Raw genomic sequence first — 288,358 nt, 5'->3', positions numbered from 1 at the left:
CAATTAATTTGTGTAATTGCCCCCCAACCATGTCTCTCTTTCTCACACAAACACACATATACGCACACATGCACACACACCACCTATGCCTCCTCCATCCCTCGGCCTCCCTTTAGCAGAGCACTATATAGTCCTCCTGTTTAATATGTATGTATATGTATATATATATGTATATATATATATATATATATATATATATATATATGTACAGTTCACAGACCATGTAGGTAAAGGAGAACTCATGAAAGCATAGTTTTAGTGTAGCCTGATGACCTACCATCCTTAATGGGTATTGAAAGGATTCAAATCAAGTCGTTTTATATTGATTTACTGTATTTTTAGCATCGAAATAGAGCAATGTGTCGGGCAATTTGGCGATACGCTCAGCCACGATGGCAACTGAAATAAGGAGGTTTTTTTTTTGTGTGTTTCCACAAGTAGGGCTGCACAATTTGATCAAGAAAATCATACTGTGATTATTTTGACAGATACCGTGATATGATTCTGTTTGCAGCTGACCACTTTTGCAACTTTGTTATTTTCATGAATAAAATTGTTCAAAATCACACAGTCACATTTTTTGGCATCTGTAAACAAGCCGAGAACAAGTCCTCAACCAGAGAGCAAAATCATTTTCCACTTGGTCATAATGCGATTGTGTTTATTTTGCAGTTAATTGCGCCGCCCCTATCTCTGCAGGATCAAAAATCAAACCTACACCGTAATTGCACCTTGTGCCGATCGGTGTCTTAGTGTCGCTCCTCCCCCCCAGTGTTTTAAATGTTATCTCTCTGCTAGCATTTCTTTTTCACTCTGTTATTACGCAAAGACAAAAGAAAAGTGGGGAACTCTGACTTGCCAGTGGACTCCGTGGCATTTGACCCGTGATGGATGAGTCATAAAACAATATTAAACCCACAGAACATTAAAATAACTATCATGATATTCATATTAATCACTATCTCACACTGATAGCACTGCCTGCTTCATATCAAGTTTTTAATTAAAGGCCAGTATCAGTAAATAATGTCAGTCTAACTCGATGTGTGTGTGTGTGTGTGTGTGTGTGTGTGTGTGTGTGCTCTCACAGCAGCGCTCCCGTGCTGCCATAGGGAAAGTATGTGTAAAGCGGCAGCTGCAAAAAAAAGGGGCCTCCCAACCCCGCGCTGACGCAAAGTGACAACTCTGTATATCTCTCACTGGCACTGACAGCTGACAGATGGATAGCACTCATACACCACAGGAAAAGGGAGGGAGAGAGAGCATGGGGGGGGGGGAGGTAGGGAGGGATGGAGAGAGAGGAAAAAAAAGAGAGAGAAAGCCCCCAGGATGATTCGCCAGCACTGCTCTCTGTTCAGAGGGTTGACGTTTGATTGAGTGCTACAGAGAATAATAAACCCTGCACTACCCGGTGCAGTGCCAAGCTTTCTCTCCCTCCTTATCTCTCACTTTCCCCTTCCTTTCTCTCGAACCCCTCTCCTCCTTTAATTCTCTCCATCTCGCCCCAACCCTTTTATTGTCACCCCTCCTATGGTGCTTTGCTCTTGCTCCTTTATGCTATGCCTTCTATTCCCTAGGCCCGTCTTCAACACCTCGTGGTCTCTCTCTCTCTTTCTCCCCCCCTTTCACTCATCTGCTATCTGCCTCTATCTGCCAACCTCATGTATTTGTCTCTCTCTATCTGAGGTGTGAGAGACAGGGGTAAGAGGTCCCTGTCAAACAAACCAACAGTACTCACTCACAGCTATCCCCCAGTGTATCTGACTGTGTATCTGGATGTGCACAGGCCTCTCTGTTTCCACAACTACAGATATGGAGACGGAACACGTGTGTGCGCACATACTCACACATAGATGTACATATACACCAGCTTTCACCACAGCAGGGGGCATGTGATGTACAACGCCAATAAATCCATTGAATCAAAGGCAAGTTAACGTCTATTACGCTTGGAGACGTCCCAGTGCGAGTATAAAGAAACAATTATGCAACTCACTGACCTAATCTGAAAGATGCAGTGACGAGGGATTCGGCACTATAAATACAAGACACTTTATTTTAGCAAATTATTAACGTGAATCAACCGCTGCACCGAAGACGTCACCCATCCACCTGCCACGAGTCACTATCCACAGCCACAGAAGGCAGAAGTGACTTTTTATCCAAAATTCTGATCTCCAAAATTCAAATATACAACCTACATTGAGTTGTTCATCAGAGAATGACATGACATGAAGGTCAGTTTTATTTTATTTACATCATGTTTCAATTCTCCTACAATCCAGAATCAGAATCAAATATACTCCCATCTGCCCAATGCTGCTTAAGACAATACAGTGAAGCTGTATTTCCATCACGGTATGGTACGGTTTGGAACGGTAAAGCCCTCGGTCAGGTCCAGTGAGAACAGTACCTTTACTTGATAAGTGGGGTGTGTGCTTCAGTATGTCAGCGAGATACATCGTGACTTTGTACCGGCGCAGCGTCAACGAACAACATTATCGATTGTAACACAACGGAGGACATCCAGCAGACTGCAACGCACCCTTTACTGCACCCTATTTTAAACAACAGTATCATCCAAGCTCAGGTTAAACGACACTATATTGATTAATAATCATACAGCCATTAAGAATAGAATCAATATAAGAAAAATATTCTTGTATTCTACAGTGTCACTTCCTGCACCAATCCTGGAACTCTGGAGAAAATCATCATAAAAGGTTACACGTGCGACACTATCATCCTGGCGTTCAACTGTTTACAGGTCTGTGGCTGTGTTTACACGCAGAGACTCACCACATCACCACATGTATAGATGAAGGTTTGACACAAAGTGACCCCCGTCTTTGGTGTCCACTGAACAGCAGAGACATCAAACGTATGCGCTGCGACTGAATGTCACACCGACACACAGCTCTGCTCTCTTTTGCATCGCCTCCATGAGTGTTAAGCTGCGGATGGGTCCCGTTGCCCGACGTCCTCCTCCTTTTCTTTCCCCTCTCATCCCTCCATCCCCTGGGTCTGTCGACGGCCTGTTTTTCTGCAGCCCAACACACAGAGAGAGAAGCTGAGGGTCTGCCTGGCTGCTTGGCCGGCCTGTTGGCACGGAATTGAAAAATGTTTACTAAATAGCCCCCATGTCCCCGCGCCCGGGCATTTAGTAGTCACGACTCCGCTCGTCTGTTACGGCGAAATTTGAAAGGAAAAATGTGTCGCAGTGACATGCTGCAGCCATTGTGTATGCTTTTCACAATATTTAATAAAGTGGTTTCATTCCACTCTTAGCTTTGAAATATGTTATCATGCCTTTATCAAGGGAAACACTGAAGAATATTATTCACTTCCTCCTCACACAGGATTTTGCAGCGTTAGAGTTAATAACACTGGCTGCAAAAAAAACAAAAAAAAAAACAAACAGTGCCTCCTAGTTGCTGGGGGGAGGAGTGTGACACTGCACACTCACTTCCAGGATCACAAGTTTCTTTGTTGTCAGGATTTCTGCGTGAACCGGGTAAATGTGAAATTAATGACTTGTTAGGATGTACGTTTATTTATGCAACCAAAAATTCCCACACACACACACCCACACACACACACACTGAAATAGAGAGCTGAAGAGAGAGAGACACACATCAGATTCCCCCATCTTCCCAACTGTGAGAGGGGAAAAAACCAGGCTCATCATAAATCAAGATGATAAATCCCGATCATAAGTCAGTCAGGCTGGTGTCAGAGCCAGAAGGCGGAGACATGCCCTCAGACAACAGGGATACCGGTGACACCCATCACCTTCACATGACACCCGGCGAGACACATGGCACATTCATATACACACATCCAGGCCTCACTGTCCGCAACCACTTGCTCTCCTGTCCTTCAAACATCCTACCAAGGACACACACACACCCCCCACCCCACCCCCCCTGCCCCCGCACCTCCCCCCTGAAAAAAACAGTGATACATACATGCACAGGTACACGCTGCACGAATTCCACTCAAGATAGCGTGATCTATTACCCAGCCAGCACAGATGAAAAAGAAAAGGACAGAAATGGTCTCAGCTATTAGCCTGGGCCGACCTTCATTAAGAGATCACCATTGATCCCTCCTAACAAGCTGTTTACCTAATTAAAATCTGAAAGCTCGCACAGGGTTGCCTAAATAAATACACCTCTTAAAACATCTCTTCACCGGTACAAAGAACATGGCGCGTCGTTAATTTCCCAGCGTTGCCAGGCCCCCGTGTGAAGACGTGGATTTAAATCGCATCCGTAAAGAAAGGGTGTTTGACAGACCTGGTCCTTGTGCCGCTTGTCACACACATTTGATATTTTGATAGCTTCCCGTCTCTTCCTATTAGCCCCTGGGGTCTTGAAACCATTTTAGATGTTTATCGGCAAAGCACTGGGGGTTAATTTCGTGTCTCGTCAGGAGCGCCGGCACAGAGCGGTACCGCGCGGTCACCCATCGCAGCCAATCGCCGCAATCGTACGAGCTTATCAGGGAGAGTCGTGTTACACTGACTGACACATGACAATGACCCTGGTGACTCTCGGAGGGTTGATAGCATCTGGGCTTTATTTTTTTTGCTGCCTCCTCTCACTCTCCTGCACTTTTTCCCCTCCTCCCTCCTCCCTCCTCCTTCTTCTTCTCTGTCTGCAGGCAATGGAGAAATTGGGACTGTGTCTCCGGGGAAGTGGAGAGTCGCAGCGTGCGTGTATGGGGTCTTTTGTAGGAGTGTATTACTCACACCCATGCACAGATACCATACACAAAGCATAAGCTTAGTGCGTGCACATGTGCGCGCAGCAGCTCTGACCGGGGCTGTGTGTGAGATAATATGCATGCCTATCTCTGGCCATCCAGTTTTATCAGCGACAAAAAGGTATTGGTTTCACTGTTTGGTGTGAAACAGCATGAAGCCACAGGGCACGCTTGCTCAATAATCTGCTAAGACGCTGAAACAAACACACACAAATAAACCAATACGCACAACAATGCCAACCACACACTCACAGGTGACCCACGTTAAGTAGCCAATACGTACATCTCAGATAACACAAAAAATAAACACTCGTATTTTTTGAAAACGCTGTCCGTCAAGATTCCCCGCACCATCTCCATCCTCCCCTGTCGTCCCCGAGACATGGGCCAGTCCTTTATTCTTCCCCTCCGCTTTAATCCCCTGTTTGCTTTCAGCTGCTGGAGCTGAGGTGGTGTTTATCTTCACTCGTACACGCACAGCCCCGAATTAGCCAGTGTTTGACTGATTTATTTCGTTCGCCGTACATCACAAACAACCGAGGACACTCGTCATTTTTGTCACACTAACATAAACGAAGCATGGGCGCATTGATTTGGGGCTTTTTTTCCCGTGACAGCTGCAAAGAAATAAGACCATAAGGTATTACCTGGGTTGTTTTTCTTCGCGAAACCTAAGGAGGGATTCACAAACAAAAGAGGAACGCGGTGTCACTCTTTTAAATCAGAAGTAAAAATAACAAGCTTTTGCTGACAAAAGGCCGATAAAGAAAATTGTGGTTTTCCAGATCAGTGTCACTGGGGTGGTGGGGGTCACAAGTCATATTAATTAGGAAACATGAGTCTAGATCAGAGTGTTTGTTTTCAATATTGGCACACCTCATCTAATCACGCCAAAACAGAGCAGGTAATTGACCAATGATGTATTATTGCCAGACTGAATGAAATGAAAGTCATTCTCATAAATCAGACGTTCAGTCTGGACGGCAGAAATGCTGGATGTGTTACCCACAGTGACTAGATGATGCATTCGTGGATATTTGTGAAGACAGCAAAAGGCAAATTTATGTGTGTGTGTGTGTGTGTGTGTGTGTGTGTGTGTGTGTGTGTGTGTAATGCGTAATTCTTTGGGCGCCAGCCATGTCAATCAGCCCCCTGCAGCGCAACTGCCCTTCACACTTCTGTTTATCTGCTGCCGCTGAGGACTGGGACGACTGATAAGAGTACATCACTCCTCTGTCTGTCTCCCTCTCTCTCTCTCTCCCCCTCTCTCGCTCCGTTTCTCTCTCACACATTGTACTCGAGCTCACAGAGGCTGCTAGCCAAATCCTTAAGCATCAGTGAAGTACATCAAGGCTGTGTTTGAGCACAATCATGAACAGGATCGCATTGTTTGAAGCGCGACCTGACCATTGTCGATGTTCACCTCCTGGTGTGCACTTTGCTCTCCGGGCCGCACTTCTCGGTAATACCGCAAGAAAATCGTTTGCATTTGATCTGTGTCCTCTGAGGATGTAAAGCACAACAGTGCTCATGTTACAGATTACATAAATGACCACAGAGGTGTATGTGATGGCCAGGGAGAGACTGAGAGTATGTGTGTGTGTGTGAGCGGTTTCAGATTGTGCCCCCTTTTTATTTTTTATAATCAAAAGTCAGTATCCATTTTCTTTATCAAAGCATTTCCCGCCGGCAACGTTGATTAACCCAAGAAAAATGTTTCTTTTTCCCTTTCTCTTATTTCTGTCCACACTGCACCTGAAATGTTCCATTTTCCCGTCTCCACATTTTCTGGAGACTGGCCATTGTTACCATGGTTGCTGGACATTACTGGCAGCTATTGTGTCATCCGTGTACACCTGTCACTCAAGGATGAAGGGGCCACTCTCAGCTCACGGAAGACACTCTATTGGGGTGAATGTGAGGGTATGGATGTGCTGAGTGTAGGGAGGGAGTCCAAGCGTGTTTATTGAGTGGATTCGGTTTGTGCACGCTCCTTCCGTGTATGCGTATGTGTATGTGTGTGTGTGTGTGTGTGTGTGCGCTCTCACTCAGTCAGCCAGCTGAGTCTGCAGTCAGTTTACGTTTGACTGCAGGGCAAAAGCTGGAGCAAGAAATGAATTCTGACTCGCCGAGCGCTTCACATAAATTCCCTTTCTCATATTCCAACACAAAAGACAACATATCTGCATTGCATTAGCCCTGGGACTCCTGTCTCATTCTGATGATGATTTAGGGATGTTGAGATCTTCCCATGAACATCAGAGGCGAGCCAGAGAGAAATAACACAGAAAGACACAGTGGAAAACGTGCTCTTGGGTGTGGAATGAGGCATCACTTTGGGTGCTACGTAATGAGAAGTTGTTTAGGTTTCCATGTGCATTCAGCGACTGTATTTGTATTGTATTTGAAGTTGCATGTTGTTAGAGACAGCTGTACAGTTAATGACTTTTGATTACCGAGAATGTTGTGCTGTGTTCTGTCCTATCCCCGTACATTCTATTTTAACCTTTTCTAGTGGTATTGTTAATATCCTTCTATAATGGTATGATGTGCAAATGCATGTTTATTACCTTTATCTTTACTGTCAATTTTATCAATTTACTGTCACATTCTATCCATGTTTCTAATGGACCACAAACCACAATGCCAATGGTGTTATATGTAAATGTTCAGTTTAATGTCTTAGAATTAACCAATGAAATGATAGCTTTATATGTATATTAAGACATTTACATTGTGCTCTTATAAAAAAAATAACAACTATACCTCATAAAATGAAGTTGAACAGTTCCTGTAATCCTTTCGTTATTGTTTTGATATTGGTACATTTCTGCTATATTTTCATGCCCATTAATCCAACACGGATTCCAGTGACAGACCGGGTCCACTTTCATTCTCTCATACACTTTTTTCCATCCTCTCTGTTGTCCTTGAGCTGCAGGTGCAGAGTAGTTTGTGGATAATGTTTTCTTTCTCACTGAGGAGATGGTCGTCGATTACGATTTGGCCTCTAATGTCTCAGAGACGGAGGGAAGAAGATGCTGTGGTTGAAATATAGCTGGGAATTAAGATCGGGGTTCCAGTCAAGAACTGAATCATATTCCAGTTTGTCCCAAGGCATCAGGATTGGTCCCTTCATTGATGCACTTCATGCTTACTTGACAGCGACGGCGATAACTGCAATGTGTTGACATTCATTTCCATGTCTGCAACTGTTTCCAAATACCGAGATCAAGACTTAGACCAGACAAGGTCGATAAAATGACTTGCTTTGAATGAACACCTTATTTCACTCTTTCCAAAACAAACTAAACTTTGGCTACATACCTTGTGTGTGCTGCGTGATTGTGTGGCATGAGGATACGAGAAGACACCTCTCTATTTTTGATATATGATATATTAAGCTCATACTATACTCACATCGTGTTCACATTACACTTTTGAAAAGGTTTGCACAATGCTAGTGCAGTTTCGAAGGGTGACAGGACGGATATTTGCTGGTTCTTGGGCTTATAACTGTGCATGTCTGGTGAGAATCAAACACAATTTAAAAACTACACCCTGCTAGGACCCTTTTACAAGTGCCCCTATTGATTGACCCAGAGTGGAACGAATCAGTCGCCCCGATGTCGGGACACAATCTACTGTATATCAAATAGACACACTTTACATATTGTAGATCTCGCTGGAACATAATCCACTTGATACTTTGACCTTTTCACATTTGTATAACACGCTGCCACTTGGCCTGAAGGGTGACTGCATCATTGGCGCTCGACTACATTGTATTGTTGCCTTTATTATTGCGACAGTGGAGGAGTTGTCATTGAGGAAGGTTTTAACCTTCATTGTGCGCCGCTGAGATGGAGATGGTGATATGTCGAAGGGTGGGTGGGGAGTCTGTGTACATCTGTGTGTGTGTGTGTGTGTGTGTGTGTATGAGGAATCTCTTGGTATCAGAAAGGAGAGGGTAACATGCAGGTGTGAACCTCTCATTACCCAGTGGCATGTGTCCTGTCACTCATCCATTGTTACTGGCCACGTTCACATCTGAGCTCTTTCACATTACTCATCCTCTGTTTGCCCCACCTGACCTCTCTCTCCCTCTCTCTCTCTCTCACACACACACACACACACACACACACACACACACACACACACACACACACACACACACTCACACACACTCACACACCAATGGAATATTCAGGCAGACAAAGCCTCTGTGCACTACAATATTTATACAACACAGTGGTTCTCCGCTCAACTTAAATTGGGGGGAACTGTATAGTAAAATACTGCTAGTGCATTATTTACCCTCAGTCCCCTTTGGTTTGATCTACTCGCCATGCCTTTGAATGACAGAGATGCGTTTATGTTACAGTCTACGTCCGATGTCACGTCTGTATGATTTCATAATAGACGTTAGATTATTAGAGTCTGATGACCTGAATCTTTTAGGGCTCCTCTGTGGCTCTAGTCCATATCACTGAGTGCAGGAGAGAGAGAGAGAGAGAGAGAGAGAGAGAGAGACAGTTTGAGTTTGTTTTTTGGGGGGGCGGTTTTGGGACTGGTGTGGGAATAGTTGTCTCTACAACCTGGAGCTGTGGATGTAGGGGAAAGAGAAGTAGGTGGAGGGGGAGTGGCTGTGGCGCACACATCATTTCATGGGTGACAGAAAATGGAGAGCCCCCAGTGGGCGCCTCCTTCTGCTCGGAGATGCCAAGGGAGAGAGACTTCCTGGACTGAAAGAGTGAATGAGAGAAGGAGTAGAAGAGATGGAGTGAGAGGGTGTGTGTGTGTGTTGGGGGGGGGGATCACATGGGATGGCTCAAACCACAGCTGGCTGATTTCATTTGTCCCTCGCTTCCCTCACTTCCCACACAGCCCTCTATCCCCTGAACCCTCCTCCCTCCATTTTCTGTCCTTTCTCTGAGACGCCGTCGACTACAGCCTGTTGATCTTTTACGGTGTCCAATGAAAACTCTATGAATGTGACTGTTAGAGCCATTAATTAAACAATGACTTTCTGTGTCAGGGGTTCATGATCACTTGCTCAGACCCAGTTGGAGTTAACTATCGTGTTGGGAAAATAACAAGTTTACAACCATGCTACAGCTTTCCTGAGGCTGTATTTTATTATCTATTATCAGGATTCTAATCACACAACATAAATCAAACCCATGAACATTGTAAAATCTTGAGCAGACAGTGGGGTTCGATTGCAAAAACTTCGTACCAATTGTTGCAAAGACGTTTTTACTGAAAGTTACAGTCGCTACTGCTTGTGCAACATACAGAAGTGCAATTAGAAGGAACTTGTGAAGCTGTGGTTGCAGCATGAGCAGCCATGTACACCGTATGCTTTGAATAGAACTGTGTGTAAAGAAAAAGTTTTAAATGATTATTAATTGGATTCTTCGATTTTTGCCCAGAAGCAATGAACAAAAAGTCCCCGGAGATAAAAATATACCCAGAAGAAGCTTTTATGAAGTGTTGTCTTCTGGACACGAAGAGTCTATTTGAATTTAATGCCAATCAACTCAGAATTGAACGAAAATGAGTGTTTCTGGGTAAGTAAAAGTTTGACCTGATGGTGGTGCTACAGAAATCCTTAGAGAAACTCTGGCTGATTTGAACGTTGGACAAAAATATGATGGCAAAGCTTCCTGGAAGTTATTATTCAGATCACTGACCGAGGTGGTGGTTCAACCGACCGCCATTACCATCCTCAGAGGTTCACTATTAGCAAAGTCTCACACTAAGAAACTGTTTCGTGCCTGATCATGGTTTCACTGATTTACTCACTGACAGCTGGTCCACTTTCTCTGTGAGGGAAAACAAGACAAAACAACAACTTGAGATGTGGAGTGCCTCTTTTAAATGGACACACATACAGAACTTACAGTATACTGTATCGGACATATCATTTTTTTGCCAGTGTAACTTCTCTACATCAAAAGGATTTTCCTGGAGATATTGAAATGAAAGACAAAAATGAGATGTGTCTCATATCAGTTTGCTTCTCCTAAGATCATAAGCACAGGTTAGCAAAGTCAAGGCCAAAATCTATTCCCGGTGTACACATGACCAGCAGCCCATGGCTATATTTCAATCAGCGCTGTTACCCCCACCTCCTACGCTTCCTGCTCCATGCTCTCCTTTTTTTCCATGCAGAGGAGGCAGAAAAAAGGAGAGAGATCAGACCACACATACAGATCCAGGCCTCCACCCTCCACCCCCTGCCTCCAGTTCCCCCGCCATCTGTGCACGTCCCTCTGCCTGCAACTCCACAACAACGGGGCCCTGAACCTCTGCTGAGGAGTCAATCCATCACTTGAGAAAGAGAGAAGGAGACAGAGGAAGGAAACAAGGAGAGAGAGAGAGAGAGAGAGAGAGAGGCTGGTTGGGGGCAACGATGGGTGTGTGAAGAAGCCGAGGTGAGGAGAAGCGAAAGTGAGATGCCATGAAACTTAATCACAGAAAGGGTCGTGTCGGGCAGAGGAGGGGAACAGATTAAATTAGCATAGCATTAGATATGGAAAATGATCTCTGTCAAAATCATCCGCTGCACAATTATAATATGTTAATTACTTATTTCATTAAGGAAGTTTATTATGGCCTCACAGATGAAATCATGCAGGCCAAAGACACCTGGAGGAAAAGCACTGATGCCTGAATCTCTCTCTCCCTCTCTCTCTCTCTCTCTCTCTCCAGTCTCATCTGCCTCTCTCCTCCCCCTATCCTCATTCCTTCACTCATGTCTCTTTGTATCTGGCTACATCACTCACAGTGTCACACTTTAAAATACAATGTTTAATAATCTCTACGACTGCTGTAGGAGTGTTTTACTGACAACCACCGGAGAAGAGGTTTGATGTTTATCTCTCCGTCTCCTGTCTTATGTGGTCCATCAGTAAACATGTGTACATAAATAGTCTGGATGTTGACGTGTAGAGCAAGACACACACACACACATACATAAACACACTCTCTCTCACTCGTGCACACACACACACACACACACACACACACAGACACACACTGTAGAAACAGTAAAGGAAAAAATAGCTATACATTTTACATACTATTTTTAAAATTCATTGCAAATTTGTCAAATAAACTGCACGGGTAATGAGGCTTAATTCAAAATGAAAAATAAAATACTGAGGTAAAGCTCTCTGTTCATAACTGTCAGATTTTTTTTATTTTGAACATAAATAACTGCATTTCTTGCTTTCTTTTGATGGGAACGTGACAGGTGATGAACATCTGCATCTCTCCCTTTGCAGCAAGTTTCCCAATACTTATTAATTATTGAAAGGCCAGTGGTTGAGCATTATTCATTCATGAAGCCTATTTATTCCGTCCCCACCCACGTGATGGAAGCCCGCCATTTCTTTTTGTCATGTTTAAAAAGTTTTGAATAAAACCTGCTTGACAGTTGGATGCAGACTAGGGGCACGGGGCAGTTTGCATTTGTTTCCGCAGCCCTGCTGTTTGGCTCGCTGGCTCGTTGCCTTTCTGGCTCGTCAACACCGGTCGGACAGACAGATGATGATGATGACAGTCATCAGGGATGTAACAGCCTTCCGCCTGTCCATTCGACAGTAGGAGCAGGTGCAGTAAATGGAGAACAAAGAGGAAGGAGTGAGTGGGGAGACTGAGAGAAAGAGCGAGACACAGACCGAGTGAGGTGAGATGGGGATAACATAGACACTCGGTTATACCTGGGATTACCGCGTGGCCCCAGGTTATGCAGGAATTAAAATCAAGGTCAGAAAACTACAACAAATCCAGGTGCAAGTGCGCTTGGTCATGATCTATTTAGCCAAACCAATTCCCACATCATAAGTTGGTAAGGTGCCCAAAGAAAGAAAGATAGACAGATAGATAGACAGATAGGTCACAACCCCTGCTCAGACATGAACCAGTCATGTACCAGATTACATGGCAATCAGTGACAAATTGGTCACGTTTCACGAGACGTTACAAGGCACAAAAGTGGTGATACTTAATTCCATCTTTCAGTCCGAACCAAAGAGGAGGATCAACATTCAGACGCGAACGCCAGGTTAATTCTGGACATTTATAAAGAACACAGCAGGGAAGCTGCTTCAGATGTGCTCACAACAGCAGGAACATGTGCAGAACATTCTAGTGAAGGGGAGCATTTGGTCCGTTTGGTTCACTTGACCGGGGACGTGCAGAAATAGACAAAACATTAGTGTATAATTTATGCAGCCTACCATAGAACCTCACTATAATAATAATAATTGCATATTTACATTTTCATCGATTAATGAATGTGTCAGAATAATATGAAAGCTACACACTTAAAAACATTTGGAATTTGGAATTATTCCTTCGTCTACTGCACTTTTTTTTTTGCAGAATTGCTTCTGTCACCACCTGACAACTCTGCCCTGGATATCTTGGCTGTAAATAATACATAAAATATAAACATAAATAAAATGTATCACTGTGTGAACATAATATTTGCATTTCTACATTTATATACGTAATATGTTATTGGACTAATGCCAGCCCAGTATGTGGATAGGTCAAACACGTCTTTTTCCTTCCGCTGGCTTTTATTTATTGTATCATGTTCCTGAGTTTGGATTTATTATACATTACACAGCCACACCAGAGAAACATTCCCCTGCCAAGGGTTAAGTATCTTGCTCAAGGATACACACACACATACAGACAGGTATTGCCACATGAGAAATTGAACAGTGCACACCTAAAAGTCTTACACCGACACTAAAGATGATCCTGATGGGAATGTGTTACAATTAAGCCGACGCCGCTACCAAGGAAAACCTTTCCTAGATTCAAGCAAAATCTCACACACAGTGGAAATGCTGTAGTGATGTATGGTTGGCTTCAAATGAAGGAAACGGATTTTCAAAGTAGATTTATAAATATATAAATATGCAGAGTGCATGATCATTTTGTAAAGATAAGTACTACATCCCTGACTTAGTGATCCACTAATAGATTCAAATGCATGAATCAAAAATATCATAGAAAAAGCTACAGGAAGATCAAAGACAGCTGATAAAAAGCTATAACATTTGATGCGCATACTGTATGCAGCTGGGAACTGGGAAAAACAAATTCAGACGTTTAACATCTCTCCAATGATCCCACATTTTCAAAACATCTTCGGTGTTTAACATGTTTAGCATTTCAACTTCAAAAAATCCCACAGCTCCCCTCACATTGGCCGCGAGGCTTCAAGTAAGGAAGAAAAAAAAAAAAAAATACTTATTGATCGCAAAGCGAGAGGACTTGCAGAAGATAAATAAAAGAAAAAAAAAATAGATGAGAGAAGAGAATCAGGAGATATATATGCCAAGAGAAAGAGAGAAAAAGAGAGACAGAGACAGGCCAAATAAACCAGGGGCAATATCTTCAGTATCTGGGGTTCGGTTGTGCAAGAAACACAAACAGGAGGGAGGGAGGAGAGGAGGAGGGAGCAAAAAAAGAGGAGAAAAGAGGAGCAGAGCAAGAACATCTTAGAGAGTGTGTACAAAGGGAATGAAAACACACACAAACCCGAAGGCTGGGGTCACACTCAGAATGTTACAGAGGTGCAGCAGAGCCGGCGGCTACGCACAAACACCTCGCTCTGCTTTTAATATACCCTGTCCACTGCACAGATTTCAAAACAGATAGTCAAAAACAAAAATCAATGCCCCCCAAACACACACTCACAAACACGTACACCCTTAAACATGTACATAAACTCTGCATCCCCCATGCAGATGTTCTGTAGTCTTGTTAGGTCGAGCTCAGAGGGTGGGAAGGAGTAAATTCGACAATGGCAGCCTCTGGGGAATTGCAGAGTAGTCTCACACATAACACTAACCACGCTCTCTCTTGCTCCCTCCACATCATACCCTCCCTCTATCTTGATCTCTCATACACACAAAGAGGCAGGGGGAGAAGTGAAAGGTAAGCTTTTTCTTACGGTTTCATGCATAATTCTGCCTCACGGCAACCAAATATGATGCATTCTCACATGAAAGTTTCCTCTCTTTTTTTTTTTGGTGGTTTTTGTGCTTGTGTGTTTTGAGGCCACGAGGTGTCGCGATGACAAGAGCGTTGTGTTGGTTTGGGCAACAGCTTGTTTTCAGTCAGGACATTTATGAGGGGTTGAATCATTTATGCGCCCGGCGTCCCGGGCGTGTGACAGATCTCTTGGAAACACAAATTATCATGTTGACTTGCAACAAATACTGTGTAATTACATCATGGCCTGTCGAGAGGCATTAAGGAATCTTCCTCCTATCGCCAAAGTAATGAGACGCTAATGCAGCTACATATGACACAGTCAATGGCAGTTAAGAGATTCCGCCGAATACACTGCCACTGAATAATTATAAAAGATCCCCGTTTTATAGGTTATGATATTAGAGGGTCTCCAGCATGTCAGCTCAATTTCAATAAAAGAGTCAGTAATAGATTCACTATCAGGGACAAATGTCTCTGTGGCCTGCTGTTACATCTGGAATATCCCCCCGTGTATCAGAGCATGCCTCTGATTTCATTTTTTACATTTCTATTCTTAGGTGAGGGATAAAAAAAAAAAAAAAACAAGAACGCTCTGACTTTAAGTCCCATTTGAAATCCAGCAGCTGCTGCGATGTAAAAGAGTCAGAAATGGGACAGCCCTCCTGCATGTGTTAGCACTCCATTTGATCCGTCACACATCCATCTATTCACAGAGGCCTCTTTAGGAGCGGACCGCTCATGGCTGTTTGCCTTTGCAATGTAAGTGCGAGAGAAATTGGGTAGGGCCGTAGTCCTTAATGGCGTTGGCCACTCCGCCCCCCCCCCCCCAGTCTCCTATCCTTAAATCTGCAGGGAATAAAGAGTGCTGTTAAACCAAACTGGAAGACAAATGGTTTTGTTCAATGGGAAGCCGCCTCCATAAATCCCCACTTAATGCGGCTGAGGAAGGCTGAAGCAGAAACAGGTGAATTCGCTGCAGAGAGGGAAGACATTCATTACCTCTCAGGAGAGGAGGAGAAGAGAAGGAAAGGCCACGTGGATGGACAGATGGATGGACAGGTGGACAGACAGCTAAAGAAACCATGGTCTTAGTTTAGGTATCCAGAGACTGGACTAGTCAGGTTTGAAAATATATACTTTTTTTTAAATGAAATAATTATGGTTACACACTGCATTTAAAAAAATAATATATTCAAAATCTAAATAATGAACCTTGCGGGAAAAAAACCACCGCAAGTTTGTATGATAACAATTTGGAGTTTCTGACAGTGGCCAAAGAGCTAAAAGTGATTTCTGTTCAATAATGTAATATCTGGGCACATGGCCGTTAAAGGAGATATACTCAGAAGAGATGAGGCGAAGATAAGACAAGACGAGAGGCTCTGAGGGGTGAGATAAGTGAGGGAAGGGGAGGAAAAATAGTACGGAGGAGTGGAGGAAGGAGAGAACTCGATTTTGGAGTGAGCAGTAAGTGAGTTATATTTAAACCATTAGGCTGCTTATTCGCTCAGTACAAATGCAAATGAGGCGGCATTATCATCACGGCCTCTTCCCTGGAAATCGACTCTCTCTGTAATACCTCGACAGAAGTGGACCGGTCGTGAACCCTCCTCCTCTGCAGTGCCAGCTAGCCCTCACATGGCCTACATTCACAGCTAGACACACACACACACACACACGTGCACGTGCACGTGCACGTGCACAAGCACATGCACAGACACACACCACTGCCCCTCCTCTCCCAGGCACCCACCCAAATCAGAGATCAAAGGCTGGATTTGTAAAGCTAATGGCTGCTGCGCTGCAGCCAGGGACAGGGAATGAGAGAAGGGAGAAATAGAGGGAAAGAAGGCAAAACAGACAGCAACAGCTGAGCCAGTGACACAGACACACGGAGGAAGAAAATGCCTTTGTATTTTTAACATTACAGAATTATTAAACACATCGTGGCATGTGGACAGCTACTGCAAATGCCATGCTATTTTAAAAAACAAGGCAACATAGATTATAGTGGGAGGTATCTCCAAAACACCTAGACAAACGCCACACTGAGGCGTTCACACTTAAACTTTTATTGGGTACAGTTTTACTTTCAGGCAAAGTGATGAGAAACACATCCACAGATGGCGACTATCTCTTGCTCATTACTGTGTGGGATTGTGGGATTGATGGTGTTGAAACAGACCTTTCTCTTTGTCTCACACATGGCGAAAGTGCTGCTGCTATTCCCACAGAGCACCAAGAGGCCATTGAGATAAATGGCATGAATACAAGAGAGGGGGGGGGGGGGGGAAGAGAAGAAAGGAAAAAGGACAAGAAGTGCATCTTTGCCTCACAGACGAAAAGCAAACTCTCAAGCAGCCTCCCAGTTTATATTGTGTCAACCTTTCTGATGCGCTCAGCCTGTCAGCAGCGCTCACTCACTCCCACTCATTACACCGACATCCTCGCTGTCACAAATGAGAAAAGCCATTTTATCACATGCAATGATTTGGTAATCACAGAAACATATTGAGCAGCATATTTCACAGCTAATTTTAAAACTCCACAGCATGTATAGAGGATCTCATATATTAACAGCTCAATTCTTGGCTTGCTCTTTCCAGTTTGCTCAATTAGGAGCCATTTTGGTGGCGAGCAGCTCTCTGACAGTGATGAGAGACGAAAAGTAGCTCTTGCATACATTAGCAGTGGAAACAGGCCAAAACGCTAGATTTCTCCTGATGACACCAACACTGTGACTTCATTATCATGACAATAAACAAGCAAAATGAGCAAAAATAAAACTGTCAGAGCAGCAGAAACGTGCCGGTGGCTGGTTAGAGTCGCCTCTATGATGTCGATACCTTATTCAGCATGTTAATCAAGACAGCTGGTAATTGTCAATGGGGATTTAATGGTTTTGTGTCTCGTTTTTTGACAGAGAATAAACTGCGTCTAATGTATTTTTACAATTCCCGCGCCATAAACAATCTTGCATGTTGGCCTGTGATGAAGATGGCTCTTGAGTGTACAGTCAACACCACCCTCTTCTTCCTCACCCTTACCTGAGCCACCATCAGTCATCATGATGGTGCGCTGAGGCCCTCATATCCCCGTGAGAGAGAGGATGAGGAAGAGGATGATGCAGAGGGATGAGGGCCAAAGCCAGAGCTCTTTGTCAGGTGACAAAAGCTTTCCAACACAACAATAGCTATCACTCATTCCCCAAGCCTGTCGGATTATACGGATCACTATGCGGCTGCGCTGGTATGTGTAGGTGTCTGTTTAAGGGGTGTGGGGGGGTTTTTGGAGAGGGGGAGGTGGTATTGGTATTTTTAAAACAGATGGACGGGGTTTACGTCAAGCTCCGCTCTTCCACTAATTCAACATTAAGTCAAAAATAGCAGATCACTATCATTCTGGTTACATAACAGGGATGGACCATTCCTGCAGCGGCATGGCAAGGCAAGAACTCAAACCTGGGGTTCACACTCATGCTACCATCTGCTTGTGGGAGTGTGTTCTGCATCGGGGGTTGCAAGAGAGTGAAGACACTCTATTGAAGAAGACATGCTTGTTTTTAAAGGGCAGTCCTAGCTTTTGAGCAGATGTTGTTACTTATCAAGGCTCAACCGCCAAGTCGAGTTGAAATATTCAGTAAAAATACCTGCAAATATTCTTCATTCTTTTTACTGATTGTTTTGATGATTTACAAAAATGGACAAAATTAATATCTGATTAACAGCCACAGCTGTTCAGATCCTTAAGCAAAAGTGGTACACTGATAAATATGTAGCAGAGGTATTTACAAGGTATCAAGGCAGAAGCACTCATTATACTGTAGAGAAAAACAGCGTTGTTACGGACTTTAAAATATTCTTGTAGTCTTTGATACTCACTTTATATTTTGGGTGTTTTAAATGTACTACAAGCACAGTAGGTGTTTGAGCATCTTTAGTAAAAAATAAAATGCTGGTGGTGGAGCAGGACTACGGGGCATTGACAGTGACCTCCAGCTCTACCCTCTCTCTCCTGAGTCAAAGTTCACGGTGAGTGTGATGCCGAATAATCTGACTGGAGGGAGCCTGAGAGCAAGCTGACTCTCCCACTGAAAACAAGAAATGCATGGACAGTGGTGGGTCTCCTTCTCAATCAGCCACCATGACAGCTGCTCCAGATGGCCACTGGGTAAGTTGGCTGTCAGGCCATCAGTATCATCATTACCCATAAGGCCCGGCACGGTCAAAAGGTCAAGGGGTGGCCTCTGTAAATTTGTCCGTTTGAAACATCAGGGAAGCGCCAAATATTTGTGCGACTGTCAGCGTGACATTTATCTATTTTATGTAAATGGAATATCATATTGCCCGCTGAACGCACAAGAAAAACAGATAAACTCTGAAGCAGTGGTGCAGAAAGGGATAATTCATCACGAGAAGTCAACATTTCACATTTCATTATTTTTGAAGAATGGTATGAAACGCTGGCGTGACAATGACATGTTTTCATTTGCTTACATGGCGTAATCTCTTTTCCTCTTCCCTCCTCTCTTAAGAGAGCCTGGGTGCTAAAGCAGCAGGACAGCCCTTTATAGAATAATGATGTGTGATGTATACATGGCTGCTGGCACTCTCAGTGTCTTTGAACAGTAGGTGACCCCTGTGAACTCAGCAGTAACCCTGCCTTGATGAATCTGAGGCCAGTGGGTCATGGTGGGGTCAGGGGGTCACACTGAGGACTCCTGTCTGACCTTTGGCACCATGTCTCGCTGATAACCTTGCTGAGGAATGAGGAAACATGGTGTTAAAAAGAAAGTAAAAGCAAAACATTAGATCCTTATTTAGTCTTAAGTAGCGTGTCCATAAATGCTCTGGCAGTATATAGATTGCTGCTTTAATTATTCCTACCTCCTTTAGCCAAAACTGCTGAGCTTAAATTTAGCTTTTTGACCGTATTTCCCAGGGCAAGAAGCAGTGTATTTTGGGAAATCCCTTTTTAGAGTTAGAAACGAAGATACTACTCACACCTTTATACATAGCTGGAGCCAGCTGGGTAGATTAGCTTGGCTTATCTAGTCATGTCCAAATGCAAGAAAAAACTAAAAACAACACTAGAGCTCAATAATTAAGCTATGGTTTTATGAGAAGTTTCATATTTAGGTTATTAGAGAGTGAGAGTACTAGCTGCTCATCTCAAGCCTTGGCAAGAAAGCCTTGTATTCAGACTATTACTCACAAGAATTAGCAATGTTAGCCTGAAGAAATGTATTTGACGTGGATTACAAACCATGACGGTCCACTACCCTGTTATTTTAGTGCGGTTAGTAAGTGCCGTCAACAGAGCGGTGACAGTTCAACACAAAGTCCGATATCCGCGACAATAAGAGATGAGAAATTCATCTAAACCAACCAAACCAAAGTTTAGAAATGAAACACAAGCTGCTATGTTATTTATAAGCACGCTAGACGTAGCATTTGTGAATTTCTCTGTGAGATGAATAAAGTATCTATCTATCTATCTATCTATCTATCTAGAGTAAATAAACCTGTGTTCCTCCACGAGTATAAAACAGTGCCTTTAGAAAAGCAAATGCAAGTCAACACTCAGGAGAACTACAAGCTGTGGTATTAAAACACGGCCTCAGTGCCACCTTTAGCAGACAGCCATAATGATATACTGTATGTTCAGTTATCATTATTGTTATTTTTTTTCCACTGATTAAACATAATAAGGGATCAACAGCGTGTTTTTGTGATTGCTGTCTGTTTACTGCCCTGCCTGGTCAAAGACTCTGTGTGTGCATGTAAACATTATGTGCCGTCTTTCTCAGTCTCGCAGACACACACACACACACGCACACACACACACACACACACACAGGCCTCAGAAAAACAGCAGTCGTGTAGGAGGGACTGCAGTTGCAGTATGTCTGCTGAAGCCACATTCTAACACAATCTGCTCAACAACAGATGCAGCCCAACTCAAATATACACACAATGAAACACACTGATATCTACTGTAATGAACAGGGGGGGGGGGATCCACACATGGACAAAATACATGCACTATTCTGTGTACTGTATGTGACCTTGCCCTCCCTGACAATGTCTTCCACCTACACTACAATCTGTGTGATGTTGGCAAAGCAAAAAAAAACAGGAGATGCCCACTCCTCTTGAAAAGTAACTTCTTGTTGGATTTCTCCCTGATATTGGTACGCTGCTCCATCCATAAGCAACGGGAGCTGAAATCCATGAAGCAGAGAAGCTGAAGCACTTACTGAAAAGGTGGTTTCAGGATAAAAAATAGGCTGCAGGTCACACAGGTTACATTTGCAGGTGGGGGAAAAAAGGCATTCCTTTTTTTTTATAAAATAAGTATCTGTAAGCTCCGACGTTTTGATCACCTCAGTGGAAAGATGAGTGGATACATTCAGCCATTTAACAGGTTGAGTATGAAGAACATATTATATCCGCACATATTTTCAAGAGCTCTTCAGTTTATAGTTACACAGATAAAAAAAAGGCAAAAAGAAAACCTAGCTTTTTTGCTGAACTTAAGCTCTTAATGGTGTATCATGTAAAAAAATACAACCTGAGCGTCGTTCTGCCGAAAAAAAAAAGTATGCGTGCAAGAAAAACAATAACTACAACTGAAGTTAATGCTCCTTAACATTGGCACAAAATATCACTTTAAATATCAGGATTTGTGTGTTGTTTTCCTAAACTCGTACTGTTCGAGGGCTGATCTTCAAAGTCTTGGTATGAAAAAAAAAAAACACAAACAAAGAGAAAAAATAAAAAAGAACAGATTGGGATTGGGGGGGGGGGCAACAAGAAAACCTAAAGGCTGTTGAACTACATTTGTCTCTCAGACAGCACCTACAGTCTGCTCTGCCAGCAAAGAAAACAAGGAAGTAGCAAACAGACGCAGGGGGGCTGTAGTATTGTCATCCTTACAGGGGCTTGTTGAGGGGTGGGGGGGGGGGGGGGGTTGCTCGGCAATGTTATTGAAACCTCCAAGTCCTGGAGCACTCCGCTGTACTTCTCATTAACCGGGGAAACGTTTACTGGGCGTCTCGTTCCTCTTTAATAATAAAACAACGCTGCCCTCTTTTCTGCCGACTTAAAGGATTTCCTAATTTAATCAACATGGGCAGGAACAATAACAACAAAAGCGTCAGCAATGGTAACACGGCCTCCAGTGTCTTGTCTGTCGTCCTTTTTGTAGAGCAGAAAAACATGCCTGGATGTGGGAAAAGTTGGCCGTCTGCGCTCGCGTGTGAATGTGGGAATACAACTCGTAACGTGGCTGTCGATCCATCCACTGATTACCTCAGATGAGGAGGACGCTGTGTTTGTCTCAGTGAAGAATGATGTGCACTGGTTTCAAGACTTTCCTCAAAGTGAGCAACAGTGACCACTGCTTGACCCCAGGCTTAGTGGACATGGGCGACCTGACCTGACACTCACCCCAACAATCACTCCCAACTCCCCTGCACACACACACACACTCTCTCTCGCTCTCACATACACAAACAGTCACATGCACGTGTACACACCAGCCTTTATTAGGTCTATTGACCTCATGATCACCCTCTCATCTTCCAGCTAGCCTCCGTTTCACCCACTGACCTCTGGATCACCCCAGACAGCACCCAGAGAGAGACAGAAGGGGTGAGGTGATACGTGAAAGGCTATGGTCGTCTTCCCGTCAGGAGGTGTCAACAGATCCTTTGAGATTTAAAATTTAAAGAAATGAAGTCAAGAGAAAAAAATATGTTATTGTATTTAACTGCCTTTTTTTAAGGCTAGAATGAGTCAGTAGGTTTTATAATATTAGAGAAAAAAAAAGAGACTTTAAGACATGTAAGTCTGAAATTGAATTTCTCAAAGTCAAACTAACACACCTCGATAGTTCGACTGGGATTTGAGCTTCGACTGCATGTAAACCTTCAGTCAGACCAGAGCTGGACTCAAGTTGGCCTGGACGCTCTGCACATGCACCACCAGTTCCTTCACTGGGCCAATACCCGGAAATAGTAGAAGAAGCTGGTGCACTTAAGTGTAAGACAACAAGACAAGATTATATGCTCTGTCAGCTTAAAGAATTGGACATTAAGAAATGAGTGGATCTTGGGAAGATTTGGAATGGTGCTACCAACTCGTCAGAAGGTTAACTGAAAACCTCCCAATACTAACCACACTTCCCCAGTACTTTTGTAGCTCAACATAACTTTCTCTATTAGATGTTTGGTCCATAAAATGTTTAATAATGTTTTATCAAACCTGGCAATGGTCGTGTTCACAAACCAAAATTAACCACTTTGAATGATTTATTTGTCACATGGAGCAAAGAAAACCAGAAAATATTCACATTTAAGACGCTAAAAATGTAATTATTAAAAAAGAAGAAAAAAAAAAAACTTTAAACCAAGCAATAGATTATAAAAATAGAGTTGCTGATTATTTTAGTAATTGATTCAATAATTGCAGCCCTACTTTCGAGGCATCTTCTGTAATGCTGGTTTTGAAATTGAAAAAATAAAAATTGTCCATATCCAGCACAGCTGCGGCTCGGACACTTTTGACCACCGAATGTGTCCATGTTTATTGCATATTAATATGGAAGTGATATAGCGGCTAATGTATGGTACATTTTAATTAACTGCAGATCTGGGTAATGTTTCTTATTTTAAGTGCTTTTCCACTGCCCAGCCACTCTGCTGGTTCAGATGATGTCCCTATGGGATTTGGATTGGATGTTCTGTACTATAGATAACATATGTCTACTCATTGTGATTACACAGTGCAAGGTTGCTCCAGAAAAATGTCTAATTTTGTCTTTCAGTCAGGTATAAAATATTACAAACAGGAATAGAGAAACATTGCAGAGGGGGAAAAAGTGTGTGTGTGTGGGGGGGGGGGGGGGGGGGTTGGATTTTGTGCACAATATGCAATAACTCCATCATATTTGAAATGCAAACTGGCTCTTTTGGTGAGAGACTAGTGGGAGTTGGAGGTGCACTGCAATGGCTTCTGGGAGTAGAAAACAAACAGTGCTGTCAAAACAAATGCTTTAATGCCTGCAGAGGCTGTCCTGCACTCTGCAGTTAGTAAGACTGGTCCATACCAGCCCGCTTAATGGGCTAATATGGATGAGAGAATTATTTTCCTGGTGCTTTTGTAAGCTGAACTTTACATCAAAGACCCATGATTAATTACTGATAAGGGGTTAATAAAACATTAATTCTTTTTGTAATTAACCACAACTCTGAGATACAGTCACCCCCAACACCCTCCCTCTCTCCCCGTTGCCACCACTCCTCTCCTCACTCACCCCCAGCTACGTCTTGTCTTCATCTTTTTATGTCACATTCTGCTGCATCGCGCCTTCTTGCCTCTTTTTTTTTTTTTTCTGAGGTTGAAGTGAAATCATTAAAATAGAGTATAGGATGGGCCAGAAGGGAACAAACACAGCCCCAGATTTGTTTATCCTAGTTGAGAGAAGGACGGGGTGGCGGGTTTTTAATTAAGGGCTTTTGAATATTAATTTGGAAGGGTGATGGAGGCTCCAACAAGGTCAAGATAAAAAACAAGAGCTTCATCACACTGACTTTTACAAGAACTGAGCCTCCAGAAAACAAAACACTCTCATTAATTGTCTCACACGGGCCAGTGCAAGAGTTCAGACAAAAAAGTAACATTGCATTGATTCTCATAGTTTTTTCCTCGACCTGAATTGAGCACACAAACTCAAATGTAGCCAAATGTACAAGTGAGTATGTGTGGCCTTGAGTATTATCACCAGGTTCATGCCGAGTGAATGACATCAGGTTTGATTTATGCATAAAATAATATATTTAATATAATATTTTCAACATGTCTTTTTTTAAGCCTAATAGATGTCAAACTGGTGGCCTGTGGGCCACATGTGGCCACCCAATCGATTGCATGCAGCCCACCAATTAATATCTTGTTATTATGAAATTGTGACCTCCTCTTCCTTTAAACACAGTGAGGTGAAAGAGTATAGACAGCCTACAATACTAAATGTATTTGCTATTAAAGTAATAAGACATTTGTTTGTAATTTTACATAAATATATATGAGCTTGTTCTGTGTTTTAATTACAGTTACAGTTTAGATGTATTTCTCTGTTCATAAATGTGTTATTATTGTGAACAATACACAGTTCCGTGTCAAAACAAGCACTTTTACTTTGAAATTCAGTGAAATATCATCATGGATATCTTTATATGCATTATAATTATATGGTCATATTGTCCACCCACTACAGAACAGTTGTTTTTGTCCCCACTTTCTTTCTCTAGTCCGGCCCCATCTTGACCAGACTAGATGCTCATTGGCCCGCAGGTCATTTGAGTCTGACACACTCCTGGACTCTATATTCTTTTACCTCACAGTGTATAAAGCAAGAGGTGGTCGCGTTTCCATTATAACAAGATATTAATTGGCCCACAGGCCACCCGTTTGACACCTCTGGTGTAGGGTTTGAAAGCAGTGGGCATTCACTGTAAAAGGCAGAAAAAAACAACTGAGTGAGTAATGTAGGACTGACTGTTTGACATTCACCTCAGACAAGTCTATGGAATAAAAACTGTATCTATGTACAAACGGTTCATTTTTACATGTATCCTCTCAAAAATGATCCACTCGGAAGTGGAAACTTGGGTAAGTAAAATGCTCAAAGTCAATAAATAAAGGAAAGAAACAGGACACTCCAGTGTTTTCTGTGTGAGAATTGCATTATTGTGGCGAGCTGCATCAGAAATGAGAAGAACAGGCTGACTGCACAACACTTGATCGCAGTGCTGTAACAACAAACATTTTTATAGTGTGGGTTTTAGCCACCGCAGAAGTGAAATTCCTCTTCATCACACTTTTCCACACCCACAAACATTTGATGCACACACATACAAGCATACACTCACAGACACAAATAGAAAGGTCAAACACGAAGCTCTCTCCATCTCCCAACCACACACACGCATACACCTATACACAGTGGATGAGACAGCGGGAATGTGTGGTTAATATTTAACAAACAGGAACAGAAATAGATGGGCTTGTGTGTTCAGAGCCGAATAGGTTTCAGGCGGCCCCTTGGCCTCTGTGGCACATGAAACATTTAACACACTCCAAACAGTAAATCATAGGAAACAGAAAAGTAAAGTTTAAATCAAGATGGGCTTTTTCAGAGAGCTCACACTGTGCTGGATGAGCCATGGATGTGGCAATCCCTTTTTTCCCCTTCTATTTGGTTAAAAAACATACAGTAATCAATTATTATTTTACGTACATGTCATAGAGGGGTGACTGATGGGCATGGTATAAGATTATTCAGAACATTCAGCATTAAAGAAAGCATACTTAAACGAAATAAATAGCCCGGGATTTGATTTCACAAGTAAAAATATGATAATTAAAGCACATTACAAATTAAAGCAATCACCAACACTAATTTAAAGTCATCAAATTACCATGTTTATTGTGTGTAAGGGTTGCACTGCCTTCAAGTGAAAAAACATCTGGTGTTCGAGAGTGCGGGGCCGTGTTGTTTTTGCTTTTCTCTGCCTTTTCGGAGCCTGCACATGTGCTACCTGTGTGTATGATAAATCTGTTCTCTCTCATAATCTATGTGATTCCAAATGTGATATATGTGAACGTGAACTTTGAATTATGACCCAAACGGCGGATCGTAAATCTCTCCTCCCAAACTCTCTCTGAGTATACACTCTTACACTCTTTGGTTTGGTCCACTCATAAATCTCTCCCAAACTGGAGCGGACGTACACACTCCTGCTTTCTTTCCAAAGCTCCCTCACAAAAGTTGGGAGACTTCAGATTAGACAGAATTGCAGTGGAAAGTACACAAGTGCAAGTTAAACAAAGGAATGCACAGTCTCTTTGAATTAACAAGATGTATGCTGTACAGTAGACAATCAGTATTCAAGACTTTGGCATATCCCGTTACTACTACATGGAGTGCTTTGTCAAATTAATAAATAATCCAGATAAACGCGGCGTGCGACCAAAAGCCGTATTTTCTTCTATGACGTGTTCAACACTGGAGCGAAGAAATGGAATTTGAGTCGGACACACTTTGAACTTGCTGAACAGAAACAGTCGTTTGACACAAAACGTCCCAAAGCTTTTCCACACTGACCACCGGTCCAATGGCTGGAGCCTTTGAGGGTGTTTTCCCAGACAATGTTTTCTCTCACTGTCTCGTTTGTGTCTCAGCCAAAAGTGGATTTCAGCAAAATCACAGCATCAGCAGCCACAATGGTGTGAGGACAAAAGAGTCGTCTGCCATTGTTACCCTGGCTCTCAATAATTTGCAAGTTAGCATGAGGTGCGATATCACAAACAGACGCCCTCAAAATAAGAAAAAAAAAATAAAAAAATACTGCCATCTCGGCATCCTTCTGTCACCAGTGAAAAGAAGCACCTGTGATGCACTAGAGCCAGTGCAGGGTGGAGGCATGCTTACAGTATAATGTAAATATTCATAGGCTTCCTCTGACTTTTCTACATACTGCACTGTCAGATGTCAGTCAACAAAAACCAAAACCTGAATGACTTGTGTTTATTTACCTAAATCCACCTAAAACTAAAAATAGGTTCAAAACATCTTCAAGTTCTATATTAGAAAGTACCACCATAGCACAATGGGGAGCTTTTTGAGTCGTCCATCAAAGGCTTACTTCTCTGAGAAAGGTGCTAAAAACACATTTGATCACAGAGAAAACTATTTGTCCTCTGATTTACTTGAAATCAACATTAGTGTTTTGTTTAGGTTGGCTTTATGTTGCATTCTAGCCATTTTTCAATCTAATTGTCTGCTATTTTTTATGCAAGATGTGACCACAAGTACAAATACAGAGTACAAGTACATTAAAAATATAAAAGAACAAACATTATCTGCTAAATTGACTTAAAATATGAACGTCATGAAGCATATAACTTGCTCCAGGGATTGTTATGCTGTTATAATTTGTCACTGCTGTATCAAGGAGGAAGGATTACACTGATTTTGTAATTCGATGACATGTTTTGACTGTAAAACAGAGGTCTGCATCCCGTGACTATGGAGCCACATGCAGGTCTTCCTCTGTAGTTGCTCTTTGAAAAGAAAAAGTGTTTTTAAATTCCATCAACAAAAATGTGCGTCACTTCCTGCAGCAAGTCAAACCCGATTTTTGAACTGAACTGGCCGACGTAGCTCATAAAGACAAAAGCCTGACAGCTCATCGTTGAGAAATGTCACCCTTCAAAAACACCACCGACAACCTGGTGTTTGAAACACGCAGCGATGCTGCTGACACCTGGATACATATGCATGTGGAGAGCTTTCCATTTTTAAATCAACGTGCACAGCAGGTTTTCACAAGTGTAAAGGATCTGATGTTGCTTCCATTTTTAAAGCTAACCCTACAGATATGTTTTATCGCTGCTTTTTGTTGTATAATAATTCAAACACGTAATGGAAGGACTCAAACAGGTTTTGCATAGTTCTGTGTTTCATTTCATTATTTTCTTCTCCACTTTATAAAAGTGTGGCATTTTCCTTTGCGAGAACAGGCGAGAGTTTTCTTTTGTAGTTCTTGGATTTTAGACATGCAACAGATACTAGTTATTTTTAAATGCAGTGTACTAATTAACTACATTATCCTTTACATGCTGTGTGTTATCTTCGTTCTGAGGATCGAACAGTTTTTGTGGATCCGGGGGGAATTTAATTTGGTGGAACGTAAATGACATCTTTAGCTGTCAAACAATAACACAGTAGACACAGAACTGAAGAACTCTAGCACCTTATAGAATTAAATATTACTTACATTCCACCATTACAAAAATGAGTATTCACTATTTATGAGTTATGTCAGAAGAAGTATTTTTGTTGTTGCGTGAAAAAGAAAATCAGTGCTACCGTTTCTCCTCTACGTCCCCATGAAATTGCAGTCCTCGAGCGGTTTCTCTCTTTTTTTTTGGTGAATATTCATGTCACAGCTTGTATTTAGTGGACTGATGCACCTGAAATAGTTGTTTATGATTGTCATTTCCACTGCTGCTCCGACTGGTGCCGCTGCAGCCATTTTACTGCCAGTAATGGCGCTATATGGAGTAATTAGCATGAGTGCGGTGGGTTTTTACGGGACGCGGCGTTGTCGCCTCCATTACGGCTGACATTCATCGCTCATCAGTCCACTCACAGATGATGATGATCAACATACGGCGCATCATCGCCACTAATGAGATGCGGTTTGCTGATGAAAGCCATTTGTCGAGATTCAAGCATAAAAAAAAAAAAATAGAGCCAGAGAGGAAGAGGAAAGACAGACGGGAGGAAAAAAAAAAAACACACACATACACAGAAAGGCACATTCGGACAGTGCTCATTTTTCAATCTAATGGTGTTAACTAAGATTCATTAACCACCAGCCATCTTTGTCCTGCAGGAATCTTGGAAGCGTGTGTGTGTGTGTGTGTGCTCTGTCTTTAACATACACCATCTCATGTGGCATGTGGTCATACGGTGTGTGTATGTTTGTGTGTGTGTGTGTGTGTGTGAACAAACCTTATTTGTATAAGTGGTAATCACTACCAAATTAATCTGTTTTAAAGGGAAGGTTCACTGGAAACAAATACACAAATGAATGTGTGTGTGTGCGTGTGGGTGTTGTCCGTGCAGACGGGGTGCTCATCATCTCCTGGAAGGATTGATATGAACATTCTGTCACTCACGGGCAGCACAGATGGCTAATTTCCGGAAAAGAGCAGATTTGAGCCAGGTTTTAAAGGGAAAAAAATAGAAATGGCACTTTTTCAAAGTGTGTGTGCCTGGGAGAGAGAAAATCTGCCTATGTGTGTGTGTGTGAGAGAGAGTGAGAGTGAGAGAGAGAGAATGCCTATAATGTAGCAGGGGTTCAGTCAGGCTTGACCACTGACAGATAAAAGCTTTGTGTTGTTGAGCTGCCAGCCCAACATGGCTGCCTGTCAGGGTGTGAGTGAGCAGCGTGTGTGTGTGTGTGTGTGTGTTTCAAACCTCTAATGTGATCTAGGGGCCCACAGCTGTGTAGCTCTTCCAAAGAGCCAGCATTTAGACAAACATTTAAACAAACAAACAATTCTCCACTTCCACTAGTGGTTTGACAAAAAAAAAAAATATCCAGATAATGTCACTTCAATAAACATTTAAAAGTCACCACCAAACACTGGCAAATGCTTTGTGGAAGGAATAAGGAGAGGTTGTGACAGGATTACAATGGTCTTTACTGTAAATAACCCATTTAATGACCGTTGGCAAGCTTCAGGCTACAGGCCACAGGCTCAGAGAGGAAAACACAAATACAAATGTGAGTCATTTGGTTGACTCCCCATTAGGTGAATTTAGCCGAGGTGCTTTGGAGCCACGCTCGTGCTGCGACGTCATGAAACTTGGCCACGGAATAAACCCCTTCAACAGAACTCACCCATTTACACGAGAAGGACTTCCTCTTTAGTCAATCGCCGAGTGTTTGGGCTGGACACGGGGTGATCGGCTGCTGCCACGACCTCAAGAGTGACAAGCTGGGCCTGAGGACTGCAGACAAAACAGCCTTCATACGTAAGAGCATGTGCATATATGGGTGTGGTTATCATAAATATATATATATATATATATATATATATATATATATATATATATATATATATATATATATATATATATACAGTATATATATACATATACAGTACATATACATATACATATATATATATATACATGTACACACAGACACACAGGCATGTGCATAGTACAAAATAGAATAGCTTATTTTAAAAACACGACGTATATACAGTGGCAGTGCTGTATTTTATGCAAATTTTTTCTACATTTGCCTTGAAATGCACGTGCATGGTTGCTTGCGAAGAACGCAAATACAGTAGGTGTGTGTGTATAATGTACGTGTGTGTCAGTATGTGCAGATTTGTGCATTCACTCAAACGCCAGTGCCTTAAATGTATGTGTTTATGCTCTCGCTCTCTCTCTGTGTGTATTTGTACATGCATCTTTGTGAGGGCCAAAAAAAAAAATAGGTTAATATGATATAATGTGGTGGTTAAGGTTAAGGTAGGAAATGCATTATGTCCTCACTAAGAATGCTGTACAAGAATGCGTGTGTGTGTGTGTTGTACGCAGTGTAAAGGTGCATATCTGTGCTTAGCGCATGAGGGACTCGGCGAGCAACGCTAAAACATCTCGCTTCTTGTCCTTGCCCTTGTCAACATGGCGCCGTCCGTTATCCCTCACCTAGCAGACAAAGACACTTCTTACAGGAGGGATCATCAGTCGCCTTTGCAACTCTGCAGATTCACTCCATAAATCCTAATTATACCCCTCCCAAGTCTCCCCCCCCCCCTCCTTTTCCCGCTCCACAAATAAATGGTCAGAAAGTGTAAAACATCTGCTGTGTGGATCATCTCCGTGGCTGTGAAGGTAAATCATCCTCGTCTGTTTCTATTATAAAGGCAGGAGAGTCGAGGGACTTCGGCTCCACTAAATGTGAAACATTACTTCGCTGATTTCTTCCACCATGCCACTTGACTTTTCACCAACTCAAGCTGTGAATAATTGTCTAAGTATTTCCATGTTTTTGACTACTTTAATATGGTATCAGAGGCAGATTACAAGAGCAAGGCAAGAGAGATCCGATATAATGAGCACAATGTGGCAAAAAAAAACAAAAAAACACCCTCAGTTTAATGTTTTATGGGGCATTTGATGTTAAACATAATTAATTTTTCTGATGGTCGGTAATTATGCCTATGACAAATTTACACTGCTTCCATGTGTATATTACTCTGGACCAGATAACAATTTATTAGCATAGCCAAAGTGGTACGATTTACTCATGACATATAGTTTATAATATGTGGCAACTTATTCCCTTGGCAAAAACAGTTCCCAAACACTCAGTAAAAAGACAACAACAATAAAAATAATAATAACAATACATAGTTTTTGGTTGTTTTAGTTCATTAAGGCTAAAGTTACATTCAGATTACCAGGCTGACTCAAATGTTTTGAGAGCTGTGTGAACACATAACTTTTATTACCAACTCTGATCTTCAAATCAGATTTGTGTCACTATAGTTTGTTGACCTAGACCAGTTCAATGGCTATGTCATGTGAAAGATGTGAAAAGAGAGTGGTCGTATCAGAATCGAATGCGGCTTTGTGTCTGAACGCATTGATGTCACTGACCTGGGTTGACAAAAACCAAACAATGGATCCCGATACCGAGATCCGACATTTATGAACTATGAAGCTGTGAACAACACACTTGTGCTGAGTCATTTCAAAGACACAACTCTACAACTGCGTAACAAATATTGTCCTCCCAAAACAGAGGGTCCTCCTAACCCTAACCCAGCCCAAACATGACTCAGCTCAAACTCTTTTGCTGATCTTTATTTACATTTTTACAGTGTGTGATTTTGACCGGTATCGCGTCGATACCGATTCCCATCCCGACTCACGTTTGAAGCAGTCGTGTTTAGATGCAAGACTTTTGTAATTATGAATGTGTTTTGTTAAATCTGATGAATGCGATTCAAAAAATGTGGCTGGAAATAATTATGAAGTGACACAAACTTCAGTTTCTAGTCAACAAAGGCCGTCTTATGACAAGGGAACACTGTTAACATGTTCTAAAGATACGGCACACTTAAGCCGGGGAGATATTTTATTGAGTGAGCTTTTGTTAAATGGCTGAAACTTGTTTTTCCTGTTGCCACGGCTGCTTCTCGACACAGGTAGTTCAGAGCACAGGCGCCTTATTTTAAGACACTTACAAGTCCTTCATAGAACTCCACTTCACAATCCCCCAACTATTCATTTAAGTGCAGTGCTGTTTCTGCAGTTTCAAAATGTGACCACACACTGTCTGACAGAACAGCAGCATGTGGTGAACGCTTCCTGAGAAGACACTCTGGGTGGACTGAAGCTGCTCAGACTGTGGGAGACGCATTGTTAATGTGCTGGGTTTTTTTTTTTTGCATGTGACCATTGTAACATTCTTCACTTGTGCCACTCAGGAACAGGAGCAGGTTGATATCTATAATGAAACAGCACTTGAGACAACATGCTTACTGTATCTGCCAGCTCTGTTGCTTTGCAGCACACACGGAGAGGCTGCTTTACAAGGACAACAACAACAGGCAGACAGTGCTGTTATTTTTTTTTTTTCCCACTGAAAACAGAGACAAAGCTTCTTCCTTTTTTTTTGACATTCTGATGACAACAGATGGTGTAGGAAGTGAAAAGCTGAAAATATTTCCACAACATATTTGTCCTCTTCATCAACCCCCAAAAATGCAATGATGGGGGGGAGGCGGCTGCTCAACAACGACACAAAAAATGGTGTCATATTAAAGAACTACAGTATGCAATTCAAAAATACAACATGTAAGACCTTTAACGTCTACAACTACAGTTTGTTTGTTTTTTTTATTTCCTTACAGTATTAAACAAGTGTACTCATGCAGCCCTGTTGGTATTGACAGTGCATTGTTGTTTACTTGTGTAAAAAAACAGATGGCCTTAACATATTTGATGTTGGGGGTCGGGAGGGTGGCAGCAGGTTCATGCTAGTTTAGTTTTGTGTGTGTTTCTTGTGCAGGCGTCTGGTATTTTATTTGCCCTCGTCCTTTTCTGCCTGTCTCTTCTCCCCTTCTCCCTCTCTGGGTTCTCCTCAGCCTCCAGCCTGCCTTGCTGCAGACAGGAGGTCAGGCCATGCCACTCCGTTCTGCCTGCTGTGAGCGCTGGGTCACCGCGCCAGATAACACCACCAACTGTTCAATATTTGAAGAAATCAGGCATTCTGTTTGTCTGAGATTTCACTATTTGTTTGCATTCTTTCCACCTCCCCTGATAAATCCTGCACTTTATGCAAAGCAGTCGAGTAGTTCAAGGGTGGAAAGTAGCAGATTAACGTGTCGTGTGAGCAGCAAAGTAGTCTCTCTATTGTCTTATTGCACTTGATGAAGTAGGCCTATGATAAATGCATGTGTTAGCGCTGGCATTCTGCTCCATTTCAAAACCCTTGTTGGAAATGTGGCCGGTGAGGAAAACCACGATTCAAACCTGCTATCATCTTGTTCATTTACATAGAAATGATATTTGCAGCTTCACGCAAACATTCTGGGGTGGAAAAAAATACAAAATATTTTGAATCAAACCTTACTTTTAGTGCATTTTAAATGTGCTCATTGAATTTAAAGCAGCAGGAGAACTTCGGTTGTTCAAAGTTGCTTTCAATCATCTGGCACTTCTCCGTTACATTTTTTTCGTTATCATGAATATTCAAAAACTGCAATGTAGCCCACAAATCAGACACCCAACATGCAGAACACTGAGGCGGTAAGTACACTACGCCACAGTCAGGCTGCTAGAAATGAAAGCTCTTACTAATGGGAATGGGAATTTCATCTCCGTCACCATTAGGGCTCAACAATTTTGGGAAAATATCCAATTGCAAATTTTTCCTGACAAATATTGCAATTGGAATTCCATTTGCAATATAAATATTCTTAACAACCTAAAGGAATATGTAACACATTATGTGTAACTACCAACATGGCAGCATGAAGCAATACAAACAGAGGAGTGATGCCTTTTATTGATTAAGTGACATTGACTTTACACAGAGCTGTAATTTAAAGGTGCAGTGCATCTTTTGGGGGATTTTTGTTGTTGCTCCTTAGGAGTGTATATAATGCATCTGTCTCATGATGCTGATTAAGCTGTGACCTCATTTGATAATGGTTCGAATGTAATAGACTTCTATTAAATATACAACAGTTGCAATAGTATAGGGTTTTTATTTGTTTTTTTCAATCATTTGACAGCCCTATACTGACAATCAGTGAAACTGCAGTTGGGGGATTTGTGAGTACGAGATGGAGAACGTAAAAACGAGACTGACATGGCATTACTTTGGTTGTAGATGTCAAATTAAGTGTTGCCTATTCATACATTGAGTGCGAGACTAGCATCCATTTTGATCGACCAGGCGGACAGACCGGACAAATGTATAGCCTAACATCCTTTTGGCTGAATATTTTTATTTATAGAAAAAAAGATGCTGGAATTTAACGCCCTTTACCCAGGGTCAACTGGGATTGGCTCCGGTGGCCCATGACCCTAATGTGAGAGTATAAAGCGGTAGACAGTGGATGGATGAACGCATTGTATATATATGTATGTATATATATACATACACATATATATGTATATGTATATATATATATATAATAACCAATGCTGATCCCCACATGAAGTCTGGATTGATGTAGGGGCTGTACGTGCTGATGATCTCACATCATCATCTTCTTCATATCTCTACAGGTTCCTTCTGCCTGTCTTACGAACCAGTTATTCCCATAATGTCGTCGTACACCAGAATATTTGAGGGGTTTAAAGGTAATTGCACACAGGCGTCATCTTAGTGCTACTCTCTCACACGCGGAATCATTATCCCGACTAACAATTATAGCCTGCTCTAGTAATTGATCAGAAAACTGTCTGAGGGAGGTTAAAAGGTATTAAATATCACCACTTTCTTAATTTACTGCGTCTGTCAAATAAAAAAAAAGGGAGAAAAAGTGGTGAAAATGAGAGTCTTCAGGCTTTTTCCCCTCTCTCAGCTTAAATAATGACCCCCAATTAGAGTTCTTCTCTGTTACAATGCACTGTTTTAATGCAAGTCTGTTGGCCCCGTTGCTAATTTTGTGTACACAGGGTCATGAAGATTTTAATTTATCGCCTTAGCTCTGTAATGAGTGCACGTGTGCGCGAGTGTGCACGTGCATGCCCATGCACTTGTCACCGCGCGCGGGTGGCTATGTTGCCGCGTGTGTATGTGTGTGCATTTCTTTGAGTGTTTTCTCCTATTCTTTCCACTTTACTTTCGCCAAATCACCAATTCTAATGAGTTGCCACTGGCAATTATTGCCCACTTTAGCACTGACCCTACAAGACGAGGGGGTCAGAGTGTGCTACTTTGTGCCTTTGTATGCATCAAAATGGGGAGGGGGAATCATCAAAATATGCAGAAACAAACACAAGATGTTCATTGTAGCCTAAGTGGTCCATTATGCACACAAATTTCCCTTTGTGTGCTATTAGAACACCCTTTGTACTTTCATTGCAAAAAAATTAGTTGTAGCATATTAAAGCAAAAATATAAAACATTCAGTCTTGTATAGCAATTAGTTCCTTCTATGACTACTTTTTACGAGTTTCTTAATATCATACATATAATTACGTTTTTTAATGAATTATAACTTCAGTTTTACACACACTTCAAAACGTGATTCCAATGCCTCTCCTTTTCTACCGCTTTATGATTCACATGGAGGGTCGCGTGGAAGGGTGCTGACTTTGGGGCGAGAAGCGAGGTACACCCTGGAAAGGTCGCCAGTAAAATCATTCACTCTAACCTACCATTAATTTAGAGTGTCCAATTAACCTCGGCATGTTTTTAGACTGTGGGGGGGGGGGGGGGGTCACATTATACACACTATACCATGGCATGCCTTTAAAACTGAAAAATCTGCCTCCATTTTACAAAAACCCATATTTGTTTCCTGTAAAGCTGCAACTAACGATTATTTTCATAATCAATTAATCTGTCGCTTATTTTCTCGATTTATCGATTAATCGTTTGGTCCATAAAATATCAGAAACCCTTAAAAAATGTTGATCACTGGAAAAACCTGGAAATGATGATGTTCTCAAATGTCTTGTTTTGTCCACAAACCAAAATGATTAACGTTCAATGATTTATTTGCTATCCAGAGCGAAGAAATGAAGAAAATATTCACATTTAAGAAGCTTAAACAAATCGGAAATTGTGTTTAAGTCACGAAAAAAGCTTTTAACCGATTATCAAAATAGTTGTCGATTAATTCAGTAATTGAATATCTGACTTGAAGTCTTGACGCCAGGAATAGGACTCATTCCGACCAAAGAAGAAGAGAACAGTGATCCAGCTCAGTGGGGCTTAATACTCCATCTACCACTGGCGTAATTCAGTTTCACGCATGTGCTGTCCACATGCACCCAATGCAATCTTTGCGCTTGGTTCCAAAATCTCCCAATGCGCATGATGTGCATGTTGTGTGTCGGGTCCACGCACACATTGTGCACGGAAGTATACCAGGGCCTTTAATGATTGCTTCCTCTCTTGAACTTATTGATGTCACCTTGTGGACTTCCTCAAAAAAAAAACCTACACACCTTTGCATATCTGCAAACTCTTCTCTATCGAACCAGCCAATGCATCCTTTACATCTCTCTCTCCCTCTCACAGTAAGATAGCTCACAATGATAGGCAGACAGGATGAGGTGGAGGGGGTGAAGACGAGAGAGAGATGGAGGGATAGAGGGTAACAGCAGGGGACAGCAGGGCTAGCAGGGTGAGCGACGCTCTGTGACTCTCAAATCAGGTCCATTTTTTTCATTACCTCATATCCTTGCCAGGCTTTACAGCTGGCTGATCAGCAATCAGCGGCCGTTTGTTTCAATCAGGCAGCACCTCCACTGTTACAGACAGGACCAGATTACCAAGAGAAGGAACAGGGGAGGGATGAAGAGAGGCAGAGAGGAAGACAAAAGTGAGGAGGTGAGGTGAGGGTAGGGGAAGGGAGGCAATGGGGGAGAGGATGTCTTTACCTTGCCATCACAGAGATGAAAGGGGGTGAAGCAGGGGACATGCAAATACAGACTTTACAAAATGAAGAGCAAGGTAGTCGTAAATGTAAGGTTGTGAACAATAGAATGAAGTGATACAGGAAATGAGGAAATGTTCTCTGTCACTGCAGAGACAATGGACTGAGGGTAATTTTATTTCAGTGTTGCCACTTGCATGCTGGAAAAGTTGAGGGAGAATAAAGGGAAAGCTGAATGATTGGTTGACTGCAAGTTATCTCTTTTAACAAGGTAGTGAAGTCTTTAGTTTTTTGAAAAAAACGGGTGAAAAGAACCTGTCATCGGGCTAAATAGAGATGAGAATGTCTCTTGTTTTTTTTTTTTTTTACTTTTTTTGTAGATTCTCGCAGGGAAATCTGCATATTTTGTGCCATGTTTCAAGATATCGAGGCTTGTTTGCGACAAAAATCCCGTGACAGGTGAAGCCGCGTGAGGAATTATCTCATCACTTCAGTCCAAATTACGCCCTCATTTGAAGGAAAAATTTGACTTTAAGATCAGATGTGTGATTAAAAGACTTTTTGAGGGATTTAATTTATTTATTTTCGCAGCGAGGGGAAGCATGAGGAGATTCTGATTAATGAGAATGATATCTCTCTCATTCCTCTTCCAGTCGCCGGTCCTTTCAGCCTCTCAGTATTGAAAGGAGGGAGTGAAAAAAGATGAGAATGAGGGATGATTTAAAGGGGAAAGCCAGCACCGTGCCCAGGGAGGCCTTGTGCCTACTGAGCGTGCCCAATGAGTGGCGGAGACTGAGGCGTGTTGGATCTATAAGAAAAGTATTTATCCTGCCAGAGACCCTGAGAGATTAGCTTCCGCAATAGTGATTTATACCGACACACAGCCATCCTTTACCTTATACTACAGACATCCTCCTCCCTCTCTCTCTCTCTCCCTCTCTCTGCCTTCATTCCCCCTAGATTGTGTCTGTCAGTGGGCCCTGATGCCCAGTTAGCCTCCAGCTATGATATTTGATCATAGTAACTACTGACTCTGTCACCTCCATTTCTTTTCTGTTCAGATACATTATATATAAGGCTGCTGAGACTTGGATGTATGGTGGAGTGAACAGGAATCATATGGAGATGGATTAAAACAGGTCTGATGAATAGAGCAGCTTCGGCGTCTGACACGTTGGATGCAGGTTTATTTAGCTTCATGACAAGATGGCCGTCTTTGACGGCACAAAGCACATTGTCATAATCAAATCTTTTAGATGCTATTAAATTGACATTATATTTAACGGAGGCATTTATAGAACACAGTGGTGAGGTGTAAAAGCACAAGTCGACTTTGATATTAGTTTTCCGTGACATATTCTGACAATACAATTTCTTATTTTGGACTCAAACATATTTCAAAGCCAGGCAAAAATCAGCTTTTGGCCAGGATTTGAAACTAAACTGCCAGTTTCAACATGAAATATTAACACTGACTGTTGACATGAGGATTTGCATCATTGGGCAACAGCAAGCTGTCTTTTCAGGGCTGACCTTTGAGCGAATGAGAGCCAGAGAGTCAAGACTGCAGGAAGTTATTGTAGGATATGATGTGTTGTGCGACCACTTTTTATTTAATCTCCATCTGTCAGTGAGTATAAAACGCACAGGAGGAATGTTTGGCAGACAGTAATGAGGCAAGAGTTTGTGGTACAAATATGTTTTTTTGAATAAATCGTGTTTGCTTGTTGTCTCATTAGAGACCAAAGCATATAGGTTGCACTTTGAAAGGGTTATTGTTTTGTTTTTTTATCGTCATTATTGAAAGAACTGATCTACAGTTCTGGGATCAAAATGCCAGAATAACACATTGTGAGTGAGTAAAACAAAAACTATTAAGAGTGATATATATATACATTTTTTATTTATTTTTTTGTTCTTTCTTCTCTCGGTTGATAAACAGTCTATTGTCAAGTCCTGTGTTACCATCAGCGGATTGTCAGTAACAGCCAATGGGACATGGCCACTCATGTGAGCCTTTATTTGCCCCCGTTGTAGCCCCCACTTCGCCATGGCTGTAATTGGCTGGGCTCAGAGAAATACAGTGTGACAGCTAAAAGGAGCAGACAAGTTGGGACATTATGCTAATTATGAGATGTCATTACATCTTTACGGGAATGTCTGGTGGACTCAGAGGGAGGAACGAGGATGTCAGCAGAAGCCACATCAACACAAGCCCAATCCATTAGATTACCCACTCCTCACCCCAACAACCTCCCCGCCCCCCATCCCATCCCACTACACCCCTCCTTCTTAAGCATTTCACCCATGACACCAGCACCCTAAATCCCTGTAGGTGTCTAGTCTGACCCATTTATGCAAACACACCAATGCTATGTCGTATTAGCTCACATCATCACCTCATCAAGTAATGGCTGATACAGCTAACAGCAGACCTGGAACCCAACTCGCAGGTTGAGCATGTAGAGTCTGCAAATATCATATTTTCTGCGCGGTCGCCTACATATTTTTGCAGACCAGCTTAATATGCTCCTCATCACTTGTGCAATACGGGAATCTTTTCTACATTAGGTAACCTTTGTTATCCATGAAGTCCTCGGCTTGAGAGAATAATGCAAGTTCACCGTCATGTCCACCATCCCTTTTGTTGCCTTCTGCTCCACTTTCACTCATTTCTGCTCCCTTTCCACCTTTTCCACGGACAATCTATGCTCACAATGGGCAGTGGACATATCCTGCATGAATGGTAGTTGCCATGCCTATTTCTGCTGTGTCATCAAGCTACATTTTTATTTTGATCCTCTCTCTAGAATATATGTGACATTGTTTTGTTGTGGCACTTTCATATCAACCTTGTTTGGTCTGGACTTTAAGAGATTTCAGTTTAGTCCAAAAACCAACAAAGGTAACACTTTATATTAGGGAACACATATTCACCATTAACTAGGTGCTTACTAACATGCATATAAGCAACATACTAGCCCTTTATTAGTAAATATTAAGCACATATTAATTAATTAAAATCTTAATTCCTGTCATAACAGAGGTAGAATAAAGTTATGTAGAATAAGGTGTTAGTACGTGCTTAATAATTACTAATAAAGGGCTAGTATGCTACTTATATGCATGTTAGTAAACACCTAGTTAATGGTAAATATGTGTTCCCTAATATAAAGTGTTACCCAAACAAAAAATACAGGTGCAAAGGTACAACAGTCAAATACTGGACAAAATCAATGGATCACATAGCATAAAAAGTGAAAACCTAAATATCATGTAAACGTTATATAAACTAAGCACAGAACATGAGTGGGGACTGTTTCTGAAATGTCTGGTTACAGCTAAAGGTAAATGGAACCGCCTACTACCGGCTAAGTTGTTTAAACAAGGTAAAAGACTGTATTGGATTGATATTGGTAGGTTTTCGAAGTTGTAGTATCGGACACAAAAAACTATCAAACTATCCCTAAATTGAACCCTACCTGTTTTAGTGATACTGTATGTTAATCGTAAAAGTTATAGCCTATTCTATAGACCAACTGCACAATAAAGAGAGACCAGATTATAGCGCATGTACATATATAAAGAGGAAATATGTGCTACCTGACCATTTATTGGCTGTGTGAAATGTGTGTTGGTAAACAAAATGTCTGATGAATGTGACTTAGTGATGTTTTCATGTCCAACCTGGTATCATTTTGTTACTTTAAGTGTATTTGAATGGCCAAATGAGAGTATAAACTAGCACGGGTATTGATAGTGTTATTGCTGTGTCACATTTTCTCCCACAGTGACAACAGGTAAAGTGGGTAATCAGCAAGAGCATGCACACGCACGCATGTACACTCGCACACGCACACGCACACTCAGACGTGGAGCATTCATCTCTCACTAATCTAACCACAGGGTTCCCTCACAGTTGTGGCCCCAAATAGCAGGAGCTGTCAATATGGACAAGCTGAGTGAACCCAGGGTCATAACAAGTCAGACCCCCACCACCCGCCACAATACACACACACACACACACATCTACACAACACACACTGCCAAGGCTCGCATGCATGTCTGGCTTTGATCAAATACATGAACACTGTGAATATAATTTTGGAATAACTAACAAATATAAATGTGATGATTGTACACACTGTAATACACCTCAGTCTGGTGCTAATTTAATTGTATTTATTATACTCCAGACTCCACAGGTCAAATAATCAACCATTCATTTCCAGCAACATTATGTGGATGTTTTCACCGGGCCTAAATCAAAAGGCTCAGTAAGCTCATCAGGAGTGAATATCTGAAGTCGTCTGTCTGTCTGTCTGAATGTATAGAGGAGGTGCATGTTCCACAATGTTCCCCTCTGCCCATAATTGAGATTAAATTACAGTAGAATGAAAAAAAAAAAGTCAAAAGAAGAGGAATCATCAAGCCAATAATAGGATTATTGTTTGTTGTTTGTTTGTTATGGATGGCGGATTAAAAAGAAAACCAGGGTTAAATGCAGGAAAGATTAGCACAGGCTGCGTAGTTATCGCCTTGCTGTTTCATAAAATTAGCAAATGCAACAGACTGAGAGCTCATTTGCATGAGCAGATAACGCTGGCATTGTTGTACGAGTGTTGCTGCTAATTAGAGGTTGTGCGAATACTGTTATGATGAATTAAACCCTTCATCATTAACACTGAGAAAACTCTGAAATGATTGGATGGGGGGGAGGAGTGGGGAAAGGGGGGACAAGAGCTTGAAAGAGTATTTACAGGGTGTCAAGTTGACTGACACCCCCCGCCCCAAAAAGCACCGAGGGAGGGGGCGACTTTCCCTCTTGAATATTATCAAAGTCAGTAAAGCCCCAGATTGAAATATTAAGGGGTTTAATAAGACTTGGAGGTGTGACCTGCTTCTTTACAATGGTTTGTGCCTCCTGGATGTGGCTGATGTGTGTGTGTGTGTGTGTGCACGTGCATTTCTGTATCATACTGTACGCGTGTTTGCTTTATCTAAAGTGGTTAATTAAATAGCAGAGTGGAATTGTCATTTAGTTTTAATTACGTGCCATAAATGAGGAGAGCAGCCGGCTCGCTCTCCCTCTCTCTCTGTGAACTCCTCCTTCAAAAACATCAGTGAATAAAACCTAATATATGGTTCAGTTTCGAAGTTATGCAATCTGATGAGGGTTGGGGGGGGGTGGGGGTGGCTGGGGTATAAAAAAAAAAGGGAGATGGTGCTAATTAAAGTCAGCTCTCTGTCAGTTCTGGTGGATAAACACTTCAAGAAGCTTTGCAGATAGACGAGAGATGCCTTTGTGTCAGGGAAATCTCTCTTACGTGGAAACATACTCCACAAAGGGTGACAATCCCCAGGGAGAAAACGTCTGATAAGGACCTTGTCTCGGTTTTTAAAAAGCCAGAACAGGCCTCATTAAGAGCCAAAGTCATATAGATGTGGCCTTTGTCTAGTTTCTATTCTATAGCCAGCAACAAAAAAAAACACTTAGATTGCCAATCCAACAGATACAAGTTAGGTATTGCAAAGGGGGGGAAAAAGTAGTGTAATGGTTTATTTAGCACATGATGATGACTAACCGTTGACTAACTTTCAGCACTGCATGTTTAAGTTGTTTTCAACAAACAATCACTTGCATCTGCTTTGCAGAAATCTAACCAGGGCCTCATTATTTGCATTAAAGGCCATTTGGTTCTACACTAGTGGTAGACCAATTAACATGAATTAGCCTTTTTAAATCATTGGCATCAGAAGATTATTATTTAATGAATGTGATGATCATTTTTAATATTATTACTTGTTTATGCATGTTGCACACATGTCTAAGTGCACTAAAATAGTTGGTTTATACACAATTTTTATTTAAAATACGTGAGCGCACTTCACTACAGACACAAAACACAGACCATAATTGTTCTTAAATGAAATTTGATTTAAATTAAGCAATTTGGTTAATAATTTGTTGTTATACAACTGTTCCTTCAAAACATAATCATCACATATCGACTACTGGCTGCCCTGATTTCTAAAGACTGGCATTGCCCACAGAAACACCAATAAGCATCAATCTCTACTAAAAATTGTACGAGAGATTGAAGCAAGAGCATTCAGAGAAGCCTTCTACCACAACTCTGAATCACTGCCTGTCCAAAACCAGGCTAGAGTGAGAGTTGACCAATCACAGCTTTGTAGGCAGGGATACGAATGGGGTCATCATCTTGCCACATTGTTAACTAGCAACGTCCCTACATCCATAAAACCAGTGGCAGATAGGTTGAACTTGATGCAGCTAGGTTGCTGTAAGATGAATACTTCAAAGGGAACTCTTGAACTGGCCTACTTTGTGACTGGAACCAAAAGCATCTGTTTAACTGATCCTGACAACCACTGCCACACTTTCTGTGTCAACTAAAACTGACACTGGTGGGACAGATATGTCACTCTCTGCTGATTGATGAGGACAAAACATAGTGATGACCAACTTTGAAATTTGATAGCATGGTCATATGCCTGAAAGACAGCTGCAAAACAAAATGACAATTATAAGTGATAATTCTTTCATTAATGTTTCAGATCTAGAACCGTATGAAAAATAGGGCGATGCTTTATTAAGGCTTCTCCATATTTCCCATTGTCCATGTCCACAGACACATTCTGCTCATGCATACAAGCCCACGGTTCATGCCTGCTGAAATCAGTGTTTGCGTGCCACACATGACAAAACCACTGAATACTTCCTTATTGATACAGCACTTCAAAGAATCAATGCCGTATCACCAATGGGTATATTATAAGAAGTGAAAAGAGTACCTCCCCCTGGCTTGCAGCTAATTGTTTCCAGTGGCCACTTCCCCAAAAAGCAATTTCCCAAAGACCACAATAGTAAAAGAGACGCTTGTAAAACTGTTCACAGGACACCTCGAGACATGGACATAGGTATTTATAGATGTTTATAGTGTATATGTTTCTATATTGTCATGGCTGGGTACCGGCACACTAAAGCCTGACCATGTTGTGTCTCGTGAACGGCACTACTTGCTTAACAAGGTGAGTACTGTGGAGTTGACCATGTGATGCAGTGAGACTTGTGGTCACTTCACCATTGATTCCCGGGGAGGCTGGTTGTCTTATCCTCACTGCATAGCATTATCGGTTAAGAAACATTCATTAGAGTTAATGATAAACATGTTAAAACTACTTTTAACATGCTGTTTGATCATTTTAGAGTGTGCAGGTTTTCTGGCCTGACTTTATTTTCATATTTTATAATCAATATAATGTCAATATAATAATGATAATAGTAGTTATAATAATAATAGTGAGCTTTATTTGTAATGCACCTTTCCAAAAACGGTGACAAATTACTGTGCAATTGTGTAAACCAAAATCCAAAGAAGAGGGAAAAAGCATAGCAATGAGACAACCAGAAGAACATGTATTCATGATTAATATGCAATGGAATGTTATTCAAATGATCATAAAAGTAGTTTTTTTGTCATTATTTTCAATAAGGTATAAAATCCCTGAGTTCTGTGACAGCAATATTTGTAGACAACGAAACTGTTGTGGAAAAAATGTGTTTGATGGTGTCAAATAAACAAACAAAAATGTTCCACAATGTACCCACAGTGTATTTTTTGTAGGTTTTTGCACAGTTTACACCGAGACAATTTTGTATTTTACAGCAACTTTGACGGTTAGTATACAGTATGTATAACTAACGTGTATACTAAATGAAGAGCTGAGCTGGATAATGTAAAAAATTAATATAAAAAAGACATTACAAATAAGTAAAGACAAAATATAACACTGTAAATATGCCATGGACCAAAACATTTTACGTTAAATGCCCAAATGACATAGTAAACACCGTCAGGTTTTCTTTCACGGCCGCTCTGTTATTGTGTTACTCCCAAAATGCCTTTGGCTATTCATGGACGCGCCAGGCAAGTAGAGAACACGGACGATCATTCACATTGCCGACAGGCATGATGGGAGTAACTCTATGGGCCGCACAACAAGGGAAACCAACTCAGGAATAAACCAGGAAGTCAGAAACATTATCGGCCTGTGTGCTGGGCGAGCAGCATCATAGGAATGAACGGCACCAGAGGGGAGGTGCTCTATCCAGTTCTAATAATAATACATCCTTGGTATCAGCCCATGAAATATTGCATCCGTATTTTCTCACACACAGAGTGTGAGTGGTCAAAATCTTTGACTGACTCGTGTCCACATACACTGTAATAGACATAGTTGGATATTAACATTTACATCACATGGACCAAAACAGACCTCAGCAGACTGAGGAATGAAGAAACTATGTTTAACTATGAACAAACTTGTGCAATAGTCAAATCCCACCTAGATGAAGTGTAGTGCTCCTTCTCATACATCATCTCGTTTAAGCAGCATTGCCAAATATTCAAAAAATATATATTTTAAACATGTACGATCCTAATGACACTGTAACCTCTTTCATTGTGCCAGCCACTGATCCTGTGCTCATTTGTCTGCTGTGGTTTGATGATGTTATTGTGTAACTTCCTGGTCAGCAGATCTGCATCTCTGTTCTTGTAGATGTTGTTTAAGGGTTGAAATGAGCAGCTGCTGCGGTTGTGAAGGCCCCCCCCCGTGCCTCCAGGCAAAGCTGACCCCACTGTCCTCCTCTGACTGTCTGCAATGAGGCGGCGATCCTCGCTTCAGGCTACAAACATGCAAGCGAGGGGATGGAGTGAGGGAGGGAGCGGGACAACAAGCCTGCATGGGGCAAAGGCTTAATTTGCCTGTTTTGTCACTAAATTTAAAGTGGGAACTGCTCAGAAGTGTAACATTTTACACTGTGTTTAATCCCACTCTGTCATGGCAAACAAGGGGCTAATGGGGGAAAAATGTGGTGAGGGAGTCGGGGGGTGGGGTGGATGAGAGGTTTTTCCTGAAGTGTGGGAAGCAGTTTACATGGATATTTGCATCCTCTTCACAGCCAAAAACACTCCCCATTTTTTTTCTACGAGGAAGCACATTTAATTCATAATCAGATATTCTATTAGAGTGACAACCTGAAGGCTTTTTATTAGAAAAATCTATGATTAATAAATCAATGCATTCATTTATTTGTTTTGCTATTCTCTGAGAATGTCACCGCTAACAAAATTATACCTTTGTTGTTCATTCTAAAACCCTGACCGATCTATGTTTACATTTTCCCACACAAGACTGTGCCTTTTCAGCGGCAAAATGTTAAAGATGTCAATTTTATTATACTGCCACAAAACCTCATGGGAAGGGGTCAGGGTTGAGAGTCAATCTAATAAATATGACCACTCTAGAGATTTCCATTTTCTGTTTAACACATGGTACTTTTAACTAACTTTTTATCACCAAAGAACAAACTTAAAACCTAGAGATTAACTGTTATGACACAGTTGTCAATGAGGTATTTTCTTTTTAAATTTTCATTTGCAAATCTTATTGGTGAAACAGCAGAGAAATAAAATGTTGCTTAAGATGACTCATGAACTGTGTTTACCCTCCTTTTTAGGCTTATTTGAGCCCCCGCCTCCATGTTGAAATATATCATAGGTTAAGCAACAAATGCATTGTTTAGTTCATGGATATTTCGGTCATTTTACTCAGCATTTTATTCACTACTGTAACACTGTGCATCATGTCCTAGTGGCAGTGAAATGGAGAGATAGCAAACAAAAAGGTATTTGGTGAATAGTGTCTTCTTTTTTTGGAACTACACCACATTTCTCTTTGAGTGACAGCCAGCAGTATTTTCAAGGCTTTCCTTCCTAAACCCAGGCGACAAACTGCACATCACAAGCCGGCCAAGATGGCATCCATCTTACAGCCCTGCCACTGATCTCACTGCCATCGTCCGCCAATCAGACTCATCACATTGCTGCCTTCTGCTTGCTGACAGCAGCCAGGGCCAAAAAGTTAACTCTTACTCTACTGGTGTGGACAAAGAACACTAGAATAACTGACTCTTTCTCCATCTCTTTACCTCTTTGTTTTCGGTCAGATTATATCTGCAGAAAACAGGACTGAACCACAGCAAGTTATCGCTCTCTCCAGGATTCACCTCAGCCTTCACACTGTCACCAGGACAGCAATGCAGTTGTGATTTTTCTTCTTCCTTTTTTTTTTGTGTTACAGTGAGGCCAGCCTTATCGTCTCAGTTTGCATGCACAACGCTGTGGTAAATTATTTTGTGAATGTGCATAGAGAACAACTCTAACTTAATTGGGAATATTGAATAGCAGATAATTAGATATTTGATGTGACACGTGGCGTCTAATGGGCTTGATGCAGTGGTCTCATGTTGTTCCCATAGCGAGAGGGATTTTTGATGTGTTGTCAGGCCCCAGTGTAAAAATAACTGAAGTGACAGCAGTGACTTGGTTGTCAGTGTTGTCGAGGCTGGTGAGGATTTTCACAGCCGTGGGTCCTGTGTGTGTGTGTGTGTGTGTGTGTGTGTGTGTGTGTGTATATACGCCTGTGTATATGCATGTTTGTGTGGTGTGTGTGTGTGTCTGTGTGCATGTGCACACTTGTATACGCATGTGTGTTTGTGCACGGCAATGTTGTGGGTGACAGTGCTGATCGCTGTGTGATGACAGCCTATCATTGTCGCTGTGCAAGAGTGAGAGTGGCAGGGGGGCCTTTTTGGCATGTGTTTTCTCCACGCCTTCATCTGTGTCTATGGCACTGCGAGCTTGGCTTAACAAAGGAGAGGCAGGGTGGGGAGGTGGAGGGTGTGTATGATGGTGGTGGTGGTGGTGGCGGCGGCGGCGGTGGAGGTGCTGGGTGCCGGATGTCGGAGGCTGGGTGGGGCTAGTCATGGAGAAAATGTGTCGGTAGTGCAGTCACATGGTGTCACCTCATCTACGGCTCAGGAACAGGAAGGAGAATTCGCAGACTCTGTGGGGCAAAAAAAGTCACCATGGCAACCAGCTTCTTTTTAAAACTTCTGTTTGCATACTGAGTCAGTAAAAGCATAGCTTACTTACTGCAGGTTTGTCAGGTTCATTTAGAATGAGAATCCAGACTCTGGTCAGGAATTTGACAACCTGACTTACGCCAGTGTGAGTGTGTCTGAAGTGTAATGATCACATGATCTAAACAGAACTATCGGGGGCTGCCTCTTACTTAACAAACAAACCAAAAAGGCAAAATTTCAATGAACAGACTACTGTGAAAACACAAGGAGAGGGGGGGGCCTTGTTAAATTTCTGAAGCAGTGGAAAATGCCTGTAATGGTTGTAAAACACACTCTCACACACACACAGACAATGAGTGAAGCAAAATTATCTTGGGTGATTTGACAAGGAAGTGACAGGTTGTCCATTAAATCAACACCCGGTAGGAACTGCACATTCCAACCTTTATGCCACTACTGCGATCCATGGCCGATAACCAAACTGTCAGCCCATCTACTCTCTACATTCACTCAAGCCTTCATCAAGACTAAAAATAGCAAGTAATGAGTGTTAATTTCTTCCATATGACTTAATATTTTCTGCGTCGCTACGCCTCCTTCAGCTTGTTTTCCAGTTCAGGTAAAAGTTTACTTTGTCTCCTCAGTAACTCATGCCAGGCATACTGTGCCAGCGCCTGTCATCTACTCTTTTATCAGAGTAGAAGACAAACTTTTCACATGTGCTAGAGACAAGCCAGTGCATGTGCTAAACTCTGAGGATCGTGAGAAACGTACGCTTCGTAAGTGTGGAGGCAGTTAACCTTTAATAAACAGATGGACAACTCCAACTGGCGCTGTGAAATTAACAAGCTTGAAATAACAACGGGGCGATTGCATGGAAGCTGCCTACAATGGCAGTCTGCTTTATTTTCCCTTAATTTTAGTTTTGTTTCTTAAAACTGAAACAACACTGATCTGGGGTTCTCTGGGTTATGTCCGCAGTCCACATGGGGATACCAAAAAATGTTTACTGACGTAAACAAAGACATTTAAAATCTCATATTCAACATGTTTTTTGAAATTTCAGCATAAATTACACCCCAACAGACATAGCATTCATCCAAAAACAGTGAACAAAAAGGCTCGTCTTGATATTCTCCTGTCTTAACTGCAGTCCAAGAAACACTGTCAGCAACCTCTGGCAACAAAAACTTGAACCAATAATGTTAATGGTGGGTCACAAGGGAGCAGTGATAGAACTGGAGTGAGGCAGGCAAACTGCTTCCAAACAAACACATTATAGTTCTTGAAAGAAAGGGAATGAATGAACAATACACGTCCCCTAGGTCCAAATACTCTGGGAAATGATTTTACACAAGTTTTGGAAAAAGCATTTAGGCTTTTTCAGGACACTAAAAACTCACCATTAAAATCCATAAAAGAGCTTTCATTGCACGTTTTAAAAAGGCTGATGAAATAAAAAAAATCCCCACACACATTGGAATTTCCTTTGTGGCCATATGTCTCATCTTAAAGTGGTATTAACAAAAACATATCGACTTGTTGTGGTCAGGAAAGAAACCACGACCGTGGCTCTTCAAGGCTGGATCATCTGTATGCTATGTGTAACATAATGTCATGTCATTTCTAATAAGTTTCTAAGGATTGTTAGGTATAATGGTTCGCATAAACATAACAGATGTCAGATTTGTAGCATCGAGGCTAAATCTTATTTTCAAAGAGTCGAAAAAAAAAAGGCTCTTGCCGTTATAACTTACAAACTCTGATTATTGCACATGTAGAGATTAGGTCACTATCACATGGGTATGGTTGTGGTTATGAATGAAAATACAAGTGTGTTGTTATGAGCTCTGGCATGAAAGATGAATGTGCTACATGTCCATCCTGCACACTCACCTCCCTACTCTTTATTTATATCAGCATTGTATGTAAGAATTGTCTAAATCTCCACTTAGTATTGCAAGATGTGGCAAGATAAAGTTATTTGAGGGCGGAAAACAAGACAAGAAAATAAACACATCTTTGACATAATATCTAAATACAATGATGTAATAAGATCATCTGCCTCCAGTGTGCTTTTTACTTGACATTTCTTGATCAGGACGACCTAAACTTTACTTAATTTAATAACATAAATCAATAACTATATGGTACAAATTAAACTTGTTCCCTTGACGAAAATAAGGGTTAATCCTATGAAGCATTCTGTATCAAGAAAGCGACAGGACAAAACATTTTCCTTGTTCTAGTCTTTACCCTAGCCACTATTCTTAGAGAGCCCTTAGGGCTCCTGGCAACACACTGAGCTGAACTGAAATTAATATTTCCCATCAAATACCAGCATCACTACAGTAATATCAGTGGACAGGTGACCTACAGGCCTATAGGACCTCTGGATCCACATTCATGCCTGCCGTGGATGAGGCCTGTCCAGAGACAGGCCCCGAGGGCCCATACCCTACCTCGCAGTCATGTCTAATCTGGTTACCGCGGAAACTGTAGGGATTAGGAACTTGATGAGGGAGGGGCTCTTCTAACAAGACTGGTCATTATGCATAATTCATGTAAACGAGCCAAGGAAGGAGGGGGGGCTGGAGTAGTTGATGGTTGATGAGTGCACTTCGAAGACACACACACACACACACACACACACACACACACTTAGACCTGAACATATGTACCCTGCTTCAATATATATTTTTTTAATTTTATAGTTATTAGTCATTTACAAAAAAGGACAAGCACTCACAAACATATATGTATTCAACCTATAAAGCTCTATCGAGTCACTGAAGCAAAAAGTATGTGCATGCGATGAAGTGTAGTGTCAGCGGTGGTTTAACATCACAGTGCAGCCGAAGCTTGCAAAACAATCACATCCAGTGGAATGACAGAGGGTCATTTCAACAGCATTAGTCACTTTCACTCATGAGCAGATGTCTTACGGGACCAGACGGCTGTGATTTCACTGTGACTCAAACATGCCTATCACTGACGCATGTGTGTGCGTATTAGTGAATTTGAATGCACTTGTTTATGAATATGTTGCTTCTCAGTGGACATGACAATTGTGTCGCCCCTTCAGTGCGTGCTACAGCAAGATGTCGCCTTCCACCACCCCTCAAAAGCACCCCCACCACCACCACCACACACACACTAACCACAGAGACACTCACAGACACACACACACACACACCCTGCCACCTCTTCGCCCTGGCTCTCCTCTTCCTGCCTACCCCCACCTGCATAATAACTGTCCCCCCCGTTTCTGTCTTTCCTGCCAGAGCACCCATGTCCAAACCAAACACAACAGATCAACAACTCGGCATGCAGATCGTGTCACAGGATAAATTATGCGCAGCGTGTCAGCTTCATACGTGGGCTCTCGGCTGGCTGTCCGTGACATGTGTCAGGGTGCCCCTGCATCTCCGCTGCACAACGCTAATGACGTGATGCCGGGTTAGCCTCCCATGCACCCCACCCCACCTCCTCCTCTGCCCTCAACCACCCCCAACCCCTCTACCCCTTCCTTCACCCACTGCTCCACCAACCCCCCACCCATCATGCAACGATAAGACAGTGTCACCTGCAGAAGGGAGGAAGCAAGAAAAAGAAGATAAAAACTCATCAGGTTTTTAGGGGATGAAGATGGACACCAGCTTCTGGTCCAGTATTATACTGTGGTGGCTGATGGTTGAGGGTGTTTATGCAGTGTAGAGTCTAACCAGTGTGGAATTTTGTAAAATGGTGTCGCTCAACTTTAACAACTGTCCATTTCAGAGCAGAAAACGTGTACCAAGATACAAAAATGTTTTTTAAAAAAAGGAATTAATAACAATAGAGGTTGAGCATTAAAACGTGCCTAATACCAATCACAGCGGTATCACATACAACACTTAATGCCAAAAGGCCAGTATTAGCACTGTGTATCAGTATAAACTTTTTACACACAGTATGACATGTAAGACCTTTTTAAACAATTTACTGCTCTCCTCCTCCCCTTCTCTACCTTCTCTCCCTGCTCAAGATGGTGCATTATTTATTTAGGCCCTCGTCTTTTTGTGTTTTTAGTCTTTGTATGCAAATCCTGTCTGATTTGTCTGAATTATGTGTGTCTGTCCAGGAGACTCTGTGATTCAGAGTGACTGAAGACTGCACACATGGTGATTGCATCCACTGGGCCTACTCTGAGCCTTGCATAAGTAATTGAGATGTCAGTATGTGTTCTCATATTCCCACAACAAAACTGTAGGAAAACATGCACTGTTGAAGGTCATTTGAATAATTCCTTAATGGAAGGGAGGCCTTGTTTTTCAGGATGCATGAAAAAGCAAATGTCAATGATCAAAATCAAGCAGCATCATATCTCATGGAGGCAGAACTGATTCCTGGAGCACTTCACCCTCTATCCCCCTCTCCTTTTTTCTGAAAAGATAGATAAGGGATAAGTGTCTTTGTGCATATCAAATACAACCCAAGCCACCATTTCTCACGGGTCTTTTTGAAACACAAATTGGATCTGAGATATTTTCTATGTTGACCTCTTTGATTTGAAAGAGGAAATGACAGGGACATGGTAGATCTCATCGCCAAAACAAAAATCCCTGAGAGGTCAATGACTAAATCATACATATCCACGTCAGATAATGAAAAATATTCCATTAATCATTCATACATGAATTATTATTGTAGCTATAGACATGTCCTCAGGTGATCAGGCAAATAGAGATAGATTAGCTGCTACACAGAGAGAATGTGCACAGAACAAAAACATGTACCAGTGCTCCTGAGATTTATAATTTAAATACATATTTTATGACAAGGTGCATGGATTATAATGTATATCTCAATAAAACTCAAAGACACTACAAAATAGACACACAACACAACAAAACAAAACAGGTCAGGTTTCAGTCAAAAAAAAAGAAAACAAGGAGGAAAAAAAATACAGTGTGAGAACAGAATGAATAGGTATTGTATCTTGTTTTGTAAAACGACATCCCTCATCCACCAAGATGGAGAAAACATTTCATCCCCTGTATGCTTTGTGTTTTGTCCGGGGCTTGTGATGGATGAAGGGCCTGGCGACACACACCTGCACTTCTCATCCACCACAACGTTGTAACTAAAGACTTGGCAGACTGAGGTGATCTCCTACATCTGTTAGCCTGCTGCTGTCAAACACTGTCATTCTCCAAAGACAACACTGTCACATCAACACTCCCACCACAAAATAAACCCACCTTGATGAAAGACAGCAGCATGTCCATCAAAAAAAACACAAATATACTCCAAGTGACACTAGCTGGAGTCCTACACCCTGTTACAATGGCATCTGTTTCACACTGCTGTGCCTGAAATAACACAGCAATGACTCTAAAACCTGAGCAACCTTTGAGCTTCTTCAATGTAGCTGCTTCAATAAGAGTCAATAACTGCGGGATGTTGTACAAAATCTGTATCCAAAATTATAATGATTCTGGGAAAAGGCTGACAGCAATGAGACAGGGGGGGATAAATCATTGACAACCTTGTAATTTTGCAAATCTTCTGTAATTGTGTCTGTACGGTATGAATTACTGTACCAAACTAAGTACCAAGTACCAAACATGGCTTTGCTGTAATAGTGCACCATTATGTACACTCTTTTTTAAACTCTTTGCTGAGTTAGACTAAAATGCTCAGTAAAATCTAAGGAAAAAAATAAAAAACATCTCAGGATATCTGCTAATTCATGCTAGGCCTCATCGTTAAGAAAAACCCTGCTAAACATCTATAATAACCATTTTCAACAAAACAAAACACAGCTCCAACACCAAACAACTACACACAGACACAACCACAAGGCCATGTTAGCTTCATGCTAACAACACTAGCTTTACAGAGAGATTCAAATGTTACTGAACCAGCAGCCAAAGAAAAACACAAAACAACTTGTGCTGTAAACAGTAATTTACACAGTTCATGTCTTACCTTTGCTGTTTTGTCAACATTGGTTGTGATTTAGTCCTTGGAAGCAGTCTGTTTTTCTTTTTTCTTTGGAACACTACCACTGTGACATGACCTGGAAGTGTTTCAGTGGCAGCCATGTTGAGCTGGTGCGAAGCTTTAATGCTTCCTATCCTGTAAAATGTGCCACGGTTTTGTTGGTCCTTCTTTCTTTCTTTCATTCAAATAAATTAAAATATGAATCACTTTACCATCATCTTTTCTGATAAAAGTGGAAATAAAGCCATTCCACAATTCACCGCAGCACAGACTTTTAAAGAGACACAAGACTGTAGCTGTAACAGGTCAGACAGATGTGACATAATCCTCAAATGATTGTCTGAGCTTCATATTCATAAATATAGATGTATATGATGATCTTCATAATTCATAAAATATAATTGAATATTGTTGCATGCCTATTTAACAAATATATAAGGTAATATATAGTTAAATGTCTTCAAATGACGTAAATCTGTTTTTCAGGCCTCAGTTCAATTCTTTATTTTTAAATGAACTGTGTTATTTTGAAAGCTAAATGCATTTCTGTACATGTATATTGTATTTAGGTGGAATTTATATGTATCAGACATTAAATTAGTTTGCTGCAAGTTGCATGATTTGGCACATTTTACCAAAGATTTTACTAACCATTTTACATTAGAAGATTCTGTGACATGTGAGTCAGTCATATCTATACTGATTTTTACACCTCTGCAGAAATCACAGAAGTGTTACCTTTTGCACATACCAAGATCATTCATATTGACATTGTACAGTGGTCTTGACTTGCATGTCATTTTGAACAAGGGCATGTGAAAATGAAGGGGTTAAAGGGGATATTCATACAAACAGAGCCCATTGTGACACTATTCAGAACCCTTTTCTGTTTTCAAGTATGGAAGCTGTCACAGATCCTGCACATTTTACAGTATAAGCCGAGCACCATAAGTAAATCAAGTCCACAAACTGACTTAAATCAACATAAAAATAGACTGAGGCAGGTATCTTCTGCAAAACACCAACACTGAAAACTTCCTGAGTGCAATTTCCACAATGAAGCGTTTTATCAGAATCCAAACTGATCCCTGTGACTTCAGTGTCTGATCTAGTACAAAAGCTCTCAGTCATTGTCGTCGCTTTGTTTGCAGAATCTCTGTCAGACATTGTTTGTTTGTTTTGAGGTATTTTGGAGGGGGTATTAAACCATACATCAGAATTGTGTGCAAACTTGGAGGTTTTATAGGAGGCAGATACACGCCTCGTTTCTTAGCGGGAGTTTTGTCTTTGTCTCATGGTTGACAAGGATCTTTGTGCCATTATCATTTGCAGACCAGGAACAGCAACCATGAATATATGAATCAGAACAACACTTGTCAGGAAACCTCGGGTGTGGGTTTGTGTTTTCCACGGTGCGAACAAACAGAAGATTTCAGGTAACAACACACTTTAAATCTCAAGCGGTAAGAAAAGATCAAACACCACCAGCTCTAGTATGACTCAACATAGCCCCTCCCTTGGTTAACTTCACCTGACTGTGACTTCTAATTACTTTGTCCAACAGGCGACCCAAATACATACAGCATACTTGATGTAAAGTAAAGAATCAGTGTGAAGTAGAGCACATGTTCCCATGCAAACACTAATATGTCCCTCTTCTATCTAAGCAGAGGCAGACACTATTTGTGGAGGTTAATACTCCCTCCCTGTTTTCCCACCAGCCCAGGTAATTTTGTTATTCCATTTATGCCCTCTGTCTCCACCCACCCCTGTCTGCTGTACATAATGGTTCCAGCCCTGAGAGGAAGCTGGCATTTACTTATACAAAACCGTGAGGAAATCCCTACCAATCCTCGGGGCTCACGTTCAGCAGCGCCCAAAACACAAAGGCTATGCAAATCTACCCAGCCTGCGTTTATCTATCCTCAGTTTCCGTTTGCTCCACGGGAACCAGCATTGTGCCATGCATGGCGATTATCACATGTAATTTACATAGAATACGCACAGGAAACAGTGCACTGATCTTTAACAAAGCAGGGAAGAGTCTCCATTGGCTGAGCAGCTATCTGACGGCACAGCAAAATTACAGGTTTAGCCGTGGGGTATTAAACCTACAAGGTGTTTTTTATTTCTGCTGTGCAGGGAACACTATCTCCTCCAAATGTTGCTTGTTTATCTGCCATGTTTGTTTTATAACCCAACTCTGGCAGCCCATTTCTGAGGAAGCTGCATCTTCAGCTGGGTTAATCTGCCCTCTGCCTGTGTTTCCTTTGTCACTGATTCCATGTATCAACACAGTGAGGTGCAGCCAGATCGAGGAGGTGTGTAATTGCACAAAGACACTCGTGCTAATATCGCTGACAGAGTTTGTGTGTGTGTGACTGACTCAGCCAATACAGGACATGTTGTGAGTGCGAGGAATGGAAGTCATAACACTGCAGCATGGCTCCTTCAATACAAAGGCTCATTCTGTAAGTACTCAATCAGAAACATGAGACATGAGGGCGAGATGAGAGATCAGATTCCGCGTTACCTGCAGGGCTGCGCGAGGTAACTTGGTGCTTACCTGTGGCTCAGGGTCATCTAGAGGTCTGTTTTGACGATTCTTATTCAGAATTTGCATCAGATGAACTTTAAGGCTGTGAGCAACATTGTTAAAATATAACCAGACTGAAGCAAATGCAACACTTCAAGAAACATCAGAAAAAGTTTCAAACTAAGTGCAACAAAAGCAGCTAGACAGATGATTTGAAAACGGTTTGATTTGTCAAAAAGGTTCAGAAATATTCTGTCATGCTCTGCAAGCAACTAGGCAAACATCCATTTCGAGGAGATGGAAACAAAGTCAATGAAGCGGAAACGGCATATTTCTGACTGCATCATTTTTTTTTGTAAAATCAGATACTGGCTTTGGATATCAAAGGAGTTCAAACAGTAAACAGTGACAATACTGATATGACACAGTCCTTTTTGTGATGTTCTTTTAATCAAAACAAACCTGTGAAAATATAGATAGGTACTGTATGTTTAAAGCATGACCAATTACCGTGCACATGTTTTAAACTTCACCTAGAACATAAAAACAGTCGACCTCTGGCCACCATTCAAAAAGAAGCCTCTGAAAAACCAAAACTGAAGTTATATATCATTATTAAATATAGCCTGCACATTGCAAAGTCATCCCATTTATTTATAGCATCACTATCACAAAAAAAAATCAAGTCATTTTTTAAACACATGGCAGAGATAGGTGGTGTATTTTGTTGTAAGCAGTGCTGCAGTTGATCAGAGGAAAGGACAGCTTGCTGCTCGTGTATCATCTGAATAGTTGTGTAAATTATTGGCTGCTTCAGTGTGGCCAGTCAGGAGGCTATATCAAGCAGAAAGACACCCATCTGATTTTGTTCCCAGAAGACAGGCAAAAGTACAGTGCCATCATTAATACACTACAACACTGATTCTTTCAGAACTGGCCCTCCGAAGGCCAGTCACAAGCCTAGCATGGGTTTCTTACGGCACAATAGACACCCTTACTGGCTTATCATCCCCGTCATCTTCATCATTATGATCATCGGCAGTATGATGTGGCTCAGTCATCAGTTACAAGTATGACACCAGTGATTTTTTTTTCTTTTGCTCTTAAAATGTAGCTTTAAAAAAGAAAAGAAAAGAAGCAGGCCTGCTACAAAATATGTAAAAATAGCGAAAAAGGAAAATTGTTCAATCTCACCTCTGTAAGGTTCACTGCCTTTAAAGGAAAAAAGAGAATTAATAACATATCGAGTTACAATTTGATATTAATATGACTGTGACTGCTTTAAGTTTAATACACTGGTAAACCACCAAAATGAACACACAACCACAAATGTATGACTGTTAACAACTGCTTTGGGGTTTATTTTACAAGTGAGAAAGAAATGAAACAAACTAATTGATGCTAAAAAGTTTTTTTTTACAATATTGTCGATAAAACATTGAAATGTATAGTCATTGTGCATCGCTTATTTATTTTTCACACCATTTCATGCATCAAATTGGATGCAAGTATAATTAAAATCATTTCTGTAAACCAAGCCAAAGAAGCTAAATTTGTATTTTCTTTAAAAAAGGACATTTGTAGCTCTACAGCATATATCTATGTACACCATCTGTTTTTAATTCTTTTTTTTTATCATTTTTGTATATAAATTGACAATATAAAAGTTAGAGAATGCACACACCTTAAGATACAAAGAATGTTGAGCTGTTTCAAATGGTAAGATATGTCTTATGGAGTACTGACATTTCACTGCTAATCATTTACATGTAACAGACTTTTCTCTTTACAGTTGAATAAAGCGACACAATTTAGAAAGAGAAAGTTGTAACAAACCATACAACTGTAAAATTGCTATAAGGTGATATTTCACAACAAGGAAAAGATTTTTGAGCAAACTTGCATACTGACGGCCATTCATTTTCACTGATTGACTCGTAACCAAAAGCAGCATTTCAATTTTTCCAAATGTTCACATGATCTTTTTTTTCTAATACACAGACAGATTTATGAGCAGGCCATTCGTCATCAAAAACACTGCAGTGACAGGAACCAAACAGAACAGAAACAAAAGTGGGGAAATGATCATCCGTGATCTTTTAAAATCAATCTGATTTTGAAAAATGCAAGATATTTCAAACATGTTCTCTTTACAAATTCAAAATTCAACTGTCTAAGGTGCTACTTCAGTCTTTCAGGGTATTCTTTCATTCTTTTGGTGTATACATTTAATTTTCATTTCTTCATATCAAGTATTATACAGTTTTCTCTTCCAACAGTTCTCTCCACTCTCCACGTTTACCATTGAAGCAGTAGTTGTATTTTTGCCATGAAAAGGTTGAAATCTCACGTTTTAACCTTGATTCACTAAAATACATGCACAGATCAGACAAATAGCATATAAATATATTACAAAATAAGTGTAAAAAAAAAGCTTGGCAAAAAAAAAAAAAATCAACATGAAAAGACATGGTCCAGTCAGGCAGTTATCACAACGAAAAACAATAAGACTGATTTTTTTTTTTATTTTTCTGGCGGCTCATTTCGGCCCAGTGCAGTTACTGTGAACAATGTCATATTAGTGCAATGAAATTCTAGTCAGTAACACAGCTGTCAGTCTTAACCATCAGCATGAGACCCTGCTTAAACTTTCTCTATCTTGTCCATCTTATCCAGCTTCTCCAAAGCAGTGACAAACACCAGGTGGTCCTCTGGAGACTTGCCGTGGGTCTTGCTGAGGTGCAGTTTGACTGCGTGTTTGCTGACGAATGTCCGATTGCAAAGTCTGCACTGGTACACAGAGCCTGTGTCATCCTCAGGTGTGGTCAAGGCTGACAGAGGGTTGCTGAATGTCATTTTGTCTGTGATCACCTTTGAGGCAGCCTGCTGCTCCCGTAGGTGCTCAGCTGACAGTTTGGACAGGTCCTTCAAGCTGAAGCCCAGGTGAGACTCCAGGTGGCCGATGTAGGAGGAGGGAGTCCTGAATTGGGAGGCACAATCACCACAGAGGAACACAGGCTGGCAAGAGTCCATGTTCTTGAGAAACTTGGTGCCCCCAGTCCGTCTCAGCTGGTACTTGACATTAGCCAGCCAGTGGGATATGGTGGTCATGGAAAGACCTGTGAACTTACAGATGTGGACCCTTTCCTGAGGGCCGAGGTCAGTCATGGCATAGCGACCTTCTGATGTCTCCCTCAGGCTGGAGGCAAACTGAGCCTGGAGGATGAGAAGGTGCTGGGGATTCCAGTTGGATTGCCTCCCTTTCCTCTTCTGAACTGGAGAGAGGTCCTCAAGTGCATCCTCAAATGCACTGCCGTCGGCATCCGACTTCTCTGAAATGGAGGAGGGAGTTGAGGATTTCGGCGTCAGTCTGCCAGTGAGGTTCTTAACCATATCAGAAATGTCCATCAGAGCATTCTCTCTGAGAGGCGAGGAGACAGAGTCAGGGAGGGAAGAAATGAGGGGTTTGTTACCATTTACACTATTATTGGTCAAGTTGTTATTGTTATTGTTGCTGTTTGTGGAGGATTTACTTTTACTCAGGTCTATGGGCTGATCACTGCTGTCATACCACTGATAGTGGTTGATGGGCTCAGCTGGCTTGCCCTGAGGAGTGGGGTTGAAAGCTGGCTTATCCATCATGCTGTTGCTGAACTTGTAAAGCATAGATAGCGGGTCAGAAGATGGGCTGACTGTTTTAGAAGCCTTACCCAGGTGTGTGTTCATGATTGACTGAAGTGCACTGAGAGGGTTGACGGAAGGAGTTTCTGGTGAGTGATCAGTAATAATGCCGAGACTGTTGCCGTTAGTTAGTGGGGACTGACATGTCTCAGAGCCATTCTTTGAATGGTTTTTGTGGCCATCTACTAGGTTCTCTTTGGGCTCCTTTTTGCAGATGAGTTCTGAATCTACACTGCCTGGGCTGCTACTTCTCATACCAGACGGTTTACAACCAGAAAGGTCATTTGGAGATGCTAATTGCTCTCTTTGCTCTCTCAGTGCGGGAGAGGGGGATTTAACTAATGATGGGGGCCGGCATCGTTCCAAGCTCACCGTCTTCTCCTCCTTTTCTTTCTTCACAGTGGCAGCTTTTCCTGTCACTTTCTCCACAAGCTCCTCCATGGCAGTGACATTGCTCCTGAGGGGGGTTGGGGAGGAAGGGCTGCGAGGTGAGTGGATGACTGAGTTGGGGTCACTCACCAGGCTACGTAGCCCACTGTTAAACATCGGCTGCATCTGAAGACTCTGGACAGTTGGAGGCAAAATAGTAGAGGAATTTTTCATTGCACCCTGCAACTGGTAGGCTGCATGAATGCTAGGGTAGCCACCCCATGTGGGTGTTCCTGTCTGTGCCTTGCTAATGGCACTGGATACTGTGTTCTCAAGAGATTTAAGAATATCTAAACCCCCTTTGGGTGTGTCCTCAAGATCTTCTTCTCTTAGATATTTATATGAGGTGGTTTTGGTCTCAGACTTTTCACCTGAGTCATCTTTCTCCTCCTTAATCTTTTTCTCTACTCTCTCACAACCATCGACCTTTTCATCTTCACTAACTTCCCTCTTATCCTCTGAGCCTGAAGAGAGAGCTGGGGACACAGGCTGGGACTTAACACTAGTGGGAACAGGGAGTCGGGTGGTGGTCGGTGGCAGTGGGATTGACTGGATCTTCTCTTCTACCACTGGATCAAAGACTAACTGTTTACCTTTTTTAGATGCAGAATTTGTGACCTTCAAAAAGTGACCTGTGACCATCATGTGGGCAGTCAGCTGTTGCAATGTATCATGAGAGCTCCCACACTCCATGCACTTGAGGATCTGGGCTTTACGAGCTTCAAACTGCCATGTGTAGCTGGCACCATTCTGGTATCCATAGCGGTTGTTTGGCGTAACATACGGGTTTGTTACGGCTTTCGCATCTTTGCCAATGTCTCCAAGGGATATGCCGCCACCACCACTACCAGCATGGACAGAGTCTGGGGAGCATGGGGAGACTATAACATCTTGGAGAGCTCGTTTCTTAGCAGAAGTGGACATCAGTTTCGTGGCCAAGGCTGGCACTGGTTCTTTGAGAGGCACTTTCTGGTAATGCTTGGTCTTGATCATATGAACGCTGAGATCTTGCAGAGACTCGAATGAATGACCACAGTACATGCACTTCAGCACCTTCTGAGCATCCTCTTTCCCCTCCATCTCCATCAGAGAGCGCTTGCGTGGTTTGGACCAGCGTTTTCCCTGTTCCTCATCATTGTCCTTGTTGTCATCTCGATAATGGCCTGTCTCATTCATGTGGACTGTTAACCCTACCAGTGTATCATAGGCAGCACTGCAGTCTTTGCAGCGAAACTTGCTTGCACCAGTAAAAACAGAGCCATACAGCTTGTTGTTCTGCCGATAGAGCTGCACTGTGCTGAAGAGGCTGGGCTCTGGCAAAAGGTGGTAGGGTGTCTGCTGAAAAGTTTTGGCAAGAGCTGCCTGGTGCCAATCATAAGCTACACCACTACCATTACTAGCTACACCACTGCTGCTTCCACTGCTGCTTGTTGCACTGTGATTGCCAGCAGAGCTAGCGGCTGTGCCATTAGTATTGCCACCTGCACTGCCTTTGTGGTTGACAGAGGTAGTGGAGCTCCTGCCATTGTGGTGACTACTAGCGACATTGACTCCACTATTCTTGTTAATGGTTGTAGTTGTGGAGACAGAGGCAGTGGAGGCTGGCTCTGGAGAGGTGATGGCACTGTTGACACTGCCGGCTGCAGCTGGCTTAGATTTCATGATGTCCATTGTGATGCTGGACCAAGAGGCATCTGAGATTAGGTTTGCATAGACGGCTTTCATCTGCGCCAGGCTATCCTGGAAAGAGAGGCCGTTGTTGGGTCCAAAGGGCAAAGCTGTACCTTCCCTCTCCTGACCATCCGTGGAAGAGGTGCTCTTGAAATCTGTAAGTCGGTCGCTGGCATCACTGAGTGGAGATCCATATCCAGCATCAGGGTTGGTACCGTTGCTGAGTGGAGAGTCTCTGTAGCTAGGTGGCTGGCCTCCATCCACGTCTTCCTCTTCCTCGTTGCACAGGAACTCGTTGTCCTGGCCATCTAATGAGAGGCCGTCATCCTGCAGGTGCTCTTCCTCATCGTGGGGGGCTGCCTTAAGTTCATCCTCGGGCATGTACGCTGGAGCACAGAGAGAAAGAGAAAAGGAAGAAAACAGAAAAGGGGAAAAAAGAAGAGAGAGAGAAAAAAAAAGAGGTCAGCTCAGTCAAGTTAAAGATTTACAGCACACTAACAGGACCACCGTCAAAATATGAACATGGGGAGAATTCTCAGTGATAGGAAATGTGAGCTTTTATTCTCATCCAGTGAGTGTGTATATGCGTCTGTGCGCATGCATGCATGAGTTAGTGTGTATTTTACACACATGTGGCTCTGAAAGTCAGTGGTGAAAAAAGCCTCCAAGGGAAAAATAAATCACTGAGCTCCTGACAGTTGTCCTTTTCCTTCCCAACTCCCCTATTCCTCCACACATGCCTCATGTTCCCCAGGAAATGACTGGCTGTTTGGCCTTGTTAGCCAGCTGCATGCTTACATGTTCAACTCCCCCTTTCTCTTTGTTTCTCTTACCCAACCTTAAATGTCTCTCAGTCATTCAGTCCATGAGTCTCAGCTCCTCACATGGTCTGATTATGTAACTGATCAAGCAGGGAAAGAAACAAAACACTAATCTGGCGATATCACAGCTTTTCTTAGCCCACTCTGACAAGTGAAGGTAATATTCATTTAAGATTAGAGGCAGGAACTGGTATAACAATGGTTCGTGGATAGAGAATACCGCAGTGACCGTTAAAAAGACTCCTGGACAGTTTATGCGTTTGCACAACCTGCAACTATTCTGTGATGCAAAATGACACGCACATCACTTAACAAGAAGAAAAGAAACATGATCAAATATCAAGGCGTGGGGAAAGGGAACTAAAGGAAGCGGAGAAGTAACAGGTTTGCCAGTTAAACATAAAAAAGACATAAAGTATAACATAAATTGCTCGACAGTGCGTGTGAGCACACACACATGCTAGGCAGACACCACAAGCATCAGTAAGTGGGAGAGACAGGAGGTGGTTAGAAGGAGAACAAGTGAATGAAAGGGAGACAAGAAAAGGGAGAGAGAAAAAGAAAAAGTGAGCAGGAGCTACTGGGTTTTGGTGGGTGGGTAGTGGCAGCAGTAAGAGAAAAGAGAGAGGGGGGGGGGGGGGGGGTGAGGGGGCAGGGAGACAGGAAAGACAGCCCCCTAGCTTCTTCCTTTATCTCCTTCCTGCATGGTGAGATGTGTGTCCTAGATGCCAGTATCAGTCTCTCCTGATGAAACAGATGTGCTGTCAGCTTCAAACGGCACGCTAACCTGTCATATCATAATCTAAGTGGACATAATACCTGATATATATACACTGGCACCATTTACTGCTGCCTGAGAGGAGATGGGTGGGGGGTAGGTGAGCAGCTGCACCATCAACTGTGACTGTGTGATGATGTGCAAGTGCGTGTGTGTGCTTCAGTAAGTGCCTGTTTGCGAATGCATGTTTGCCCGCATGCTCACCTCCCCATGCCTATGTGTGCACTTTATGCACTCTGCGCAGCTCATACATGTTTGCTCATACAGTGCAAAGCTGAACCCACCGACCATAATATTGCCTATAAGTCTGAGTGTGCTGTGCGCGAATGATACACCCCTCTCCAAATGAGCAACATACTCCCCTAACGCCTGACAGGATTTCAGTGAAATGAGAGCACTACAGGAGAACCTGGCTGCGCTTCAATCCCACTGACAGACTGAGACCGAGACAGTTTCTAAAACTCGTGAAAATCCCTAACACAGCAGATTAGCATTATGTGCTGTACTCTCTACAACATATCTGCAGAGTGTCTTCTGTTACAGTGCCTTCTTCCTCGCTAACCCGCTTCCAGAACAGGAGACTATCAATACATATCAGCCATTTAATATACAAAGCATCCAGCAGAGTGGCTGTCCATTCTTCACGAGCCCACACGAATAGTGCAAACATTCAGTAGGAATTACCTATGAGAGAGTCACCCATGTCTGCAGCAGCCAATAAATAGCTAAACCCCAATAGTTGGCAGCGCTTAATACATAAACAAACACACACACACACACACACGCACACACACAAAGACAGCAGCAATGAGAAGCAGCAGATCAGAAATATTCCTGGGTGAGTGACAAAACACAGACTGCAGCAGGGAGGAGCTTCGAACGCCGAACAGGTCGCCAGGGAACCCTTTGACGATCCCTGTCAATCAATGCCTGTCCTGCCATGTTGTCATGGAAACAACAAAGAGGGAGATATCAAACGCACACAGACAAAAGACTGGCAGACACAGACATCTGTAAAAATCACAGGCAGCAAGTGGACGCTTTCGCAAAGACCACACTGCACAATATATTTAGTCATGAATGTGACTAACATTAGTGAGAAACAAATGATGTGTCTTCATCTGTTTTGAGATGCTGCATTTATTCTGACGGGATGTCAACATCTGGAGCCTTAAGGATGGAAGAATATCAAGAGCTATCAACACTATCTGATCCATCGCGGCTAACTGCTTCTTACTTAAATACCTTCTTAATGGATGCAGCAACAGTGAGCCTGTCCAAAATGTCCTCACATAAAAGTATATTGCATCGAATCATATTGCATCTTGAGGATGTGTGAATCTGACTGGCAATCAAATAATCTCCTTCTCGTGTTCCTGGATACACATATGCAGAGCAGCACCAGCAGCAAGGGGCAGGCTCTGGAAGGGGTAGGGCTGGCGTGCCGTCCCTGGCGGTTTGGTTTGCCTAGTGGGTGATGGCTGTGAGCAGGGCCATCTGCACGGGCGCCAACGCGCCTGTCACTTTTGCTCGGGGATGTGCTGCCATCAAGGAGACAGGCGGCAGTGTGGCCAGGATAGCACTGCAGACTCACTGTCGGAAGCAGCAGCAATCAAGGCCGCACCAGCCACGCCAGATCACCAACACACAGCACAGAGGCAAAAAAAAAATAAATAAAAAAACTAGCTTCCAAGTGTCTCACTGATCTCTCAAATTTCACACATATGGTTAATACATTATCCATAAAAAGGAACAGAGCACATGTGAAGGGTGTTTTCAAGAGCTCTTCTCAAATGCACAATGCAAATTGACTTGACATACACACTTATCATGCCGCAAAGTAGGTGCTATCAAAGATTTTTGTGTTGTCAAAATATACTTGGGGTTTATTTATTTGATTCAATGTAAGAGCTTTGAAGGATCTCAAGTGTTTTGTGTCCTCGACTACTTCATCTATTATTATTTGCCTTTCAGTGAGAGTTCCTGTGTGACTATAGGACCAACGTAACACCCTCAATTCCGATTTTGTACCAGATCAAAACTACTACGCATCATTACAGATTTTCCATTTGAGTTATTCTTATAATGCTGGTTCTCAGAGACCAGATTAGAGCTGAGAGTGTGCAATTGTGTTGTGCAGACAAGAAGACAGACAGTTTTCTGATGAGAGGACTGTGGTGAATGCACCGTGTCCTGCTTCAGCACAACACTGGGCCTCACAATGTGACAACATGATCAACCTACAAGTAGAGTTCATCTCAGAAACATTCTTCCTCGCACACCCGCTTGACTTTGTGTTTGACTTGATTTTTGTAAATGATACCAAATGAAATACAACCAGTGGACACGTCAGCATTTTGGCAAGGAGTAAAGCAGAAACATATCACTCCTTTTCAAAACTTTGCTATCTATCTTTGCCCAACCCAATTTTTCCCTTCTCCCTTTCCTTTGCTGAGTGTCTGTTGGTTGTTAAATCAATAAAACTCTCTGTCAGGCTCACGGAGCTTCACCATTTGGCCGCTGTCAAAGCCAAACAAACCAGATAAGAAAGGCAGAAAGGCGATGAAATGAGAGAGAAAGAGGGAAAAGACGGGGATGAAACCAGTCAGGCTCTCCTCACAAATACCTCCACCACCAGCCTCCTTTCTCCTACAGCCCTCCTTCTATTTATTTACACACATTTCTTTATTTATTTGATGTGAGTTTGGGAAGAGGGGGCAATCACTGCAGTCATTTGCGGCACTAATGTCCAATCACAGGCCCCTTCACTCATGTGATTTAGGCAGTGCAGGAGTGGGTCTGCAGCAGAGGATGGCGGGGGGTGTGTGGTGGGTGGGGGGCAGAGGCCGTTTAGGCCGGCCCCTAATAGGAAACTGGCAGTCTTATTCCTTCCCCAGATTCTGTTTGTCACCCTGCTCTCCATTACGTGCCTCTCAACCTTGATGGCTTTGGACAGGAGCTGATCAAAAAGCCATCGCTTGACCTACACGCTGTGGCAGAACGAGACTCGCGCCCTGCACACGGAGAAAGGGGGGAGAGAGAGAGAGAGGGAGATGAGATAGAAGGGGAGGAGGAGGTGTGTATGTCAGTGAATGTGCAGAGAGGAGAAAGAGTGTGGCGGTGAAGAGGGAGGATGGAGGAGGGGGTGATAGCTCTCGGACTGGGACAAGAGGGCTGTAAATAAAATGACATTATTATTTCCTCTGTCCCGTCATGTAGAAAAGCCAATTATGGTAATGCTGCTGCCGGCGTGTCAGAGGGAATGCTGGGATGTGCTTCCCGTGAAGCGGCTAACATGAGAGCAATGCCCTGATCAGGAACACAGGCCTCAATTTGACAAGAGACTGTACAGATAGGGAGAGGAGAGAGAGAGAGAGAGAAGAGGGGGAGAAACAAGAGAGCAAGGGAGATGAAACTAACAACAAAGCTGTACGTGGGCCTTGTTTTCCTAAAGGATAAATATTAAGCTCTCTGCTGGACCCAATACAGCTGGAAAAACAGGTTTAGGGATCCTGGGTCTGAATGGGTGAGGGGTTACTGTCCCCCATTACTGAATATTATCCTGATCCCGGTGCATTGTCACTGCTACACTCTTATAATAAACATGTCTAAGTTGGGGAAAAATCAACAAGCAAAACACAACACAAATCCATAAGGAGGCGTGTCCCGCAGAATCTAATAATCTAAGATGATTGAGAAGCACTAACGTAAGAAAGAGGCCATCAGACTGAAAAAAAAGTTCAGGAGTTCATGAATTATACTGTGTCACACCTCAAAATCTGACGAGATGAATTATGCAAAGAGGGCGGTGAAAGAGCCGGATATTGAGAGTGAAGGCGATCATTTACTTTAGAAACTAATTTGTTCTCATCTCAGGTTTCTCTCAGTATTCTGCCCTTAAAAGTCCTCCTGTGCTTGATAGGGGGGCTCTCCTTAAAATAATTCCTCATCTACCTTTCTTCTTTCCCCTACCCTCCATCACTCCCTCTGTCTCCTTTTCTCCCACCCTCCTCCTCCTCCTCCTCTCTTCAGCCTTACTCACATGCCCACATGGGCCCCTCCCAAGCGGAATAATGGGAGCATATGGCCTAGCCAGCACCTACAGGGCCTTAAATAACTGCTGCAGCATTCCAGCTCGCTGTACCAATTTATCTCTCTCTCTCTCTCCCCCCCCCCCCCCCCCCCTCTCCACCCCATTTCAAAACACTTCTAGCCTGAGATGAGCTGAGCAGACGGTGGCGGATGGGACATGTTGTTCTTCAGACACATCGCTACATAATGGACTGACGTAGAAAGTGGTGTGGATGTGAATAAGTGCTGCGCAAACAGGATTAGTGTGGAAATTCTGTATTATTGGCAGATTTTCCGTGAGTCAACCAGCGAGCCTCCGCGGTGATCGTTGGCACCGGCGGCTCCGCACAAACACGTACACTTATGTCGAGTTTCAGAAGGTTGAAGTTACAGTAGGTGAAGTCAAGAGCGCTGATCTCCGAGCGAGCAGTTTATTTTCCTCGCAAACAGCGGGGGCATAAGAATGGCAATGTTGGATTATCTGTCATCCTCTCCTCCAATATTTTGGCGTGCATATCTTCACTAATGGCTTTGGATGAAGACTGGAGAAGAACTTCTTGAAAGAGTGTTCTCCTCGCAAACAGGTCCAGTGTTAATGTCAGTTTTAGCAAGACTATGGGGGGATATATATATATATATATCGATCAGTTACTTGCTCATGCCACATGTTACCGGCATCAGCTCATTACCTAAATATGTAGGCATTTTTTTCTGACTGGATCATTGTTGTGTAAAGCAAGGTGGTGTCAAAGATCAGACAGGTATTCAGTGCTAAGCTTGTAGAGGTCATGCTCTCATGTAAGTATGTCAATATGTCCCACAAACATCCTTCTACCTGACCTCTAGAGAATGATATATGGATTGATGTGGGGGGGGAGGGGGGTGTAGCAGTTGTGTGTGAGCAGGTGTAACATCCACAAATCCTCTTAAGAGTTTTAGGGTTAGGGTTTCAATTATGTGCTGGTTTGGTGTTTAGTTGCAATGGGTAAGGTTAGGGTGAATTATGTCAACGAGTGTTCCCACGGGGATCACGGAACAAGACTGTGCGTGTGTGGGTGTGTGTGTGTGTGTGTGTGTGTGTGTAAATAAGAGAGAGTACGTGTGAAAGGTTCTGCTGTTTTATTTATAGAGCGAGCGCTTTTTATACCCAACTCAAAGATCAGTTCAGAGAAGCAGCTCGTGGGCCAACAGCCAGGATCGCTCTCCATTACTGTGCCTGCTCGTGACCAGAAAAAAACTCCCCCTCACTCTCTCCCGATCGCTTATAACGCTCGTGCTGTAAGCGCCATCGTCGCTGCTGTTTACACACGCATGCAGTAACAGCACCGAAAGACAGTTTACAGTATATCCAGCCGCGTGTTAGTTGGCGAAGGGGGCAGGGGTGGAACACACTGAGTGTGTTTCATGGAGTACAGCAGGCTTTAACATGCTGAGGGATCAATACACTGAACCAGCGCCAATCGATTGCAATTCATCTGGCTTTTTTTTTCTTTTTTTTCCTTCCCTTCCCTTTTCTTTTTTTTTTTTTACATTTCATTCTTACCCACAGTGCACTGAGCTGCTGCAACTGTCCTGTAAGACAATACATAAATAAACAGATATGCATACACATGTACGCATGAACCCAATAACACACACACACACACACCTGAGTGGCTGGAACGATTGCAGCTGCCACGCAAGCGTGGATTCAATAAACCCGAATGGAATTTATTTATTTTTATTGAGCATATCAGCTCATCCTGGTTCTCTCTGCATAACAAGGCCTGTATAATTAAACCATAAATTTCAGTGCGCTCCTTTAATTACCACAGACAATGTCAGGAGGCAGCCGAGTAAACAAATAGCTTTGAAGTAAGCAAGGGAAAAAAAAAAAAAGTGCTTCAACACAGCAATGGAGACGCTGTTCATTTTGGCGAGGATGTTGTTGCACTTGAAAAGGATGAAATGTTCAAAAGAGTGTATGTTCATGGGGAGTACAGTTTCTATTTTTTCCCCCCAACTGACTTTTTTCCGCAATGATATACTTTTGAGGGATGCAGGTAAATAGATATTTGGATGGGTACACTGTGTGTGTGTGTATGTGTGTGTGTTTGCATGTGTGCTTAAGCATATTTTTGTAGAACACCGTGCAGAGGGTGTGCTTGTCTATAATTTATCAGCAGCCAGGGGTTCTTGTACCTCTTGACCATGACTAGAGAGGACTACAATACTGTGTCTTACAGTATATACATACACGTGTGTGTGTGTGTGTGTGTGTGTGTGTGTGTGCGCGTGTGATGGTGTGTGTACACTTCAGGTCAACGTCAATACGCAGGCCTGCTTCCCAGCAGCTTAGCTAATTACACAAGAGCCCTGAAGGCCACTTAGAACAGGTTAGCTAATTAACAAACAGGCTGATTGCAGATTAATTGAGAGGTGTTCCTAATCTTCACCCCTAAAATGCAATGACAAATGCTAAGTGGCGCTAATTAGGCCGGTATGGAAAGCGGAGAGTGGAGGTTGTGTTTACAGTTACCGCAGCTCTTATGGATGTGTGGCTTACATCCAGCTGCCTTTTACAGGTCTGCCAACAGGGTAAAGCACATAAAACTTCAGTGAAACTACTCGGATGCAAACATGTGAAACAGACAGCTTCATCAGCAGCTTCCTCGGGCCGTTGCAGTCTCGGTGTTTATGTTTGTAGTATTTTTTAATTAGTGTCTGAATTGTAAATTTGGTATTATATTTTTTTTTTGGGATATAATTACAGTGGTGAATAACTAATGATTTATTGCTGTGATATTAATTATTTAATCATAACATCAAAGTTGGCATATTTTCCTGCGTCTAAATTTACACTAGTTCTCATGTTAACATAACTCATGTAATCGCTTGTGTACGAGAACTACAATTACAGTTTCCTCTCAATTTTGGCTCGGTTAAAGATTTCTCTCAGTTTTCTGCGACGGCGTGTTTGAGAACGCACTCCCATATGTTCACAGTGTTAGCGCTGTTCCGTTTGCAGGTGACCTTTTAATGTGGGTGTGTCCGTGTGCGTCTGTGGAAGGAGGGGACATGAGGGAGCATTCATGTCTGTTGCAACATGAATGGCGGACCCAGATTGTGAAACCCGAAACGGCCTCAACACAATGGGACACAATGGATTACAACGGGAAACAGGGCCCTCAGCAGAGATTTGAACCGGCACCCATCTGTGTAACCACAAACCTGCCTGTAGACTCCCGCTACCCCCACCCCAACACACACACACACTCTTGCAATTTTCACAGGTACTAAAACGACTCCCTAAGGTCCCACTTTTTGCCAACTTCCATCTACCAGGATCAGTTTTTCATATCTCTCCTGTCTATCTATCCTTCACACACACACACACACACACACACACACACACAGCTGTGTCTTTAAACCTGCCCACCCCTTCCAAACACACACCAACTTCCATCCACCTGGCCTCTTTCAACCTCTGACCCCACCCTCACCTGAGCACCCCCTTAATCCTTTCGTCCGTCCATTGGCTCCTTTGCTTCCTTCCTTCTTCTACACCACCTGCGCTTTTAAATCCCCACATCAGAATGGACCACTTCACCCGAATACACACACACACACAGCCTGGAAATAAATATGTGCAGCAGCCCTCACCTAAATCCCAGGAAACACAGACACACACACACACACACACACATTCACATGCACTGTCTCTGACATGACAACAACCAGCACCAGCTGCTTCCATCTCCTAGCAACGGCCAGGCTGATAGATGACCCAACTATGGATAATTACCCTAAATCACCACAGCTCGCACACTAAAGGAGAGAGAAGGGCAAGAGAGCTTCAGAAACACTAAGACAAACCATGTGTGTGTGTGTGAGAGAGTGAAAGAGTGACTAGTGACTGAAAAGGATCAAAAACGAGGAGTGGGACTGGTCATGCGTGCACTGACGCACCTTGATGAGCTGACTTTTCAAGCATGCACACCAATTCCATGTTGAGTGTATAAAGGCGAACCGGTATATATATATGCGCCAAGTCACACATACACACACACACACTGCTGCTGTCAACATAAACATAGATGGATGGATTATATCTGCATAATCACAAATGTGTGTGTGTACACTCTGTCATGGATACAGCACATTCACCACTGGCAGCATTGTCACTGCAATCTGAAACCTCAGGCCCCGACTCCGAGGCACTTGTCTGTCAAAGATTTACCTCTTTCACACAACGGCGCCAATCAAAGGCCAGACGGTGCTTGAGCGCGGGTCAAAGTGGTGCTTTGTAGAGCACGGAGGGAATGAGTGCACAACTGAACAAAATAAACACACAAAACTGCTGTTTCTGATGCCCGGCCATTTCTGATTACATTCTTGGTCGGTGTAATCGATCTCGAATGTGTTTCTATGCAACATTATTTTCTGTTTTCCTTTAAAATGAATATCGGATGGCTTCTCCTTTTAACTCTCCACTGGATATGAGGAAACTAATCTTTATGATAGCCATACCCGACTGGCATGCAGCCTACTGTATATCCAACGTGTTCTAAATTTAGAAAGATGACAAACTACCTCCAGAAGTTTCTTTAAGCACTTTGAACAAAGTTTCCTCAAAATGATCGCCATATTTTTTGTGAAAGAGAAATGCAAATGCTTGATTTGCTTCCCCTTCATTTTCTGCTCTCCCAGACATGCAATCTGTCCCTCTCTTTTCTTTCTCTCTCCCCTTGCTCCCCCCTCCCTCTCCACTCACTCCCTCACTGTGCAAGTCCTGGCTGCTGCAGACATTTGATCTGGCTGCCTTGTGATAGATTGACAGGTAATGAGGAGGTTGAAGGGGCGTCGGAGACAGGAGCAGGTGTTCAGCACAGTCTTTTTGGCCAGCGCTAAGCTGCCATGTCCTTCACTGCTGCACCGCACCACTCCGCTTCCTCCCTCATTCCTTCCCTCCTTCTTTCCTCCCTTCTTCACACCATCCCCCCCCCTTCTCTTCCTGAGAGAAGAGGACTATGCAATCCATCACGCGGTGACACGGTTGGACATAGACTGTCTTTATATGGGGAAAAACGCATGGGCCGTGGAAATAAATAGAGAAGCGAACATCAAGTCCCATGCTGGCAGTAGTAAACTAGGCCTCGGACTGATCAGTCAAACTGTGTTGAGGAGAGGATGAGACTGATTTGGAGCATCGTGTACAGAGGAGACCGATATGGGCTGCTGATACTGGCGCTGATATGATTTCTATTGTGCTCAAAAAATGTTAACCAGTACATTTCCCCTCTGAACGTATTATTTTGACATGAGGAAAGCATTTCAAAACATCATATCATGCTAAAAGTCTCCTGAAAGCCGAGGTTATTTTAGATTGCGCCGCTCGCTATACTGTGCGGAGAATACAAGTTCCACAGCAGAGTCAAAACAAAACAAAACAACACATGACTCATTTTCTCACAGTCACAGGAAAATGTGCCAACATTGAACCAGAGGTGGGCAACCTCAAATACCAGCCAATATCAAGAGACGCACAGTATACAGTGCACCTATCTGAGTCACTCTATAGTCTGACCTGTTGCAAACCTGCTGACCTAGTGAAGCATTGCTCTGCATCACACTGCACTGAGTACACTGAGTACAGAGATGAGTGGGAAGACGGAGCTACGGCGCAAAACTAAAGGCTGCCAGATGATACAAGTATTTCTGATGTGCAGCAAAGTTTATTGGCTTGATTGTTTCCAACCGCTATATTGTTATTTTGCCATATGTTGGCATTGTTTAGGTTGCAATGCACAAATAAACCTCATCCAGGATATCGAAAGCTTGCTTTCTTACGGTTGGATGATGCGAGTTTAAATCTAAACTTCCGCTTTCAAACGTCTGTGTGACACGGGGGGGGGGGGGGGGGGGGGAGCAGAAAAGAACACGAGCGTTAAAGCTTTTTAGAGCTTACTTTTGCAGCTTGTAATGTTGTCATAGGAGCCAGAAGACGGAGACAGTGGAGGGGAGAGGAAGGCTTGAGCCAATAAATCCAACCCTCCAGTTTAGCACCCAACATTAAAGGACATGTCACCCTCCTAAATCAACGGGCCGAGGGGAGACAGCAGGGCTAAAACAGGGAGCATTTGCATGTTCTCTCAAACATTCCTGAGAGGTGAACACAGCGTTCAACCACCTTACCCCGGTTATATCAACATTATAGTTCAAACAAATTAAGATGATGCGTGATGGGTACCTTCAGGTTGCTGCCAGGCCGTACCTTAAACCAGAGTCAGAGCAGAAACTTGATAACAGAAACTGTTATCTGTCTTTTGTTTTTTAATCAGCGTTCAAACTCATAATTCGAACAATGAAACCCAGCACTTGGTCAGGCGTCTGGCCAGCTTTCTTAATTATTCATAGCTATAAAAAACAGCATCACCTGGACAGTCTAACAGACAGTTTAATTATTTAAAATAAGAACCTGTTTTCAGGAAGAAGAAGAAAAAAAACATGCCACTAACGCACAATCATATTCAAACGCACTCGCCTGTCAGTTTATAACTCTCCTACTGTCTCTTTCTCACACACACACACACACATACAGACCAAACGTAGTCCAACACACAAAATAGACACCGCATACACACACACACACACTTTTTAAGCCCTTGCCTGGCATCAGCTGTCACACAACCTGTCTCGGAGAACTAAGCAGAGACAGACGCTGTCAACTTAGAGTGCCTCAAATGCCCACATCCAGCCAGGCAGAGGAGAAATCAAGCCTGTCTCCCAGTATAATTTGCACTAATCCTTCATGGGAGATAGTAAAGTCTATGGCATATCTGCCTAATAGCATCAGTCACCGGCAGGTTCTAATCTCATATTTAGACCCATTTCCATCACGGGCTGACGACAAAAGCACCAGCACAAAGTGTGATTACCTTCTTATTTTTTTTTATTTTTTTTTACATTTCTGCATGACTTGAGACCTGATAATGGCGGCGGGGTGGTGGTGAAGGAGGTGTGTGTTTAAAAACATGAGGAGCAGAAAACTTTGAGGGTTTTTCTTTTTTTTCTCTCTCTCTCTCAGCAGAGGAAGAAGAAAGAAACTACTGAAGGCAGATGGACAGGGGGGTGACACAACTTAAAGTAAGTGGCAAACTGCATCAGGAGAGAAAAGTGGAGGTAAGGAGAGTGGAAACCTTTCAGTCAAGAGTCTGCAAACATTTACATTTACATATCCTCGTGCACACCTTACACGCTCACATACACACACACACACACTTCTTTGCAAAGCATTTACAACCTGTGGTGTTTGTCCTGCTCTGCTGGCTGCTTTACCACGTGCATTTGAATGCCGACTGGAGAGCATCCCTCTCTTTCAGACAGCGCCATAAAAGACGACACACACAATGAGGGCTCTTTTCAGCCGAGTGGGGCTGCCTGGGGGTAGGGAAGCACCTCCAAAACCGCCACAACACTTCAACTCTCGGGGGCACAATGAGGTGCTAAGCCTTGATGAATAATGAGAGATTATTCATAAAGATGACAAACAGAACAGAGACAAACTATACAAAGTGTTGGGAATGAAAAGTCCTTTGGTTGTAGCTTTGCCTCAACAAAGTGTGTCTTGTCAGTGTGTGAGTGTGTGTCTCCAAGAGTGACCTGGTGCAAGGAGGGAGACAAAAAGAAGGGGAGGTAGCACAAAGATCCTAATGAAGCCGTAAATCAGAGTCCGATGAGAACAGACTCTGAAGGAGGATCACATCACTGGAGATCAATGTGGACAGCCACACACAAACACACACGGATGAGAATAAAGACAGGAAACAGCCAGACACTAACACATGCCAGCACTCCCAAGAGAAGCCGACTTAAGGAGGTACAAGCGCATACAGTACGCGAGCATAAACACACACGTTAATTCACACACACACACACACACACACACACACATAAAGTGGTGCACACTCCCACCCATGGGCTCAGGAGTCCCACCTCCTTGTTCAATCCCGCTCGTCTGAATAATATTAGCCGTGATGAATGGCACCATAACTCTGATATCCACAATCAATCTCTGCTTTAAAGACACATCCATCTTCTGTAATGCTGATGGTGGGAGCAGGGCAGGAGGCAGTGGTGGGGTGCTCGCCTGACCTCTTGGTGGATGGGTATGTGTGTGTGTGTGTGTGTGTGTGTGGAGGGTGGTTCTAGTGTACTGGTAGAAGGTGTGTGTGTGGGGGGGGGGGCATTGAGTGATGTCTGTCAGCTCACATCTGCCTGCAAAAATAAATGAGGCTTATGAAGACGAATGAAACAGGACCCGTCTTCCTCAGTCCTCCACCTCCCTGACACTCGCACGCAGACAGGCAGCCAAAAATGCACAGAGACTGTGAGTGTGTGTGTGTGTGTGTGTGTGTGGGGGGGGGGGGGATAAGACAAAGGACGAGACTGTGGAAATAGGCGGCAACCAGTACTGTAATCACGTTACACTGATAAAGCCATGTCAAAGCTCCATCTCTCATTGTTAATGTACTGTATACACACATCGGGGTGGTTGACACTTGTGCTCGCACATCTTTACGCTTCAGTCATGCTGGAGACAACCTTGGCTGCCCATTGCAATCAATTAAAAGCTTGCACTGCTGATGACCCCGTCCTCAGCAGGAAAATAAAGATATCAAAATGGCCATTGCCTGAGTCTAATTTTAAGGCCTGAACTCATACCTATGTCTTTGTGTACAGAGGAGGGGGAGGAGGGGGAAGAGGGGCAGGAGGAGGGAGTATTTAGTGGGCCGGGGGTTTAAAGAGTGAACTATCCGTGACCTGTTGGAAAGGTCGCCCCTCAGTGACACCACCACTGAATATTCTTCTTAATGATGTACCACATCTTTTAACCCCCACAGACAAAGCAAGGAAACATAATACTGTCAGGACGGCTCCCCAACTTCTTCACCCTCTATCTTCCCCCCCCACGCCGCTCCAACTCGCTCACACTCTCACTCTCTGACTGCTTCACCACCACTTCTTACAGCCCCCGGTTGGATTTTTAATTATTTAACTGAGAAATTTCTACCAAAGTTGTTCAGCTGCCGTCTGATCGGCAAGGACCTGGCTGGAAGTAAAAATCGACTCTCTTTAGTCTGGTGCTGGAAAGCACGTGTGAGGAAAAATGGGCATAGTCTTCGCCGGGGTTGCAAGGTGCGAGGAAGCCGCGCGCAGCCGTAATCACGAGCGTGCCTCGAGAGAACCATCCTTCAACAGCAATCGTCTGTAAATAACCAATAAATATGTTTCTGTGTCTAGTATTGACATGCACCAAAACAGGTTGTGTTTACTTAATCTCAAAAGACGCGTGAATGGTAATTATTCGATACAATAAATTATGCAAAGCGAGAGAATGATGTGATTTCTTGGTGCGATGATTTTGTGCTGACTTAACGTGGACTAAATTAGACACTGGAGAACTCGACAACATCTACAAACTAATACTAATATGTCACAAAACAACACATTGCAAAAAAAATGTAAAAATAAAGAGTCAGATTTGAGTTAAATCTCTGCCCTCTCGCGGAGAGAGGGAGGGGCACCCAGGTGAGGTAGTTTATTGATTCTAGAAGTGGCTGGGATGGCGTTAACCCTAGCAGGGGCTGATTATGGGGGTAGATGAGGGTTGGAGATGAAAGGTGAGCTGATGATGGATGAGAGGAAGCTGGAAATGGAGTGCATGCGGTGAGGTAAGGCATTAACACAAAAAAAACTTGCAGATAGGCACGCCACGACGGGACTGACACAGCTTGCTATTGTAACTGACAGATTGGTTACAACAGGCGCTCCTATGTAGAGGCTGTTCTACAGCGTAATGTGTTCTTAAACGGGCCCCCAGCTTTCAATGGAGTGACCCCGCAGACCTCTGACTGGGGCCCGACCAGCGAGGCAAGCTGTAATCTCTCTGTCGAACAGCTCCTCAGACGCATTTATGGACACTGTCTGTGTGTGTATAAAGGTTTCAAAGAGATATAAAATGAAGGCTGCAATAATAATAATAATAATAATAATGATAATAATCAGCAGCTCTGGAAGAGCTTCACACTCACATATACAAAAAAATGTCACTTCACTTGTGACACAGTGCTGCATAAAATATGTTTCCATACCAAAACTCTGGGTGTGAAGTATAATTATTATTAGCACTGTGTGCTAATAATAAGGAATGTTATCAATGACTGTATAGTGGGGGGAAAACAACCCTGTGTGGGCTGGTGAAGTATTAGCTTGCAGGGAACACTGGTTTTAAATGTTCTCTTAATGTGATTTATTTCTTCAAAGTTGAGAGTGACTTCTGCTTTAAGGTAAAGCAACTGCCTGTACTCACTGAGCTCACTGAGGTTTTTTTGGCACCAGGCAAAGTGAGCGGGGAGGGTGGAGGTAGTTGAGGCAGGAGGACGGGGAGGAGGTGGGGGGGGGAGCGAAAATGAGGAGGAGAGTGAACGGCGGGGGCGGGCTGAAGGAGTAGGGATGAGTGAGGGAGGGAGGGAGGGAGGGTTGAGCGTTGGAATGAACTCTCTCAGGCTTTGTGGTGCACGTTTCCCAAGGCCCCCGCCTGGCCCCTTTGATAAATGACACATGTCATTCTGTCAGCTTGTGACACTGCAGCTGGGAGGCCCTGTGATGTATGGCTCTGCTGAAAAAGGAAATCAACTTTTTTCCCCTTCTCTCTCTCTCTCTCTCTCTCCCTCTCACTCCTCCTGTTTCTGTCTCCCTCTCTCATCCCTTCTTTCTCCCTCCCTCTTTCCCTTGGCCGGGGCTGAGTGCATGGCCTTTTTATTTGAGGATTTAGGTTTCCTCTGGTCCAGTAAGCTCCCCCCACCCACTTTCCCACCCACCCTGCAGCATTAGACAGGCATGTTCTCCTGCACACACACACACACACACACACACACATGCACACTCACAGTGACGTAGCTATAATGATCGCGTACAGAGCCATAACCCGAGGAAAAAGGGGGCAACGCTGCATCTGAGGTGGATCCGGGATTTATGGCTAAAAGCCGAGGAAGTAAACAAAGTATGCACTTTTTAGTACGCGGGTGGGCGGGGGGGGGGGGGGGGTAGGTAGAGCGTGGGGAGGGGGCGGGACAAGATTCCGGTTGGGCAGGATGGCTGGTGTCTCCCACTGGGTCATCTGTCATCCATGTGTCTGAGTGGAGGACGAGCACACAGAGCTCTGGAAACATTGTGCATATATATATACACACACACACACACACACACACACACACACACACACACACACACACACACACACACACACACACTCCCACAGGAACAGGGATAAACTAAGAAAAGTATGCCACACACATACACACACACACACACACAGATATGCAGGCACATGCACAGTGTAGATGCAGGTAGATAAATATTCACACTCGATTTCGGAGCAAATACCCACACTATCCATCTTCAAACGATGGGAAAAAATGAAAACAACGATGCAATGAGATTTTATTTCACAGGGCAAATGAGTCTAGCCAATGAGCTGCACCCATGGGGCCTGCCCTAACCCTCCCTTCCTGGCAGATTAGCCTATCACTGCATCACATTGACCCCTCCATTCCATGCACCGCCCACGCAATGGGTGAGCCAGCATAAAGAACACCAATCTATCTCCTTCTCTTTTTTTTCCCGCTTGCATATTCACTTTCTTACTCTCTATATTTCTTTCTCTTCCTCACTCTAGCCCCTCCCTAACCGTCTCCCTCTTTACACCCCTCGTCTGTCTCTCAACGGCTGACCTGTTATCAGCGCTTCGGAGAGTTAACGGCAAAATAAATGTTCACAAAAAAAAAAAAAGCACAAACCAGTGAGTCAGACGTGACGAAGCGACATTTCCCAATGTCGCCTCTCAATCTTCATGAGATCTCACACACACACACACACACATGAAATTCACCTGCCACTACAGCACAAAACAGCCTGATTTGAAATCAAGCAACAATCTGAACGCCATCGCTGTCACGCTTACAGTCACGGAGAGGTGATGGGTGTGTGTTGTGTGGAGAGTACAGAAGTGAGAAACAGGATTCAGGCCGTTCAACAGGACTGCATAAACACTAATGAGTAAGAGTTCACTATGTGTTGCTATGGGGACCAGGGCTACTTTGACTAAAGGAGAGCAAAAGAGCAAGAGACAGAGAAAGACACAGAGAGAAGAGAATAAAAGAAACAGCATGAAAAGGGACGATAGGTTGGTGAGGAGCCAAGAGACAGAGGAGAAGGAAAGAGGAGGGTCATACATATTCATATTTCAATTTGTTGCCCAATATTTGTCATTTATTAAAAGATGATCCTTACTGTCGGTTTAGTGATGTTCAGTGATTTTTCTGTTAAATATCCACCTACATATTTTAAACGAAGCTCTCTAGCCACAATTAGCAGCGATGCCACACTTTGACTGGACTAAAAAAAACAAGGCAACAATATTTTTAGAGTTGTTATTATTATTATCGTCACCACCGCAATTATTATTGGCTTCAAGCACTTTCAGTATCAAACACACTGGCCGAAGCACAAAATAGGTGGCATTTTTTTGGTGGCGTGGAAATCGTCAAATTATTACTGTGCAGCATCGTAAATATCCGCTCCAGCAGTGAAACACTGATGGCCACTGTAAGAGGCTCATATCTGTTTGAACCTAAATGGAATGTAAAGTCAGCCAGAGAGGGAGAGACAGAAGAGAAGGAATGAAAACATGTAGAGGAGTGCAGAAATCGGCCAGACTGCGGCCACCTGGGGGTCATGAACTGCGTACGACCCTGTCAGATGTGCACTCTGGCTGGGGGGGGGGGGGTTCGGATGGGAGGGAGGGGGTCATCATTAGTGCTGAGTGATGAGTTGTAGTCATGTCTGACGACGGCAGGGTAGAGCTCGGCTGCATTCATAAATGCCAGGAGGCCTTCGCAGCGCTGTCGACAGCAGCAGTGCAACAACTGTGTGTTTGGGCGCTGTGGTGCCGCTGGTGTTCGCGACCAACCACTGCTGTGAGCCGCCCGTGTTAACAGGCCGTCTCTGTGACCTACATGATAAGGCGTTACATGTGAAGACAAAAAACACATTGAAAAGGGGAAAAAAAAAAAAAAACATTCCTGCCACTATGTCCGTCCACATGGATAGTGCAGCCACTGTGGCCATTTTGTTTTTGTTTAGTCTCCTTCTTGACCAGGGTTTGGTTCGTGTGGTCGGATTTTTTCGCTTTTAATCACAGCTGGAGGAGAGGAAGAAGGAGGCATGAGGAAATGAAGGAAGTGACATGACAAGGGGGGCAGTGTGTGGAGCCAGGATCCCGGGAGTGTGTTGTTGTACGCGCGTGTGTGTGTGTGTGTGTGTGTGTAAGAAGGCGGCAGTGTCGGTCTCCAAGGTCAGCCGATAAACACCACATTCACGGGAGAAGACGAGAGGTAGGTGGAGTCACCTGCGACCGTTTCCCTCTGATTTCTCGGATTCCAGCCAAGCGCCGGCTTCAATTAATCACTGGAATGGTTACACCATGGTAATACCAAAAACAATCTCCATGATCACACGCACAAACAAAATTTCAAATTGCTATCATCCATCTCACCTGCCCCTGTTAAAAGCAGGGAGGAGGGTGGGGTGTGAGTGAACCATTCACTGGCCTCCTTCTCTCTTACTCCCTCTCTCCCTCCCTCTCTCTCTCTCTCTGTGTTCTAAGGCCTGACCAGTGAGATGATGGTGAAAAATTAACAGCAGACAGCCAAACAAGTAAAGGCACCAGAGCAAGGGGGATCAATGCATGGCACCCGCGGCAGGAGCAGCTATGTAAAACACTTGCCTTAAGTCAGCCGCATCCGGTTAATATTTAATCCCTCCATCCATCTCCACAAAGAGTGTTTCCCTTTTGCTTTAGCTGCTGTTTACTTTGATTACACACAACCATTTGGGATAAAGGGGGCAAAGCAGGAATGATAAGAGAGCACGGTGGGTGATTTGCATGGGGATGGAAAAAGGTTTGATAATCGCTCAGAGCAGCAGTATAGTTCCAGTGTGAGAGAGAAAGAACAAAAAAGGAAAAAGAGGGAGAGATGGAAAGCAGAAAGGTTCGGTTTGTAGAAAAAAAAACTTGATGCAGAGTGAAAAACATACTCTGCCTTATTTAAAACAAAAGACATGCAAATAAAGCAGGAGTAGCAAAATAACACTGATATTATCTTCCATGGTAATCTTCTATGGGAAATTATTTCGAGGTGAGGAAATCCAAAACGGTAACTCCCAAGTGAACATGCAAATCCATCTGTATATTCCTGGGGAGCTTTCGGAGCTCGCGCTCGCGTTGCTTTTTCACGTTGCCGTTTTTCCGCTTCCTCCTTCACTCATCTGAAGCGTCTCATGTTTATTCTGCGCCCGGTACTGAAGAGTGCATTTATTATACACAAGTCAAGTAATAACAGTGTCAACAGTGTGCCACATGACTTCAGAATTCTATTGCACACGAGGCTTCGTTATATGGTGTATAATTAGAAATAAAGGTGCGTCTAAAACAATGAGTCGCTCCCTCACCGGCCCAAACACAAAGGGGAATTATAGTTTATGCACACATATACAAATTTAAAGGGCATAAAATTGAGAAAGCGTAAAGAAAAAAACTGAGAATTGTTTGCTGACCCCGGACTGTATTTATCAGCCTGTGGGTTCACTGGAGAAGAAGAGCATTCAACATGGCAACTGTTCATTTTCTCACTCATTGACCTCAGCTTTCCACTTTACAGGGTGGAATAAGAACGGCCTTCTACCAGCCAACACTGTGAGTAAGAGAGGATCCATGAAACCCGTGTCTATAATCACAGTCTGCAGCCACTGCTTTGCAAGAGACGAACGCACGCACACACACACACACCACACACATCACACTATGCGACACACACAGTTATAATCTCGCCCTGCGGAATGAAATAAACGCCCATGATGACGAAGACTGCTCTGATTCTGTCTCTCATTGCATCTTTCTCGCAATGTCCGGTCACCGGAGAGAGAGGGCGGGTTTTGCCGAGCCTAGATCACGGCTCTGTACGTCTCCGTGATTGCTAATACGCCAAGCTATTGATCACAGAGAGTCTGCCGTTAGCTACCGTTTCAACAACAACAACAACAACAAAAAAGAGGGAGAAGAGAAGCGGGACAGCGGGGCCTCTGACAACACTGACAAGGGTAAAGTGTTATTTCTCTCGCACTCCGACAGCTGGACAAGGGGGCGGAGTGGGGAGGTGGGTGGCTTTTTGGTGCGTTGTAGGGATGTACGGACGTGTGTGTGTGTGTGTGTGTGTGTGTGTGTGTGTGTGTGTGTGAGAGTCAGGAGGGGCATTCGGCCGGCTGGGCAGTAATTCTTAATTGACACCTGTCAGGATAATGGCGGCAGTCACAGCTGTTGCGGGAGAATTTGTCCATCGTCCCGTTCATCTGTCAACTCTAATACCCGTCCTAAAAGCTGCCCCCCAACACACACACACACACACACACAGATTTCAGCCCATCATCACACACTTTACACTGTTCATCCACCTACACACACACACACACACACACACGCACACACGCACACACGCACACACACACACATTTGTGCCCACTGCCATGTTCGCAAAAAAAAAATCCCTTCCTTTCTGTCGATGTTACTCGATTACTGGAAGGACGACACTCAAACCACGCTGACATACATAGTAATTGTGTGTTTGCAGACACCTTCACAAAAATGAAGAATGCACAGGTAAAAAAAATCTTTCATTCCGATCTGTATGCGTTTCCCTTTCAGCTTCTCATTCCCCCGCCGATCTCCACCTAACTTTGCCTGAGTTACAACCAATAGAGGGGGGGGATAAAGCACAGTTTAAATTTTTTTGTCATCCTTTTTTTTTCCATTCATCCCGTCCTCCCCTATCACCAGCACCATTTCCTCTTCTTTCTTTGCTTTTGAGTGGCAAAAAAATTTGTATTTATTCAGAGGGGGTGGGAGGGGGGGGGGGGGCTGTGCTGTGTGAGGAGAAACATGCTGGAGAGGAGAATAGAGTGAGAAATACAGGGAGAGGGAGTGCCGAGAAGTGAGAGAAGAGATGAGAGGTATGTGAAAGAGACGGCGGGAGTGAGGGAGGAGGTAGAGAGGAAGAAGCGATGGAGGCGAGGGAGGAGTGTGCAGGGGTTGGGTGTCCCTGGATAGGGTTTTTGCTCTTCTGTAGTGGGCCCATCTCGTTTGTCTTGTTTGTTTGTTGGCATCAAAGAGCTGCCTCTCACTCCCCCCTGCTAACTGATGTAATGAATGGGTAAGCTACATGTTTTCTTTCCCTGCGCTATGGAATTTAAATACTTATTAGACAAAATATTCTATAATTGCTCATCTTTTATTGATAGAAGTAACGTGTTAAATTTGGCTCGAGCTGACTTTCCCTCACCCTCTCGAGGAGGCGCGGCGCTGATCAAGAGAGCAAATTTACCCTCTGCAAATGTACTACACTTAAGAAAATTTGAGATGTCAATTTTTTTTTGCCTTAAATGTTGCACGACTACTCCTCTTGAACACTTCCCCTCTTATCTTACTCATGTCTGAAATTATGTGCGGGGGGGGGGAGAAAAAAAAAAAGAACGAAGCGAAAATGCACCATATCAACACATTTCCATTAATGATCTCTTTAGCCTTACATCCCCACTGTGGAGCCTGAACAAAATGTAATTACTCAGCACAACACAAATATTACATAGTAATTAGGCACATTTTAACACAAAGCTGATAACAGTGACAGCACGCCGTTTATCAAAGCTTTGAGTCCAATCGGAATTTCACAAAAGATTAAAAAAAAACAAGTTTGTTATGCTGCTGCAACATTGAAAAAAATGAGAACAAAAATTCTTTATTTGGGGGGGGGAAATGTTTTTCTATGGCAGTCAGGAGTAAGACTGCTTGTCAGCCCAGTCCCAGAGGGCTGCTTTCTATCTGTTTCAGACTTGATTTTTTTTTTTTTTTCTTTTTTGGATCCCATGACTTGCTGCTGTTTTTATGTGCTGCAAGGCAGGCAACAAAGCACATCTGGCTGCTTTAATGATATGATTTCCCATCATACTAAGCCACCTCCATTATGACCTCCCACAGAGACATGCTGGCTGCACTTAAGCATTAGGTTTAGGTGTGCGTGTTTGTCTGACGGTCTAACTGTCTGTGTTTATGGTTGACAACGTGCGAGTGTGTGTGTGTGTGTGTGTGTGTGTGTGTGTGTGTGTGTGTGTGTGTGTGGTAGCAGTGTGCCCTAAGGGCAGCTTTTTAAGAATGCCCCGGAAAGAATCAGGGAGACAGAAAAAGAAATAGACAAGGACAGGCATTAATACCACGGTGTGAAATATATTCTTGTTTCTGAGAATGGGAACAGCTTCACAAAAGCAACCTTAAACCTTCCTAATACCTTACATTTGATACAAAAATAATGTATTCACTGATAATCAATTTGAATAAAAATATGTGTTATGCGTGTGTGTGTGTGTGTGTTTTGAAAAATAACATTTTTGTAAATCTAACTTATGCACGTATCGTGCCTGGGAAACTAACACCACACACACACACACGCACGCACACAACACAGGAGCACTTGTGGTGACTTGAAGCATTAGCAGAGCAAGCTGAGCATGTCTGACCTTTGACTGGCTCAAATCCCAGATGTAAATTTAACTATTAGTTTCAGAGGGTGGCGCACGAGCAAAAGTGGCCATCGACGAGGTCGATCGATGCCACCTGCTAACGACACCGCCACTCCAATTAGCGTAACCTCTAGCCGAGTCCAAACACAATCGTGCACACGCGCGCACACACTCACACATGAATGGAAACGCACTGGAAGCACACAGCCCAAGTGTGTGTGTGTGGGGGTGAGAAATTAAACAGGCTGTGGTGGATCATTATGTTGCTCCTGCTCTCTCTGATATGCCTCCGTTTGATAGAGAAGAGTGAGCAGATATGACAGTCAGAAGTGAGAAATGTGTGGAGCTGTGAGAGTTTTTTTTTACTCCTGTGTGTGTGTGTGTGGGGGGGGGGGGGGGGGGACAGCGAGGGGATCTGAAGGCAGGCCCCTGCTAAAGAGGATGACTAACATGGCATGGTTACCATTACACTGGTTCAAGTTATTCATTCCAGGAAAACTAACACCGGTCAGTGCTAAGCTACAAACACACACACACGCTTTTCACCTCTGTGTCTATTGCCCTCTCTCTCTCTCTCTCTCTCTCTCTCTCTCTCTCTCTCTCTCTCTCTCTGTCTTTCACAAAAACACGCGCACATACTTTTGCATCAAATTCTAACATAAACTTCTCATTCCTCAGACGCTATGGAGCGTTTGAGCCCGTGCAAGATAAAAACCCACGTCAACGCTCCAAAGCCAGGGACACTTTGCAGAAAATCAACTTTTTTTTGTGAAGGAAGGAGGGTGTTATTCAAAACCCGGAAAACATTTAAAGTAAAAACAAACACAAACACACACACACACACACACACACACACACACACACACATAGAGGGCCATACACCACTGTAGTGATCAGCACGCTGGTGTAGACAGAAGAGTAGGGGGCACATAAATCCCAGCAATCTCAAGCGAAGGGGGGAATATCACATAACAGCATCGTCAAGTAAGAGCACAAAGGTCGCTGTGTAATCTTAGCTACCCCGGGCATGCAAAATCATTAATCCCCGGGCACTGTGATTCTCCAGCTCGGAATAAACGGGAGGCCTTCAGCGAGGCGACTACAGCGCTGAGTTGGGAGGACATTCAGCCAAAGTGCGTGGAGACCGTGTTTTGATATGGTGGTAATTTACAAGCAGGCCTATACAGCACATGTAGAAAAGTGTAAAAACTTCAGCAGAATGTCGACATTTAAAAAAAAAAAAAAACGGTCCCTGGGATTACTCTGGAGTGCCAGTATATCAAGCGGGTTGAAGCGGGGCCTGAGCTGTGTGTCATTAATATAAAAATAAATAAATCTTGTGAAACTGTTACAAAGAAAACACACACACACACACACACACATTCCAGCTGAGAACAAGGGGGAACTTTAAGTAAAAATGCTGCTACTTTGATTCAGAAAAGAAACGCCACAGTTTAAAAACAGATTTTTTTTTCTTTCTTTTTTAAAAAAAATATGAAAGAGAGCAGAGATAGAGAGAGAGAGAGAAAGAAAGGTCGTGATGTGCTGTCGCTGGTCTGGCTCGCTTATTACAAGGTTATAAGAGTGGCAGTATAGTGGTGGGGGTTGGAAGGGTATAGTAGGGGCTTAGCGAGGTCATTAACTGGCATTGTCTCCTGACGTGATTAGTCAGGTAGCAAAGTCCATTTGTCACCTGCACAGGCAAATTGAGTTGGTGCTGCACTAGGGGCTATAGGGACTGTATAATATCAACTTGATTACATCAAGGCAGCTGCGGACTTGACACCTTACTGAATTTGTCAGCATTAATCGTTAGGGTCTGTCACAAATCCATCAGCTCCTCAGATAATTAGGGCTCTCTCTAATGAAGCCAACGGGAAGCAACCTCACCCACCCACCACCACCACCACCACCACCACCACCACCCTCCTATATGCACGAGCATACCCACTCTTTCTCATAATTAACCATCATGCTTCACGGAAGAAATAAGAGCAAGTATCTTATCTGCCCTTCCTTCTCGTCTTCCTTCTCTAAGACTTCCTAAGCCTTGGATGAAAGACGGCGTCACTCCATTCTGCCTCTGAAGTGTATCCCGTCTTCCCTCCTGCCTTCGTCACCTTCAGATAGAGTCGTTTCACTGTGTGAGGTGAGGCTACAAGTGGGATAACACACAGGGCAGCGTGCGGGCAAAAGGGAATAAATATTGTATGCATTCATACTCATTCACACGTTTAACGTTGCAGGGGTTGTTATTTTTTTTTTTTCATATATTTCACTCCGGGCATATTTGAATTTCAAAACGGGAATATCCTGGGAGTGAACATTTGTTTGATGGCTTGGAAATTATATCTCACATCTTTGGCAAAACTCTCTCACACACACACACACACACACACACACACACTATCTTCAAATCAATAATGGGAAAATCATGTGATATTTTGCATGAAAACTAATTAAATAACGTCTAATAATAATAATTTGCTTCAAAGAAATAGATGTTTTTTTAGAGAACTATGTTTTTTTTTAAAAACCACTCATTTAACATTTGAGTAAAATGATGACTTCTTTCTTTTTTTTGTGAATACATTTTTGCCAAAAAAACTAAATTCTGTCTTTGCTCAAAGTAAAACAAGACGGATCAGAACATTTAAAACAACAAAGTCGAGCTCAACGAAACGCAGGAGTTCGATGTTGTGGCCGTCTGTGGCGTTGTGACGAATAGTTCTGGCCTTGAGAGTCTCAAGTGAGACGCGGGCAACAAGGTGAGACATAAAAGAACGCTTGTCCCAACAAATCTGACGGTTTAACTTCAACCATCAGCGTCACTAAGAGCCTTTGCCTCTGTGCAGGAGCAGCAGCACTGGCACGAAGGAAGCTACAGGTCAGTACCAGAGACGCATCACACTACCTGCTATTCTCTCTCTCTGTGTGTGTGTGTGTGTGTGTTATCTCTGGCCACCTTGTACATAGAATAATAGAAAACATCTCACTGGCCAAGCTGTGACTGACTATTACTACCCATGATGTACATGACCCTCAGTGGACAGTGCAGTAGTGTGTAGGGAGTGATCACCGAGATGGAGAAACCTAAAAGAAATCCTTCTCCTCTGACCCTGGCTGAGCGACATTTCACTACAACATTAACCGTTTCTCTCTTTCTCTCTCACACACACACACACGCACACACACACACATACACAGAGAGGAGACCATTAAGGCTCAAAATCTAAATCTGAGCCGTTGTTTCTCAGTGTGGGCCACGCATCACGTGCACACTGCTTCTCTAGAAAAGGCAAAAAGGAGAAAGACAAAAGTCAGCACAGTGAGCACTGGTTGAATGTTCCCCATCCTACACTCCTGTCTCATCCTCCTCCTCCTCCTCCTCCTCCTCATCACCTCCGCAGCTATCATCACCAGCTCCCTGCTTAAAACGATAAAACCTGCTAAGTTCAAAGTCTTCCGTCGGCTGGCCCTCCTGTTCGACCCGCTTTGCACCTCATATTTCAAAATCTCTTTAAAATTCTGTAACTGTCTTTTGTTCACTCCAGTTGTTAATGCCTAACTTCAAAGGCTCGGCCTCATTAGCACAGAGGTAGAAACCCCTGTCACTCATTTACATTTGTTTAAAGGCTGCAGGGAGACGAGGAGGAGGAAGGGGGGAGTCCAGATCCAAACCACTTGAAGTCAACCTTGTCGGTCCTCTGCCAACACCTGGTTTTATCAGTTGGTCACATTGCAAATATTATACTCCCCTCCAGCAGTGGATATTGATTTCATTACTGGACTGATCCTTGCAGTGAATGTGGAGTGAATTTGGATGGGAACTCTCCAAAAACCCCAACACACACCACTATGACGAAAAAGGCGAAGAGAAGGAACTGATTAAAAAAAAGAAAGAAAGAAAGAAGTGTTTTTGATTGATTTTTCTAAAAGTGATCACCACACACACACACACACACACACACACAGAGCGAGAGTCCTTTCATCTGGGTTTCTTTTTTTTTTCTTCTTTTTTTTTGCATCTTCACATTAAAATAAAATGAGGTGATTTTCCACCATGATTCACAACTTTCTTTGCGTTCTGGTTCCTGGTGGAGACAACAGCCGGGCTGTGTGCTGTGAGTGGTTCAAGCAGCCAGAGACATGCCTGTCTTCATGGAGGGATTTATTGATGTTTATCAGGGATGAATAGATCAAAGACTGTCACATGACAGGCGATCAATCACGAATCAAATCAAGGATGGCAATCCTCTAATAAAAAAAGAAAGAAAGAAGGAAAAAAACCGGCTCTCACCAGTTTTCTCCCCCTTCTTTCCCAGTCAATTATTCATCATTACTCACTCTTGAACCTCAAAAGCTTCCCTTTATCCCCATAACATGCCATTTAGTTTATCTCACTGTTCTTAAGAGGACTTTCCTGGCAAAAAAAGGATATTTAAAAAAAATAAAAATAATAAAGACTCTTAAGTGGCATTGCGGAGATATGTGCGTCATTTGTGCAATGAGACACATTTTACACACAAAGTGTGGGACAGGAGGAGGTGAGTTAATGACACAACAATTTAGAATTTAAGAAAAAGGGAGTAAATGAATCACAGCATGCAGCACAACTGCGCGATGTGGAGTGGAAGAATTAGTTTGATTTGACATGTGTGAATAAAAAACTATGATGCGAAATGATCGTAATGGAGGGGCGGGTTATACCTGCTGATCGCCGCGGCTCTTGCTGCTTTCTCCTCGGCATAGTGACCGTCACGTTCCACGGTGCTTCTCATGCAGGAATGACAAACAAATCGAGTCTCTCAGTTGTGGAAAATCATCCCGTGTCTCGGCCGGCAGCAGCTCTGGGTCTCGCAGGAGAAAATGTCAGTCTTCTTTTCAAACTGGCTGCTCGTTTTGGGGCTGAAAAGCTGGATCGGCTTTGGCGAGAGTGAGCTCGGAAATTACGAAGGCTTTCGGCCAGCTCCTGACACCTCCGTGTCCATCAAAGATCATCTTCCCTCATCTCTCTGGAGGCAATGTTTTAGGAAATGAAATAAAAAATAAATAAGCACAAGCAGCACCTAAAAGTTTTCAGTTCATCCCCACTGGAGAAAAAAGCCCTGATTTCCAGTGCTGTTTGGAGGGAGGGGGGCGATAGTTTGCTGCGTCTTTTACGCACACCAAAACTAGAAAATAAATAAACCAAACAAATAAGTCCAGTGTGATCGCACTGCACAGCTTTGATGAGTAATGTATCCTTGAGTTTCTTCCTCTTTAGCCAGAAACCTGCAAGAGAGAGAAAAGAGAGAGGAGAAAATAAACAGACAGGCATTAGATGGGTTAATGTCAGTCCCGTCACCACCACGCCACCTCAGCCCAGATCCAGCCTCACCAGTCCGGCGGAGACTTTTTCCTCCCTCCCCTCCTTCCCTCCTTCTCTCCCAGTGAAAAAATAAATAAACGGGACGAGCACGCGTTTCTCGCTTACTTACGTTTAAGGGCTCGTGGAAACGATTTCCGCCGCTCATCTCATCGCATCTTGGACAGAGTGTGGGCTATTTTTTTTTTTTGTTGTTGGAGGGGTTGGTTGATGCGGTGGAGAGAGGATATCACTTGAGAGAGAGCGGGGAAACAAACAAGACGCAGGCGCATCCAAGCTTCGCCAACAACAAGATCAGATCGACACAAGGACTTAAAATGTTTGTCTCTTTTAGGGAGAAGCAGAGCAGGGGGCAAAAACTCCAGGGACTGATCCGAGGTCTCCGGGAAAAAAAGAAAAAATGGAAACGGCGTTGGATCCAGAAGCTGTTTCAGACAGTCTCAACTGATAGACAGACGCATCGAGTGGCTTTTCCTGCTACATTTTTACTCCTCCCCTCTCCACAAGCGTCACCCCTGACAGAGGAGCCTACCTGTCAATCTTTTTAATTGTCTTGTTTTTCCTCCCTCTCTCTCTCTCTCTCTCTCTCTCTGCCTTTTGCTTACTTAGAAAAACCGAACCTCCATCAAAGGAAGCGATTCTTTCACAACTTTAATCAGGAGATTAAAGTAAAACCGGCAACTTATATAAACATGTAGGCACATGCACACACGCCAAAAACCGCAACAACTAGTATTGCAGTGGGTTTTTTTTTTTTACAACTGTTTATAAGAGCGTGACACTGACACGAGGTCTGACTCCCACTGTGTGGAAGAGAAGAGAGGAGGGTTCACTCCCTCCAACATGTGTTGTAGTTACAGTGAGGACACTTTGAACAAGCAGATGACAGTCAGATGACACCGGCGATGACGATGGAGATGTCGGTGACGATCAGATGGAACGTGAAGATAACACACTTTGGTTTTTTGTCACAAAAGCACAAACGCACGCTTTGGTTACAGGTGTACCCGCAGCAGCAGCAGCAGCAGGAGCAGCAGCAGCAGCTGCGCGCTCTTACATTAAAAAACATGCGATTTAAACGGCGGCGCGTTTGCGCATCACGTTCGCTGCGTAATCGTGTTTTGAATATTCTGTAGAAGCCGTGCGAGGATCCTCGGTGCTGCTGGTGCTGGTGCTGGTGTTGTTTTTGTGGTTGTGAGGGAAGCAGCGGCAGCGGCGGCAGCAGCAGCACAGAGAGGAAACGTTGCGGGAGAAGATGAGGATTGATTTGTTTCACCTTACTAGGAAGTGAGTGTAGTGTCCGGGAAGGGGAGGGACTCACTCCGTATGAGGCGCTGCTGTGCTGCTTACGAGGCTGCACCAGCGCAGCCTTTCCTTCCTAAATACTCCATTCCATGCGCGTCATGTGCGTTTAAGTCACCGAGGCTCGCGCAACAAAAGAATCTCGTGTTTTCGTGTTTATTCATCTAACGTGAGTTTTTGTGCCGGCTCTGCACGGCCCGGCCTGGCCTGCGCACTACTAGTGCGTGTGCAGAAGGGAAGCCAATAGCGCAGGCTAATGGTAGCGCGGCTTACTGGCCGTCAAGTTTCGTCCGTGAACTTTGTAACATTTCGGTGCCATGTCCAGCCTCCAGCTGCTGCTCAGGAACAGCAGGGGAGCGGGCTCGTGGTTCGGTCGCAGCGGCGCCGGCGCACTTTCAGGAGTTCACTCGGTCGCGCGGCGCACCATCATAGATCTGTCCTACTCCACGCACTTCATGGATTTTAACGGATCGTCGATACCGAGCAGCATGAAAAAGCTGGTCGTCACTAAGCTCAGTCCCGATTTCAGAAGCGCCGTTTCTGTGCAAACCGTCGCGATTCCGACTCCCGGAGACTCGGAGCTGCTCGTCAGGAATCGGTGAGTTGTTGTTTTGTTTTTTTTTTGAGGGTTTTGGGTTTTTTTTTTGAAAGCTGGACAGACACAGACTCGCGTTTCCTGCTGCGCCCTCAGTCCACGCGTGTCACGAGTCTGTCTGTGGAGCATTATTCTATCATCCGTGGGTCACTGTTTTGTTGAGAAGTTGTAAATATACAAACAAAAAAAGCACCACGCTTACCTCGATTCACCCATGTCCAGCACCTGCGATCATCATCATCATCATCATCATTATCATCACAAGATGGCAAAATACGTGAGGAATAAGCGCTCTACTGTAAATCCAAGTTCCGCCCTCTCTGCATTTGTCTATCAATCCATCGCTCTCTATCTCACCCTCCCTCTCTCTCTCTATCTCACCCTCCCTCCCTCTCTTTCTCTCTCTCTCTCTCTGTCCTCCCTCCTGTCTCTCTACGTCACCAACCTGCGGACAGAAAGTCACCGGGGGCTCAGAGTCAGACTGGCACCGGGAGATGGAGAAGGAGACGCGGTGTTGTTACATGGCGCGGGGAATTGCAGCATCATTTCAGTCAGAGCAGCAGCAGCAGCAGAGTGTTCACAGGAGTCAGAGTCTGAATGACTGTGATATAAACAGATAAACGATGTGCTATGAGATTTAAAATGGTTCAAAATTACAATTTATTTTTTGTAATTTTATAGTATACACACCTGATCTGCTGTTTAAAACTTAAAGTTCACTGAAACAAATGCACCTCAGGGTGAATTGTGTTATTTACACCCAATAAACACAGTGCTTTCCACAAACGATATGAGGTTGCAACAGTCCTTTATTGCCTTTTTAAGACCCTGATGTGTGCTTTGTGAACTATGACCTTTGATCATTAGATTAGAAGTTTGTTTTAACCAACAGGAAATAAAGTCAATCAATATTTCTGTTTTGTGGAATCATATCATGTGAGAGCCACAGCTTCTGTTTTACACACACACACCAAACGTGAAAGTGTTAAGTGACAATTCCAGAGTGAGATTATGATAATTGAAAAGATTATGGCTGCAGTGAGAGATGGGGAATTAATCCACGAGGACGCAATTGGACTCTTTATTGTTGTTATATTATTATATTCTATATTTTTGTCTCTAATCACGTCAGATCAAATAGATCTTACATCACTGAGTGCTCTTCATTTTTACAACGTGTACGCTCTTAACAGTCTTTTGACAATCGTAATGGTTGACTAATACATGGCTCTGCACAGAGGTGGAGTAGCAGCGCTGTTTAAGGAAGAATATTAATTTTGAAAAACAATTTTCAGATATTTTAATTCACCTTTGCCGTAAAAATAAAAATGGCCTCAATATTTAATTTTTTTCTTCCCCTCTTGTCAGGAATATTTGTTCATTTTAATTCAACAAAAATGAGCTGAGCTGGCTCAGTATTTTCACTGAAACGTAGTTGTACCTTTTTGTTTTTTTGACGGAAACGCGTTTTGTCTCTTGGAAGAAACTTGATTCCATACATGTAGTTAAATCGGGGGCATTTCATTAAGTCGCCCATGTATAAACCACAGAGGCATTATGTACAAGCTCAAAGTACACGTGTGACATGCACAGTAATGAGGCGCAGCATGCGTGCTGCTCTAAACAGCGGTAAATGATTTATTTATACATTCCTTTCCCACATATTTGTTTCCAACATGTTACCAAAGTAAGATGAAAACAGCCGTCGTCGTGCTGAGGCAAGATGTGACTATCTAAGGTTTTTTTTTGTTTTTTGTTTTTTTTTTTTTAAAGTGCAGTGTGTTGTGGGTGTCTCTGAAGACAATGAATCATGACATCATGCAATGTGTTTTGTGATACAAGCCTTTCTCTGTCAGAGCAGGGCTGTTCTCTTCATGAGAAACGGGAATCATTGCCAAAACAAACCGGAGTGTTTTTGCCTTGTGGAGACGTGTCTCGAGAAGGAAGCTGAAGTCTTGACCTTCAGACTGGAATTCAGGAAATATGTGCTTACGCTAATGACCGCACAAAAGCCTTTGTTTGCCGCCGTGAATGAATTGTGTGGAGTACTTGTATACTTTGATTTCCTCACTTTTAATTGTAAGTGTTGCTTTTTTTTCTTCTTCTCTGCTTGTCCCTCAGTTTTGTGGGAATCAACGCCAGCGATATTAACTACTCCGCAGGCCGCTATGACCCCTCAATGAAGCCTCCCTTCGACGCCGGTTTCGAGGGTATCGGCGAGGTTGTCGGCCTCGGCCTCAGTGCCAGCTCCCGTTACACCATTGGGGACACTGTGGCCTATTTTGGCAGTGGTGCCTTTGCCGAGTACACGGTGGTGCCTGCCAAGGTAAGTGTCCCTGTGCCTGCAGTGAAGCCAGAGTTCCTCACCCTGCTGGTTAGCGGTGCCACAGCCTACATTGCCCTGAAACGTCTGGGCGACCTGGCCGAAGGTGAGACGGTCCTGGTCACAGCGGCAGCAGGAGGGACCGGACAGTTCGCCGTGCAGTTTGCAAAACAGGCCGGTTGCCACGTGATCGGGACCTGTTCGTCCAACGAGAAAGCCGGCTTCCTCAAGTCCCTCGGCTGCAACAGGCCAGTCAACTACACCACAGAGGACCTGGCCAAGACGCTTAGGAAAGAGTACCCAAAAGGCATCAATGTGGTGTACGAGTCAGTCGGAGGAAGCATTTTAGAGACGGCGGTGAACAGTTTGGCCAATAAAGGCCGGCTGATAGTAATAGGCTTCATCTCTGGGTACCAGACACCATCAGGGATTCCGCCTTTTAAAGGAGGAACACTACCGGTCAAGCTGCTTCAGAAGTCGGCCAGCATGCAAGGTTTCTTCCTGCCCCACTTCTTAAGCGACTACACAGAGGCTCTGAGTAGTATGATACAGATGTTTGCCAAAGGGAAGCTAGTGTGTGAGGTGGATTATGGGGAGCTGGCACCAGGGGGGAAATTTGTAGGTCTGGAGTCCATCTATCGGGCCATGGACTACATGTATGCTGGGAAAAACCTAGGCAAAGTGGTGGTGGAAGTGGCTCCGCCCTCTGTTAGTAACAGTAAGCTGTGATTTCATAGATAAGTGACCTCAAATGATTGTGTTTAAAAATGGAAAACTGTGAATCTGAGTGTTATTATTTTTGTAAAATGACTGATGTGGGATTAAAGATTAACCTTGATGGTGCGTTGGTGAATAAATAAATTAGCAACTTAATATTGATTCTATATCTTATTTTGAAAACTTGTGCAATAAAAATAAAACTATTTAATTACTATGTTGGCTCAGTCATCACTAATTTGAATTTTTGATTGAGTTTTGAGTGTGTTTCTGCTTTTGTTTGCACAGATTCAGATTAAAATTCCCAAAAAACAATAATCTATCGAGTGTTTACCACTTTCTGAAATAATTTCAGACCTGCTGCCATACTGTGCTTGCTTTTAGCACTGTTGGGCACTTTATCTACCATAAATGTTTTATGATGGACTACACTGTTTTTCTAATGGCGGGGGCTTACATTGGTGTGTGCCCGTCAAAAGTAAAACGCTGCTCCAGGTGTGCTTGGTATTTCATTGCCTGTTTGTGGCTGACAGAATCGGCATTCACACAATCAATCTTTTCATTCACATGCCCCGAAGCCGCACATAATGATAAAAAAAATTAGTCCAGCTAACCAGGAGTCGGACTATAAAATGTCATTATTTCTCGCCACCATGGGAAAAAAAATCACTCTTGGTGAATGCATTGTAAAATATCCTCTGACATATTTTTGTTGCCATTTCCATTTTTTGTGTGTTTGATTTGGTTTAGAAAACGAGAGACAAAGCAGTGAAGCATACATTAGGAGGTTTATTTAATATACTCTACAACCTAAAGATTATTATTGGCATGAGACCTGGAAAAATAACTGTTTATTGCCGCTTTTAAAAGTTTTCTACATTTCATCTCGCAGGATGGAACTTTTAAAGCTAAGCGGCGCATTACTCCCCTGTATTAATAGATAGGAGATATATTGTAACCGTCCCATGTTTTAGTAATGTGTGTTGTCCAAAAGCAACACCTGTTCCTACCTGGCAGGGAGGAATGTAGTCCTCATGCACTGTGAACATGTTATTTCCTCATCCAGGTGGCCACTGAAAATATAACTCTGTGTGAAATACATTACAGGTGTGACCCCAGCATGCAAAGCTGCTCCCCTCACCAGACGGTGCAGGAAATCAGAAACACACGGGTCCAGGACCATTTCAATCCACAGTGGAGGAAGTCAGAGTAGCTTCAGCGGTTCACAAAAATAAATAAGTCAAATGTTATTAATCATCAAAATAGAAGTTGTGATCATGGATTTTAAAAGAAAATCGTTTTTTCACTTAATATTGAAAGACAAATCTGTTCAATTTGCTTCCAGCTGTCCACACATTACTCTGCCTCCAAACACTTAAAACATGCTTATGTTTACTCAATGAACAGGCACCACTTTATGCAATCATTTTTTTTTAATTACAGTATTAGAAGGCCATGATCACATAATAGATGATGATGACTTGAGTTGATTGATTAAAACACAGATGTGACCAAGATGTGTGTGTTTTTTTTTTTTTTTTTGAAATGATTGCGTTAACCTCAGTAACACCACTGTTTTTTTTCCTCAGGATGGGTTAAGATTTAAACAAAACAAGCTCTTACATGCCAGCCACACAAAAGGTGAGAGAGGTGGAGGTGCGCGTGGATGTTTAGATTCATTTATCATGCTTGAGTGCCGTGTGCATCTATGCCGTGTTGCACAGTGAAGGAGAGGCCGGCTTCAGCATCTCTTCAATTAACAGGAGAGGCCTCGTCTTGTGTCCTCCAGGACCTACCTGTACCTCCGCTGATTATTGAGCAGTCACAGTCCCAATTAAGTGAACACAGGAACCTGGAGAGACAACACTCTTTATTTAATTGGATTGTGTAGCAGTCATTGGCAGCTAACTGGCGATGTATTGAAGCAAACCTGGAACTGTGGAGCGTAAACAAGACATTAAAGGCAGACAAGGCCCAGAGAATCATTCAGACTTGCGCGATGGTGAAACACCAGAAATGATTCTACACTAGAGGAATTAAGTGACACTTGTATCTTCGTCATCGTGTAGCGATGCACTGTAGAAAAGCTTCATTACACATCGGTTTAAACTTCAGTAGTTATGTTTGTGTAAGTGATTGAAGGTTCCCCTGTTAAACCTGATTTAAATGAGGATGTTTTGCATAGATTAAAACAGGTTGAAAAACTTTGAATATGAGGGTTTTCATCACCAGAGATGACAAAGAAGAACAAAGAAGAAATACAGCCTTTGTTTCTCAGAAAAAAAAAAAAACGTGTTGCATTTTGTGCAGGAAAAAAAAAGTTTGGATCTCATTGTTTTGTCATGTCAACATTTTTAAAGGTCCAATATGTAATACTAGTCAACTGCCACTAGTTGTCACAGTTGAGTATCAGCGTCAGCTCAAATCAAAAGTGACTGTGATGCTACTAAGCTACCGTGCCTATTCTCGACAGTCGCTATTAAAAAGCGACGTGTAACATAAAATATGCATCGAGTTACTAACAAGTCCACAGCGAGAGGGAACATACTACGAGTCCCCACTATGCATCGCGTTCAAGTGGAAGCCTTGACCTCGTATTCGCGACATACACGTATATAAACAGCATCATGAACTCTGACCTTTCACAAATCATATCGATAACAGGTCATGAATGTGATGGGGGAGTGATCAAAGGAGCACATGTCATGAACAACGCCATTTGAACGCAGCACATTTACATACAGGGTCTGGTGTAACCTGTGGTCCTCAAATACGACCGAAACAGAGGCCCCAAAAACCACACACAGACGTCTATCTTTACAAGAAATGAGTACTTTAATTACATTTTTATAGTTACTGATATCTTGTGATACCGCTGCTCCTCCACGTCGAGAAGAGCCAGCTGAGGCGGTTCGGGCATCTGGTAAGGATGCCTCCTGAACGTCTCCCTGGAGAGGTGTTTCAGGCATGTCCTTCTGGGAGGAGACCTCGGGGCCGACCCAGGACTCGCTGGAGGGATCATATCTCTCGGGTTGGTCTGGGAACGCCTTGGGATCTGCCCAGAGGAGCTGGTAGAAGTGGCTGGGGAGAGGGCGGTCTGGGCGTCCTTGCTGAGGCTGCTGCCCCCGCGACCCGGACCTGGATAAGAAGAAGACGGGACAGAGCGGAGCAGATCTTATGATACACTATGCATATTAGACCTTTAAAGTGATGTACTGTAGTTCTCAAACATTAAAAGGCAAAATTCCCAAACAGAGGTTTAGGGAAAGATGGAGATGCTAACCATGCAGCGGACCACAGTTTGAAACCAAAACATTGCGGTGTTATTCTGGTGCGTATACACACTGCAACTGCACTGTGGGTTTTCTAAATTGATTTTAACAGTGTTATGAGCACATGATCCTGTTGTGTTTACAGTGCATCGTGAAAATCCATAATCTTTTCCAAACTCCAAGTGAATTTGTGCATAAACCGAACCACATTCAAAACCAAGAAATTGTTATCATCACCCTCACTTCTGCCAAAATAACACCACGAGCGGCGGAAACACTGTCACACAAGTATTCACGCTTGTAATTAGTAACATCATTTTGGTTTGGAAATGTGAGCTCACCAGGAGTTCACCCGACTTTCCTGTGTCGTCGTACTCTTTGAAGGCTGACTTTTACATGGGTGACTCCCTCACATAACCCCAAGCAGCTTTCCATGGTGATTTTCTTCTTTGTCTCTTTTGACCAAAACAACAGAGCACGACACCAACTGGACTGCTGAAGTGTTGTGTTACACGGACCACAGTCAGTCCACATGAACTCAAGCTGGAGGTGTGCTCATGGGCTGCGTGGACCACAGAAGTTACGTCATGCAGAATCTGGTGGATCTCTGCAATCATGACGTGGAAAGTAAGACCCAGGCCTATAAGGCGGCTTGCTTCATTCATTCGTTTTATCCTGGGAAGCTGAAGCTGAAGCTGACATCGGGTGAAAAGTGAGGTGAACACACAGAGACAAAACAACCATTCACTCTCACATTCACACCTAAGGTCAGTTTAGAGAGTCCACTTAACCTCGGCATGTTTTTGGACTTCTTCTGCAAGGCAACAGAGCTAGCCACTAGTGTGCCGTGTGGCCCAGCCTGCTTCACAACCTGGGTTAGTCAGTCAGTTATAAGTCTGACCTGTCTTTTACTATTAGAATTCTACCATTACTCTGTAATTGTCACTTGTGGCAACTGTGTCCACTGCTAAACAAATATTTGCACTTCTTTGTAGTTCTCCAACCCACTTCAAATGTAAATCCAAGACAACAGCACAGTGACATTCAGTGCAGAGAAATTCTCAAAGGTGTCTTGGTATCGCTCTCTCTCTCTCTCTCTCTCTCTCTGTCTCTCTCTCTCTCTCTCTCTCCACTAAACCTTTTTTCCACACTTTCCCTGTGCTGGAACATGTGGCACATAACAAAGACATCACCCTCATAGAGTGGGATGCTAGTCTACCTCCAGGTGCCTAAGGGACACTGGCTGGCTTCTTGGTGCTGCCAGGATCCAGACAGTCCAGTTTCTTTCTCGGCAAGTCAGTCAGACCCCCTTCAACTCCCCAACTCCCTGAGCCCCCGTCATTCCCACCTCCGTCTAATTACCAAACCTAAAACCCCACTCAACTAATTAGCCACAGCAGACCCAGGAACTGTGAGTAAAGGTAAAGAGATGGCTTCATTTAGGAGTGTGTGTGAGTGTGTGTGTGTGTGTGTTAAGGAGAGTGAGAGTGAAAGAAAGAGACAAGAAGAAAGGGAAATGGAATAAGCCTCCATTCGTGAACACATCTTTACAGCCAATTAAAGTCATTTATTAAACTATTTGCAAAAACCTGAGATGTGCGTGACAGAATGATGGGGTTTGTTTGGGGCCGTGCACGTGTTTCTCAATATGTAGACGTGCTCGCGGGTTAGTGCACGCACGCACACACACACGCACTCACAAACTTAAGCATCGACATGTGTCTCAGTGCGGCTGGCAATCTGTCTATCAGCGGCGCAAGAGCTCAGTGGGACATAAATTACAATATGCAGCAGCACCACTTGTGTAAGTCTCAATAAAGGGGTGGAATAACTTTCTTAATCAAGTTCCCCTGATTAATTGTAATAAAGGTGTCATCTGTAAATGTGTCCTCCTGATTGAGTAATTCGGGGGCCAGAGACAGTAAGCACATCCCTGGTGATTGGGGGGGTTGGACAGAGCGAGGGGGTGGGGGGATGAGGGGGGATGAGGGGGGGAGAAGGTGTGCGGAGGACATACTGAGACACAAATAGCTCCTGGGCACACTGGCAGCCTTCGCACAACTGACAGTTATGAAATACAATTATCAGTTGATCTGCTTAAGAATTCATCAGTGGCTTCAGCGGCCAGTAAAGATGTTCACAGAGAGATGGAGGGAGGGAGGGATGGAGGGGGGTGACACAGAAGGAGAGAGAAGGCCTCGCTGAATAAATGAGATTTTTATTTTGTCCAGCAGATTGTTCACATTATGTCACGCTATTGTGAGAGGATTATCTTTGTTGTTGTTTTCTTTTGTTCCATTCACCTGCTTTGTTCCATATCATCATTAATCCTGCAGAGCCTCAGCGTGCGGGCACACGCGCCTGCCCATGCGCATGCGTTTTCTGTCCCGTTTCAAAGGTGACATTAGTCAACGCGAGCTGAGCACACGATCGAGTGTTGGACTCACTCGATGAACAGTTTCATCACTTTGAGAAAACCATGTAGCAGTCAGACACGCATCGAGCCAAGCTGGACCTGTAGAGCACCAACTGTGAACGAACACGAGCAGTTTGCAATTGTCAATTATTTCATTTTAAAAATAAAACCATGCTAAAAAAAAAAAACCTCTGAGGAGAAGCTGCAGCAGACACTGGACACAGCACAGGCTGTCAAAGTTGAACAGGCTGGCTCTGTACGTTGTCTTTGTAAATGTGTCATAAATATAGAAACTGTCAGCAGAGTGACTGATAGATGAAAAGACTGCTTTTTCATCTTTACGTCTTACGGTTAGAAAAATACTTTGTGAGCTTTCATACCTTTTATTTAATCTGTCTCTTCTTTTTATATTCCGTACACTGTCGCTGTTTCAAAGTACCTCGCAAATACAGTTGGATTGGATTGATATTTTTAAACTAGCGATCCAGGCAGCCTTTAAATCAACTTATCAGTAACACAAACTAATTATTATTCAGACAAGGGAACTGTGGGAACAATTATTACGCGTACTTCAATTTGCAAATTCAAAAGCAAAAAGAAAAAAAAACCTCTGCCAAGGCCACACAGCTTCCCACAGTGTCAATACCCTCCTCTATCTCACACACAAAACAAATCTTCAATCTGGATTCTTCACCAAAACACCATCAAAATCCAACCATTGTGTCCTTCAGCCATAACCTGCATCTCCACAATCCGTCACTTACTTCCTCATTGGTTAACAAAACACATGTACACCTGATCCACATGATTTAATTGTATACAGTATATTTTATCAGCCTTTATTCAGCTCTACCTACTGTATATCGCAACTTCACTCCTGCTCTCTGCGTGAGCTGCTGACGCGTTGAATAAAAGATCAAAACAAGCACTAACATTTCTATTTGACAGATAAAATCAGAGTGAGCCGCATTCATCATCTCCCTCTACCTACATTAACCCTTTAGGGCACCTTCTGTGGCCTCTGGAGGGGAGCGAGGGTCCCTCACAGTGTCTGTTCAGATGTAGATATATATTCAGGTGAAAGGCAAGGGCACTATTCACCACCTCAGGATTAATGACATCATCGGCATGCTTACCGGCCCCTATGTTTCCATTGGCTGGATAGAAAGGAGAGGGAAGACGGTGGTGGCAGAGGGGAGAAATATGAGCATCTTGTTGGAGGGATGACAGACAAGTCCTCAGTCCAGCTCCCTCAGGTCCCCCCGTCCTCATTCTTTACTGGCCTGAGCTCGCTATAGTGAGGCAGCGTCTCTGCGGCCAAGGACACTAGGGTGTCAGCAATGCGTCTGGATAACATCGTTCATCAGGTCGCATCGGTAATGGGTAGCTCTCTATGACAGTGGTCATCAGGACACAAAAGCAAAAGGGCCCATAAACATCACATGACAGATGGCGGGGAGGACAGCTTCAGACAGCGAGGGAGGGATGGAGAGTGAGAGATAAAGTGAGATGAGAGAGGGAGAAGGACAGAGGTGGAACAGAGATCTCAGGCCGGATTGTTAAGTCTCGGGAAAAGTCTCAAGCACCGGATGGTTTATCGGTGTCCACGCTCAATGTCAGTGGTGACGCGGAAACCTGGAAATCACTGGGTAAAGAGTTGACAAAATAGCCCCAGTAAATCAGATCATGTTCAGAAATGAAAGCAATAAAAAACATAGTGGCTTCGGCCTCTCTGCTTAAGAGACATTTGTAATGCCGCTTTTTGTTAAAAATGGGAAAAAATTGAAATAATGTCCTTAAAAACATCACGTTTTTGTCATTGCTCCACCTCCTCCTGTTTGTTTTCCCTTCCGCTCAGCAGTAATGTGGTCTCACTGCGGGACTCTTGTAGCCTCTAGTCCAAACTGCAAAATCAAATAAAAATCTGTGCAAAGATCATTGGTCAAACACTGATAAGTGATTTTGTATGAAGCACACAGAAAATCTATCATCAGGCTAGTGAACTCCATCTCCTCCGACTCCTTCCATGTCCTCAACTCCTCCCCTCAAACAGACGATTCAGAATCACCATATTTAAACACAATCAATTGAAAAACTCATTCATCCACCAACCTACCCTGCTGCTGAACCAGAATCACTGAACGGTTAAACAACAGCAAGCCTACGGACCGTTATTACGCACGGTATGTTTCTTTCTCCTGACTGTGGTTTGTGTGTGTACTTTATGTCTAACCTGTATCTGTATCTTTTTTTGTAATGGAGCGTCCTATGAAGTGCAAAACTAATAATAAAGTGGTATTGCAATGTATCGTATCGTAATATATCGTATCGTATTGTATCGTTTCGTAGTGTATCTATCAAATCGTATCGAATGGAATCGTACCGTACCGTATCATATCGAATTGTATCGTATTGCATCGCATCGCATCGTATCATATTGAATTGTATCGCACTGTACCGTACCGTACCACATCGTATCGTATCGTATTGTTTCGTAGCATATCGTATCTATCGCATTGCATCCTATTGTATCTATCGTATCATATCGAATTGTATCGTATCGTATCATATCGAATTGTATCGTATCTATCGCATTGCATCGTATCGTATCTATCGTATCATATCGAATTGTATCGTATCTATCGCATTGCATCGTATCATATCTATCGTATCATATCGAATTGTATCGTATCATATCGAAATTGTATCTTATCGTATTGTTTCGTAGCATATCGTATCTATCGTATCGTATCATATCATATCGAATTGTATCGCATTGTAGCGTATCGTATCGTATCATGTCGTATCGTGTCGTATAATATCGTAATGTAGCATGGCGTGTGCAGTGTAAGATAACAGCCCAACATGAGAAAGGTGTACAAATATATATAAAGAGAATAGGAGTTATGTTTGAAAGGAGATTGTTGAGGAGACATATTCAGAAACACAAGCCCGCAGCACCGATATGTCAGAAGATAATCAAAGGCACAATTTCAACTTTGAAGACTTTGACAGATAAGCAAGGTGTGTCAGAGGCACTGGCCTGAGGATGATGTATTTTTTTTTTATTATTTTTTTTTTTTTTTAATTTCAAATGAATTACAGTCTAAGCAGTCTGAAGGTGGGGGTGAAAGTTAAGGAATAATTATGGAGGTGATATCAATGACAGATAGTGAGAAACAGGTTGTGTGAAAATGAGGTGAGGTGAGGGTGTCGACGGCTGTCACAGAAGTGACTGCACAGAACCTTTTGTCGGTCCCAGTAGAGGGAGAAGACAATGGTTGTGTTAGCAACACCTTTGTCACCTCAGGACGTATATTTTGTCTTCACATGTTTACAGGAAAACAAGTCCCATACGTGAGATATCATTTTAAAAACACAGTAACGTAGCTCCCTGCCCAAACGCAGCGATGCCACAGGCACAGCTCGGGCTGTCTTTGTTTTGTGGAAACAACCTTGCCCATCCATTAATCGTCATCCATTCATCCTGTGCACCTGTATATAAAAGGGAAATTAGAATATCCATCACTTGAGCACAACGTCAGCATGATTGATGGGTTAGTCACAGGATCCCCTGCGTTCCCTACCCAAGTCTGTGTTTCAGGAGTGAGAAGTGAACATTATCTAGCGCCATGATCGGATTTAGTCTGCACATTTCCATCTAGGAGAGCATTTTGAGTGGATGATACACAATCCCTAAGAGAAGGCAGCCGGCAGAAGGTTTATGGAAATCTAATATTGCGAGGCTTTTTGGTTTGTTAGACTTGTTATTCATAGAGTGGGCTGGTGACACTTTTGATGTAACAGTATAAGACTATGTAACGAGGCAGAATCTCATTTTGTTGAAGTGTTTCTGTCAAACTGTGGTCTGAAGGATGATGGATACAATCTGTGCAAATAGGTTTTGAGTGGGGTGTGCTAAGACTAAAATACCAACTGTTCTCAGAGAAAAGCCTTTGGTAAATAACAGGAAACATCCTCTGTGAAGGCGACACGAGTGCCAGGGGGCACAGGATGCATGTTTGCCTTTTTAGGGTGAGCGTGTGGTATTTCAAATAAAAACAAGCGGAAGATGAGAGTTAAGCGAAATGTATCAAGCTAATATAAAGCTTTGACTAAAAAATGGTCTCAACACTATTGTCTCAGTCAGTGTTCGTGTGTGTGTGTGTGTGTGTGTGTGTGTGTGCTTTGACGACATGGAGACAGGAGCCCGAGCGCTGCAGGATGGAGAAAGGTGAAACAGGAAACAGAAGGTGCCCATGGAGGAGGTATATGACATCTGTCAGAATCCAGGGTGGGTGGGGGATTCAGCGCCCCCCTCCTCTGCCAGCCGAGGGTCACCCGTCGCACCACAGCCGCTGAAGTTGTCACGACACCCTGACACTTCCTTGGCAATGGCGGCCGAGCGCCGGACAGCTACGGACGTTCAAGACGCACACATATTTTTTTTTTTGAGTAAATTTGTCTGAGGGGAGAAGTGGGGACGGGGGTTGGGAGGGGGTCATTTTGTATGTGCTGTTTGTTCCTTCTCTGTACAGAAATGTCAGTTGTTTTGTTTTTTTTTCCCCTCCCTCCTTCTCCTCTTCCCCTTGCTCTTCAGGGTCCTGGATGGAGGAAGGTCAGCTGACACGGCAAGGTCGACAAACACACAAACAAACAAACAAACTAACAGAAGGAATTAAAATAGAGGGAAAAACAGGGCGTATGAAAACGTCGGCGGTGTGAGGTTGATGACATGGAGCAGCCATTCCTCTCTGCTGTGTCCTCTGCCCCCCATTGGCTGCAACAACACCGCCTGGCAGGGCTGCCAGTGTCTCGTCATCTCATACTTCTGCTTTACTACGCGGGCGACAAGGGCCACCTCACGCCAGGATCCCCAGCATCTTACTGCTGTGTTTGGCTCAGAGCAGCAAAGGTCATCCGTATAATTTCTACTTTTATACCGTGACATGTATCTCGCAGCTTTTAATAATCTTTATGTGGAGGTAAAAAGTTAAACTGACAAAGAATTTTGATGTGCCAACCACAAACTCCACACACCAAACAAGGAATAATAATAAGTCTTCATCAGTAGCAAATATTAATAATCTTATTTTCAAATAAAAATTTTTAGCAGTGAATTTAGTTACTTCCTTACTTTCTGTTTTATAAGACATTCTGATTCAGACACATTTTTTTTTTTGCATTAATGACATATGAAAGAACATTAATATTTATATATATTTTTTTGGTTAATTTTGGTGAGGAAAAAAATGTACGTATAACTACTGCTTAATTATTATACGACATCCAAAGGAGCCAGATGAAGCGTGTTTGTGTTGACTTTGAAGAGGTTTGGCTCATGCTGCTGCAGGTGAAGCCCGGGCCTCACCCTCAGATCTGTATGCAGAGTGTGCCTTTAAAAAAGCATGTTTCTGTTGTTTATTCTTTGCATTGTCTTTTCCTCTCTGTGCAGAGTTTTGACATTGGAGATGACAGGTGTCTGTGGGTTGGAGGAGGAGGGGGAGGAGGAGGAGGAGGAGTTGCTGGTAAGAAAACAATCTTTTACTGCCTGTGGGTGAAGGCAGATTCCTCTAGGCAAGGCGGCCTTCAGCGTTTAGCTGGGGGCGCAGTATCAAAATCACAGCCACTGCTGTACCCCTAAGGCGCTAATCTCAACCAGTTACCGTCAAGTGCTGCTTCTTCTTTATATAATCCTTCATTCCTAACCCCCCCCTTCCCTCATCTCTCTCCATCTCCACCATTCCTCCACTGTTCCAGACCCAATCCACAGAGGTGAGAGGATAAGTGACAGTTTGAGAAGGTGCAGTGGAAGTCAGGCATCTTGAATATAGCATTGTTTCTTTGCTTAGCAGGCATCGTATCAAAAGTATCAAACATTTGCCGGAATTGTATAATAACACAATTAGCCAGGCTTCCGTGATTATCCGCACCAGTCTGAGCAGATGTTGAGGAGACCTCTGCCGTCACTCCGTCAGCTCTATGAAAAAAGGGCTTTTGTTTGATCGCTGGATGAGTTTTGATTTAATACGTTTTAACTATGGCGCAGCAAAGCAAGGGGGGGAAATGAGAGGAAATGTAGGAGTAAAAAAGCATTAAGATTAACTGATGACATGTTCAACTGTGCACATAATATGAGGCTTAGTTAAGTGTGTACATGCTGTTTGTCAGTTATTCAAAACCCTGGGAAATTAAGTCCAGGTAATCTCATAAGGTGTAAATAACATTCTTTTGCATGGCAGCTTAATTGGATTCATTTGACGCTGTTTAGAAAGTACAGAATTGGATTTGCTTTCGCATACTGTCAAGAGGGTTTTTTTTTTGAACAGGAGAGGAATTACACTTTCTGATTTCAAACAGATGGAAATGGATCAGATATAGGAATGAATGGAAACACACAGGATTCCCCTTCTCTGTGTTCTTACCCACAAATACTAAAAGTCAAAGCCTTACATGTTCTGAACATGTTTCGAGACGTATAGCTGCAGCTATCACTGATCTAGAGTGTTTGGTCAGTGAGACACAGGTCTCTCAGTCTACTCTTTGAGCAAAATAGGGGGAAACTTTTGTTCATGTTCTGCAGCACTTTATCCAATCACAAGCCAGAACTCCACAAATAAGTTCTCCCGCTCACAAACATGTTTTTATATAATGATGGAGGGGGGAACGGCAATGGCTATAATCTGCAGTCTCACCATATAAAAAGTCTGAGTAAAATGTGCCGGCACTTGAGACTGGAACAAAGATGTTTGACAGTGAGTTGCAAAGACCAGGCCAAGCACGCACACTCACAGACAGTGGCCTCAGGCAGTTCTGATTTGGCATTACTAGTGGGATGGCACAGTTTGAGTCTTGATGCAGACTGTAGGTGAAGGCCAGTATATGTCTGTCTTGTCCTGTCCTGTGAGTGAGCGGACCAGAGATGGTGGTGGTGGTGGTGGTGGGGGGAGATTGGAGGGATGGAGAGGGGAAGAGGGGGAAATGGAGGGATTAGATGAAACCTTTCAATGCGTGTCATCATCCCTGACATTCTGTAGGGCTTGACCTTAAGTGAGCAGCATCGTGTCAGAGACAGGGTCTCATCACGGCCAGGGAACACACACACACAAACACACACAACCCTTCAGTGATTCTTACTGCTCGGACATTCCAACCCAACGTACATTCTTATCTAAATACACACACGCGCAATCACACATACAGTGGAAGAATACAGATACTGAAACTCAAGTATCGGCCAGTCAAGTGTCATTCATCCTCTGATGTGGTGCATTTAGAATTATTATAGCTCTCTGACGTCCAAAGCCACGTTTTGTCAAACTAAAAAACTAAAAGCAAAACATTATTTTCAGAAGTTCTGTAGCCTCTTTTTGATGCAAGGTGTTACTTGATAGTAAAATTGGCTCACACATTCTCACTTGTACAAAGACTGAAGCTGACTTTCCCACTTGTTGGAAATGGACTCATCGCTGGCCAGTGAAACACAGTCAGTCACGGGTGCCATCTTTCTTCTCCGTCTGCGCATTAAGAGTATGTCATAACGATGCCTCACGCAGGTGCCAGACTTTATCTCCCACACCTTCTCATCGGCCGGCCTCCATATTCCAAAGACAGATTTAGAGTCCGCCATAGGGCTGCTATTATAAAAATATGGTTGACCTTTGAGGACCAGCGATGGTTTAGAGCAGGAGTCTTCCTCGACTATGCTGTTTGGACAGCCAGCTCCTTAAAGTCTTATTAACATATGCCAGTCTCCCTAAATGTTCTCAGTCACTTTATTAAAAAATTTAAGTACAACAGTATAATTTTTATTATGCCCATAAAGGAAGCGCCAGCTCACATTAATTCTTTCATGAACAGTGAACTTTCCGAGTGAACCGCAGTGGGTTACATAATTAATTTCAGCTTTCTGTTAACCTATCATCATACAGTATATCCCGAAAATTCTTGCTCTTTTTGGTCTTTGTTTAAAAGCCTGCCCGTCTCTCTGCCTCTCTGTCTCTCTGCCTCTCTGGCACGGCGTTTGTAGATACACATCTATTCTTTATTTCCACCTTAAGCAACTTCAAAATTATTTCTATTTTCTTTTTATCCGATGCTTCACGAGTCATATTAACAAAAAAAAAGCTGGATGCAAACATATTTTGGTGTCTGTCAGTGAGAGTGCTGCCAGGAGTTTGCAGAAGTGGTGCAGTGGTAGCAGCACGTTTCTGACCCCATCTCGCTATCTGTTCTAATGATGCTCAGGCCTCCATCAAAGTAGGGACCCCCCGTGGCTCCTGGAGGCCCCTGGGCTCAGGCACAGTTGCTCTGGTTGCGAGTTTTCTCCCCTCACTGCTTGAGGCTTGGCACAGTAATGAGAATCAGAATTTAAAGAAAAGCACAACAAAAACAACAAAACCCCTCCATCACATGACATCCAGTCTGTGGTCAGTCAGCTCGCTCTTTTTCCTCCTTCTCTGTATCAAAAACAAAGATTGTTTTAATGGAGCAGTTCAAACACACTGGGCAGCTTTTGTTCAATGCAACGCTTCTCTTTTCCCTTGCCTGCACACACACGCACACACACACACAAACACACACACAAAGGATTAGTGTACAGTGTGCGCACATATGGATTGATATGTTACAGCTTGCTGGACCGATGCAAGACAGAGGGAAAAACTATTGATTTTTTGCCAATATGGCTGCGTGTTGATCCTGGGGCCACATTCATTTTCATCACTCAGATATGGGGCGGGGGCAGACGAATGTCACACTTGTTTTGCCAGTCTCCATGGCAACAAGGATCATCCAAGTCAGAGGAGGTCAGACCGCTGTTGAGAGGCAAGTCTGCGTTCACTGAAATCAGCATTACATGAAATGCACTTCACCCTTCATTCTGCCTTTTTGTCTGTCGCTCCCATCACCTCTGCCATCTCTCTCTCTCTCTCTCTCTCTCTCTTGTCCTTTGTTCTTTCTTCCACAGGCATCATTTCGTCTTTTACCTTCACAACTGTTTTCTGTTGTGATCCAGCTCAAATGATCACATCGGCAGAGGGAGGAACTTTGATACCGCTCCTGATTAAGGCAGTGACGCCCCAGGTGACTCCAGCAGCCACCAGTGAAACGATGTTGAATTTCTCCGCATGACTGAAGTTTAAACACATCGCTCATTTCCCTCATGTTCCCCCTCCACTCTCTTCTCAGTGTGCTGCAGCTCTCTGACTGGGCTTCAACTTTCATTCCTCTTTGTCTTCTTGATCGATTAGAGTTTATTACGGCAATCCTAAAAATTGTTGTCACGTGTTTATTCTGGAGGTAATACATTTTCTGGCTCCTGAACGCATAGAAGAAAGACGGGTAGCTGCCAAGTGACTGAGGACAACCAGCTCTCTTCAGGTGATAATTGGCTGCTGATGCAACAGTGCAGCCCTTGAAATTAATCCTGTTGGTGTAAAGCTGTGTCCGTGTGTGTGTGTGAGCATCAGAAACGGCACATGTTCACCACTTCACTCCATGATGTAATTTACAGGAATTACAGTAACAACATCTGTTGATCATGGCAGGGATCAAGTCTGTGTTGTTGTACTGGGTTACTGTATTTTCTTGGGTTAAAGGTATTACTTCATTACTATACATGTCAGTAAAATGTCAGTATAAATACTACACTTACTTACTTTTGGCAGTAGTTGCAACCGGAATGTAGATTTACTATAGTTATAACTGATACAACCAGTTCTTTATTTGTTAAATAGGGTATAAACTCTACATAAACATACATAGTAAAAGTACTGTGTATGTTTATGTAGAGTAGAATGATGTTTGAAGTGTGATGTGTTTTCTTTCTTCTTATCCCATGAAACCTGACTGCTTGGCTGGAAGCCACTGCTCTGGGAGGCACTAAAGGTCACTAAATGGCAGACTCCAGGACTGGATCTGGACCTAATGCCATAAAGCATGGGGCCAAGCTCAGATGACATTGTATGAGCGGCAGGGCACACCCTGGATGGTGCCAAATAAAATAATACACAAACAAATGACAGCTACAGTCCAATAACAGTCTCCAATGAACCCTTATCTGAATGTCTTTGAACTGTAGGAAGCTGGAATACCTGGAGGAGAACCACATGGACAAAACACCCGACAAGAACTCCTTCAACAACCCTCTTGATGTGAGTCACTTAATGCTAACCACCTCACCACTCTATACCAGGGGTGTCAAACTCAAATGACCTCTGAGCCTGGTCAAGAGGGGGCCTTCCTAGACAAGAACATACACAATATTCCATCATGATCTCGCAATTAAGATATTCACGACGATATTACACCAAATTTCAAAGTAAAAGCATTTGTTTTAATATGGAATGATGCAAAATAAATCTGAATTAAAACTTAACTTAAGTCAAGTGTAATTATAACTCCAAATAAGCTTCGGCCACATGCGCTGTGTTTGAAGGAAGACAAGGCTATGTTTGATATTTATTTGTGGGCCGCATGTAATTGTTGGGGGGGCCGCATGTGGCCCGCGGGCCGCCACTTTGACACCTCTGCTCTATACTGTCCACATACACAGTCAAATATCTCCACCTGCCAAACAATGTAATGCTTGTAATGCATCTCATAATGTTTATTTATACATATAGTATATATAATGGAAAACAACATATTATAATGTAATTTGTGCCTTAATGTTCATCAGAGTGTTCATGTTATTACACTGCAGTTAGTGATAAGCTGAGAAAATAACCTGAAAGAGTACAAGGTGGAGATAAGAGGCAAATAGAGTGCGTATCTCTCTTAGTGAGTTAATTAAAGATAATACATCTTTAAAGAAATCCAACTCTTTAAATTAACACAAGACAGTGAGTCGTGCACCTCAGAGGGACAGAAGCGACACACACACACACACACACACAGACAGAAGCAGTTTCCATCCAACTGTCAGGGAACATTTTTAAACTCATATTGAAATGTCACCGAAATGAAGATTTTAATTACGTGTGTTTCCCCACTGAGATGAAGTGAACGTACACAATGTACACACCGAGATAAAGTTAACGTAGGACTGAGCTGTAATAAAAATACACACGCAGGAAGGTGCATCTCCACACATGATGAGCACAGGGCAATTTATTTCATGTTGTCTCAGAAAGAAAAGTGTGTTTGAGATGATTTACTCATAACTGGAACCTGGTTCATGTCGAATTCTGCTGTCCAAACATGACCAGAGCCTGAGAATAAGCAACTAAACCGAATATGAGAGTTTTTGCTGCTCCTGTCGCTGACACCGACATTTTACCACGGGGAATCTTGTTTTCAATAGACAGGCAGATGTAAAGTGAATGAAAATCAGTATGCAAATAGATATGAAAATACATATGGTGCCACACAGGCATTCTAGGCTGGCACAGCCAACGTGTCAGAACCTGAACCAAAACTAAACACACTTTATAATGATTTGTCTGAGCCCAACAGACTATGCTTGTGTATTGATCGTGTATCGATGCTCCAATACCAAGGGATATTTTACTTAGAATTATCCTTTTTATAATTTCAGGATTTAAAACCTGGGAACGTGGATTTTTAACGACAGGGAACATGCATTTTCAACTTCAGGATTAAAACTAGGAACATGGATTTTTAACTTCAGGATTAAAACCTGGGAACATTGATATCAAACTTCAGAACAAAACCCAGAACCATGAATTTGTAACTTCAAAATTAAAACCAGGATGGATTTTTAACTTCAGGATAAAAACACATTTCTCATATGGACCATACACATTCCAACAGTATAAACGAATTTTGACGCAGTTGTTTTGTTTTTCATTCATTCATCTTCCACTACTTTATTCTCCACACGAGGGTCATGGAGGAAACCTATGGTTAATTTACAGTGTCCAATTTGCCTGATCTCCAAATCTGCAAGTTTTTGTCAAGTTGAAAAAACTGTTGTGAAGACTAACCAAAACTCTCCTACAGATTTCCTGTTAGTCTGAGCTCTGGTGACGGTGAGGGCCATGACTCACATCCTTGTCATCTTGCTCCTCCGCTCAGTTTTCATTTCATCACCAGTTTATAGTCTGCATCACAACTAAATGCAGACACATTTCTCCCAGGGAGTGTTGTCAGTTTATTTTCTTTGTCTTAGATGAACCACATAACCAAAGCTCAATCTGGGTGTCATCTCTTTTTAGTCCCTGGTGATTGTGGTGGCGGGGCGACGGTAGGAAGCCGAGCTTCCTCGCCAGGCTTTGTTCTCTGCGACTCCACTACGGTAGCTTTCATTTGACTCCCAGTGTGAGCTCCGTGTTAATTAGGTAAATGAATATGTGTGTACAGACAGGGCCGCCCCGCACTAATAGCGACACCAGCACAATTGCAACAAAAGGGCCCCACCAGCTAAGGCTAAGTTTGTGATTAAAGGAAAGGCCTCTATGGCGAGGTGTAACAAAACAGCATACAGCGAGCTTTGAAGCTTATTTATGGCGCTTTATCTAATCCCTACCACCCATGGCTATGGAGGAGATATGGATGTATTATTCATGATAATGTATGGTAGTGACTCCTATGCAGATTCACAACAAAGGCAAACTTTCCTTTTGTGCCTCTAAACGACCAATTATTATTTTCTCTCTTAGACCGATGCTGAACAGATCAAATGATGGAGACAGAATGTGTTCCTGACGTTTGGTGGACCGTTTATTGAACGTTCTTGTCTGTCTTATGATTCTCTGAGCCCTGAAGCTACAGGCCTTCTTGGCAGAACTTCTTACTGCACCATTTTATTCTCCCCACCTTGGGGATGCCAGAGCTCCTCCACAGTCCTAGTGGTAAAATTTGAACTCAGTCCAAATCCACATCATGAGCACAGAGGTCATAAAATAAATAAGCCTTCTTAAAGTAACAAATCCAGCTGAAAGCATCTGAAAATAATTGGCAGTGTACCTTGCACTTCTGCTTGTGCTGCATTGTTTGGCGGTGTTTTTCCTCGCGCTTGTTACGTGCATTTCTTTTTACAATGTGACACTGGAGAAACTGGTGTGGACAGAGGGATGCGTACTATTTTCAGGAAATTTGTCAGGGTTAAGATCACATGCCCGAGGGACAGGCTTTACCAAAGGATGAGCCCATGAGACATAACACAAATCCTAAGGATCCTCCTTTGTGATGCTGAAATGAAAACGTTGCGTCTGACGCTCCGTTCACACAAAGGTGGGAGAAAGTCATGTGAAAAGTTGACACGTTTATATGGGACTTGATCTCATATGGAAGTATGGAAGAGTGCTTGATTCGGTTTGACGCAGCTCTAGTCAGCGAGCTGTCGTGTGACGAGGAGGAACGCGGTCTAATTTTTGAGGAATTTCTCACCATGCCATGTCCCTACTCAACAGTCCCTATTGATATATCATTGACAATTATTTAAAGCGGTTTTCCTGATCATGGAACAGTTCGGTTTGACACAGTACGGTACGGTTTGGAACGGTAAAGCCCTGGGTCAGGCTTGCGGGTCGACTGAGAACAGAACCTTTACCTGGTAGTCGGGGTGCAAGATGTTGTACCAGTGAGGTCAGAAGGCTAAGACAGCAAACCAATCACGATGAAACCACAGCGCTGAATACATGTCTAATAAAGTACAACAACGATGCGTATTTTGTGAAGTAAGAAACACATCTCCAAGATGTTGCTGCTACTCCTCTGCTTCGTTTAGTATAACGTCAATAAGCTGAGTGAAACCATCCTTTGACACCATCTATGCCCTGAAAGCCTTTAATGGAAAAGCTCCCGACGGTATAAAGCCTCCAACTCTAAAATAATCAGGGAGTTTGTTTTCTTTCAACTTTATTTTCAATTCCTGCTAATCACAGGATTGGGACGCAGTTGCTACAAGAGGGCTACGTCAGTGGCAAACAACCACACCAGAGTTATGTGTGTGCAAAATAAAAGAATGTCATTAATTCAAAAGCAGTTAATAATGGATGAGGGAAGACATCAGTGGAAGCTATTTACGGTTTGAAGAGGCAGACATATGAATAGATGACCCTTCCCTCTTTCGCAGTGACAGTCGAGGGTTACTTTACAAAACTGTTGGCAGCAGAAGATCTTCCTGTACCAGACAGACAGAGCTGCTGTCACTCAACAGTGAGCTGTCACCCTCTGCTGAGATACCACCAGTGTGTGTGTGTGCGAGCCTGTGTGTGTCAATGTGACAGGTCTGAATTAATGAGAGGTATGTGTCAAGGGGAGCGGGGGACGTTGAGGAGTAAAGAGGGCAAAGATGGCGGCTGAGCATTGGCGACTACAGTGCGTGTGTGCGTGTGCCGGTAGAGGCGGTCCCTTAACGGATCATTTCATCGTTTCCAGCCTGATTATTCCAGCTCAATCTCTTTGAATCTGTTCTCTGCTCCTGGTAATCAGTAAACGGAATATAAAAACTGTCATAAAAGGTCATCGATGAGGTTCTTTGGGACAAAGTGTGTCCATAAAAACAAGAACACCGACGAGCAAGTAAACACAACCAGCGACTTCTCTCCCAGGGGTAATGCTACGTTCTATGTACTGTGTTCATAGCAAGGTGTGACAGTAAACTTATTACTTTACTTTTTAAAACATTTTCAGAAGTTGCCAGGTACTTTATCTCCATTCTTCTTCACTCACTCTCTCTCAGCGTGAAGTGCCCTCCATTCCTGATACAACACTGGGACGTTGGAGGAAATGTAAACACTAACTGGCCTTTAATGACATTGTGTCACACATTTGTATTTTCTTGCTTGAGTTCAAATATTTAATCTTGAGTGACTGAAGGGAAGAGTGTGGATTTCATGTCCCGGCATATGTGATTCTCGTTGTCCTGTGCAGCTGAAGCAGCTGAAGCAGCTCAAGCAAAACCCACGTTTACTTCCTGTCTTTGCATGGACTGTGTATGTAATCTAATCGCACACAAGCTTTTATTTCCTCTGGGATTATGTTGTGTGTGTGCTTTTGTGTGTTGCTGTGTGTCTGTTACTATAAAAGCAATAAACAAAGTTTGTTCCATCCATCCATCCATCCATTCATCTTCTACCGCTTTGTCCTTCATATGAGGGTCGCTGTGACAGTCCCAGCTGACATAGGTCACCAGTCTATCCCAGGGCCACATAGAGACAAACAACCATCAACTGTCACATCTACGGTCAATTTAGAGTGTCCAATCTGCCTAATCCCCAAATCTGCATGTTTCTGGACCGTGGGAGGAAACCAGAGAACCCGGGGAAAACCCACGCACACATGCAAACTCCATGAAGACAGGCCCTTGTTCCGACCAGGTCTTAAACAAAGTTCCAATGAATAAAGATAAATAAATAAATAAATTGGACTGTTGCTCAATGGAAAAAAGATGATAACAAACAGACCAGAGCTGCCTCTCGTAAGATTACAATCTAATCATAGGCCGGCTAGATAGTTGAGTCTTGAGATTTATTCCCAGGAAGTTACAAAACTAACATTTTGGGACACGTTTCATATGCAACATAACCCGAGGGCAATCTCTCCATCTCTAGCTCTCCACTGATATTGTGGGGGTTTTTTTTGTCTGTCCTTTTTTTAAAGTTTCTTTGGCACCGTTGCTAAAGCTAGAAACGGAAATGTTTCCAACAAAACAGCATCGCAGAATCACTAATAGGAGCGCGCTCTCTCTCTAAACTGTCCCGTGATTGGTCGCAGTCGTCTGCCGCGGGTCAAACACTTCCCAGAGTAGGTGCAAAAGTCTAGTTCTCTCTCTCAGATCATTGATTCATATTGTGTTAAAAGGTTATTATGGAATCATTGATCAGCGCTGCCAAACACATCCTGTCTGCCCCACCTTTAATTGTAATTTACATGAATATTATAAATATAACCATCGTTTAAAAACACTTAAAGAAGGATTACGTGATCACAAAAGTTAATGGTCAAACATGGCTGCTCTCATTTGAAAGGATGTGTTGCTCCACATAATGAAAAAATGAAATGTGTGGGTGAGTCAGGTGGGTAACGCTCAGTTTGTGTGTGTGTGTGTGTGTGTGTGTGCCAGTTTCCCCTCCTGACTAAAGGAGAAAAACAGGCAGGGAGAGTCTATCAGCGTGGCACCCTGCTCCAGAACATTCTTGATGAAGCAAAGGTTGTCTTCATTAGGTGCATTAATATTCATGACGAATGGTAATTTTGACACAGAAAAGGTCTCAGTAACCTTTTCTCGTGCATTTTTTTTTCACTTCTCAAGGAAATTACAGTCCGGCAATGACTTAATTAATGCTTGGTTTCCTCGCCCAGTCGTTTGAGAGCCTGTCACTTTGAGGTTGGGGTATCTGTCTCACACTGACAGCAATGGAGAGAGAGAAAGAAGGGGAGAGAGAGAGAGAGAGGGATGGAAATAGAGGACGTGAGAGAGGAAAGTAGGATTTCAGTGAGATAAGGAGGGATGGGATCAGTTGTCTCGACACAGACTTATTTACCATCAAATCCTCCCCTCCATTTTCCTCCACATGCTCCACCCCTTTTCTCTCTCTCCCTCTCTCTTCCTTGTACGACCCACCCCCCTCTGCTTCTCCCCTGCCCTCGATCACCGTGTTGTGTTGTGTTGGTATATATGGTGGATGTCACCCTCAAGGCCCTGCAGGCCTCACTTTTCAGGGAGGGAGATCATGAGATGTGACAGGATGTGACTTTTCACTTTCGTCTCTTTATCATCTCAGGGATCGTTCTGCAACATGAGTTCAGAGCAGCTGAGCAGCGAGACGCCGCCGTCCTCGGTGCCGCGGCCGTCCGGGGGCATCACTGTCACTTATGTCTGTGAAGAGTGCATCTGCTTTAAGTGCCTTCATTCAGGGGGACAAAAAAAAAAGAATAACTACAGCCAGTTTGCGCCACTGCTGTACATGACATTGTGTTTTTAAATGTATTCAGCGGAATCAAGCGTCTCGCTCATAGATGCTCATAAAAATTGCAGAGAAACAATTTTAACCCTTCCAAAGCTCGAATCAATCATCGCACTTGATCTCGGCCACAGACGCGATCAAAACACACACCTAACCATCTAAAAACACTAAGACAACATTTCCTTTTATCATGTCCCATAAAAATAGTAATTTGCCGGAACCCGTTGTCGCACAAGATGGTATTGTGTTTTCCTGATAATGTAGCGATGACAGATAGGTCCATATTGGGAGGTTTCACATCTCTCTGGATACCAGTGTAATAAATTGCAGAGGGAAAGAAGGAGGAGGAGGAAGAGGAAGAGGGGAAAGATGGAGCGGGAAGAGCGAGAGCAACAGATAGAGAGACTCTTCCAACATCTCTCTTCTGTGGCTAGTAGAAGGCTGCACTGTGGGCAGTGATTATACGCTATGAAAATGTAGGATTAATTAGGCCGGCAAGGGAAGGCAACCCTGTCTCATTACTGGCACACTATCCCCCCTCAAAGATATCACCACTAACATGGCCATCGCACTAATGCCAGCAGACAAAGTCCTCCTTTTTCTGCCCATCGCCCTTATTATCTTATTTAAGGCCACTTAAGGAAGGCCCCAAAGGTGGGCGACACCGTAGATTCTCTTCACTATACGCTGCCTTAATCAGAGCCTCTCCTTTGCTCTCACCTAGAGTTATAGAGAAGGAAAAAAAACATGCACAAGTTTCAAAGAGTTTTCTTTTCCAGTTTAGCGCTACATGTGTGATCGGGTGGAGCAGGGACTACGGTGGCACAGTTTCCACTTTGTCACAGGGATAATTAGTCTATGGAGACTTTACCCTGACTGTGTTGATCCTCTGTTCTTCTCGCTTTATCCATTTTCATAGATAACGTGTCACACGGCCGGAGCCTTCCCTTTCCCCAGAACATCTGTGATTCTCCATCATACACTGTTCATCTTCCAGGTCTTTATCTTCCATATTTGTCAAATAGATGGCATCGTGGACACCGACAACGCGCAACTTTACCGGGAATGATTTCATTCCTCTTTTTTTTTTGGGACTGTTTCAAATGATCCTTTGAGCTGATAATGCATAAAATCTTTTCTTTCTTTTTTTTCTTGGTCTTTCTTCTTCTTCTTCTTCTTCTGTGCTGGCAGGCAGTCGGAGCTGTGGGGCTTTTAATTTGATTTTGTGCTAAACCTTCCAGACATCAAATGCAGTATATGTACCCCTGTAAATGTCCATGAAACTTATAATATTACAATTATTATTATCTGAAAGGACTAGTTGATTCATCAGTTTGTCCATGAGTAAAATATGACTTATTTTTCCAAGCGAAAATGTATTGTTTTAGCTTCAAACTGTACGATGAGGACTATTGTTAGTGTTATGACTTAGACATCAGGCAGCTGGTGAATGGGATTCACTCGGAGTTTCATTATTATGTCGTATAACGGTCTACTGTAAGAGTGATGTAAGCAAACGTGAACGTTAATAAGATTTTTTTTCTCTCACTGTTGAAGGTTTCCTGCAGGACGCGAAGGTTCAAGGTTAGAGAACAACAACAAGCCGTGGTGATTGTGAGGGTGGCCACTCGAGTGTTAACTCTGTTGCCCTGTGCACCGTACAGTAGCGTACGGGCCTCGCCGCCTATTGTAGCATGTTGTGGAGCCTACATAACGAAACCTAATTAGATTGTTGAGTCAATCAGCATCCCACAGGTGCATAACATGGCTGTAGAGAACAACAAACCTGTCTAATTGCCCTGAAGATGATTACACCTCTCACCAGGACTGAGTGCCTCAAACGCGCTTGTTTTTGTTTTTGATTGCAAAGACATTACATGTGCTAATTGTGGCATGCAAACCTGTTTGAGCAAGTGTCAGAGCCTTGAGATTGAAAGTCAAAATGCATAAACATTCAGTGCAATAGATGACATTCTTCCCACTCCACACATACGGAGTTCTTAGCCTTGGAAAGAAAGCGGCGTCTGTGCATGTGTGCTCTGCTGTTTATAACCACTGTGAGAGTCTCACCTCCTCCGAGCCAGACTTAGCCAAACATAATTACCCGGGGCGCTCTGCGATAACGCCTACTGTCACTCCTCATTTACAGGGCCTGCTGGAACTCCACTCAATTAAGTAATAAAACATGTTCTCTACTATTACCCTCTATCACATGAACATTTCAATGGTGCACATCCATAATTGACACGAGCTGCTCTCCCCTTAAATTGGCAAGAGAGTTGTGTGAGGAGGAACATCATTTAATCAAAGTGTTGATGTGTCAGTTCGGGAGCGTTCGACTGCAGAAGTTTCTCCGTCTTTGCCTCGGTTGGAGTGAGAGATAATGTGAAGAAAAAAAAAGGGATTCGTTCAAAAAGCACACACACATTTGTTATATTTAACACCTGATATTGTGTGTTTCTCAGGAATAATCGTTATAATGAACAAAGAGAAGATAGATAAACAAACTTCACCACCACAAGAGAAGTGATGAAACTGGGGGACTGATAAAGACAAACTTCCAAAGCCACTTATACAGTATATGATAAAATGCTTTCACACATATTCTATAACGAGTTGTTCAGAGCCACGTGTCCCATCTCCCACAAGGGTCAGTGTGGATAAGCAAGTGTGTGTGATTCCCAGAGATATACAGCAGTATAACAAACAAAGTGAGTAACACAGGACTTTACAGGGAGCAATGAAAATGTCCTCTCAGTATTTGTTTGTTCAACAGCTTGTTGTGGTAATGTGCTCCCACTGGAGTGTCAGCAAGCGGTGACGTTTGCTCCCGCTGCATCAAGAAAGACGGGGAAGAAAACGTGCGCTGGAAACGGGGATTTGTGGCCTGATGCAAATATCGCTCGGTCCCCAAATGCTGACTGTTACTCCAGTTGTGACCTGACTGTGAGACGAGAAATGTGGTCTGATGCAAATGTTGAGCCGGCCTTCAGTCAGAGCCCTTAAGTCCACCCAGAGGCAGTTAGCGAACTCCCAGACTGCGGCATACAGTACTGTAGATGTACTGTGGCTGCACTGTGGCTGCTGTGCTCCTTGTTTTTCCACTAGGTGCTCTCCAGGGCCCCCCCCCCCCACGCTCACCTGAAGTGATGTGCGAGGCCACCTCCACAGGCAGCTGCCACACCGCTGCTGAGGCGAGAGGCTCCGCTATGAAAGCGGGGTAACATTTCAGATGCGTTGCCAGTAAACACCAAGGGGACCTCGTATATATGTGTATATATATACATATATATATATGCACAGTTTGTACGGAGGAAGTCGACATTGGTCGTATTTTACTACTTCAATGCAAATATTTTTTCCTCTAGTAACTACTATTGTCTGGTAAAATTTACCACACTCCTGTAATATTTCCAGTTAAAGCTGCGGTGTGCAACTTTTGCTGATGCTATTATTCCGCCTCCCTATTCGTCTTTGTGACCAGAAACGAAAAAGACCACAGCTCTTTGTTTTCCATGCTTTCCTGGGATGCAGTGTTAAATACTCAGAATACAGTAACACAGAGTCCATTCTTTGACATTAACATGATAAAATCAGCTTTGCATGCATCTGCTGCGTACTAGGAGATATTTATGGGAGTAATGCATATGGCCTCTGAGGCCATCAGTCCCTCAGACACTCCCGTACACAGGTAAATGTATGGTACTGCAAAATGCATAGTAACTTGCTGATTGTGCAACACGACGAGTGTGATTGCTTTCTCTGTGTTGTGGACTTTCTCCATTTCCTTTCAGGTTAAAAAGCTGAAGTTTCAGCTGTCAAATGTGAGAACTTGCATGTCAGAGTTCACCAAAGTTCTTCATCACTCTGAGGAAATCCAGAGATTGCAGCAATTCCACGAAACGGAACTGAGTTGAGACGGAAACTTCGCTCCTCTCGACTGAGCCCGCACTTCCTGTGCATCTCAGTAAACTCATGTCTCCCGTCACCAAGCATCTGTGTTGTCCTCCTTCAACAAAATGAGTGCCAGTTCGTGAGTGTGTGTCCGTGTGTGCGTTATGGGATGTACCCACTGATTACTGAGGGCGAGTCTCAGCCTTTGGGAGTGCGGTGAAGGACTGGCTAAGCTCTCAGTGATGTCACAGGGGATTAACATTGAGGGAAAAACCTCGGCAGTGTCGCTCACTGAGCCGGACTCTGACTGCTGCGTGTTTGTGTTGGACGTCGGCTCATGAAGCTTGACACTCAACAGATCACAGACCGAGGCCAAAACAATGCAGGCGGAACAGGCGGAAGAACCCGGGGCATGCTGGGTAAAGAGATCTAGTGACACCGGGGGGCTGGATCAGGGTACGTTTTAATGCGAAGAGAAGTCAGAGTTCAAGGTCACAATTTCACTTCCTCTGTGTGTTGGAGCCATGCATCGAAATACATTTGCAAAAAGATACTTTCTTAACTGTGTTTCTAAATGTTTTAATTCCGCACCTACACAACCCAGGTCCACCCATCCACCAACCTTACATCTCAAACAAAAAAATATGTTTTTAGAAATAGCATTTAGCTACAAGGGGCAACTAAGAACTTCATTTGAATGGAAATCTGGGAAAATGAATTAATGGACTCAGACTCTAGTTCAATAGAACATGATGTCAATGTTGTAAATGACAATATGTCCACATTTTAGACGATGAAGCACGGCACATGTGAGTGGACACCAGCGGGACTGAGAGATGGTATTGTCGGTGAATTTCCGTTTGCAATAAGTGATCAATCAAACTGTGAATCTTGAAGACTGCTTTTTTGATGCATTGAAACCACTTGCGGGTAATAAAAAAAAAAAAAAAGAGAGAAAGGAATATATGGGTGAATCCAACTGTCATCGCACTAAAACACATGTATTGACTCAAACCACAATTGCACCAATAGATAAAGCTGCTGATCAGCCACTTAAGGCCAGACAAATGTTATAGATGTTACAAAGTATAGACTGAGTGCACAGAGATGTGTGATAGATGCGAGTTACTTTGTATTTTCACTAATGCAGGTTATCGACGGAATATAAGCATAAGGAGAAGGCGGGGCCTTCTTCTATGATATCAGTTTTTAAGTAGCTCTTGAACACACACACACTCAGCTTCCTCCATTGTCTTAATAAATTCAGGGTAATGTCCATTTCAGCCGCATTGATTCCATCTAACAACAATATAGCCGCGCCATACTCACCGCTCAGCAGCTCATCCTGTGCTTATTATTATTTCAATGCAGTCAATTCTATGTTGTTGTTTTTTTTTTTCATTTTGGTGTTAAGTTATTGTCAATGAAGATGTTTCACATTAAAAGCCTCCAAGTGTCTCGGAGGGCAGAGTTCTCCCCTTTCCCTGTTAAATGTTAAACTACAAGTTAAGCAGCATTTCAATGATTAGATCTAATCAGAGTAATTAGAGCATTTCTGTGAACCAAGAGGAGCCTTTAGAGACGTTCCTTTATTTGTTGATGATGTAATTTCAGGTTCCGTTTTAATTTAAAAATATTCAAGCTAAATCAAATTACCAATAACCTTTCTTCAATTGGAAATGAGCTATTGACAAATGATTGATCAGAACACACTTTGAGCAAGAATTCAATTATATACTGTAAATTCAGCCCCAAGCCTACTGTCGCAGCCACAACACATGGAATCCAATTCATATTTATATGAAGAAACTTTAAAGATAATATAATCTCACATGGTCCCCACGATGACAAGCCACTAGTGACAGGAAGAATTAACAAAAAAACCCACAGGTTCATGACATGTTTAAGCTGGGACACACACACACACACACACACACACACACACACTCTCAGAGCTCGGCAGAGGTGAGGGGAGACACTAAGGTGATGGCTCAGGGATCAAGGCGGGAGAGAAACTGAAGATCTGGGCCCTTGGCAGGAATCACCACGGCATGACAAGGCTCTCATTACATCCCATGTCAGCTCATAAACTAATGGAGGCATTAGCATAGCTTTAGTTTGAATATGAGTCATTGGAGATGATATATAATTTAGAGAATCTGCAACTCAGCCCTAAAAAAAAAAAAGAAGGTGATTCCAGTTTACACAGCCCCTGATGATGGCAGAGAGCATTCCGCAGATGTAGGAAAATACTGGCGTTCATTTGTGTGCTGTGCATTAACACAGCATCTCTCTCTCTCACACACACACACACACACACACACACTTGCATCAGGAGGCTAATTACTGTAGCTCATGCGTTACTGATACCATCTCTTATTTTTCTCCCCTTCCATGTCTAATGGTTGTGACAGTAAATGAAGAATGCCTGGGGGTCGGGTGGTGGTGGTGGTGGTGGTGGGGGGGGGGGGGGGCGTTTTCATTGTGACACATTTTAGAACGCCAGCAAAAAAAAAAAAAAGAAGCAAAAAAAAAAAGAAAAGAAGAAGAAGCATGCAGCACGTGACTCGAGTGTGTGTGCCTATGTGTGTGTTGCTTTGCATGCTCCTCCACTGCGCTTCTTCAAAGCGCTGTCACGCAACACAAACACACACTGCGGCAGCTTGATAAGATCTGTTCCAAAATCTCCATCAAAGAATCACCATTAATTGTCATCTGTCACAGCTGAAGCGGCGCGAGGGCAGCGCGGTTGCATTTCGATCAAGATGAGCGCAGGAGAGCGGCTGATAGGCTGTGACAGCTCCAGCGTGTGCCTGGCGTCTCGGGGGCATCTCTCTGCCCAGAATCAAGCCTTCATTGTGGGGGAAGCAGCTCTCAGGGCCTCCTTCTAATCTGACACCCATTCTCCGCTCTGTCTCACCTGCAGGTGGGAGCTCACACAGTTAAAGGCCTCCACACACGCACCCCCCCCCCCCCTCTCTCTTTTTAATCCCCTATCCATCCATCTATCGCTCTCTCCTGGCAGGTGCTTTGCTGCATTCCCTCCACACTCGTTTACAATTAGCAGCTTTCATTTGTGAGGCAGAGTTTGCTTCTCTGCTTTTAGCAAAACCCGCTCCATACCTTTTTTTTATTTAGCTCTCTTTGGATTTGTCTCACTGGTCCTTTTTCTTTTTTTTTTTCCTTTTCTTCCTTCCACTCCCTCTCCTCCCTCCCCTTCTGCTATACCTATCTATCTATAGTCCAGCAGATGCTGTCCCATTTGTACTCACCCCCATGACATTCCTACGGGGGATTGCTTAAGGATTCAGGAGCCTCAGTGCTCATGGATCACACTGACACTTGGTCAGCATCAGCAGATTATGAACTATAGGCGCCTGACACCCCGCCATTGTTCCTCCATCTAAATATGAACAATAAGGCCCATCCGACGCCCACGCTGACAGCTTATTCGCTCTTATCACTCCTGTGGAGTCGCCCGGCATGATCTGGGCGCTCCCCCCTTCCTCCTCTCCACTTGTACACTGCCCGCTTTCCCCCCCCCCCACCCAAACACACGCACACCCTTCTTTGGTGTAGCCACAGAGCAGGGGTGGAGGGACTGGAGGGAGATTCAGTGGGGAAGGAAGGAAGGAAGGAAGGAAGGGGCAGAGGGCAGAGAGGAAAGCTTGCAAAAGGACGCAAATGATTGCTAAAATATACTCTCATTTACCAAAACGAAGGTCATTTTACACTTTACTATTGGTAACTGTTTTATTAACACAGCTAGGACAGGCTGCTGGTGCATCCTCATCATTCAGTCCACTAAATTCCCAACAGTTTGATTTGGACTCAAGACCTTGTCACGTGTCACATGACTGTCTTTTCCCCACAATCACTTGTCACTGGCGCCTGTCAGATCATCAAGTGACAAAGAAAAGGGATTTTTATCCAGAGTTTGTGGCAGTAGCTTCTCTTGACTGCAGTGAACAATCGCTGAACTTTCAATAATACTCCTGAATCACCAAATATTACAATTTTTTTTTCTTTCTTTTTTGCATCCATTGACAATGTTTTATGATTTTCTTTTTTTAACTTTCTTGAGGTCGAGGTCAGGAGTAGTTTGGATTTATGGGAAATGAAATGGTAAATGGTCTGTATTTAGAGAGCGCTTTTCTAGTCTCCAGGACCACTCAGAGCTACTTTACACTACAGTCTTGCCATTCACACAGAGCATCTAAGTGCAGCGCATTTTCTATCACTCATCTTTCATGACCTTTCAAACGATGGCGACACAGCCGGCAGGAGCAACGATGGGGTTAGGTGTCTTGCCCAAGGACACATTTGCATGTAGACTATAGCGGAGCCGGGGAATCAAACCACTGAGCTTCTGTCGTCCCCCCAAAATTGAAAGTCATACGCCAGACATGGGAATGGGGCCACACGGTGGAGCACATGGCTAGCACTGTGGCCTCACCACTAGAACATCGCCAGTTGGCACCCCGGGGTTCGGGCCTTTCTGTGTCAAGAGTGAATGGTTGCGATGGATTCAGCCTATGTCAGCTGGGATTGGTGACCCTTATGTGGCAGATGAACCAGTAGACAATGAATACATGAATGAATGAATACACTGGAATGACTGTGGTTGTGGTTTGTCTGTATCAAAGTGGGATTCATCACGTCCTCATCGACCTTCACACTTTTACACCGGTGCACGACTTACTGTTTATGGTGATGTGGATGGAACTCATGGAACTCATAGGGACGCTGAGCTGATTCAGTGTCATATATTTGGTTAATGGACAGTTTCTCCAACCATGACATCATCCGGCCACACATCTCTGTCACCGTCACAACTTCACAACCTATACCAGCTCTTTAATTAGACTGGCCGAGTTTCCTGTTGACAGCCCACCTTCTACATAAAGAAGAGAACGAGTTGAGAGAGAGAGAGAGAGAGAGAGAGAGAAGACGATGAAGAGGAGCGGGAGAGGAGCATGAAAAGGAGGAGAGCAGTGGAGAGTGGCGAGGCTTTCTGAGCAGAGCAGAAATTAACAGGGCCCCAGGGACGGCCAGATCAGAGCCCCGGTCCCAAGAGAGCACTTACCACAGGGGCCCCCACGCTTGTTACAGCAAGGCAGGGGCCACTAGGGGACTCCCAGGGCTTCACTTCACAAATGTGAGGCTGAGTTCACCATGCAAGATGGTTAAGAGTCAGACGGTCAGGGTGGCTGGGAGAGGAAGAGCACCACAATTATGTCCTCCTTTGAAATACTCTGCTACGAGACCCAGAGAAATTATAACAAGCTCAGATATGTTTAAGATCAATTTGGGAATAAATTCTCGCAAATGACGCTTTCCTCTTCCCCGAGAACATTACACTCAAAGGCTAACTCCCATGGAGAGTTTTTTTTTCGAAAGCTGAAATGCCAACCAGATCACTGGGGATGACGGAATTAGCCAATAACATGAGTCGTGTTGAATGACACAGACGACGCCCATTGGCAGCTCCATAAATCTGTGGGTGCAGTTCTTCAGTGGCACAGTCAGGACTCGTTTCGCATCCAATCCAATATCAGTGACTCGAAAACTCAATCCAGCAAATGAGTTCACCCCAAATGTTGAGGTCACACTTCCTCATGGTACGTTAGCAGGGGGGGGGAGAAAAAAAAGAAAGTTGGAGACGGAAAAAGGAAAAGTACAGTAGATGTGACAGAGGATGACTAAGAGGAAAGCCTGCTGCAAAAATAAAACCTTGCTCATGCACACAGATATTTGACATTCACATTTTAGTCACGTCATTAGGGTGCAAACACACATGGGTCCATTTATAAACATTTCACAGAATGACGATAGTCCAACTGGAATGGAATGTAAATGTAATAAATGAAAACAGAGATGTGTTGCAAGAGCAGTCTATGGGATCGCTCTTCATTAAAAATCTGACTCATCTGCCCCAAGTCTTTTCCTGTTTTTCTCTGGGAAACGATATCAGACAGTTAGCGAAGCTGGGAAAATCTGTGCCGAGTTTTCAGCAGCGTCAATATGTAGTTAGTTGAAGCTGCAGGATGAGGCTGCGCTGTGTTACATTAGGGACAGATATGAAACAGATTTGTTTCTATCCAACGGACAAACACATTTTCAACAAGCCCTTTGAAAAACAGCAAAACGGCTGTAATTCGAGTGGGATTTCCACGAGCTGCGTTATTATCAATAAGCTGTGCGATTATCAACAAAACCCCAAATGAACGGGAATGGAATAATGCTGCTCAAATATGGCGTCGTTCTTTTCTGCCAACAAATGTTAACCGTCCTCCAAATAATAGAAGGACTGTACTTTCAGACCATAAAAGTATTGTTTTAGCCATAGTAGCATGGCATGGCGCTTGTGTTGAGCCAGTCTGAGAAGAATCATCCTTATGACCTTGACATTAGCCAAAAACATTTGAATCTAATAACTATGTATTAACTAACAAGATTCCAGCCATCCATCCATCTTCTACTTCTTTATCCTCCACATGAGGGTCGCGGGGGTCGCTATGCCAGTCTCAGCTGACATGGGGTGACAGGTGGTGGTCACATCTTGGACAGGCCAGTCCATTCACTCTCTCATTCACACCTATGGTCAACTTAGAGTGTCCAATTTCTAACAAGATTGTAAGGACAGCAAACACTATATAGGGAATAGAGTCAAAAGTGTTGTAAAGTGTCTTCACATCACATAGACTAGCAGAGCCGGGAATCAAACCCACAACCTTTTCAGGTTGAAAGACGACTCGCTGAGCTACTGTCGCCCGACAGGCGCAGGTATACCCGGGTCCAACATCATATGTATCCATGCAGGCTATTATTATTTTTTCTTCTATTCCTGGCAAACAAAGAAACAACATCATGCACTTAAATGCAATAACAACTGTGTGACATTACAAATGGGCAAATAAATCCACAACACATCAGAAGCATGACCTTCTCTGTCTGTCATCTCGCAGCTGGTAAATAAAGAGTTATAATGTTATTATACACACGCATATTATAATAATGCTATTAGGTATTTTACATGTTTTTATTGCTGTGCTTTTTATATTTCCTTTGAGTGTTGTCTGCAGGTGTGACCCTCGTTTTTTTTTTTTTTCCCTCCACGAAACATTTTCCGAATTTGTCGAAGTGTTTCTCTCTCTCTCTTCATGTGTCATGCTGTTTGTTTTGATAAAATGAATATACCAACAGATTTAACCCCTATACGGCAGTGCTGACATGAAGCAGATGGCTGCAGCAGCTATGTAGAAAGGTGTTATCGCAAGCTGACAGTGAAGATCTGCTATTTAAACAGAGTGGCATGCTGGCGCGGGGTAACACGCTGACTTCTCAGAGTCTATTCACGTGTATGAGACGCCGTGCAAACCGGCGATGGAAAATTTAGGTTGTCAAACTGTTTAACTCAAACAGGACGGAAGGTTTTCTCACAACCTCCCGCCCCCCCCCCCCAGATTTGAAATATTGTGAACGTAAATGGGGGAGAAGCTGAGCACGAACTGTTTTGAGGCCCTGCCAGCTCAATTCAATCTGAAGTTTCACTTCTTGTGATGTGCACGATGAAAAGTGACGCTCTTGTAAAAGGGGCCTCACAATTATCCTTTCAATGCCCTATCATTTACTTTCTCTTCAGCGAGCGCCGCTTTGCCTTTCACTTGCTGCTTTTTCTATGTTTTGAAGTGATATTCATCCATGTTGTGGGCCTAATTAAAAAGCACTAACAGTTGTTTCTGGTTCAAGGTTGAGTCACTGCTATCTCATCAAAGCGAGCTAATCAAATCCCTTTTCAATCACTGCGTCTCCTTAATGAAGTGCTGCACACAGTCAATGGGACTGTCTGTCGGGTGTTTTTATTTCAGTCTTATTTGGGGTTTGGGGTAAGCTGCTCTATGAAGGAACAGAGAAGGCTTGCCATTTTGGAGGGGGTGTGCATGTGTGGGATAGAGTGGGGCTGTCAATTTGTGTCAGGCACTGAGGTGTGTGTGGCAGGGAGTCTATGGCAGGGAGACTTGGGGGGAGTAGGGTGGGGGCGGCATGTGGGGGATTAACATGATCAAAGACACAAATGCAGAGCCACATAGGCAAAGTAAGAAAAGGGGAGAAGAGTCATGCAGGGCTCCCCGCGCACACTCGCCCCGCCTCCCGCTTTTCCCATAATAACTCCCATGGAAGAGATGAACCGTGGTTGAACCGTGGCTGAACCGTGGCTTCCCCTGCGCTCCACCTCTGCCTCAAACGACTATCGATTTACAGCGACGACAATGACAAAAAAAAACAAACGCCGCACACTGACTGTACATGCAACTGTACACGGCCCGTCGATGTAAGCACGGGCGTATGTACGGCGAGACTCGAGGTTGGAGCGAGCGGCGCACGTGTAGGGGGGGGGGGGGAGACAGACAGGAAATAAACAAACAAGTTCAATAGAATTGCACCTGGAGCCCTGAGGACACACACAAACAGAGCGTATCATCCAGCATGCTAATACTGCCAAAGGGAAGCCAAAACTAATAGCACAGACATTAAGAAAATGATCCTCGGGCTGATATGTTTTCTATAGATGGCGACTGAATAGAATTGCCATATTTATCATACTCAGGGAAACAGAGAGAGAGAGAGAGAAGGAGACCCCGTGTACACTTCCTGTCCCTCTCTGTTGTCCCCAGCAGAGTAATGAGAGTTGCCCCTGGGAAAAGGGTGCAAGTTAGTGTTCCTATGTATGAGAGTGTGTGTGAGTGTGCATTTACTTATGTGTGTTTGCTGGAGACACGTAGCGCTCCTGCGCTCCACTCCCACACGGTTACACGTGTACAGTAGCAGTCGCACACAATCGCACGACAAATACATATTCTTCGCCTTTAAAGTAGAGGCACAGTATGAAAGGCAGTGAACTCACTATTTTAAACACATTGACACAAAAACTCCAAACCATGAGACAGCATTTTTTTTTTTTCAATGGATACAATCTATCTCGTGTAAAAACATATACACTTTATAGAAATGATGCAAGATACATTCTCCTATAATGATAGATCTTGTCCTACATAATGAACTATTCTGGTGTCCACCAACTGCACAGGAAAATGTGGGATTATTCAGGGGTTAAATTTGCTACTTTTTTTAGCCAAAGAACGAGATTATATTTTAATACATGATGATAAATGTCTGTTTTTCTAAACTACAAATGAAGTAGTGACGAGAGAGCAGCATGAATGTACCTCAAAACTGTAACCATGTATTACAACCTGTAAGGCGCTGCAATAAAACAATCACAATATACGTTATGCACACAGGTTTATATTTGATAAATATAAGTATATATAAGACCTAAATTAGACAGAACAGAAGGTTTTACCTCGGAAGTGTTTTGTCTGCTTAAAACCCACAAATAACAGGTTTCTTCATGTATCATCAAAAATGTTGATCGCTGTTCGTCAAACCTGGAAATGATGATGATCTCAAATGTCTTGTTTTGTCCACAAACCAAAATGATTTACTTTTAATGATTTCTTTGTTATCTAGGGCAAAGAAATGAAGAAAATATTCACATTTAAGAAGCTTAAACAATCAGAAATCTTGTTTTAATCATGAAAAAAGCTTCAAACCGATTAATCGATTATCAAAATAGTTGTCCATTAATTTAGTAATCGATTAATTATTTCAGCTCTAATCATCAAGGAGCAAAACATCAGTCTTTCTTTATCTGACATTTACCAAATGAATCACATATTTCGACTGATTATTGAACATTTTATTGTGCTAATATTTTTGTAGTACTGCACAGTTCCTGCACCACACTATAGCACAATAATACCAACAAACTGGCCTAGTGTTGATATAAAAAAAAGAAGTATTTGAGCTATTACAAAACCTTACAATAGAAACATTTTAAACCAGTCAACGTGCTTTTATGCGTTCCTTCTGCTCTCCTTTTACTACTTTAACCTCATCTCTTCATCCACACGTCCCCTCCTCCTCCCAGCCTCCCCCTGCCACCCGCCACCCGCCCCCCAACCCCCCCTGCCCTTTTCTGGCTCTCCAATTAAGCTGCAGCGGCAGGTTTCCATCAGCTGTCTGCTTGTCTAACGCAGGACTCCTCAGAGCAGAAGCCTGTCAGGAAATGAACTCATCACTGGGTGACAGCTGCTAATTTCTCTCTCTTCCATGTCACACAAGTGGCCTGCTGCAGTTAATAATCAGCCATCCAGCCCTGATTAGGGAGATACACGGGGAGGGTGGGGAGGGTGGGGATGCACACACACACACACACACAGTACACAATCACTCAGCCAGACGTGTAGGATAGTGTACAAGCTGGGCCGACATCCACGCAGACATTCCCATTCACAACAAGGAACAACAGCACACACTGAGCTGACTAGTGGGGACAGTCATTTATACTCACCGAGCATTTTATTAGGAACACCTGCTTAGTTTATCCGCAGCCAATCATGGGGCGGCAACGCAATCGCTTAAAAATCATGCAAATGCAGGTGAGGAGCGTCAGGTGATGTTTACAGAAAACAACAAAAAAAATGTGTCTTAGTTATGTTGGCATGACTGTTTCTACCAGACAGGCTGGTTTGATTACTTTTGAAACACACACACACACACACACTCCACTGAGCATCAGAGAGGTCAGAGAAGAACGACCAAAGTGATGGGAGCCGACAGAGAGGCCACGATGACTCACATCGCTGTGTCTTTACTGTGGTGGAGTCCGTACCATCGCCACAGCTGCCAAACTTTTGCCTGAGCTAAATGAAATTCAGAGGGGCCCTGCCCCCCCCGGGCGGTCACCGGATCTGAGTCCAAGAAAACATGTTTGGGATGTGGTCGAGCGAGAGACTGGCAGCATGAATGTGCAGCAGACCGATGTGCAGAAGTGATGTGATGCCATCATGTCGACATGAAACGGGGAGAAAGGGGAAGTTCCCCCCCACATCTTTCATCCACATCACAAAGAACTGAGGCTTGTTTCACTTGGTATAATGTCAGTATGGTGTTCCTAATTATGTGGCCGTGTAGTAGCTCTGTCTGTCCATTCAATGTGTGAGGTCATGCTGTTTCAAAGTCTAAAAACGGCTGCATTACAAGCACAGAAACGCCATTTGCATAGTATCTGAAATATTTAACCTACCACCAACAAACTGTCTGAGTGATTGTTTATGAATTTTGAATGCTGTGGCAGTTTTTTTGGATCCCGCTCACAGGCATGTTGAGTTGATTACACAGTAAATTTGACCTGCGCGAGTTGAGTTTGTGAATGCAGCGCGTCTGAGAGCAGGAGACAAAGACGGGCTCAGACGCAGACAGGTGGCATGTAAAATGACACACTCCTTTCTCTCTGTGTGCGGTTGTGGATTTCTCTGCTCTTTCACTTCTCTCTGGCCTCACTTCTCTTCACATCCATCTGTAATCCTCTCATTTTTCCTGCCTACTCTTCCACTACGTTCTCTCTCAGCCCACCATCTCGCTCCGTGTATGTGTGTGTGTGTGTGTGTGTGTGTGTTAAAGGGATGAGCTTTTGATGCCCTCTGTGTGTACTTCTCTACTTTCAGCGGTCGGCCATTGTGTGTGCAGCCGTCATACTGCTCTCCCACTCACTCCATCAGAAACCAGGCCTGTGCAGGAGCCTAAATGAATATTGATTCTCCCTCCAGTGCTGAATACTGCTGGGGGAAAAAAAAAGGATGAGTGTGTTGTACACAATGAACAGAATGGGCCTGATGGGGGAGAGAAGAGAGGATGACGATTAGGACGAGGGTGATCATGACAACGATAATGGTAATGGTGATGGTAATGACTGTGTTGGTGATCACAAAGCATGATGGGAGCCAGCAGTTGATGCATGTATGTGCAATGTTGCTTGTGCGATGGCGTGGTCTCGTACGCGTCCCCCCAGTATTGATGCAGAAATGTGATGTTTAACACACGACAGTTAACTTCAAATACTCCGGACACAGCTGTTAAAAAAATGATGTGCATTTTTTTTTTATTGTTGCAAATTGAACCGCATCAATATTTTCCAGAGGCTAAACAAAAACACGGATATGTGTAATTATTGGTTCTGTTTTGTTACAACTATAAAAATTTGTCAGATTGAATCAGATGATTGGTTTTTCAGAACTGATTAGCACACGGATCGAATGGTAAATTCATAAACCACAACAAAAGCAGAACTTGAAAGTAGTAAACACATCAGGAATTTCACAAAGCAAAAATATGTATCTTCCTTTTACAGTGAGCACTTTTATTCTCAGATTATTATATGTGATCTTAAAAAATACTAAAGTAAGAAATATATTCAACACTTTGAACGTCATGAATCCAGTTGTTAATATCGTCATGGTGACAGTTGCAAATTGCATTGTTAGCACCATAACCCCTCGTTTACTGTCCCTCTAAATAAATTGTGTTTAACCTGAGATTAGCAAAGCCCCATAGAAGACAGTAAATAACAGAAAATAGAAGACTTTCAAAAAAAAAAAAAGAATCAAGCAGACTGAAATTGAAGAGAAAAAGAGAGGAGGAGACTGATTTCCTTGCAAATGATTGGGCCTAGTACAGGCCACATCACTGAAATGGAATTAATCTTTACCTTGATTACCTCATTTCTCTCTCTTCTCTCCTTCCAGGACTTAATTATGAGGGTTCTCCTTCCAAATAGACCACCATCTCTTCTCCAGCATGCTGCTCCATCTGCTGCACCTCCCCATCACTTGCCCCAGCCTCTCCATACACGGCTCCCTCCACCTGTAAGGTGCAATTGTCCAGCTCCGTCACAATGTAGTGAGTGCCTTCGTCATTGACGATGACTCGGGTCAGACCCTCCTTCATCATCTGTGACGCCGCGAGCTGCAGCACCTCTTGCATCCCCGCCGGCTGCCTCGTCTCCTGGATGACCTGCACCTCGTCGTGCTCCTGCTTCATATGCCCTTCGCTCTGCACCGCCTCGGCCATGTCGGGGCTCAAGACCTCGTGGATGATAGTCGTCTCTCCTTGTGTTTTCTCCTGATGACCCATTTCACTGACGGCACTGAGGAGAGCATCCAGGGCCGAGGACGACTCGGAAACAATGTGACCCGTGGCTGCCACCCCGCCTCTGGTGACGGCATGCAGCTCCTCCCTGGCCTCCCCCGACTCCAGCACCACAAACTGGGTGCTGTCTCCCGCCAGGTGTGCCCCCCCAGATGCCACCTCTCTTCCTGAGGCAATGACTTGTCCGTCTTCGGTGATGTGCAGCACCTCGGCCACCTGACCGGCCATAGCCAGCGTCTGCAGGGTGGCGGCAGCCGACTCCTCCAAGGTCTGGTCAATGGCAACCTCCTCGCCGTCGTAACCCTGGATGATGATGACCTGCTGGATTTGGTCGTCGTGTATGGATGCCTCTGATGATCCCTTCATGTGTACAGGCGAACCCATGGACTCTGACTCCACAAACGTAGCGCCCTGTCCCTTCAGACGGCACTCGAAAGACTTGGACACGATACCTAGAGAAAAAAGAGCAACACATTTCTCTTTAATATCAATATCACAGTTGCAGATGCAAAGGGAGGAGCTTTAAGTCCTCATGACATGGCTGTCGCAGAGTAGCTTCTGCATATTTACATATTCCTGGTTAAAACAAGCTGCTAGAGAGAGAGGGAGTGTCATGTCGCCATGCAGCTTGGCATTTAGAATAGCTGACGGTGCTATGACGTAGCATGACGACATAACCAAACAAGGAACATGACCCACTCTCTCTGCCACCATCACCTGTAGCTGCAGTGTCAACCAGAGAAAGAGGAGGATGAGGGGTACATTTCTGGAGAGAGGCCATATATGTTAGTGTGATGCTGGGGCAGCAGCTGAGGAACAAGGGACTGGAGAACCTGCGATCAATCTGAAGGGGATTTGACAGCATAGAAAACCTCAAAAATCTAAAAGGAATATTGGGATAAAAGCAGTAAAATGGGGACTTTAAAGCATTTGGCTTCCTGTAGTCAACTGAGCAACAGTAAATATCAAAAATACCTTTGCGAAAAGATCATATTCACAGTATTAAACATGCGGCCATTCATCTCCATGTGTTTCCAGATACCACGGCTCTTCAACGTGCCGTGTTTATGCGTCACGACACCGTGAGAAAGAAAGTGACACAGACAGCGAGGTTGATAAGTCGACATTGCACATATCTTTGTCACTAATGCACAGAAGGAGACAGAACACGGAGATTTTAGGGCTGGTGGAAGAGTGTGGTGAGATACGGCGGGTGCTAATTGAGCCACACTGTGCCCTCTCAGATCACAGGTTGCCATGGCGTTGCCAAGGTGATAGGAACAGTGTTAGAAATGCCATTGTTTAAACAGCGCCTGACTCACACACTTGTAGGCTAATCTATGCAGAAATATGGGGATTGGAGACAGTGAAGAGGGGACTGTTCGCGCCTGGGTGGCTGGGCCCACAGGAACTAAATGAACAAAAAGCTGAGAACATATGTATTGTTGTGACTAGAAGAGCAGACAGACTTCAATTTGTGACGTTTTAGTTTTAGCCTCAGAGTTTGTACTTGTTTAGGGAGATTCAAAATGCAACGCTCCCCAGAGCCTTTACAGGAAATAAAACAACTTTCTGCTTCATTTTTTTGCATCCACTTCCAGAAAAGGTGACATTTTGCAAGAGCAAGGTTGACCCCCCCCAGGGACAGCAACAAGATCGCACGGATCTCACAATACATACAGGAACAAACTCATCAATGATTGATTTTCCTATCTCTCTCTCTCTCTCTCCTCTGGCATTTAATGTCCTGCATTCACAAGGCTGACAATGTGATCAGAAAGTCAGAGAGTCACAGCAAACAGTCTCTGACCCGGCGGTGACCCGTCCTCAAACCGGTTCACTGTCATCACCAAGCCCGGCGCCCACTGCTCCTCGTGTGACAGTGAGTTTGTTTATCCGGCACAGATTTAGACTCAAAATGGTCCACGTTTGAACATGAAGACTTTGAGGAAACAATAAATACTTTGTCTAGTAAGTATATATATATATATATATATATATATATATATATACACAGACTCTCTTGTGCAGCTTGTAAAGCCCTTTAAAGTTGAAAGTCCTCACTTTCACTGAACTCTTGTTCACTTCCGTTTATAAATTATAAATGACAAAAAAAAAGGATTTACAATCCTGATTGAACAGAAGCTGATACAGCAGATACAGAAGCGATAACGTGGATTGACATTTGTGTATGTATTTAAGTTTATTAATAGCCAAGATGGTTTTTCTTTATGTGGATGAAGCATTTTTCTTCCATATACTCACATACTATAGTCTGTCTATCTCTTGCCCTTAAGTCTTTTCACTTTTACCTCTACAATGTATTTCTATGGCATATGTGCATAATTTTTTATGTACAAGCATAACAATGTGCATCTGTTTAAAAGCAAACACACACAAACAATAAGTAAACACTGATGCCGGAGTACACAGGAAACAAGGCGGTACAGCAAATCAGGTCAGACTCTTCCATCTGTATCTGAAGTGACAAGCACAGTCGTTAGTGTGTGTGTGTGTGTGTGTGTGTGGAGGGAGGCAGCGGTGATGAAGACAGCCAGAGGAAGTTGGCATTTCCAGCAGCAGAGGTTACCTGTTTACAGAGAGCTACAGGGTCCATGCTAACTGCCTACGCCAAAGCGCTGTGAGCGGTGAGGTCTTTCTTGAGGAGAGGACAATAATTCAGCGACTGTACAGTTTCTGCCGCATTATCATAAAACCCCTTTTTTTCATGTGTACTGTGTTTGTGCGTCTACGCTAGTGCTTGTGTTGAGGGAGATAAACGACACTTTTGTTTTCTGAACGACTGACTCTTTGGACTCTATGTTCAGTTTAGTTAAAGATCAGCCATCATCTGTGTATTTTACACACAGTGGCCACTTTATATTAAGGACACCTACAGAAGTGCCACATAGAGGAGAGAAAGCAAAAAGAAAAAACAGGGAGACCTGGAGAAATCATGGTTGTGATGATGACGTTTAGTGGCTTTCTTTTAAACCAGTCTGGTCGTTCTTCTCTTACCTATAACATCAACAAGGCATATTTGTTTTTTTATGAATTATTCTTTTTAAAAAGCCTATAGATCAGCAGCTTCTGAAATACTTGTTCAAAGTGACAGAAATCACCTGATGTTGGGTTTAAACTGTGATTGGCTCATTCAGTTGGACAGATGTACCCAATAAAGTGGCTAATGTGTGTCCTATAATGTTGTATACATGTGTTAACGTGTGGGTGGGACATTGTCAGTGTGTGTGTGTGTGCTTGTGTATATAATCTATGCTGCCACATTTATCTGTGTGTATATGCTGATGTGTGTGTGTGTGCGTTGTGGGAGTGGCTATGCATTGCCACTGTGTGTCACATTAGCCGTGGGGTGCTGTCGGCGGGGCCCAGAGGCGGCCCGCTGAGGTTTATGGAGTGTCACTCAGTCGCCTCAGCCGTGAATCAAGTTAATGTTGCAGATCCCATCTCTTCAGTTGTCCTGCGCTCCCGGTGGAAGAACAACATTTGAACAGCGTGATTTGGCCCCGGCGAGAGGCTGATGCCTGTTTAATATGTGTTTTGAGTTTTCTGACTGACTGATTCTTTTAACAGGAAGTAGGAGAGTGGATGAGAGCGCTGGAGAGAGAGAGAGAGAGGGAGAGAGGGAGAGAGAGAGGCAGGCTGCTTTATTGGCTGTGATCAGAAACAAGATGGAGCCTCCCTGAGAGGAATAAAACAACAGGAGGAAGAAAAGGATGCAGAGACAGGCGGTGATGTCATTTTGATTTCCAGAAGACAGAAAGGGTTTGAGGAAAGCTTTAGTGTACAGCTGGATCGTGACTATTATAAACTTGTGCAGAAGTTCATGTGGAAGAAATCCGACTTTGTTATGTGAACACTAATTCTATACATGGAACATTTTACTGTCTGGTAAGTATTGTAAACCTTGTAGACAAAGAGCCAGAAGTACAATGACATGAACGCACACGAGACAATGAGCGCCAACAAAACCTAAAAAAATAAATAAAATAAAAGTGGATGATTCTATCCTGTGATCTAAAAGACGACTTTCACTTTTCAACCTCTGAGATCTCAGAGTTTAATGATGTTTACAATGACTTGATATAGTCTAATAACGTGGAGCCGCCATCAGAATGATTGCCCACAAGATGGCTGTGCTGATAGACCAAATTAGATTGCATTTCTCCATCTTGCGTGAGTGACACATTTGAAAAACAATTCCACATAAGTTAACAGCATGGCTGAGGAGGAGTTGTTTTCAATCAAGGACTCAGCATCATGTAATGAAAAATTATCTGTACGTTGTTGTCGGATTGATATGACAAATGCACTCAAATGGGAACATGCCATTAACGGCAAATTATTCCATTTAGTCCCGCTGCAATGATTGGCTTTACAGACACATGTGACTTTTTTTCTTTCTTTCTTTCTCCAGACAACTTTATTTATTGACGGCTGAAAAGAATTGTCTTTTTTTATGACAATTAATAGAGGTGACTGAGGTGGCCACATTGTATTTAGTTAAGAATATTGTGCCAATTGAAGATTTGAACAATGCAGGGAACTATTGCAGTTTTGTGTCCTTGAGATGATTCAGGTTTGGATGTTCTAACACTACATTTATGGGAAAGAAACTAGGCAGAATGGACACATTTCAGGCTGAGGATCGTGATTGTGTATTAAAACGATTGTGATGGGATTTTTTTTTTTGGGGGGGGGGGGGGGCAAATTATCTACTATTGTATCTGAGAGTAATGGTTTCAATACTCACGTCTGTACGTGTGCACGGTGTTGGAAGATAACGGTGATGAGAGTAAATCTATTCCCCAAATGAGATAAATCCTAATTAATGAACCCTGAGGTGTTCCCTTGACTGTAGTTTGATAACCACTGGTGAGCTGTGACTCTGTGCTTTACACCAGCTGCTGTGTTAGCGTTAGTGTCGGGTCAGCGCGGGAGTCTCCCTGCTCAGTGTACGGTACAGATGCAATTATTGATCAGTGAATCAATGGACTGGCCGGTGGCGGGGGCCTGGGGCCTCTAAGTGGCATTACTTCAGCTCGCAGGAGCCGCCTGGGGAGCGGTCTGACAGCACTTACCAGCAGTTAGAGAAATTAACCTTAACACCGAGACACCAGCACACACACAATCAATTACACTTGGTGTAACACAGGTCAGCTCACTGTGAATGTAAGCTCACTTACACATGCACGTGTCTTCAGGCCAGCGCACACACACACACACACACACACACACCTACATATAAGCCCTGTTATACTTAGGAGGACACTGTGCTGGTTGTATTCAATCTTTTAACCTAAATTTATCCCCCTTTTATCCCCATGTTGAATGTGCACCAGAACAAACCCTAATAGGTTCTCATGAGCAGAGGCAAACGTGCACACACACACACACACACACACACACACACTATGAAAGACAAGGAAATCAGCTTGAACGGACACTAAAGGCAGGCACAGTCAATTATACTGTATCAAACCACAACACAATGAAGGATAAACAAACATGCTCACCAAAACACTGACAAGGTCAGTGAGCAGGTCCATGGACAGGTCAGAGACTCTGATCAGTTCTTAACTGCCGCATAAACAAAGCCCTTTACAATCCTTTTACCAGCCGATTACCTTCAATTATAGATACGGAGCCAGGGCCTTAAAATGAGCATGATGGAGACACCTAAAGCTGACACACATATGGCCGTTATTTGTGGTGGGATTTTTTACAGATGGGGTGGTGAGTGTTTGTGTATGTGTGTCAGTGGTGCAGGCTTTTGAAGGTGACACTGCTAAGTAGATAAAGTATCCAGGTCACTGGGGATGGCCTGCATAACAAAGCATTGTGTGTGTGTGCGTGCGTGTGTGTGGTTGCAAGGTTTTAGTTGTTAACAAAACCTCTGTGTATTCAAACTAGATGCATTTATGTGTGGATATATTTCATTATTTTATGCAGTTGTATTTAAGTTGTTATTCATTTTTATTTTTTTACTGTTGATTTAGTTTTACCTATATTTTTTAATCACATTTTTCTTATGAATGTTTTATTACTGTTTTATATGCGTAGACCATTCCTGTACTTTACTACTTGTACTATGTAACTTTCTTTATATATTATTGGAGAATGAGTACATAATAATATTTATCAGTATATGTATGGATGTCTGTTAGATTTCTAGACATTACTTTAAGACAGTGAGCTATACTGAATGCGTGTGTGTTGAATTTCTGCAAAAACAAATAATCAAAACACTCGTCCATTTGTGTATGTTTATTTATTTACTTATTTTGATGTCTATTTGAGTAGTTTCTCTGGTCGAGCTGTGTACATGCTGACCTTACCTGCCTCCCTCTTCTCCCCTGTGCGGCCTCAGGCAAAGCGGCATGTGTTTTCTATTTGTGTATATGTGTGTCTGCCTCCATGCCAGTGTGCACAAACTAGCAGGTCAGCTGAGGTCTGCCTGGTGATGGCTCTACTTTGTCTGGTACGAACATCCGCTACTGTCACCTTTACAAACGCCATGAATCAACGCCAGGGAGGACAGGCCGGCCGACCAAAAAACAACCAATTATACAACAGCCAGATTGACACTGGGTGGACAGGACGGAGCGAGAGAGATGGAGACACACTGAACACACCCCAAGGACAAATAAACAGAAGAGAATGAGGGCACAGACTGACAGAGGCGCTGTTACACTGATACAGTGACTCTGAAGGCCAATATTAATCCATCAGTGACTTTAGCTGCAAGTTGAAGAAAAGACTGAATCTAGTATATCACACAAAATTTATGCCCCAGTTGTCAATCATATAACAAAATAGCTGGTCTTTAACATGGACAGAAAAAGCTCTTTAAAAGTCTTCTTGCATAAATCCTCTGCCAAACAGGAAGCTATGTATTTTATGTTTCTGGCAGAGAAGTGTTTTAGTCTCTTTATGTCCTACACTTAGAGTCTTCCATGACTGAGAGAAGAGTTTGGGTCTGGCAGGACTGCTGTAAGACTTATACAACAACACAATGTGGTTTTTTTCTACTTTCCATAGCACGTAGACACTTATATAGGTCTGGTTTAAATAAAAAAAGATCCTATAAATCCCTTAGATGTTATAGTTTTTATAGTTGTATTATTATCTTGGTAGTCGACAAAAAAATTATTATTTTTTTTGATTAGTCATGATTATTTCAGTTTATTCAGAAGGAATACTGATGACATTATGAACAAAGTCTAAATAATAACTCCTCCAGTCACAATAGGTTCCCGCACTTTTTAAAAATAGCAGCTCCTCCTATAATTCACTGCACTTGACATGTTACCAAACATGACTTATCACACGGCTTGGTTGAATATTCAATTGTATTCGGTCAATAGTGACACACATGAACCTGGCTTTTGACCGGCATTTCATTTCAGACAAATCAACTTCAATATCTTCCTACCAAACGCTTCTCTGGTGTAATGCTTGTGGGCTGATATGAAGGCTTGCTAGCATGACTTAGCTTCAGTGTTAGCTTTACATCGTTGTTCTCAATGTTTACTTGCAGTAACTTTTTATTCTACCTTTACGTAGCAGTGTAATATACAGGATATCGGAGAAGTCCCCAGTGTAAATAAATAAAATAACAATTAACTTTGAGGCCATATACTGAGAGTGTACGTTGCCAGCGACATTAGCATATTCCCAGTTCAACCCACGCATAAGCTAATGGACTAGTTTAGTGTGAGGAAGCAATACTACATTTTATAATCAATACAATAACCTTTAAATCAAAACTTAGTTTCCAAGCCGTGTAATAAGTGGTATAACATGCAGTGAGGGGGTCAATGTTGTGATATAAACACTTTATTTTTTCTCCATTCATTCTACTTTGTTGGTTCACAAAGCAGTTGCAGGTGCAAACAATGTGATAAATTGGCCTACTTCCTCCAACAATTCCTGTAGTGCATTGCAGTTACTGATGACGACGCATCAATAATAACATTTAAAAATCTACGTCATGGATTATGTCAACTAATAGTTGCAGTGCCACAATCCAGCCTTTAAAAAAAAATTAGTGCGCAATGGGCGACAGATCAGATGAGTTCTTTTTTGTTTTGCTGAGAGATTTTAATCTGGACCACACTAACTGTATCTACCTCTGTCCACAGGGGTCTGTGCCCCAAGAGAGAGACAGATGAGAGAGAGAGAAAATTGGAGTCAGACAGAGAAAACATGAAAGATGAAGGAAAAAAAAAAAACTTGGGGAAACCATCTAAATTGCCTCTTTGTGTTTAATTATTTCATCCTAAGCATACAGCATAGCAAAACAAAGAAACACAAATGCAATCTCACTTGCAGCCATACACTGCTTTGAAAGAAAATGTTTTTTTTTAAGTGATGTACTTCATTGTAATTTCATGACACGACAAGAACTCCACAAAAGGAAAAAAAACAGATTTTGAAATTTAATAAAAGGTGTTCCTCTGCGAGATCAATTTTGTCTTCCACAACAACACACAGGTTGCTGAGAATGTATCTGGCTGGTGACAGATAAAAACAACAAACATGTGGAAGGCTGCTGCTGCTGCAGCTGCACAGAGAGAGTGTGGCCTGATCAAGCTCAGCTTGGCTGCCAGGGAGTGGGCGTCTGATGCTGAAAGGCCTGAAACACCTGCAGGTTACAGTGATTATATGGCCTAGAAAAGCATCAGAAGATGCATCAATTCAACTTTAAAAATGACTAACCAGATATGACTAATGCATTACCTTTTTGTTGGAGTGCCGCTTATTTCCCTGATGCTGTAAATCACAGCAGCTATTTGCACTCTTCAGATGAAGGTCAGAAATGGTCATGCATGATGGCTAGACGCAAATAGAAAAAAAAAAAAAAAAAAGAGGCGTGTAGAGGGGAGGCTTGTAAAAGCCTCACACAATCATCCAAGAGGGGAGGTTGACATATGAAACAATAACAAAGATCATAACACTCCTCCTGTCGTCTTTCCCATATTCCCCCTCCTTCACTTCTCTCATTCTACCCATTAGGCCTTCTTTTTTTCTCTCTGGCCTGTTTTCTTCCCCTCTCTCTCCTCTTTCTCTCAAAATCTCTGGAGGTGGACCTTTGATTGCTTCTTTAATTAGCCACGACAGACAGCTCTGTGGATTTACGGGGATGTCGGACTTCTGCAGATAATTACATGCCCTTTTCCTTTCTCTGGTTGCTAGATCCCTCTCTCCATCCCCCCCATCCTCCTTTCACTTGCCCCATCTATCCCTCTCACTCACTCTCCCATGATTTAATGATTAATTATGGATGTGAGTTTGAGAATAAAAGCTCTTTCGCTAATCAAAACGAAATTCTCCCTCATTCTCATAATTACAGTGTGAAGATGATGTTGCTGATGTCTTTTTGTTGCCAACGTCTGGCCTGCGCAGTGATCTGAGGTCCGTCAAAGTGGATGACGTTAATTCTCTCAACACAATAACTTGTGTCAGAATTTTTGAAAACTGGGTGGAGACATGAAGGGAGCGTGGACTGGATTGGGTTGATGGACAAAAAGGGAAAAAAAAAAAAAACCCATAGAATAGAGAAAACAAGAGAGAAGCAGAGTGATATGGAAGTTTTCAGTTCAGAGGCCTCAAGAAACGGGACACAAAGGCCTAAAATGCCCAGTTTGACTGCAGTCATCTTTGAGGAAATGTATTTTTTTATCAAAACGCTAATGAAACTGTAAATAACTGCATTTTCAGTTGGAACTAACAATTATTTTCCTCATCAATTATGGAAAATCATTATAATCATTTTAGATTTCATGTTTGTCAAATGGAAATAATTTCACGTCAATTTTACACACACACACACACACAGAAATGTATGTTTTCCCCCCGATGTTACTGGACAATTTATACACAAGGCTGCGAATGCCACAATCTGGTTTGTGCCTAAAGCAACGTTGTTCCACATGGTAAGGAACTGTTTGCGAGTCAGAAACCAGATTGTTAGTCATCATAAAAGTATATGTTTAGGATCTATAATGCTTGGTGATGTTCTCGGAAAAATGACACCACTCACAATTCTTTATTTATGCAACCTTGATTTGAAAAACAGATGCTTTGTGCTTCTGACTTATGCCAAGTCAGAAGCACAAAACGAGAAAATTTGTCTTTTATTGACTGATTTGTCAGTGTAATATTGCATGAAGTCAACCTCTACAGATGGTGTTTAAGAAGAAAACACTTTTTCGCGAAACGGCACAAATCTGCGGTATTACACTTTGCCAAAGAACATGAAAGAAAGCCTGATGAATATTGGCAGCACAGATGAAACCAAAATAAATTTGATCAGATGGGATCCAGCCTGTTCGATGTGAATCTTGGACTACCACAGTGACCGCTTACTTAGTGTAAACTGTGAAACACGGAGGTGGGAGTGTGCTGATATGAGGCTACATGAGTGCAACAGGTGTAGGGGTGATAAAGTTTATAGAAAACATGTTAAATGTAAGCTTTTACAAGTGAAGACGAATAAAAAAAGAAAGAAAAAAAAGACCACCAATTCCTAGAAACTTGACAGGAGAGTGTTTCAGGAAGTTAAACATAAAAGCCAAATAATCTCCCTGACTAGGAATCAACAGAACACCTCTGGAGTATTTTAAAGAGGAAGGTAGAGCAATAACACCCCCGTCCAGAAAACGTGCACCAGGGTGCAGTCATCCACGACCAGGAGGACAAACTCAGTTATTAAAAATAAAGGTGGAAAAACAGAGACATTTGTTGTAGTTGGAATGTTAATTTCATTTCCAGTTTTATACAAAATATTCTTGATTTGGTTGTTTCTTTGTCATTTCTGATTCTGAGCAAGAGTGTGTTCAGTTTAAGTAAAAGTAACTGCAATCAGCAAACCCATTCTGTCAGATGTCTCTCCGTTATCCCAGAACAACTCCTGCCTGTGGACCAGCTATGACAATAAAACACATTAGATGTTTTCCAGCCAATTCATTGGTACACTTCCATAAAGTGTAGAGGTCAGAAGTCAAGCTGTGTTAAGTTCCAGAAGCACTGCATTATGCACAACCCAGCCTTATGCCATACACCTCAGAGTACACGTCTCAAACTCAGGTGTGTTGAGACAACAGATTGATAAAAGCAAGCGCTTCCTTTTTATAATCAGCCCAAGTAACCGTTTAACACATTTCTTTCTTTTACCACAACGTCCCCGATGCCAAGAAAATCAAAGCCTGACAATCGATAAACTATATCTGTATAGAATCTAGCATAACAAGTCCCTATTGTTGCATGTTAAGTGATTCACGCTTGAACACCACACACACACACATAGACACACAGGTCTGTTTAGCTTAGTCTCCGATCCTCCCTGCTATATTTACTGGGTATTTACCTAACACAGGCATGCTGGAGATATTTATCGTCCTGATGGCTCTATATATAGGGCTGAGAAGCTCGGTGAGAAGAGATCCAGGCGTGGTGGGAGGTTGCTTCTCTAATCTCCATCTTCAGGCTGACAGGCCTGAGAAGGCCCTAATGAATGGCTCTTTTCATCTGTACGCCTGTGTGTATGTGACAGTATAAATATTTAGCAATATTGGAGTCAGCTCGTGATTTTACACAGATGGAGTGATTGATGGCTCAGCCTCCTGACGCATGCCAAAGAACGTCCTGGAAATGTTATATAAACCACCACAGCCTCTCTCTCTCCTGCCATCATCATCTCCATCTCGCGCGCTCTCTATCTTTCACACTGCCTCCTCTGCTCTCCGCCTCCTTCCCAGCTTGTCTTCTCACTGTTGATCTGCCCTCTGTGGCTCTGCCAATTTGCTTCACTGTTGAATTTCTATCATACAGCGTGGCGCGGCTGTAAGACAGGCTAAATCAGAGGGAAAAGCAACACTGATAGGAGGAAACTCTGAGAAGAATGGTACACACGTGTGACATTACGAAGCAGTTAAGTGTTTTTATTCACACGCTTTGTAAAACTCTTTGCAAATCATATTCTTATTTTATCAATTTGTTGTTTGTGTTACCTTGTTTTAAGTGTTACACAATATGAACATTGTGATTAATAATGCTGCATGTTTATTTTGAGTGTATATGATGTATGAAGAGGTTAAAATGAACACATGCATTCACTCACACTCAGGAACACATGCACACAGTCCTGTCATCTGTGACAGAGAAAGACCAGACCCCACACACACACACACACACACACACAGGTTTGCACACCTCTTCTTCTTAAGACATTGCATTGCCTTCCATTCATTTGGCCGCTTAAACAAAGTAATATCCCTAACTCTAACCATGTCGAAAACCTCACCTTAACCTGACCACAATTCAAGTCTTAGTTCTCAATTTAACCCGTCCCTCAGAAATAAGGATGTGACTTGTTGGGACCAGGTTTTGGTCTCATAAGGATGACTGGCCCTGACAAGGTCAGTGTATATGGCAGAAAAGTTCCTAAAGAGGTAACACAAATACAAGTACACACTCTCTATCGCTTTACTAAATACGCTGCTGTAGTTATGAGGACATTTTGTTAGTGTTGTTTTAGTTACACTTGTGATTTGAGTGGCTTATGTTAAGTTAAGGTTACACTGGTTACTGATTATACACGTAAAAGTTTTGTTGTTGAGGCAAAACTGATACTAAATGGAAGTAATCTATAAGTGTATTTTACATTTCTATTTCTCTGTGTGTGTGTGTATATATGAGTGTGTATATATATATATAAACCCTCTGCATAGCCTCTGCACATCCAATTAAACTAAAATACAAGAACAAAATCCCTGAACAAATATATGAGGACTCTAAGAGGGGATGTTGAAGATGTATTAACCTTGTAATTGCCTGTGTAAAATACACCCCCCCGGTAATGAAATTTCCTGCTTTAATTTGAAAAAATTGGGGAAATATCTCCCCTTTTTTGCCATATGTTTTCTCGTTTAATTGCATTTAGGACTTCAATCTCAAACACCCCCACTGCTTTAATGTGGGGAAGGACCAGCACTGGACCACCACATCTATTAATCTAACTGTCTTTTATCGGAATTAGCATTCAAATGTGATCGGTTCCACTGCGCCTTCGCCACCGCTTGTAATTCCAACAAAATCCACTCCTATGCAATAACTACAGTGCCCTTCAAGACCACTACCACCTCCCCCTCACTTTGAGAGGTATTGATTTTTATTTGTTCTGTAATGAGAACAATTAGTCTTTTTCCTGCCCTCCTTCATCTATCACCTCCACGTGTCTTTAAACCCAGCTGGACATGTGTTCACCGGGCAGAGGGTGCCACTGTAACCCTCTGCATGGGGAATGCGACACGCTCAAAGAAAGATAATAGAGCACACTTTACTCTTTACACCTAGATATGACCTGAGCAAGCGCGCCTCTGGTCTAATGTGCTTTTACCTATCAAGTTTTTTTATAGGACCATATCAGAATGATTAAAAAAAAAAGGCACGTTTGAATTAAAATAAGATCATTTATTAAAAATTGATCATCAGTGATCAACAACAAAACACACATGAATCGTATCGGTCGTGCTATCAATCTATCCGGGCTGACTCCAATTGATATCGATGGAAGAAATGACCACAACATTAATCCAGTGAGGCTGGTGTTAACATGTATCATAAAATGTGAAAACATAATAAAACACTCGCGTCTATCCATTAAGGATGTTTTAATTTCCGCTGTGGCAGGTGAGTGGCAGGCAGGACAGAGTGACGAGCAGCGATCAGGAGGCTTTAGCCTCAATAAACCAGCTGATTGACGGGGTGATTTGTGACTGACTGACTGTATGAGTGGCTAGCAGCTCTCTCCATGTAGCACTTGTATACAAGTGTGTACATTTGTGTGTGTGTGTGTGTGTGTGTGTGTGTGATGTCAGGTCCTCTTTCAGCCATGGCCGGTGAGGAATGAAGCATCTGAAAGAGCCCATTTCTCTTGCCGCGCCGCCTGAGCCTTACTTACCCTAATGATGTATAATAGCCTGCAACTACACTTAACCTGAGCATTACGGTGGCAAAGACTGAGTGGTGGAGGCACATGCACACACACATACACACACACACATACACAACCATAAAGGTCTGGGTTTTTCCGGGCCTCTGTTTACTAAAGGCTGCGAGGGCAGAAAACAACCTGGCACGTCGCGAAATGAAAGACTCACAAATGGCAATCCTTCAATTCCAATCAAAGTGCGACGTGTATGAACACTGACAGCTGTATCCCCGTTTTCTCTCTGATCCCTGCTCACACTTTGCTCGGCTGCTGACTCATTCTGTAGCTATAAGCTAAATGATACAAGCATTTAGCATGCCGCATCTGTTGTCTCTTAATTAAACTCATTTTCCTGGATGCCTGTGTACGCTCATACATGCAATATGGAATCTGGCACTTTAACCCCTTTTGCATTCATTAGCGCAGATGAGAACAAGCTCATCACTTACACGTGTTCTTCATAAGTGACTGAATGAAAGAACGTGCGTGTGTGTGTGTGTGCGTGGGACTGTCTGTGTGTGTGTGTGTGCAAGACAGGTCGGAGACAGTGGAGAGACAGTAAATGACAGAGTCACGTGAGGCGGCTACTGTATGAAACCTCAGATCTAATCAATAGGAGTGAGGAGGACGCCAGGCGCCAGCCAGAGGGTCACCACTCATCACTCAGGTCAGCGGCGAACACACACATGCATGCACATATGCACACATACACGCATGAGCGGCGAGGGCATTGCATGGGGCACATTACTAGACAGGACTATGAGACAGCAGAGGATGGGTCAGAAAGAGGTTGAAGCACATAGCAACAGAGGGGAAGCTGGATCGATGGGAGAGATTGAAGGAGCTCCGTAATACCAGAGAAGTCACGGATGTCCAGGATACGGCTAAGCAGGGCGGGGAGACAGGTCAGGAGGGTTACAACACCTCACACCACAGGGAGGAGGCATTGACAGGCCATAAAAGAGGTGAGGGAATGGCCAAACTGACTGATTTTGATGCTCATCGTGGCTTAATGCAAGTGCGGTCACTGCACGGTGTCATTAGTGTAGAAGGGGAAACGGAGACGATGAATTCGACCAAAAGTGACCAGGTGGTGGGTGTAAATTGACAGGTTTACCAATACGACAAATATTGCAGGCTTTTAGCAGTATTTGCAACAGGAGACAGCCTGCTAAACTGCGGGAGCTCGGCTGAAAGTGGGGCAGCAGAGGAACGCACCACAGACTGTTTCTGATTGTGTGGGCATGTTGGGTGTGCTGTGGCTCTGCAGTAGAGAGACACAGACAGAGAGATGGACTCAGCCTGGTGGCATTTAGCTCTGTTGTATAATGACAGTGAGAGCTGGGAAGGAGACACAAGCACTGTTATTGAATTATTGAAGGTGCATGGCGAGGTATAAACCTGCCATGGAGATGCCATACATGCACAGAGGCCACCGATACGCAGCAGGGCTGCCGTGACAACTGCAGACTTTGACTTGCTGACCTTGAGGTTGTTAAAACAAGCTCTTCGTCAGCTTTTCTGCAAAATATGTTTACCTTGTGGGGGGGAGAGTATGAGAGAGAGAGAGAGAGAAAGAGAGAGACAGACAGTGAAACTATGTGTGTGCTGTGCTGACATTGCTGGAATAAAGACAGTGGCTCCATCAATTCTTTCAGATTGTGAGACAAAATAAAAAAGAAGCCACTGCAGAGGGAGACATAAAGCAACTAACAACCTGTACAAGCTGGGCTCCGGCCAGCTTTTACTACTCAGTAGCATCATGACTGAGAGAACAGATTAAGTTCTCAGAACCACCAACAAATATCCGAATCCTATGAAACCAAATAGCACACACTGCAGATTAAAGGGAAATGGTTGTATCTACAGTATATACCTGTAACAAATGCAGCCTGGAGACTGTACATCAACCACCAATTACTGATTGTTATCTCTTAAATAAAAAGAGACATATTGCTACATGCATGAAGACATCACTATATGTGATAATTCCCCTTTCTTCCTTCCAGCGGAATGATTTTCACCACACGCACCAACACATTTTTATTTCCATTATTATTTCTGTATCACTGTACAGATAGGGAGGCAGCGTTTCTCAGCGCAGCCGCCTCCCACCTTGACAAGGAGAAACAGATGTATCCCGAAGAATCGCGGATGTAATGTACTGTACGTGTACACTACGGGACTGCGTGGAAGTGCAAAATGTTTCACTGTCAATTTGCTTTTTTGTCATTTTGAGTTTAGCTCATGTATGCATATTTGTGCATGTATGTCAGTGCATTTGTGTGTGTGTGTGGATTAGGTGGGCACGTGTGTCCTGACTGAGCTCTGTAGCCGAGGGGGGCACCTCTTCTTATTAACATCATCAGTCTGCATCATTACTAGGCTGCCTGGGTTGGGCAGCAGGTGCTATGAGAGTGCCAGGGTTACAAACGACCACAGGATCGCACTTGGAACACACACACACACACTTTACACACAGACGCAACACACGGAGAGACTCCAAGCCCCCCTTTTTAAATCCCCAAAAGGGATGTGGGGTGTCTGTGTCTATCTGTTATCCAGTGGGTTAGCGCTCGGTGTCTGGCCAGGTTTTCACTTGGGGGGACGGACTCCATCCATTCTCCTGACAACAGGCCGGCGATACACCAGCCGCGGCTGAGAGAATCTCCGCTCAGAGCAGGGGAGGGTCCACAAGTCAACCAAAAAAGCATTACACAGGACGATGCAAGATGGTGTGCAACTAAGTGGAACATGTACACAACACGGTACTGGGAAAAATAAATGGTGCAATGCTCAGGTGCAGGTAGCAATCAACACAGGGGTTACTGGCCTTTAAATAAAAATAGGACATACATGCAGCATGTGTTTACATATATGAGAGAACATAAAAATATCTATTGATTTAAATTCAAAAACGACAAATTTCTCACTTGTGATGAAAGATGCACACATATGTGTTACTTAGATTATAGTTTTGAATTTGTTAACCTATATGGATTTTTTATTTGTGCTGCTCAGTGTTTTAAAAATTAGACATTATACATAAAAAAAAAAAACCAAAAGACACTGTGTCTATTAATATTTGAAATCCTGTAAGAACTAGTAAAAGAAAGTAAAACTGGAACATAAAACCTGAAACAAACAAAAGTATCTGCATAGCAAGATCTGACTAACAGTAAATGAGAGGATACAATTTTCTGTGATTTGGGTGGGCCAATTCTTTAACCTTAAGTGACTGTAATGCATTTTAATCAATACCGTTCGGGTAAGACAAACTCGCCGGTATTTCAGTGCATTTCAACAGATAGAAATGAATCTACTGCCAGCGCTTTGAAAACTTAATAGACAAACAGGACGTACGTACACACAGGAAGCGCACAACACTATTTGGATACAAACACACAGCAACAGCACAACACACAAGCACATGGACATCCCATAAATAAGAGCATGGTCAATATGCAGAGTTTGCATATTGACAGATGGATATCTGCGGCAGTGAAGTTAATGCTGATAAAGTGCCCAGCATTATTATGGCATGTAACCAGAGAATGGTAATAAAAGCTATATGAATGGGGACTGGTCTGTTTCTCAGGCGCCTCTGTGGCACCACCCATGACACCAAAGATGTGTCAAAGACAACAGACACTCAATACAGTGCTGTGCTCCTCTACCCTACCTTACAGTTATGGATTATGTAGCCAGCGTGCGTTCATTTAAGATGTACACATTGATCTCTGGCATTGACAAACCATTTCATATTAGCCAGGGTTTGCTCTTTATGGCATCAAGGGCAATCAGATGCACTGCACTGCATCCAGCTAAATTTAACTTCCTATCAATCCAAATGCAATACAGTCAAAGTCATCCTGCTTCAGTCACTCACCCGAGTGTCACTTACAATTTCTTCCCCCCCCCTCCCGGCTGATAAAAATGTAAGTTAGTTTAAGTCACATTAACCCATCCAAGTGGAAAAATCTGTTTTGGTGATTGCACAGTATATTGATAAATCCCTGAACCAACCAGTTAAAACTGAATCAGAGCAAAGATAGGTACGGCCCTGAATAAATCAGCATTAGAGCTATATTGATTTGACTGCAATTCAAAAAAAAATGAATAAAAAATAGTGGAGAGAGATTCACAACAGGACAAAAATTGTATTTGGTTTTCTAATATTGAAGCTGCAGCAGAAATTAATGTCCCTGGTTAGTTAGTGTTGTTAATTGGGCGTGCAAAATTAAAATGTTAACATCACTGCTAGCTGGGAGCACAGAGAAGGCCCCTCCAGCTGTATTTGACCTAATAGAGCATGTTTCTTTCCCTTCCTTCTCTCTCTGCTTCAAGTGTCTCCAAAACTAATAAAAAACCGCCTCACAAATCCCCCCATGAAGCCCTCCATATGAACTGTCACATTAATAACGCTGCACTCGTATTCAAATTTTCTGTCGAAAAGCTAAAGAAAGATTGAATGCCCCGCCGTCGCGCGGCCAAAGATTGAAGACGTGTCTCATTGACATTGTTAAAAGTTTATGAAAATATATGAATTCTCAAACGTGGTGGGCCGCCGTGCAGCTCCACTCCCAACACTTCTGTTAGAGACCGCGGCTTTTAATCAAAATGATTGAATACCACAAGTTTGGATACAGGGATTCTAATAGAGGACGGATAAAGTGTCATGGTCCAGAACTAGAGAAACCACACGGGATCACACATGCATGCATAAAAACCTTCCTACACTTTTTTTTTTCCCCTTTTCTGTTTTTTTTTGAAAACCATATTCCTCTCCAGTAGGTGTCTTGTTTTCCTCTGTTACTGTGTTAGTGCTTGTATAAGTGGCATGTGTGCTGATTGCAGTGTACAGTGGGTGACTGTTAGTCTTCTGGCTCTGTTCCTCTGCTTTCGAGAGCTGATATAAAGCTGTATCTGGGGAGGGAGACATATGGCACCAACACATACTCACAAAGTGCACTGAACATACATGTACAGCAGCAGATGTTGGCAATGTCACACGTGAGGACTAATGGAGTGACAGGCGGACGTGTTTTAAAATGTGTGTGTGTGTGTGTGTGTGTGTATCTTGTGCAAGTTAATAGTAGAGGGTTGAGGTAAAAATGCTCTCCACAGGTCACGAGTGTCGCTGATCAAAAAGGCAACTCCAGTAGGGAGAACAAATGCTATCTCATCGGACCACACACAGCATATCACACCTAACAATATAGGAGAGCCTTGTTTGAGCTTAACCACAAGTTGTTGTTCTTTTCCTGAATTTACATTCACTGACCTTATTCCCACAGCAGTAATTTGAACTTCCCCCGAGTTAGGTAGGGAACCTTACTTGGGAGGAAAGAATAAACCTACAACATACTTTCACAAAAGTTAGTTCTTAATTCAAGAACATACTGCGAAGGACACAGTCAGGTTGGCTTTCCCTTTTGTTTGGACTTGACTTTAGTTGTGTGACATTTTGTCACGCGTGTCTTTCTTTTGCAAGCAAGCTCACAGTCCTTGTTTTTAAATACATATGGCCAGAATTACATTCATTCATTCATTCATTCATTCATCTTCTACCGCTTTATCCTCCACATGAGGGTCGCGGGGCGTGCTGGTGCCACTCCCAGCTGACGTAGGGCGGGAGAAAGACGAGAAAGTCGACAATCCACACTCAATCAATTTAGAGTGTTCAGCTCATCTAATCTGCATGTTTTTGGACAGTGGGAGAAAAAAGCTCAAGTACCCACAGAGAAACCACACACACACACACACAGGGAGAACATGTAAACTCCACACAGAAAGGTTGAAAACCAGGATCCATACCGGTGACCTTCTGGCTGTGAGGCAACAATACTAGCCACTGAAACACAGTGAACACTGCAGCTGACATCTAATATGAGGTTTAATCAGTCACTAACGAGCATATACTGCACAGTCACACATGGTTTTTTTGTTGCACCAAAGTAAGAGGCAGCGGGGGGAACGTAAAAGCTTGTTAGCTAGCCCCCGGATTAATGCTATTAAGTTACACATTTCCATTATAATGATCCCATAGTGTCAAATTAATGGCGATAATTAAAAAGCAAAAAACGACAATAAAGAGCAATCACTTGTCACACCTTCTGTGGTGACAGGATAATTTTCAGTTTTCACATCTATGGCCACGACTCTGCAAAACATAACGTGTTACGGTAAAACCATTTAATATCATGCAATGCAAATAGCGGGGTTGTTGTTAAAGTTCGACTCGAATGCCTCCTGCTCTGTCAGAGCACTGAGTGACGTGTGTACAGTGAATGTGTGTGTGTGCGTGTTCTCGTATCACTGTCGCAAGCAGGTGGTGTTTTTCTCTCACCACAGGAGGCTCCTCAAACAAAGAGCTTTTAGCGTCAACTTATCAATCTCTGCTGCGACACCACTAACAGCTGGGTAGAGGGCAGGTGGGGGGGGGGGTGGCTTTCAGTAAACACACACACACACACACACACACACACACACACACACACACACACATATACACATACGTACATGCACACAGTGCAGGTGCCTGAGGAGCACTGTGTGTGGTTACTGTTGATGTGAATGAGTTCAGCAGAAGAAGACTCAGGTGATAATAGGGGCAGAGTTCTGGTGGGAGAGAAACAATCAGTATGTTTCCATGCACAGTTAAGTGCAGCTCAGGCTGTTTGACTACGCTGTTCAATTGGACTATATAGTCCCCGTCCCGAGTACAGTAGTGGGGATATTGATATATTCTTAGTGCGAGGCAATTTCTTTCCAGTTGACCTATTATACCACAGACCAGAAACGGTTTTGTGAAAGGTTTTCTGATTTCAGAGGATGGAAGTAATGCAACATCATCGATGCAAGCTGCCGTTAATCCCCATAGAGGAAGAAGACGTCTTGCTTTTGCTGCCAGTTGAATAATCAGAGCTGGGTTGCATCAGTCGCCAGTCGAAAAACTTTTACCATCCTGGACTTCTCCAGAGTTTCTCACTGTTGTCTTCTTCTTCTCTTATTTCCAAGTGAAAGCCCAGGGTGGGAAATGTGGAGCATATGCAAAGCGTCTGCACCAGTTTGAGTCTGGTCAAACATCTGTACATGCAGTAGTAATTATGACTCCCGGTCGCATTAACTGGGTGTGTTATTCTGAGAAATTACAATTACAATTCTCTAACAAGTCTGGTTTAAGTCTGACTAACGCAAAATCTTTAACACACAGTAATGTGCTGCAAAGAGGAGCTTCATTTGCCAGTAAGGAAGGAAACAACTGTTCCCCTCTGTAGAAGTGATGTAACTTAAATTCCAATATGACGAATGATAAAAGTGGGATTTTATACCTTCTATAAATGATCTATAAAATCTATAAACAACTCATTCAGAACCCCAACTAAACAGGTTAAGACAACATTTGGAAGCAGATGGGGAAGAGAGTCTCAGACAGAATATATCTTTGTGTGAACAATGATTAAGATAATTCAATATGAGTGAAGAACTTCAAGACAATATGATCCTTTGGTCAGACGGCAGGTACAAGAGCCTTCATTGTGTCTTTTATGGACTTTAGTGACAAATGGATCTGAGTTGGCGACACAATAAATCTCCTAACACTGAGCTGAAAGATTTTAAATTTCATTTTGTGAAGTTTTCTGTGACTGACACCAAACTAAATAGTACAGTTAAAATAAAAGCTTTTTTTAAATTGTAACTGATGGCTACAATCTAGTCTAATTTTCTCTGATACAACAATCAGTGCCTAAATTCAACTTGTGATACAAATAAATACACTTGAAAAACACCTGAGGGACATAAGTGTTAACAGGAACATCTGAGAAATAAAAATGCTAAATATCTGTTGCCAGGATCGCTGTGATTCTCAAGTTGTGAAAATGACTTTCAGACTCACGGTTGTCAATTATTTGTTTGATAGGTATGAAAATATAAAAACCAAAGAAATAAAGATTTCATTTGTGCCTTTCAAGTTGCAGTCAACAATTTGTACCATATAGTAGGAGCACGGTGGATCGAGGACACACATGTTGTTTTTCTGTATTCTCTGTAACACTTTATCGATATGAGTTGCTTGTTTTTGTCAAAAACTCACACAAATGTCACTTTAAATATGTTGTATACTGTTCATATTTCAATTTAACACGCACAAAATCTGGTGTTCATGAACAACTATGGTGTTTTTCTTCATTTTAAATTGTTAATACACTATTTTAACATGCAGTATATTGAACTTTATTACTGAAAAATGGGCAAAAGCACTTGACTTCTGGCTTCTGACTTCCGGGCATCATCATCATCATCAGAAAATATTTTTTTCTATTTACATAGACATGGTGAAGGAGAGGAATTAAGGCTAGACCGAAAAAAAAACTTTGTGACAAATTCAGCAGCACAGCGTCAGACCAGGTCATCAGCAAAAAACAAAACAAAACACAACACACAATCAGTACTGATACCAAAAGTGTGGTTTGCTGCTTGATATGGCAGTGAGCATAGCAGAGCCTCTCCTCCACATGCATTGCATGGCAAAACAATTAAGTAAAGAAAAGACAAAAACAAAGATGAAGCAGGAAATGGAAAGAAAAACCCCAACATGGCACGTCGAGAAATGACTGCTTTGTGCCATTAATCTGAACAAATATATGGCCCTTACTCGTCTCAGACATGAATAACCTGCCAATCCAGGAGTAGCAAGGGAGGAGGAAAAAAAGAAAAAGAAACCCACCAATGGTGTAGATTAGGTCCATCAATGATAAGTGAGGTACAGCTGTAAATCCCACCAGTGGCAGATGGAGCAGCGATTGAGGCCCACCTGGTATGATGGGGTGGGTTGCAGTCAAATCCATCTACATCAAAGCTTCAGGCCTTGTCTTCCTCCCTCCTTGCCTCTCTAAAGACGCTCAGGAGTCACAGCTATCACTCTCTTTCTCAACCCCCCCCCCCCCCCCCCCCCCCCCCCCGCCTTGATTCAGCCTTTTATTATCTCCACAGCAAGAAGGGAGAGAAATGGATGGGGAAAAAACAGAAGAAGAGAGTGGAGAGGTCTGAAGAGAGGTTTTCAAATCCAGTGAAGCCTGTCACATTACAAAAACATGTCGCTTTAAACTAAATGTGAAATATCAGTAATTGAAGCCATAAATCCACTGTTGTGTTCCCCTCACCACCACCTCCTCCTCCTCCCCTCTTCCTTTCCTCTCTCACTCTCTAGCCATCCCTCTCTTACTCTCCTTTTTTTTGTGTGAGGGTGCTTTTGATGAGCGGTAAATTGGAAATTATTTTGTGTTGTAATGCTGCTCTGAAACGTCTTCCCATTACCATGTGTCAGTCAGCGCTGACAGTGAAATTACTCAACTGTCAATCTGGCTATCAAAAGAGGTGGGTGGAGGTTGTTCCTGGAGGTGGGCGGTGGAGGAGGAGGAGGTTACACCAGGAGTTAGAGAATGATCAATAAAGAGAGGATGATAAAAGGGGGAAGGAGTGGAGGGGGGGGGCCAGAAAGAAGAGGAAGCGGAGGGTGTGAGGAGAGGGTTTGGTCCGTCATAATACGTTTGTTGTGATTGAATAAATCAAAACTATTGTGGAATTTAGCTGTCACTATTACCCTCTTCCTGTGGCGTCTGTTTACTCTCTGTGTGTGTGTGTGTGTGTGTGTGTGTGTGTGCAGTGCCATTACTGGTAGAGGCACCATCTTGTGAGGGCAGCAGCAAATTAACCATAATTGCAGATAAGGAGCAATAAAGACAGAGGAATGTATAGAATCAAGTAAATAGAATAATTCCTTTGTATGGCAATAATTTATGGTCTGAGCAAGGTTCTGAAACCTAGTTTAGATGCTCTCCTGCTGCGTCCTACAAATGTGTGCGTGCGTGTGTGTGTGTGTGTGTGTCCCAGAGGGCACAGCTGTGTTTTTGTTAGTGTACGTATGTAACTACATTTCTAGTGATATGGCTGTAAAATAACAAGCCAGATAAAGCATTACCTCCAGCTGGTGATCATTACAAAGAAAACATCCACTAACATACAAAAAGATGGGTCATTTTTCCAGGTCTCTGCCTTCACATGCTAAATACTTTCACTTCAGTACGCTCAACATTATCTTGAGGATATGCAATGATGAATAAGCTAAAGAGAAAGAAGTGCACATTTCAATTGGGAGATCTGGCATCACCTGCATCCCTGCATGTTATACAATTGTTCCTGAATGTCTACTTAACTACTGCTGCAGTGTGTGTGTTACGGTGATGTGTGTCTGTAATGGCTGTTTTTTTTTGTATTTTTTTTCAGAGGTTCTGCAGTATACAGGGGGGATGAGAGAGAGAAATAGAGGGAGCGAGGAGAGTGAGAACTCCTTTATTGCTCAATGCTAAATTAATTGCACCAATTATTCACGGAGAGAGTTGTCTAGTGACGGCCTTCGGGGGGCGAGGCCCTGACCGCTCTCCCTCATTTTTAATTGGCTGTCCTGTTGAATAATTGATTGGAGCAAATGTGAAATGGATGGGAAGGTCCAAGTGTCTTTCATCACAACGGGCTGGCCGCTCTGACAGCCGGCCACAAACAAACTCTGCTGCTGTACGCAATAAACAAGCCGTACGCAGCTGAATTCAGCCTGGCTACTGCAGCAGAGGTTAGAATCGCAGATATGACTCCTGTACTGGACACTGCCCTCTGAAACCCTGACAAGATGCACAACGCCAGTAAAACTGTTACTGGCAGGACTGAATGAGGGGGAGATACAGTAACATTTGTATCACAGCGGACAAACAGGCGAGCAAAGAGAAACTGTGCAGTATTAGTTAAAGTGGTAAACCGTGTAGTCAGCTGCACTATGGCTACGTTGAGATTAGCGACCGCAGCGTATAAATCTGAGTCATATTTGACAGTTTGCACTGTTGACTACGAATGTGACTGCCCTCTAACACAGCAAGCATGCACACACATAACTTTTTGCACGCATCATCAACGACAAGCGAGTGGCCATATTTTTGAATCAAGAGATATGTAAGATAAGGAAATAGAAAACGGAAGATATCACAGCAAATGAGGGAGATTTAGCTCTTCCATTGTTGTTTGATTTTACCATGCAGCAGAGGGGCATGTCGAATGACAACACTCAGCACTTACAGTATGTATTGGCAAAAAGCTGCATGGATTCTGATATCATCACTCATGTCACATGGCCATATCTGATCTAGGACCACATAACGTAGAGACGCACATCTGATTTGAAATCATCAAAAAATCATATTGTGCATTTTAAAGAGGCTTCAGAGACATAAAATGAAAAACCCAAAGGACCCCAAATGAGCAAACAAGACTGGACTGCTTTATACTAAAACAACTGACTTACAAATTCTGAGACACAAGTGCCATCTTAAAAAGCAACAGTGAAAACTCACCCCACCGTTACATTAAAACCTATCTGTATCAGAACCACCCTCCCCCACTACCACACGTCCCTGCACACACATGTACTGTATACACACAAACCCCTCAGTAATCAAAGGTGATTAACTCCCAGTGCCTTCGCAACAAAACAGATGTAAGATTCATGAGTCCCTGCCCATGACTGTTGTCTTTGCCACAGGCTAGTAAAGAAACAATTAGTGCAGAGCTGGCTTCACTGTCCACCACAATCAATAGTCCCTGATGGTATTCTAAGCCTATTGACCAAGGCTCGTTCCTCTCCGTGACCTCCTTTCTGTAGCAGCCAACAGCAGTTGCAATCCACCTATTTGGAGCCTGTGAGAGGGTTACCAGGTTAAACAAGGCCCAATCCATGCAAACAAGCATTTATTAATACTGTCTGCTCCAGTCTGCATTAGTATGCAGTGGACGCATCAGAGGTTTAACCCTCTCTAACAGCTTATCAGCGATCGAGTGTGATATACACCTATCATACAAGAGAATGAAAATAATGACCTTCTTTTGAAAATACTTTGTTTTTTCTTTTACAATAAAATGTACACAAATAGCAAGAACTATGATCACATCGAAGGTTGCATCAGACTGATAGTGAGGATCTGAATATGGTGTAAAAAATGTTAGACAATAATATAATGGACTGCAACTTAACCAGCTCTTCGAAAGGTTTATGTAAACAACATTTTCTGGTGACTCCACAAACTATTTTGAGACAAATAACTTTGGTCTGTATTCACCTGTGCTTTTGAAGAAGTGTGTGGATTTAATTCACACACACCATCCTGTACCAATCATCTCTCTTAACGGCACCCTCAGCCACACTGAAGCAATCTGCTGATGTTACAGTAATCGTATGGGTTTGTTCCGTCTTTGCTCGCATGTGACAACATCTGGACCGGTCCTACTCACTATCCCCAGGCTTGTTGTGACAAGTCTCTCCTCCATGACGCCTGCTAAGGAGGACGAACGGGAAGGCGATGAAGACAGCAGGGAGGGAAATGTTGGGGCACAGGAAGCGAGGCAGATGTAAGGATGAAGGGATGGGCAGTAGTGAACAGGTGTCACTCCCACAGGCGGGCTGCCTCTGTGTGTGTGTGGGTCCCTACCCCGACCACCTGCACACCTACACAGGGATCTAGAGGTAGTGGCACTCAGGAGAGCATCCATCTCTCACCCATTCCTCACTCCACGCCTACCTTCCTCCTCCTCCTCAGATGGCACCCATCCTGAGCTCAATCTGGCTGCTGGGCTCACAGATTGACACAAAAATGTGCTCATTAACACAAAAATTCCTGTATATATTCATGAACATGAGAATGCATAGGTTTGGGAATGTATTGTATGTATTATTTATGTGAACTAGTTGTGTAATTTAATAATCATTTCGGAGAGAAAGACGTGAAATCTTTAGTCAAACCGGCATAATGTTTAAATAGATGAGAAATGTGGTTTTTATACGAAGAGGCAGTGACACTAACACTGCCCTCAGATTAAGCTCCTTTTGTTCACAGAAGCACTAAAATTAAATCTTCAAGATGAATGATTGAGGCTGTCACTCCTGTAGATCAATCAATCAATCAGTGAATCAGCCAATCACTATACAGATCTATCTATTTACAGTGTCTCTCCCCCTCTACGTCTGCCCAACTGTCCGTCTGTGTCCAATCATCTCAGCCTTTAAATCCTCCGATGACCCTTGTCACTTAAGCTGGTGGCATTACAGGACAGTGCGGTGCAAGTGCTGGAGGGAGGTGCAGGTGTGTATATAAAGCCCCCACCCCCCTACCCCTCTGCCCTCATCTCTCCTCCACTTCCCTCCCTCCGTTGCCGTGGTGAGAAGGGCAGTAATTACTCTGGTGTCAGCGTTGCTGGGTGCGACTCCTCCCCCGGCAAGGGGCGGCGTGCATCCATAACCCATCGTCCTGCCACGGGGTAAACGCTGGGCCATCCATCACGCACCCACTTGACAAATACCTTCCATAATAGAAGTTTATTTTTATGGGAGGCTGAATCAAGGACTTTCCCATGCATACAAAAACGTGTCAGAATTATTTATGGCTTGTGCTGAGACGCACAATATGTCATATCAAAGTCCCATCCCGCTTGCCGGCGCTGCTGGAAGCTGCCGGCGCTTGGCCTGTCGATATCTCGGCTTGCTATCAATAATGTGGAACACCGCCACGATAAGCTTTAGGATTCGGAGGTCATGCGTGCACATGCGCGCGAGCTGATGCGCTCACACACTCGAACATCACATGTATACGGCAGACAGCGACACACACACACACACACAAACTCACACTTGATGACATACATAGATGTCTTTTCAAACAAAAGACTCCTTCATACACACATCGGCGGAGCGAAAATGCAAAAAAAACAACACACAGTTAAGATGAAAACATCAATCCACACATGCCTGTAATCCCACATGAAATGTTCTCAGCAAAGAAAACAAACATGTTTTTCCATTCACTCATAAAACATAAAACAAGAGAAATACCAATCCCTGCATGATTCGAGTCAGTGTTTCCTTTAACTGTTTATTTTCTTTGCCCTTAGTTCCTCCCCGAGAGTAAAACAATTTCCCAAACAAAGATGTTCACAGAGCTGAACCCGACCCGCTACGTGGGGAGAAGGACCCGGGATTGCTGTCCGTCACTCAAAAAGCCCCGCCAAGGTCAGATGAAAACAAAACGGTTTGGAGAGGAGGCAACGCAGCTGCCGCAAATGTCTTTGTGTCTGTGTACACGTACGTACGTCCATGTGTGGCAGAGAGATCTCCAGTAGAAGAAAAAAGAAAACAACTTAAGGAAATCCCTGCACTGCAGCTCGCAAATCTGAGAGCTGTCAGTCAGGGTGAGTGGCAACCCTTTTCGCCCAAAGAAACGGCAATAAATTGGGTTTCCTGATAAGGCCTCGGCATCACCAGCACAACATCTGACCAAAAAAGAAAGGGAAAGGGAAAAAAAAAATGAGCTGCTTTTCCGTAGGCCACTTGAGTGCTGTCAATCAACATGACTGGCAGGCTCACATGTCGCCAGTGGAGAGCAGTGGAGGGAAGAAATAAATTAATGTACAGAGGAAGGAGCAGTGGGAGAAGGAGGAGAAGAGAGAGGGAGGGGGAGAGAGAGAGAGAGAGAGAGACAGCATTAAGGCCGAGAGGAAAATATGATAAATATGATAATTGAAATGATGAGATTTGGGTGCTTGGTAGTGAATTCAGCTATTTGCCCAAAGGGATTAGTCACTCATTCACTGTCATTTTCAGTCTTTCTGTCCCTGTACACGCACACACGCACACACACACACACACACACACACACAGCACCCACACAGAATAAATACATTAACAAAAAGATCTAATTCTACCAGGGAGACTGTTGCATGTCTAAAACTCGGAGGCAGTGAGAGACGATAAACCTAAAAGTAGCCGTTTGCACACCCAACGGCAAAGTAAAAAACAAACAAACAAACACAAAAAAAAAAAAATATATATATATATATATATATGAAAAAACAGCGTCGGTAACAGTAGGAGAACTTTGTCCTGTAAAGACAGAAGATGTATGGCTCAGGGGAGATAGTAGCAACAGTAAATGATTACCTTTTTACAAACTGGGCCTTTGTAATAAAATGCGTAGGGGGGAGTATTATCAATTCAGCCGACCGGTGAAGATAGCATTTCTGAAGCCACGGCGAGGCTGATCACTATCTAGAGAGGAGCCAGAATCTGTATTCCTCACTGCGAGTCCAGGAAGGAGAGGGGTCTGAGACCTGTGTGTATGTGTGTGTGTGTGTGTGTGTGTGTGTATGTGTTTTACTGAGAGAGACATCCGTTAAAGCCTCTTGTGCCTCCAGGCCCGGCCGTGACACGACCAAGATCTATTTTCTTACACCCACAAACAGAAAGACATGCAAGAGTGTGTACACAGACACACATATGAAATGTCTTACACACGCGGGCAAACACACACAGTCCTTGGGGGCAAAGAACTATAAGGCTGGAGATGAATTTCTGTGTGAAACTGTGTGTGTATGCATCTTTATACAGTATGTCTGGGTGCCAGCCTGAGATTCTCTGTTAGATGTCTGATTCTGAAGAAGAAGACGAAGAAGAAGGAAAAAAAAGACACTGACAGATGACAAACACACACACACACACATCACACTTGTCTGATAGCAGTCAAACAGAGAGCAGAGACAACACAGAAGAAGCTCAACAGACAGACGGGAAAACAGATAGAGAGACATATAGCATGGCAGAGCTCAGCTGCTGGCCCAGAGTCCCATCACTCACTCTCAACACACACACACACACACACACACACACACACACACACACACACACACACACACTCACTCCACCAAAAAATGTTAAGAGATTATAAGACGCACAGATATACACGGCATCACGAGAAAGTGGCAGAGAGAGACTGATGTGGTGAGGGAGGAGTAAAGGGGGTTAAGAAAGATGAGCAGACAGCGATATCATTGTAGCCCTGGGCGTTAATGCACACTGTTAGAACTGAGAGATATTTGTACGAGATGAAACGAGCAACGATATGACGCTCATCTGTTCCCCACATGCAAGTCTGCTTGAAAACGCAACGTTACGCTCCACTCGCGGAAACCTCGTCTTTTCACCGACACAAATCGGAAGTCACTGAATTAAAACCAGTCATCTCCAGTGCTGAAAGAATAAAGGAGGACTCTCTTTTTGGTGTTTCACGAAAACACAGTATGTATTCTGTATATATATATAGCATGTAATAGGGTACAGAGGGACATTGCATCAATTTACAGATCAAGTCCTTCGCCTCATCATGAGAACGACCCAGACTGTGAAAACAGCTGTATACAGTCATGCTCTCTGAGACTCTGGAGGGAGATTTCAAAGTCTGAGAAAATGACCCCGATGATGTCATCTCAACATGGGCTAAGAGACCACAAATTTATAACAGAACGCCGTGCTTTTCAATCTGTGGCAAGGATGTTTAAAAAAGAAAAAAAAAATGCAACAGGGGAGGGAAGGGGAGGTTTTGACGTTGTGGCTCCTAAACACTCTTCCTGCGGAATAAGGATATACAGACAGTGTGAAAAAACTTGCAGCTCAAAAACCCATCTGTTTATATTTGGCCTGGGTTAATTTGCGATTTCCTTCTATTCCATAAGTCTGCATTTATGTCCACTTCCACGTTTCCTTTTGTAAAGCACATAGCGACATTCTGCTCTTGCTATGTAAGTACTTGATATGTAGTATGGAACACAAAGGATGCAGTGTTTCGAAAATCAGGATATCTGATTGCCTAAATCCTCAGAAAATAACACTGCTCTCTTACAGGACTGTAATAACGACATTCACATGGCAGATGATTCTTTTTTTTCCCCTGAAGCGACTTATCTCATGTATGTGTAAGTGAAATGAACAGGTTCTTGAGAAGAATAAAGTGCTCAGCTGTTCATATCTCCACCTCGACAAATATATAAAGAGCAGCACTCTGCTATAGAAACACAAAAGTTTTTCCTCCTCGGTCTATCCTATCCCACTTATTCGCTGCTTCTTCTTCTTTTTTTTTTCCACAGGTGTCAGAGGAGATTTCATGGCCTGTGCGTATGTGTGAATTTGCCACACCCCTTTTGAGTGCTAATTTACCCTTTTAGGTTTAATCTCCCCATGAGTGGCTTTCCTCGCCCTTTAATTAGGCTATGGGGAGTCGACACTAACACTAAAAATGCACACATGGACTCGGAGACACGCACGCAGTCTATTTCTTGGTACCGCGCGCGCACACAACCACACACACTCCCACACTTAGGCGCACACATCCACTCAAATGCAGCAGAAACACAGTCCCAGACTCGAAAAACTCTTTGCACAGACAGTCCTCATCAGCCCTCTGTGGGCCTCTTTCACACTCTGGCTCTCCTCAGCTGCACCAGTCACCGAGACAGGACAGAGGAAAAGGGAGGGAGCACGAGAAAAGAAAGAAGAAAAAAAAAAGTAAGATATTCTTTACTTGTGAGAGGGAGAAAGAGGTGTGAGGGCATTTGTCTCTGAACATTTTCCATTTCAAATCTATTTGTCAAGTTTAAGCTGCATTAGGCCACATCAGATTTTGGCCGGCCCAAGTGGCAGCAGAAGATGGATGTTTGAATTTTTTAAAGCCTTCACTCTCCATAAATTTTCCAAAGGTTTTTTTTTTAAGTTATGTGCACTTGTTGAACCCAAATGATGTGAAAGAAAATCTTTGTAAAATATTAAGACCGGCTCTCTCATATGTTACTGAGATGCTTGACTATCTGTCATCTGTTCCACAGAGTTTGTGATTTTTACATTAAAGCTTTTCCTTGAACATTAGTTGAATAGGTTAATAAACAGTTGCCGGTTAATTGTTATCAATAAATGAAAGAAATGGCAGTAAAGTTGGTGAGTTTTCTTTCCACCAGTTAATAGGATTTACATCAAGAGGAGAGAGTTTGTCATGGAGGATTTATTTGTTTATTTATTTATTTTTTAATTCTGTTTCAGCACTGATTGATGCATCTGAAGCATCACTGTCCTTTGCCCAAGTTACGGTGCTATGTCACGGCAAAGGAGCAGCTCAGAGGCCGCTACAACTAGCTTCACATTTTTGTTCCAGGCACTCTGACTTCTTCTTCTGCTAATCACGTGTGGTTTGATTGCTGTGTGCCCTCTGCTGGTATAAATAGTCACTACACGATGTGTGAGGTCCAGAGAAACAAACGAAAGTAAACAATGTTAAGTTGAAGATGTTTCACCTCTCATCCAAGAGGGTTTTTCAGTTCTAACTAACTGGTTTAAATACCTGTTTTTTCCCCCAACGTCTTCAACTCAACTCAAGCAAGTCCAGTCGCCTACAGCTAACTACAGAAGAAGACTGTGACCTATGACCTGGACGACTGAGAACCTCCACAGACATAAACGTGTTTGACTCATTCATTAATAACATCTTTATCGGTTAAATTCTTGACAGCAATTGATAGAGTTAATCATAACATCCCCGACATAAAACCATTACCATGCAGCCTCAATATCATCCTTGATATCAAATTATTATATTATCACAATTTATAATGTGCACATGGTGACATAGTACTTCCAAGGCCCAGTGCCATTGCTCCCTTTTTCCTCCTCTTTACACACATACCACAGATGTACCTAAAAAAGTGCACTTGAAAGGGGGAAAAAACAATAACAAAGCTAGTGATAGTGGCTTGTTATGTCGGAAATAAGAGGGCACTTAATTGGGGTCTGATAGTCTAATAGGCAGCCCCTCTGATTTCAAACTCTGCACACTGGCTTAAATTAGCCCACTGATGAGCAGCCAGGGGATTCAATTATGGAAGGGGAGAAATAAAAGGCCCTAATAGGCCACTGTATCAGGAAACATGGGACTGGGCTGGGCTAAAGTGCTGGTAATTGGTTGTTTAGTTGGGAAGTTGAGTCTGTTGGTAATTAGAGATACCGCGACGTTTGGAGAGCCACCAAACAAATGACACATGGGGGCTGGAGAGGCGAAGGAGGAAGACAAGGGTCCTTGGCACAGTAAAAGGGGCAAAGGTCACGGTGGAGATCTTAGAAGTGCACTTCAGCCACTGAGGACGTAGACGAGGAAAAACATGTTGGTACTGGAGTGGTGGTGGACTAAGTAAAGGTCAAGATGGGGCAATCTGGGCTAAAACTGAAGAAAAATCAGCATAGCTTTGTCTCACAACCTGCTCGCCTTACTTTCAATGCTTCCTTCTTCCCTTTCTTTGTCACAGACAGATTTGGGTTTTCGCTGTAGCTGGGCGCGTACAGCGTGTCTGAATTGAGGGAGGAGGAAGATTGAATTATGGATGAGACTTTACAAGAGCCGGCGGCCTGTCTGGTCCCATATTCACTGTCCCATACAGGAGGAGCAGCCCTGCCCGTGAGCATCCCCTCCACGTCACTCACAGGCGGTGTTTGTGTGTGTGTGCGTGTTTCTGTCTGTAAGTTCATAGTAAAACATACACCAGTACTCACTTTTCTAGCAAACAAAAAGCTAATGCCTTTGCCTTTATCTTTTGATTAAGAATGAAGATTTGACATGAACAATCGGATCATTACCAACAAACCCAATCGGTGATGTCTAAAAAGTAATGTTTTAAATTAATGATGCTCTGATTCGCACTGGGGAATTGGTGCTCTAGTGCATCCAAATAAAAAGTGCTACTGTAGCTTTCGAGGAAACAGGTTTTTTTTTCCAGTCTTTAGGGCATTTGTTCATTAACTTCTTAAAGTGCTTCAGAAAATACAATGTTTGGTGCCAAACTTCAAACATTGGCGTCCCCGGTTTACAAACTCCAATGCTCCAAATGCCATGATCAGACGATACCACAAGACAGCACAATTTCATCTTTTTTTCCCCCCCCCCGTTTTCTTTTTATCACACTGTGCAACTGTTATTCTGTGTCCTACATAAGCCATCTGCAACTTTGAGAGTAGTGCAACATAAGCAAGTACCAAACATAACTGTGCCACTGCAACACCAGGGAGCATAATTCAGGTGTCATCAATCAGTCTGAAAAAGAATTCTGACAGTGACAGAACTTGTCCAGAGGCTCAGACAGAACGCAGAGGTTGGCCCGGTCTGATGATGTCACTACATTGTCACTCATCTTTTTTCAATCTGGGTAAAAAAAAAAAACACACACAATGACCTTAAGGTGGCAAAAAACACACACTGTAGACATCACTTCACATTTGGAGCAGCCAGAAACCTATTGTCTCTCTGTCTCCATACTGATCGGATGGGACTTGTCAGTTAAGGCTGTGAATGGCCACTTAACGGCTGAGGGGAGGCTCTCAGATCAGTGTTGGGAGAAAGGCAAGAGAATAGAGGAAGCGGATGAAACAAAAGCCCGTTTGTTGTGGCTGATGTGTGATAAATGCAGCCAGTTGGGGGAGTTTTCACGCTCATTGGAGCAGGTTATTATGCAGGAATCGCTGCTTACTCTGCCCAGACCGGCCCTGTACTGGTTTACTGAGACGCATGCATGGCGGTGTGCGTTTTTTCCCCCCCTAAACCGCTTCGCTAACCCTCCAAATGCACACTCTTTGTGGCACGTCTCATGGGGGCAAATTGGCATTGAGCAGCTGCTTCTCCACTGTAATATCTCAAGCAAGACTGCCTGTGTGGAGTCTGTCGATGTAAAGGAGAAAATATGAAAACATAGTGCAGTAATTCTATACGATGGACACATAAGCATGCGTCAAGGAAGAATGATACGGTCGACTTCTAAACAATTCACTTCAGTCGAGTCGTTCAGGGCCACATGAAGCTGAAACGTGTTCCTCCATAAGGGAATTCGCCAATTAACACATCAATGGTGGCTCGTGCTAAACTTCAAGTTTATACATGCAGACCCTTCAGATGTTGCTTTGTGTGAAGTGGACAAAAATAAATAGACAAAATAACAACAACACCGGGAACAAAACAGACACCACTACAAAAGCTTTCATACTCCGACTACTTTCACTCCACAAAGTGCGTCTACATTTGCAGAGCAGAAAGACTGCATATGATGAATATTTTTGTAAGTGTAATTAGTCAGGTAACTCGGGGTTGTGTTAATCAAATATTTTACATAATTGACATTTTTTTTTTTTTTTTTTTTTTTTTTAAACAACAAGGAAAGTCAGTCATTTAGAAGGACGAATTATACACTGTGGCATTAAGAAATTCACACACACACACACACACACACACACAGCACTGCCAGTCGAGCTGTATAGGTCACAGACACTGGCGGCAATGCCCTTGGTATACAGGAAACGCACACTCGCAGGACTTCCTACAAGTGAACTGAGTACATGCAAGTTTTTAAATAAAACAAAAAAAAACTAAAACAAATAAAAAAATAATACCATGTTCATAAAGTCTTGCAGATTAAAGAACAATCAAAATAGCCATGTGAATTCATCTGACTGAGGGGGAAAAAGCAAAGCGACAACTGGCTCTGCAGTAATCTTCTCGATCTGTTATGCTTAAGCGAGCGCCGGTTTAAGTCCACGTGGACCCAGATAAAGGTTTGAGTTCAGTCTGGGCTACAGCAAGTCAAGTCAATTCAATTCACTCACTGGAAATGTTTTGTTCGTACTGAAGTTGTAGTTGTGTAATTGTGTGAAAACTGCATCGTCCTAAAAGATTGGATATGAAAACCGTTCTGTGTATTAAATGTTATTGAAGACGTTTTAAAAAAGAAATGCTCTAAATATGTTATACTATAAGTAGTCATTATAAAATGAAAATGAGAGGTAATGTTAGATTATGGAGTCTTATTTAACCTCTAATGGTACCTTTTGCTTTTTTTCTTCCTCTGGTGTTAAAAGTATTTTGGAGTTTTTGTTTTTTTCCTTGTTTGTTGATTTTGTAAGAAACAACTCAATAACTTAAATTTTCGCTGTGACAGCATCAGCACAATGAGCCACCCTGTTCATCTGACTTTTACATCGTACTGAATGACTTTTTCTTTTTTTTTCCTTTTTCATTAATGTCTATTACATGAATGCAACATAAGGAAGGTGACACAAAGACGCAGGTTCATCACTAACACTGACGAGTTGATGTCCTATAGGTGTTTTTCAAAGAACTGTGATTGTTGCTTCCCCCCCCCCCCCCCCCACATATTTTTCCCACAAAGAAACGTGTCACATATAACACATTGTTATTAGAAACAGATGTTGATTTTAACGCCGGTGTCTTTGGCTTCTTTCACAACGTCGACACAGTGTCATATGCGCTGGGATACCAGGACACATTTGCATGACACACACACCTGTCCTCCGCAACACGCTGCTGTAACACAATGCGCACGTAAAACTCAGGAGAGTAATGTTTCATTACATGACGAACAGAAGGTGAAAGTGAGGGAGGGAAGCTGGGCCGACATGCACATGCATAACTTAAGTAAAAGCCATCAAAATCCAGATTTGTTTACAGATTTGTTTAATAAGGAAAGAAAAATATATGCAAACAAATGAATTTGCCTGTGGTTGTAACTGTGTATTAAGATCATCACTTACAAGGCCAGGTCTCCCCTAGCCCTCTACTGTAGCCATCCATCATGCATTATTAAGGAATATAGAATCTGCATAAAGCAGCAACGATGCCTTGAAGAAGTTTATTTATTTATTTGTTTTATCATTTTTAGGGCACTCAGCAGCAGATTGGCGCACTCAGTCGCTGTGAGCTAATTACAAAGCATTTGATCTCAATGCCCCGAGGAGGCGCAATTATAACCTTGGTGGAAAATTAGGGAAATATTTCACAATTAAAAAAATAGTGGAATGAAGATGCTCTGACAAAGCTAATGGCGACACCTCACCTGTGTGTGTGTGTGTGTGTGTGTACTTGCATTTGTTACCTCTTTAGGACCTTGTCAGGACCAGTAGTCCTCATGGGGACCAAAACCTCGTCCTAATGAGACATAGCTTCATGTCTTAGAAAAGTGGTTGAGTTTAGTTGTAAAGATTTGAATTGTGACCAGGTTAGGGTTAAGGTTAGGCATTAATCCTTACAACACAGAGCATTTCGCCTGCTTTTTCCCATCACTGTGTAAAAGTGTATACAGTATATACAGAGGCTATAAGAATGTGCAATATAAAGAGTGTCTTACATCCTTTTTTTCAGCACAACCTATGTGATCTGATGAAACATTTTTCTTCGTTTTCACCAACTATATAAACAATCCTGAGCAAAAAATGCTCAAAATGTTCAAAATATGTCAGTTCAAAGTTCACTTGGCTCGTATTTATGAACAAAACGCTAATAAAAACAATCTATTTTGTGAATTCTGCACAAGAATTACTGCCACTTTATAATCACTACTAAAAATGAATCATATCTCTGACTCAACAACACATAAGAAGACGAAAACACATTTTTGAAAGCCTGAATATGTGAACTATAAACACACACACAACCAGGATGTCCATATAAGGAGTTTTGTATTATTTGCACCCGTGTGAGCACTAAGGGTTAACTGGTTATGGTAAATGTTAAGAATAAAATTTTTTTTAGGCTTTCCAAATGAATGGTAGTCAATGAGAGTCCTTAAAAGGAAAGCTGTGCAAACCTGAGTGTGTGTGTGTTTGTAAACATCGCTTTTGGTACTTGACAGGACAGGAAGCTGAACAAAGCTACTGCCCTGCAGCCACACCTGACCTCGCTGGAGGGAGATGTCAGAGAAAGAAGGGAACATACTATATAATACATTTCAACATGACAGAAAGTTTCAGTGGACGGCAATTTGGCAAAGTCGCGGAACTATGAGGAACCTGTAGCTGGAGTTCTGCGGCAGAAATCACACAGATGCTGTTACTTTTGTCTGGCCTATCTCCCCGCAGATCACACAGGGAAGACTATTGTCATTACCATTTTATTAAAATGTGTCCTATCAGCAACATTCCCTCTCACACATCTAACCTCCCTTCGTTTTTCTATTTTCCCCCCTCAAATTCTAATCATCATTCCCCTCCATCACTTGCTGGATGCAATTCCCTCACTTCCTTCGTTTGCAAAGGACCTCTGCTTTCATTCTTGAGAAGGGCTTTAATTCGAAGTGTGACGCTGAATAAAGAAGGGGGGGAGCGAGAGAGACAGAGGGAGTGTGTGTCGGAAGAGCGAGCAAGAATGAGAGAGTGATATGGAAAGACAGAGGAGCAGCAGAGACGTTCGGGTGTCAATCAATACAGCGCAAGGGGCTGCAAGGGCCCATGACTAGGGTGCGTTTGATCTGTGTCTTTCAAAGGGGGAAGAGTAGGAAGGGCCATCACAGATGATTTGCCTCTCGCTGCTCGCCCTGGTGCCACTCTGACAGAGAGCAATCACAAGCAGGTTAATTCAACATCTACCTTCTTAATCTTTTTTTCCCCTGTCTCTTTCTTTTGGTCTTGTTCTGTCTACTTAGATGAAACAATGCTCTTTTTGCTACCACAACGACCTCCCTTTTCCCTCTTTTGAAGGAGGAAGATAACACAAGTGCACTCTCGATGTCTTTTCAAACCACCGCTAGTTTACTTTGGTTTTAAACGGGTAGATTTGGCGATCATCTGCAATGTTTATCTACGAGTCGGTGCCACAACGTATGTAACAAAAAAAAAGTCAATTGTAATGCATTAATAAACAGATGAAGTCATATTTTCCTTTAGGTAAAGAAACTCCATCAAGCTGCCGTGTCAAGTGCATGTCAAGATGACATCTGTGAAAACATGAAATTTCACTGAAAAGAGAGTGAAAAGAGGAGGTCATGCTTTCTCCAAATGACTGAAAGACACCGCATGTTCTGGACTAGATTTGACCTTCACGCAGAAAACTCAGTGAAACACACAATGTGCAGTTCCTACTAGAGCTGGGCTGAATGTCACCAGCCTAGACACAAAGACAAATCTCCCTGCAGACTTGGCATAACGGTTGTGTTCTCATATAACCTGATAGATCAAACAAAGAAACTAAATGAATGTATGAGGCGTTCCTCTTCAACCAAAGGCCAGCCATACATAAGGACAAACAGAGGTGAGGACATTTTTAAGGTGAAAGGGTAAGAAAAGGCATTAAGGTGTGCTTTGGTTAAAGGTGAGTATGGGGGAATATATGAGGGAGGTTTGTGTTTATACGAGTAGTTGAAGGTAAAAAGGTTGTGCGGGGAGGTTCAGGGGTCAAGAGGATCAAAGATGGAAGAAGGTTCCTTGAATTTCGAAGAATAGAATTTAGACCTGTTTCAGAAATTAAAAACAAAACTTCAGAGTCAGCACAAAGGCGCCGCTCAGATTCATTCGATTTCAATAGGAAATAAACCACAGTGCCACCAAAATGCTTCCGTTTTGCAGTAATGTCCCTGGTCTGGCCTCTTTCTCATGATGCTCCCCTACAACTATCCTGCTTTCATGTAAGGTCAGAAGGATAACAGGATAAAGGCTGTCCCCTCTGCTTCCCTGAAGGACAAGCACTCTGTCGATTGGATTTGGTGGCCTTCAAGGACAAAGGAAGAACACTGGGATACAAAGGAAGCAATAGAGGAGGACCCAGATTTCATCTGTCTCTATGTCCTGAGTGATTGGCAGGGATGGATAGGCCAGCAATCTTTGAGTGCTGCCTCTTTGTGGCCGGGTGCCCTCCATCAGCCTTAAATGGCACGACTTGATACACCGACAAAAACACACCAGAGGATTCAGTGAGATCTGACCTCTGTGGAATAATCGAGCCCGGGCAGCGTTCAGCCTTATTCAGTGGAATGATTTCTTATGTTGTTTGGTCTATGATTAACACAGTACGAGAGACACGAGAATGTGAGGATCGGGGAGGGATCTTACTGAGGAGGGTGTGATGTTCAATCCTTAAAACAGGAGAACACTTCTTAATGTCCCCCACATTACAAACTGGGGATGTTATACTGTATGCTCCCAGCTACCGTTGAGGTGCGAGGCACCTACAGGACCATTCCAGTGACTCTGTAGGTCATTAATATGATGGATTCTAAACAACGGCTAAAAAAACAAAGAAAGGACAAAACTGCACCAAAAAAGTGCAGCAGAGCAAGAGACATCATAACCTTATTAGCCACCAGTTTTTGTGATGCATGGATCTTTCCAGACCTTTCAGCAACTTTTTTTGAAATGTTCAGGAACACACTGTTTTCCACGCAAGTGGACTCCATCAACCACTCAACAGAATCTTTTATAATCTGTTTGGGAAACACATGGTGTTCTATTTTCTCACAGGGACAAACAAAGGGCACGTTACCTGCATGTAGGTAGGCGAGGTCTGGGTTCTCAATATCAGGGTGGCTCTCCTTCAGATGGTTGCGGAAGTCCATGGGGGCGTTAGTGGCGTAGCTACATTTGGGGCAGTTGTACATCTTCACGCCCTCGTGTTTTCCCGTATGGAGGATGTGCTTCCGGATATTCTCAGCACAGTTAGATCTAAGGGAGACAAACAGAGAGGAAAAGGTCTCATTCCTTTATGGGACTTATAAAAAAGGTAGGTGAAGATTAAAAGATGGGGAGTCGTGAGCAGGGAAACACGAGATAAATGCTTGGCTATGTTCCCAAGAAAATAAGTTTTTGCTCTACTAACATTCTGTTTTGTTGCAATGATGACACACACACACACACACACACACTAGAAAATGCTCAAGTAGGGCTTAGGAGCTGAGGGAGTGGCCGTGTTTGGACAGACTCTCAAAGCATTTGTTGCCTAAAAACTAATCTGCGAAAGACACCTACAAGCAAACTACAAAACACTACCATATGAACAATATCTGCATCTTTATGATATTCTGCTACTGTGTAATAGCACTGGCAGTAGAGGGGGAAGACTATTGAGTGACTAAAAGTATCTCAAGACTCACTGAATGTATTTCCAATTGTAGGAAATGTAGTATTGTACTTTGTGTGTGTATTTGTTACCTGTTGAGGACCTTTTCTGGCACATACACTGACTCTGCCAGTACCCACAGTCCTAAAGGAGACCAAAACCTGTTCCTAATGAGACATAACCTCACTGAGGAACTGGTTAAGTTTAGGGCTGAGATTTGAATTGTGGTTAGGTTAAGATTATTGTTAGGCATTGCCTGGTTAGGGTTAAGGTAAGGGATAATGCTCTGGTTAGGCTGTCCAATTGACAATGTCAATGAGAGTCCTTAAAGGGATAGCTGTGCAAACCTGTGTGTGTACCTGGTATTCCTTATGTTGTGGGGACCTGACTCTGTTTACACAGTCACATTATGGAGAATTGTCTTCCTTATGGGGACAAAAATCAAGTCCCCACAATGTAAATGACTACGTTTTAAGGTAAATACGTGTTTCAAAGTTAGGCTGAGGTTAGGGTTAAGATTAGGGTCAGTGTTAGGACTAGGCCAGTAGTAATTATGATTACGGTTGTAGTGAGTCTGCAGGAAATGAATGTAAGTCAATGCAATGTCCTCTGAAGTCATGGAAACCAGTGTGAGTGTGTGTGTGTGTGTGTGTGGCTTTGGGCTGGTCAGATAGGGCAGGCCAGGCACTGAGCTACTGCAGGGTGTAGGATGTAATGATGTCAGCTCAGAGAGTCACACACACACAACCCTGTTCTGATTAATGATGCTGCCTGACCTGCTCCCAGGCTCTATCTAAACCTGCTGGAGACACACAGACACACACACACACACACACACATACGCATGTCTTAATGAAGCCATGAATGAACACACCACAATTTGTACCAAAAGAAATAAATAAATAAACAAATCTATGAAATGTCAATAGAAGCACAGATATACAGACACTAATCCAAGGAAAAAAACTAAACACACACACATGTGCACCTATGCACACACCTAGTGCATCATGCAAGCAAGTATGTGCGGTGTAGAACACAGTTTCATACACACACACATAAACACACACCATCATGTGTTGATGGATGGGGCACTCGTGCTCAGTTTGGACCTGACATTCTCGGACAGTATAATACGCAATTACTCTCCCTTATCACCTTGGCCGGGACAATAAAGCCTCACAGTGCCATAGCTCACGCCAGCCAAGGAGAGAATTTGTTTTCACTTTTGCAGAGACACCTCTCTCCATCATGGGGCCACAGTCCAGCCTGGATCCACTGGGGCCTAAACAGAGGCCCTGCGTACACTCTGTTCACACTGTATGAAATACATAAGCACAACCAGGAGGTTAACAATGAGGGCTCTTCACAATGCTGACGATTACAGCGCGCTTGAATGCCACCATTGCCTCCAAAAGGGAATAAATAACACTTTTATATCACCTGTTTTCTACAGGCTTTCCAAATTACAAAACCAACTCATAATTCAACGTGATTAGTTTAAGTTTTTCCTCACTCAGACAAAGCTATGATTTAGGGTTTTCTTTGCAAACGAGCAAAAGATAAAGTGTGTGTGTGTGTGTGTTTATTTGTACCGAGAGCCACAGAGGGTGTAGAGGCAATTAAAAGAGAATCAACCACAGTGCAAACTCCCAAAATAACAAAGTAACATGCTTCGCAAGAGCACCGAAATTAATATCAAGCATTTAAAATAGGAAATTAAGACTCTGTAGCACATCTAAGGCCTAATTTTAAAACTATAGTTTTATAGTGGATTCAAGTAGTACACAAAGGCTGGGCGTAGAAGGATAAACATGGAATTAAACTTTAACATTTCCACAAACTTTTACTTACTTATCCACCAATTTGTTGTTATCCGCAATCTCTCGCAAAATAAGAACAGGTTCACAAATGCATCACGGCCACATCTGTTGACTGTTCTTCTGCATAATGACAAGAAGAAAGACTTAAAAATTTCAGCTGTCACAAGCTCATAAATTAACGCAAATTATGCTGCTAAAAAAATGCATTTATTACTAAAAGTGAACTGATTTTTTATTCGAAAGCGGCGGCATAAAAAGATAAAAACTTGAAGCGGAGCTAAAAGGTTGTAAAGAGAGCGCGGGTGGATTCCTAGGGGGGCCACGCTATCTCTCAGATATGGTAATGGCGTAATTGTCATATTAAAACAACACAACGTGCGTTTAGGAGTCAGCAGGTGTCACAGTTAGTGAAAGCCCACACCAGTCCTCCTACTATACACTGTATTAATTAGTCTAACACTGTTTCAACTTCCTCCCCCATCCATGCACTCACCATGGGATTCAGCCATATTGGTGCTCAATGGATATATCACCCCTTCTCTCCCCTTTTCTCTCTCTCCCTCTCACCCCTTTACTTCAGCCATTTCCATATTTATCCTCTCAACGAGTGTATGGTAATGGGAGAGGTGTAATTGAGAGGCGCTTTGTTAGAGGAGATTCAAATGTGTTTCTTTGTGTGTGTGTGTGTGTGTGTGTTGAGAGTTGCGGGGAGAGGAGGGGGGGGGGTGTTTTTGGATCATCGGTGCTATTTGGATCTTACTCTGCCAAGGAGGCCAAGTTATCATCATTAACGCCTCCGCCTCCTCCTCCTACAACTCTCCCTTCACTTTACAAGGTCACACACCTCACCGGCACTGACAGTAAGGATGTCATCCTCAAAGCCGCCATTACCTGCCACTGCAACAGTATTTTTTAACAGGTAGACAGAAACATGAATGCAGCAGCACTCAATAAACAATAATCGCCCCCAGGAGGAGCGTAAAATGGCAGGAGTCAGAGGTTACATATCAATTAGACTGTTTAAGATGCCACTGTGACTTTAAGGCAGAGAAAGAGGAACAAAGAAACTGCTCATTGCGAACAATGCGAATGACTCCTTACACGCCGAAGTGAGGAAGTTTTTTTGCATCGTGCATAAAAAAAAAGCCAAGACTAGTCAAACAGACACCATTAATTGACAGCCCAGGACGCCCTGCGCAATATCATTAGAATATTCCTACCACCATTCCCAGCTATAATTATCCCCCTCTATTATCTATCTCTGTCTGAATAGGAGATGAGTGGCATTTGATGGATCATTCACTCCCGACTCATTTACATGCATCTGAGGAGCGTGCAGCCACGACGGTGATAGCATTATATGAAGTGGGTGCCGACAATGTCATTCATAACATTTACTACAGATATTTTTTTTAAATAACAAACTGTATTCTCTAAAAAAAAAAAACGGACACAAACATTTCCTATAAGCAAGAACTGTTGATCGCTCAGACGTGCGTTCACAGACGCATCATATTTATTTCATAGTCGCTCCTTATTGTCATCAAACCACCAGAGACGTCAGGGTTTTAAACATGTATTCAAAGTATAAAAACATGGGGGCCAAGGCGGGGCCCCCTCAAGGCGATCTGAGGCCCCCATATTCAATTCCTCACATTAGTAAGCCAGCGGGGCATTTCCCCAACCTCCCTCCTGCTCCAGCCAACCTCCTCCCTTTCCCTCTCCCTCTCTCTCCTCTCCTCCCCTCTGGACCCTTCAGAACCCCTCTGGCCTCCAAAATGTTAATTGGGCTTCTAATTTACTGTTCCATTTGCCACTATCTGTGATGATCATTAAGTATCAATGCCGAAACAAAGAGGCCATGAACATTTGGCTTGTTTAATGTACAGTATCTTTCTAATAAGGGGTGTTGGTAAAGGTGCAAAGGTTTGATAAAGGACCAAAAATGGTCCTTAAGTTAGAGAAGAACAAGAGGAGCATGGTTAATATTGTAAGATACATTTCTACATTTAAAGCTTTTAGATATGAGACATTACGACTTAATCGGCCCGCAATCTTGAGTTATATTATAGTGGTACATATTTTCAGTCATTGTAAGAATGGACACTTTCCGAAGATGTACTTAAGCACCGTGTGTGTGATGTGTTAATCAAAAAATGTGATCTCAGCATCTCAGCTAGTACAAGAACAGACTGCCTTTGATTTTGGTATTACTTGGTTATAAACCAAAATATTTTAACCTTTTTAAAATGTCAATGTAATGTGATTTATTAGGTGTTCGATGGAAAGTCGTGATGTGGGAGATGTGGACGTCTACCCAATTTCACAATAATACTTTTTATTAATTATGTAGAAAATTAGAGTGAAGCTTCATCCAATAGTTGTTGAGCAATGTCACTAGAGAGCCAACAATATCAGCATTATAGTGACACCAGAGGAAACATCAGGCCTGTCCTGTCCTGTCTGCATCCAACTGCCACACAGAACATAATACAGAACTACTTTGGCACAAAAACACTAAAATAATCTTTTATGCATCTTAAATGGAGTTAAGAAATACACAACTGTGCAAAAGTCTTCGGCCAAAACAACAAAATAACAAATATTTAAACAGCTTAAAGACCTTAAAACAGTAAAAACCTGTGTTTGCTCTACTATTTCAAACAATATCAGCTGTGGAAAAAGTATATTATGCCATTATATCATGTTTATTCAAGACATACCTGAGCATTATGTACACACTGGATGAGTTGAACTCATTGACAGCTTGCTAATATATATATGTTAGACCAACTTTCAGTGACATCATTCCAATAAGAACGGCGATGATGAGTCAAACTGACAGACATAAAGACAACAAAGCTTTTGCACAGTACACCCTGACTTCATTAGAACCATGAGAGTGAGATAATCCTGTGACGGCAAAATTAGCCGACTGCAATTATTATGTGTGTGTGTTTTTCAAAGATGGACTGCATACAAAAGACTGATGAAATGAGTAAAGCGCTCCATTGCAGCGGAGCAGTTGTAGCAAGCTGCCGAAATGACTTTGTCATAGAGGAGGAGGGGGAACGAATGAAGACTACATCTAAAACCAATGATGGGTCTGAGATCATTCTCTTTCACACTCTTCTGCCACAACCTGACGATGAAGAACAGGTTAAGAGAGAGCGAGAGAGTGAGGGAGAGAGGGAGAGAGGGAGAGAGGGAGAGAGAGGGAGAGGGATGGAGATGTGCAACGCCAGCCAAAACTTTTTCAATTTCACCGACAATTTCCTGTGTAATTACTGATGTGGTATGATGGTGTTTTAATGACAGGGACCTGCCAGTAACGGTGACATTGTGTGTGTGTGTGTGTGTGCGCATGTGCATGTGTGTATATGTGCGTTCGGGGGGATCTGGCTGGGCCTGTTGATGATGGCAGAGTGATGAGATGGAGCCATGCTGTGGAGATTAGACCTGTCCACCCTCCACCTCTCCCACTCATCCTTCTCTCTCTTTGTCTCTCTCCCACACACACACACACACACACACACACATACAGAGAGATAGAGAGAGCATCCAGCATTAACAAACCCCCCCCCCACCTCCACCTTTATAGACTACGCTACCATGCCACCTGCTCCCTCACCATCAGACACGCAGACACACATGCAACATGCACACACTCTTGCCCAGTTCCCCCAATCACACCCTTGATCATCAGTGCCATGATAGCAGCCATCAGCGCCACCATCCACGGGCGCCCGTCAATGAGCCAGTACCTGTAGTCGCACCAGGGACAGCGGTATGGTTTCTCCCCAGTGTGGACACGTTTGTGCCGTGATAGGTGGGACTGCGTGGTGGAGGCAAAGTTGCAGAGTTGGCACTTGAAGGGCTTTTCTCCTGTGGAGTGAAGAGAGGTTAAAATGATAAGAGACGGATAGCGATGACACTGAGATGAGTGAAAAGTTTGCTCCATTACTTCAAAACTGTTTTAATGTGGTTCATTAAAACACCTTTTGGATGTAACACAGCCAACCAAACTCATTAAAAGTCACATATACACAAATATCACTGCACACGCGCAGATATTAACGCACGGCCGTGCAATAACGATGCTCACGCGCATATTCAGTTTGGGGGTGGAGCCCAAGGAGGGCACCAACCCTCTTATGATTGGTCACTTTCAATGTGATCACACCCACAAGGAACTTCTTGTATCTGATTGACAGCTATCACTACAAGATGTCTGGAGCGGAGAGGAATGTTAGAACGGAAGCACAGAATTTGCAATAAAATGAAATAAACAATTACACAGACGAGAACACGTATTGGAGCATATGTTTGATGTGCGCATGCAGTGATATTATTTGCTCGTGAGCACGTTTTACCGCACCCGCGACCTTTGACATAACTGTGACACCACATATAACAGAGAAAATCTGCTACACGGACGTACACTGTTGTCTCGAGCCACACAAAAACACTGGCAGTGCAGTGGCCTCTCCTGTGTCAGATAAATTTCCGACAATCTCGCAGTGACAGACAGAGTGGTCCTTTCACACGCAGCTGCGTGACGCCAGATATGAATATGGAGCTAAATCAGCGGAATTGACACATGTCAACACAGGAGAGGAGGACAGAAATGAGAGGATTTCCTGTGTTGGAATAGCAGAGAAACTGAGGAGCAAACAAAATGAACTATGGAAAGCTAGATGAATATTTATAACAGGATTCTTGATCCTTGGGCGCCTGCCAGACAACGGTTAAGAACAGCATTTGTTTCACTATCCCAATTTCTAAAAAAAAAAAAACTCCACTTGTTATTGACACTCTATCTGAAAAATGCAATTTCCCTAAGCGACAGAATGACATGGTGAAATGATAACTGAAATTAAAAATCTCAGATTCAGTCAGCCATTCTGGTACACATGCCTATCACTGACAGCACCACGTCACACTGATGTGTGTGTGTGTGTGTGTGTGTGTGTGTATGTGTATGAGTAAAAGATAGCAAACTGTTGCTAAAAACTGAGTGGAAATAAATATGGCTGTTCACATTTTCAAGTGTCACTCACCGAATTATGGAGGCCAATATATGCATCAGTGTGTTCATGTGATTGGAATTCAGTACGATGTGAGGTCAGGGAGTGTGTGTGTGTGTGTGTGTGCGTCGTTGCTCACCTGTGTGTTGACGTCTGTGTTTGGTGAGGGCGTGTCTCGTGCCTCCTGCGAAACCGCACAGGTCGCACAGGTAGGACTTTTCACCTGCAGACACACACAGAGAGACGATAAGGAGGAGAGAACCTTAGTGCTATCTGAGCTGGAGAGAGAGAGAGAGTGTGAGAAATATGAGAAGTAAGAGTTTTTAAACGGGATTTGCAGCAGAGTTCGATTAAACCCACAGGGGACGATCATAAAAGAATGTATTTTAATGTTAGCACATCAGATTTTTTTTGCATGGTGCACATTGTCACGTAACAAAATATGTAATCACTGATTCAGTCAAAAGAAAAATCACATCCATGCTGATAAAATCCTTAAAAATGTGCGCGAATTGACCCCAAAAAAACCTTATTAATCTTATTATTACTAGTATTATTATTCCAATTTTTAACAAAACAGTTTGTTGTATTTTTTGTAAATCTGGTATCAGCTTAAAAACAACTTAAAAACCTGTTTGTCTGTTGCTGAAACTCACTTTTCACTTTGGTGAGTGTATTATTATTATAATAATAATCTTTTATTTATAATGACAGAGTATGTCACACCATGTTAAGCCCTTTGTGATGCAGAATACACAAGTTAAATTTGATTAGATTTAACTGGAAGAAACAAGCCACAGTTGTAAATACCTAGACTGTTTGTAAATAGTTTAACAGTAAAAGGGCTTAAAACTGGAGGACTAAACTAAAGTTAATAACATATTTGTGTTATTTTACTATGTATTTATTGTGTTCTGTATCAACACGTGTTACTAAGCGACTGGAGCGCCCTTATTTTGACACAACTTATGTCACTATAATACAATAAAATGACATAAGTGGAGGAAGCTACTCAATTCCCTGACTTTTGCTCTTTTCCTTTCATCCGCCTCGACATATAAAGCGCGACATAACGTATCCGTGTAACACTGTTTTTTAATTTCAGAGTTGCATCAACATTAATCAAAAACAAATATAATTAAAGAGCAAAATTACAACCTCAAATATCATGGCCAAAGTAAAAAGTTATTAAAGGGGATTTATGAATCCTTTCAGTCTGGTGGAAGAAGGAATAAGAAAAACACTTTTTCTAATGCTGAGACGCCAGCGAGAAAAATGTGAGCGCTCAAGTAAAAAACAAAGATGAAGGAAATGTTGGATTAGTGACTTAACAAGGAATGTGTGAAGCAGGAGAGAGAGAGAGAGAGAGACAGAGACCAAGGATAGAAAAGACGAGCTGAACAGATGAGCAGTGGCTCGAGTTGGCTAACAGATGAGCCAAGCAGAAGTCACAGATCACTAGTGTATATCCATCAGCACTCTCACAGCTAACTAATTCCTCCAATCAGATGGATCCGTGTAAATATGTCAAATGGGGGACGGGAAATTGCCAGTGTGGTTTATTGACTGTGATAAAATCTGAAAAGCACCGCTGAACATAATTACATACTTGTCAGAGCCATAAAAATTAGCTTTATTATCAATGGGATGGTTTTGTACAACTTCATTTAGGGGCGATGCCTTCCAGATGGGGAGCGTGGAGAGCTTTTTTACACTCCTTCCCTCTTCCCTGCATCTGGCTCTGTCATTAACAGCATGATGGCCTCCCTCTCATTCTCTCTCTCATTCTCTCTCTTCTAAATTTCTCCCTCTCTCTTTCTGCCAGTGCATACATGCATACACTGCAACATTTGTGCTGAGACTCACTCAGGGTGACACGCGCGCATTTTTCCAAACGGACACTGATGCACATGCAAATCTGCAAGCGTACAAAAGGACGCCGATATCGCCGCATACACAGAGCACACTACATGCGGTGCGCTAGATGCCCATGTGGTGTAGCGGCACATAGATGGAAACACTGCGGGTGTCACACAGTCTGTACATGGACTGTATGTGCATTCTGTGCATCCCGAGTTCTCTGTCGCTTAAGTATTCATCTAAATGCTGATGTTGTTGAACTCCAGCTCTCAGCCACACACCGATAACACATTTGGGTGACTCTTCCAGCTGGGCCTCAGCGGTACTCTGCTCCTCTTCTGCACAGATAGCAGCTTTCACTGAGTCCGCAGAGACAAAACAGCCTCAAGTTTCCTCTGTTATACCCACTTAAAGTCACTCGACTGTGAGAAGAGTTTTAATGCAGTGCCACTTAGAAGAAAGAAAAACAGCCTTAAAAAGGTACATTTGCCAGTTCATACAGGTTCCTTTTCCAGTCCCAGAGTGGATGGCCTTTAAAGAAACAATGTTTGCATAAAATTAAAAATCTGTTTTGCATCTTTATAAAGCTGCATGAAATCCCCGCTTTAAATTTGCTGTTCTAAATACACAGTGTCTGATGTTCACACAATCTGTCACCAAACCTGAAAATGTGCCACAGAAAGCAAAACGTTTCATATTTGCAACTGTTCTGTATCTAAATGCAGCCCTGTGTTTAGATACAGTTCTTCATTTAGTGTAAATTAAATGAAAATAAAAATGGGAAGTGCAAGTTTCATCAGCAGAACAGAAAAAAAAAGGAGCCATCACAAGTGAACTGTGAAAAGCAGAAACTCTGCAGCAATGGGCAATTAATGGAGACAAAAAGATGCAGATATAATGGATGTTTCTAAGCCCCTAAAACCTGTTTAAGTATTTCTTAATAGTATTAAATATCACTTTTTACTCAATAAGCCACATTAAAATTGATGTTGTTTTAGTTTAAAAGCCTGAAACCCACATCTGGCATCACATTTCCTCAGTAAAAGGAGCCCAGCTCATTATAAATCAGTGTCAAAGGTGACAAAAAGAAAACAAATAAAAATGTATTATGTTAAGTATCCAGTTAGATTTCTTGTTACAAGAGAACCAGATTTAGTCGGAATTTATCCCTGTTTCTCTAAACTCTATGAGTTACTAAGCATCTGGTCAGACCTTTTTTCCTCATCAGAAAAACAACCGGTCATCCTCCCCATCTCTGTTCCCTCCCTTCCCTCTCTCATTACACCCAAAGCTACAAGACCCCACCACAGAAAAATCCATAGCCATCGATCCCTTCTCCCAGCTGCGGTCGCCACAATTATTCTTAAGGAGGAAACGTTGGCGATAAATTACATGTGTGCTTTTCATCTGCTGTTCTGTGGCGGCGGGTCCTCTGAGGACCTAGGTGGGGACGGCGAGGTGGGGTAGGACAAGAGTGACATGCTGCTGTCAACACCAGACGGTCTGACTGGCTGGAGGCCAGTTTATACTTAGTAGATAAACGGCTCCGCGCACTCGCAACATAAGCTTTAATTCATCCTTGATCCACGCTATCCTCTACCTTCTATCTGTACATGAATAACACTTTAAGGTACAGTGTGTAAGATTCAGCGTTATTTATGATCCCTCACCTCACCCATCCATTCCAAGTGTGTATGTAGCCCTCAGTTAGATATTTAGTTTATCCATTGTGGGCTATTGTGAAAACGTCCAAAATGGCAGCCTCTGTAGAGCTGACAAAGCTACAGATATAAAATATAAAAGGCTCATAGTGGGGTTAATGAAGAACTCCTAACTAAACTACATTTTAACACACTGGACCTTTACACTCTCCTAACGTAATTGTATCCCTACAACCACATCGTTATCCTCTACAGCCTCAGCTTTTTCACCTTAAATGCAACCTTCGGCCCTCGACATTAAACTCAACATTAACCCTCAGCTGTTTCCCTGCAGAGGTCAAGGCCAGACCCACAACGCTGCAAAGAAACACACACACACACAAAAAAAGGCTCCACCTAAAAGAAGAGCAAACCAAAAGTCGGGCTCTGAACGTGAAAAATGCCACAAATCCACATTTCTTGCTAAAGTGTCAGAGCTCTTTTCCAAGTTTTCCACTATTTGAATATTGGCTAACGGCTCCTCTACCTTTGTTCCCATGATACACCTCAACCCTGCACCCTTACTGCAATTAAAGATGCCTCATTGCCAGACAATAAAAGAACTTTGAAGTCAAAATATACAACCTCTCTTTGCAAGTGTGTGAATATATACTGTATGTATAAATGTGTGTGTGTGTGTGTGTGTTTTAAATAACCCCGGAGGAGTCTGCATGCAGCTATAATTGCCTCCCTCATTAGTTATGTTTTAGCAGGAGCGGATGGGAGGGCAATTAATTTTACCGCTTAATTTTTGACACAGAATCCGCTGCTGTATTGATGTGCTCGCCATTTTGGGTCTCATTTTTCAGGGAAATTAATTGACAAAGTGCGAAGATTTATCAGCATATCGCCAGATTAAGCGACAAACTGAGGCAATGAGGAAATCAATTGTGGCCCTGTCGCTGTGCTCAATCGTTCCCCCCCCGCCAACACCACCCTTCCTTCCTCCTCTACCACCTCCCCACAACAACCGAGAGCCTGGGAAATGCTGGGTGGGTCAGATGCGGCGCACCTATTTATTTATTTGAGTCGCTCATTCATCAGCCGTTACAAATGACCCTGGCGGCTGACGACCACTGAATCGTCCCCCACCCCGACCACCCATTCCCGCCCTCCTCACTCTCCCCCTCAGACATGACTGGTGTGTGAGGAGGGGGCGATTAACATAAAAAACACACAAATCATAGAGGAACAATGAATCCCGTTAGAGGCAGGAAACAGAGAGCAAAGGTGGTAACTTTTTCCTTTTTTTTTGTTTTGCTTTGCTTTTCTGGGGGAGAAGAGAGATCCATGTGCGTGTCACAGTCAGTGACTCCAACCACAGGATGATGAAACTGGACAGTTCCTGTTGAGACTACTTGGTCTCAGCAATTGGTTTTTGCCAGAACGTGTTTGTGGGAGCAGATGTACACAAGTGATTTTGTCCATTAGAGACGTCAATTCTCATACATGGCTCACACATAATTTACAATGACAACGGGGCATATTCACCACCCACAACTGTATCAAACTCCGAGAACTGCCTTGAAAACAATAACTGGATTGGAGACAAAGGGAAAGGTAATATCCCAGGGAAGAACGGCTGCCTCTGGTACAGGTGCAGCCCGGTGACACTTCACAATACAACACACGTTCTGTGGATCAAGAAAACACTGTTTCATCTTCATGTCCAGGGTGTAAGATTTAGTAGCATCTAGAGGTGAAGTTGCATATTACGACTCCATAGATGAGTAGAATACAAAATGCTCATTCTGAGGTAACAAAAATATAATCAGTTCTTAATTTTCAGGGGATAATAAATGAATGGCAACACTATTTTAACTATTGTATTCAATTTCAGTCGATGGATCCTCCTAAATTCTACACACTATACCCTTTAAAGTTAGTGTGTAGGTGTATTGTTCCCAATGTGTGTATATAATGTATGCATGTTCAGTTTATGTACTCATGCACAGGTTAAGGACTCTTTCCGGACTGATTTTTTTCCATCGTCTCAGACTATGCTGAGTCTGGTGTCTCATCAATGACCAGATAACATTAACTGCAGTTGAATTTATTTGTGTTATTTTTATTATTTTAAGGGATTAGAAGAATATATCATAGCAGAAATCCTTGTCTTTATGTCAAATAAATGGCAGATGTGTGTATGATTGTAATGAACTCCCCTTTCATACTAACTGCTCTGGGTTTTGTTATAGTATTGCATCTTTATCCTGTGAAGGAGAGAACTAACCTTTAAACAGACGACACACCCGCCGCTACTCTTTCTGTGTGTCAGGTTGGTTTCTGGATTATGACTAAAATGATAACGTAGTTAAAGCGAACGCTCACACAACAGTGCAGCTCTGCACGAGGAGAAAAGGCATGTCGGAGGTCTGAACACAGCAAATTGTGTTAGCTGTTTGGGTCCTGCTAATCAAGTAAGGTCCCGTTGCTCATCAAAATGAGGTTGGCTCAGGTTCAATCTTAATTCTCCCATTTCCTACATTCATACTTGGTCACCCTTGATCTTTAAAGCTCTCTTATTAAATCTGTTTCTTTTCTTTTTTTTCCATCTCAATCACTTTTCACTTTCTCCAAGTCTGTCATTTACAGCAGACAAACTCACAAAGAAACACACACACACACACACACACTCTCACACCTCTCCAGGTGACAGTTAGGTGACAGCATGACGCCAGCCGCCTGATGGGGAATGATGAGTGCTGGAAACAAATGAAAATAAAACGTCTAATTATGTCAAAGGTGCCTTGACGTTACATCACTGTTAAAACACATTTAAAATAACATCCAGCAAGTCTTCCACTTGCACACACGCACACACACACAGCAGGCACCCGTGACGGATGGAGGGCTCTCCTGCAAGCGCTCAGTCAGACTGTCAGGCCACTGGCTGCTGCTGCTTCTGTCATTGACTTAAAAGGGCATCAAGGAGCTGTGTGTGGGACATTACTGAGGCCGAGGGGAAACTGCTGGGCTGCAGCATAAAGACACTTTCAAAGAGGCTGACTTGGTCTCCTATCGAGGGGCTATTATTCAAGACGGTATCCACCTACCGCCCACCGAACCATCTGTCTATCCAAAGTTTTCACAAGGTAGAAAAAAAGAGGAGAAAAACATGTACAGAAAAGTACCGGTGTACTCTACAGTACTTGGAGGAATAAAAAGGAAGGATAATAGATAATAAGACAGACAATACATATTTACTACAGTACTGTGCAAATGTCTCGGGGCACCACCAGCTTTTTTGTTTTTATGTCAAATTCTGTGATCACTTGCATTTGGAATGGAATGATAAATTAGCAAACTGTCAATGAGTTTAACTAATACAACATGTGTATGAAGTGCTCAAGCATGTCCTGAATAAACCTGGTGTATTACACCTTTTTATCAACATGAAATCGTGGCACAAACACAGGTTCCATGCTATTGTTCAAGTGGGTAGGTCACACTTAAACCTGTAGAAGCAGTTTCTCCTGAAAAAAAAATGTGTTATATATATATATATCATTGTTAAAACATATCATCTTAAAATTAGCTTCTGCGCTGTTCATTACTTTAAACATAACCTTGCTTTAAAAAAATCATTCAAATGATGCCATTTCAAAACTGGATTAATGGACGGATGACACACACACTGAACAGGTGCAATATGGGAAGAAACACGAAGATTTGATGAGCACAGTAGTGACCAGATGGATGTGGGAAAATGCACTCAGGTGGGTTTGGAGAATACACACAACCTCAATTACCACACCGAGCAAGGCTGCAAATGCGGAGGATGGCGGAAAACAAAAACAAACAAACTTTTTCTTTCTCCCCTTTGTAACTCAGCGTCTGCACTTTTTTTCTTTCTTTTTTACATTTGGTTGATTTAACATAACAGCGATGGTCTTTTTGGGCAGGAAAATGATTTCTTCGTCTAAAAAGAGTGTCTGCAAAACTGCCAAGAACTAGTTCTGGACTTTCTCTGGATGTTGAAAATCAGTACAGATGGACAAGTCATAGCTGCTATCAGCCAAAAACGTGTGTCTATTTATTCCAAACAAAGCTGTGAAGACTCATAATTAATGTGAGATTTTCACAGTTCACTCATCAACTTCATTTTGTTAAAAACTCTATAGCTATAGAGGAATGCAAAAGTACATTTTGTCTTGCCCAAGCGTCGCATTTCTTGATAAAGTACCCTTTGTCCTCCACTCATTAAAAAAACCCCACTGATTGTAAAAGGTGAATGTCACTCTTATGAGGTTTCTGCCAGTGTGTTGATGTCGTCTTAGAGCAGTAATGGCTCATAGTGGAAGTTGCTAGGATCTCAGTGTCTCACCAGTGTGTGTCCTGTAGTGGTCCTTCATGGCCGACAGGTTGAGGAAGGCGTAGTGGCAGGACGGCCAGCCACACTTATACGGTTTCTCCCCATTGTGCAGTTTCATGTGGTTGTTTAGGGCCCATTTTTCACTGAAGGAGCGTTCACACAACCCGCATTCAAACTTCCTGCAGGAGAGGAGGAGAGGCAGAGAGGAACGAGGAGGAGGAGGAGGAGGAGGAGGGAAAAAAAGCAGAGTTATTTACTGATCCCAAAGCTGACATAAACTGGTCGGAAATCTACCCTGTGAGAAAGGAAATGGAGGTTTCTGGGTACTCACACTCACACCCACAGAGCACAGGGCCATATGATTGTGTGCTGTACATCTGCACCCCCAGTCACACACTCACTCATGCATGTACACACGTGCACGTACACACACACACACAGAGCATGCAGCTGGCTGCTGGTGTGTCAAGTCTGTATAAGCAGGCATTGATTTTTCTGTCCTGGCCTGCCACCTCCACCATTTATTCTCTGCTTTGCACCAGGGCCCAGAGGACTAGAGAAATTCTGTTACAGTCCACACACACACACATATATACACACACACACACCCCGGAGGGCCAATGGGGAGAATGGAGTTCACCTGTCCGGTGTCCCTGACCACTTAGCCAGGGCTAAATGAACAGTTCGCAACATTCTACCTCTCACGCGCCTCGTACGGTTCCTGTAACCGAGCTTTATTTCCTTACAAACATTTTCTTTCTCCTTTATTTTCACATCATATCAATATTAGCGCTCACTCGGCTTTAGATAAGTATAGTCAGCATCAGTCCAGTAATGGGCAAAAACAATTCTTTGTCATGTTGTTTTGTTATAAGGTACCAAAAATGTAAACGTGCGTGCGATTCTTTCTTTCCCCTGGACATCTGTCCATTCTTCATGCCAACGCCTACAACACAAAAATTATGTTTTTCTTTTTATTATTATTAAAATCTGTGTGTAGGATGTTTGCGCCTATATTCATCTGCTGTGCTATTAGGCTGCGAGAGACACATCGAAGTGAAAACAATTGAAAAGCCTGTGCTTGAATTAATCTTTACCCCGGCACTATAATTTAGGCACAGAATGACTAATGTGCGAGTCATAAACAAATGAAGTCGGGTTTTGGGGAGCATTCGTCTTGCGGTGAGGGCCATGTTATTTTAGGGAGGGCAGCTGTCTTTAAGTCCTGATTGTGTCGCTTAATCCCCGCGGTATCTGTTTCATAGCGAGCAGCATGACACTCACCTGAACAAATAATGACTCCAAGCAGCATGTAGCATGTGTCTGAATCAATAATTCAAACTCATACATCTTCCTTACTGGAAGGAGGAGGGGGGGGGGGGGGGGCGGGGTGCAAAAGAGAATGAGAGGGGAGGGAGGGAAAGCTAGAAAGGATGGAATTAAAGATGGGGAGGTGGAGAGAGGGAGAGATGGAGGGAAAAACATGTCCTGGCTTGTGTATCAATCTATATGTTGCATAAAGATAAATCTAAATGTGATATGGATGTCATCCCAACTAGTTGAGAGGACATTTGTAAGCTCACTTACGAAGGAAGGATAAGGGGGACGGCGCAGCTTTGAAATGGTGTTTATCACCTGGCTCTGAGCTCAAATGCATATTTAAACGTCTCTGTTTTCCTCTCGTTCTCATCAAGTGACACGGCAGAGAATTTATTTGACCAACAGATGTAAGTCTGCATCTGTATTTCCTTCCCCTTTCTTCCTCCCTGTGGTATTAATAGAACGTGCCACCGTGGGAGAGGTAAATAAGATGAGTGAAGAGATGCTATCTTTTATTGTAAACATTATGCACAACACTCCTGCTTTATGAGCTAAACAGGCCATTGTTTATCACGGGGCGTAATCGCAAAGCCAGGCAGGCAGGCAGGCAGGCCTTGACGTGGGCACGCGGCATGCTGGGATGGAGGAAAAATGAGAGAGAAAAGGAAGGCATGAGGAGAGCAGAGAAGATGGAGGAGTCAGGTCTGGCAGAGTTGACTATCAGTGGGGGTTTTGTAAGGATGAGAGGAGGGTTTGCGTCTGTTTTTATGGGATCAGATGGAGCGCTTTGATCTTGTCCCCGCATGTCAGATCCCGTCACGATCCACCGTCCCGCCCATACATATGCATAGTGCCTCTAAACAGCCAGGCACCATGCAAAACACACCAAAGGTAGGAGGCAGGGGGAAGGAAGAGAGAGAGAGCGAGAGAGAGAGCAGAGTCTGAGGAAGTGTGCTTGTTTATGCATGTTTGTAAAAGAAGGGAGGAGAGAAAAGATGGAGAGACAGAGAAGTCTGCCAATTTAAATTTGAGTTTCCATTAGATGCCGAGACCTGCATGTAAATCAATCAAAATAAATCAAGAAATTAAAGTAAAAAAATGTAAGATTTCACACAACTTTAGGAAGTTCAAAATGTGTGTAGGAATAACGGCTGTATGTAACTGGGCAGACTTACAAAGAGAAATGTATAGATATAAAGATGTGTACCACACTCCTTAAGGAACGTCCTATATATTAATATAAAGTATAAAGCAATAAAGTACCCAGGTGCAAAAGCATAATGACAACTCACGTACGTTTAAATTCAAAATCCGTGTCTGATTATGAAACCCCACGTAATTCATACACAAAGTGATGATCAGCTCAGCAAGAACACGCTCACCACTCGAATTAATGATGAAAACAATCGTTAACTGCAACACTTGCTGTATGTATCACTCATTTCCCTCGTCTATTTCCCCTGGGACACCTGTGTTGGGTAAAAACGGTGCTAATAAAACTTCAGGGAGCTGTGGTCCCACGGTGCACACGCTGAGCTCATGTATTTTCAGGTGTGACACTGAAAATCAGGACTCTGGTTAGAATGTTTGAGCATCGTGGTGTTCATTTACGGCGCACTGGAAAGGCCAGACCGCAGTCAAATATAGGGAGACTGTGGTCACTTTTATACATTTTTCTAAAATACAGGGGAACATTAATCCCGCAATGACTGCTTCTTTGCCATTTTCACATGCCTGTTACACTCTGATCAGCTACAGGCCACACCATGAATAAACATCAGAACCTGAGAGGAAGTTCTACATACAGTCGTCATCTTTTCAGCCCCCCCCCCCCCCCCACCTGCATCTTTCCATCTCCTCTCTCACTTTACTCCTTCCTTTCCCGCCCCCCCTTTCTTCTGATCACAAAGCGAAAGGGACATGATTGACACCGTGTGCAGATTTACTCGAAGAACCAAGTGAGCCGATTGCCTGTATGTTCAGAGTGCTGCACGCTACTGTGTCTATACTGTCACTCATTACCATATCTACACTGTGGTGTGATCCTGCCATCAGTTCAGGCATATAGGGCGACTGTCAGAAAATCACAGGCCACACTGGCCTTAATTGTGATAGAAAAATCCCCAGAGGAAAGAAAGAAAGAAAGACCTGACTCATTACCACACACTCACTATCACCCCCAAGTGGTGAGGTGGTGCTTGCTGATGGGGACCTTTCAGAGTGTGTGTTTAGTGTAAACTGTAATTATGTGTTTTGGTTGAAAATGAGAGACAATGCCTTTGCATAATCACAATAAAATGTAATAAATATACAATTTACTCCGTCTAAAGCTGCAATTTACTGTTCATGTTCACTGATGTTGTCATAAACCTAACTGATACCGCGGCTCACCCCTGACTGCATCTTCAGTTTTATGCAGCAGAGCATCACACAGACTGCTTTTAATTGACTGAATTAATTGTGTTAGCCTATTTGGACAGCTAAGAATTCCATCTCTGCTTCCCCTTGTTGTCTTGGCCAGTCGGTGTGAGAGGAAGTAATCTGCCAATGCTCTCACACTGCAACACAAAGACAGAAAGAGGGAGAGAGGCCGACTCTCGCCTCAAGCCAAACTGACACAAACAGACATCTTCAAAGTGAAGACTGTTGTTTATTTGGTGAAGGGAAAACGAGGGAGAGAAGGGGGGGGGGGGGAGAAAGAGAGAAAATTTATCTGATATGCAACTGTCAGGAGAGCATTTTCACATGCAAAATAGCGAGTGAGTGAGAGAGATTACCTAGAGGGAAGAACATGACAGCATTCACTAGGGTCAGGATGGATCATCATCTTCAGCCCCCTCCTCCTCCCTCATTTCTCCCTCTCTCTTTCTCCCTCCATCGCTTTATCTTTATCTCTCTCATGCTCTTTTTCCCCTCCCTCCTTCCTTCCGTTTTCCCCTACTCTGCCTTTGCCTCTCATCCTGTTTTCAGACTCCATCACTCTGCACTTCGACAACCCGGCAGCTTAAATCCAGACTAAATTAGCTGAATGAAGATTAAATCATTTGGCCCTGAGCTCTCCAAGATATTGGGAGGAAGACTGAGTAAGCCTTAAATGGTGTCTGACTGTGTTCGGACCTATATACAGTGCGTGTCTAAGGGAGAGGCTCTTCCTTCAATGGCAGTCAATTGAAACCTGATTAGAGGGGGGTGTTGGGTAAAAAATGGGGAAAAGATTAAATTTCTGAGACAACTGTTTCCTAAGTAAGGCAGCTGGCTTCTTTAGTTTTCGTTTACGTGCACAATGTCAACCGACGACAGGCTTGTTCCAAGGCTAAGATATCGTACTGGGCAACATCATCGCTCACAGTGCTTAGGAGAAAAGCTTTAGACGGCATTGTAGTCAATGAAGTCTGCGATACTCAAATCACCTTCCCGGGTGGTGCTTGTTAAACATTTAAATGAACAAAGACAACAAGCTCTGGCCTGCTGCAACAGATACAACAACAGCAAACAGTACAAACTCTGCGGCACAAAAAAATGAGCCGAATCTCTCCGGGGTCTAAGTCCAAGAATTATCCCAGCAGAAGGACATTTTTAAAGTGAAATATCTATTGAGTTATATCAGACTGAGACCTGCAGGAGTGTGCAGCCAGCGTGTCACACAAAACAACAACTAAAACCTCCATGAAGAGGCCACATGTGTCTGCAGAGTATTGTAGATGAACCTCCTCAGAGAGGACTGCTCCTGCATATGACTGCAATATAAACAATGGCACACAACAGAGATGCTGCTGCTGATTTATGTTTACCTTCAATCCCGGGAGAAAGGAGGAGGAGGAGGAGGAGGAGGAGGAGGAGGAGGAGGAGGAGGAGGAGGTGAGGGAGAGAGAGAGAGAGAGAGAAAAAAAAAAGATAATGAAATAAATAATAAAAGACCGGGCCCATCAGATAAGCTCCTGTTTATCCCGCTGTAGGGCAAATACAAATTGTCAATTTAATGAACACGGTGGACGTGATGAAAGCGGGGTGAAGGAGCCTCCTGCCTGACAAACAATCAGGAAATGTTATCTTAATATTGTTGTGCTGTTATACAGCCCATAACTTAGGGGGTGGGGAGAGGCCACAAGGAAACGGAGGTGGCGTGGAGGGGAGAGGGGAGCGAAGGGGGAGCAGGGAGTCACAAAGGCCATGTCCCTCTGTGGTGGCCCTGTTATTGCCTGTTTTTATTATGAGCCATAGCTCAATAGTCCCAAACACACTTTGAAATACACAAACCTAAATGTGAATGTGGGAAGTGCGTGTATGCGCGCACACACACACACAGAGACACACAGCCTTGAATTATAAGGAGTCTTTTCTGCAAGAGAATGAAACAACACGATTCTGAACAAAACTCCCCCGAAATGATCTATTTCTCTGTGTGTGTGCGCACTCCAGTGTGATGTCTTGTTCTCAAACTCGGTTAATTTAAAAGCTCAATAGGTTTTACAGATATCAGACAATTAATCAAAATGATTCAACTGAAAAAAAAAAACGAAAATCAAGAGCCCCCAAATCCTTCTAGCACAAATTAGAAGCCGCTATAAAAGTATTGGCAATCTGATTTGTGTGACATGGTTTGGTCAAAGGCCTTTTCTCACCCCCACCCATCCTCTCAACAGCACTTTAAAAAGTGTCCAGATGCTTAACAGCTCAAAGATTTTTTTTTTTGTAAGTCTAGAATTTAAAGCATCACAATTTGAGCAGCCACCAAAATTAACTATTATCTCCATATTTATATATTGCCGGCACTAAATTGCGTCCGTAAGAGTTACTATCAAAATGAATATCTGCAACAATAACTCAGCCTCTGTGCGGAAGACAGGATGCTCTTTATCAGGCTTCTGATAGGCCTTAAATACAGCACAAGGCAGCCATATCAGAGCTTTTTCTCTCTAATATCAGGCCGCATTAGCACCTCGTAAATCAAATTACACTCCTAGAATTTCATTAGGCTCACCTGCCAGCACTGCTGCGCTGCAGAAATATTTATGTTTTCATGCTGCAATTGTGAGCTCTCAGGTACACAAAAGGGAATGAAGGGGGCTGAGAGGGAAAAAAATGGGTGATAAACCTAATTATCTTTTAAGAATACAGAGAAAATGTGTCATAAATTGTGGCAATCCTGAGGAGAGCTGGCGTTTCAGAAGCCTGTGGGGCTGAGAGTTGGGGGACAAGTCTGCGCCACTGTTTACCATCTTTAACCGGGGCTAGACTCCCACAATCCAATTAGCAGCTTCCCCAAATTCACTCGAAACAAATCAAACAGGATGATGTACGACGCCGATCAGCAGGCCCTCAACAACAACCTAATCTGATCAAGTGTGGAAAGAGCAAGATTTCTAATAGTGCAACTTGTTCAAATAGATCAAATGTTCTAATTGGAGCCTGTCGTTGTTATCAAATTACCTCAAACAAATTTTACATGTTCATTTGTCGTTGGTGTTTGTTGCATTTTATTATCGGCATCATAAACTTCTCTGATAATGTTTGCCAAATGTGAGACAAGACTGGTAGAGGTGGCCGTGGAAAGGAAACACCCGTTCAATTTTTTTTCTCCCCCATCTGGGGACGGGGTCTGGACGGTGGGGTGTCTGGATATGGATTTTTGATTAGACACAAAGGAAAATGACTGAACCAGTGACCATAACCACAACCACTTAATAAAAGATACAGTTTGCACATTAAAGAGCACCTAGTTGTAAATCATTCTGCCCGGTAACAACGTGCGACCCCATCCCAATACTAGGTCCCTAACAGGACTCTCCTATTTACTCTCTCAGAGTCCCGATATCATTTTAGAATAATGAGCTATGTCCCTTACCTGATTAACAGGGGCCGGGGTTCATTTGTTTGTTTTTCTAGCCTCTCTTTTCTCCTTCGCTGAATTTGGGAAGCTGGCATCTTGGTTTAGCATGCAAATATTTTGCAAATTTGCTCCGTGGTATGACTGGTGTAAGTTATAACACAGAGCGTGTGGTTGTAACTTTTGTCGTATGTTTTGTGTAATTGCAACAACTAGAGGCTGTTTATCCTGGTCTGAGCGTGTGTGCGTGTGTGTGTGTGTGTCTGTGCTCCAGTGGGCAGAAGTAAAAGACCGGGTCTATTCTCTCTCCTATTACTGGAATTGTAATTCAATGATCACCTTAGATCACACATGTGCCATAAATCAGATAGGCTTGACAGAGGATGAAAAATTGTATTAATAATGTGAAACTTATTATACAGTCCCAAATGCTCCCTTGATAAATGACATTGTTTGGGCCTGACAATGATTGCATTTAAAACATTATTTCTGTTTTCTGCTCGTGTGTGTGTGTGTGTGTGTGTGTTTGCACTGCAGGATATAGCAACGATGGTTCACAGGGTGGGGAAGACAGAGGTGGGGTTCCCAAGCTTCATAAAATATTCAAGATGTTTCCCACCCTTCTCTCTGGAGTCAGTGGGCAGGCGATGGCCGTGGCAGTACGGGTATAAAATCTGTGGTGTGTGTGTGTGTATATATATATATATGGCCAGCACAAGTGAAATGGGCTGGTGGCTCACCGCAGCATAAACACCCCAACTCCCAGACCACAGGAAGGAGCCATGCACATCTTCAAGTCATAAAGCAGCACACACGCACACTATTATTACAGCACACCCTCGTCCGATATTAGCAAATGTGGAAAAACTGCAGAAAGAAGCTGCAGCTTATGCAGCTTATGAACACGTCAGCTATTAGAAAGAAGAAGAATTTAAAAGTGTGGGAAACAAGAAAAAACATTACATTTCATTCTCATACATTTGTGCTTTCTCTTTGTTTATTACATCACGTCCGAACAAGCCGGACCAGGCAGGATTAACACAACCTGGAGTTTGTAAAAGCACATGTTCGGAGACAAACCTCCAAACGTTAAGGTTGCGGGGTTAGAAAAGCGGTAAAGACAAAAGAAGCTGGTGCATGCTTTATTTCTTGCCACAAGGTCAAACACATTAAGTTGTAGCACATTATTTTGCTAATGCTTCTCTGCTCTCATCATCCGTCTATATGGACAAAGTGCCCTTGCTTTAGTCCATCAGCTACGAGGAGGCTTGTATTGTCCATGGCAAAGATTGAGCCAGCAACCTGCACCTGTCTGCCACTACTGTTGAAAACAGTCTGTCAAAAATATCAGCCTTAATTATGCACACACTGATTCAGTGTATTCAAATAACAATCAAAAACAGATCATTTTACTTATCCAGCTAACAAAGAAAAACATCAGTGTGATGCAAACAAGAAAGGATCAATCAAAAATCACAAAAAAATCAAACTTACAGTCAAGTAAAGTGTCTTTAAATGACACATACACTGTCCAAAAACAACAACTGGCAAAATGTAATATGAGCTTTTTAAAGGATTGTTCAGAGGAGAGAAATACCACGGTCCAACTTGACAAACTTGACAGTTTGCATAAGCAAAGACCACAAATGAGTCATTTGATGCAAATGTTGTACGAATATTTCGTGACACAGGAACCACTGATGACATCGAAGACATACGTCGACCTGCTAACTCCTGTCAGCTTAAAAGCCTGCTATCATGCAGCTCCAAGTTTTAAGGAAAGTCTAATTAAGTTCTTGAATGGTTGCAGTCAGATCCCAGAGCAGGGAAACGCCGAGACCCAGACTGCTCTTTCCCTGAAGACCTGACTTTCCCCTTCCTGGCCCTGTCCAGATCCTCGACTGTGCTGTATGTGCGACACCGCCACCCCAACCCCCCACCAACGCCACCCTACTCTCCTTTCTCTTCTCCTCCTCCTCATTCCTGCAAATGACCATGATGGGAGGCCATTCATCTCACTCGTTCGGCCACCACAATGAAATAAATCAAGAATTTTTCCTGCAAATATAACAATATTTGTATTTGGGGTGGGGCAGACGTAATTGATGACTGCAACCATGCTAATTAAAAACGGCAGAGGTTTCATTAATCTTGGTCTTTGGGTGGGAGGGGACAGTGGGGAAGCTGCTACAGCATTGGCTGGACGGGGGGTGGGGGGGTGGGCGCCTCTGTCGTCCTCATCACGCAGGTGATTGGGACCATTGTCGGGTATATTAGCGTGGCGAGGTTAAAGTGAAACGGCCATTAATAATCACAACAAAAGTCCGTAGTGTACAAAGGCGGTCTTCTTCGTGCGTCTGGTCTTCTTCCACGAAAGAGGCGGACGAGACAATACAGAGAACAATCGTGTGTTTACTGCCATGTCCTGGCTGAAGAAGTTAATTGCTTTTCTGATTTTTGCTTTGTAGAGACTCTGATTTTATTTTGAATGCCATGACACACACACACACACACACACACATGCGCACACACAGACACACTCGCGCGAAACAATGACTCGTCCTAAATCTTGTTTGACTCGAGTTTGTGTAGTCAAAATTGTCACAGGCTCCTCTGAAATGACAGAATCGTTTTGATTATGACTTTATGTCCATATTATATCATTTATTTTACTGCATTTGCTTTTAAAACACTCACTTTACAGTGTTTTGCATATTTGTTTTTTATTTTATGTTATAAATTAACTGTATTATGGAGACGTATAATTATTACAGGGTGTTGCCACAAGAATCAATAAAGTTTTAAATAATATTAAATATGTGGCACTTAAACGGAGTTTATGACTGCATCGACTCTGCTCTGACCAGCGCTGTAGAAAGCTGAGAAATCAAAACGATCCAACAAATAAGTCACATCGGAGCATCAGCATAGAGGAGGAGACGTGAACAGACCCTAGAGTTGATAAAACAGAATCATATTGTTACTGTTGTGCCATTACAGCGCAGACAATTTACTAAGTAGCTCCAATGAATGGTGCAGATGGATTTCATCATCACAGTGTAATGGGTTTTACATGTTAATTCACAACTTTAGCTTCTCCACCACGACTCAGCCACAGAATAATGGCTCGGCTGCATCTGGTGGAGGCACGGAGAGAAACAGAGAGACACAAAGAGAGACACAAAGAGAAAGAGTTGGAATTAAACAGAGAGAGGGAGAGAGAGAGAGAGTGAGAGAGGGAGAGTAGAGATGGGTGCGTGGGGTGGAAGCAGTAGCATATGGTGCCACGCTGCCATAAACAAGCTTTATGAAAAGACTGGGGACGTTTATTTAATCATGGAATACCTGAGGAATCGCAACGAGACACACACTTTGTCCCATTATTGTTAGCCCATAAATTTAACAGGTTTAACAGAACGATGAGGAACCTGATACAGCTACTGAAGACAACGCGGGGAAGCAGGTGAATTTATGTATGTGTGTTTGTGAGGTGCGTTGTGTTGTAGCTATGGTAAAGTGAGTGTGCGTGTGGGGTTACAGATGAATAGCCATAACTGCTACACACTGATATCGGTGTATCTGCACACACAGAGAACTATACACTCTGGAAAGTGCATGTATCTGGAAGGGAAACACACAGATACAGAAAGTATCTACAGTATGTCTCCATTCCTCAAACAGTGTCTCAGCATGTGTTACACTTTAAATGTTCACCTGTCATCACCTGACGTTCAATAGAATATCAAATCTCACAACTGGTGTAAAGAATTAAAGCCTTTCTTGGATCCCTGATCTCTCAGGTCAACAAAAAAAAAAGAATATTAGAAAATAACAAGGTGGGTCTAAAGGCCCCCTGAAGAAATGCATTTCTCATCTGAAGTGTAACAGCAGTGGACATTCAAATGAAGCGCTGCACAGTGCTGGGGTCATTTCTAAATCACACACACACTCTGACAAAAGCTCAAATAAAATGGTGCGCTGCACACACACACATGAATAAGTGAAGACACAAGCACACGTTTTCCACATATATGGACTTACACATGGGACTATGTGATGCGCGCGTGCACATACATGCACTTGAAAGACCACAAATTCAGTGAGAGTTGCTGGGGAAGAAATTGTGTTCCGTGTGCAATCGCAGCATGGACCGACGCACACACACACACACACACACACACACACACACACACACACATACAAAACTCTGGGTCAGGGGGACAGCAGTAGCTCAGAGCCAGCTGTGACCTGCCGGTCCAGGTGCTCAGGAAAACCGCTGTTAACGGCCACGATTGATGATCTAATCAAACTGTCACCACAGCGATCCGCAGCAGTAGGAGGGGAGGTTGGGGTGGCATGGGAGTGTGTGAGGGGCTGGAGCAGGTGGGGGGGGGGGGGGGGGGGGGGTCGTATCCAGGAGGCCTTGTGCATGCTTACCATTAGCCCAAATTGAGAGTGACAGTCTCAATAGTGAAAACCACCCCCCACCCCCCAAGTAATGGAGGAAACAACTCCAGCAGTCTTCCGGAGGATGTCACATAATCAAGGGAGCCCCTCCAACACCCAACAACCACCGCCCGAGCTATAACATCTCGTCCTGCCGAGCGTGGGGGTGCTGCATGGAGACTGTGGATGTTAAGGGATGCCGGACCAAAGGCCCACATCAAGCAGCGTATAATGAGTTCTGCATTGTTGGAACGCTAAACACACACATGTCCACACAAAGTGGCCCAGAAATCAGTTAGACCTGACGCTGCACTTCGCAGCCCCCCCCCATTTCATAAAATGTGGTCCCATGGGTTCATTAAGGGACATGTATTATTTTTGATTAATCAGTTTGGTGTCCTTGATTTATTGATGTGCTGTTGAACCATCTGCACTGTTCATAAAGAGATGACAGATGGGCAAATATCAGCTAAAATTACAGCTGCATTCCTTCTCACTTTCTGCCTTGTGTCTGCATTGTCAAAACTGTCCACGGCACGGATCCCATGTGTTTTGTCCTACACGAGAAACAACACACACACACACACACACATACACACACGGGCACATCAAAACACAGAGGATGCAAAAAAAACAAAAACATGTAAGCTACAGGTCACATTTTTTGCTGTGCAATTAATGTAATAAGCCATGGAAGGAAGTGGATCCTATCAGTGAGTGGAGGTTACCAGCTGGTTTCTTTCAAGGAACACGAGGTGGTCGCCAGTAAAATAAGAACTGGTTTATTTTCAGTCATATATTTGGCCAGTAATTACCACTTAAAGTTATGATTGAGTATTAATTATAAAAATCCTTTTTTTTTTTCGTTCACATATTACCTATTGATGAATAAACAATAATCATATTTCAATAAAAAAAAAAATTGTTTCAGAATTAGAATGTGTTATTCTAATTAAAATAAGTGGGTATTTTGCCACTGCATTTATATTAAATAAGGTGAGTACGCGAGTATTATATTATTACAATATTAATCTGTGAAATAAAAAGATATATGTATTTAAGTAAACATACATGCTGTGATGATTTAACATCAGTCCCCAAAAAGGCTACTTTAGAGGAAGGTACTATCATTTACCGAAGACATTTACAGACTGACAGTGATATGTAAAAAAATATGATAATGTAAGTAAAATACAAATGGCAATCTCTTGAAAATGAAGCTCCACAGCGCTGTGCAGCTGCACGGGATGATGTGTTAATATTTCTTCAGTCCAAATACAAATAAAATGAATTAAGTGTTGCTATATTTAGCCGGAAAAGAGAAAAGTTCAGGAAGTTGTCCAGCTTAATAGCAGCCTTGTTGATTGCAGCCTGTTCTGTGTGTGTGTTAATCACCTTCCCTGGGATATATCCACGACTGCCGCTTGCCAGTCCAGCTCGCATTAATTTAATCGCTGCTCAGCTAATTCATTGATTAATTGGTTCATTAGTGATGCCTGGCAACATCCATTTCTGCCATGACAGTGTGATGTTTCAATAGAGAAGAAAAACAGGCTGGCTACAGCCCAGTTTTTCCACAGTCCCACTGTGCATAATGTCCAACCACTGTCAACAGTTAGCCGCACAATTGTGTCACTGTATAACTGCCTGGTTTTGTGCCACAGGATGTGAATTAATATGAAGGTGAACTGTGCACATTCCCCGTTCTTGTCTGGTTGAGTAATGTCACTTGGGCTTCAGTGGTGGGTGACATCATTCTTGGGAAAGAAAAACTTCAAAAGCTGGAGGGACTGTTGGAGCTGCACTCCTGAGATGAGGTAGATGCTGTTGGGAGACAAACTACTGCTGCAGATTTATTCCATAATTCAAGGTCAAGTTCCTGTGACATGATGAGCGGTTTCCAACTCTGAGAGAAGCTGTCAGCGGCTAACTAACATTACTATTAGTAATAGGAGCCGATGGGACCTTGCTGCACCCGGCAACAAGGAGCTAGAAGATAAAGTGACCACCAACAATGCACAGCCTGAACAGTAGAGCTGATGTGACATCACTGGCCAAAGACACAGACCCAGATTTATAATTGGCATTTTGTCAGAGTTGTGGCTCCCCCAAAAAAATGGTTGTCCTGTGATTTAACTAGTGATGAGCATGACCACATAGGGTGAAGATTTTAGCATTTAAGTGTGTCAGCTTTTCAGAGAACCAACATGCACCCCTCTCTCACACGCACACACACACACACACACACACACACACACACGCACACACACACACAGAATTCTGCACCATATGCTCATGACAAGTGCATAAAAATTGTTCCCAAGCGATAGCACAGGCCAACCCATAAAAACTTAATGCACCTAATTTTCCAGTAATCAAACTTTTATAGACTGCGATGGCTTTTAAACTAACAAATTTTAATTATCGCTTAATTTTAACAGCAATATTAACGCGATCCCTCATTCTGCGAGTGTTCGTTCTCCATGAAATATTGAACAGGGTAAACAGTGAGGCGATGTCCGCTGGCTCCTTTTCAAACAAGCAGCCAGCAAACACAAAGGTGAGCTAGGGGTCGCTTAGGCCTCGCCAGCACCACACAGTACCACACAAGGCCTGCGTGTGCTGCACAGACCTCTGGGAAATTGAGCTCCACGAATCCAAATAAAGCGTTAAGTCAGCGTGCTGACGATGCACAAAGACTACAGCACAGCACTGATCACTGATGAATGTTGGTCAGTGGTTATTATGTGATCACACAGTTTCTCTTATGTTGGTGCAGCGAGTTTGATTTCAAGACTGTTGCCCTTGGGTGGCTTCAAAACGAGACTTTACCACCCAACATCAAGCAAGAGACAAAGTGCTGACACAGGCAGATAAGGGAGAGCAGAAAAACGAAAGATTAAAGAGTAGATTCATTATCAATAATTAAGGGAAAGGATTTATTCTAATGAATTAGGGGTTGTCTTTATCTACTCTTTATCTCCCTATCTTGCTGCTAACTCTCCTTTTTTTTTGCCTTTTTCTCACTCTCACACACACTGGCTCATGGTTTTTGTGTGACTTGACCCCTGCCTGCTCCTTGTCCTCCATATTGCCACCATGCTGGCTACAGGCAGGGCGCTTCCGCCCCTGCTCCCCCTGTCCAGCATGGATGATTCCATTCCACAGTGCCGGGGCAATATGGCCGCACTGCACGGCATGCTGGGATGCGGCTGCGAGCCCAGAGCCTGGCGCTGCAGAGCCAGATGCCCACTCAGCTGAGCTCGGCCCCTGGTACCATGAACAACTGCAGCAAGGTATAAATCAATTCTGTTTTGTGAACATACAAAAAGGAACAGGGTGCATTTTGTGAGCGTGACAGGCAGCTTATGATGAGATATTATTATTGTCATATGTCGTATATTTATTTTCCTGTGAATTAAAAGTGTGACTAAATAAAGGAATACATTTGCCAATTTAAAGATAGACTAAGATAGAAAGCACAGACATACATGACGTGTTTAAATCTAAAGTGAGCATCTTCTTCTCAATCCCAATGATAATCTGGACTCTTCTCACTGCAGTCATGTAATAAGTAATGCTCTGAATATCCTTGTCTTCATTTTGTGAGTCATCACACCTGCGCTGCATGCATCATGCTCGCTATTTCTGGATGTGTGCTCATGCCTTTTCACCTGGTTTTCTGTTTTCTTCGGGGGATTTTAGCGCCCGCTTACTTGGCCCAGACATACAGTAATGTTGTAGAGAGAGAGAGAGAGAGAGAGAGAGAGAGGAAAAAAAAAAAAGCACAGCAACTAAAAAACTGTGTGCAGACTTTAGCAATTAGACATCTCTAAAACACTGAAGATATTCTCTACAGCTGCTTGTATCGTGCCCCCTCCCCACTACTTAAACAAATATATCTTTCTTCTGGGTTGTCAGCACTCCTGTTTCAGGAGTGATGAGTGTATTAGTTCAGGGAGTTTATTATTACAAGCGTGAAAATAGCAGGCGTTTTAACAATTACCTATGAAAACAGGTATGTGAGACAGGTCAGTTGTCTTATGGCGCCCTGTTTTTAAAGAACTAATTACAAGCAATTGAGGCAAGGTTGCTGCTGTCAATCATGCGCCCAAGCCACTCCCTTGTTGTGACTGCAGACTTTATGCATCAGTATATCACACACAGAGACGCAAGCCAAGGTTATAATAACGAACTATGCCAAAAACAAAAGTAGTGGTAATATAAAAAAAATGATACTGGTGAAATATGTGAAGTATTTTTAGATAACAGAGTGGGAAGAGAGAATACGTTTCTTATCACCTTGACATGGACATTCTTACAGCAATAATTTTTGAGAAGAAGCAGTCACACAGGCAAGTGTTTGAATTGTGACTCGAAAGGGGCGATGGACAATTTATTCCACGTCTTTTTCCTCGGGGGCACATGCTGTACTAGTTAATGCCACACTTGCAGCAGTGACGGCTGTATGCTCGCTTTGTTTTATAATCAGGATAACTGCCATTGTTCTCTTGAGAATGAGCAGTCCGGATGTGCAACAATCACTCAGCATCAACAAAATCAAACGACTGCGAGTAGTTTTTACACGTGGCTTTACTATCAGTTCTCCAACTGGGCGGGCCCCAGACCCTGCAGCCAGTAAAAGGACTATAATATGGATGATTCAGTGCCATGTTGTTACAAGTGAGTGATAACAAATCTCACAACTTTCTGTTATCAGAGCTCATCCTAAATGTTTTCATCTAAAAAAAAACATTTCTATCACAATAAGTCATTCAACTAAGTTCACAGTTCAAACTTGTGAGGACACGTGGTCTCCATAAGTAAACATCGACAACAAAGCGCACACATGCGAGCAGACAAAAGGAAGGAAAAAAAGCTGCTCAGTGCCTGCAGTGAGGAGTAGTGGTGTGACTGAGACGAAGACCCAGTTGTGTCACTTTACAGTTCCGCCTTCTCTCTCCTTCTCTCTCTCTCTCTCTCCCACCCAGAACCTGTCAAATAGTCGGAGTCTGTCACACATCCTCCCCTCCAAACCTTCTTCCTCCTCATCCTCGCTGGGCTTGCAACGATATATCAATGCTAATATTAGCCTTTTATTTAAAGTCAGATCTGACCAGTGTAGACCATGACACTCCACGACAACGCCTATTAGTGGGCAAAGATTAACGTGAGATATTGTGATTGAACAGCTATGGACAAAACATAGTCTTCATATGTAAGTCATCGTACGCACGTTATTTGCTTTAAGATGGTCTGCTTGTGTTTTTGTGGGTTTCCTTAAACAATTAAGAACATGCTACGAGTAGCTACATATGACATAAGAAAATGTCCTGGTCTATGACCAGAGGAGAGTGTTGCGTTTGACTTCATGTGTCACAGATTGTTTTTTTTATTTACCTTCAGGTTTCATACTTCAACAATAGGAATAGATCACCCAAATGCAATACTTTGAAAAGATGAAATTGGCACAGATTTCTCCAAGTTTAAGCCAATCATCTGAAACAGAATAGTAGTATCAAAAATTAGCAACCCTTTTGAAGCCCCCATGGGTGGGATTTTACCCTCCTCAGGGGTACCCACACAAAATGACTTGGCATTTGAGGCCCCAGATGGATTAGGATAAATGGAGCCTGGTGTTACCTATGGGTAGTCAGGTTTCTTTCTCCTCTTGCTCCTCCTCCTCTCTTCCTTTGACTAACAGATCTCCCCAGCGTTCTAAAAATATCAGGTGAACAGGGCCGTAGAGATGGTGATGAAACTGCCTCTCTGACACTGTCCCACTGCAATCCATCTCTCCACCGCCTGCCAGCCAGCATATGTTTGCAATTGGCTCCCCTCAGCAGCCCCCATCGCCTCTCAACCCACCCCCACCGTTCCCCAGTTGCTGGTTCAGGTACCCTCCCCACACACACACACACACTTTTCCTTTCTCTCCTTTTCCCTCAGCTTCCATCCAAGTCTCCAGTTCTGGGCTTTCAAAACCAGTGCAATTATCAATCACTTGGCCAGCACTGTCACATCTGACCAAACCTCTCATACACACACGCACACACACACTCTTCCTCTCTTTTTCCATTTCTTTCTTGCATTTTGTCTTCCTGCCTGTCTTTTTGTCATCCCATCTCTCTCTCTCTCTCTCTCTCTCTCACCTTCTTTCTCCATCTATGTCTTCTTCTTCCGCACTCCGTCCTCTGCCTCCCCTCTTACACTTGCCCAAATTTGTTCCACTTAATAAGCCCTCCCCACTGACCTTGTGCTAATTAAGCTGCACTGTGTTGGAAATATGATGGTTAATTAATGATGAGATAAATTCTGTCTGCAGGACTGTCAGAAAAATGATGACACAGTGTTTTACAGGTTTAAATAGAACAAACCTTGTGGCCATCCTCCCTCTGAGTGCACATGCAAGAGAGTGTGTAAGCGTGTGCATGTGTGTGTGTGAATGTCTGTGCAGGTACATGTCTGAATGTGCATGAATGAGCGCAATAAAAACGAAGGTGACAAAACAATGGAGTAGAAAATGATCTTTTGAATGGTGATTTGTGTCCATGCGCACGAAACATTACTGCACTCAACAGTGCATGTGTCGAGTTTATGTTGAACATGCAGTGACTTCACACACTATATGAGTATGTGTGTCTGTGTGTGTTTACTTGCATTTGTTGGCATGAACGCTGACCTCGTCAGGACCAGTCATTTCATGGGGACAAGACCTGGTCCTAATATGGCTCAACCTCATTTCTGAGGAACTATTTAAGGCAGGGGTGTCAAACCTATGGCCCGTGGGCCAGATCCGGCCCACCAGAGGGTCCAATCCGGCCTGCAGGATGAATTTGTGAACGTGTTTTGATTAGAATGTAATTATAATGAGAAGATACTATATTTTGTGTGTGTTTTGCCCCTTTGTAGATCCACTGCTTTTGTAAAAATATACTTCATTAAATGTAAAACAAAGGGAACGATTTGGAGTCCTGGTGAAAAGGCATGCTCTGGCCCACTTGAGATCAAATTGTGCTGTATGTGGCCCCTGAACTAAAATGAGATTGACACCCCTGGTTTAAGGGCTAAGAATTTAATTGTGATTAGGTTAAGGTTAGGGTTAGGCATTAACTGGTTCTGGTTAAGGTTAGGGATTCCGTTTAAAATGAATGGAAGTCAATGCAGTGTCCAAATAGGCACAAAAGTGCGTGTGTGCGTGCGTGCGGCTGAGCAGAGTGAGCTGCTCTTGCCAAGAAACACTGAGCTAACCACTATCAGGTAACACACAGACCTTACTCCTCCATTCACACTTTGTATCCTCATGTGTGAATGTGAATGTGTCCTTGGCTGTGTTGCTTTCGGTTACAAAAGCCAAGAACACAAAAAGTCTTTGAGAGTGAGACTGTAAGGCTGTTATGGGGCACTTATAAATGCGTGTCACTTGAAGGCCAATTCATAGTTTCCGTATCCGCAAGTCTGTTGAGGCACCACTACGCTCCATGTGACGTTAATGTTTTCATCCACTCGTGTCTGCGACAGAACGCGGCCAATTCTCTGGACGAGCGGCACAAAACTTTGTGGCCGCGCAGACCTACACATTTACTGCACAGGGTCCAGGTGGTACACTGTGCTGGTTTGGATTAGAATGTGGGATCGTGTACACATGCGTGGAATGTGGATCCTTGGGCATTAAAGTGTAACCAGAATGGGTACACACAATTCTCTGCAGAGGCCTGACATAATGACAACATAATGACAACAACTAATCACAGTTTCCTTCTTAGGAAACTCTAAATAGACAGCCTTCAGAAAAAAAACACAGCAATTTCTGTTATGGTCAACAGCCAGAGCTCGTATTGTTTTTACTTTGCAATGCGATGGCAATGTTCCAATGTTAGGGAAGGAGACACATACACACACTAAGGTCACCAAATGCCAGTTTGTGTAGAAGTACAAACATTTTGATGACTGACTGGTCAATTAAAGCTGTAGTACATAACTTTTAAAAGTAAATGAATGTCCGATGTGTTCAAGCCATTGCCAAATGAGTTGACAAAATGCTAAATAAGGCCCACGCAACACTCTATGTGTTTCTCTGTATAGTGGTCTTTTGTTCTCCTGTCACCCGTCAACATTGCTCTGCGGCGCACAGGAGGTGATTTGTTTTACAACCACGACTGACGGAGGCAAGGCAGAAGCACAACAGCAGCACAGTGGTAGTAAAGTGAGAGACTGCTGCTCAAATATGGCTTAAAAACACACAGAGAAGCAGCCACAAGAAAGTTCAGCAGTGGATATCACTGCTTACAACTGGACATTCAGCTGTTTAATGGAATAAATGCTTAATGCAGATAGGTAGTGGAGTGGTGGGGCTACAGGATCACCTGGACATACATCATGTGGAGACACCAGCAGTGTTTACCCAGACTTCTCCGTGGGGTGACTGTCCACAATGGAGCTTTAAATCCAAGTGCCTTCACAGTTGCTGCCAAAAGGCCACGTTTTGAGGATGACTAAAGTCAGTCCCGCAAGATGAAATGTTGGTGGGCAGAGCGAATGGACAGCACTTTCTCATCCTTCAACATTCACAGCGGAAATGCCATTGAGCAAAACCCTCCAGCTGCTCTCTGGAACTCTGCAGTTCAGTGGAAAACTGGAAAACTCTGGTTGCACTGGTCCCAGACAAGAACATACAGCATGTGCCTGTGAGTAATAATTAAAATACTGCTTGAGAACATTAAGTCAGCTATCCTTGGATAAATAAAGGCTACAATAACAAAACATGTGGATAAATGGAGGCTTTGAGCATTTGAGGATATGAGGATTTGTTTCCATCTAATCCAGATGAACAGCTGACAGTAGGAATTTAGCTGATAATGTCTGCGAGATGGAGAGGCATCTGGTCGGGCTGCTTACTTCCACGTCTGAAGCAACTTGTCATATTTAATACCACATGTTGTCAAAGGTATCAATTTGGTTGCGGAGTAATGAAAAAGCGGGTCTGTTTCTATTTTAGAGGCTAGCTTGACAGATTGAGAGGTGTTTAAGGTTTCGTTTTGACTTGTCAGGGTAGGAAGGGGGGATTTCACAACTTCATCTTCTCATCTTTCTTTTTCACACACACACACACACACACACACACACACACACTGACAGCAGGACTCTGCCTCTGATAGACGGGGCCAAGCGGGAGACATTGCACATACACAGAAACACACGCTCACGTGCGCAGACAAAAACGGTAAAAGAAACATCATTCATCCTTAATTCAAGAGGGAGAGCAGAAAGTAAGATGAGGGAGCCAGCCAGATAAAGTTTGACAGAAAAAAGGGATGTAAGCAAGACAGCAGGACAGGCAGAATGAGTGAAAGCCATTTAACTCATTAGGCAAAGGGAGGATCTCAAGTTATAACATGAAATTTAAATGGTAAGGATTTTTTTTCTTTTGCCTTAAAAGCTTACAGACCTCCATAGGGGTTGTACGAGTCAAATCATCTTACAAAATCATAAATTAATTGCCTGCTGTATCTCTCACTTTAGTGTTTGGGAAGAGAGTGGAGATAGTTGATAGTGAAGATCCAAGATGGGGCAAACTGATCTGAATCTAATTCTCCCTTTCATATATTTAAGTGTGCTAGATATAATTTTACTGACAAAACTTTCTGTGCTAAAGTCAAACACGTGGCTTTCAAGTTTGCATGGCGTGGTGGGTTCCTGGTGAACTGGTGAGCCTTTCTTTGTACAGAACGTTTTGCAAACACTGCTTAGTATTTAGGTGACAAACACGTACAGAGTACAGCTGGGTGTCAAGTTTACCTCTCTTTACGCTGTCCAACTCCATGCTTTCCCAGTAGGTGAGTACTGAGGTGCTTCTTCATCACAAAGGCCCATCTACAAAACACAGAGGAAAGACAAAGATATAAAGATTGTTCTGAAGGTCTTATTTAACGCATGCAGCTTTTTGGTGAGACACCAGAGTGAGAAAATAGTGACATGTGTTTCAGTGGATTATAGACATTTTTACACACGTAATATCTACAGGTCGTGATGCTGCACACGCACACAGTCACAAATACCAGGCTACCATAGCTTTACAGTGACCACACAGTCCGGACTTTGTTCAGGGCCCCAAGTTTTTACGGTGTCTTCTAAACAGCAAATGAAAACATAATGAAAGGATGACAGGAATAACTACGACAACATCCAAGCAGCTTCACCAGTGTTTTCATCCCCTGGCCTATTCATTTAGCACCCATCACTTCCCATTATTGTGCAACTGAGAGACAATGACCACATCTGAGAGCTGAGGATGGAGCGACATGAAAGCAGCTGAGGGAGTTGAACCGACAGTCGCGTGGTCGCCGCTGTCGCGACACACACTCGGGTCCTCTCCTCTGTGTTTTTGCTCTCGTTTTTTCACTTTTCCTCCTTCCATCTAGATCATTACTGATTTTTTTCTCTCTGGCAACAAGCCTGTCTCTGTCTTTCTAACGCTTTACTTGTGACTTTGAAACTCAGTCTAACATGAAGCAAAAGCATAATTATTTCACCATTTATGTTGCCATGTCAACAATCTTCTTCAACCCCCCCGACATTTGGGCACACACACACACATGGCTGTGTCCTCCATTCCATCAAGGCCCCAGAGTCCCGTCAGTCATGAGGGCCCCCGAGGCTGACGCTAACTAACATCCCCATATAAATATTCAAATGTTCCACTGTTTTGCCTCGTTATCATCACTCTGCATTTCTCTCAGTCCTCTCTAACTCAATCCATCCACCCGTCTACAATGTTGCCTTGCAGTTAAACTGGGAGCAAATGAGCAGATGACTAAATCTAGTACACTCCAATCAGGGAGAATGGCAGGATCAAAATGCTGAGCTTCTCTGGCCCACTGGAAGTGCCTCTGACTGACAGCATCATCTATAAATAAACAAACAGCATAATTAAGATATTTCCAAGGGGGTGGCGTAAAGGAATGAATCAATATATTTGGGAGAAAAGAGCAGCCTTGGAACAATTCACGCATGCTTGTTTAAGTCGTCGTGTTTAGACGTGGAGAGAAAAAAAAAAGAAGCTTGCAAACATTTCTGTTAATTATGTATTACAGCTGTCCTTCATAAACCTAATTACAGAGTGCTGAAAGGCAACAGGGGCAATTTGCATACGCGCATGAAAGACAAGACATATGCAAAATATGATTTTAATTAGCATTCTTTGATAGTAAGGGGTACAAATCAAACTGGCATGTTGTGAGATTCTCATCTTGCCTATTTTTTTTTTAGTGGATTATTCTAAGACTGGCACGAGAGGAAGACGGATAATGCCCTGTAGAGCCACCTGGCGCATGCTGCACGTGCACACACACACACATACACAAATAAAAAGATGCATATAAGAGCACACAAATTGTAGATGCCAACACTTTTACAATTAGCTATTTGTCATGTGATTATCTAATAAACACAAGCTGCAATTCTTGATGAGGTTGATATAAAACACACACACACACATTCTTGTACAGCATTCTAAGTGAGGACACTCCTAGACATAATGCATTCCCTAGCCCCTTACTACAACCTTAATCATTACAACTAAATGCGTAACCTTGACCCTTAACCTAAACCCAAATTTAACCCCAACCCTAAAACTAAGTCTTAATAATAACAATAATAATAATAATAATACATCATATTTATATAGCGCTTTTCTGGACACTCAAAGACGCTTAACCCATAAAAAGCCATTTTTAGGAGTGACAGGTCATGAGGAACAGCCAAAATGTCCACTCTTTTACGTGATGTGTGAATGAAGTTCACACACACACACACACACACAAGACCAGGCACCCACAAGTATCTCATCACTTATGGACAAATGCACACATGTGGATGCACTTGTATGTGTGAGGGAAAGAGAGAGAGAGAGATACCATATCTAAATGTTAAAGGGGCAAATCCATTTGTTTAAGGCAGTGTGTAATCAGCCCCCCTGCCCTTGGTATGTGTGCATCCTCTGCCATCCAGGTCAAGGCCCCAGCTTGTCGTCCTGCTGCCTTGGGCTGCATCATCAGCCCGAACCATCAGGCTTGATGGTTATTGTAACAAAGGGATACTTTACCATGCCATTCATCCATATCAATTCACTTCCCCCCATGAATTGAACTAATAAGGCTTTGCCTCTGCCCTCCAGGGAGGCTCATAATATCCATTGCAGATATGAAGAAAAAAGAGAGGAAAAAAAAAAACGAACGACGGAGGCTCTGGTGTTTCACGTTCGACTTTCCCTTCAGACTAATCGGCGCGCCACAGCTCGTTAGGTCCGTGACGTGCCGGAGCTTTACCGATAAGCAGGGGAGACACGGCTCAATTACCCACATTTACAATCATTCTCTCTCTCTCCCCTCCCGCCGCCTGATGATGAAGAGATAACATGTCAATATTTGATACAAACAACTTCATTTGCTTAATGGTGTTCCTGGATAGGCCCATGTACAGGTCCGGAAGGGATGGGAGATCTAAGAAAGGGCCTGGAGCAACACTCGGCTTAGATGTACTGGAGCCCACCAACCCCCAAATAACACGCCGGTTCCAGAAAACTGTGCTCAATAAAGTATGCTCAGATGGAGCCAGGTCAGACATGACATACTTTTTTCTCAGTTACTTTGAGCTGTTTCCTTTTTTTCCAGGTTTTGACAGTCAACCTTGAAAGGTTAAAAAGGACAAATGTCCTGTAGTCTGTTGCTTGATTCTGACATATCTGCACACATACTGCTGCTTTAAAAAAGCCACGCCAGATGGCATCAGGTACAAGAATGGCATGGGACATGTCAAAGAAAATAAAAAGGATTATAGTACATGGACACAATAACACTTCAGTGTGTGCATGACTCTTTCTTTCCAGTCTGTCATGTCACCTTTTAAAGTCTAGAAACTTTGACAGCCAAAATACTCCAAGTTCATTCACTAAATTAAAAAAAATATTTACCTCAAGGTGACAATGAACAGCCAGACAATCAAAAAAAAAGGCAGGTGGACATAGATAATGAACATATGCTGCCTTTTCTTGTGTCTGTAAGTATGGTGGTAGGGGGCAAAAGTTAGGGACCTATTGACAGTTTCTTATTTTTCCTTTGAAACCAATTGAACATCAAGTTTTTGGCCTGCGGTGCGCCACCGCAGCGTAAACACATCATTGGAAAAGCTGTGAGGTGAAAAATGAAGCCAGAGTCGAACAAACGTCTGTATTGTAAATGGTTAAAAGGTAACTGAAAAGCCATTACGAGAGAGCTACCAGATGCAGGAACCACTCAACCCTTGCCAGGCAAAGCCGCCGAAAAAACCTGGGGAAGCAGAGAGGTTCCATGGGGGAAAGATGAAACGGAGGTGGTGATGGGGTCTGAAGTTATGGGACTATTGCTGCAGCTCTTATGGAGCAGACACGCACACATACAAACATACAGGCTCTCTGCAGTGGTCCACTGGGCCCCAGAGAAATGAGTGTGTGCGGGCTCATCCAGCCTCCTGTGCCAGGCCTAATGATGGCCTCCACCTGCTGCTTTAATGTCACAGCTGGATCGCCCTCCATCCCTCACTGACTCTGACTGCCATCAGCAGCAGGAAGCTCCCCTCTGCACACTACTCCTCCATCTCGTCTTCTTTCTCCATCTCTCCTCACTTCCATCTATGGCTTCTCTGACCACTCATCTCAGCAATGACTCTTTCTTATCCATTTTTCCACTACAGTTTTTTTGTTTTTTTCCTGTACCCCCTTCCTGCCATACCTCCTTTCCCTCTATTGTTGTCCATTGTGTTTGTTATTCTATTACCTTCTGTGTCTTCAGTGCAGGCCTTGTCGTCTCTCTTTTGCATTGAAACTTTTTGGTGAACGTGGCCAAAGGACAGAATTAGTGGGAAATGTGGTTTTACTGACGAAATACTGGCAGGAAACCGTTTCTATAACTAACTTATTTTCTTTCTAAGAGCATTAACACTTCTTTTCACAACTAATTCAACAATGATCTGTTGACAGCAGCAATGCTTCAATTACATTAGTGGATTATTGCACTATACTACATTTACTATTTGCTATAAAGTTCCACAGCATAAAAAAGAATACTTAATAAGCAACTAAATCACTCTTCCAAGTAAACACAATGTGTTTCTTCTTCTTTGGTTATTCTTTTTTTTTTATATATCTATACAAACCCATTCTGGAGAAGCAGGAAACCTGGAGGTAAGTTGACATGTCTAATCTGAGAAGCTTTGACAGGCAGGTGAACTGACGGAAGAACAGAAACTAACACTTGGCTGACAGCAACCCTGGAGCGCTGAGACAGCTGCCGACATGTCAGACAGACAGATAAACAGACAGGAACAAGAACTGGACAGATAAGACATTTATTGACAGATGGAGAGACCGCTTCCCCCGACAGAGAGACAGACAGGCGGACATCAAGAATAAGGGCTGAGGAAGGAGGGATTCTGCTGAGTTTACAGGCTGAGTTTAATGGATGTTCTACAAGCAGGCCTATAGCAGTAGATGGTGTGAACTAAATGTGGTGTCAAATTTGCAGATGTGGAGATAGATGGTGATGGAAGGATAGAGGTAGAAAAGCCACAGGAGAGAAGGGAGGGAAATAAAAGAATATGAAAAATCATGATGGAGTACAGAGATAAGTCAGAGTGAACGTGAACTGGGGAGAGAAGCCGGGGCAAATGCAGTTTGTGGTGCTGTCGCTTTGTTTGACGGAAGCAAGAGGCGACTTCACATCAATATTGCTTGGGCTTCTAAGAGATTCGCTTATGGAAACATCCCATAATGTAACAGATATTGGGGAGGAAAATAAATAAATAAAACATCAGAATTGATCTCGTTTTTATGCCAGTGCCAGAGCAGGGCAGGCACTTGATCTGTTCTAAGATGATGTTGATAAAAAAAAAGAAAGAAAAGAAAAGAGAGTCAAAGTGTTTTTCTGACAGCTGATCAACGTCAAACCCCTCAGTGAAACAGACACATCTCACTTACAATGACACCGCTTGAGTGTGCGTGCCTGTGTGTGTCCTCTAGTCTTAGAGGAGGTACATAAAAAGCTCACTTTGCCTCTCCAAAGGGGTTTTTGGATCATCTGCTGAGGCAGGTGATGGGGCTTGACGGATTGATTGAGGCGAAGTTCTCATCGACAGTGGCAGCGCCCCATAGAGTTCCCAGCTCCACTGCACACTGTTCCATTAAAGGATCATTTAGAGGGAGAGCAAGTTCCACCTGCATTTATGCAGAGCACACCCTAATGTGAGATGAAACAGACATTTTCAAGCGACGAGAAGGGAGGGAGAAGAGGAAAAAAAAATTGTAATAATGAAAAATAAAAAATCCGGTCCCTTCCCAACAGTGCATTCCCATCTTCAAGAGAACAGCGATTGATGAAGTAATCTATTATTGATATCATCGTTATGCGCCGGTGGCAGTTTCAGTGTTACAGAGCCTCTAGCTCTGAGCGTCATAGCACTGTTTGCATATTACGCTCCTCAGCTTCATTATATTTTCTAATTAACTGTTTTAATTTGGGATTAAAATTCTAAGTGAGGCGAGAAACTTGAAAACGCTGAACAAGAAAGAATAAAACTGTATTTGGTGTCAAGATGAAAGGAGAGGTGCATAAAGAACAAGGTACAGACAGTTACACAAGTAGCACTTTTCAAAATAGACTCATGAGAGCTGGCATATTGTGTGGAATCAGCACAAACGCAATTCACTTTTATGGATTTAAAGAGCGAGAGAGAGCGAGAGAGAGGGGGAGAGAGAGGGGGAGAAAACAGTATCCCCTACGAAGATGGAACATGTCCTGAGAAACATTTTAAATGAAATACATAACATACTAAAATACTGCTGTGTTATGAGGAGGTGAAAAAGTCTCATTTTACACAACAAAACAAAATGAATCAAAAATGCTGGTTGTTAAAGGCTGTTAGCTTCTCTCGCTAATGCATCTTCCTTCCTTCCTTCCTTCCTTCCCTCCCTTTCTCTCTGCAGTGCAGTTAAAGATATGAAAAATATATATGCTTTTTTTTTCTCTCCCCCTCTCCTTTCCACTGCGCCGTGTTAAATCATTAAAGAGAAGTCCTGCTCATTATCTCTCTAAACAAAACTTCTCTTAAACCAAATAAATCACTGTTGCGCGGCGCAGCTAACAGCCGTGAAGGGATAAATTACAAAGCGCCTCACTGGCAGCGCTGGTATTTTAAAAAGCTTGCTGCACAATTTCTATGATGTGCAGTAATTTGTAATGCAGGTTTCCGTATGTTCTTGAGGTCTCTTCAGGTGTGTGTGGTGTACGCTGGGAGAAGGGGTGAGGGGTGCGGAGTGAAAAATAAATATTTATTAACATACGTATTCTCATGGTTGTTAAGCTTATTTTTTTTTGCACTAAACGTAACACTAAGCAAAATAATTTTATACCCATTAATATATTTTTTTCACGAGGCAAAATGCAAAGACGGCAAAACATGAGCACGGGGTTTGAGTGATAACATGTATATATATATATATATATATATATCTCTATATGTGGATTAAAGGTTACAGCTTAAAAAATTGAATAACATACTTCTCATCATAAGCATTTTGTGGTGACAATAGCAATGACAGCATGACATGTTATTGTTTATGGTTTTAATATCTGTTCGTGCCATGTACTAATAATAGAATGCACTTTTGCTGCAGCGTAAAACAAAGAGAATGGATGGAATGAATGTGAGTGGCTCAAATGTGGCTCCCTACTGAAGATGTTACATGTTTCTGTTATACTGAAGGGGAATAACTTTGCTTATTTTATTGCATTCTATTTACATATAATCACCAAGTCAAACTATTATAATGGTGTGAGAGGAACAAGATTGTATTTTTATTTTTTTTTTTCCCTAAATGACCACAGCCATTAAGGCTGGCTTCATTAAAACACAAACACACACCAGCAGGACCACGTCTCCTCTCCTTTCAAAGTGTCTAACTTAGAGGAAAGACACCAGACACCCTCTCACCTCCAACACCCCCTTCCCCCCCCCCCCAACTCTGCACCCTCTGTGCTCCTTAAGGGACCAGGAGCTGTGGTGAGCCTCTCTGGCCCCCAGTGGGCAGATTAAACTGTGGATAAAAGGGCTGCACTTGGGTCCGTTTACAACAGCAAGCCTCTCCTGTGCCTCCAGGGTATAAAAAAACAAGTTTATCCCTGATATACCCCCCCCCCCAAACACACGCCATACTCACCACACACACACACACACACACACACACAAAACGGGGGGGAAAAGCACAGACATGATTTATTCAGTCTGTTTACTGTACAGTCTATCTGCCTGTCCTCTGAGAACAAATTAAATGTATGAAAAAGGGGGTGAAGAAAGACGGAGTGAAGAAGAGAACAAGAGAAAGGGAGCGATATATATCAAATTAAAGAATTAAGCCCAGGAAATAAAAAAAAGTTCTATAAAAGCAGACTTCATGACACACACACACACACACACAATGTCGTGTTAGTTAAGAGAAATGTAAATTCATAATCAAGCGCACCCCCAAACGATGGCTGAACAAAATAAAGCACAGAAAATAGGTTTTTGGTAAATGAAGAAAATACAGGGCGCTTTGTTCCAACCTGAGTGAGAGAGACAGAGAGGTGAGAAAAGTGAAAACTGAAAAGACACAAACACAGGAGACAGCCTCTAATTTCAACCGTTGTTGTTTTGGTGAGTGGTCTTGCACATTAAGAAGAACTGAAGCAACATGACAAGCGAGAGCTGTATTTCTCTCACTATAGTTTTGCTAAAGCAGATAATCCATAAAACATAAGGGCCCTGTATTGACATTTTCCCTCAGCCAGCTGAGTGAAGGGCGTAGCTGGGATGTCAGGCCTGTCTGTCGGCCCGGCTTCCACTCTCATTATCCTCGCGCGTCTGTGAAGGGCAGCTAAGGTCACACTCCGGAGGACTGAAATAAACCACCACGGTACTAATCTAATATTCATCTATCCTATCAAATAATGCTTATTGTGCTCAAAGAAACATAACTGTTGATGAAGGCGCGAGAGTGTATAAAGTGGAGGTTCACACTTTGTGGGTGGGTCTACAAATGCTACATCTGTCATCTTCTCCAGCTGACGTAATGGAAAAGTACTTTGTGAGTATCTACGGTGAACGGCATGGTGAAGTGTCTGCTGCCTCAGATCTCGAGAAACAATGGACTTCCTGGAGACTGAGTGAGAGTACACCTTAAAGAGTTTACACAATGCGCTCTTCAAGTGTTACCGTAGATGCCGTTGCCTCCTACTCATAGTAAGCAAACTTCTACGTCTCGCAGAAGCGCGCTCTCACACACACACACACACACACACACACACACACACACACACACACACACAAAGGATGTCTTTGTTTGGCTATTGCTGACGTCGTCTTGACACCTACCATCTGCCACTCTGACAACAGAGAAGAGTGAGGAGAGGAGATTCTCTCAGGAAACTCGCCCTCCACCTCACAAACCCCGCCCCACCCTCGCCAAAAAAAAAACCTCAGTAAGGTTTCACTCAAACGAGCACCGGCCTCCCTCCCACTGGTGACGCTCAGGGGATGTTCCACAGGTTGAATCGCCCCTCAATAAACAGACCCATCACTACCTTTTCTAATGGCTCCAGTTGAGTTCTCACTGAGACGTACAATACAGAGATAAACAAACGCAGTACGCAGCATCCAAACATCCCTTCTATACAGCCTTTCATTAAAGTGTGTGTCAGTGTGAGGGGGTGTGCGTGTGTGTGGGGGGGAGGGGGGGGGGGGGTTTAAATTGCAAAGGTCCTCCTTAGTTGCCATCTACAGATGTGAGATCTATCAGAGAGAGCAAGCACTCAAAAGTAAGTGAATAAATATATAAATAAGTAAATAAAGTATGCTATGCAGATGAGGGTGACGAAGCCTCCATCTCGGCCTATTCTGCGATGCACTGGCCATTCATCACCTGCACATGCAAAGCGCCAGCTCTGGTCCTTAGCATATTCGCATATTCTAATGAAGGCTTGCATGTAAATGAGGACGACCTTTTACTTTTGACTTTTTCCTTTTTTTTTTCCCATTCTTTTTTTTTTATTTTTTTATTACAACTTTACATTAAGAGGAGGGGAGTGGAGAGTAGCGGCTGTAATGGCTATTAGAGCGACAGGCTGAGTACGTGATGTTGTGATCTAAACTCAGGGACACTGTAATTAGGCTAATCTATTACCAGACGGCAGCTGTCAGAGATCTTTACGGCAAAGGACAGACTTGTCAGACACTTTATTTATTAAAACTGGCTGTGGTGGATTTTCTAACGGCACGGTCAGTTAGATCCACAGTACGCACACACACACGAACACGGGAAAAGACATGGATAACATCAGCACCTTTCAGACCTTTGTGCCTTCTCTGGACCTTTGGTTAACATGCTGTGCAACCCAATACAGGCTGAGGGCATCTCGTGTCACACAGATAAAAAGATAATGGCTTCAGGCTGATCTATAAATATTAATCCGAGCAACTGTTCTACACCTTTTTCCACATAAAACCATCAGCAGAAAATATTTTAAACAGTGTGGGCGTCACTATTGGCTTGAAAAACCCATAATGGTTTGACTTAAAAGTCTGGCTGTCTGTCGGACTGTGGCTTCTTTTCTCTCTGTCACCAATAACCAACGGAGGGGAGGGGAGACAAGCCATCACCACTTTCCCCTCTCCTGTCCACCACGCAGGGTCCTGAGCTGTCAGTGGGGAGGCAGCAGAAAGTTATGCCTCCTTACTGTGACTTTGAACTTTCTCAGATGAGGCATAAATATTGAAATATTGTAATGAAAGATGCGGCAGGCGCAAAAAGGGATGGGGGTGGGAGGTGGCCAAGGAGGAGGGTGTAAGAAAAAGGGGAAAGTGAGAGAGAGAGGGAGGATAGACGGATGGGGGGGGGTAGAGGAGAAAGGAGGCCCACTGAGAGAAGAGACAAGGCCCTCACCCCTCTGCCACGCTGCATTCTAGCAGGCCGACAGTTATGGATAGGAAACATTACTGCTGCTGGTAATTAAAGAAAAAACTAATACTGTCTCTTGGATGAGGGGGTTTCATAGTGAGCATCCATTTGTCATTTCTGCGCACTTGCCAGGGCCAGATTAAATCACACCCATATTTAGTCCCGCTGTGCACAGACGCTATCTATCTATCTATCTATCTATCTATCTATCTATCTATCCACTTTCTATAAAATGCCATATTTACTGTACCTTTCATAGTAAAAAGCCTTGTTTATTGGCATCCAACTAAGTTTTTGCATCATAAAATTTTAGATTTCTCATGTCGTGAGAAATACAGACAATTATTTCATGTCTTTTCACACCACTATTCCTTGATTAAAATGGTGGGAGGTACGATGAAAGACTCCCTATCAACAGTGAACTGTACCGTATGTATATATATATATACAAATTAAAAAAAAAACACTGGTGTCAGTTTTCAAAAACACATGTAGGTCATGTAGGTTTCTACTACAGACTCCTCAGCGAGGCAGTAAGTGACTGACTGACTGAGTGAGTGACTAAGTGACTGCCAAGTGGCAGTGAAAAGGCCACAGGCCGGGGTGGGTGGGTGGGTGTGTGTGTGTGTGTGGGCAAAGACAAGGACTGGGGAGGAGGAGATGCCATGTCACCAGACGGAGGGGATCAGTGACACTGAGTTTGTCACAGGGTGAAGGCTGCACTCTGCTAGGACCAGCAGCCCCTCTAGCGCTGTCAGAGGAACCAGCAGCTCCAGATACTGACACTAGCAGCCTCACTGACAGGCCAAACCTGACTCGTCTCCACTCTCACCACAGACGAGGCCTGACGGCACAGAGAGACCCCGAGAGGAGCGGGAGCGGAAGGATGTGAATAAGGACGGAAGAAAGAGCAAACAAATACAAACTGAGCCTTGTGTCTGCTGGAGTGGACAAACAGTAAACAACACTGTGTGGGGCAAAAGAAAATTCAGTGATGCAATGATCACAAGGCAGGCACAGAGTGTCACGGGCAAAAATACAGAAACAATGCAGCCTTCAAATTAAGGCCATAATTGGCCTCTGAGCTGAACTTTTATTTACTGGAAAGAGATATATCAATAATCTCTTATTTGGAAAGTTAAAGTCATTCATTCTTCAACGTTTGCCTGTTTAAAAACTACTTGGCTTCAGTTCTTTCTTTCAAATATTAAACCAAAAGGAAACTTGTAGTAGTACTATAATATTTCTCAGGAGTTTTTCTCCCATCTTGCAACAAAGGAAAAAAAACAGACAAGGGAGATGAGTGTATACAAACATGTACAAACATGCAAGAGGTGATCAAAAAGTCGTTTACTATCCCTGCCTGAAAAAAAAACACCTTAAAAGCAGAAATCTGCAAGAAGCACTTTCTCATCCAAAAGAGACAATACTCGATGAAGGTGGCGGAAAAGAAGAATGACATTGATACAGATGGAAATGTGGTGATTTGAGGGGCAAAACGTGAAGGGGGAGGGGGATAATGCCAAAAGGGGAGAGGGCAGAAAACAGAAAGGGGGGCGGGAAGGAATGAGGGGGAGATGTAAAGGACTCACAGGGAGGGAGGGAGAGATAGAGAGAAAGAGAGAGAGCATGCACCAGCGAGACTGATCGCTGTTGATCTTCACGATAAGCGCTCCCGACAACTTGTGACCAAAGTGGCGCTTCGACACTAATCGGCCGTGAAGGCTGACCTGCAGCGAGGCAGCGCAGTTCAGATCGTATAGGGCCTTCGCTGCCGCTCAGATGAGATGGACCCGGACAGGAGACATCCAGGCATCAAAACTCCCTGAGAAATTGCGACATGGCTTCAGTGCACTGTGAGAAGAGCATGAGAGAAGGGGGGGGGGGGGGGGGGCATGGGGGCAGTGAGCAGTGATACTTTGTGCTTTTGGCAGTCGAGGCAGGCTTATCTAGCTCAGGATGAAAAGAGAAGGACAGAGGCAAAGGCGCGAGGAGTGAGGGAGTGAAGCGAAGTGTCTAGGGGACGAGGATGGGAATATGTGAGCACAGTGTGAAAAAAAAAAATAGAAGGATCCATTTTATCGACAATTATCTGTGAGGTAGATTGAGCCAAACTGGAGACTAACCTTGAACCTTTTTTTGTGCAACCTCTGACACATAAGGTGTGTGTGTGTTTGTGGAAACTGTTCCAACTGGTCTGAATAGTCTCATGAGCAAAGACTGAACAGATAAAACTGGGGTTAAAGGTGGGAGTGAAGTAAGCACATAGTCCCCATGTAATTCACGTCCACACACAGCTTTGACCAACACACGGTGCACATCTGTTGAAAAATCTGTGAAATTATAACACTTTCAATACAATGATCATATATATGGCACCTTTTTTTTAAACTAATATGACTAACAATTGCTTGTTCAAGTGCCAAAGGAATAATATTTGTTTTACTTGTACAGATATATTAATATTTATAGGGTTAAGAACAGACTTCATATTGTAAATGTGATGGGCATTTATCCTTGTAGACGGTGTATTCAATTATAACTGAAACATCACACATAAGAAACAATCAGTATAAATCAATGTCATGTAATAATGTAAATGTTTTATGCACGGTGTCCTGAAAGCAAACTTGAAGGAGAAACATGGCACTTCCTCCATAAAAAATGCAGTCAAAACCTTTAAAACTAATGAGGTTGTACATTCAGGATGGATCCCATTCAGCACAACGTGAGGAACATTTCAGAAAATTAAACGCAAGGATCATAATCCCTGAATAAAACATTGTGATCACAATTACTCTTGCTGTGTATGTATTAGCACACGAAAGATAAGCAATTCACAAGTAACTTATTATAGACTCATAATTTGATTACTTAATTAATGTTCAATCACCCACTCATCAACCAGTGAATGACAGCATGAATACTTGCAAACAGTTAAAGAAAAAAATTATTTGGGCCATCAGCCAGAATTTAACTCAGCACAAAGTGTCCATTCCATACGTCGGCCATCTGCTGACATATTATACATTCTTAAGATAAATATTTTCACATTCACTCAAGGCGCACTGTCCTCTGTTGCCAGGGTGCTGTTGCCACGAATGTCATGGGAAGGAAACATGAAGATATATTTTAATAAGTAGGGAACATGTTGTTTATTCAGTCGTTAATGACTACTGGCTCCCACTTAAGGCGCCGCTTGCAAAACTGTGTCCATTGTGTAAAAATGGACACACGGAATGGGATCTAATCATATCTGGCACCATAAATCATCTGTGGCTGCGTCCCTTTAGGACAATTTACAGCAAGTAAACGTGAGCTAGTCGAGGAGTGGGGGTGGTGGAGATTGCGTGTTCAAGACAGAGTGTATGTCTAAGACTGCATCCACATGCGTGTCAATATTTGATACTAAAGCAGTAGTAGAGAGGGGATGAACTGAAACAGAGCCATGGATTTCAGTTTTACAGCAATTCATTTTATCACAAGTTCCATAAACGAGGTGATACCAGGGGTGGTTTTTTTTTTGTTTTTGTTCAAATTTCACAAACACAATGGGAAACACGAAATTAAACAGTGCAGTCTGAGTCTCGCCGAAGAGCAGAGATGAAACAAACCGCGGCGATGAGCTTCTTCTGCAACTAATATGTCAATAGGTTTAATAATGGCAGCTAAGTTCAACCCAACCACCAGAGCACAAGTGAGGTTGTCAGTCTGAGTATTCTTCACATTTGCTCACACACACACACACACGCACGGTTTGGTTAAATTGGAGACAGACGCAGGGATTCTAGAAATATTCTCCTATTGATCTGTTGTGGGAAGATGCTATCTCTTTACATGAGCAGCAGACCACTGGAGCCAGCACACACACACACACACACACACACACACACACACACACACACATAAAATCATGCAAAGACATTAAAAGTATTACTACAAGCACATGAAATAAGGAGTCTATGCTATCACTGGTATCAAAAAACACAAACACGCATGTTGTGTTTGCACACTGACAAAGCAAACCACACACACACGCACAAATGCAAACGCACGCCATAAATGTCCATAGAACAAAAACTTATCAAGTAGAGACACAGCAAGTCTCAAGACACAAATACCATTTTGTGCAAATACAAAGCGGCCAAAACACTGTTTAAATATTTATTGATGAAGTTAATTGCTTGTTAAAATTGCACATGAATTGTTTTTGCACAAACTGCATAAACATTTCATGTGCTGTCTGAAAGAGGAAAGTTTGGGGAACAAGAAAAGCCCCGATAAATAAATAAATAAATTAATAAGTAAGAAAGTAAATAAAACACACATTCCTGTCTGTAGACATCTCGAGTTTTCCGCTATAACAAATTGCTCATATTTATTCTGCAATGCTGGAAATTAGTTGTTTTAGAAAGGACTTGTGGAAAGACTCTTTTTTTTTCTACACCACACCAAAAGGACTGTCTGGGAGACATGCAGCCTAGTGCACGCTATTAGTTCTGACTGCTCGAGCTTCCCCATTCCTGTACTTACAGTATACCGCAAATAGGACCATCACTTTTCATTACCTGCTGTTTCCAGTAGAGCTTCACTCTATCATTGCCTCGGCATGCTAATGTAAAGCAGGCTACTGTCATGTAAATTAAACTGTTTGTTTTGTTTGCCTTCCCTCCTTCGGCTGATTGTCAGAGCGACTTGCCAGGAGCAGCAGGTGTGTTTGTTTGTTTGTGTAGGAGTGCACCGGTGTGCCGGCTTTGCTGTTTGTGTGCCGCCGCCGCCACCGCGGCTGTTGCTTTATGCACACAGGCTGTGGCTGCACAGCAACAAGTGAGTTTGTGAATGTGTGTGTGTGTGTGTGTGTGTGTGTGTTACAGAACCCTGAAACACAGAAATGATACACCACACACCTCCCAGTCAACCAGATGTGCTCCTGACCCTGAGCTCAGCCACTGAAATGCAAAGTCGGATGCCTACTTGGCGCTCTTCCCCGCGGCGCAGGTACAACCAACTGTCACAAACAATGGGGGAATATGCATACCGTGGGCTAGGGTTTGCTACAACATGCTCTCAATGTAAATCATATTTCACATGTTTCCCAGAGACAAGCGTCAGCCACCAATTCAGCCACCCAGCCAGTCAACACAGCGCTCCGCTGTATCTGCAAGGCTAGTGCCACTGTGTAATTGACAGTGCCTGTTATAAAAAAAAAAAAAAGGCAAAAACCTGTTTACAGCGCTGCCTTAAAATATGGAAGCTTGTCCCCTGTTGATTTGTTGACACAAAAAAATATCAAATGGCACTAGAGAGAAATAAGAAGCCTCCATGATTCCTCATTATGCGACAGATGACAATGACTCCTGTCTCTAATTAGACAGAAGGGTTTTTTTTTAAGCATCGACTGACATGTGTTAACTAGATAAACTATTCTTCAACATCTGCAAGCGATGTCGTAGGAAGCTACACTTCTCTGAACATGCTGGCAGCTTTGAAACACTTTACGCCTAGTTGAGAGGGCAGAATGTTAACTGGAGACATTTTTTTTTTTTTTTAGTTGCTTCACAGGAGGTATTCTAAACCAGGAAAGCATTACTTAGCGAGTTTGGTCAAATGAGACTATGGGTGTTCGACAAAGTATATGTTTTTTTGAGGTAATTTGCAAGATTTTCACGAGGTACGATTAAAGTGAAACATTATGGTTAAAGCCTATTATGTGAATGTAAAAAATATTAATTACAATCCAGGAGAAAACTCATGTGACCATGGCGATTTAGAAAATGTGACTACTCGCTTTGAAAAAAAAACTATCACACAGCATTTGATAATTTCCTATATTAGCCGATCAAGGTTGAAGGATGAACAGGTTTGTCAGCTACTCCTTTCACTGAATCAGTCCTCAGCCTTCAGTTGTCTTGTATATGGATTTTTTTAATTTTTAATTTCCACCTGTCAAAACAAAACGTAGCTCAAACAAAAACACAACAAAGAAAAGGATTTTTACTGGATTTATTATGGAGCTCAAAACAATATATTTTTTATCAGCAAATCCTCTGTTTTGTGTACTATACTTTCCATTTACGTTCAAATGTTGCGGTGTCAGGTGCAGAGTCACATCGCTCATCAATGTCACACTTGATCAAGACAGTGAATCAAATAAATCCTACCCTAAATCTCGGCTTTTTATCCACTTCCCCCCCTTCCTTATCAAAAACTAAAACATAGACAAGAGCTTAGAGTCTGCTTGGATCCAGTTCTACCAATAATTTACATTTGCTCACCCCCTTGTGCCCATCTAAAAGGGTGCACTGCACTTTTTTTTCCCCCCTCCCTGCCATGCTTGTTGAGAAGCATCTCTGTGTGATTTGCTCATTAAAAGGATCAAGAAAATGTGGAATAATTGAAATGAATTATTAAAAACCCAAGCTCATCAACAAGAAAAATGCCATTTTATCATTTTTGTCCTGCAAAAGTGAGGAACTAATGGTGAGGGCAGCAGCTGGTGGGTTACTTTGGAGTAACATTGAGCTGTTTTTTTTTTTTTTACCTTTTTATATCGTCATCATCGTCTTTTGTTTTCTCCTGCTGTTGATTGTCTGAAAGGTGAGCATGTGATGACAACTCCGGTGTCATTCATAGACACCTTTGTGAACACTGAATATTAAAACTATCACAAACGGAAAGCTGCGCACGTCTTTGACGACACACACTCGGTCAAGCACATGAACCCAGTTGCTACAAATATCAAGACAAAGTGATAATATTTAAAACTACAAATGTAATCCATGTAAATCCAAATAGCAGCTGGAGAGTGTGCCCGGCTTTAAGCACATTCAGCAGTTCTATGCCTCTTCTAAACAGCTATATAAGAAAGTCTAAAAAAAACAAACAACAAGAGGATTGAAGTGGTTAGAGAAAATACATGGAAAAACTGTCTTTTATTCCTACTACAAGTCATGGTAACTCGTGGACACACACACACACACACACACAGAGAAAACAGTCACACAGCGACTGCCAGCTTTGTCCACCAACAACAGGCCCCGTCTGTCTGAGAGCATTAGACATCACGCCTTATCCTGGTGTTTGGCTTTCTCAGTCCCCACAACAAAACAACAGCACGCTATAGCAACGACAGTGTGATCCCGTGACGGATGTGAAGCAATACAAATGCAGCGGAACTTCAAGTAAATTAGTCCCGCGTGACGAGTCGACCACGTCCGTCACCGCGAATCGCCTCGGCTCTCCTCTAAAGCAAAGCAGATGCCATCAGAGTGGGCACTGTGAGAGGGACACTTCACAGCGCGATGATAATAACAACTCTTTACATGCACAGAAAATGACGTGCGTTTGGGCCTTAACTTTCTGAGATGAGTGATCCAAATTGTTGTCTGGTGCCGAGCATACTGACAAGCAGCTGTGACAGTGAAATGATGTAACGTCACGACGAACTCCGATAACCCAACCAACCCCAACCACTGAGTGTGATGTATATGTTTAGAGTGAGATAACTCACACTCATTGCACTTGTACATTTGATCGGAACAACATGAAAAACAAAATAACTCTGAATGTATAACACAATTTTTATTGATACTGGCGATTGTTTGACTTATTATGACAAGTGACTAAGGTCATAGCTTACACACCCTTCTCTGTTATTGAGTATAACTCGGTAATTTAAACCCTTTGTGTTTATGCAACAGTCATACCCTCCGAAAGATTTGGAAAAAACATATACTTGTGACCTCTTGAAACACATGCTTCACCCTAACTGCGTGTATTCATCAGTGGAGAAATGAGAGGGTGACACGGAGAAGATAAAGGTTAAGTGTCATGTCAGTCGTGTCAAGCACAAGTCAATCCAGAATAAAGTAATGGAGGTTTCACTTGCATATTATTGCACAATAGATCTCCATCCAGTCTAAAGAAGAAATAGCAAATTCGTAAATAAATAAATATAACGGCTTGTCAAGAAGGGTGCTACTAATAACTATGTCACTTCTGTAGCAGCACCATAATAAAAAGAGGGGGGATTCAAGTTGCTAACAAAACACAGTAGGGGAGACAGAGAAAAAAAAGGAAAATAAACATCTACAAGAGAAGGAAAATTCCCCAAACTATTTGTGAATGTGTGTGTGTGTGTGTGCGCTCGTTTTGTTGTTGGTTTAAGCTTGGTAACATATCCCCAGGGTTACTGGTTCCTGCTGGTGTTAACCAGAGCCCAGGGCTGAGGGCAATTGGGAGTGTTTGATCTGGAAGTTTCCACTGACCCAGGGCCGCTTCAGTTGCTCTGCCTGGTTATGCTAATGCCTGGCTGGGTCTCCCTCACCACGGGTCGAGCCTTAATGACTCTCAGGATGCATGGGGAGCAGCCAAAACAAGTCTCCTTGGTGGGCATCTTGTTAAATTAAAGACATGGGGCCACTCGGAGACTGCGTCGCCGGCCGCGCAGCCTCTGAACTGCCGATGGACTACATGCAGCAGGAGAAGTCAAGGAAAACAAATTCACTGAATAAACAAATTGAGGAAATCGAGTCGAGGTGGGTTATCTGATACAAACAGGCAAATGAATATGCAAAAACAAAGCGTCAATATCAGTAAACAAATGTGCTGTAGGTTGGTCAGTTCTCAAAGTGGGGACAGTATTGGACAGATTTTTTTTTCTTTTATGGTTTTGATAAACAGGATGTACTGTATGTACGTTTACATGCATTTCAGCAGGGTTTGATTGGTCAGTAACAATAAAAGCTACTGCATGTGTGGGCAGGTGTGAGTACAGCCGAGTGGGTTGGTCAAGGATTCCCAATCTCTACTGGAGGTAGGCGGAAAACAAAGCAGGTTGGGAGTGGGTACAATCATCCGTCTTCTCTCACACACACACACACACACACAAACACATAAAGTGACAGAAACACCACCACCACACTCCGTAAACTACTCACACACTGCAAGACTCTTTGCCCTCCTCCTCCTCCTCCTCCTCCTCTTCCTTCCTCCATCTCTCTTATTCTAATCTCAAGCTAATCTTTTCTCATTCTTACCTCCCCGCACCGACTCATATTTCACCGCCTGTATCTTTACATTTTCTATTATCCGCGACTGAAAAATGTGACCAATGGAGGCAGTGTTTTGAAAATAAAATATGAACTTCATCTCAGATAAAGATACGGCGTGGTTATTATTTATTTATTTATTTAACGCGGGGTGTGTTGGCCATCGCTGTCCAGTGTCTGCTGTGTCCCCTCCCCCTCCCTTCCTTGTGTGTGTGTGTGTGTGTGTGTGTGTGTGTGTGTGAAATAAGTTACTCTTCTCCCTGACACTTATGTCAGAAGGGCAACTAATTTTTGTCCCACGTTACCACTGAAATAAGGTTTCTCGTAGAAAAAAAGGAAAAAAAGAAGCAAGGTCAGCTGACCAGCTAGTGGTGTTTGACCAGATTGGAACAACCACAATGTAATACAAACAAACACACACACACACACAGACTCAAACGGTTCTTTGTATCTATACCTCTGCCAGATATATATAATAGAGAGAGAAATAGGAAATATGAAGCCTTCAGCCACAGCCCAGCAGTGTTACATATGAGGGGAGATCCCATCGGTCCGGCTCTGTATTTAGTATTTCTCGTGAGTAATCTTTTGTCATTTTATCACAAGAAAAGAAATAATGGGGCAATCCTCTAATGAAAAATGAGGCCGTTGCCGCAGCACAGGACAGACCGAGAGACAAAGAGGAGAGAAAACAGCTGCGAATTTAAGGCTCCCGTGATAGAGAAGTAAGAGAACACCCTCTTTCCGAGAAAAACTGCCAGGTGTGTATCTCTAATTAAGCTAAATTAAATATGAAAATATGTGATAAAAGCAGGAACAGAACAGAATGTTTAAGATAAAGCGGTGAGGTAAAATGATATTAAGTCATCTTGGGTGGCCTTCAAATAAAAAGAAAAAACTAGAGAGAAAAAACATATACATGATTGAGAATGAACTTGTAATCATAAAAATAAATAAAAACTACACTTTATTTATCACAGTGGTGAAATGAGTTATCATGTCTTACAGTAAGAATAGTGGCACCGTCATATAAATGCTGTTTTTAGAGAAATGTCATATAGGATCAAATTTGGAGGATTCACTGTGTCATGATTCAGGAAAAGCAGGGAAGACTGTAACCATTGTTAATATTTGATTTGAATATTGACACTGACAGGGTGACACTACCCTGAACTGTGCTGAGTGACATGAAACATATAGAATATGAAGCATTTTTGCAGCAACATCTGTTTTTGAAGTATCATCTCATGTCATGGCGACAACTATGTCTTTATTGGCCAAGCATGTGAACACACACACACACACACACACACACACACACATGAGGAGTTTGACTCTGTTTTTAGTTTCTTTTTTGTGAATTCACACACTAAAGCAGAAGACATACAGCAGAACAAGAACAAGTGGATTGTCTGCCTTTGGTGCACATGAAGCGCACTTCCACCACAGACTCACATTACTTTCGTACACACACACACAGAGAAAACAGACACACTGGTTGGCACAGGCACACAACCACAAGCCGGTAATTCTAGTTGTTCCTGGAGTGGTGTTTTTTATATCAAAGACTTGCCATTGATTAACATTGGCTCCCTTTGCTCCCTACAAATGGACCAGATCAATCAACTGCCATGGGAGGGAAGATCAAATACTGCCATAATAATATGACACATAGCTTCAGCTTAACAAAAGGAAGCAGGGGCATAAAATTAACCGAACAGGTGGGCAGCTAAACGGCACAAAAATGAGAAACAGCATGTATTGACACGATGACACACGCAACTAATGGATAAATAAATCAGAAAGCCACACTGACTTTAAAGCTCTTTAACTGTTCAGTTACTATCTACCCTCAAAGCAACACAATATACGATTTATACCTTTAAATAATAGGCAACAGGGTGAATGGCACCCCTGTCAAAGCCTGAGCAGGTCTGTCTCACCTGCACTGTGTAACTTCTGGTTTCGGGGTTGTTTTCATTTTTAACATCTTGAAAAGCCAAGCTGGGTAATCATCCATCCATCAATTTTCTACCACTTTATCTTCCACATGAGGGTCATTGGGCCTATCTCAGCTGACATAGGGCGATGGGTGGGGTACACCCTGGACAGAACCTGGAGAAAACCCATGCACACACGGGGAGAACATGCAAACTCCATGCAGAAAGGCCCTTGTTCCAACCAGGTCCCGAACCCGAGTCTTCTTACTGCGAAGGCAAGAATGCCAACCACTACACTGTGTGGCCCTCGTGTAAACATATTTTTTATAAAGTGCTATAACATAGGCTACTCTACCTGGACTAAAGACAGAGTTGTTTGTACATTACAGGTCCTGCTTCTGAGTTTATATCGGCTTGGCTTGCCAATAAATGCACATGTTACTTCAACATATTATTCTGTGACATTCGCAAATAAACAATATCGTTTACCATCTATAGATCCCGAGAGCAAATCCTACGTTGTATTACTAAGGCAAGATTGTTCATGCTTAATATAGATTAAGTTATTTATGTGGTTGCAAAGTGGAGATAGAAAGAACCCGTTTCTTCTCATACCGAGACACACACGCACGCACACAAACCGAGTCTATTACACTCTTTCATCTCCTTCAATTGTGTGTGTGTGTGTGTGTGTGTATGTAGCTGTGTATGTGCCCACGCGTGTCTGCATGCGTGCAGCTTCTGTTAAAAGTGTGTGTGACAGACAGTCTCTCCCTCCTTGCATCTGTGTTTAATTAAAGGCAGACTTTCGGCATCTCAAGCCACCGCCGCAGCCTGTGCACACACACACACACACACACACACACACACACACACACACACACGTACACGGCGACTGAGCAAGCAAGGGAGGAAGGCTGGCCCTAATGTGCATAATTAACTTAACCCCCATCACTTGACTTTAAAAGGGCTGTTTGGAGGACTGAGCTAGGCAAATGGAGGCTGGGAGAGTGGGTCCTTTATGTCTAAAATATTCATTACTGCATTTCAGAGCATTTTCGAGCATCCTCTGATTTTTGTTTTCTCGTTCGGGAGGACAGATTGTTGCTAAGCATCTCTGAGACGACAGGAGAGGCCATTGGGAAATAGGACTACTCACCATTTCAAATGACACACAAAGTCACAAAACAACACAGACGCACACTACAGTGGAAAAGCTTGGAAGTATCTCATGTGGTTACACTCTTCTACTCCTGAATTTGTAACAAGAGACGAAGAGAGAGCCTTTCCATGTGAAACACGGTGCAAACTGTCCAAGAGAGGCTGTCATGACTCCACTGAAGAGGAGTTGAGAGAAGAAAGGAGGACAGGAACCGGAGTGACTAGCCAAGAAAATCTCTCGCCCTCTGGCTTGGTCCTTCTCCTCCTCCTCTTATTCGTCCTCATCCTGCTGTGCCAGTACTGACTGCTACCAGCCACACATTTCACCTCCCATCAGGGTCAGGGCACCAGCAAAAAGGTCAGCTTGCCGATAGCTGATTGGCCGCGATGGCTGCAGACGGCAACTGGTAGCCAATGGGCATCCTGACGCACCTGATGTGACACACACCGCTCGGAGCATCCTGCATAACAGGCCAGAGCGAGGCTGGGCAGAGTTGAAACAACAAAAACACGCAGCACGGCTAACAAAGAGAAACCAGAACAGACTGCCCGGTCTCACAGCAATGCATCAAATAAATAAATAAAAAGATTATTATTAAGTTTGAACTGAACACATGAAGATCGACAAAAACAAACTTGAAATCAGTTGTCTCACTTCAAAAGGTGACAACAGGAGCCCTGCCAAGTCTGACTGAATTAGGCCTTGCAGCCGAAGCGTCTGAGCCAATGCCTGATAACACCAGCAGGACCCAATTATCTATTGTTGCTAATGAAGAACCATAGTGATCACACATGGGGCAAACCACTGCTGATATAAACACTGAACTAGCTGAAACTCACACACCTCACACACTCAGGAAAACCAACCGCTCCTGATTGTGATCCCTGGATTCGAGCGAAGCATCCAACAACAGTATCACGAAAAAGCATGACAAGTCAATTGAGGAAATTAGAATGAATGTATTCATATTATATCTGTGTATTGCTCAGTGGGAAATGCATATTCATAATGGGCCGTTTGCTAATTATCCAGTAATAGAAGTGTGTGTGTGTGAGGATATTTAATGGGTAATTAGCCGAGATACGAAACTAATAAGCACTGTACCTCAAACACTGGCTCCTATTACAGTGACTCTACAAATGTATGTGAAAAAAAGAAATCATGTGGATGGAAAAAAAAAATAAAAACAAGATGCCGGAGTGAGTCAACTCACACACACACACAGCGAGAGAGAGAGAGAGAGAGAGAGACTGAACAGAGCTATAAAAAGTGCAAACAGCCAAACTGCAGGAGTGTGTGTGTGTGTGTGCGTGCGTGCATGTGCGTGCCTGCTGGCAGAGCTGTTTGTGTGGCTCACACTGGAACAGATCAAAGGAGACGCATCATTTTTGGGCATGTGGGCTCCAGCTAAACCCAACCCCCGCCCCCCCCCCCCCCCCCCCCCCCTCACATCCACCGCCCCTCCATAATAGAACACAATAAGAACCAGCAGATCCGTCGTCAGTGGCTGATGTGGACGGACAAGAGCAGGAAATGGATTTGGATACCTCCTCCAGCGCTCTGTCACATTTCCTTGCACTCTGTTGCTGACAAACAAGACCCATCACCAGTCTGTTTGACCAGCCCCTTCCCAGTCTTTTTTTTTTTTTTTTCCTTTCCCCCTTTCTCCCTCTCTCACAAGTATTTGACTTATGCAGGAAATGTGGGTGGAGTTAACGGCTGCTGAATCCGTGGTTGTTGTTGTTTTTGTTGTTGTGCCCTTGAGCACACATGCCAACCTGAGCAAGTTAATGTCCGGCTGAGTAAATGCCATGGTTTGTTTGGGAAGACTAGATGGGCTTGTGCACAGTTAGCTCTGTCAGTGCAATGTGTGCGCGCATGTGTGTGTATGTGTACTTACATACATCTTTGTGAGGACCAGAAATCACCACAGGAAGTGAATACATTTAGTGAAAGTGAGGACAATTTGGCTGGTCCTCAGACTGTCACCCCCTGCAAGGGCTGTTTATGGGTTAAGACTTAGGTTAAGGGTTATTGTTAGGCATTTAACTGTGATGGTTAAGGTTAGCGTAAGGGGCTAGGGAATAGAATTATGAAAGTCGACAATTTTGTGAACGTTTTGAAGTTTGAATGACCTTTTTTTTATGTTTAAAACATGTGGAACTACAGTAAGAAGTAGAGCATGTGTGTTTTTGAATATGTTTTCACTTAATTTGAATCCTTTTGATTAATTAAAAAAAAGGAAAAAAAAGGGGCGGAACCTTTCTGAAGCTTGAATGAATTTTAGGTTGTGGAACTAGTTAACAGACAAATTAGAAATTAATGGCTGCTGCAGAGCAACATATTAACACGTTTTTACTACATTTTAACGTTTTTCACACAAAACAATTACGCGGTAGACTTCAAACACATTGTCTTTTCATCAGACATAGCCTTTTACAGAAAAATAAACGTCAGACCTTCTAGGTTAAGTCACTTGAAACTTCCTCATCTGGCTACGATCGCCTGTCTTATGTTAGAAGTAAGAATACATCATTTTTGTGGCAGCCCTCTTTTTTTATTTTTGGTAAAACCCTGCCGTGTTTACATAGCACGGCAGCCCAGTGAACTCCTCCCATCCCATGCACACACACCAGCATCCCCACACCAGCACTCTGCCACTGTAAGGTAGTGCTAATATTTGCACGGCTCACTTCTAATACACATCAGCATCAGGAGTGTGTTTTCACTGTTCTGTCGCAAGCCAGAGAAAATATTTGCTTCCCTCAATGCTCCCCAAACTCCCCTGAAAAGCCCTCCTCCTCTTCCACCGTCACCAGCTCTCACCCCCCACAACTTTCACCAGACACACACACACACACACACACTCCCCAACAGTCCCCCCCTTGATAGATAAATGGTGAGTGGATTTGCTTAGCAAATTGTTGTGCCGCCTAAAACGACAAGACTCATGTGGTAAAGATATATGTAAATATTAGACGGGGAGAGAATGATTTTTCGTGATAGCCGCCCATTAGGCTGGCGCTCGCCCGCGTTGAGGGGTGTTATTGGAAGGGAAACCCTACACGTCTGCGCAGACACCAGCAAGCTGAGGTAGATGGTCCACCAAGGCTTCACACATGGAGACACGCACATGAAAACAGACATTATGCTTTAACACTTTACAAATGGTGCGTTTTTGCTTCTCGTTTTTCCTCTGGCTTGTGAAACATCATGACATTGTGGAGCCAGCCCCATTAAGGTAGGGCTTTAAAGCAAACATTACAGTGTCATCACACCACTTCAGACCTCCCCTCTCGCTAAATATCAAAGCCGGAGGAGCCGTCAAAAGCCAAAATTAATCAATTTCAAACTGAACAGAAAATTGTTTCCTACTCTCCACCCTAACGGCTCTGATTTAGAGCAATCTCAAACCCTCTGGAAAAAGAATTCACCTCCAAAACTCTGGAATGAGAAGCAAGACAAGACGAGGGGGGGGGGAAAGGGGAAAGAAAGAAGAAAAGAAAAAAGTCAGGGTCTAATTAGGAGTAATTACAGCCTTTTCATTTCCAACATGATGAAATAATTTGATTCTTTTTAAAGACGTGGGTCTGTTTTGCCTCAGCACAGACAAAGCGCCCCTACGTTGAGACTTGAGAGCTGTAGCTGGACAATGGCGGTCCTTCTGAGAGCCGAGCGTCACACCGGCCCATAAATCATGCCAAAGGTAGGTTTCAGACACAGCTATTTAACTGTGCTTTGCTGATGGCCGCCATACAGGGGTGACCCACATTAGCGAGATAAAATAAATATGGGAAATGGCAGCGTTGAGATGGAGGAGAAGTGACATGTAAGAAGGAGAAAGGGGACATACGTCACCACAAAACACTTTGGCTTGAACAGACACCCATAGCGCACTGATACAGGGCCATGTTGTTCCAATTCACTCTGCAGCGATGAAGTAAGGAACTAAAATGTATTTTGTTTCATCTTGGAGGAACTAGTCCTATAAGGATGGAAATAATCAAATACTCTTTTGGTGATGAGAAAAGAAAGGTCTAAAAGACGTGTTTGAAAAAGACAGAGCAAGAAGGAAAATGACTCATCAGCACTAAGAGACAAGTATGGAGGGTGCAGTTAGAGAAGAAAAGAGCAAAAGAGAGAAGAGGAGGCCGGGGCATAATTACAAGTAAAATGCTGAGAAATTAGCATAGAGAATAAGGGCTTCCAGTTTGTTTCTTTCTTAAGCATCCTCCCAGAGGTTCTCCCATTGGAAGAGCTAAGGTAAGAAAGAACTCGGCTAACTTCGATTCTTTTTCATCTTACTAAGGACACAGCACATTTAGGGCTTTCACTGCTTAAAAGGCCTCCTTAATCAACACCAAGTCTTTCATGTGTTCAGCAGTAAAGAGAGGAGATTCCTATTTCCAAAGGCTAACAAGAAGAGTATTGAGACTTTCTTCACCCAAGTTCCAAACTAAAGCTTGGCGTTAAACAAGCTGAAGCAAGAAATCCCCACTTAATGACAACTTTATCAAACTTCTTTGGACAATTTTGTCGATCTGGTTGTGTACAAGGCCAAATATATACGTTTATGTTTATGTTACTTAACAGCTTCAAACACTGTGACTGCCTCTAGGTGTTCCGCACACATTTCAAAGGAGTGCACAAGTACACGACACTGAATTCCTATTATGTGTTGTCTGGACTGTTTGTGTTACACTCAGTCTTCACAAAAAACCAACAAACGGACAAAAGTCAATTTTTTTAATTGTGTGTTTCCCAGCTTTTCCGTGGCTCTCTGGCCTAAGCACAGTGGTTCCTTCTGATCTCAAATCTTAAACATGATTCACAAATATATAGTGCAGTTTCACTTGCGCCACAAAATCATTTTCTAAATCATCTGGGCATCACAGTTTTTAAGATAACAGTGAACTCATGGAGTGAATGTTCTCTCATGGACGCAGGACTCTAGTATTTCATGCTGGAAGGACAAACTCAAATTAATCACACTGCTCATGTTTTTGGAGGAGCATGTAACCTTATGCCACAGTGCCAGATTTAATTCCCTTTAATATTTGTGGATAAGAATGGCAGCCTGCAGAAGAGAAGAACGAGCTCTATCAGACTCCAGCAACATGAGCAAAAGTTGTTATATGGACCACTCATGTTGGATTCAGATTTGGAAATTTGTTAACAAAAAGAAAATCATTCAAACTTAAAAAGACAAAAAAAAGGCAAGCGAGCTGACAGGGGCCAATGTAGGCTGACTGAGCTTGGACAGAGATGCCAAGTAAGGATGTTGAACACCAGCATCCCTGCTTAGCATCAGCAGTCTGTCTTCAGCCAGCTTGGACCAATCTCCTGCAACTCTACCTGTCAATCACTGGATGTGGACCTCTTCCCCAGGCCCAGCTGGGGGGGCCAGAGGGAGCCCCCCCCTCCCCCCCATCACCCACTAGAAAAGAAAACCAAGGGTGCATGACATGAACAAAAACAGTTTAAAGTTGTCTTTTTGAGTTCCACGGTGCGTTTAGTCGCTCATTACACAACTTTTGCGGGGGGAAAAATACAAGCACAAGTGGGAGGCCATCTTTGCTGTACCATAAGCCACAGTTCTCTTTTATAAATGTATTTAGCTCCTGTTTGTGTATGTATGAACATGTATATGAGGATTTTATACGTACAATTTTGGCTTACTTTTATGATAATTTCAGGTTGAGCTCTTCTTTATGGAAAACTGGCATGACTCAAATCTTTTCCTTTCCTCTTTCCTCCTACAGGTTGCCCATGTAACCATGGTTTTTTCAGACTGTTTCTCTAATTACACTGAATATTTTGCATTTTATGATGCACAGATGGGGAACTGAACGATATTTTAGGCAACTCGACCTCGAGATGCTCCGTTCTCTCCAGACTGTCGTCGAAAACCTGAAATTACCAAGTAGAACTCTGTTCCATGAAAAGCGATTTTGTCTACAAGATGATGTTTGACTTTTGTTGGAGCAATATACCCGTCTGCACAGCTTCACATTTATCTGTATGTGTGCGTGTGTGTGGGCATGTCCGTGTGTATCTGTGTCCGATTCGTGGAGAACGGGAAAATAAAAGCAACAGAGATGATGGAGGTCAGAGCCCCCTTTCATGCTTACAATCATGGCAGGGGCCCCATTGGGCGTGTAAAGCTGAGCAGAGCATCTGTCTGTCTCTTCTCTCCTTTCTAAACGACACACAAACACACACTAACACACACACACGGACAAGCTGAGATATAGACATAACTACCAGGGCAGGCCTCCGCTTCCTTGTCTCCCCGTCCACCTGGCCGTTTGATGATGCCTCACTCGCTCATGACAAGGCATCGATTTTACTTCCAGCCGCTGTGTAAGCCGTCCGCCTGGAGGAATCCATTAGGGCCAAACAGTTCTCATCCTCCCATTGAGTGGCAGCCATGACAGCCCCCCACCCCCAATTGCCTCATTGCAGACTGACAGCTCTGCACTCAAACGGGCCTTTTTCACAGCAGCTCTAATAGTTTAAAACGCTCATCATTACCAGGCACAGACACATGGGGGCCGGATAGCGGTCAGGCGGGAAAGGATGGGTCTTGCTGGTAAGGTGTTTTGGCAGGCTGTCCTCAGCCACACCTTTTCGTCTCTGAGACATGCTTCCATCCAACACATTCCTTTCCTATCATTCCATATCACTTACAGCAGCTGTCTGGAGAAGCTCTCACGAGAGGAAATCCTTAATATCGGGATCTTGTGATTCAGCGAAAAACTAACCGATATAAAGTATTTAGACCTCTCCACAATTAAGAGGTAAACCACTGACAGCTGTAACAGTGAGACCCTTATTCGCCGTTTTTGACCGTGACCCTGAGGATCAGTTTACACCTTTGGTAAATTGTACTTCCCAAGGCCACTACAGATGATATGAATGCACTCTGTGTGCAACACGCCAGCAGTGGAGCTTTTAATAGAGTTTGAAGTGTTGAGTATAATTAGTAAAATGCAAGTGTGATTCGGTGAGCATGTATTATGTGTGTAAAATTTCAAATCTGTGTGTGTGCGTGTTTGTCAACAAGCCACAGTCGGGTCTCCAGAGTTAAGGCAATGTCATTTTGTTGAATGAGTTCAGTGCAAGGGGAGAATATTGGGTACATGCCAATTTTTCAAACCACAAATGTGGTATTGGGATAGTCTGGCAGATGTGTATGCTCTGCAGGTTGCACTCTTATTTTTAGATGTATAAGGAATCCCACATGGACGGGGGAAAATAGAGGTAGTCCTGCTACAATCTTTGTACATTAAAATTGGGCCCGTTTTAGCTTGCTCTGGATGGTTTTATTTGGCCTTAACAGCTCTATTGATATCTTCTATCCTTCGAATCAGACAGTAAATCCTGCCCTGGATGCAGAATTTGCACCACCAGTACATGATGCAAAGACTTTCAAACTCACTCTCAGTTAAGTCCAGCTACAGGTCAACTATTGGACTAGTGTTCTCGTCCCAGTATACAAGAACCAGTGGGGAATTAATTAATTGACTGAAGTGTGTCCACCTCCGCTAAGCTATGTGTCAACACGCCCCCTTTCAGCTTGCTAATATTAGGAAGCTAGGTGTTAGCATGTCACACCATTCTGGATCTTCTTACCATTCATGAACTTTGTCAGTCCAAAAAATGTACTGGCCTGAATATCACCATGTTTTGTTACTGCTGTCTTATTTGTCTGTTTACCAGCTACTGAACTATCCCTTTAACACCTAAGCCACAAAATGTCCGTCTTGACTTTTAGATTTATTCTAACCATAAAAGGGCCAGAAAATGTCCTGTGAGTAAGTGCTTTTGCTCATTTTTCCCAGAAAAACTGTCAATATCTGGCAGTTATTCACAATGTAATGCATGCTGAAAAAGTGTATTAACAATTTAAAATAAAGAAAAACTAAAAGTTTTATTTAGGAAAAAAAAAACTGTAGTTGTACACAAACACCAGATTTTGCTTGTTGAATTTTAAATTTCAACAGTATAACAGAAACTTATTTAAAATAACATTTGTTTGAGGCTTTGTCTCAATGACCAAAAACAGGCCAAAAAATGGAAACTATGTACAGGCGTTTTTTCCAACTCTCGCTGATTCACCGGCTTCCTGCAACAGCGCTATTACCGTAATAACCACATGTTGGCTTTGACATGCAACTTCTCAGCTTTCAGAAAACTGGAATTTTTCTGAAGGCTCAAACCGCAGCACAATTGCGGTAATGAAAAATGCGTAAATGTGTCGTCTGTGATACGCTCGCTGTTCAAGGGCTATTATGAAGGTATACTGTATATGCAATAATAACTTGACTCACAATCACATTTTCTGGGTCCAACGGTTATTTGTTTCCGGTGTCATGTAAACACACTGACGTTACACACTTGAGCGTGTTTTCACCTAAGCCGTGTGCTGATCGGCTCTAACGTAGACTTTCCACAGTGCGTGTTCTCCCTCTGAACAGCCACTCAGGAGGAAAAGCATGACCTCACATAAAAATGACCCCGGGAGGAAATTCAAGTGTCAGACACACCGAAGAAATATGCCCGAAAAGAAGGGGGAACACTGAGCAAGTACCCAGTGATTAATTAGCTAATAATTAAGTCACGGGGTAATATGCATTTTTCAATTAATTAAACCTTGCCTTGCGCCATAAATCAAGCGAAACTGTCATTGTTTCACAAATTAAATATATACATTTCCAAGCAATAATACTGTTGATTGCATAACTGCAGGGCTCATCGGCGAGGGGAGGCATGACACGTGTGTGGCAGGCACTGACTCAGTCCAATGCCCCAAAACCTTTGACAGGCCCCACCATTGAAAAGGCAGCCAACACGCTCGAGGCCTCCACATCACACCCCTCCCCTTCTGTACGGAGCATCACCACTGTGTCTGAATCACGTTTACAACCTATTTATGCATTGTACAAAGAGCAGTTACTTAGCAGGTTCTTACTATAAAAACATTTGGTTTTTTTCTCTTATAGATACAGTTTATCATTGAATGACAGTCCATCATACATACCCGAGGTCTTTCCTAGCCAACTGACATAATATCTCTGTTTGCTTTCATGGCTCACAAAGGAAATTCATTACCTCACATTTACAAATGCAGAAGCCAATAGATGCAATCATTATCCAAAATATATTGTTTGTCACCGATGGCAAATGGTGGTATATTTTTCTTCCCAATGGTTCAGACGTTAATTTGCTGAAACATGATGTTGTAAAATGACAAAAACAAAGATGGCACACTTGTACGCTACGGTGTGTACACACACACACACACGTACAAAATTCCAAGTGCTGTGTAACTCTCATACGCATAATGAACAATATGAACCACTGCCATCATTATCCTACACAATGTATTTGTTATCACTGCTCCCATAATGAAGTGTCTGTTTGATGGTTGGTACAAAGTCCCATTGCTCAATTGCTTTTCATAAAATGGCATCAATATATCCACGTGGACACATACACAAACAAGTAGACCTGGAAACTCACTGTTCGTACGCAATTAATCATAGGTGGGGAAAAAAAAAGCTGTTTTATGCTGCATCTGTTTTAGTTCTAATGGAGTTAAGTTGATTTTTATTTCTATTTAACAAAAACAAATATTTTCTTTAATCATTACAACCTGTAAAAGAAAAAAAAGAGTGGAATAATGTTATAATAACCTGGATAGGATTTTATTTTTTTTTCCAAGTTACAAAACGTTAGGGTACATTAGATGATTGAAATTCTTCTAATCCACAGTAGTTAATTAACACAACCCTGAATTCAGGTGGAGCCTACAAGTTGAAGCCTGATCTGTTCACTCTCTTTTTATATGTGTATGTGAGGTTTTTTTTTTTTTTTTGAGAGAGAGAGAACTTGGTCTTGTCGTATCCATTTTGCCCTTGGCTAGCATACTAATGTGGCCTTGGGTTAGAATAAATTACCGCTCAGATTAACAGGAAGGATGAAGAGGAGGTTTTATTTTTAGAAATTAGAATATTTGTTACATTATTAAAGTGGGGAGGGCATCCTTGGATTCCTCTCATGTGTTCTTTTTTTTTCTGTTTTCTTTCTTTACCCCCTTTCTTCCTTACTGAGATAGTCCCCAAACTGCCTACCTGTGTAAAAACAGAAGTCTTCAGTGGACGTGAACATGGCTCAGGGACATAAAAGCAGCATGTCTCTCCCTCCTGTAGCCCAGCACTGTGCTTGGCACGCCACACAAACCCAGAATTTACTGCCACAGCACATTTCTTCCAACCCTGCATCTCCACCATCCTGCCTTCTTCATTATTCAATCACATCTTTTGTGGAGGGGATGAGCATATGTGTACCATTGGCTACGTGCAAACACAAACACACAACAAAGAAACAAACGCTGAGTAAAGTCTTTGGTATTTAACAGTTATTGTACGTGTCGGGAGTTCTACTTTTCCCTCGATTTGAGCGACCAAATTTGATGACTTCCAGGCACGTTTGGACAGACGACCGCTGTCATCTGAGGCGACAACAACACACTTGGTAGAGTAACTCCCTCATCGTGTCCTGCTTTGTCTGAAAGGTTGACCAATCGAAAGAGAGGGAAGAAGAAGAAAAAAACTTCACCTCACTAATGTTGTTTTCTCAAATGATTTTATGACAAGGGAGCTACAAGGCTGAAACAGGATTAGTCCACTGTGTCTGAATCAATTTAGCTAAAAGTTGACCACATACTGATTTTATTTTAATCACCACAGACCCTTTTAATTATTGCAGTAATTAGTAAAATATATGTGCCTTCACCTCATATTGATCTATATTATCTGTACAGTTAGTGATGCAGAGGTCCGATTATTGATTAACACCCTCTCTCTCTCTCCCTTTTCTGCCTCTGGGTTGTTGGACGAATCGGTGAGGGGTCATGGATTGTGTGTGTGTGTGTGTGGGCTGTTTAGGCTGATGGGCCCTGAGGTGGACAGATGACCAGCAGAGCAGAAAAAAACAACAGAGCTGAATAACTCTTCCCGTGCCTCCATCACGTCAGGAGGAATTCAGTGCTGCGCGAGACACCCGGCCTAAGTGTTGTGACGCCTAATTACCACAAGCAGCAGCACCCAGTGGCACCCGAGGCAAAGCAGCTCCTTCGGACGGACGGCCCTTTGTAGTTTCACGCAGCAGAAGAAAAGAGAAAAAAAAAAAAAAGAGAACGAAAGAGGGAGACGTCCATGTGACGCCAGAGGGCTAAATGTGTGTGTTCCTGTTGAGAGGTGGGCTAAAAAAGAATGTGAGGTCTGTTTGAAGTTAGAAACATTTTGCCATCCCCCCCCCCCACACTTCTCATCGCAGTGACTTTTCAGACTCATCAAAAACTCCTTCCTTTCCTCCTTTCCTCCTTTCCTCCTTTCCTCCTTTCCTTCCTTTGTTTTTAGTATTTATTTCTTCTCCCTCCAGTGAAAGGGACACTTCGTCCTACTTTCCCCCAGACGAGGCACCTTTAACAGCTCCTTTTAAAGACCTGGGAAAAGCTGGGCTCTCGCCGCTATGTGCTGCTGTGTGGGAAGTGAACAGTAGGTGTGTTTCCATCAGCCTGTTTTTATGCACGTTTTAAATTTGCAAATTAATGGCAACATTGAAAATTGGAAAAAGCCATGAAATATCACATTTCATTTTTCGTGGTTTGAGGGCGGTGGGAAACGGTGGAGTATCGGTAGTCGCAGACGTAGATGAGCACGATGGAAACAATTTAAAAGGAATCAAAGAGGACATTTAGAAACGAAACGATGTGTCACAATGTCCCTCCCACTTCCGCACTGTGCTGTGCTGAAAACACAGCAGAAACTGCGGATACACGAGGAGGAATCTGTGCACTGATAAGGAAACAACAACATTCTTCCACTGAGTGCTACAATAGTGAAATGAAGCAGCAAGATAACACTAGAATATCTGAAGCTACTGGCGCTCTTTATTTACCTGATCAAATCACGCCTTTTTTTTCTTTTTTTTCTTTTTTGGTGACACAGACTTTTGCACCCCCTACTGCTCAGTGAACTAACTCCTAATATCTGCTTCACAGCAGTGGATGGACACACTCTTTTAAGCATTTCTTTGAAAACTCCTGTTTAGCAATACATTTTTAATGGAAACCTGACCAGTGTGCCGTGAGTCCCTGGGTGTGCAAGTTTGACAGTAATGCAATCATTTGACATTTGTATGACTTCTACATTTCTCGAGAACAATTGCCATTTCAAAAACAGTAGTCTAAATTTCTATGTGCACAATAATTGCAGTCCATTATCCATACAGTATCTGGCCTGTGCGTGGTAGAGTGTAAATGGTCAGTGAGTGTGCATGATAGCCAAATGACATGTTTTCTCGCTCTGAGGAAAATCTAGCAGAACCAGTCCTATGCCATTAGCTGTACAGCAAACACGATTCTGCGGCATCCATTGAGTCCTTCACCAAGAATTTGTGTTGAAGCATCCAAGACCGCTTGAACACAGGGAGCAGCAGGGCCATCACATTTTGGTCCATCTCACTTGGAGATGACATACTTAACACAGTTGCTCTCTCTTTCTCACACACACACACACACACGCATACACACGTCCAGTGGGTGGTGGTGGTTGTGGGTTGGGGGGGGGAACACTAATCGGCATGACAGAAGTAAAATAAAGAGAGTTAGACTCCGTCAAAACATGTATGGCCCCTTAAACAGAGAGTTAATAAAAGAGCTAAAGCCGCTTGTCCTTTCAGCTGCGTCTGCCTCATCACACACCAACAGTCACATTATCTTAATTCAAAGGATTATTTTAAGTGTCTCCTTAAACAAGGGAAGAGAATGCTGCTCAGAAGAGACAAATTAGTTTACCAGTTTTAGCAGGGGTAAGTGCCTAAATCCAGCGCCATCGATCCCTATCTGGGTTATTGCGGGGCTGTGAGCTGCCACTGGAGCTGCGCTGGTCGAAAAGGCTTAAAATATTATGGGGCTAAAGAGGGAGGTAGAGACATGTTTGAAGCAAGCTACCTTGTCCTCTGTACTGGTCAATACCTGCAGGCGCCACAGGAAGGGCATTCACACATGCAAACACTCAGAAGTGACAGACCCCCCTCCCGTGCTCTCTCACACACACACACACACACACACACACATACAGTATACCTTTTGGTAAAGAGATGCCTTCACAACCAACAGATCGTCATTCTGACTCCACAAGGGAAATTGATTTTTTTTCTGTCTTGGCTTTTTTTTTTTTCTCCTGGGGAGGTGCTGGACAGGTTTTTAACCTAACACTCTAACCTGAGTGTTAATGCACAAAGAGACATCATGTCCATTGATCCAGTGTTGCCGCCAGAGCGTCTTTAAGTGTCTGAGGGGAAAACAACATGGGGGGGGGGGGGGTGGGGTTCATGCTAAACTGATGGGATTATATGCGTCATCTGAAAGCCTGATGAAAGCATATTTTAAATCCATAATCAGTGTATCACGGTTTATCGTTTGATTAGAATCCTGTGGTTTGATTAAAAATAAAAAAAAGAATATCCAAAATGTAACTGTGGTTTGGTTGTAGTTGTAGTGCTTCATACAACACAAAAACTAATTTAGGTTGAGCAGAAAGTTTGGCATCATACAATACCTGCAACAGTGGGTAGGAGTGGGACAAAGAAAGTACTCCAACCCTCGGGTGTAGCACATCCTGTCTGCTAATTATTGTTTTAAAAAAATAAAATATTAAGGATTAATAATACATTAAAAGAAACCCAGGAAAAACCCCAGTCATAAAACATATGTATTTTTAATATGAATCTCACTGAATCAATACCCTCAATTAGCAACAGCAAGCAAATTGCTAGGCGAGGCGTAATTACTCAAAGGTCAGTAGGTATTATTCACAGTCACTTTAGTTTACCACATTAAAACAAGACAGGACGTCGGGCTAAAATTATAAATTCCATTCGCATATCTGTCCTCTTCTGATTTAGATGGATGAAGAATAATTAACTCCTAATTATTCAGATCACTTAAGGCACTTTCTGGATCCACAAAAGAGACACAGTCGTGTCTGTCAGCCCACTTCAGCTGCTATCATTTAGAACGATCCAACAACTTGACCAATGACAACGGGGTAAAAAAAAAAAACACTCGGGCTGCCTGTCTGTCTGTGCCCCCCCCCCCCCCCCCCTTCCCAAACCCCCTCCAGCTCCTCCAGTGTCTACCTCAGAGGGTCTTAAGGAAGCACACTTCCTTTAAATTCACCCATATGCAAATTTTAAGATGTGATTTGCATTTTAAAGTATTTAACTCACCATATTTATTGGGCTCTGAGGCCTTGCTGATCATTGATTTATGTGCTTCCGGCAATCATATTTCCATATTTTGTGTGGTTTTTAACGACAGTAATAATTCAAATATGCAAAAAGTTGTTCTTTGAACGATATCTTTAATTATATCCTCAAAGCATCATTCCTTTTCGCTCCTTTTTTTCAGAACAGAAATTGTCTTTGAATAATAAAAAAAAAAAAAAAGGTTGAGGAATCATAAATTAGACCATGTGACACAACATTGACGGACAAAAGTCCAACTGGTTACCTTATGCACGGGGAGATGTCTTGGCGTGTATTGCCCATCTCCACAGTCCACAAACAGACTCGAGGTCCTCTGCTGTACAGGGACCCGTGTGACCTTGTCCCCGAAGCCCTTTATTAATGCTGACATTCTTTCACCACAGATCCAGTCTCAGACTGTGAAATTCATCTTTTATCCTCAACCAAAAACAAAAACCTCACTCATAAAACACGGAGACCTTCCCCCTCTGTTTTGCCGCTAACACCGAAACTTCCTCTGTCACCTCTCCTTATTAGAGTTGTCAGAGTCGCCGCGTGCTCTTATGAAAGCCGTCACCCTCCACATGATTAAAAGTGGCGGGTTCCCACCACCGTTTGGCCTATCAGCATCACCGAGCAGCCGTCAAACGCATCTGCAGTCCTTGTGGCCCGTAATCCCTTTGTCACCTCGGCACAATGTGGAAACTTTTTAGAATAATTGCTCACACACACACAAGCATGGGTGGCTAACATATTAGATTAGTGGCGTTTGGTTGCAAAAAGGGGGGAAAAAAGGAGTGTGTTTCATTATCTCGTTCACTTTGTAGGCTGCATACTGTGGGAGTCACTGTGGAAATAGAGGGGAAATTAATTTCACAAGAGAGCCTGCGCATTAGACCTCTGACTGTAACGAGCTGCACGACAGCCTACTACAGTGGGAATGATGGTATCGTCACACTGCGTGTCAGAGTCCTGCATTATCACAAGCTGCACAATCCGACGCGTCTTTAAATTATTGATATAATTATACGCGGATCGAGATGCATTTAAAAATTCATATTACAAATAATTATATGCTTTTCTTTTGCATAATTTTTGTGGCAAAATAATGTCATTTGAAACTATTAAAATGGCATCAAAACAGATTTTCTCCTTTCCTGTGTTTTGCTCTCTCTCTCACACACACGTAAAGAGCGAAAAAAGGAAATGGTCACAGATGCAAGAAAACAAAAAAAAATCAAGATACATACATACCGTCTCCCATTTAAATAAATTTACAATTATTACAGCTAACAAGAACTAACATTATACTAAGTTACATTTAAAAATTAAAGTGGTACGTAATTATGAAATATTTGTATTTTATGCAGCAGCAAAACATAATTATTAGGCACGGTAATTACCGTTAATGCAGTAGTAATTTTTAGGTTTTTCCTCATAATTTGTATCATCAAAATACATCTAGTGTGGTTGATGGTTTTCAGTGCAGGCACAGGGAAAGGCTGAGTTCAGTATAAGCCAAACACATTAACACAGAGGCCTTTGGAGGACGCATTTCACCCCAATGTTTAACTATCACTGCTGAGCTTTGCACCGAATGCACGCAACATATGTTACAACCTCTACTCGTCCACACACACACACACACACACACACACAAGCCCCAAGAACCAATGGTACACCACCCTCCACTCCGCAATTAAGCTTCAAGCCTTACTTCAGATTTCTGCACCATGGTTTTAAAAGTGATCGCTGCAGATCAGTGTTATTAAATTAAAGTGATTTAATGTGATGTTTGTGACATACAGGACACTCACTTACACACACACACAAGTAGCACCCACACACCAGAGTAGATAAATGCAAAAATGAAACTGCACATTCACATTTACACACACACACACACACACACACACACACACAAGTATCGCCAAAACAGCAGTCGAAAGTGGTCAATGAGAAGGTTGAGAGCTGATCAATTTACACAGCAAATCAAAAAAGTCTAATGATAAAATCATTGCGGTGTTTCATAAAAAAACTCGCAGAGTGAAATAAATGTTTTTTGTGTTTCATTGTTTTTTTTTTTTGTAAAAATCTGGATAAAGCAAATCAATTAGGCTCTGCTGAAAATCCGCCGTCTGGTGTAGCAGAGCTGTGAAACAGTGTAAAACTGTTCTCTCTGCCTCTCCAGAAAGGTTATCGCCTTGTATCTTATTGCCTTTACCTGCTCCTATTCACTGTGTACATGCACTGATTTGAATAAGCACCGCTCCAGAGGCTCTCTTATCAGATCCCAGACGGGTGTGCCAATGCAGCAGTATCAGGTACACACCATCTCTCTCTCTCTCTCTCTCTCTCTCTCCCTCTCTGTGCTCCCCCCACCCCAAAAAAAAGAAAGAGGAAAAAAAAGGTTAGAAGTGAGGAAAGAAGAACAAGAGGAGAAGAGAGTGTTAGTTCATCTGAGATCTGTTACCTGATAACACATTCTGGTAAAAAAAAAAATCATATCCATGCAAAAGTGACCAAAAAAGGGAAACTTAGTTAATCCTTCACTGGAAATAATTCCCTTTCTCTATTTTACATTTTCATTTTATCTTTTACACTTTTTTTTTTTTACATCCAGATATATTTTAATATAACGGCTGACCTACAGACTCATCAATATATTTCATGCATAAAATGCATTAATATAATGTACGGAATTTTTAAGTGAGATATTATTAAAAAAAAAAAAATCATTAAGTGGTGTGATAAAAACAAATTGTGGATCCACTAATGTGCTACAATTACCCACTGAGGGCATGATATTTTCAAGATTTTATTTCATTAATAGCTTACATCAGGACTTTTTTTCTCTCACCATTCAGAGCCACAGGAGTACAATTCCCTAAAGATGCACAGGTTTCCAGTTTCATGTCGTTGTTTGCTTTTGCTCTGTTCAGGGGGGAAAACACCAGCTCGGGAAAGCATCAGTCAGTGAGGGTGGCGAGCGCCGTAGCACCATAAAACAGAGAGTGTATCCTCCTTGGGTAGGTTAAACACACACAAACATGCACCGAGGCCATGCCCATTTCCAAAGACCTCTTAACAGGCTAACCTGCTCTCTTCATTAGGGTGCTGCGGGGACTTATCACTGGGTAGTCTTTGTCCTTGCTGTAATTGCCCTTTCGGCATGTCAGCCCTCACCCGCCACCCACTCTCCACCACCACCATCACAGGAGCCCCACACCCAGTCAGCCAGCCAGCCAGCCCAGCTTCAGCCCCCTTGTGACAGGCCTGGTGAGACGGCAGTGCAGGGAGCCTCTCCTGAGACCTGCTGATCGGCCCCCGAGGTCCGCCACTATAGAGAGGCTTGTCCTAGTTAAAGCAGCACCGGCAGGGACACCCCACTCTGAACACTACCTCTGCCCTGCCACAAGCCCAGCCTCCAACTCCACTCATTTACTACTGCACTAACACACACTGTGGTAGCTCACCAGAGAGACTGAGATATATTCTCTTAACAAAATTCTCTACTTTTCCAAATTATGACGAGGAAACTCGAGTACGTTATTAAAACGAGACACTGCCCTTTGTGGTGACACCCACACTTTTAATTATTAACTTTAATTACAAACACTTTTAATAATCAAAAAAACAGTCTTCCATCAGCTTATTGTCACTAAAATGCACGACATATTATTTATATATTTTACTCAACGACAATGATGAAAAATGAAAAATATAAATGTGGTTATAAAGTCACATATTTGAAGAAATCTTCAAACTGAACAAACCAAATCTTAATTTCTTGCATATCATTCACACAAGAGATCCACATGTACCACACACCAGGCAGTCACATTCTGCCAGTGATATCTGTGACTGTGGGTTTCTTGCAAGTAGAATGGCGCCATCTAATGTTCAATAAAAAGACAGCAGGGCATATGCGCCATCATTTGTTCCTTTGAGCTCCAAACTGCACTCACAGAGGCAAATTGGTTGTTTTGGTCCTCGTGAAAGCCGACACAGCCTTTAAAAGTTGAACTTCTTAGGGTTTTGCCGAGGCGCGTGGACGGCAGCGGGCAGCCTTTGAAATGACCATAAAAGTTGGAGGAGTGAACCCCCTTAATTTGAAATTTAACTGTAATAGACAAGGCACTATCAGCGCTACAGCACAATCCTGACCTCTGTTTGTGTTGCTGAATAAACAGAATAAATAAATAAAAGCTTCCTCTTCACATGGCATGCTCCTCCTCATCACGCTCAACGTTTTTTTTTGTTGTTGTTTTTTTCATCCTGCAGGGTAATCGATGTGTCAGCGTTTCCGCAGCCGGCTGCGGGGGTTTAGACCTGGGCCTCAGTCTGGAGGAGCTCAGTGGCGCGGGTTAATATGGTGCAATTTCGGTGGACAGCAAAGACAATGTGGTCTACATCTTTCCTGGCCAAATGTCAACTCCTCTGTCCTGACACTTGCGGATACTGGAATAAAAGACAGACCCCCCCCCCCATTTACTTTTCCCACTTTATTCTCAATGCAAAATAACCTATATCTTACATGTCACGGGTTTTAGTGACAGCCACACATTAGTCTGATCTACCCTTCTCCGCCCCTCAACCTAACCGTCAGCTGCTGGGGCCGCCGGAGATGCAGGGAACCAAACAGTGGGGCATAAAAGAAATCTGACATGCAGTATAATGTTTTAATATCGTTGTTGCGCCGCATCTGAAATGCAAACACATTAAAGTGGACACAGTGCCCCTCTCATTAAATACACAGCCGTACAAACACAATCTACCCCCCGCCCTTCCTTCCGCACACTTGTACAAACACACGCAAAGACCTTGTTGCCTTTTTGCATCCGTGCATCCATCCAACGGATGCCACCAACAAGCCTTGGGAGTTTTTCTATGGGGGTGTTTTATGGGTCCCACGGGGCCCGGAGACAGTGAGATGTGACTATAGCACACAGAGGATCCCAGTCAAGGACACGGGCAACATCACTCACTCCGCCATTATTTGCTCATATTTAAAGCTGGGGAAGGCGCAGGGGGCCACCTGAGAGACGGTAGCTACACATGCCGAGGAGGAGCCTGGGTGATTTCAGAGTCCAACGGGTGTGCTGAGCAACTGAGAGGTAAAGGAGATGCAACGCAGGAAAGGGAGGGAGGGAGAGACGGAGAGGTAAAGAAAGAAAGAGGGAATGAAAAAAAAAGAAAGAGAGGGGTAGTGACAGAGAGCTTTATATGTCAGCCCAGTGATACTAGCGTTTTTATGGCGGAATATTTTTCCTCTTGTCAGAGCGGGATAAGGAATCACCATAAGGTTGGGGAGCATGAATATTGCCCTTGAGGGCCCACTGTGGCTGCTCCTGTTTATGGTTGACTTGCAATCAGCCACCGATTCAGGACCCGCAACCCCTCATCCATCCACGTCAGCAATTAATCAATTAAACGGGCAGCGGGGAGGAGTGGGATCGGCTAGGTGTGTTAATACAATAGCCTGTTACGGTTGATGTAATTTCATCACTAATGTCACCCATTCATCACGGCTTATTATGCGTTTCACATAGACAGTGGTCAATATCACTTCATAAACCTGAAAATCATGGGGAACTTGTGGTATTATGATAGACTATACTGGCCAAAGTTAACAACAAGTCAACCGACCGAAACAAGCAGCAAACCGAGGAAGATCGCGTGAAACGATTGCGTGAAGCGATTGTGCGACCCTCTGGAGATTTGCTTTACAAAATGGAAACCAAACAGGTTATAATGTCTTACTGATTGTTTCCCTGCAAACCTGATCAAGATCACAGCCAACAAACCGCACCGGAGAACAAGCCAAGCCCTTAAATACGGTTTGTTTTCCAACATACAAATCACATAGCTGAAATGTTCAAGAGTCTCGTGAATGGAGGCTGTAAAACACATACATTGTGTCCCACCGTGGATCGTAGAGACATCCTGCTTCATCAAACTGAAATGGTGCTGTGTACTGCAAGAACGTGTGCATGTAGGCGGAGGCCCTGTTATAAGCCTGTGTGGGCCAGACCACATGTGATACACAAAATGAGAGTTATTATGCGTACTGAAAGATGCGAGGTCTTGTGTTGCTATCAGTGTTTTTTTGGAAACAAGTCATAGACTGCTGTGCACTTTGTGCCACTATTTCATAACTTTAAAAGTCACACTTTCCAGAGCCAAAATATCTAACAACTTCTCAGTGTTTATAGAACTTCATCACAGTTACGGGAAGACACAAAGCTGTATCAGTGGTTAGGGGCATTAAGTATTATATTCTCACTGTTAGCAACTTTTTAAGGGCTGCAACTAACGTTTTTTTTTCCACAATTAATTAATCTGTCTCGATAAATCAATTACTTGTTTGGTCCATAAAATGTGAGAAAAATGTTGAACAATGTGTTCATTACTGTTTCCCAAACCTTGAAATGATGATGAATTCAAAAGTCTTGTTTAATCCACAAACCAAAATTAATTCTTTGTTATACAGAGAAAGAAACCCAGAAGACATTCACATTATCACATCATCCCTTTAAACCATGAGCATTTGGACTTTGGCAGACGTCTACTGTGAGGATGGATTGTATGAGAGGAAAAAAAAGGGAATATCTGAGTGTGTAACAAGCAACTGTGTTGATAACGTGCACACAAATTAAACTGCACCATAAACGTAGACAATAGCTTTTCGTTGGTCAAAAGCACAAACACATTCTCCAGCCTCAAGACAACAATGGACCAGTGATGTGTCTCACAACATCGCATCTGAAAATCAACACAACTGTGAGTGCACAGATGGGTGCAAGGGCATTTACCATTTTTGTCTGAAACTACCAATGGTGCCTGCATTACATTTGGCCCTGCAAGACAAACAGGGCAGTGTAGACTAATTGTACAATAAATACAGTACATAATCAAACAAATAACTGCATAATATCAATCATATCTGTAGGACAACACAGACTGGCTGACATCCAATTTTTAAAAGAAGGCCAATTCTTGCCGTGTATATCTGTCTAATCCTACTAACAGCTTCAGTCAGACAAAAAGCCTCCCTTCTAACCAAGCCAACATTTCCCCAGCACTCCCAGCAGGTACATCAGCTCAATTATGATGATGGCAATGACTGATTGCATTTTACCTCTCCCCTGTTCCACCAATAAGTCTGGCCACAGACAGAGAGAAGGAAGGAAAGAGAGAGCGAGAGACAGAGATAGCACCGTCATCTCTGGTGGGCTACAAGCATCCCAGATGCCAGTCTTCGGGATGGTATCAAACATCTCGGAAGCAGACTCGCCATGAAAATAATCTATACCTACAGGAAGTCAATTAAAAAGTGCCAGGGGAGATTAAGAACAGTGTGACAGCTTTTCGTCAGGCCATGGGTTTGTCTGGGAGAAGCAGCGTGTCGTGTGTCTGCTGTGTGACTGAGTGCAAGGTGATGTGTGTGTGGAAAACGGGCAGCAGCGGCGGTGGTGGTGGTGGAGGTGGTGGAGGGGCGGAAACAGTTGCTGAACACCCTTAAAAGCCCCCTCATGAATATTAAAAAGGCCCTTGGCAGACAGCAGCTCTACCACAAGTTTGCAAACCAGCGTAATGTGTGTGTTTGCGCTGTGAGTGGGCTCAGTCCTGTTATCAATTAAATCAAGCGTTGTCAGTCTGAAGGCCCTCTCAGTGGAGGGAGAGCCCATTCCCCTCTACATATCAGCTCAGCTTTGTGTCAACCATCCATCTCTCATCCTCCCCTCCACTTCCTCCTCTCTCCCGGTTTCCATCTTTATCAACCTCAACTCACTCTCCTACTCTCTCTCTCTCTCTCCTCCTCCTCTCCTTCGCTCCCTTATTCTCTGTCTCTCAAGCAGCCGCTAACTGAATGCAGAAATTACTCTCCCCTCCACCTTTAACTCCCAGTAAATCTTTCCCCTTTTCCACTTTGCTGAGCAGGGATATTTTATTCCTCCATCAAATATGCATCCCATTAATTAAGTTAAATTACTCCTGACTGCCAAATATCCCCTGCCCCGATGGGTGTCAACACAGAAATGCATGACTGTGAACCTGCAATGACACGGCCCCAACACTTAAACATGAGTTACAGCCTTTTTCAGCTCCATCCATGGGCAGATTACCAGACACTTTGGGCTGCTGGAATTACAGCACCGTTTGCTCCTTCCCCTCCACCTAGTTTTTAATAAGTGCACAATGGATGACACTCGCACTTGTGACAATGAGAGGACTGATATTTTAATTACGGCCCTTTTTTCATCCGCCTTCCTCTTCATCTTTTAATTGCTGCTGTTAATCACTCATTAACTTCCCCTTCTTTCTTTTTCTCCTTCAGTGTACCAATGGCATGATTAGCTCCATAGAGTGGATTGTTCAGCAACATTTTTTAACAATTCAGCTATACTTTAAAGTTTGTACTTCTTTTGTGGAGGACCCATTTTGGGGTTGAGGGTGGCAACTCCTTATTACTTTTGTGTCTCTATCAAACGGAGCTAATTTGCCTTTGTTAGCACATATGAATCTTGAGAAGGTTAATTCAAAGTGCTTGAATTCTATCGAAATATGATCTTGCAAGGCAAAATTAGCTGCTCCTTTTCATTTTTGTGCATTAAGTGCTGCAAGTTGAGACTTAACAAAAATAAAGTGATAAAAAGCTATTAAAAAAAAAAGGCTGAGGCCACAAGGAGTTAATTTTTTTTAATGAAACCGAGCTCATGCATAGTGCAGACAATATCCTTTTAACTTAAACAGTCCTCATGAGTGGTATAACTTACTATCACAAGTCTATGTGCTGTGTTGGCTTCCTAGCTTTACTACGCGTCGTGTCATTTAGCAATTGGACCCAATGTTTTTGTTTTTGTTTGTCTTTGATTAAAAGGAAAATGCTTCGATTATGAAGCCCCAGACCCTCATTCTGAACCCACTAAAGAACACAAGATTGTTATTAAAACCTAATACCTACTGATCTGCTGACTGAGATTCCTCCTTTTGTCTCTCGTGTTCAGAGATGCTGAGCAGGGTCCCATTTAAACGCCTCAAAAGCCTCCTCTCGCCAACATGAGACTGGTCGACACAGACTTTATCTCCCTCGAGTGCTCGAGTGTGGCATAATTTGAAGCACAAATAGCATTTATTGCCATTATCTGCTGAGTATTAGGCCAATAATGCAAACTTATCTAATGAAGCAATATGTTTGTTATTGTCTCTTCAGCTAAAAGAAATCTACGAAGACATGTCACTCGTGAGGAATTACAATCCAGCTCCAAAGCAAGTATACAAAGTGTAAAGTCGTTCACGGCTGGATTTATACTGATACATCAGTGCGGCCTAGAATTTTGATTCCTCTCTCCACTCTTTCACCTCTTGTGCCTTTCTTCTGTGTACATGTTCACTTGTGTGCACGTGTGTGTTTCTATTGCAAAAAGCATTAATTTTACAAACATCAGCCCAAGGCTACTAAACACATCCAATCCATTATGCTGCGCTTTATCGTGTTATGGGGGGTAACGGGCTGTAAAGCTGTCTTGGTCATAAAGAGCGATCGCAGAGTGCAGAGTCAAACCAGAACGCCAAGCTCTCCAAGCCATACGCAGCCCTCGTTATCATCAGAACAGCTCCTTCACATACTTAACCTTTCCAGACCAGCCTTTCTGCATTATTTTCCAAATGACCTTTAGCGTTACTTATTTCATTTCCGATAATGGCACACTAAATTTAGTTAAATGCATCAGAGCAAAATGTGTTTATTTTGGTGAAGACGACTACGGTGAGTGACAAGAACCGTGTTCCCAGACGCACTCTTAAGTGTCCAAACATGTAAGCATCAATATATCTTGCTGATGGGAATAAACACCAGGCCGTGTCTGATGAGCACCCATAAACGAGATGGATTAAAAGAAGTAAAAAGGGACATAGGGAAAAAAAAAGAAGAAGCAAAACAGGATGTGTAGTGCAAGGGTGCACAGAAGGGCATAAACCCCAGGTCATGGTTAGTTCACTATAGTATAGCCTTGAGGAAAATATCTAAATGTGATTTTTCTACAAGATTTTGCAAATGTGATGTGGTTTGCGATAAAATTTAATACAAGTCAAGGCTCAGGTCAATATTTACTGTGTATTAGATTTGAAATGTTGTTGTTACCACTTGACACTGTCAGAATATGAACTACTCTGCATCCTACTGCAAGGATTTGAAGACTAATTGTTTTTAATCGACATCGATGTTAGAACAATCAAAAATAGAAGAATTAAATTGTAATCCATGCGATTTATGACTGGCATTGCTTCAGAACTGCAATTCTGATGTAAAAGCAATTAATTGTTCAGCCCTACTTGAGGATAAACCATTTTTAATGTCATAATGAAAACTGTTCAAGGGATAAATTTAAACACAAACCATAATAACAAGCACTGAACAAAAACACTGGTGGCAGTCTGCCCAACAGTCTGTGATTACATCAAATTTTCATATTCCCTGACTTTGCACATACCATCCAGTGTATATTTACAGGCATCTTAAGATGAATTACTGTAGTAATTAATTGTGCAAACACAAAAGGCCTAACAAATCTGAATTATTTAAGGAAAATAGTCAGTGTAAATTAATTCACAATTCCATTTCCTGCCAACGCATGATACACGCTCTTGGTCACAAACTGCTTAACAATTTAGAACAGCATCAGCTTTCAAAAGGTCCAACTCGAACATAAATATGTAGCTACCCTGAAGCTGTTGTATCACAGACACAATCCCTCAGTCGGCAAGGAGCAGTGTGTTTAACGTCCTTGCTGTATAAGCTGAGGGGGTGGGTGGGGGGGTGGGGGGGTGGAAGGGATCTTAGTGAAATCGCTAATGTACGTGATGATTAAGTGTAACTCAAATACAGAGTGTGTTGTTCACAAGCCTGACAGGCAGTAATTTGGTGTATTATATTCTGCAGTTTTAATTGCACGCCACCAACGTGTCTCTGTGACACGTTATGAAGCGATGATGTACAATTATTTCGGGGCGGCAGGAGATCAGTGGAGTGACATTATAATCATCCTCATAGGGTTCCCTCTCTTCATCTGCAACAACCATTAATGTTTAAATGGGAGGAAGGGAAGGAGAGAAAAAAAAAACATAAAAATAGTTCTCAGGGAGTTCTAACCAGGATCTGTTTGAGGATTATGGAGAATCACATCGGGGAGAAGGAGAGGGGTGTGGATAGACAATAGAGGGGCTGAGTTAAGTGACGGCTTTCTCTGGATAAGCAGCGAGCTAAGATGCTTCTCCACTGTCACTGCCAGGCCTCACACTACTCATACAGGCCCGGGCATTAAGGCACATTACAGCAGATGAGCCACGCAGGGCGGAACTGATGGGCTATTCTGGGAACAGACCAGACAATCTCACAAGACAGGGGGGACATAAGAACCCTGACATGAGCCAGCCCCATCCTGTTAACAGTCAAATCACACACACAACACCCAACATGAAATCATGACTATATATACTCTCTCCAACACTAAGTCAAGAAAACTGAGCGGAGGGAGGGAGGGAGGGAGGGAAAAACACAATGCTGCCTCCTCCGCAACCCAAGACAAACTTTAGTACATTGCAAACTTTCTGTTGTGAGAAAGCAATGTTTTTTTTTTTTTTAAGTTTTGTTCAAATTCCTGAAGTGACACTAGGCAACAAGCAGCTTATGACCCATAATCATTAAATGGCAGTCCACAAGAGGACTATCTATGTCCATTATAGTGTTAATACCTCTAAGGCCCAGGGCTGAGATATTAAACCAATGCTTCAAAGCATTTAGACGGTTTATGCATAATTTAATACCTACAACAGCACTGGATGTCCGTTGCATCTTTGGGGAGGACGAGAAAGCGGGAAGGTGGAAATGCTGAATCCAGGCTCTTCTGGTAGATGATGGAGGAGAGGAGGTGGAGGCTCATTAAGTGGCCAAGCCCCACTGTGGACAAAACACGCCAGGAGGAAACGCAAGAATCTGCTGTCCCATATACTGGAGGATTTTGTTTAAACCAATTAAATGTGAGAAATCTTATCTTGCATGCTAACAGCCAATTTGTGGTTTTTTTTTCTGCTGCTTTTGCATTTTAAGAGTTCTTTATAGTCAAATTAAGGCCGATCTTAAGACAAAGATAGGGAGATAGATACGTAGAATCACAGACAAACAGACATTTGGAGGAAGGCAGTGGAAATGGTGTGGCCGAGACAGAAAGCCTATAAAGTGTTACCACTGACCAGCGCACTCAGGTTTGACGGGCAGCTTGGTCAAGGGTTCCAATCTGTCCTGGCCTCGCATTTGCATTTGTTAATTAAATGCCACAACAATATGATCTTTAACTATCAACAACTCTCCCCCCGCCCACCCACTCCTGAGACGAGACCAGCAGCAGATTGAAGCTTAAGTGAGGTGGACAGCTACGGTGTAGCACATACATCCCCTCGCAGTCTCTGCACAGAGAGAGAATCTTCAACTCTGAAGGTTTAACAAGGAAAACACACCGATCAATGACAGTGAGGGTTTGGTTTGTTTTTTTAGGAAAGATAAAACCCAAACACAGTATGAAAAGCCCATGTTCTAAACAAAAAGGTGATAAACTACTCCCACAAAATCCACAAAACCAATGGAGGCCTAAGAGTCAAAAAGTATGAAATAAATGAATGAAGCTGAAATGACTTATTGTAAAAAAAAAAAACAACTTGAACAAAGCCTGGTGCTAATTGAAATGATTCATTGTAATTACACATAAAAATCCCCCAAATCTGTTTTTTTCTTCTTCTTTTGGTTAAGCTAAGTGTTGCCCCGTCATTAGTATCCACAGGGGAAAGCGGAACTTAATCGCAGCATAATCTAACTTTTCTAGGTCACCCAAAACAAAACAGGCAATCACATTACACATTACACATTACACCTGAAACGTGGCCATCCATTAGAAACGTGCTTTAGATTCAGAATAAGGACATATCGTCAAAAGTGAAAAGTTTGAATGGGGAAGCAGGTTATGGGTATGTATGGCTCTGGCCTTAATGAGGGTGTTTCTGGGGGTTTTCTTTGTGTTTGCTGCTCTTTAGTCAGGAGGAGGGATGGCCTGGTGATCAGTCAGTACTGAAACAGCACACACAGGGCCGATTTGTCACCAGTGCCTGGCACTGGCAGCACACAGCTCCTCCATCCACATGATTTGTGAAACCAGGGGCTGTATTTAGTAGTCCCATTTAAAGGCATATTGGAGAAGTGTTCAGTGTGTGTGTGTGTGTGTGTGTGTGTATGTAAAGCTAGATGCTTGGTCAAAGCCCAACACATTTGCAGCACTTGGGAGAAGAGGGTTTCAGCTGGAGGGCTTGTGAAACATGAGCCCTTCCTCTCATTAAAGGAGAAGCTGTGTTTAAACCAAAGCTTGTTTGCTCCTGCTGTAATATGTTTGCGAACATCAGCGGGAACAAATAAACACATTCGGTCTGCTCGGCATTAGGAGAACAAAATAAGCCCGCGACTGAACTAAATGGAACGGTTTACGCGGAATTACACAGAGGGAGAAACTAATAACTCTACATATGTCTTCATCGTAGTGAGTGGGTAGCAGCAAAAGCTCGGTGGCACAAAGCTGGAAATCCCACAATTTGCTCTATTCCCCGACTGCATGTTAAACATCTTAACACGTCCATTTGAACACGGCAAGGCAGTGAGGAGGTCTACCACGGGAACGAGGCGAGCTGAACACAACATATGGTCGTCATGTAGGGGGTACAAGGTAGTTGGATAATTGTAGTCTTGCACTACTGGGTATTTATGTGCTTGTGGTTACCAACATAAACTTTCAATTAAAATTATTTGTACAGCTGAAACCATGAAGAAGGTAAAATAAACTCTTTTACCATTTCATTTGTGAGTAAAGGCTTTTTTTTTTAAAAGGGTCTGGGAGCATTCAAAGGTTGGAGACAGTTTATTCACACATTAAGGTGAGACCTATTACTACAAACATTGAATTACTTTTACTTAAACTGTCTTTTTTTCCCTTTTCTTGCCAAAAGGCAACCAGTGTCCTCCAAAGATCGCTTAGGTTGTGTGGGAGAAGGTTTAATTACTACTACATTCAAAACTAGATAACCCATCCTACTTACCAAGTTGCAGTCAGACAGGGTTAAAATAGTTATATTATAAATAAGCTTGAAACAAGTGGGATTTTAAGCTGACTTTACAGGGGATAATTAGCAAATAATTACGTACACAAAACATTCTTACACACCTGATGGGAGGAACTCACTGCCCGATTGCTGGTGTCTGACTTTAATTTAATGCAAAAATGGTGCATGTTGATTTAACCTCTCCCCAAAATAAATGTAAAATGCTTACAGAAGCAGTAGGCAATGTTTTTTATCTAAGTGTGAATGTATTTCTCCCAATGAGAACAAGAATATTAGAAGAATAAAACACATGAGCGATAATGGCGGGTTTGTGTTAGCACTACATTCACCCAGATGGACTAAAAATGGTCAAAATGTTGACTGACACTTATTTACAAACAAAGGCAACACAAACCACATGTTTCGGTAGGAGACAATGACAGTCGCATGGCGTGAAGGTAATTTCAGTCAGGTGCTCACTGGCCGTGTCTGAATCGGGACAACGCTGCCTTGTCAGAACCCGTGCACGGTGCCTGTGAGTGTACTGTGTAATACCTTGAAGAACACAGTGGTACTTTTCATTTATTTTAAATGCGCTTTGTCACTGTTACTCACCCACAGATGTCACATTTGTACTCTCTCATGCCAAGATGTCTCTTCACGTGGTTCCTGGCATCTCCCAGCTGAGCGGTTGCGAAGTCGCAGATCTTGCACTTGAAGGGCTTGGATCCTGCAAAAACAAAGCGTTCCTGGGTTCATATGTTGCAATAACGTTGTGTATGAAAGAAAGAAGTAGCAGATTTTAATAAAACATGACTGCATAACAGCTGGGCATAAATTTGATTTTACATTACAGCTCATTTTTCGATGCCAGACAGGTCGAACTTATTAGTTCCGTGTTGACTTCCAACCGACTTCACAGCCACAAAATGTCTTCATGCTTATAAAAACAGATGCCCTTACCCCAGTCCCCATAAAAACTACAGTCACACTCCGAGTGTCATGCATCTCTCCTTTCACTCTCTATCTATCCTTGTCACTCTTCTTTGTCTCTTCACAACTCTTCCTTTGCCTGTAGAATGCGTAAATTGGATTCCAAAGGTCAGGGTGAATACGTAAATCAATTCCGTGTGCACTCACTTCCTCCCATTCCATCATTAAAGCACTAATCACTCTGGCAGCCTTCACAGGGAGGATTCTCCCTAATTATTGTCATTAATAAGTCCAGAGGGCGGGGTAGCATTTGAGAGAGTGGCAAAGCTTCTGCCTGCCATCCCTCATTTAAGAGCAGAGCTGCAAGGGCTGAAGCCTGCGCTGTCTGTCTGTGTGATACAAGAAGTTAAAAGAGGGAGCTGGGACTTCAAGACTAATGCAGGAGGGAAGAAAGAGTTACATACAGTATAATTACAAACTGTACAACTAAATAAATATTATAAATATTTTAAATGCTTTTGCGCATTTCAGCAAAATAAAGCATTCAGGAAAAAAAAAATCCCAATTCCTCCTTGAATATACCTAGTTTTTTCAGTCTGATCCAGTTGTGGTCTAACAACACACAGTGTGACATTCCAATCAAAGTGGCAGTCCGCTATGATATCCACACACACACATCTTTAAGTGAACCCTCACCCACCCTCTCCTGGTGAATATCCCCAGAAATTCTACAATATTCATTCCAGGGACAGCTGCTGATTTGATTAAGCACTTTGTGTAGATTAGTAATTCGTTCATACATGGTTCACTTGCTGTGAGCTGGAGGTATGACACATGGAATTTTAAAGCTGGTAACGAAGATTGAAAGCCAAGTCGGTGTTAACAAGGCCCATAAACACGGGGGTCGGGTGGGTGCGTCCACACGTGCAACAGCAAAGCCAACCTGCGTCCCCATGACATACTACACACACACACATATATATGAGCAGAGGAGAAAATAAAAACTGCATACTTCACACCAAAATGTGTGAACACCTTCACACACTTTTTTTTTTTTTTTTTTTTTTAAAGGAATCACACAACAAAATCATCAACACCCATATCAAACAAAAAGACACACATGTTCACACTACTTCCCCTATCATACCTGCACATACCTACATCCTAATTCAGAACACCAACCTTACACCTATGTGTGTACATACAGAAACACATTCAATTGACAAGACATAATCGCCTCTGCACAAACAGAAGGAGAGACAATAATTCTCCCTCTCACTTACATACATCCTAAATTTAAGGTGAGAGAAAGAGAAAGAAAGAGAGAGCGAGAGAGGTGTGGAAGGCTGATTTGTCCAGATGGCTGGCTGAGTATGAGACATGGCAGAGAGGAGAGCGATGCAATGTCCCTCAGTTCTCACATCTTATCACATTAATACTCCACCACTCCACTTAAACAGCCTCCGTGAAACTGAAATTGACCATCAATGCAGTGTCATGTTAAATTAATATTGCCATCCGCATAAGGGCGATGGTTCCCTCACATCCCAGATGAGACGGGGGAATGACTAATTCATTTCCTCAGAGGAGAGAAGAACCTCATGCGATGTTTCAAGCACGCACACACACACACACACGCAGAAACCGTGTGGAAGTTAAGCCTTGTACATGCCATACACTCGGTCAATGCCTCGACTTTCACCTTTGGGTTCAGAGGAACGTAATAACACCATAGTACATGACAATTTTATTTAAAAAATATTTGTATCCATATTTGCAGCTCTACTGCACAGGTTGTGCATCAAGCATTTTATGAGCAGGCTCACAAATATCTAATCTAATGTATTTCTATGTGTCACAGTGTTTGCCATTATTGTCTTAATGTGGTTAACGCAGTGCCACAAGTCACATAAATATTAAACATGATTTTTATTTTAATTTTTGGGTGGGAGGGGGGGTTCATCTGTACAACCTGTGATAAACATGTGGTGACTGAGTGCTGGGAGCAAATGGCCAGAGGCAAACGTCAGGTAATGTAAACACGGCGTTAAAACTCGGCAGCTGCAATAAAGAGATAATCCAGTGACAAAACTGGGAAATTCACAACGGCTCAAACTGAAACCAGCAAGATCTGAAAGATTCTCAGCATTTGTCCCTCGTATGTTTCTTCTGATCTTTTCTGAATCTAAAAACAAGGGGTTTTTGGTTTAATGTAATGGGACCTGATAAACTCCTACTGTCTAAGTCGAGATAAAACCAAAGACATCAACAGGGTTTTTTTCTTTTTCCAAACCAGGAATTCCAAAAATTCCTTCCACGGCCAAATAAGACATCATTCAATGATGAATATATTCATCTATATGAGGAACATTGGCAGAAACAGGCTAGAAAAATTTGAACAGCTTTAGGTACTGCTGTTACTATGTATGTATAATGCACTGTGGCTTAAAACAATGGGAAACTAAATTAAAACTAAGATTAAGATTAACACTGCCATCAGGTACAGTATAAAATCCAGCTATTAACATTTCCACAACTAAGGAAAAATTAAGTATGAGCAGTCATCAGCAGTAAAATAAAAAATGGGAAAAAGAAAGAAAGAAGAGTCATATAAATAAAAAATACATGTATAAAGATACAACATATCTATATATAAAGGGACATTTTAAAAGGTGTTGGGCACGACCAAAATGAATTACTGCATGTTACAATCCTTCCATAATCCGCAATTCATGCTGAGATGAACACATTTTTATAAGCACAAAAACCTATGAGATGACCCAGGAAGTCGTGTCCCAGGACCGTCTTTTTTCATCTCAAGCTCCATTCAACCGGAGATTAACATTCCTATGAAGAACTGGTTCACTGTCAATCCCATTTTATTTCAATTTCTATGCCAGGAACAGTCAGGTGGCAAAGTGGCACAAACGTTAATGCCTTTGCTGCGTAATCATCAGGACACAGGCGCCAAATCTGTGCTCTAAAACATGTGTATTCTGTCTCTCCATCTACGATCCGAAGAACAATGTCTGGTGAAATATCGGGAGTTTACGGTGTTTGCAAATCTGTTGAATTATTAGTGAATGCACCATCAGGAGACGATGGCAAGTGAGGAAATTATTGAGTCTCGGCACAACTGGAGGAACAGTGACCGGTGCCTTTGGGGTGGTAGGAGAGACCAAAAGGTGCGACAGGGAACACTGCTCTTCTGATGGTGTTAAAACCCACATTCACAGCTCTGACCTCCACAGTTGACCCTGCCTTTTAACCTCTTTGCTATCCTCGGGCAAGTCTGATGAAAAGAATTCCTTACAAAGTTTAGCCAGCTCCCACTTCAGCTCCCCTGAGAGAAAGTGTGTGTGCTGCAGCCCTACTTTCTGTGGTCAAGTGCCAGCTCATCCAAAGACTTCTGAGGTCCGGGCACTTCGCTCTGCACTCTGCTTGACCAGTACCTCTACTTCCTGCCTTTATTGTGACTGCTACAGCAGGAGGCAATGGCAGGGAAATCTAGGGCTGTTAATACTTTACCAGGCCAGTTTCTATTTCTAATTTGACTGTTTTTTTTGCCCTTTGATCCTTCAACATACATCATTTAGCCTTCAAAGTTGTATGCACTGAACAGATTGATGAAAAGCAATGGTGATGTTAGCATAGAACTCATGCTGACAATTTGACATCTCATCCTTCATCGTTACAAAAACCTCTTTGGCATTATATTTACATTTTAAATGTACTCTTTTCGCCCATGTTGGTCAGGATCCATTTGTGAAATAGACCTGGGCATAATAGAAGAATGAAGCAAATGTATAATACAGTATGTAGATTAGTGGCGCCATCCACTTCAGGGTTGACGGAAGGTCCTCGCTCATCACAGTGTCTCTAAGGGAAGCCAATGCTTTCAGGGATTTTAATGCCCCATGATGCTTTAAAAGTGCTTTTATATGTTTCTATGCTGTAAAAGATAAACTTTCAAGGAAAAAAAAAAAAGCTGTAATGCCATTAGAATAACTTCTTTATCAAAAGGTCATATAGGTTAAACTGTGATCATTTACATGCATTATTCAAAGCTGAGACAGGGTAAACTTTTAAAAGACCCTGAAAAAGCTAAAAGGCCTGTGGAACACTTGCCATTTTACCTTTTAGTTATTTACACAAACACATCACATCCTGTGTAAATGTGCATGCATGTAAGGCAAGTAGATCCATTATGTTAAGGCTCAGTCTGAGGTCAGACAGCTCACTCCAGTGAAAAAGTGACCAATTTACCTCAAAATGCAAATTCCAGCTGTACCCTCATTGGCAAAATGCAAGCATGCGTGTTTCCTTTAAGGGACAAATTGACAAATCTGTGTGCAGCCTCCCACCACCGTCTCCTATTTCACTGATTAATCAAGTGAATAAAAACTAGGTCTTAATTAAAAGGATCTGGACATGCTCCCAGCCCAGAAACTGGCAGACCCCCACCGTGCAACTTCTCAGTCCCACAAACAAACTCTAAGAATAAACGACCACCATATAAAAGGTGAATAATTCACTGTAATGAGGGAACTTAGCAATAATAACAACTGGCACATGTTGTCAAAATGAAGAGAAATGGGTGCTTTCCACAAATAAAAGCAACATAAATGAAAGTGGGGATGTAATCTTATAAACAAGAACATAACTCAAATGAAAAAATAATAAATAGCAAACGTAAAGAACAAACTATTCATTCATTCATTCAAAACCTGAGTGCGTGCCCTTGACTTGAAGCCATCTGTTGAGACCTCAGTGTCACAGCTTTCATTTTCTTAAGTAACACTAAGAAAGTGACCTCAAAACTCAAGAATTATGACACAGGGTAAAATCATGAATACATACAGGCTTGCCGTTAATAAGTGGAAAGTGGGGGCCCAACATTAATCATCAGGGTTTTTACCTTCATCTCTTACAGCTTTACACAACCTGATATGAGCAGTAAGCAATCTGACTTTGGCACACAAGGTGACTGGCATAACCATCATAAAAAAGGACAAGAATGTTAAACTTGTCTTAAAGTTAAATTGCGGCATCAAATCCATCAGTTATCATTCCCTTTCTGCTGAAGAATCACAATTCTAAAGTATTAGAATATTTCACGGCAACACTCTTTACTCCCTACTGTAGTCATAATAACATAATGCCCAGTGTTCAGTATAGTCGTTTAAATGTCAAGTGAGCAGGGAATATTCGACACTACATGACAAACCTCAAACTGTCTGCTCCCATCGAGTCCAAGAGTGGAAACAATTCTATAGTCTCTCCTCTAAAACCGACACCCCATACATACATAAGATGCACTTATGTACACATGTGGTAAGAACAGAACGTAGACTTCAATTAAAGTCCCATTAAAGTTTGGTCTGAAAGAGGGGAGGACCATAGAAGGCAGAGAAGGGCATTTATTGATGGCAGCCTCACATCCTGTTCCTGCATTAAGTTGATTTTAAAAGCAATTAATACACATGGTCAGGGAAAAGTAATGGAGCGCCCTATGTTCTTAACCTGCCGGACATTTCGCAGCCGAAGCCCCGAACAACGCAGCCCTGCTCTGCATTATAAATGACAAGATAAATTTTAATGGATAGCGGATAATCAGCTATCCATGAAGGCTGACATATACACACATTCAGGAGGCATGCGAGCGCTCGCACACATACACAAGCATGGACGTACAGACACAAGGGAAATTAAAGGCTTTGAATACGTCTGCATTGATTATTTTAAATTATTAGCCCACCTCTCTTTGGACTTCCAATGCTTTTAGCCTAAGCTTTAACACATTTACAGAGACTTATTGACTATAATTACAACTGAGTCTTGGTAATGGACACATCAATTATGAGTCGCGCATGTCTCTGACCAAGCGTTGCTCAGGGAATCCCAATCTGGGGTCCATTAGCGTCTCTCCTGCAGGTCTGAAGCTCAATCAGTCTTTACCTTCATCTCTACTGAAACAGCTATTACCTGGCTGCAGCAGATAGTGCCCTTAACATTAGCCTGAAATGTTTAGCTACTGGTGTACCTCAAATAAGAGGCCAAGTAGCTAAGCAGCTACATTCAGAGATTCCTTTTACGTGAAAATCGATGTTTTCAAGTGATCATCAGGCATCAACATACCTCATAACATAAACAAGTCAAAAAGCATCAGTGAAAGGAGGAATAAGTTATTCATGTGGCAGCTGGTAAATTATTGATTTGCATTTAAGCTGTTTTTATTCTGATCAAATATGTTATTCACCGAATCATCTCTAATATGTGCTATCAAGTAACAATTTCAAGGATTTAGACATCCTGCATTCATGCAGTGTTTTAGGAGACAAGTGGGAACCTGTAATGCATCTTTATAAAATTTTAAATGTGAATTGATTACATAGCCATAGCTTAGTGCGTGTAAGACCCAGAAGATACAAGTAAGAAAGTGTGTGAAAGTAGAAGCAGGACACATACCAGTGTGAGTACGAATGTGTGCCAGGAAAGCCAGGGAGTTGCTGCTCTTGCACACCTTGCCACAGTATTTACACACAGTGCCCTGGTTCTCCTCACGCTCTTTGTTGATCAGCTCCGTGTCCTCTAGCACATACTTGTTGACCTCTCTGAGGAGCTCCTCGTGTTTCTCCTTGATGTGAACGAACAGTTCGTGCTCAAATTCAAAGCGCTCTGTGCATTTCACACACTTGAAGGTGGCTCCCCCTTCAGGCAGCTCCTCCACGCTGTTCTGCTCATTGCGCAGGTGGGCGGCGCTGGTCAGGTGCTGGTGCAGGTTGCTCTCAGAGTAGAATGACTTGCCACAAACCAAGCAGTGGAAATGCTTTTCCTTGGACGGATGCTTCATTGAGATGTGGACATTGAGGCCACTCGTGCCGTCTGCCATGAAGCCACAGTCCTCGCACCGTATGCGAGAGCTGCTTCCTTTGGATTCCTCCCTCGTTTCCTTTTCCTTGAGCTTCTTGGCATGTGGAACACTTGGAGACAGGAGGCCATAGGGCACTCGTGAGCCGCCAGTCAGACACATCACTGGGGCCTCATCTTCCAGAGCCAAACCTTCCTGCAGCACCTCCTCCTGCTCAGCGAAGACCTTCATGGATACAATGCAGGCATCAAAAGGAAGAGCTTTGGACATTTGATTCTCCGATTGAGAGCAGTCACTTTTTGCATCTACAATAATCACATTCAAATGTTCTTTGTCTGTCGCTTTAATAACTTCCTCCCTATTTTCTTGCTGTGCAGAATCATCAGTTTCCGAGTTAGGTTCTGTGGGAGCTTGCTGGGGTTCAGATGGTGCAGTAGGGCTAATAGCCTGGTTGTTGGGATCAGACTCTGCACCAGTGGAAGATGGAGTACTCTCTGCTTTCTTCTGCTCTGCACTGCCAGCACCACTAACCTCAGCATCGACAGGTCCCGGGGTGACAGAGGGTGTAGCTTTATTATTACTTTCAGTAGCTTGACTGTCTTCAGAACGAGACCCAGACTCTTCAGTGGAGCTAGAAGGGACACATTCTGGGTCAGAGTTCACCTCTTTCAGCTTCAATGGGAGCCCCAAAGCTCTTTGCCCCTCACTCTCCAGTGGCTCTAGATATCTCTTGCTTTTCTGTTTGTGCTTATCTGTGTTCATATGGCGATATATCTCCCTGCTTGTTACAGCATAGTAGCTACAAGCTAAACAGACATACTCAAAGTCATTTGTGTGCTTTCGCTTGATGTGTAGATGGAGCGCAGGGACTGATTGAGCAACAAAATCGCACTGGCTACACAGATTACCAGAGCCACATTTACTTATATTCTGGCTTGTGTCTGCCTGAATGGGATCTTCTCCTCTGGACTCTTTGGAGGCTATGTTGTTAGATTCCTGCTCTTCGTTGGAGGTGTGTGAGGCAGCATTTGATTCCTGAGCTTGATCACTTGTGGGTTCCTGTGGTGACACACTTGTGCTACTGTCGACTGGGCTCTTGCTTGTACACTCCTGTGCACGTCTAACATGTTTCTTAGTGATACAGTGACGATCCATGTCTCCTTTGGTCACACAGCTGTAGTTGCACAGATTGCAGCTGTAGCCATACTCCTTGCTGTGTTTACGACGAACATGAACATTGAGGTTGGTTGCACTGGACACTACTAGGCCACAGTAAGTACAAGTGGTTGTGGAGCCTAGCTTTGGCCTTCCTCTTTTTTTTCTGGGGGGCTCAAGCTCCAAATCTTCTACCCCCACTAACATATCTTTAACATCCTCCACTCCCACTTCAGCTTCCTGGTCTTCTCCTTTTAAGGTACTTCCTCCTTCTCCACTATCATCTACATTTAAAGGACATCCTGCACTGTCTTTGCTTACACACTCAACATAGACTTCAAACAAAGGCACCTCTGCAGTTTTCTTCCCTGTCTGTCGCTGCATGTGGTTGTCTGAGGTCAGGTGAGTTTCCATCCATTCTGGTGTGGCGGAAAAAAAATTACACAATTTGCAGCGGAACCACTCCTCATCCAGGTGTTTGGCTCGAGCGTGGCTTTCCAGCAGTGCAGGGGTACTAACCCGCAAGTCACAGTGGGTACATTTCAGCTGAAACCTGCTTTGCCCACGCTTGGCTGCCACTTGTGTTGGAATAGCCTTCACAGAGTCCTCGGTGTCTTCAGAGTCCTCTTCATCAACCATGTCCTCATCAGCTTCATCTAAAAGACATTTCAGAGACATCTTAAAACAGTTTAGGTCCACAAATTACAACATAACTTTGAATAAGTTGAAACAGTAAAAAAACAAAACTACAGTACTCAAAATACTCACACGTGTATGGTGTGTCTTTGGAGTGGTATCTCTGGATGTGAACATCTAGAGGGGCCTTGTCCCTAAATTCCGCTCCACAGTAGTTGCAGGAGTAAATCTTCTTAGGTTTTGGTGTTCGTTTGCTTAGTCTTCTCTTTTGGTTAGGGGTCTTTTGGTAAGTCTTCTTCTCTTCTAATACATGGTGCTTTTTAGATATAGTATTTTTGTTCATGCCACTGTCGTTGTCATTGGCTGCTGAAGTCAGTTCCATAAGATCAGACTCCAGGTCCTGTTGTACCTCAGCAGCTGTGTCTGTCTCCATGTCTGCCTCCTGTTGGGTTCCAGCTGAACTGACATTCGAGATAGTTTTACTTTTTGCAGCTGACTTTGAACATTTATCACTGTTCTTCCCATGCTTTCTTCCATAGTGAATCTTCAGTGAGCGTGGACATTTGGCTAAAAAGCCACAAATGGTGCAGAGGTTACCCCCATCCTCAGTTACAGAGTGTGTCTGAGGTTTCTCAGACATCTCATCTGCTTCATGGGACTTGGCAGTACTGTCTGAGTGTTTTGTACTTTCCTCCATTTCTTCATCACCTGGCTTCACCTTCCCACTGGTGTCACGTTCAGGCTCCTTTTCTGACGTCAATGATTCATCCATACCTTCTGCTGTAATTACGCCCAACAGTGTAGTTGACTGCTGTAATCAATGCCGGATTGAACTTCCTATAAGAAAAAAAAAATCTTTGTCTGAAATTCAATTCAGTGAATTAAATTAATTCTGTAAACAAGTTAAGTGTATTAGGCACAAAAGGTGAAGTTAACCACAAGCTCCTATTAAGTGATCAATCATTCAGCTGTGCTATGTGACCAAACACAAGTAAATGTCGCCATCTACTGTTTGCAGACACAAATTGTTACCAGCATGAGGGTTATTTAAGTCACATAAGTTAAATTAAGTCTGTGTATACAATGCTGGTATACTACACATTTTTAAAATGATGGCAGACATTATTCAGCAGCACAAGTCATTGTCAGAATTATACACTAATACAAACTGTCACATTTAACTGAATAGCCATAATACAAATGCATTGAAACTGTTATTAGAATTAGAATAGAATTTAAAAAGGACCTTAAAGGTTCAGACAAAAGTATTCAAAAAGCTACATGACAATAGGAAAAGGAATGCAAAGATTTTGATGGTAGGATTATTGTCTGGGGAAAAACCTGAGGTTTTACAATTATGATTCAACGCTTATTTTCAACACATATAATACAAAGTGGATTATATATCATTTTGGAAAATGTTCGGTGCAGGGCTCAATTTCAATCTTTGCTGCTGTTGGTTTACAAAGTGCTACACTGCTACTACGTTGATATGTTTATATTTGATTCACTACTGCTACTGCTAATTATAGTGATGTGATACAGATATTATTTTAGCTAAAAGGACAGTGCTTTCTGTGTGAACTAGAGCAGATATTAAAATTGTGTCAAACATATGTTTCCAGATTCATAACAGGGTATATTGCCTAAACTACAACAGAAAGAGTACCAGTAGTGTATGAACATAACTTTAGCAATTATGGGTCTGCCATCACGATACCTTTGATATATGGTATCGGAATAGTCAAATTTTCTTCGGAAGGTTCCTGACTAAAAATCTCAGTGACAACTAGAATAAGAATTGTTTGAATGATCTCAACGCTAACGCTAAATGCCTATGGCAAGGCTTGTTAACGTTTCATCGCCAAGTTTAATTGCGAATTGTAGATATCGATTTCCAGTTTCAGTTCAAGATATCGACAATTTCACCTGAAACTTAATTCAAGATATTTAAAAAGGACAATGTAGATATCTTCAACTGAGGATAATTAGAGATATGCTGAACTTGAATTATTACATTGTAGATATCTGCAACTGGAGATATGAAGATATCTAGAATTTAGTTGTGGAGAATTGTAGATATCTATAATGACAAACCCTATGCACATGAATGGCAAAGGTGACGTAATTCTGACTAGTAAAAACTGAAGTATGGATATCTATAAATATCCTGTCTACAGATTAAATGTTAAAACTACTTGCTATAGGATCCTCATTGCTTCCTTTCATGTCTCCTTAAGCAGAGGATACACTAGATTGCACCACCCTTCTTTGAGCCACCCCACAGTTAAACCATCAGTAATATATAAAGTAATGGCCATCCACAAAGATAATGAATGACAGTCTTTACAGATTAAAGAATGAGAAAAGGCTGTTGCAATAATCATCACTTTTGAGACTGGTGGCAAAAGAATATGTCCTTTTTTACACTTTATTTTAATTCCACTGTCAGTTGTTTTTGTTTTGAATATTGTAATGAAACATACACGCGGCTAAATTTCTACAGAACGTTGTGGTTTCGTCACAGCAGAGCGACGTCATTAACGTTCGCCGTCGCATAATTACATACTGTAGTGCAAGTACAGTCGACTTCTCTAAACTCCGCGATTGTCTTTCCTATGGTCTTATGATTTCTTCTTCACACCTTTCATTGATATCTTCACGTGTTCCATCGAGGTCAAGTAAAAGTGGTTAGGAAACATAGGATGTCATTTTTATGTAGTATTCTGTATTTATACCAACTACCAAGAGACTAGCATAAAAGTAACATTCAGGTGGCCGGACAAGTTTAGACTGCGTGGGATAGCACACAGTAGTACTCAAGAAACGGTATTGCGCCGCTATGCTTTGTAATGCTAATATTACGTCCAATCGATTCATGCTGCAAGACACAAACTAGGTTGGCGTCTGAGTGTTTATGTTTTTGCCGCTAAGGCTCGGGATAGCAGCTAACATGCTAACTAGCAACCTGTTTTCTTCAATGCACGTTGATGTACGTCGAGCCCGTCCAATTAAATGGCTTGCTCATATGTGTGAGCCAATCATAACAGGGCAGAGACGGACCGCAACGCGCTGAACGGGCTTGGAAAACGACGGCAGCACAGAGGCCCAAAAAGTAGGCTAACATCGACCTCTAAAATTGCACTCCATATGGCCAAAATAGGGTTCCAAAACAAAATACAGAAGCTTTTGATGATCCAGTGGAAGCAACGCAATCAACAGTGAAGCAATGTCGTCAGTTATTGACTGCACTTACCCCCTTTTTCACGACTATTTTCTCTATCCGCGCTTTTCCCTGCTAGACACAAATGGCGTACCGTAGCGCGAACCATGCGTCACGCAGGAGGGCTGTCCTCCGCTCCACGGCTTCGCTGTCCTGTATCAGCTGATGGTGATGTTGCATTCATGCTCCGTGGGAAAAACGAAACACCTACACATCAAGCGACAACATTTAAGTAAAGATTGTGGTATTGAACGGCGCTGTGGAAAATGCATTAGCGCCAGTGGAGGGGTGAAGGGAAAATAAAGATGTAGTCATTGTCACTCAACATAAAACCAATTTAAATATGGTGTGATGCGTTCAATGCCATGTTTTACGGCAAAAACAGGCAGCTAGAACTGTGCGTGAATAAAAACGGCAAAGAATCCTCTCATATTGATTTGATGATGTATTCTTGAGCATACATTCAGACATATTTTACCACTGCTTGATTTGAATTAAAAAGAAAGGATTTTTCTGTTGTTACTGAAAAATGGTGGCAGAAAGTAATGAAGAGTATTTACTCGTTATGAATAATTTAGTATTTAAATTTTATATACCACTTTGTTTTTGCCATTTTACCACATTTCATAGGTAAATATTGTAATGTACACTCCACATTTAATTTTAGGATGACATTTCTTTGTTTTCAACCACTTCGGCCTTTGATGTCTCACAGAATGCAACAGACAGGACCTCTGCCAAGAAGGTTATGCTTTTGGCCATGGCTCTTTGTGAGCAACATATTTCCAAAAGTAACGTACAGAGTTGGATGGAAATTTCTGAAGATGAAGGTTGTGGCCCAAAAAGAAATTATTAGAGTTTGATGGTGATCTGAATATAGATTTGTTTGTTAGCCTTGTGATATAGGGGAATATACTGACATTATGAAACTGAGCGGCCTTTTTACTCTAGGTGCTCTCACTTGTGTCAAATAGTGAGTTTCCCTAAAATTCTCACATGTATAAATTATCTGATGTTTCACCAAAAAATAAAGTTCAGAGAAAAAGGTCTTCCACCACTTCTTCTAAACTAGGAGAACTGGCATTATGGCTATAGGTTGAAGCTGAGGTCAGCAGTGTTTTATGATTCGCAAGGACAGAACAGTTGCATCTCCACATCGTCGATGTGAGTCCATCCATCCATCCATCATCAACCGCTAATCCGAGATTGCGTGGGTAGCAGCTCTAGCAGAGAGCCACAGACTTCCCTTTCCCTGGCCACATCATCTAACTCTGAATGGGGGATCCCCAGGTGCTCCCAGGCCAGTGGGGACAATCTCTCCATCTAGTCCTTGGCCTCCTCCCAGTTGGTCATGCCAGAAACACCGCCATTAGGAGGCGCCCTGGTGGCATCCTTACCAGATGCCCGAACTACCTCAACTGGCTCCTTTCCACCTAAAGGAGTAATGTCTCTACTCCTGGATGACTGAGCTTCTCACCCTATCTCTAAGGGAGACTCCAGCCACCCTCCTGAGAAAACCCATTTTGGCCTCTTGTACCCAAGATCTTGTTCTTTCGGTCATGACTATAGGTGACGGTAGGAACGAAGATTGATCGGTAGATGGAGAGCTTTGCCTTTTGGCTCAGCTCCCTTTTCCATTCCAACAATACCACTCCCACTGCTCTGATTCTCCAGTCAATCTCATACTCCATTGTTCCCTCAAGACCCCAAGAGACTTTGAGTATCCCAAGTGAATGTGTTGTCATTTTCTTTTAAGTTTAAGAAACTCTATTTGACTATGAAAGAGAAAAAAGTAAGCTAATCAAATTTTTGAAAAGTAAAATTAAATTCAACCCAGTGGATATGGAGCGAATCTTTAAATACATGTGAATGTTCTGTTTCATGCTTCCTTCACAGCAATTTCTTTATGAAGCATTGTATATTTAATTATTATTACATGAATTTAAAATTGGTTCAGCATGTGGTCCATGCAGAAACAGTGTATTATTTTTGTCACATGGTCAGCCTGTGATGAATCACCACCTCCACTTGACATCCAATGTTAGTTTTATGGAAAGACTGAAGATGGATTAATGCATGGGCATTAATTGATTAACTAGTCTGACAGGTCAGGAGGTGATAAATGATACCTCCCACAATGAATACACAGTTTACTTTCGCAATAATTTTCTTTAATTCATCACAGTCAAAATTATATGACATGGATTGTTGGAAACACAGACACACTCCCCCCTCCAGCCCATTTTTCATTAGGATTCATCATTCATTTTTCTCCATTAGTTGTCTATTAAGATATGGGGGGGGGGGGCTTTGGTGGACACAGCTTGCTTCATTCTCATTCTCATTCAATCTCTATTTTAAGCCGCTATGTCTTTAAAAATAAAAAAAAACAACTGATACATTAGGTGTATGTGTGGTGTGTATACATATATATACTGTATATAGAGGGAGAGAGAGATCATGTCACACAACCAAGGTAATGACATCTGGCAGTAAATTATTAACTTCAAGATGGTGGCTATATAAATATATTTTACAGACTCAAGGCCTGGATATAAAAGATATACACACATACACAACATAATATTATACAAACCTACACACACGTAAAATCATACATACGGACATACAATGTCTGCTCAGACTAATAAAAAAAATACATACAGTTGTTTGGTCCAGTATCTCCAAATGATGGAGGAGTATCGTGTGTCACTTTGCAATCGGGTCAGTCAAGGACATTATCATTCCATTCCTTTATGTGTAGTTAAACGACATGTACATTTATACATTTAAGTTCCTGAGTATAGCCTGAAAAGTGGGAACATTAGAAGTCACAAACGTATAACTAGCACTTCCCCACCTTCGATATATTGGACACATTTGTAAACATATAACATTTGCATGCCAACATATTTGCTTGAGCGTACAATTTGCATCACTGGCGCTGAAAATCATCATCAAGTCGTTCCTGATGATGTGACACAAGTATGTTACCTTGGTTACGACAGTCAGCTCTTGCTCATAGATAGATGTTGTGCCAAAACAGTCAGAAAAATACTAAAAATACTTTGTTACTGTACTTAAGTACAAAATTCACGTATCTGTATTTTACTTTGTTATTTGTATTTCTAGCAACTTTTACTGTTACCCCACTACACATCTACTTCTCCAATACATTTCCTAAATAAATTGTGTACATTTACTCCACTACATTTCCTCTTACTATCTTTGTTTCTCGTTACCACCAAATAAAATCAGAAGAAGAAGAAGAGTTGGTAATGGTCTGTATTTATATTGAGCTGTTCTAGTCAACAGTTTTTTCATTTATATTTGTCATTATCATTATATACACAACAGTTTTTTTTAATACTTTTACTTCTAAAACTTTTTACACATTTTAGTACAGTTTATATCTATAAGTATATATAAGTACAATAAATGTCATATACTTCAAGACTTGTACTTCAACTACTACCAAAGTAATTATTTGGGTAAGATATTTACTTGTACTTCATACAAGACTGAGTTCATAGACCACCTTCTCTCCACCAGAGGGAGCAATCTACTTTTTTTGTCATGTTTCACAAAGAGACTCTTGCACCACAGCTGTGCAATGTGTGTTGTCATGGCAACCACCCTAGACACATCACACACCAAAACAGTCGGCTGAACGACTGCACTCTTTGCCAGTTAACTGATAAAGCAGTAATAGTGTTTCATGGAAGAGAATTAAAGGAAGAAAGGGGAACTCATGCAAACACATTTATACTTGATACCAAGTAAGGCTGTAAGCCTTTAAATAGACTTTTTACAGAGGCTTTTACTGGGACAGCACTTTGTTGATGCAAATCTTTTAGTTGTTCCCCTCAAATGAATTTGGAATATAGAGCTAAAAACATTACATTCCTTTGTGAGTTCATTGTGGAGAAAATACTCACAGAGAAAGATGTCAAATTTATAGTCATGATCGTATCCTATTTAGACCTGACAGTAAAATCCAGTTTTGGTTGATCGGAGAGCAATTAGACAAAGCTTGACCTACTGAAAATACAGGTGTAACAACACTACTAGAGATTGAGAGGTGGACAGGGACATATTATTATTAATATGTGACTGGGAATAAGTGTAAATGCTCCTCTGTAACTGGGATATCTGTTCACTGCACTGCATCTCCTGATTAAACCCTGTCGAGACATAATAATTATTTGTGCTGCAACTCCACACTGATGTCAGCTATCTATTTGCTATTGTTTTCCAAATACATAATGTTTTGTGCTACCTGTGTTTGAAGTGTTCTAACAACAATCTCCGTAAAACACTATAATCTGCAGCCGTGAGTATAAAAAGGGGCTTGGTGACAGGAGAAATCAAACCACTACCTGCTCACAGCAGCGGGAAGCCACTGTATTTTATTGTTTGTCTTGCAACGTTGGATTTGTGAAGACATTTGTTATTCAGAAGTCCATGGAAAGTCGGCTATGAGACGCACTTTACTTCAGTGGCAAAGAGAACAGAACTGCACACAGTCTTTTACCCCACTTTCCGTTAATGCTGTAATATTTAGTGAGGTGTGCATGTGCATAATATCTGTGTGTGTGTGTGTGTGTGTGTGTGAGACTTTTTCCTACCAGCAGCTGTCTAAGACTATGAGATCACAGCAGCCCCAAAATGCATCACCTCATTATGTAAACACAGAGCCATGGTTAAAAGGTGAGTCTCAGAATGGGTAGCAGTGATGTTTGGGTTTGGTATAAGGTTTTCGAGGACTCACGAGATTAAAAAAATGACCCTTGATTTATTTAGTCACAAGGCAAATGTTTAAAGAAAGGATATATGCTTCCCACAGCCTCATAGTACCATAATATAACTTACAGAAAACCTTTGAGGAGTCTCTGATAGTAACTTAACATGCAAGCCACTAAACTGCCATTCTCTTATCCCATCCATAGTCATCTGCATCCCAAATGGCTGGCATTCATTCAGACTATAATCACGAATCACAACACTCAAGTTCTTACATTTCCCTTTGATGATGAAATAGCCCTTATCTTCATTCACCCCTTTATCAGCGCTGTTCCGAAATGTAATGGTTTGTTTGGTCATGCCTCACTCATCCAAAAACAGTCATGAAAACTGGACATACACCACTTTTTGAATAATCTTGAGTCAGATGGAACTGAAAAGACAGAAAGACGGAGGAGAAAAAAAAGGAATAAACCACGTATAAGACCAAAGCAGGTTGACCAAGGTTACTCTTTGTGTCTTGTGTTGAATGGGAGTGTCTGTGACAGTCTGGTGATGAAATCCTGGAGGCAGCTCATTGGTTGTCTGGCAGCAAACATAACAACACATGCAGACCCGTACAGCTGTGGGACTCACTCTCTTTCTTTCTGCTCTCTTTTAGTCCTCAAACAACTCCGTCCCTCCCTTTCCAACCTCTCCATCCTTTCCTAGAAACATTACCTCACACTACATTAGGCAAGGCCGGAGGTATCACCTGGGGACTGAAGTTGTATGTTTGTTTAAGCCCTGTATCTATGTGAGAGAGAGAGAGAGCAAAGGGGAAAGTAAAGTGGGGAAAAATACTTTATTGGGTGGAGCACGGTGGGCTTGAGCCCTCTTTTTCTCTGTCTGTGATTGCAGCTCACTTCTCTAACTACTTCAAAGAGCTACACAAAATGTAAAACCAAGGACAAATTGCTTGCAGGAACAGTTCAGTAATCCCTTTATTTCAAACATTTAAAGGACTGGGCGTGTGCTATGTAGAGTTTGATTGAACAGCATTATTTGTTTGAGTTATTCCGTGACATTTGAGCATAAGACTGAGGACAACAATATTAGAAATAATGAAAAAATGATGATGTGGCTTTTCTATGCTCCATAATATAACAAGGCAGACTTTTAGACATTTACAGGCAAAAAACAAATCCATCATTTTATTGAATTTGTTGATAGCATTCTAAATAAAGAGAGTGTGAAGAGAGTCTGTTGATTGCTCTTACAGGAGAGGCTGCTGTTAACCACACCATGAAAAACACAGCACATAATTCAGCATGTTATGACTGCTGCTGTTCATCTAAACATCCTCAAGGCTGAAGCCTATGAAAGTGACTGTGTACAACATGAGTCAAACAGGCATGATTTAAATGGAAGTGCCTCCCCAGGCCCACCCAAGAGATAGCAGAAGTGAGACTTTAGAGACTTTAGAATGTTGTTTTTTTTTCTTGACAACTCTCTCACTCCATGTTTATTAAGCCCTCCATGTCTCAATCTTTCTCTCCTTCTATCCCAGCCTCTCTTTCCGTCTTTCTAATCCAGCTTCTCGCCTCCTTGTGTCTGAGATGACCGCCCTCTAGCTACAGTAGCGACCACAAAGCTGATTTATCGCATCATATTTTTTTAATTTGTAATCACATAGCAGAGATATTATCAGAGATGGGAGTAACGCATATGCAAGTCACAAGCAAGTCCAAAGTCATTTCGAAGAGGAGTCCCTGCTTTAAATCATGTGAGTTAGAAGTCAGGTCGTATGAATATAGATGATGAAGATGATTTCCAAGCTATTTCACATTGAAAAATGCTAAAAAAAATAAAAGCAATTTTGATCTGCTAGTGTTTTATCTGTAACAGAAACACTGTAGCACTCATACAATGTAAGGACTGCTTCATGGTCCATTCAACACAAAACATATATATATATATATATATATATATATGTATAAAATTGACATCAATAAAATGAAATGTAAAGAATACTGACATAAGGCCTACAATAAACTGTGGTTTTGCACACTAATCATCAACAGCTTTACACCCTACCATGACGATAACTAGCGTAAGTTTAAAATAGCAGCCAACTGACTGTGGGATTTGAAGTATTGAACATAACTACATGTAGTGCTGGTGGTGTCGCTAGGTTGCCAGGTTTGTACGCAAGCCTGCAAAAGAAGACAGTCAATGTTTTTCATGTTTGAAAAACAAATTGTTAAGTTAAACCCTCAATATTTGAGAAAATGTAAATACTCAAGTCTACTGATGGGGAAACACAACATTCCTCCACTTGTACAACAAGAAAATATATCATATTTATAAACTGAAGCAGTAGCAAAGTGTAGTTATTTATGTCATCAAGTTGTGCCACACTATCCTTCTCGAGTAACTTTTGCGTCACCGTCTTGTGTAAAGTACCTTAAAGGAATATTTGAGTAAAAGTACAAGAAAATAACTTGAAGTTACTTATTATAAAATGACTTAGAATTTAAGTATATGACATTTACTGTACTTAAGTATCAAAAGATAATTTTCTGATATAAAAATGTACTTAAGTTCTAGAAGGAGTTAGGATTGAGCCATGGTGGCTCAGTGGTAGGGCGAATCTTCCAATGGAAGATTGTGGTTTAATTCAGGGCTCTGCTAGTCGATATGTCCTTGAGCAAAACACTTAACCGCATGTTGAAACGTGTGACTGGGTATGAAAGATGTGCGAGTAGCTGAATGGCAAAACTTTAGTGTAAAGCAGCTCATCAAGACTAGAAAAGCTCGATATAAATACAGACAAGGTAAAAGTTGCTAGCAATACAAAGTACAGATACATGAATTGTGTACTCAAGTACAGTAACAAAGCATTTGTACTTTTGTTACATTACAACACTGCTGACTTCAGAGTCATCTTGGTAAACTCCCATTATTCGGTTGATTGAAACAGGTGAATGCAGATAACCTTTTTTTAAAAGAAATCTTTGAAAATTTGGAACATAATGTGGAAATGGATCAACGTGGAAGTGTTTTTCTGGGTCACAGATTTCATGCCCAAAGCACAATTCCACAATGTCCAAGACATGACGTCACTGGCTGCAGCTTTGAATGTTTTCACATTGCGCAGTTTACGTCATCTCATTGAGGGGTGTGTGCATGTGAGCGGGTGATTATGGTGTCATGACGTCTGTTGGTGTTAGGGCCCAACCCGAGAAATCGTTGAGACACAGTGAACCTAAGACAGCCCCTCACACACACACATGCGTCTATTTAAAAAAAAAAAAAAACATAAAAGGGGAGTCACTCACACACGTGATTACCAGTAAATAAGTCTTCAGAGAGGTTGAGTGTGTTGGGGGGGGGGTGCGGCCCCTCAACAGCTGATGTTTGGAAAGCTTTCAGTCGGTAAGAGCCACGTTAAACTGAAAGTCAAGTATGACTATGACTATGACGTATGCTTCAGACATGCAGTTGTATATGTGTTGTAAAATAAACTGTGCTGGGGTTTTTGTTAGAAAGACTGATACTGAGCCAATATGAACCATGCAGTACATTACTAAACATTTCTTACTGAACATGACACATGAAAACATGCACTCGGGTCCAACTTTATAGGACATACAAGAAAGAATTAAAGTAATTATTTCTTGATATTTTAGGAAAGCCATTTGTGCAGCTTGTTAGCTTAGCTTTGAAAAGAATCTGACAGTAAAGAAAAACAGCCACCCCAGTGCTATCACACATGTCTAGTATCTCAAATCCCTAAGTAACCTGTCATTGGGGAATAGCAACATCAGGTCAAGTTCAAGGAGTGGGATTTGTCTGCTTTCTGTGGGAGCCTCAAAAATGTTTAAACCTTTATTTGAGAGACAAAAGCAGTGGCAGTGACTTGTAAACAATTAGAATCCTAGTAACTATGGTAAGTTCTGGAAATGCAACCAGTTTGCAAGTCTCACTATGGCATGGTCAACCAACAGCAGATAACAAGAACCAACTGCAACACTGCCTCAGCAGGCCTGTATTCATCAATGAAAAAGTGGCACTGGAAGATTTATACTTACTATAGTGTAGTATTGGTACTGTACAGTGCGGTACGATAAAGATACCGTCAATGTTTTGTCCTAGTTTTGTGATCTATCACTCAAAAGTCTTTTCCTCCCCATACACTTCAAAGACTGCTAACGTCATTTCGCATTACTTTCGGCTTTTGATTGGTTAGCATGTGGAGTCAATTGTGATAAAGAAATCATCTGTGTAAAACTGTGTGCACACCTGTTTGACGTGCGCTGACCACTGAAATCTGGTTCTCCTCTCAAAAGCACGCTCCAGGTTGAAATGTCTGGTCTCTATTACAAGACATCAGGAGAAAGATAGACTGGCCAGATAGATGATAACTGGCGCATATTAAAGCCTTTGCCAAAGAACAGGTGGAACCATTGCATAACAGCAAGTTAACACGGGGTCAACACACAAAGACAAACAACCATTCAGTTTCACATTCACACCTATGGGCAATTTAGAGTGTTCAATTAACCTCTGCATGCAAACTTCATGTAGAAAGCTAGAGTTGTGAATCTGTGTGGCCCAAACTGTATTAAAATCTAAGTTCATAGTATAATAGTTTATAATTGTCTCAATTTCATGTCTCATGTCCCTTATCTCTCTCTCTCTCACACACACACACTCTACAGTGTTGTGTCAGCTGTTTCCGTGTTAAGACTAGAATACCAAGTGTCACAGCCTCCAGAGCTTTGCTTTGACCCCAGACAGCTTATCTGACAACTGGTGCACTGCGAAATGATATCAGTATCCACTTACTAGTATTCATATTTTGTTTTTCTTAATTGTTTTTTTTATGACTGCTCTACGAGCTCTTGATGTGACCCCTTGGGACAATAATTTTTAATTGAATATTCATCTTTTCCCTTTTTATCTTGTATTACTTGGCACTATTGGCAAGTAATACAAGTAAGGTAGGTAGGAAGGAAGAAAGTATTGAGGCAATCTATTCTGAAAAGTAGTCACAATGTTTTCCATATGCTTTCAAGAGGTTTCTAAAAAGAGAACTCGCATGATATTCAAACGTCTGCTCTTTTGATCATCATTTCAAACCACTGCCAATTTACTTTTTAAGTCTCTGCATGCAATAGTTTCCCAAAGCCTTACTGTATATACGTCCACAATGCAGTTACAGGTCACAGTTGCAGTTTGGAAAAAAAGTTTCAAGTCAATTTCCATATGGTCATTAACAAGAAGCATCTGTTTGCATCATGAGTTTCCAGTCACACAGACAAAAAAAAATAACAAAGAAACTTCAAACCAACACTTATATATTTTTCCAATCTGGACCACGTGTACCTATTGTCGGAGGTCTCCAGAGCACAGACTCGGTCTGATACAGTCACAGACAGCGGCAGTTTATGCAGCTCGCCGCTCCCTGGTGGATTTTCATTTTTTTAAACATCATCCAAACAAATAAATCCGATTTCAATTTAAAATCGATAAATCGCCCAGCCCTAATTCATAGATATTAACACATTAGGTAGGCATTTTTTGTTTTTATAAATATCCCTGCATTATCTATTGGGGAAAAGTATGTGTCCACTCCCTTGCATTTAAACCAAAATGTTTGTATTTATTAGGGTTCGAACACAAGGTGCATAGAACCAGGTCCCGTCATCACCTCCACAACATCTGGAGCTGTCCCTCCCTACAAAAATAAAATTAATGTTATACAAAAGAATTACTTCAACAATTCATTATAAAAATCATAAAAATAATGACAAACCTGCTAACGAGTACGTCTCTGCGGCACAGAGACCTACTGATGAAAAAAAAAACAGATCAAAGCTGTTACACATTGTAAACACAGCTAAATTTGTACATTTATAACGTTTATCACAGTGAATCTGTCTATCTATATCTATATATATCACCTACAGAGCAAATTGGCATATGTAAGTGAATATTGACCATCAAATTCTGACAAAAAAAATTTGACTGTATTATAGAGCAGCATCAACGAATAAAAAAATTTAATCAAATACCTTTTTCATATTTAAACAGCTACACACTACTAAAAAAGTAATAACTGATAATATTTATGAGCAAGCAAAACAAAAGGTTTTATTTGACTTCCAACTTGCAGCATGAAATTTAACAAGGTGTTGAATGCTCCACTCATACATTTAAATAAATTTCAGTGCCCTTACCGCCACAGCCATGGCAGGTGTCTCTCACACCTCCAGCTCCACCTTATGGAAAAAAATAAATCAAAAATCAGCTGCATGTTTTCACACACTTTCCCACCTAACACTAGAAAAAAAATTACTTGTCAAACCTCCTGGTTCCCATGGGTCTTCTTTGGAAAAGAATAAGGCCTCCGACGACGTTTGACCCCCTAAAGGAAGAAGAACAAAATGCTTTAAAGGCAACGACTTTGGATAATTTCAGCTGTCTTGACGATTTATTTTTCCAAATGAAATCAGCCAATAAGCAATTTGCAAGCACATTACCGTTGGTCCCTCAGCAGAAGTAGTGGGCTCCTCCCAGTCAAGATTGGCCGACTGGATGCTGTCCATGGCCTCCAGAATAAGTGGGCTGAACTTGGCAGGAGTGAGAGAGATGGAACTCTCCTTGTGAGACAAAAAGAAAGACTGAGTGACAATTTATTTTGAGAAAAAAAAAGCAAACAGAATCAATAAACTTTTATTTCAAAGCTGAATTAAAAAACAAACATACCATGACCTGAACCTTCTCTCCTTGAGGGGACAAACTCCTCTGTAATGAAAAGGATCATTTTAAAAAAATTGCTTGGGAGAATTTTGTGTTTTTCATCAAACTAAGTGTGCAACTAATTAACCGAACTGATTGGACGTAGGGAGCGGGCCTCAGAGAACTTTTATCATTATGTCTCACATCAATCATTATGTTTTAAATTCAGAAACAATACCTTCTTGTCCGGTGACTCGGCCGGGATGACCAGCTTGTGACTACTGTCAGTCAGGTACGACACTGGCCAGGAGCCAGTACCTCGACCATGTGAAAACAAGACAAAACATTAAAACAGAAGTACACGTGCAAAAGACAAAA

The 288,358-nt window shown here is 42.7% G+C and overlaps 3 protein-coding genes across 7 annotated transcripts; 1 reads left to right on the top strand and 2 right to left on the bottom strand.

Moving 5' to 3' along the window:
- Positions 1–58,326: 58,326 nt before the first annotated feature.
- LOC131470829 (teashirt homolog 1-like) lies at positions 58,327–93,717 on the bottom strand. 2 transcript variants are annotated; one of them, XM_058646841.1, is made up of 3 exons: positions 93,581–93,717; positions 90,824–91,387; positions 58,327–63,159 (listed from the first exon to the last, which is right to left on the bottom strand). In XM_058646841.1, exons 2-3 carry the CDS (start codon positions 90,861–90,863, stop codon positions 59,636–59,638), a joined length of 3,564 nt encoding a protein of 1,187 aa, XP_058502824.1. In that variant the 5' UTR covers positions 90,864–91,387; positions 93,581–93,717; the 3' UTR covers positions 58,327–59,635. The 2 variants fall into 2 exon arrangements, with proteins under 2 accessions (XP_058502824.1, XP_058502823.1); XM_058646840.1 differs by lacking the exon at positions 93,581–93,717 and adding an exon at positions 91,594–92,006.
- LOC131470830 (prostaglandin reductase 3-like) lies at positions 92,366–96,635 on the top strand. The gene is made up of 2 exons (XM_058646842.1): positions 92,366–93,381; positions 95,500–96,635. Exons 1-2 carry the CDS (start codon positions 93,101–93,103, stop codon positions 96,428–96,430), a joined length of 1,212 nt encoding a protein of 403 aa, XP_058502825.1. The 5' UTR covers positions 92,366–93,100; the 3' UTR covers positions 96,431–96,635.
- Positions 96,636–99,286: 2,651 nt separating this feature from the next.
- On the bottom strand, positions 99,287–276,790 carry znf407 (zinc finger protein 407). Of its 4 annotated transcripts, none has more exons than XM_058648234.1 (11): positions 276,545–276,790; positions 273,421–274,125; positions 271,095–273,308; positions 264,309–264,423; positions 212,856–212,930; positions 191,477–191,643; positions 183,729–183,812; positions 182,327–182,447; positions 176,167–176,345; positions 135,500–136,382; positions 99,287–99,556 (listed from the first exon to the last, which is right to left on the bottom strand). In XM_058648234.1, exons 2-10 carry the CDS (start codon positions 274,058–274,060, stop codon positions 135,535–135,537), a joined length of 4,443 nt encoding a protein of 1,480 aa, XP_058504217.1. In that variant the 5' UTR covers positions 274,061–274,125; positions 276,545–276,790; the 3' UTR covers positions 99,287–99,556; positions 135,500–135,534. The 4 variants fall into 4 exon arrangements, with proteins under 4 accessions (XP_058504217.1, XP_058504218.1, XP_058504215.1 ...); XM_058648235.1 differs by lacking the exon at positions 99,287–99,556 and adding an exon at positions 132,948–134,564; XM_058648232.1 differs by lacking the exon at positions 99,287–99,556 and having other exon boundaries at positions 134,859–136,382.
- Between the last annotated feature and the right edge of the window lie 11,568 nt (positions 276,791–288,358).

Source organism: Solea solea, chromosome 13, assembly GCF_958295425.1.
Source record: "Solea solea chromosome 13, fSolSol10.1, whole genome shotgun sequence".
NCBI classification, from domain to species: domain Eukaryota; kingdom Metazoa; phylum Chordata; class Actinopteri; order Pleuronectiformes; family Soleidae; genus Solea; species Solea solea.
Note: the sequence above shows the minus strand (reverse complement) of the source record. Positions and strands in the feature narration are given on the sequence as shown.

Excerpts from the sequence above, each read along its gene's own strand:
- znf407 (XM_058648234.1), bottom strand. The coding sequence starts at position 274,060 with ATGGATGAATCATTGACGTCAGAAAAGGAGCCTGAACGTGACACCAGT. Across the intron at positions 191,644-212,855 it reads GTTGGACAGCGTAAAGAGAG|GAAGTTTGAATGCGGGTTGT; the intron begins GTAAACTTGACA and ends CCTCTCCTGCAG. Across the intron at positions 183,813-191,476 it reads CCACTACAGGACACACACTG|GTGAAAAGTCCTACCTGTGC; the intron begins GTGAGACACTGA and ends GTGTGTCTGCAG.
- LOC131470829 (XM_058646841.1), bottom strand. The coding sequence starts at position 90,863 with ATGCCGAGGAGAAAGCAGCAAGAGCCGCGGCGATCAGCAG. Across the intron at positions 63,160-90,823 it reads AGAGCCGCGGCGATCAGCAG|CGTACATGCCCGAGGATGAA; the intron begins GTATAACCCGCC and ends TCTGTGCTCCAG.
- LOC131470830 (XM_058646842.1), top strand. The coding sequence starts at position 93,101 with ATGTCCAGCCTCCAGCTGCTGCTCAGGAACAGCAGGGGAGCGGGCTCG. Across the intron at positions 93,382-95,499 it reads GAGCTGCTCGTCAGGAATCG|TTTTGTGGGAATCAACGCCA; the intron begins GTGAGTTGTTGT and ends CTTGTCCCTCAG.